The following is a 253,419-nucleotide window of genomic DNA, read 5'->3' as shown; positions in this document are numbered from 1 at the left end:
TATCTAGCAGACACAACATGGCAAATAATAAAGAAGCTAACAAAAGATAATGGTGAATGGTTATGAGAATAGTTACTTTTTCTATTTGTCCAGTGCAACAACATGTTCTTATGTTCTAATTGTAGTGGTAATCTGAGCCGTTCCCTCTGAACTTTACCAGACCAAATAACTGTTTTTAGACAAGGCACTGTCATTTTGTCCTTAAAGTAAATTCAGAAGGTCAACACATGGACTGCACATGCACAAAACCCAGCCATTATGACATTAGTAAGACTGCCTCTTTTTGCAGAAAATTAATTCCTATAGCTATATTTCTAGTCATTATTCAGAAAATGGCTTCCAGTCTTCTTTGCGCTATGAAAGTATAAAGCAGATCCTTACTTTCCTCCTTGAAGCTGTTGGAGAGAACCAAAACAGAGCCTTTACACATCCTTCCTGTTCTCCAAGTCATCCTTCAAGTAGCATCTTCTAAGCAGGCTCATAAAGCAATCAACACATGCTCTAAAGAAACAGTCTTGACTACAGAGGGAGAAGGTATGATGTTCAATTATACCTCCTCTAACTGTGTCAAACTGTAATATGTTGTTCCTTTTTTGAAATGTGACTTTAGTGGGGAGACTTCTTTTTCCTTGTGAAGAACCCATTCACTGCCATTCTGCTCTCTACACTATTATCTATTGAAAATCATCACAGTAAATAGCTATCTGCTGCACAGGTGAATTCTCCATGCATCTGGATCTATTCTCCACCTTCATTGCATCTATTTCACCACTGAATAATTCCAGTCTTCTAAGAATTACTATAGCAGTCAGGAAGTTCCAAGGTTGATCTTGGTCTCAGTTTGTTATATGGTCAACAGAAGACACTTCAGATATGGTTTGTGATTTGAGCAATAGCAGATGGACAATTTTCATACTCCTTGGGAACTATCAATTAACTCAGAAAGTAAATATTTTTGCAAATACTTCACACTGTATTGTTTGTTTTCCCTATTAACTATCCTTTCTTTACTCTCACACTTGTTCCTCTGGCTTGTTCCTTGAAGAAAAGCTTATGTAGTGGAAATTTGTCAAATGCTTTATAAAAAGTACAGATAACCAGGCTGTACATCTTGCCATTGTTGATCTTCATTGTAAATTCTTGAAAAGGAAACCTAGTGTTAGGCAAAAGCTCCTGGCTTATTGGCTTTTCCTTTTATTCACTGAATATTAGGACTAGGAAAACCACATCTGGATCATATGAAAAAAAAAAATTAAAATCATTACCTATTGGCTGGGATTGGTTCATGTGTAATATCTTGCTTAAGGCTCTCATGCAGTAGTATTTAAAAATGGCTGTAAAAATAGTAAGCTTTCCTTTCACCAAGCTTTTTGACATAAATAGCATTTGACTGGCATAAAGGAGTCACTAATAATTTACTCTAACATGCTTGGGAAGAAAAAGACCTTTATAGCAGTTCAACTGTAATATTATTTTTTCATGAGAAATCATTTAATACACCATCCCTGTTAGAACCTAAATTTTTATTTCAGTCTTGGTTAAACACCAAAAGTTTCAAAGCAACTCATCTATCTGACTTCTTTATTATTGGGGAAAAAGTAATGAATGCCTTTTTAACCAAAGCAACTTTAAAATATTTTATTACTTTTTCTTTCTTCCTAGAAGGCAAAATGTATACATACAAAAATTTGTATCTCATGCTTACTTTAATTTCATTTTTCAAAAAAAGTCTGTGGGTAACTGCACTTGCCACCATCTGCCAGATCCCATAATGGAAGTAGCATAAGGCCATAGAGACTGTGCTGTCAACGATAGAACTAACTTGAATGTATTGTTAGCCTTGCTAACAGTACACCTCTCATCTGGAAAGATTCTCCTACAATTCTCAGACCTAAAAGTTTGCAAGAACTGCCAAACTTCTTTACTTCTTAGAGTCAAACCTCAAAATTTTCTCATTTGGCACCAGCTCATTTCAGATTAAGTGTATTTCCTCAACATGTACATCTTGTATGTAGGGACGAGGCCAAGTTCAGCTGGAGTCAAATCCTGTTTACATCCCTACAGGGACCTTACAGAGAAAGGAGACTATTCTGTCCTAGATTTGTTAAGAGTTAATTGGTTTTATTTAGCCCATTTGGGCTCCTTATTTTCTTTGGGGAGTCATTTGTAAGACTAAATGTGTGTCAATGCATTGAAGATAAGAAAGATTAGTACCATCTTCAGATTTGTTTTTTTGTATGCGTTTTTAGGAAATCATTTCTTCGGATACAGGACTCTACCTATGAAATAATTGTTAAATTTCCTTTGAAGACATTTTTTCCCCTGATCATGGCCCTTTCCTCTTCCCATTTGCTTGCTTACTTGGAGTGGAGTGACCAAAGGTGTTTTGCATGGTGATGGTGAAGTTTTACACTAGTAATCCTAGTTCTTAGGATTTGTTCTTTCTCAGTTGCTCGTCTGTAGACCAATGGAAAAATAATAATAATTTGGCAGGCAGATATAAAAAGGTTTCTGAGATGTTATTCCACAGAAGTGTCAGTACGTGTCTTCCTGCACTCTGCAGATTCAGGTATATTGATTGTAGTATCTCTGGAACATCAAAATTTTTCATCTTCATTTTTGAGGTAGAAGTATGAAACTTCTTTTCAATGTAATTTAAAGGTAATTCCATTATTCTTTTAATTTTGTTTCAGTTTGCAGGGTTCAGATCAGGTTTATGATTAATGCTATCTGTAAAAGCAGTGTCTAATGAAAATTTTCAGTAGATAAGTATAACTTACTAACTGCTAACTTCAGTAGATAAGAATAACTTACTCATGGTTGCTAACTTCAAAATGTGGTTTATTCTATGAATAGGTGATTCCAGAAAGGCTATCGTAATGACTACTCTTGGATGAACACGAGGTGACAGAGCAAATAGAATATTACATGCATGTGTTTTCTGCTCAGAAAATAAATTTTAGCTTCCTTTCCTTAGAAAAGAGTGACCACAAATTCTCCTTTGCAATACACAAACAGGAAGGCCTTGTTTCTACACAAATAAATAAAAAGTAATAACTGTGGTAATTAAATTTTTTATTATGTAGCATGTGTTCCAGATTTTGGTAAAATTAAGTAGTTGCATAATTTCCCATTTTGCTTTTAACATGTGCAAAATACTACATAAGAGTTAGTGTATTGCATACTAAATGTGTGCTGTGCAATAGCTTGGAAAAAACTATCAATGTTTTATTTGTATTTGAGTTCTGCTCCTGACCATATAGACTACTAATCTTGTTAAAATCTTGATCATGAGTGAATGCCCTAAAAACCCACAACAAAATTATATTTGGGAATTTTTTTTTTTAATTGTCATTAGAAATCAAAAAAATCACAATTTATTTTCCTTTTTACATTTTCCTAAAGTGAACTTCATAATGTGTCTGGAGAACAGAGCTCTGAAATGAAAATTGAATGCCATCTTTGGAGGCATTCAAAAGCCATCTGGACATGGTCCTGGGCAACCTGTTGTAAATGTTCCTGCTTGAGCAGAGAGTTGTACAAGATGACCTCCAGAGGTCCCTTCCAACCTTAGCCATTCTGTGATTCTGTGAAGTGAAATCAGAAAACCATTTTCTATTCACTGCTTGTCATTGATCTTAGATGGGTTTTAGCACACGCCAACCCGTGTTCTTGATCTATTTCCTGTTAGACAATACTAGAAGTCAGTATGCATTATTTAGGGTCCACGTTATTTAAATACCACTTACTGAAATGGAGCCAAGATGTTTCTGGGGCATCCATGTGTTGCTGTGACACAAATCAGAATAACCAACTGCTTTACATGTAAAGTAAACGTGTTGCTATTTGAATTACAGGAACAGATAACTGTAGATTCTTTGGACTAATTACAAAAATAATTTGGATTTCACCTGGCAGTATTGAAGCAAATGTATTTAGGAAGCCCAGTGACAGGAGAGAGCAATCCTCTCCCCATTTCTTTGACACCGGGACTCTCAATAGCCGATTCTTAGCCAATATGAAGGAAAGGACTAGAGAAATCCTCCAAAGTTTGTGTTGTTTTTTTTTTTTTTCTGCTGACTGTCTCTATTAAATACTTCAATATTTATTGTATGTTAGCTCTCAGAAAAGAAAGATTATTGTGGCTAAGCAATAAAGAGAATCAGGATTTGAGTAGCACCACACTTCTGACATGTTTGTTAGTGACAGCTGGGCCTGGGCTAGACTGGCAGTGTGCTGCGAGATGTCTGATAGTTACAATGTGATGTGGCGGCTTAAGGATAAAAGAATAAACTATTTTTTTTATTATTTCCAAGGAAAAAAATGCTTTATGGGAGGCCAGATTTTTTTGCCTATTCTCTACAATTTTTGTGATTCAGAAGAAAATGCAGAAGCCTTTACACAATTTGCAAATAACTCCTCATGGTCTTGTAAATGGCATTTTTCTCTGAGACAGAACTGAAGAATCTTTCCTGAGTAAATTTAGTCTTGCTTTATTACCTAAATATTGCAGGATGTACCCAATAAAGTTCCTGATAAGGTAAGTGCTGCAAGTCATGTTTGCTCTAAGGTCAGATTCCTTCACGATGGGATTTTTTAATGCCATTCTTGAACCTCAGATTCCCCATGGTAGCTTGATGAGTTGCCAATGGACTGGTAGGAGAGCAAATTTCTCAATTTTACCATTCTGAAAGAAAAGCCCCTAATGGGTCTAAGGAACTTTCATTTGCTTTGCAGTCAAAAATTGACAGATTCATGACAACACACACAGGAGCATTTTAGTACTGAAGACCTCAAGATGATTTGCCTGTCAAATGTAAGAAAAAGAAGTCTAGCTAATCGCCTAAACACATAATAGTTAAAAAGGTCTTACATTTTTACACCTCAATACTTGTAAAAAATAAAGTCACCTAAAAAAAATAAATCTTTTTTCTGTTAATTTGGAAATGTCTTATAATGAAGTTACTGGCAAATGAGTATATGTGGTGTCTCGACTATATGTATGGAGAATCAATGACTGTCCATTACAGAAGGATTTTATGTCCATTTCCACTATGACAAGGTGGCTGTGCTGTAAAATAAAAAATAAAAAATAATAAAAAAAAAGGACATTAATGTGTGTGATCCACTTCTGGACTCCATGGGCAGCATGTGTCCCTTCAGTTATAGATCAACACTACAGTCATTCTCAGCTGTCCACATCTAACAGGGCTTAGTGGCTTTTTTATCCCACCTGCTGCTCTGCTGCAGGGTGATAGAATTGCACTGTATGGGAGGGTTGATTCTATTCCTCTTTAGAGCCAATAGGAGATTTAGAAAATATTTTTCTTTCCAGACTTCCAACTTCTCTTGAAATATACCATGGGCAGCAAGTGAATGGCAGAACTGTACTTTTGGGACTGCACATTGACGTGCAAGGACAGAAATGCAGGACAAAGGGGGTAATGGCATTTTTGTTGGTCTAGTGAAAAGTTTCAGATATATTGGTCTAATTATAGTTAAATACCAAATGCGAGTGGGAAGTCATTAAATTCCCTAAGCCAGATGGTCTAATTCATCTCTCATTTAAAGCACTTTGATTTTGAAAGGGTCTGATGCTCAATTTTATCACATTTTGTTCTATAGAAAGGTGGGAAAGCAATGTATTTCATACTCAGGATTTTACAGTCTGGGTGTATGAAGTGAAAACTTAACCACAAAGAACTCCAGCATCTTGCTCTCACAGGAATACTGTGCTTTTCTAGCTCTAGATTAAAACAACTAGGAAAAAAAGATGTCCTTAGCCACCCTCTTTCTAAAACATGTAGATTTGTACTTCTGTTCTCCGTGCAACCTGAAGTGGGTATGGATACTACAGTGCTCCTACCAGTTTGGTTTTCTCTTTTAAAAACAAAGGTACGTCAAACTTGGTGCGTAGCTGAACTCTTGAGACTGGTTAATTGACCTTTGCTAATGACTGTGGGATCTGAAATGGGTTATCTCTGAACATCTACCAGACATTTGCTTGCTGGGGGAGCTGGATATTTTCCCCTTAGCATGTTGACTAGTCTTTCCTCCAATTGTTTTGTAATGACTGAACTTTGAAGCCCAGGGAGACTAAGGTATTAATCTATAGGCTGAGGCTTGCTTTCCCAAAGCGTGTTGGCATGTACAAATGTGTATGTAAAAGTATTTTGTACTCTCTATAGTTACAAGGTTTTGGAAAGGTTTACTGAGGCCATCAGCAAAGAGATTGAAATGAGTTTTCTGTGGTTATCTGTTTACATTAGTTTAATGTGAAGCCTTAAACTCATTTTACACAATTAAAATTTATTGTTAGTTACTCTGACCTCCTCTGTTTCCAATCAGAAGTGATGTATTGTCTGAAAGAGATTATGTATTCAGATATACATGTTCTGAAGAAAGAGAAGTCCTAGCTGTTTCATGCATTTTTTTGTTCAGTTATTCAGGCTCAAACTTTGATAGTGAGTATTTGCATGAACCTGAATCCCTTGTTCTTAGCTAGTTTTCAAAGTGAAGTCATTATATAGCTTTAAATTTTGTGCTATTTTGGCAAATTTATAAATGTGTAGGGACAATTTTACTGGAATTTTTTTCAAAATAATTTCCTGACCTTGGCATTTTTGGGCTTACCATGTAATAATTTGTTTGATGGTCTCAATAAAGAGTTTCTAAACTTTTTTTCTTGTGGACAGTCAATATTCCACACTCAGATTTACAGTGGAGTTCAAGAAGAGTGCTGCTCTTTGCTTAACTTTCTCCCATGACTGATTTGCTAGGTAGCTACATTCATAACACTCCACTGTCTCAGCTTGACAGGCTTAGCACCTTTTTCTCTTCCTCTGAACTTCCTTAACTGCCATTCTGGCATATTTCAGGCTTAGATACTTGTAACTCATTTTAAAGGCAAGCTTATAATGATATACTGGAGAAAATAGTTCTCAGCAGAATTGTCAGAGCTGGTGGTTGGAAGAATGTATGGATCCTTTTAGTTACAGAAAAGGTGGAATCTATCTGAGTGGGTCTGAGAGGGATAAAAATGAATTTTGTCAAGTGAATTCAGTCCTATTATTCAAAAGCTGTTTCCCCTGGATCCATATTTTAAGTCATTGATTTGTTACTGATAAGAATTACTTACTATTCATGGCCCTGGTCCTCAAGGGCTTTGCCTTGGCTCAAATTATACTTTTTCTTTGTGCATATATGTCCTAGTTTTGACCAGGATAGATTTAACTTTCCCTGGGATGAGAGGGAGCACAACTAGAGGGCTGGGTCCCGATCAGCCGTTGGAGTATTTCATACCATGTGATGTCATGCCAAGTGGTTGGAGTATTTCATACCATGTGGTGAGGGCTCTCTCTGGCTCTCTCTGGTGCTCGCTGTTTTGGGGTTTCTGGTCTGGTTTCATGTTGCAAGTTGCTGTGGGAGCAGTCACCACACTCGGTAGCCACTGCTTCATTTAACCCATTTCTTTTTGGACTCATTACTGTTGTTCTCTTGTTATATTTAGTAAATTCTTTCTTTTTATTTGACTTACGAATTTTCTTCTTTTTGTCCCTCCCCTATTTCACTGGGGAGGGGGGAGGTGAATGGCTGGCCACGTGGCATCTGGTCTCTTAGTTGTCTCCTCTGGACCCGCTCCAGCAGGTCTGTGTTCTTCTTACACTGAGTATCCCAGAGCTGGACACAGGACTGCATGTGGAGTCTCACGGAAGTGGAGTAGAGGGGTAGAATCACTGCCTTCAACCTGCTGGCCACACTTCTCTTGGTGCACCTCAGGATACAGTTGGCTTTCTGGGCTGCAAGCACTCACTGCTGGCTCACAGAGGTGAGACTGTGACTGGCCTGTAGTTCCATGGGTCTTCTTTATTTCCCTTTTAAAAAATGAGGGTTAATTTTCCCCTTTTCCAGTCAGTGGGAAATTCACTGGACTGACACGATTTCTCAAATATCTGCCAGTTCCCTTTGAATCCACGGATGCATCTCATCAGGTCTCCTGGACTTGTGCACCTTCAGGTTCCTTAGATGGTCTTGAACTTGATCTTCTCCTACAGTGGGTAGTTCTTCATTCTCACAGGCCCCACTTTTGCCTTCTACTTCTTGGGAAGTGTGGCTGGAGCCCTTGTCATTGAAGACTGAGGCAAAAAAGTTATTGAGTACCTCATCCATCTCCATCGTATTACCTTTCTATTTAATTTCTTATCTAGACATATTAAAGGAAAGCAGAATAAACATAGATATTATTAAAATTGCTATCTATAACATAAAATATGCATGAGCCCTTGAAGCTTTGTCTGTAACCATGTGTGGCTGGTGATTAAGTTACTTGGTGCTCTTCTCAACAAGTTCTTGCTAAAAGGTCTTGTCTCCTTGTAAACATGTCAAACCAGGAAGGACAGGGGCAAACTTGCATCTTCTCCACCATTAATGGCAAAAACAGAAAATAGTGACTCACACTTGTGCCAAGATAGAACATTGTACTAGTGCCGAGTCTTTACACAGCAGAGGGTTTAATCTGCTGCTTCTAGCTTGGTAGTTTTTGAATATGTTAAAGGCTTCTGGATTTATATGGGGAGAAAAAAACAGATTTTTGTTTTACCAAAGCCCACTCACATCTTTCAAATTTTGTATTTTTGAGACCAATGTGTATAGTGCATCACTGATTTTTCACATGTAATTTTGAATGTAGTCAGGAAATAAAACCTGTACTGGGCTGAATGTTTGTCTGAATTTGGTAGGGAAACTCCACAATCTGTAACAGCTGCAGATTTCCTAATATTAAAATGCATATTCACGAAGAAAGAAGTCCTGCTTGTGTGCTCCAGGACAGTCCTTGCCTTTGGGCACAGGCCAGTAACTAAGGACAAACAAGCACATCCTCAAGGTGCACTCCAGGTCTGAACTAATCCGCCTCACATAGGTCCACTTCATCTCTTCTTTGCTTCCATTAATACATTGTCTGCCAAAGTGCCTCAGTGTACCTTCTGAAGTGTCTGTGTGCACAGAAAGTTGGGGGTTTTTTTTCCCTAAATATAGATTAAGTATTTCTAATGATTACTGGATTGTACTATTCATTCCCAACTTATCTGCCCCAAAATGAGATCTCAGCTGAAGGCAAAACACAAAAGAAGGGATTGTATGTGAGAAAGTGTCTAAAGAAGCATCATACTTTTCATTTGGTTGTTTGGTTGTGGTTTTTTTTTAATATTTGGTAACACAAGCACACATCTGTAAAGAATCAACACTGATGACTGAAGAATAGGGTGTTTGTTAAAGTCATTGATACTGAAGATAGATTCATCTTCTGAAGTTCAATAACACTTCTTAAATAAGATCAGTTTGAAAAATCCTTCACTGCAGAAAATGATTTATCTGTGTGCAGTCTGAAGTTAAACAGGTTGGAGTTTACATATAAACCCAAATGAAAAAAAATTATTATACATTTGGGTTTATGCCAGTAGGTGGACACTTTGAAAGTCAGAGATGTGTTCAAAAGTGAGAGTTATTAGGAATTTCTGGAAAGCACTCCCTTTTTTTGGCATATCAAAGGCCTGTTTTGTGGTCAGCAGCTGACATCTGTTTCTGTGTACTGCTATACCATAAGTAGCTTTTCCTGCTTTCATCTACAGATTAGAAGATAATGCTCTAGGGCCAACTCTTATCCTCACTTAAACCACTGAAGTTAATGAGCAAAACTCTTCTCTGTCACATTAGTACACCTGCTGCCCTGAAGAGTGTTTCAATGATTGAACTTATAATATAAAACGACAGAATGTATTATTTTTTTATTATTATTATTTTCTTTCAGCAGCATGGATGCAGCTTCAGGAAAATCAGTGCAGGTGGTCCGTGAGGTTATACAGGGTGTGAAGTCAGCAAAGGATTTTGTCTATGAAGTTGCCATAACGCATTTTTACTAACCTTCAGACAAGTCACTTTCTCATTGTATCTTTTTTTAAATGTATCAGGCATAAAAACAATCCAAAGCAGTACCTAATTCACATGGAAACAGATAAAGACACAGGTAAAGACAGTGTTTTGGAGGACCTGTTTATGCACAACTGAAATTAGAAGAAAAAAGTACATGGAAAACACTCACTAGTAGGAGGGATCTTCAAAGAAGAAATAGTAGCATAAAATGAAAGCCCATAGCCCATAACTTGAAAACTGGACAAACCATCCACAAACTACATGGATTATACTGGGGAAAGGTAGGGTGACCAAGTGGTAAAGACTTGCCTGACAACCAGAAGTTCCTTTTCAGTTCCCTGCTGTCACAGGATCTATCAATTAGAGTAATGTTTAGTGTGACAATACTCACATTTGTAGAGGACTGATCCATGGAACAGAATTATGAGGGGGAATATGAGAGTTTCTAACAATGTTGAGATGTTTTATTTTAAAAGTCTTAAGAGAAAGGACTAAAGAAATTCCTGGTTTTTGGATTCAGCCCCAGACTAAACCATGAGATGGATGCTGATTTACTCAATCTGTCATTTGAGGAGCTTTGCAAAAGGACTTGATGCACAAAATGGTCTAAAGGAGAAGTAAATTGTTTTTTGTTGACATAGATTCTGCTTCATTCCCACAGTATATTCTATATGGATCTGGTAATTTGTCTCACTATGGCTCATTTATTCATCTGTATAGAAGATACTAACTATTTTGTTTTCCTTGAACCCTGAGACAAAAAGTACTTTTTTAAAAGATTCAGTACTCAAAAGGAATTATAGCAGTATCTATATGTTAATATTAAACTGTTTGCAGATGTTTAACAAAACAGACTTTTGAACTTCTGACAACCAATAATGTTCTTAATAAAGAAAAAATTTTGAACCAAGATTTCAGAAAGATAATGTCATAACCTGATTATAGGCGGGTCAGTCAAGTACTGATTTCTGTGGAGGGGAATGTGGGGAACTGTGTGACTGATAACGGTGTGACTCTCTTCATAAAGCATTCATAATTTCTGATGAGATTACAAATTAGTTGGTAGGGATTATAGAAGTATATTTAGTGTAGACTCAAACTGATGGACATCCATTATTTTACTTTCCATTAATTCTTTGGTTTTGGGGACCCATATCAACTACTTAATTGTTTTGTGTACTTTGTTGGTTTTTTGCTAAGAGTACTGAAATTCTGCAGATGACACAAAGACTGGTGGAGTGATAAATAGTGAAGACAGGCCACAGTCCCATGGTTCACTAACCCCAAATTTCCCATCAGAATTTTAATATAGGCAAAGGTTCAGCCATGTATCTGTGAAACAAACAAGGAAGGGTGTGATGTACAGGGTGGACTCTTCTCTCTCTTAGGCAGAAGTGTTCTGGAAAAGACGTGTGAAGATTAATTAGCAGATCACAGTCACAAAGTGACATTTTAGCCAAACACTCCCTGGATGTAAATATCATGTACAAATAGTCTAATATTAAAACGACTATGACAACATGTCTAGGGTTTCCAACCATGAGTTTCAGGACATTGTGGGGCCTTGCTGTACTGTCAGCCTAAGCATACAGTGATCTGTAGGATGAATGGATCTGGACTCCCTCCTAAGATGTGCATCAGCACTTACAGCGACTCAGGTTGAGAAGGCTCACACTTCACATTTGCCCCTAGAGATCACCAGTGTTAAGTTCTATAAATAAGTAGTTAAAACTGTAGGGATTGATGACCAGAAGCTCAAACAGTATGAACTCAGTCTTGCTTAATGTTGTAGAATGTTAATAGTGGGAAGAGGTATCTGCTGAAACAGGTTGTCATGGGCCACAACGGAGTCCCTCCACGCAACTGCTGCAGTCAAGTCAGGCTGCTGCCTGCTTGAGCAGCTCTGTTCAGCTGGAGCATTTGGACTCGAGGCAGAAATTCAAGGAAGCTCCAACTTCTGTCTTAGGTCAAACTAAAGGTTTATACAGATCCCTTTGGATTTAAAAATCTATTAACTTGAGTTATGCTCTCGTTTTTTGTTGGTTTTTTTTAGCATAATACAACTGCCGTCTGTTAAGAAACAAACAAAAAAACCCCAACAAAAACCAATCTGAGAAAGTCAGGCAACATTAACATGCATAAATTATAACATTTAATATTTTCCCACAAAATATAAGCACAAATACATCTATGCTGTCATCACATTCTAGTCTGGTGATAGTCTACAAAATGTGATGAGACCTGTTAAGCATAAACTTGATGAATTAGGCAAAATTCCTATGGCTACCACTAGAATAAATCTGTAAAATACCTATTAGTGTTTTCTGTGCCATGAGTTATATCCAGTAGATATGGAGCACCAGACAGAAATGAGCATATGGATGTCAAGGTCCAAGGCTGCAATAATAAGCACAGTTTTCATAGTCCCCGCACTGTAAGGATGCCTTAAATCCAAAGTTAGATGCAGCACTCTTTCCAATTACTTTTGTATCCTGATATATCATGACATAAAAAAACTGACATTGATCGTGATTTGACTTCAGGGAGTGAAATACATGGTCTGTTAATGTGGGAGACATCAGCCTGTCAGCCCTACACAACCTCTGAAAAGCAGCTAGGCTTTGATGAGAAACAGGCCTTGGGAGAAAGATAAAAAACTGCTGAGTTGTGGTGGCAGGGAAAAACAACGGACAGCTGCAGCACTGAACTGTGGGAAAGTCCTGAACTGCGAGAAGCTCCCACCGTGTGAACAGCACGTGAACAAGAAGGTGATTGGTCTGCACGGTGTGTGTTAGAGTGGTCTTATGCTGATAAGAGAAAAGGTTGATAGCTGTCTAATTGCTGATTTGCTAATTATGAAGAGCTTTGACAAGAGCATAAGTACGTATTAGAAAAATAAACGGCTTTGAGTGTTATAACTCTTATAGAGATCCGATATCCTGCCACAGCATGTTAATGGCTGTGCCTACCTGGTCAGCTGCTCTGCCCCAGAACTGCGGACTTTGAAGTTATAGGTGGACTGGTTGTTCTTGGGGCATTTTGTTGTTGTTGTTGTTCCTAATTAAACGGAAGAGAAGTAGAAGGAAAAGGAAGGAGAAGGAGCCCACAAAGAATACTTTGTATTACCCATATGCAGAGTTCTCAGACCTCTGCTCAGTTCTCATCGCAGCATCACATACAGGGAATGCCAGGTACCATAGAAACTGTTTGCATACATTTGTATATACCTCTGACACGTTAAGCTGTTTAGGCAAAGTGCTCTGCCCTTACAGCTCTGAGAAGCTATGATGGGATTATGACTTTGTTAGGTAGAAATCATTGTTATGTTCTCATGGAGATTGTGTTGTCACTTCTACTTAAACCAATGCTATTGGGAACACTTTATCTCTTGCCATTTGATTTACAAACGGAACATAGTCTCAAATGACTTCTGCATGCACAAATTAATCTACTTTATGTCGTGATGGTATGGATTATTGTTTAATGAAATATCAGCAGGCATTTTATTACCACATCTGAATATAAGAGAAGGCATAGTTAATACAGAAAAATGAGGTTTATTTGCTTACCTACTGTTAGGTATGAAAGTGTTCATAAGAAAGAAGAGAGGCAAGGAGGAAGTGAGGAAAATAAAATCTGTGTATTAAGAATCCTCATTTATTACTATTTTATAAAGATCTAATATGTGACTTTTCTAAAATATTTATTATTCACCTTATGGCTTTCAAAATAATACACCCAATACATTGTTTATGGAAAGGTCTAACTACTGAGCATGTTGCCTTCTATGTGCTAGTAATGACTGAAGAAACTAAGTCAACACAGCCTAAATCCAGAGAAAAAAAGTAAACTAAAACCTATGAAGCACAGAATAATGAACATATGGAAAAAAGGCAATTACTGAAAAGCTAAAATGGGTTCAGAAGACAACTAGACTATTTTCTTTAGAAACAGAGTACTAAAACAGTCTGGTAACATACAAGCGAGTGAATGTAAACACAAACAGAAAAAGAGCAATCATTTTTAGCCAGATGTTTCCCCCTGCCCCAAAATGATTTGCAATCTGCAATGTAGTACATGCTTTGGGTAAGAAGTGGTGGGGAAAGAGGGAAGAAAATAATTTGTAAACATCTTAAATTTGTGTTGCAGTTTATACTATGCCTCCTGTCATACTTTAAATGCAGAATCAATTGTCCCTGCAGGCTGAATTCAGATGCTGTGCTTTTCTAGCAAAGCCAGCCTACCTTTCTTCAACTAGATGAGGCATGTAATTTGTGATGGGTTATATCACCAGCCATGGAATTTACTCATTTGAGAGTAGACCCCAAATTTTATTTATATTGATGGCTCAAGGCAGGAGAGTGTCTGAATGTCAAATCAAAGAGTTTCACATGTTACTTTGCACATCTTTAACCTTTTGCATACAGGCATAAAAAGAAAGGGTAGTCTCAGAAAGGTTCACCTATTTTAGAATATTTAGTACTCAAATCAAAAATATCTGACTCAAAAGGAGGCATTGAGAAGCTGTGTTTGTTGTCTCTGAATTTTGAACAATCTGGTTGAGGATATGTTCATCTGAAGTAAATCCAGCTACATGACCAACTCAACTCCTTTATAGAGGTTTGTTCATACCATTATGTCTGCTGCACCCCCCATGAGATTTATACCTTTCAAATATTTACAGTATCATATTGTGCACCCTTGAGAGCATTGCCAGATCCAAACTCAGCAACTAGAGTGCCAACTTCTTTCCATATTTGTCCTTCTCACTCTTTCTTAATAACCATGCAGGTTACAATTCTCTTCCACTTACTCAGTATTTTTCTTGTATTTACATGCCTGGAAATGAAGGTATTCCTGCTACCCTTACAGCTGGGATGCATGTTGTTTTGGCCAATGTGAGTGGGACTTTTGCAACTTTGAAGTAAAATTCTTCAAATTATCAGCTATTTTTCAACATTTGCATGTAGTATCTATGTCACTATCATGGAATAAATTTTCCTGATATATCTAAAGATCAAGTAGCCAGTATTTTTCAAAATTTAATTTACTGTGTTTTATATGATTTTTCTGTAGTTCTCTTTTTTTTTCGTTTCTCTTTTTTAATGTTTCACACCCCCTTTCATTTTGGCTTAATCTTTATATATCATTCTGTGCTGTTTATTACTTTATTGTAATGATCAATAAAGATGGGCAACAGCACAACACTTTATACTGGTTCTCATGAACTATCATCCTTTGCTATCTAGATTAACCAGCTCATGATACAGCCTTTCTGCTTGTGAATCTATCAGATGAAAGACTTTTGCTTAAGTGAAAGCCTTTTTACCGAGTCAGTGTGTTAATGTCAGTCTGTTTACTATGGAAATGGAATACTTTGAGATGGTGAAAGAGAAAAGGAAGAAGGAAACATACTCTGTAGCTACTTAACACAGTTCCTGTAGGGTAGGTTGGATGGGTTTTCACTTACAGTTCATTTCCATAATATTGTCTTTTAATAAGTCGAATAAGATGACAAGGATGATGATGTGTCTGTAATTTGCTTCTGGGTAAAGAAATTTATTTCTGATTAGCAGCTAATGTTTTGCTGACTCAAGCATGATGAAAAACTGACTAGAGGGCTGCAGAAGTAGAAAGGTCTTCTGTTTTCACCGATTCATATACTACATTATTGTGGTCTATTGCTAACACTATTTCCCTAACTTTAGATTATTTTATTTCCTCGGGACCACTTAAAGTTTTTTTCAGATAGCCTTTGAAATTTGCCTCTCATGGATTTCCACTGACCTTCAATGCCACACTGTCCAACCACTTCATAAAGTGTTGAAAAGTAGCCACAATGCCGAAGGAGAACTGAGACAAAGAAAATAGATTAAGGTCATAACATGTTCATAGTAAAATGAAAGCAAACCATCTCTATTCATCCTCAGCTGAAGGTTATCCTATTTTCCCTAGGAAAATATGTCGTGTCAAAATTTCTGTGAAACTTAGGAAAGGTTCCCTGTGGTGTTTCTGACACCACATTTCTGGCAAAAGTGCAAGCTACAGCAAGTACTCTGACACACTGCTTTCAGGTGTTTCACTATCCTCCTATCTTTCCTCCAGTTTTATTAGTTAGACCAATAAAAATACAATTTTCCTTCCTTCAGGGAAAATGGTGGAAGTGACAGTGATGCCCATTCTCACAATGCTTTCCACCTGAATGCTTCTTTACTGAAAACAACATGCCTTTGTTTTAAAATAAGGCAGCCAGTTTCTTTCTTAAATATTATTCTTCCTTGGTTAAGGAATGTGGTTTTAGTAGAACAATACAGTTCTAGTTAAGAAACATTCTCTAAAATGCCCTGCAGAATGTGCCATTTTAATACTGAAACATTCCATTGTGAAAGGGAGACTGGAGTAATCTCTAGATGGTTCTTTTATTTTCTGGACACAGTTATAATTTTTCCTAAAAGAATTTTAGAAAAAAATGTGTGTCGTACTCAAATGTGTATCTGTATGAGTATGTAAGATGAAATTCCAGTCTTACTGAAGACAAAAAGAGTTTTGTCTTGTCACCTAGAGAAAAGACTCAGGACCTGAAAAACCTAGTATGTCCTTAGGGCTTTTGTAATGTATCACAATAATTTGTCAAGTCTGAATCCATGTTAGGAGGCTGATCTGCATAAGCATGTTAACATATTTTGATGATGTATTTTTGATTTGGTTAAATTGTGAATTCTGTGGTGCCCAAGAAGTTGGAAATAGTCTTTCATGTGGTTTCCTGTTTTACCAGTGGGTGATCTATTTCTCTGTATCATTTAGCTTTTGGATATTTGCAGAAATCCTCACGCTAGCTGTATATGACAATTTTTCTCCTTATTCTAGTCTTGCTGCTTTGAGTGTTTAAAGCTGGTAAGCAGGAGAGGTGACTTTTAGCCTACTGGGTGGCTGACCTTTCTGGCAAAGCAAATGGAGGGTTTATAATAGATTTTACATGTCTGCTTTTTGAAGTATGGTAGCATAGCTCAAAATAATGTGTGATAGATACAGTGTGCTGCAAAGGGTAAGGTTATGTTTCAGTCTATACTAGCAACATTGATAATCGCATTATCCTCTGTTAATTTGTATTTCTGTTGACATTTTGCCATTTGAAACTTTATTAATTTCCCTATGGTGTTTTACATTTGTTTTATAAATGGTGTATGCACAAAGCTATGCCATGGTCTAGAAGAAGGGGGAAAAAAAATCTAATATTAAGCCCTAAAGGCATCTGTTCAGTAACCTGTATCTGAGAGTAAGGCAACCATGCTGCCATCTGTTATATTTTCTGTATGATGGCTATTGCCCTCGTTGTAGGTTATTGCAGGTCTCAAAGGGCTATGCTCATTTTGCCTTTGAGCCATTTTCTAGAAAATAAAAAATATCTTGCATTTTCTCCTGTCACTACACAAGCTGTATTGTAAAGATTGCTTCAATTACTAGATCGGTTATGTTATTTTTAAACAGAATTGATTTTGTTTTCGTGTTGTATACATGAAATTGAGCTCTCTAAAAGGTTTCTAAAGTGCTATGTTGTACTTTCAAGTACCTGAATGTCTTGCATGACTTTGCATAATGGTATGACATTATTTACTATTTATTTCAGATATTTAATCATAAAAAAACTCTTCCGAGAAACCATCTGCAATCTGTGTACAACAAAAGGAAGACATTCCTTAGAGTTGAGAGTTAAAAAACAAAAGTATAAAAAAAATGTATAGCAGGAATTTTTTCAATCTCATTCCAGCCACTAATCTGTCATAATCTTTGTCAGACTAAATCAGATGTTTTATGAGGAAAAAAGCGACCCTCTTCAGTCACTATGTTCACGGCTCTGTGTGAAAGGTGCAATACACTGCTGTGATCCTTCTCAGATAGTAATTTCATTTCTTTGCCAAAACTAAGAAATGGGGAGAAAAAGCCCCTGCCTTTTCACCTGTCAATATTTGGATTTAAACTGTGTCTTTTCTTTGCAGCAAAATTTTCCCCACTTTTCTGAGTGAAAGAAAAAAACATTTCATCACTCTGTGAGGGCAAAACACCTATTTTTGAGGAAAGAGCCCAGAATTTTCATAGCCCTTTTGTGTCCCCTAGTTCATGAAATAACAAATAAATGGCTGAAATGTCATCATATCTCCACCCCCCCCCCCTTCTTGATTTTTTTTTTTTAAGAGAACAAATGACATTTTCTCCAATATGAAAAAGTTATTAAAGCTAATAGATCTTTCAGGAAAAAAGCTATTCCTAGATTAAGTCATAACATTGAAAGAGACTAAGGTGTGGATATTTATAGTCCTTTTCTTTAAATTCCTTCCTGGAAAATCTAATCTGTTAAAATCTGAATGTTTTGGAAGTGCAGATGTAAATTCGGTATTTACAACTCAGTGATGTTGAGAGAGTAGGAGGAATGAGGAGTAACAGACCTTTTCATCCAGACTACAGTGTCAATCTGCTGAGCCTACCCCTCTGTTGTTTACCACCAACCGAATTCCTGTAACAACAGTGGCAGTTTGAAACATAATATTATGAAAGCCCTCAATGCATCATTTAGCATCTCTTGTCATTTAACAGCTGAAAACAAAGTCAACAATCGACAACCTATCAGGCAGTTAGTGTTTGGCAGACTAGCTTTAGAAATAAAACTAGGAAATATTTTTTGAGTTGCAGTTTACTGAGAAGTAATGTAGGCCATCTCCTTGCATATTTTAACTTATGATCTCCTGCATGAAGAAATGAGTTGTAAATATACTATTTCCTGTTTCTTGAGTGTGATTGAATGAAAGAATGGCATTTCTTTAACCAAGATATGCAGTTCCTCTGAGGTGAGCATTAGATTAGATTAACCAGTGTTTCATTTCCGATAGAACCTTTATCTCTCTCCATTTCATCTGTTGTAAATGCTTTCCTGTAATTTAAAATGGTATTTCAGGGTTCGGCTCAGTGATGTATGTATCCATCCTGAAGTGCAAAGGAAGAAGACATGCCTGTTTGGAGGGGGAAAAGGAAGCGAAGGGTCCTGCAGCAGGGCATGGAAAAGGGAAAGGGAGATGAAAGCACCTGTTTCAGGTGTCCCAGCCACCTATGTGTTTCATGTTTAGTCCCTGTGAACCTACTGCATGAGAAATATGAAGTGTTGGATCTTTAGTTAGATGTAGCTTTGAGTTAGAGTGAATTTAGAGGCTGCTCTTTTCTGAGCCAAAATGAGACATCCTATGCTAAAGTATATATTTTGAAAAAAAAAATAGATAAGAAAGTCTAAATCACTTGATGAAATGAAGTATGGTCTCAGTTTCTGATATTTCCTTGTATTTTCCTATGAGTAATGGCAGATTTAGATTTCAGTTCCACCTTAGCAAACAGTTCAAGTGAATCTTACTGTATCAAACTTTTCCTTATAGCATCTATAGATTTTCACTTTTTGGTGAAAAGATGAAAGGCAATAAACAGTATTTCTCCCTGTGGTGGTGCAATATACGTATTTTGAACTTTATCCACTTCCAGCGGTAGGAAGGGTTATCAGGTAACCATTCCTCCTTTAGACACACAGTGTGAGGACAGCGACGGTTCAGAAAACAGCAGCCAGTTCCATATCTGATTATTTTTTCTTTCTATCCTCCATGACAATACTTTTTCAGTGTAGAGTTAATGAATATAAAGAGAACATGAAATGTGAATGAGTGCAGTTATTCTTTTCATTGCTTCATTAGTGCTGGTTTGTAACTTCAGCAAAGTTTGTCTGAGACTAGGAGATGTGTGATTAAATGAAACTGGCAATGTTTGCTAGGTGCAATGAAAAATCTGCTTTAGAAGTGATAGAAATCAGCTATTAAATAACACAGTCCATCTCCTCAAAGTGGACATTTTGCAGAAAGCTGTCATGAGAAAAGGAGGCAGAAGGTACCTGAAGAAGCATGTTGTATTGCTCAGCATAGTTTTTTTCGTATTCAAAAAGCAAAGGTAAGGGAGGCTGGCATAAAAAACATGGCCTCAATCATTTTATCAGTGCACAAGATTATAAAATGGAATTGAATGTGAGCAAGAGATGGTAGTCAGTAGAAGAGAAACAGCTTCTTTTAGACAATGTAACTTAATCTGGGATTTTTTTTCAGCATCCAAGTTACCAATTCTGTATTGGTACTGACTAAGGAATCTAGACTCAGATTTCAGTCTTTGGAAAGATGAATGAAAATGCAGTGGTGACTAAGTTTCTATTTTTATAAGGGCTTTTGCAGTCTTTTGCCTATTTGTTACTGAGGCTATGGCTTAAAAAGAAAAATTAAAGAAGTAATTTGAAAAGGAAAGGGAAAGGGGAAGAGAAGGAAAAAAGAACATGGAACCATTCAATTTTAAAACTGGTCTGTTGGTTCAGAGTGACAGGTATTATAACATTTAAAGCCTCCTAGGATCTCTGATACTTAACTGCTGCGCAGCTCAGTTCCTGTTCTGCTAAATTCCTTTCCTGCTCACCTTCTCTTCTTTCAACTTGACAGGAACAGGAGACTATGTCCATAGTATATTTGGAAAAGTATTTACAAGGCTTCCTTTGGAATTATTGCCTACATTTGTTCATGGATGGGGTGTCTTGGCAGCTGCTCATGCTATCAAACTGTGTGCACAATGAGTCCAATTTTATATGTAAAAAAGATGAAGTTATAAAGCCATAAGTCTCGAAAGATGAAATCTCTGCTAAACACTACTGTACAAGATATAGAGCCCTTTATTACTACTTTTAAAAGACAGAGGAAGAAACAAAGCTTTTCTAAAAGCAATCCTTTCAAAACTGACTTTAAGAATCTAGACTGGAAAGCCTTCTTTTCTTCATTGCAGACACCTTTTTCTTCTATTAAGAAAAGACTATTTAAAATGAACCTTTTGAAAATGGCTAAGGGCAACTCTAATCTGTTATGTGATGTCTTCCAACTACATGTTTGGTAATTAATTCACTGTAATTGCCCATCTGTTTATCCTCAAACTCATCTTTTGATACATTCAGTCTTCTTTAGTATTTTACCATTTACTTCATAAAGTTTTCTCCTGGCTTTTTCTGCTAAACATAGGCTGCTTGGGAATCACTTCATGCTGTTTTCCTCTCCTTATCCACTTCCTGTGCTTTCCTCATTCTGCAGACATGTCCAGGGAAGAGGTTGCTGATCTGAGGAAGTGACATGGCATTGAGACTGACAAAGGCACTTGCAAGGAGTAGTAGAAGAGACCCTGAAGAGTCATCACAATTGTAGTAGTGGAAAGAGAGAGAGAGCTAGGTGCTTGTACACTCTTCCTTCAAGTTTATAAAAGCCTTTTCAGTAATTCACTGCTCTTTCTGTTCTGTGGTATCACTGAAGAGAAGGAAACTTCCCTCTGACCAGGGAGGGTTGACAAACCATGGACCTTTTGAAATGGGTCGTGGCAAATTATTCTCATAGTAGCTCAGAAAGGATGAAGGAAATGTGATTACAGATACAGAGATGTATAACACTGCATTGACTCACTCAATGCTGCTGCATACACTGTGCCCTGGAGTACCAGCTGCCAGGACTATGACACCATTAGAGTTGTTGCCATATTTATTAACCAAACCATCTGTCACTGTAAGATAAATGTGACGATTTTTCTCCCAAGAGAACAGAGAACATCCAAAAATCAACAAGACCTGATTATACAGTGTGACAAAGCCAACATAAATGCCCTTGGGACAACATATTATTTGATATCTTTAGGTATCACATAACAGGGTTCAAAACACAAAATGAAAAAAACTATTAATTGGTCCTGCCCACAGAGATGTTTGCTAAGTGAAAAGCATTTCAAGATGTTGCAGGTAGGGAAAAAAAAAATCATTCTCAAAGGAGGCTATTGTCTGTCCCATCATTGTCAGATTTTCAGATCAAGTAGGTTCAAATCTCAGGAGCTGAAAGTACTAAATGACAATTGCTGATACACCAGTTGATGTGACCAGTGCTGGATAGCTTGTGTCTTTGTTGAAGAAAAATTACTTTTCTGTAAAGCTGTTCCAGGATTCTCAGCAGGCTAATGCCCATTTCAGATATTTTAGAAGACAATCAAAAATATCCATGAACAGTGGGTAGAGCATTCAGTAATCTCCCCAAATAGTGACAACTCAAGTCACAGAAAAGAATGATAGTGTGGTCCTTCAAAAACATTACATAATACCTTGTGGATTCCCTACCTTACAGATCTGCAACCTTTTGATCCTAAGCAAATACCTAAAAAATGGTATCAGGTTCCCTCTGGAGCCCATCATAGTGTATGACCTGAGTGTTTAGAATTACTTTGTGACTACTCAAGTTCTTGAGATGTTTTTGATCACACTGCAAAAAGGTGCGTGTGTTAATTGAAAGAACTATATCAAGAGCAGAAGTGGGAGGTTTCATGATGAGCCAGTAGTCTGTCCTTGTCTGACATCTTCTATCTTAATGTATTTGAACTGCTTTTCTGAAATGTTTGGCAGCTGAATGAACTGCAGTTTCCTGACTGACTGAAATATGCATGTCAGGGTAGAAAGCTTGGGGAATGGCCTCCTTAAGACCAAAGGGAACCTGCAGTTTGTTTGTTAGTTCTATTATAATAGTTAGACTATTTCCCTTGTACACCTGGAAACCAACACCAGACAGAACATCTCTGATCAGGAAGAGCTTCATCTGTTCTTGTGAGTGCTTAATTTTAATGACCAAATTTAATTCCTGGTATGTCTCTGAGAGGAAACTGGGGTGGGTTTTTTTTGTTTTGTTTTGTTTTGTTTTGTTTTTTGTATTTGCTGTTAAAAGTTTAGGGAAGAAAGGTGAAAGAAGAGAGTTTTCTTACGTAGGAAAAGTAGTTAATAGTTTAGACAATTAGCAAAACTAGACCTTGGGCCCGAACTTTTCTTTGTACAATAAGATGTTGCCAGAATTATCTCTTCTCTGTGTTTCATATTCTGAACTTCTTTTTTTTTTTTCACAATAACTGTTTGACAGACAACTGCATGGAACAGTTTCTAAATCTTTCAGGCCCAAGAAAGGTCTGTTTTCATATGTAAGTCTACAGTCAGTTGCTGACATACATTTCTGTATATCCATCCATTTTCAGACGTTTTTCTTGCTCCTAGCTGTGTCAACACTCTTGGTTGCTCTGTTTTTCATCTCTTGCCTTTGCATCTTGAGAAAATGAGGAGGTAGCCTCTCTTCATTCCCTTTCATCTCCTGTGTTGAAGCATTGAGGTGCTACGTTTCCATCTTACAGTAGAAGGCTTGTCTTGGACATAAATGGGCACTGTATATACATAATTCCTGACATTCAATTAATCCCATAAAATTCATTATGTATCCAGCAGTTGAGTAAGATGACATTAAGTCTCAGATAAGAAAACACAACATCACCTGCAGCTTGTTCTCCTGTTCTTGGAGCATGACACAGGAATTGATGGTGCCCTTTTTACTCACAGACACACACACATACATATGTGTGTGAGCTTAAGAGGCAAGAAAAAAAGAGAGGGTAGACTTATGGAATTAATGCTTTAATTATTATAATGTGAGATATTGCCTGAGCCAGAGGCATAACCAAGGGTAAAGATAAAGCAAAAATTTCCTTTGAATCATATATAAATATAAAAATGATGATTTCACATTGGTGAATGTCTTCTTCTCAGAGTTAGGGAAAAGGTCTTGCAATGCTGATTTAAGAGTTAGGAAGTACCAGAGATACTCTTTAGAAGCAGTTTATAAAATGTCATGGTTTTTGGACCATCCTTTTTCTCACTTCCCACAATCTATATAGATGCTCCATTCAGATTTTGCAGGTTTTCCTTTGAGTGTCTCAGCAGATATAAGAAAAGGCAAGTCTATATAAGAAAAGCAACCTTTAGTTAGATTTTATGCCAGTATGTATCTGTACAAAATCTATCTCTGCTTTATGTCCTGACTACTTCTATTCTACGTCTTTAAATAGATATTTGCCCAACAGATGTACTATGTTTCAGGTGCAGACCTCATTCATTATTGTATGTGAACATTTTTCAATTTTAAATTATTCTCTGCAGCATGACTTTGTCACTATTTGGAAATGTCGGAGCTCTGAAAAAATGGATTCATCAGCTGAAATGACATTGGCCTCTACTGAAGTTTCTGTGCTTTTGCACAATAAAGAACTTGATAAATAAATGTCAGGAAAACCTTGTTGCTGAGAGGAGAGATTTAAAAGGAGGTTGTAGCTGAGTGAGGGCAAAGATTCCTTGTGTTCTAATATGAAGACAAAAATCAGGGAGTGCTAGTGAGAAGACCTTGAATTTGGAATGTTGCTGCCAGGTGCTCTGCAGAGCTCCAAGAAATTAATTGGCTTCATTTATCATTGAGGATTCACATTTCTTCACTCAAATGTTACTTTGAACAGATACTTATGTTGTTTTTTTGGGGTTTTTTTTGGGTTTTGTTTTGGGTAGTTTCAAGAACTGAACGTGATTATACACGTGCAAAATATCAGATGGTAGAGACTCAATGAAATATTACATGTACATACTTACTTAAAAAATACCTCGTTAAAACAAGAACGACAGTATTACTGCTAAAATTGTGCTATTGTTTTCTCTATTTTACTTCAGAGATTTTTCTAAGTACTTCCTCAGCTCTTTTCCATATGTCTCCCTTTTGCAACATTTAAGTAACACATGCCTTCAAAATAGTGATGGAGAAAATCTCCCTCAAAGGAGAACTCATTCTCAGATACAAATACTTTGAAATGTGGAGACTGGAGGATAAAGAGGTGCTTGCTACGTCTCTTTACAGCTCCTATGTGCAGTATCTGCACAGAGCATAAAATAAAAGGTCTTTGTTCATGAACAGGGGGTTGATACTTATAAGCAAATTTTGTGGTTATAACTAGTGATATTCTTATATAGAATGTCTTTTTAAATAATGTATCCTTGCACACAGTTTACATATATAACACAATATAAACGTTGCAATCACAATTCTTTCAGTAATTAGAATGAAAAGATGTCCTTGATGCTTTCCTGCTTCTTTTTTTACAAAGCCTTCAGTTCTTGCTTGATGTTCAGTGACTATAGTCTGAAGCAGTGTATTCAGCAAGTATTTGATTCTTCAGCAATAACTTTCAAACTTAAGAAGTGTTAAGTGCTCCTAAGTGTTGTACAGAAAACTCTTTCTAGGAAGAATGAAGAAGTAATTGTTTTGGTAACTTCATCTTGCCTGTAAGATACTGAAAAATACTCCAAATCCCACTGAAATAGGTGGAAAGGTTTTCATTGACTTCAGTGAAATTTAGGATCAAGTAAATTAAAAGCTACCCTCAAATGGTCTCCCTAGTTATAATAATACTTAATACCTGTTACACTGGTAACTACCTCTGCTTCTCTACTCTCCTTGCTTCTTTCCAGGTGTGACAAGCACATGCTGTGTTTCTTTCCTCTGACCCTGAAATGTTAACAAATCTCTACATGATATGTGCTTTGACTCTAAGTTACTGAAGGTAATGCAGAAAAGCAAGAGAGTTTTATTTTTGTGAATACATTAAGGTTATTTCTCATTAATTACAATTAATTTGCTATTTTTTTTCTCAGTCCCATTATTGTGGCTACAAAACCCACTAACAATTTTATAGATAATAGTATTAATATAAGCTGCTTTTCCTGTTTTGTTCCTAGATTCTTCACCTGATCATCTTTTATTGCCTCTGCTACATGAGGAAGAGATTGCCTCCTGATGGGGCTTCATTGTTTGAAATCAGAGATTAACTTTCATCATTAATAACAGAAGCAAGGAAACACCAGGGATTTTTTTTCATAATGATAATGTATTCCATTGTGTATGTTCACAGCCACTCTGTTTGTAATATGTTTAGACACAAATAAATTGGCTGATCCAGTTTTTAAAATAATTAAGAAGTTAAAAGTATTTTGATCCTCAGCTTTTCTGCTGAGACACACATTATCCTTTCTAAATGGCAGCAACAAGACCTGAGCGGCAGATACAAAATTCTGGTCTGCTTCCCAGTTTACATCTCATCCTGCCTAAAAAAAAAAAAAAAAAAAAAAAAAAAGAAAATGAAAAAGTAATTTTATTTAAACTATTAGAAAGTGAAATAAATGGCAAATCCAAGGCTGGGTTGAAATGGGAAGCAGAAGTTCTGATTTATTTTTTCACAAAGGATTTTTTTACTGAATCAACCAGTAAGTCAAAGGAATGCAGATTCAGAAAACTTTTCACTGTTTCCTAAAGGGCATGTCTGATCATAAAGAAAAGGTTTTCATAAGTATTTTTCACTCACCTGTTCTGAAGCAAGGGATGCTGCTGTAGTTTATCTTCAAGGGGCTCCACCAGGTTTTTGAATGGACCACAACATGTGTACAAGACATATCTCTGAAGATTACTCATTATGTCATTTCACAGAACAATGGGGGTTATTGGTATCTCTTGGTGCTATTGGTCCTGAAGCTATCGGTGCTATCGGTACTATCGGTACTAACCAGTGGACAGACACGTTCTTTCATTCTGAAGTATTCCATATTTTTAGGGCTTTCTGTTTTCTCAGAGAAGAGGGTAGAAAATCAGCTATAATCCAACTGTAATCCTATGCTTGGTTATTTAACAAAATTTTCATCCATTTTCTGTGGTTCCCACACTCCCCCTCTCTTTCTCTCCTTTTATCTCTCTCCCACTCAGTGATCATGAGTAAGCAGGGGGGCTTTGCTCCTTCTTTTTTTTCAAGTAATATTGTGGCAGCTGCCCAATGTGTAGCTCAATATGAAAATCATTGCTCTCCAGAAGTTAAAATTTCTGACTGTGGGCACAAATTTTTCTTTCTGCTTATGGAAATGCTACTGGATCCACAGTGATTGTGCCCTGTCTGATACTGCCATCGCCCATCCTGCTTATTCTAAGGAGGAGACCTGGAAGACTGGAAGATATAAAGAGATCACTAGTGAGTTTGTGACAGGGATTACCTTGGTTATTTGGGGATTTCATGAGCTCCAGCTTAAGCAAGGGGTTTTTATTACTATGTGGTCCAAACCATGTGTCCATGCTGGACTGCACTGTGGCAGCCTGGAAGGGTAGGACTGACAGCCAGGCATCTGTGACCCTTCTCAGGCAGGACACACTGCCAGCCTGGGCTTGCTTGTCACTGAGTACAACTCCTTGGATAAGGGGGAAAATACAGAAAGTTTTAAATGTTAATTCCAAAAAGAAATTAATTTGAAACTTTGTATAGTTCTATTAAATCCTCAGTGTAATAAGAAATGAAGCAAAGTGTTAGTGTTTGCACTTCTTGTTTCAACTCTATACAGAATCATTAATCTTCATTCAAACATTTACTTACTGAATGATTAAAACATTAAACTTGAGATTTTCTTACCAGGCAATTGAGTAAAGATTTTTTTCACACATTTTTGAGGTCCCAGCATAGGTGATATTTGCTTCAGTACTGGCATGTATACCTAGCCCAGAAGAGGCTTGCAGCTAGAGAGCTCCTAAAATACATACCACATTAAACAAGACACCTCAAAGGGAAGGCAAGTGAAAGTTTTTTTGCAGAATAATTTCTTAGAATGGGTCAAAAGAAAGGTAAATTTGTAAAACCTGAAAAATTTCTTAATAAGAAGTCTTAAATAGTCATTCAACAGATTGTTTTTTCTTTCTTTCTTTCTTCTTAGAAAATCAGTTTTATCAAATTCAAAGCTATAACTAAAAACTTCGTGATAGCACAGTAAGAGCTCTTAAAGGGGGTTGCACAGTAAAACTGTGCTTAAAATATAGCTGAGACCGGAAAAGCAGGAGTTTTCATAACATGATTTGATTTCTTGGGGTGGAAGAGGGAAGAAAGTCACTGAGGTACATGGGGAAAACATGGAAGGTTTGTTATTTTCAGATTTTCTGTTCTTTTCCTACAGATTTTCTTTGATGTTCAGGAAATGTCCTGTCAAGTGGAGGCCCTGAATATTGCTAAAATAACCAACTTTCAGTTTCTTGTTCTGGTCATAGGACTTGCATTTGAGCAATATTTTCAAATCTTCGTGGCATCAAATTGTTTCAAGATGATTTTTCTCTGACCCATTTAATTATGCCTTTAGGAAATGTCAGGTCTGCCTGCTAAAATGAGGCCACATTTTAGCAAATTTTATATACTGCAAAATAAAGGAAAAATATCCCTAAGGTCTATATTATTTCCCATTGTTTTGCAAGTTTGACACAGGGGCAAAATATTAATAACCTCAGTATTGATTAAATTGCTATGATTACCATTGTTATCTTTGGGGTTTTAACTTTGCTAACTGATATTGAGCATTTCTTATTGCTAATACTGGTAAACTTTTAAGGCTACTTTGAAGGAGAATGAGAATCAATTGTGGATCTTCAGTGTAATGACGAAGTAACACCCTTTCTGAAAACCAGAACTAGCGCTTGAATACTGACTTGTAAGTCCATTGCCACAATACTTTGCTCTTCCTTTCAGAAATTAATTTTAAAATCCTACTAAAAATCTAAACACTCAGAATTCTTCATGCACTGAGTAAATATAAGCAAAAGAATTGAAAGCAGTTGCATCTGAGTGGGAGGCAGCAGTCTGTGAGTGCATAAACTCTACTGGCTAAAGAAAGAGTATCTCAGTAATTAGAGGATTTTTTATCTGATGGTGGTCCCCTTCAGGAACCATACCTGTGTACCCATAGACTCTGGGTAGCATCCGAAACATGACTGACCCATCTCTACTGTTGTGACAGTAAGAAGTGAGATTTGCAATGGCAGTTGCAAATGATGCAGAATTTTCTAAAGGGCAAAGTGTCGATTCTGCTCCTACTAAAACCAGTGAGACTTCACCCGAGAAGTATTTTTGGAACCTCCACCTGTATCTTGCTGTCAACGTGCAATGCACATTTTGGAGTCTATTTTTCATGCCATAATAGACCTCTGGAGAGTGCAGGAAGAAAACAGTACCCACAAGAAAAGAAAGCCTACAAAAATCAGTCTTGAAATAATGGTAGGCTATAAACCAACTTAGAAAACCCACTGCATAATGGGGGAAGAAGTAATGCAGAGGTGATTTAAAATAAAAGAATATTAAACGCTAAACAATGTTACAATGACCTTCACTGTATAGTTCTTTGAGGCACGTCACCACAGCCATTGGTTAGTTTTTTGCAGCAACACAATCACTTTGATCTCAGTTAATCAAGGCAAAGGAGAACTTTCTTCCCCCTAATTGAACTGTTTCCTCCCATGGGCACAATATAAGTCAGTAGATTTGCCGTCATATCAGTGGGATAACTTTGCTTACTAAAAACTAGCAAAAGCTTTCAACAAAGGGCCAGACAGTTCAGTACCTGATCCTCCCTTCTGCAGAGGTTACACGTTACAGAGGTCAGGTAAAGCTTTTTTGATTCTTCAGCAAGGATCCCAGAAAGATACAAGACGGCAAATGCCACCAAAAAGGCAAGAAATGGACCAGTGCTTAGCACAAATTTCTGCATGAGTCCATTAATCACATCAAGGGACACTTCCATCCTTAATGGCATTATAATGAGGAAAAGCTTAGTATTTAACTAACTTCAGCAACTGGTAGTGCTTGTGGAGAATTTTAATGTATTACTAATGCAATATGAATTGCTGGAAACACACATGTACAGGAATCAACTGAAATTTGATTATTTGTTTTCTATTTTTGGTTACAACTGAGTTTTCAGCTGCAGTAATAACAAAGCCAGACATCCATATGTTCTCCAAGACACATTAAAACAAATATTTCACTAACACCCCTTAACTTGCTGCTGCAAGATTTACTGGATGATGGAAAAAAAGCATGAATTAACTTTATCCTGGTTTTGCTACTTCAGTAACTTGAATGGAACCTGATGCTCTAAGCAATGATTGTCAGCTTTTCCAGTCTAATAGGATACTGTGAGCAACAGCTTTTGCAGTCAGCCTGTGAGATTATGTTGTTACGGACAGTGGAAGGTACAAGCAACCTGAGAGGGTCTTCTGGACATGATATTGCCTGTGAGCCCTAGCTTGGGAATCACAGATCTACACCCTGGCAATTATATTAATGCGGGTTTGAGCTGCTGCTCTGAATCGATCTATGCCTTTGATATCAGGGCGAGTCTCGTTATTTGGAGGGGTGAAAAAAGAGGAAAGAAAGAAGTTGAAAAAGGAGGAAAGAGACAAAGTCAAAAAGGGCTCTGACACCTCATTTTCATTTATAAAGCTAGTTAAAATACCTGCATATTTTTAAATAAAAGTGATTTTGCTTAAAATTTTGGAAAATAAATTGGTTAGCTAATCCAGAAAATAGCTTGGCTTGATTTTTACTATTGGATTTTTTTCTGTCAAGGGTTAGTCTTTGGCAAAGACCTAGTGCTGAATACATTACAGAAATACTATTCTAAGTGCATGAACAGGGGGGAGTGGTATAGCTTTCTCTGTCAGAGAGTAGCACTGTGGTTTAATAACATCTATAACTATATCAAAGGAAGCTTCTCAGTCACCATGTCAGGTGACAAGTTTTAATTTTTTTCTTTAAGTAAGCAGTACAATAATGTGACAGTTTTTTCCATCCTGGTATATATCAAAAGCAGTGAATATTTAATACAAATAGACATGTTTATTCTGCATCAGAACCAAATGTGTTTGTAAAACTAGTGTCATTATTTCTCCTCTTATTCCCAGTCCTTATCTTCTATTGCCATTAGTATGCAGCCAAAATTAAAGTTGTCATCCTTTCCTTCAAACTAATGCATAGCCAAGTAATGATTTCACATATAATGGTGTTGACCATCAAATTAAACTGAGATCAGATAGGATGTGATATCTTTGCTCAATTCAGCCATGAGCTATTACAGAAAACCTAAGGTTGACTTAAACAAAAAACAGGAGGAAAGTGTCATCACTGCCCATTAAGATCAAAGAAGCAAACTTTGATAGCTATCTGCTTTTTCTTGAAAACTCACAAACTTCTTGATATGGAAAAACATGATAGCAAACAGATGTAAAAGGTGACATGTTATGAAAAAAGCTGCTTAAAACTCTTTTTAAAATATTCCTCTTTATAACTCAAAGCATTTAATTAATTCATACTTCCTAATACAATGTTTTATGCCCCTGATTAAATATCTATTACACTTCAACTTGCAATGTTTTTATTATCCTAATTATCTTACAAATATTTTAGAAAATTGCTGTATGACAAATAAATTATACTTCTCAAATAATATCAGAAGATCTTCATGAACCTTAAAGTATTTCTAATCCAATAAATGAGTATGTTTTACCTTGTTAACAAAGTAAAATCATTCTGTTGGTTTGTTGGTGGTTTTTTTTCATTTTTACTGCCCACAGTTTCCCAACAGCTAGACATCAATGGGTATATATTTAGATACTCTATTATTTTATAGTATTTAGAACTAAGATGAAATTATTATGGCAAGACTACCTAATACAGTTGCCTGTGATAATAGAGAACTGAATTAAGGAGATCCCTCATCTTGTAGTTTGAAGTTCTGTTGCTTTCTATAGCTTAACTAATATATGGATCCTACATATGAAGGCTACATATGATGCACTGGTTAGAACACATCATATCTTTCCTCAGGGATATGTGACTGGACCTTTTCTGCATGGGAAGAAGTGTGAGTGTAGGGAGAAATGTTGTATGGCTAGTTATGACTCTAATATTGAGCACAGAAACAGCTGGGATAGTCATAATAGATATGGAAATTAGATGTATTATTGACAACAGGGACGAGACGTAGGCTAGATATAGCTTTTATGCTTCTCAATTTGTCATAAAATGTATACATATGATGTAAAGAGCTATTTGGACAACCTTGAAGGCATGGAAGTTGAAAGCAAACAGAAAAACTTAATGCAAATTAAGTTTAAAACAATTTTGATATAGACAACTCAGAAAAAGCGAAGGGTGAGATTCTTAAAAAAATGGTGCTTTCATAGATCCCAACAACTTCATGGAAAAAGTGCCAGATGTAAACCTTCATTAAAGCTGTGTTGGTTTATGCCCTGCCGGGACCGGAGACCACGTTGCCGTTGTCCCTCCCCCACCCTTGGACACAAGTAGGGCACAAACCCCGGGTTAAAATAAGAAGAAATTTAATACAACAGTGTAATAAATAACAATCTGAACCACAACAATATCAATAATAACAACAATTAGCAGTAATAACAGTAAACAAGACAAAAGATATACAGAGAAATACCTCAGTGAAAACAGCCAGCTCGCTCTGCATGCTCCCTGCAACCAAAGCCACAAAGGAAATCTTCCCGCGATGCCGTGCCGGACATGACTTCAACATGGTATGAATAACCCACCTGGAGATCCCTTCCCCCTGCTTGGGAGAAACTTAACCCTATCCTAGCTGAACCAGGACAAAAGGTAAGATAGATACAAGTTTAAAAACATTAGTTGCTTGAAAGAAAAAATCATTTGTTTATACAAGTAATAAAATAAATATAATTTGCTTTAAATATGATTAACATTTTCTTTTGATGGAAGTAATTATGAAACTGATTTATTTTTTAAAGTGAGTAGAAATATTAAACATATTGAGGCCTCAGAAATAGTGGGTACTTTAAAGCCTGTGAAAATCAGAATCCTTAAAGCTCTCAAACTGAGTCTACTATTGGTCATGTTATAAAGTTGCTTCCACCTGAAGCCTGAATAATATCTCCTTCAGCAGAATGGTCCTTTGCTGTCAGTGGAAAGACTTCCTTCAATCCACAAACCTTTGAGAATGGTTGCTTTCAACATGAAAACACTGTTCGTATCTTTTCTGTCATTTTTAACATTAGAGCTTGGAGATGGGGTTATTTTCTGTCACAACACAAAGGGTCGTCCTTCTGCAGCTGAGATTCATTTCGCTGAAGGTGGTATGAGGCACACATGAAGGAGGACAGAATGAAAAGCCTTGTGCTATACCTCCACATGATGTAGATAAATGTAGCCTTGTTGTGTCTTTAGTGTTGTTGAGCCAGAATATTTCTCAACTGCCAAAATCACACAAAAATAAAATGGATTCACAACTGGCATAACACTATGTATGACATACAAACTACCATTTTCACAGCAGGCCATCAATTTTAAAGTCTATATCTTTCTCAGTAAGCCTCTCACAGGGGAGGCTTTCTTGAATGAGAAATCACCAGCAACGTGGCATTATTTATGGGATTGGTCACACACTCCATGTGCTATGGAAAGAAAAATACTATTGTTCGTGTTACTGTATGCAGTATTATTTTTAATAATGTATGTGATTTTAAACTCCCAGAGTAGGGTCAGGAAACATATATCCTCCATCAGTACTCAAATCTAAAGTTTTATAAGCTTTATATTTACTTGGTAAATGTACACTCCCTCTTAGCTTTAAAAGTGAGGTGTGTTAACTGTTCAACTTGTTCTTAAAAAAATACATGACACTTATTCTGTCAGTTTGTATACCTGGCTTGTCTGAATATTTCTTCACAAAGAAGAATGTATGGCAAGTTTGTAACTAGAATAATTACTCAAAAATAAATATTTTCTTCAGTCCGCTAAGCAACTTTACAATGGAATCATGAAACTAAATCTTATTTTTAGAAGCTTGGATTGTAGAAAACCCTTGAAATGCCACAGTGCAAATGGCAAAATCCTTTTGCATAGGCTAACAAACATTTTACTTGAAGGGGAAATAAACTCTACATTAATAGAGGCTGTCATAAGAAATGAGAAGTGTTACTGTGTGCAGTATATCATGGGACACACTTTTTAGTAGATGTTTCAGGAGATGGAATTTCTAAGAGATTCCTGTACTACAAATCCTGAAGCTGCAGAACCCAGAAAGGATGAATTTTATGGTAAGATAACAAGCTGAGAAACACATGTCTATTTTACATATGTTCCATGTAAACTATGAATTTTCGTAAGTAAACATCGATACTGATCAGCAGGTTTAAGTCTTCAATATTTATATGCAGTAAAATATATTCTTGTTTGTAAAGGGCTAAAATTAGCATTGCTGGTTTTCCCAGGACACTGTCCCATCTGAAAAATTTAGCCCACAGTAATTTTTTTTGTTCACCTTTTAACTGATAATTAAATATACATGAAGACTGTTTATTTTGAAAAGAACGCAGAGTGGCATCCCTGGGTTCACTGTGCTATGAGTCAGAGTGTCAGGGCAGCTTTTTCAGTGGTCTAGTGTTCAGCAGCTCGTAACCAAGCAGTGCTGAGTTGCAGGTGATTCCAATCCCCATCTCTACTTTTGCCATATGTTTGCATTTCTCTCCAGGGGTATATCCATCAAAGAAGCTGACAAGCAGCACTAATCAATGTATATCAGAAAGGACTTGGTTATGGTTCTGGTATGAAGCTTAGAGTAGTTGTGTCATGGGAGTCACAGGAGGTGCCTGTAGTTGGCATTTAGAGCTGAATAGGTTCGTCCAGGGAGGAAGAATATAAAACCTGCACTAGCTGTCTTTTGGGGCATTGAGATTTTTTTTTTTAACTATCCGTGCCAGTAAATGTGAGTCAGTTCCAGGTGTCTCTTCATTACAGCAATTTCTAGACTGCAGAAAAATACATCAAGGTATTTGAATAGCAAATGATGTAGTGATAGGAAGCACTTGATCATTATTCCTCAACACAACAGGAAGCTAGCAAGGTGACATTCAGACTTAGTGACTTTTGCAGACTCCTTAGCATTGTGGAGTGCTAGCAACTACAAGTTCCATTTTTCCAGATAGAATCTGTAATAACCAAAGAGAGATAAAGATATTATTTGAAATACATTTTTTACATCTTTCTACAAATCTATAGTGTTCTTTAAAGACAATAATAATAAAAACTTATCTACTTATGCTTCTGTTGACTTCCATCCTTACAATTGACAGCCCCTAAGTGAACTAAAGCAGCCTTCTGTACTAGGAATTTATTACAGACCTGCCCATCAGTCCTTTTAAAAACAAAAATCTGAACTTTGAACACATTGCTTCATATGAGACTAATGTTTTTAGTTTGTTTGTGACACGTAATGGAGTCAGTGGCTGTTTATTCATGGTATTGATGTATATACTGCTGTCTGTCCATGACTGTCTTAATTTTTGATTTATGCATTTTAAATATTGCTTTGTAAAAGGTATATTGAGAGAAAGATTATTTTTAAAAGCAGTCTTTAAAATATTTTTTTTATAGGTGTGGCAACTTCTCTGCTTCATTTGCATGACTTTTGTGATAAGAAACATATGATTACATTTTGTTTGTCATTTGAGTACCATTGGAACCCATAGGTCTTTGATGACCCACTTCAACGTAACAGAACAACTAGGGGCATGAAAAATAGAAGATATGCATTTCCTTGCATGATTTTTACTTGCTTTAGTATAATATATATTTTTGTTTTTCCACTTTCCATTAATTTTGATTTTGAAATCTCATACTTCTGTCATAGTATGTATGTAGAAAAACTCCATAAAACTGGATGATCTATTATTCTCTATTAAATTCTTTCACAGTTTGAAGAAAGGAGTTTCCCACAATGACTCTGAAAACCCGCTGTATCTTCCCATAAAATCCATCAAAGTTCAGAGATTGTGTATGAGGAAATAGGGCCAGAATGAAAGCTGAGGAGCTTCTGCTCCTTTTTGTGCTTCATCACTCTCTGTGTGAGACCTTGGCTGTGGTGTCATGACTCACAGCACTTCTGCTCATATGTAGTGCCATAAAAAGCTCTGCCCCTGGACAGAGTCTACAGCTAAGCTCACATCTGTCCAAAATAATGACCACTCAATCTGGCTTGTCTCTAGTATAGTTGTCCTTTTACTTCAGACTTCTTTTCTTATATGATAGATTTTAAGGACATTTCCATGGTGTTCATGGCCAAGATGAAGAGATGGCAGGTCTTTCCCCCAGCATCTTCTTGTCTCACTCGTAATTTATGTCTTGTTACTCAAGTTCACTCCACAGCTAGCACTGAACTGATGTTTTCCTTTGGGACACAGTCCTTAACAAATGAAGTTTTTACATGTTTTACACAAGGCAAGCATATAATGGAAATTTTTCTGTTATAATAATTTTCTGGATATGCTGTTTGGTAATGCAAATATTCACAGCTTGTTTGGAAGGGTATTAAAATTTCCCTAGCCAATATCTCAGGAAAAAAAAAAAGCTGAAAGAGAAGGAAACTTAAGTGGATGTGGTTTTTTTACAGTATGGATAATTATTGATGTCAATCTTGATGTGGCTGAGAAGATTGCTTCTATTTATGTGGAGAGTCTGCTCCATATGCTGACAGTTTTGAAGAATTTAGTGTAGCCGTGACAAAACTGGTGAATGAAGATTCCTTCCATTGTATGCTGGAACCAACAGATGTACTGTTTGATATGAGATAAATTTAACAAATAAAATACTTGACTGCTTAAAGCATACTGGAATACTAGTGAAACAAGCTAGCCTGAGACTCAGTCTCTTTTCACTGTAACCATTCCTACATCATTAATAGACCCCTTTAGATTTAGGATCAGTAAATAGATATTACTGAATTGAGTCAGCTGATACAAACCCATGAACACAGGTAGAAAAAAACAAAACTAATTGATAAAGCATGGGCATACTCTTACGAAACTTATTGTAATGCTTAATTACAGAATATATTAAAAGAGTATTTAAAAAAGACCTTGAAATAAAACCTGGAGAACTTGTAGATGTCAAGAGAGAGTGCTGTAACTCATTTGTGTTGACACTGCGATTGGAGGAAAGATATGATTGTGGGTTTGTTACAGCCAATAAACAAGTTTTGCACCTGTGTTTTGCACCTGAACTATGATTTCTCATATGTAACAACTGCAGACAGAGTCATTCTTTGATTTCACAGTGTAGACACAGTGATTACACAGTGTTTATGCAAAAATGCCAGTAATTTGTTTTAAAGAATTTATATTTTTGCTTTTTTTTTCCATTGTTTTGAAACTTAGCTGTTCTAAAAGAAAAATGGATTTGGAATGAGAAAACAGGATTTTTTCAGTTTGAAAATGTTGAACCAAATAATATTTCAAGCATCTAGGAGTTCTAGAAAAGTATTTGATAAAACAGCTGCACTTATGCTGTCCTTTTTTGTAAAGATTTTCAGTACTGCTAAGTCAGTATTTTCTAACAGAAAAGTCTTACTGAATTTTTAAAGCCCTATTAAAAATACTTAGTGAAAAATTCTGTATGTGCTGTTTTAAGTAAATCACCAAGATGACAGGCTTTACATCTCAACTTTTTATTCTGGACTTCCTTGTTTTGATGGAAATATGACAATTGTTCATATAAAATATTCCCCTAGAAAAACAGCTCATACTGTATGCACTGAGGCAAGGTAAACTTGCACCTATTGAGTTCAATGTAGTTGTGACTACAATGCCACTGGTGTGTGAGCTGGCTATTTTGTCTATGCATGTTGCACTTTACACGTGCATATATATGGTACTGATATTTGGTATGAAGTGAGAAATAGATAGACTATTCTGAGTAACAATCGCAAGAGTTCCTAAAATTTGATTTCTGGACTGAATGTTGTGGCTTCTCTACAGGTTTGGCTGTGAAGATTTTTACCATGATTTAAGATGAAAGGCACAACTGCTCTTGCCGACTTGTGCAAGCTTTCTGGCACAGACTTGTGATTTGGATATGCTTTGGGCAATTACGTGATCTCTCTTCTTACACAGATTCTATTTTTGCAAAATTTGTGATTATGTCTGACAGGGCAACAGGCAAACAGAAAGTAATGTATCCACCCTGTCTGATTTCACAGATCTATCTTACAAAAGAAATGGAGATAACAAGCAGATTTGGACCCTGAAACTGCTAGCTCTAGGATTTTTGTTATGTGGTTGGTGATGTGTTACTTCTACCTACAGTCAACCTCTTACCTTGAATTTATAGGTTGAGTTACGTTATATCTGACAGAGTAATACATATGTACCAGATGTTTAAAACTATGCTTGACTGTGATGAATACTGTTAGATACTGAGGTTTTTAATTCTGACGTCTATATGGAGAGATAGGTACAATTTCCCCCTCACAGAATTTCTTGACTACTTCTAACTTAAGTGGTAAACCTTCAGAGAGATGCAAACAGATTTAGTAATACAGCTTCCACTTAACACTAATAGGACTTTTACAGCTAATTTCCTGTGCATCAACTGGGAAATATGCCACTTAATATAATCTAAACATGTATTTATAGCTTAATTATTCTCTACCATTAGACAAAATGCAACATTACATAGTTCCATAACTTATTTTATATGACTTTCTGCAATATATGCTCATGTTGGAGAAAATACTTTCAGAATGTTTTGATTTTGAATCTATAATACTAAGATAAATCTGATCATTTTTTTGTGTATGTAGTTTGTGAAAAAAAAGCAAAACCCCAAAGTGCAATAGAAACATATCTGTCAAGCTGGAGAATTTTATTTTGGAAACTGTGATGACAAACAAAATTAGAAACACTTCTGAAACATATACTAAATTTGAACTTACTGGAATCATATAGGACATAAATAACTGTTATTTTCTTGGAGTAAGTAGTAGAAGAGAACAGATTTTGTAACTGAAACAGCAGAGCATCCTTGCTGTTTAGACAAATCTATCCAACCGATGAAAATACACTGTCCCTACTTCTAACAATGTTCAAGGTGTCTGTCCTGAGTGATCATTGCACAGAGTGTTTGAATTCTAAAAAGTAAAAAGTTTGACAGTTGCAGCAAGAAACAGGACAGTTAAAAAAATGTTTTTTCAGCTCTGTCTTCCCCAGGGTATGTTTGATCAACCAAAGTCAATTTGAGCGGAAACTGCAAACTTCCATGAAGCAGCCTTCAAAAGCAAAAAAGGTAAAATATTAACCTGCTGAGAGTATGTAAGACTGTAAAGTCCTGAAAATGACTTAGGGTAAGAGTAATATGCAAGAAATCCCAGTTATTGTACAGTGGTCACTTGATATAATATTGGATTTCAGAGTTTGCTCACACCAGAGAAAAACTGTGGTAATGCTGAACTTGAGCTGTCCCTGGTACCCTGTAGGCCTGTTATACCACACAGCACTGATCATCAGAAATAACAATTACTATGAGCTAGTAGAGGTTACTGAAGATAAGAATGATTAAAATAGGCTAAAATTTTTGCTGCTTAAGGAAAACTGAAGATTACTGCAAAACTCAGGAAAAAAAAAATGATCTTCCAAATGGCATGTGCCGTGACTGCTAGTGTTAGGAATATCGAGTGAATTTGGTATCTATTTAGTACACAGACTAGAAGAATGCAGAAATGACAATGAAAAACACATGATAAGACTGATGGATCCAACACCATTCAGTGAATACAATTCATGCAGTTAATGAAATTATTTTTTCTATGCTTAAAGATATTATGCTATAGCTCCTTAATATGTTAGCAAGAAAGATGATTAATAAAATGAGTGATTGTTCTTGTTTCATACCTTCATTTGTGCTTGCTGAGAATCTGGCCTTTAAACATAATGATTTCATCTCACATTTTATCAAACACCTTTTAAATTTGAAATTAGTTACTTCTTCAGACAAAACAACTCAGATTTACATGAGACTAGATTATCAATTGTATGTACTTCAGTGGTCTGATAGGAGACTATGAGTTACGTTGTGTAAATACCTACACATTATTAGATACAGAAGTACACTTTTTTTTCCCTAAAAAATAGCTTTGTGCTTCAGAGGCTACAAGATGGCTAATCAGCCTGTTCTCTGTTTTCTGGAGAGTAAATCTGCATAAAAGTGTTTTATGTCAGAAATCAGAAAGGGTTATAGGTATTCTTTGTGGATTAGCACATAAGTGGCAAAAGTTAACATAGGGAAAATCAATGTGGCATACACATCCTTTTTTTTCTGTGTTATTAGATGATGGGAATTAATGGCACTTACTGTGACCACTAGCTGTGGGCTAATGTTAAGAAATACATAATCAGCTTCATGGATTTTTTGCCAGAACTTGTACAGACAAACCTGTTTGCATGGGCACAGTTTAGCTCTGTGAACAGATTATTACAGAGGTTTAGACCAACTGAAAGACCTTCTTACCTTCTCTTTAGACTGTCAATGTGGTGAACTTCCATGAACTCATGCATTAGATGGGGGAATTTTCTTCTCAATCACAGACATTTTTTAATGCATTTTTAAAACTTAACTTTTAAGGTATTTATGAATATTCTCTGTGCCTAAGGGAATGGGTATCTCCTGCCCCTTGTAAATCAGTTTCACCTGGAACAAGGAGATTCTGTATGAGAATGACCAATACCTAAATGTTGTTCCAGTATGGCACAGTCTCCTTGTATCACTGTAACACCTTCATCAGTGAAGACCATAGGTTTTAATATTTCTAGTGCAAATCTTTATTCATCATCACTTTCAAGCCGTAACAGAAAATGCCACTGGACCAGCCACTATTTGCCTTGGTTCAGCTGTCCTGTTTCAACCCAGATCCCACCAGTTTTCTTCATCATTTACTTTAGCAGCGAAAGATTTACACATATCATCACATCTCGGAAATTTAAGTTGCAAGGCAAAAATATAACCATGAGAGTCCTTAAAAACTGAGTTTCGGTGTCTATAAGAAACCAACATGTAGACTATTACAGGCTGTATGTGAAAACCTTGCCCTCAGAAGTGGATGACACTTCCCTTAAGAGTATTTGCAGATGGAAATTATCTTTAAATTCAGATTTGAATTCAGTGCTGCTGGATCTAAAATATTTCCTGCTACTGCTCCCTAAGACCTGCTAGCATTTAAGATGCTAAAGAAATAATTTTAAAACAACTTTTGTGTCTGATGTCTCGATACATTCCCAATTAAGAAAGGCATTTTGAAATACAATATCTTCTTTGGTTTTTGGTCTATGTCTAATTGTATCTGAGTGAGACTGTGATTTGTGCAGCTGGATGTATCTGTCTCAAGCTTAATGAAAACAAAGCTGATGATACAATGAGATGTGGTGGGTTGACCTTGGCTGGACGCCAGGTGCCCATCAAGCTACTCTATCACTCCCCTCCTCAGCAAGAAAGGGGGAAAAAGATAAAAGATCTCTGTGGGTCGAGATAAGGACAGGGAGAAATGATTCACCAGTTACCATCACAGGCAAAGCAGACTCAAATTGGGGAAAAATTAATTTATTACCTATCAAATCCGAGTAGGATAATGAGAAATAAAACCCAATCTCAAATACACCTTCCCTCCACCCCTCCCTTCTTCCTGGGCTTAACTTTATTCCTGATTTTCTCTACCTCCTCCCTGCCAGAGGCTCAGGGGATAGAGGAATCTAGGTTGTGGTCAGTTCATCACACGTCTCTGCTGCTCCTTCCTCCTCAGAGAAGGACTCCTCACACTCTTACCCTGCTCCAGAATTGGGTCTCTCCCATGGGACACAGTCCTCCATTGACTTCTCCAACATGGGTCTTTCCCATGGGCTGCAGTTCTTCATGAACTGCTCCAGCTTGGGTCTCTTCCATGGGGTGCAGTCCTTCAGGAACAGACTGCTCAAGCATGGGTCCCCTGCGGGGTCACAAGTCCTGCCAGAAAACCTGCTCCAGCGTGGGCTTCTCTCTCCACAGGTCCTGCCAGGAGCCTGCTCCAGTGTGGGTTTCCCACGGGGTCACAGCCTCCTTTGGGTGCATCCACCTGCTCTGGCGTGGGGTTGTCCCTGGGCTGCAGGTGGATCTCTGCTCCACCGTGGAGCTCCATGGGTGCCGGGGCACAGCCTGCCTCACCATGGTCTTCACCACAGCTGCAGGGGAATCTCTGCTTCAGCACCTGGAGCATCCCCTTCCCTACTTTTTCACTGGCCTCGGTGTCTGCAGAGTTGTTTTTCTCACATATTCTCACTCCTCTCTCTCAGCTGCAATTGCCCTGTTTGTTTTTTTTCCCCCCTTCTTAAAAACATTATCACAGAGGCGCTACCATCACCGCTGATGGGCTTGCCCTTGGCCAGGAACGGGTCCATCTTGGAACAGGATATCATTGGCTCTGTCAGACGTAGGAGAAGCTTCTTGCAGCTTCTCACAGAAGCCACCTCCTGTAGCTCCCCACTCCCAAAATTCCTGCCACACAAAACCAATACATGAGGAAATAATATGCCATAAAAACTGACCTAAAGAGTTTCTTGCAGTTTCCAAAAGGATGTAGGTAGAGGGATTAAGAAGTCTTTCACAGTTAGCTCACCAGTTGAAGGCAATTTTAAAATATTGTTTGGGTGCTTTAAAATCTATCTCACATTAGCTTTCTCATAAAGGAGTGAAAGTCTATTACAAATATGAATAATTATAATGCCATCTGCTTGAGGGACATAGACTTACAATACAGAACAGACACTTAATACGGATTAAAACACTGTCAAAGCTGTATGCCAACAAAAGAGGTTGAGACTTTTTCTGGCAGAACACCGACTCTTGGTCATTTATCTTAATATTCTAGTTATATAAGAGCTGTAAGCTTAAGCATACAAGATTAATGAAGGTTGATTTGACTGCCCTCTTTACTTCCTGTGCCTTCCACAACATTATAAAGGAGGCAGATTGCTAATCAAGAATCCTTAACACTGTCCAAACTCAGAGGTGAGTTTCTCAGAAATTATAATTACCTGTAATTCCAGCCATGATCTCTTTGACTATGAGTCACAGTTAAACTATTTATCTTTTCCACACACCTTCCTTACAAAATGAGACAACACTAGTAAATTGCATTTCATTACTCAGAGAACAGTTTCTTCTTCCATAGTTTTAGCTCTGACACTGCATCAGTAAATTTATTGAAACTAGAGATGTCAATAGTTCACACTGTCTTATGCGCTAAATAGGGCACTAGTCTGTTTTCTTCATTTTTTTAAATTGTATTTTCATATGTTGTACTGAATTGTTATTTTGCACTTGCAGCTCAAGCTTATAGTTTCAGATCATATCCACTGAAGCTGTTTTCTTCTGAGTCTTTACAAGGGTCTTATATCATTAGAAGATCATGTCTCTTAAACAGATGCTAACTATTCTCAACCAGCATAGTGTTACCGTTTTGTAAACTCTGTTACTTAAGCAACCCACTAACTGGATAAGCACTTACAATGTCTGCTGTGTCTCAATCAATGCAAAAGCAAATATATAACTAACACGTTTCTTTCATTGGTTCTGGTCACTTCATGGAAGAAGGTGCTGACTGTCAGGCGCAAGAATACTGGCATCTGGCCTGTACCTCATCTATGGGTGTACTGGATCTGGCTGGGACAGAGTTTTCTTTATAGCAGCCCTAGTGATGTTGTGCTTTGGATTTGTGACTAAAGCAGGGTTGATAAAGTTTTAGTTGTTGTTGAGCAGTGTCTACATGGTGTCGAGGTTTTTTTCTTTTTATTTCTTTTTCCCACTAAAGGGATATTCCATACTATATGGTGTTGCTCTCAACAATAAAAGCTGGGGAAAAGCAGAAGGGGGGATGTTCATGGTTATGGAGTTTGTCTTCCCAAGTAACCACGACAAAAGCTGAGGGCATGCTTTCCAGGAGGTGGTTGGACATCTACCTAATGATAGGAAATAGCTAATGTGTTCTCTCATTTGCTTTGCTTGTACACACAGCTTTGCTTCACCTATTAATCTGTCTTTGCCTCAACCCACCAGCTTTGAGATTTGCTCTTCTGATTCTCTACCCCATCCCTCTGTGGGGGGAGTGAGCGAGAGACTGGGAGGCAGCATTGCTGCAGGCTGGGATCAACGCAACACAACGGACAATAGTATTTTTTGTTGCTTTTACCTTTTAAATATATTAAGCTAATAAATAGCCTAAATCATCTATAGATGGGGATATTTTGAGACAAGGTCCTGAATTTTTTTATTTGACTCTAGAGATACATTTCTTCTTCTGATGAGGTTAATGAATTGAATGGATTTGTTGCCCCAGAATGGCATTACAATTCAGTTTTTCTCCCTTTCCATGTTATTTGCTTTTATTAGAGTCTTTCTCAGTTGTTTTTCCATTTCCTGCATTTCTCTGGATTATGAGTCAGTTGTTTCTCTCTTACTTCACATGTTGCTTGCTCCCTTTCACAGTCTAAAGAGATGTGGATCAAATATCTAAACTGAAGTGTTTCACTTTATTTTGTGCTATTTTATATTAAGTGAAAGAGTTTGTTCATCAGTGAAGGACAGCAGAGAAATTGTAAGAAATCTTAATGTCTCAAAATGATGCATGAAGAATGCTTCTGTCCACAATTGTTCAACAGGACTGTACTTTTGGGAAGCCTCATCTCTAATCTTCTATTTTTCCGCTTGTTACATAGTCCTGTTTCTTAACACTTCAAGGGTTACAACGACTGCTCAGAATGCATTATAATAATTACACTTCTGTATCAAGGTTTTGGTCTTTTTTTCACTATAAAACAGACATATGCATTAGCAGAAGACAGAAAACATACAACTGCTACATTAAGCCAAGCAAAACTTTATTCACATATGCTATTCATTTTTTATGTATTAGATTTTCAGAAATATAAACTGATCTAGAAATTGGTAAAAACTTCTACATTATCAATAATATATTGTTACTTAGGATTTCAATTCTATTGATTGAGTGCAATAGGGACATCTACTTGATTTCAGTAAGTGCTGTTTCACAATGGTCATAAATTAAGTTCCTGTTATAGTAAGAATTCAGCTTTTCTTGTTTTGCAGAAAACCAAACTGTCATCTTCAAAGCTGTGTAACAGAGTCCTCAAAGACTCACATTAGGCCATGGCTTAATGTACTTGCTAAAAACCTTAACGCACTGGGTGAAAGGGGAAATATAAACATTTTTTCAGATATCACCCAATTATTTAAATTAGTTTAAACCTGAGAGGATTTTTAGGGACTTTGAAAGTATCTAACAAAATCAGTCAACTTGATCGAAGAAAGTAAAAATCATGAAGACTGGATACACATTAGAAGTAAAAAATTTTAGCTGTAATTAACCAGGAAAGGACACGTTCATCAGTATGAGTAGTTCCATGAAAACATTTGCTTTAAGAATGACAAATATCATCTCCCTCTACCTCTTTAGTTGCATTCTTGACTTCATGAAAATTTATGCCATTAAACCAGGAATATCTTCATTTTAGAGTTCCCACAAAAGAAGAGTGAAAAGCAGGAAAGAATTTATTTTCAATAGTAATTGTTATTCCTTTGTCATCATCTATGATGTCCTACACACTTGCAAAAAATTCAGTAAAAGATCTGAACTACCAGAAGACATTCAAACTGAAGGACAAATAGGCAGACATTACAGGAAACAGATAGTGGTAATAAGAGATTAATATACAGTGAGAAGATTTGTCTCCATAAATATAGACATTCACGTTGCTATGGATGGGCTGGCATACAAAAAAAAAATTTGCATTGCAGTTTCTTTGTTTCAAAGGTCAATGTCCCTATTGACGCGGAAGGCTTTGACACAACACACACGATCAGTGTGATCAGGTTAATGCCAGTTTATTATGGGATACATAGCAATTTATACCCTAGTATAAAGTACGCGCACCAGCTTCTAGTTGCTGATAGGTTGAGTCTATGTGTTCACGTGCCCTTCTAACTTCTGTGATTGGTCTAAGTCCAGTGTCCACGTGACTGGTTCCATGATGTTGGCATCTTGTTTTTCCTTCTGCCTCAGTCCAAAGTCCTTATCTTTTTGCTGTGTATGAAGTTTCTTTCTACTGCATCTGCAGTTTCTCAATCTAGCTTGACCTTTGTTATGTCCTTTACCAGAGCTGCGGCCTACATTTACAAACAAGCCATTCGGTCTGGATTGCTCACAATATGTCCATTGTCTTCTAACCACTCCACACCCTATAGTGGCTGCAATGGTATATCAGGATGTTCTTCACAAAAGACATTTTTTTATTACCTTTATTTATCCTTTTATCCTATTCTTTCATTACTATCTTGCCAGCTTCCCTGGTACCTAACACATTGATTATGTATGTGCTATGTAAAGAGCTACTGTTTCTATTTAGACTTTAGAAACATTTTAACAGGAGGAATTAAAAAAATAATTAAGAATAGTGATGGGTAAATAATAATTACATAATCTTTATTACATGGAAAACTCTTAACACCAGGATGAAATAATTTGGTACTCTTTCTAGCTGCTCTCCTGTCCTAATGTGTAATGGCTTCAGGCTGGTTACTTTAATGTTATGCATTTGCTTCTCCCTGGTGATCTCTGCTTGCGTTGGTTATTGTGACTCTTGTTTCACAAAAAAATAAATATTCTTCTCCTCATTCAAGCAGTAAATCCTACTAAATACTCTTGATTCTTGTTTGCTGCTGTTACAAAGCAAACAATAATGATAATAAATGAAGCTAGACAACTGCTCCAAAGAATTAAGATACAGTGATCTGACAGGTCAGACTTTGGGGTGTTTGTAAGGACACTGAATTAGCCAATTCACCCTTTCCTCTCCAGGCTTCTTTGTCCCTGAGAATTTTCCATGTCTTTCCAAGAGTTTTCCCTTTGTTGTCATTACAGTGGACTTCGGTCTCCTGCCCTTTAGTCTGTGTGCTGGAAGATGTACACCCTTGTGGAGGCAGAAGCTTGACTTCCTTCTCCTAGGGAGACACAAGTAACATCAGTTTAGTTTTTTGTCTAACAACAGACTTTAGAGGACGATAGGTAACTGCAAAATTAAACTTTAGGATTAGATTACATATACCTGAGTAAAATTTATATAATTTGAATTTTAAAAGGTAAATATATGTCCATGCACCCTTATATGTGCACTTACCAAAAATTCTGCTATAGACATCTCTATACACACAGAGACATTATTTATATTTAATAAAAATGTTGAATATAGGATTAATTAAAAAAAACCCCAGCCTATTTGGCCTATATACTCAATGTCCTGTACTAATATAAGGGTAAAGAAAAAATATCCCAATTCTGTTGATTAATTTATTATTATGACGGTTTTTTTGAGAAGGTGCGGGTGAGATTCATATGTTGTAGGAACACTAGGTAATATTTCTTTTTCTGATTCTCTCTCATGCACCATGAATTTCCCTGTAAGATGGCCTTCTTTATAAAGGCTTCAGTATACCGCATTCTCCAAGGAGTAACAAACTTTCACACCTATTTGCTGAGGTTGCACCTGCAAAATTTCTGTAAAACAAACAGCAGAATAATGGCTATAAGCACTGTGCAGGTGGGAGAAATCTCCTTCCACAGAGCGTTAAATACATGTTTGGTGGCACATCAGCTATTCTGACAACAACTGAATAATACCTGTCTAGACTTTGTACCTTGTAATACTCTTTCTCTTCCAAGGGCTTGCATAACTGTTTTGGAGAGAGTTTATGGTTACAGCTATTGCTTCTGTCTTTGGTGGTTCATTCCACATATTAATCACCAGCTGTGCAAAGACATTGTTTCCTAAATGCCTTTCATGCCTAATCTCTTCTCGTCTTTGGTTCATGCCTTCCTGCTTTGATCCTGCATGATCTCACTGAATAACTTGTTGGCAACAACCTTTTTCAGGAATGTCTTTTCAGTACTTTTCAGAGACACATTAACTGAGGTATTTTTCTGTCAATCTCAAATTTATCAGGTGCAAATTAACTTAATTTTCTTAATCTATGCCTTTGATATTAACCTCTCAATTTTCTCTTATTTTTAGTTTCTTCCACATTGCGCAGCATACTTCATGGAAGTCTAAGACTGTGTGTTAGACCTGTTGAAAAAGTTAAGAAGGGCTTCTTCAATATATTTTACTTCATTTCCCTTATCTACTCATTAATGTTCTTGACTGCATTTGATGGACCCCAACATTTAAGAAACTCAGCGCTGAAATACCGCAAAAACATAAATACTGATTTTGGACCACCTCAGAGCACCATTTTCTGTTTTGTTTTATTTTATTTTTCAATTTACAATCTTTAGCATGAAAATTTATGATTCTGATATTAAATTTTAACTGAAGATATAGTCAAATCACTTCTTAACATGAAGCGTTAATTACCATTTTCCTTGTAAGCACATAATTTTAAAAATTAACTTCTCAATCTGTTTCCAATATATCTCCTCCTTTTACTTGGTAGAGCACATTTCATTACATATCTCTTCCTATTACTTACTGCTTCCTGCTCTTCATACTGTTTACTCTTTGCATTTTTACTCTGCTTTTCATATTTTTTTCTGCTTGTATATTTTTATTCACTCTTCCATTCTTCATTTTCTTTCATATATTTTTGCTTTATTATCTACTTTTTTTAATGTAGCTAACACCTCTTTTGTTCTCTTCATGTCGTTTTCCATTCTGCCATTGTCAATCAGTTTAATCACATCTTACATTAATTTTCTATCAGTCATAAATTATGTACCAGGAATGAATTTCTGCTTTTCCCAGATACTCTGTGAAATACTTTCACATTTTGGGGAAGGGGGAGGCAGTACTCCAACAAGAGTACTGATATCTCAGTGTTAGGTTAGCATATGAGAATCAGTTGATATATTTTATCCAGCATTTTTTATGCGTGGATCCACGTGAATATTATTGATACCAATTCATTTTCAGATTTAGGAGAACAGTGATAATGATCAGGAAAAGACCATCTTCCACAATCACAAACCATAAGTGTTTGATTATGAAAACTGCTGTCATCAGTATATATTCACATATACTGATCTACAGAAAAAAATGAAAGCTACAAGAAAAGAGCAGGAAAGGTATTGGTTCTTTGTTTTCCAGAAGCCCTACAAAAGCAGGTGTTACTGCATAAACATCACAGGGATTTTTTGGGTACTGGACCATACCTCAACTACAAAAGGAAAACAAAACACGAGACACCCTCCTCCCCCAGACTCCATGAAAAAAGTGTTCCAATTCTGTCTGAGCTGAGAAAAAGTCTTTTCCTCACTGCAGATTTGTTGATCATTTTATCATGAATGTTAGTGACTGTAGAATTCTTGTATAGTAACTCACCTTTCAAAATTCATGTAGATAGAATCCACATCAAATAAGGATATAAGCCAATTTCTAATTTATTCAGTTAAGTAAATATGTGCTTTAAAAAAAATTACAGTATAATATTCACCCTTTTTTACGTTGCTCAATTACTTCTCGGTCACTACCAAAAAACACCACCATTTGAATTTTTATATCTGAACCTGATCTTAATTTTGCCAGGAGCCAAAGGAAATTTTTAAAGTTATTCCTGAATTGTGAATTTCAGCTGCAACCTGGTAACTTGGCTTTTCTTTTGCATTGTAAAAGAATTTTATTAAGAAAAGAATACTTTGTTTATAACTTTAAAAATGTAAGACACCTATAAATATGTGGCAAGTAGAACCAAAAGTCCTTGAGGAACATATATTGAATTGGGCTTATTGTACCAGAGTGGTTTTATTCCTGTTTAGCTTTGTACAAGCTGCAGCTACTAAGCGTTCCTTTGCAACAAACTTCAAGTGTGTCCAAAGGTCAAGAACAATCTTGCTTTTAAATGGAAAAAAAGCGAATGACATTTCATTGGTTGTAACTTCTACATATATGTATCTAGCTTTACTTTTTATATAATTTGTTGACATAGCATTTGTGTACTGAGAACTTTTAGTTTGAAATCACGACTAAGGTTTCCTGCCCTTGACTTGTTTGTAGCAGTGGAGTACAGTATTCCTTAAATTATATTTTTCTTTTTTCCACATAAAATGACAGCTGTGCTAAGCTATATCAGAATGAAGGTACATAAGTTTGAGTTTGGTTTTAATGAAGTGACATGGACAATTGCTGATGAATAGGAGAAAGATCTGACACTGACCTGTAGTCTAAATCTTCGACTCATAAAATATTACAAGTAATGTATTACAAAGATAGCAGTCCATCATAGTAGTTAATTTGTATTGAAATTTTAAAATTACCATTTAAAGAAAAATTAGTTTTTCTGTGATTTTTTTAAACACAGAGTTTAAGATTTGTATTTAGAGTTTAAGATTTAATATAAAAAAAAAAAAAAAAAGTTTAAGATTGGCTTTAGCTTGATGGTTAGGCTGATCATGCACATGAGCAGCCCAGATTCGTGCTTGCCTGAACAGAAAGGATGTTTTTTTTCCATACCTTGGAGATGAACAGTGAAAGAATAAGATGCAATTGTTGCAATTTTTGTGTATTTTAACAAAGGAAATTGAAATTAGACATAAGAAAAAATACTTCACAGTGAGAGTGGTTTAGCACTGGGACAACTTGACCAGAGAGGCTGCAGAATCTCCATCGCTAGAGGTTTTCAAAAATTGACTGTCTGAAGTACTGAACAACGTTCGAAGTTGGTCCTATATGACTTTAATGGGTCTCTACTAGCCTAAATTATTCTATGACTCTAACGTTCAGAACCATTACACAGATTATGGGAAATCCAACTTCAAATTCGTGCTCTGTCCAAATTAAAGGAGAGATCTGAATCAGGGGATCCCATATCCCACTGAATGCCAAGTCACAATGTGCTTAAAATAAGTTTCTTTGTTTCTTGACCCTTACATTACCAAAGTAATTATCAGTTGAACAACGAACAAAAAAGTTGTTAAAGACATTCCTTAATTAGCTGCTTTCTTCATTTAAATCCTAATAAGCTGAATCTAATTTTCAGTCTGTTTTCTGCAGATTCCTTCTTGAGGTACTTAATATCTGCCGATAAAGTCAGAGCACCTAAGATGATGCACCAAATGACACCCTGGGTCCAACCCCACCTGACACCAAGTAGCTCCGTGAACTTGGCAGCATCTAGTGGTCCACATTTGGTACAATAGGTTCTTATCACAGAATCAGCTAGGTTGGAAAGGACCTTGAAGATCTTCTAGTCCAACCATTAACCTAACACTGACAGTTCCCAACTACATCATATCCCTCAGCGCTATGTCAACCCGACTCTTAAACACCCAAGTCAAAAACAAGCGAGTCAAAATTATTTACTGTTTGTGATCTCTTAGCAAACACTGTGTATCTTTGTTGTGTGTCATCCAAGTGTCTTTGTGTTTCCTATTCGTCTTTGAACTCATGCTTCATCTTCAGCTGTTACTTAGATATTGTAGCCAAAAGAGATGGTTTGCACATGAGGAAGATGATGGCAAAATATTTTCTGTAAGCCAAGAAGAAAATTGCCTTGTTCTACACAAAGCAACTACATAAATGAGCTTTTCCTCTTGATTGTTATTTCTTATCTGTTTTCTTCCTTTTCTTCTTCCCTTCCAAATCATCATATGAAAACCAGCATAGAAAATGAGAGCCAAGCTAGACAGTGGCAGATTTTGTAGATACCCTTTGAACAGCTATGAGGAAAAGAATACAACTCAGGAAGACTTCTGGCTTTCTCCCCAACACACAGGACTAGGGCTTGCTGTGTCTACAGCCATGCCATGGTGCTGTTGCAGAGGCATGCAGGCCTACCTCTGCACTACAGCATGCTGTAAAGTCTCTAGTGCTCTATTGCTGTAGCATCAAGGTATACCTGAATGCAGTACTTCATGAATTTGACTATGTCACTTTATAAGAGAGGCCAGTACAAGAGCTAAAACTGAATTTCTAAGCTGTGTGATCCACATCAAATATAGTCAGTATTTCATTACTCAGAGACTGAGGTATCCAAAGAACAGGAAAATCACATAATGAAAGCACTTGAAATACAAAGAAGATTGTGGTGTGGCACTGCTCAACAGTAAAGGGTTCAATTTTGCTTCAGCTCTTTGCCAGCTCCCTCAGCACAGGCAGGGTCTGCTTACATGCATCCACTCAGAAGATCATTTTTGTGCTCAGTGCTTCAAATTCTGGGGAGCTTCTCAGGTTTGCTAGTAAGTGTGAGAATTAAGTTGGCTTCTGTCCTCTAAGCAGCTGCTCTGGGCTAAGAACACAGTGAAGTACAGTGCAGAAACATCTGAGTGGGGACCAATAAACTCAACAGCACCCAAGCTAACTGCATACCACCATTCGTGTCTCTGCATCATATTTTTTGATAATTCCATTTTATGGAGCTCAAGATAATAAATTTGCAGTGATTGTGATTAACTTCTTGATTTGCTAAGGTTCTGCACAATGCAGAAGTGATTAATCTTTTTCTGTACCGGAGGTGGCCTGTAGTTGATGGAATACCTTTGTTGCACCACACCTGCCCCAAGAAGCCAAGCTGATCTGAACTGGCTCTGTACTGAGCCAGTTCTGACTCTTCCTATCGAGGGCATGATTAATCCACCTGGATTTGATTATATATGGTTAATCCCCTTGGATAAACCACAGATGATGGGAACTGACTAAGCCTCTAATGCATAAGAAATATCATTATTCATTAACTTTAATAGCAGCTTGTGTGATCTAAAATAGAATAGTCTGTTTTATTAGAAAAATAAACAACTATAAAATAAAATGGAATTGGGTTTTTATCTCTACCAAGGATTACATTTGGAAGGATTTTAAAAAGTGGATTTTAAAAGATTAATTTAAAATAATCTCTAGTTTGATGGGATTTAAAATAGTATTAATTTATTTTAAAATGTATTTAAAGTCCTTTAAAAAGTAATTTTCTTTCTTTCTCTCTTTTTGCATGAAAACTTACCTTCCAATTTGTATCATACCATTGGCCTAATGTTAGTTGATAGGTATTTTAATTTTCACTTTAATTAATACTGATTCATAATGCTGTATGTGCATTAACTTCAGTCTTATACCTAAATAACAACGAATTATGAGAAAACCCCCAAAATACCAGATTCAGACCTGAGCCTTGGTGTTTTCTGTCTGATGGAATTAGAAATCCATCCTACAAATATTGGTTTTATATCTCTATTTACACAGACAGAAGTCAGCAAGAAATCCTTTAAAATAAGTAAAACTCAGGGGGAAAGGACATTTCTATTGTTTTAGTATTCCTGTTGTTACTTGAGGAAAACTAATGAAAATGTTTTGAACAAAGGTGTTATGGTGTTAGTAGGTGATTACCCTCCTTGTGAGGTTAGAAATGTTCACAAAATGCACTTAAAGATGATGGAAGTTGGAATACAATGTAGGAAAGAATGTGCTGTGAGTCCTCTAAAGTCATATTTCTTGAAGTATTCCAAATGTCTTAAGTGAGTGCTCCCTGTACTTGTGAAGGTGTTCTTTCTGATTCTTACTAGGTTTATACATTTAATTTTTTTCCCCCTCTGATTTCATTATGAAATGAGAGATATGAATCATTGAACAGATATAAACCTTGTAAGTAGGTGGAATTCAGGTCTGGGATGAATAATGGTGTGGGGAGAGGTGACTGTTGTGTGGATAGCACAAAGGTATTTACATTGCATGAATTCTGTGTCCTCTGTATGTTATGGAGGTCACTGCAGTTCCAAGTTATTTGTTTAGCTTTCTTTCTTTCTTTCTTTCTTTCTTTCTTTCTTTCTTTCTTTCTTTCTTTCTTTCTTTCTTTCTTTTTCTTTTATGCTTGATATTAGGAAGAATAAAAATCCCTTTCTGGGTAGGGTCAGAAATGTAATTGGGAAGCAAGCCATTAGGAAATTTAATATAATTTTTCTGGATTAACTCATCCGTGGTGAGAAGAATCAGAAAATGGCTTTCTTCATACAGATTTTTTGTTCAGAAAATAAAGGAGTATGTGCACAATTCTTTATGAAAACACACTTGGATGATCCAGAGTATCAGACCTGGCAGAATAATGAGATATCATATTTTATTCTCCTTACGTGCTTTCCAGCTGAGAAGAGTAACAATACTATACCACAGTAAGTCCTTAATCAGTCCAAACAAGGTAATGTGAGTCCTAGCCTGCCAGTTTGGGTTTTTTTTTACTGAAGACCAAGAGAATCGTTCTGTCTTGATGTTTACAATAACTTAAAGGCCAACTAGATTGCTAGCTAGTTTAGATTCCACTCATGTAGGCAGAAAACAGTCTATCCAATTTCAAGGTATTTCAAATACGCTCTCCAGCCTCATGTATTTATAACACAAATATATGATTTTTCTAATGCCACCTCTATAAGCAGACATCTCCATGTCATTAATATGATTTTCTGCTCACAGCAGTTATAGTACAATACAGACCCATTGGTTTTAGTGAGCTATTTCAATATTTATGTAAACATCTTAATGAAATGAGAATGGTGCCTAAGGTTTTTTGTTATAAAAGTACAGCAGAAACACAATAGACCCAAAAACCATTTACTGCAAAGCAACCTCTCATTTTCTTTGCATCACATGAGCACTTCTTTATTTTCCAGCCATTGAAAGATGAACATGGAGAAAGCAAACTACATCTGACTGTGCTCAAAAGCCTTCCATGCCCTATTGGTTGTGTGTGACAGTGGGAGCCCTCTGCCTAGACACCGGATTGCACCTCTTGTGCTGCAGCAGAGGGCCATCCTGCCATTAGGCTAATATGTGGCCATTGCAGGCAGAAATGAGGTGCAGGGTTGCTGAGGCTGATGGCTCTGGCATCCCTGGGGAGTGGGAGCATGACTACCATGGCAGCCCCAGTTTCTTCCCACCTGCGCAGCTTGCCCCAGGCTCACTGCTGCCCTCAGGCTCAGAGTGAGGAGGTATGGCACTCCTGGCTCTGGGCCATGAGTGACTATTTCACAGTACAAAACCTGAATGGTCGGGACGGTTGATATGGTTTTCAGATATCATCCCATTACTTGGACTTCAGATACTTAGTACTATTTATCACGCCCTCTGTCATTATTAACATCTTACCGTCTCCTGCTAAAAATCCTAAGCCACCACTGAAGATTCTTTGGTTCTCAGTACTTTTTATCCTTTCATTCCTTTTTTCCATGCCTTCTCAATTTTTCTATGCTTTAGAATATTTAATTGCTCTTAATTTTAATATATTTTTTCTTTTCAATTCACAATGTATGGCTACTATATTTCTAACCACTGTGGTTCATTACTTTGTTACCGAATCAGAAGAGCTTCAGCTACAGTTATCCCTTCTTGGTTGTGCAACTATGACTGATTAGATTAGCCACCTAAATATCACAAGCTAAATAGCTTGTATTCAGCTTCACACATGCATTTTTCTATTTACATTGCCCCTTCCCATTGATTTTGCTTCCAGCCTTCTCTAGCCTTGAGGAAGCAAATGTTTTTCATGTAACTATATGAAAGTGTTGTCTGTTTCTTTGCAATGATTACAATTCATGATTCCTGGTCTTGTGACAAACACTTATCCTTGGACAAACCAATGGTTATCTTTACCTTGTAGAAGGGAGTGATAAAGAAATATCCTATGTTGCATACAATATCTCTGTTGGACATTAACTCATAAAATTTTACTTCAGCCTATGTGAGATGCCCACCAATGTCTCATAATTCTCCCCACATGTGAAACTTTCCACATATTTTGACTGCATTTTATATTAACTCTCTCTCCAGTTTGAATTTGGTTGATTCAAAAAGGCACAGCTATGCCAGTTCTCCTTCTGCTAATTACTGGTTAGCACACTGACCGTGCATGTTAGAGACTGAGATTAAGCAGTTCAGATTTCTCAGAACATGCAGATAATGGTTATCCATCTCTCTCCTCCCTTCCCCTTGCACCATATATGTGTTCAATGCTTTTGCCCATTCTCCATCCAAACAGTGATTTTAGCCATCACACGACTTGACCTATGGACTTTCATGGGGTGTCATTATACCAAGGGAAATTTTAAGCTCTGCTCTAGGTAGTGACTCATCAAAAAGTCATATAAGCAGCTTTCTTTCTGAAATTACTTCAATTTTGTTTGAAAGGGAATGTGTTGATGCTTCTCTGTTATGCTAGGCTATAGAGCACGTTTCTATGCTCTGTGTACAACAAACATCTGCTAGAGGTGTTAGGATTTTCGTCGGTTATGACATAACTGCACTTGTGGACTAAAGCTTCAGTTTATTGCTGCCATTTATTCAGAGGTGGGTTCACTGGAAGGAGGAAGAATTTTCAGTAAGTACATTTTGGTGCCTTCCACCCTCCCTTCAGAAGTAACTCAAGCACTTGCACCATATAATGCAACTGTGGTCCTGCAGACTTCTCTGTGTAAATAACTCTGTACCAGACTTTGGGCCCCCTGGTACATGGTATTTAGAAATTTTCAAAACACGTGCCTGCATTTGAACTTTTAAAGTCCTCTGGGAGCACGGGTAATCTGAAGCCCAGAGCTAGGAGATTATTAGCAATGCTATTTCCATTTCAATTAAAACAAGTAGAGCAAAATAAAACTGAGGTAACTAAACAAAATAGTAGCTACCCAAAGAACAAGTATTCAGCAAAAAATTTATTGCTTATGAGAGATTGAATCTCTTCCATCTACTCCTAAAACTTTGTGTGATTTGGCACAGTTTATAAAAAAGGTTAGTATTTGTCTTGTGTGCTCTTGAAGACTACACTACTGCAGGTTTCAGTGTGGGTCAGCATAGGTTTTTAGAACTTTATATGGATGTCCATGGTATAAGATGGTAATATTGGTACAATATATTCCAAACCAACATGCAGTAATATATTTGCCAATTGCTTTGGTGTTGCAATAGGAGAGTTTTTACAACCTAGTTTCAACTTTCTCTTAATATCCCTATCATAAGGAATTTAGTGATGTATTTCCTTATGAAAGCACTAATTAAATTGTCAAACTTTTATATTTGAATTGAAATATTACTGTGAGTTTTTAATGGCAGAGGAAAATGCTGAATTTTATTAATCAGGGTTAATGATTTATGACACTGCACACTGAGTTTCTTGTGTTTTCTGTTTCAGATTAAATCAAATACACACAAGAAATCTATTGCATGAGAAAACTAAATGTCCTTATAGCAGTGTTTAATTATTTCCTGACTTATGAAATAAGAAATGGTAAATATGATACATACATAAAACCATGGTGGGAATAGTTGCTTGAGAAATTTTGTCAAAGAAGTAAATTTTAGGTTTACTTAATGGATATATACAAATCATATTGTAATGTAAAGGAAACAATGTCAAGACCATTTCCCTTGAAACTGCTTTTCACCTACAGACTGGGATTCTGAAACAAACTGTGAGAAATAATTGAGGTCTGCCTCTAAAATTTCATTTACAATACAAAAAGTGGTCTGTTCATGAGAGTGGGTAGGTGTTTTGATACTGCCCTAACAGACCAGATTTGTGTTTTAGTTTAAGAAAACCCTCAGTGATTCCATTCAGTATAGCTATGAGGAGATCAATCATTCGGTTTTCCTTCCTGTAGTGATAGCATTGCCATAACGTATGTTAGACAATGTTGAGGCTTTTGCAATGGTTAACAAATGGTGAATCCATGAGTGAGTGTTACAGTTCTGAATGAATAAACATATGCAAAAATTTCTGTATTCTCGAAAGGAAGACTTACAAGGCACAAATGAGAAAATAGTATTTGGTACTGATATCCTCTTGCAGATCTCTAGTGAGGGGAAACTGTAAAGCAGCTTTGAGATACTAGATTTGAAACATGCAGATGCTACAAATATAAGAATAACAATAATAATGGAAAGATATGACTTGTGTTGTGAGAACTCTTAGGAGTGCAAGATAACATGATCCATCTAAAAGACCTCATTGCAGAAAGGGGATGAAATAAATGTTTAAAATTAATCCACAGTTTACATTCTTTAACCTTCTGCTGTATTTACTTTCTAGAAAGATTTAGAAAAATTAAAAAATATATGGAAAAACGGTAATTTTAAAAGGGATGGATGAAGAATCAATTAAACCTTCATGATGCGCATTCTGGTTTGATTAAAGGAAGCTTTTCCGATCAAACTTGTGACAATGGTGCAGCTGAGTATCTTAAAAGTTCAGGTTAACATAAATGTAGATTTGGCTAAATGGTTGTTGCTAAAATTAAGTCTTTAACTCAGTTTTCTTTAGTACTCTAAATATTTACATCTACTGAAGTGTTTTTCTTGATAATAACATAGGTCCAAATATGTAAATCACACATAGTGCTGAAATCCATCACAATTCTGCCAGTATTAGACAATGAGATTACAAGATCTGGCCCATAATACCTGTAGCAAAGACAAAATGCTGTATAGTTGTCTTGGAGGATGAAGAGATTTTTCATTTTGATCAGTGATTAAGGAATCTTTCATTAGTAGGTGTAAATATATATATAAAAAAAGCAGTGGGGTGATATGAATCCCATGAGAGAGCAGTTCTTCCCTAATGCCAAGCATTGAAGGCCTACAGCCCTTTTTACAGTTGAGTTTTTTTCAGAATAATATCTTGATTGTGAAACAGACAATTGAGTTCACTAACTTTCTTATTAAACTTAGTTTGATAGGTTCAAACTGCAGCAAATCATAAACCAATCTTCATTTGTTTTAAATTATTCAAAAGGAAATGAGACCCAGTAGATTGCTCCTGTCTTCTGAGTCTGGCATAAAAGCGATGAAAAACCACTGTTTAGTTCAAAATGGTACTGAAACTGATTTACACTATCAAATAAATTGTGCTTCTCATTTATTGTTGCTTAGATATTAACGTATATTATGAACACAGCTCAGTTTATATCTGCATGGATACACTCCAACAAAACAGGCATTTCTGTAAAGCTGTCAGGAAAACAAACCTGTTACCACATAAAAACACATACAACACTCTGAATGTTTTATTTTAATGAATTTATTGTGCTGTGCTTATCCCGGGCTGTGAGGCAGATGACAGTGATTTATAACTAGCAGAGCAGTAGCCCTGATAGGATGATGAAGGACCATTTCTTCTCATTATGCCAGCAGAGCTTCTTTTCATCTCTTCTCTTATACTCTATTTATTGTTTGCCCTTGGCATCATCAGTCACCAGGCAGTACAGTTTACAAACACTGTTTTGGCTGGCAGAAAATAAATTGTTCAGCCAATGATGTGAAATCTATCAAATTCCTACTAAGCTGCATCTTGAAACCCCTATTCAAGCTCCTGTCTGAGGCTGATCCATAGTTTAGATAATGTTTTACTTCTAAGAGATAGATTTTTTCCCTTCTCACTCGTTACTCAGAGCAAGATGCATTTCCTTTAATCTTTCTGCAGGCAAAGGCTGACCAACTTCCAAGAGCTGCAGAGACTACATCATTCATGTCTGGACCTTTTTGTTTTTGTTACAAAACCCATATAGACAGCTTTATGGAGGGATAGTAGAGAAATATTTGTCATTCTGGGTAACTAAATATGAATAACACCAAACATGGTAAAAAGTGGCTGAACTTAATTGTTGAAAAGAAAACATATAAACTAGAAAGGTGACAGTGACAGGTCTAAAACCAGAAACAAACAATGTGTCATGTTTATTTTCTTGGATGTATCCGCATAAAGTCGTTTAAAATATAAAGCCATGTTTGTTTAAATGGCTTGGTATAATCCACAAGCAAATCAGTTGGCTGCAAATGCCTAAAGCTGCTGAATGTGGAATTAGGTACTTGTATATTTAATCTAAAAAGAAAAAATCTGTATTACAGATCTGAGCAAAAGAAAAAGTATGCACTCTGGTACAGCTTTCCTTAAATAATCAAGCTATCTGACAGAGTTGATATGACCATAATGTGACTAGTGACAGACTAGAATGGAGGGGTAAGGAAGAGGATTTGCAGAGTATGAAGACTGAAAGGGGAGTTTTTCAGTGCCACACATACATGCATTTTAAACTGTTGGGACAAAGTCTTGAAAAATACCTAGTAACCATCATTACTGAGAACTATGGGATCGAAGGCTGAGAGAAAATATAATTTGCTCTGTCAATCCTCTACATCTGTATCTTAATATGCATTTGAACAATTTGAAGTATGATGAATATTAGTTTGGCCTTTTTTATTTTTTTTTATGTAGCCCTCATAAGACGATGAACCTGGAGATACTGCTAGGTCTGAGTTTGGAGATAAGTATAAAAAGAAAACATTTTTTCAGTATTCTCACCTGTTCTATGCTCCTTTTAACTGGATTTACTGTTCATAGCCCACACGGTGGTGATAGCAAGGATTAAAATCTTTTCCACAATTAAGCCAAGGAATGAAATGAGTATTTTTCAAGAGTTTTGCTTTGCACAAATTTCTTGTAGGTGTCAATAATTCATTGTCATTGATAACTGGAAATAAAAATGGGCATAAAGTAGCCAAGGTTAATAGTTTCAAGCCTCTGAGTGGTATTTCTTAAATCTGTAGTAGATTATGTGTGTATATCTCTTGTTCCTTTGCTTTACCTCTCTGCACTAAAAATGCCAGTATTGCAAGATGTCCTAAAGGCTAGGGTGATAGGCCCCACAGACCATTTTTATCTGTAGCAAACTATTCAGTCTCAATCTTTGTGACATGCAGTGAGTCACTCCTGTACAGAATTGAGTATTTTAAGCTAATCTAAACCAAACCAGTCTGCAGAAGACTAAGCTTTGGGGTGCTGCAGGTTCAGCACAGGAGACTGCAATGAGGTCAGTTCCAGAGCCCTGGAAAGAAAGGTCAGGAAGGAGATTTTTCCCATCCTGCTGTGGGTCACATGGTTCCTACCTGTCTGAAGTGGGGAAAAAGCAAAATAAACTCCCTGATCGGAAATCTGGCATTCATCTTGATTCCCAATCTTGTGATCAAGTCACAGTAGCCAAGTGTCTAAGAATATACAAGTGTCTCAGGACCAGTGAAGAGTTTAACTGTCCCACCAGTCTGGGCTGTCTAGAAGCTTCAGAACCGCTGTTGATTCAGAAGAGATGGGATACAGGCATCCCCACTCCACCTACTTCATCTGGTTAACTTTTCAGAAATGCATCAGCAACCAACAATTTCAGTCATCTCTGTCTTTCTGGTACAACAATCATTTGCAGAAGGAAAGACTTGACAGAGAGTCTACCCCACAGAATGATAAAATTCAGGATAAGAAAATGTTTACTGTAAAAATTTTATGGGGTTCTGTAGTCCTTTTAAAGTAACAAAGTAGCAAAATATGTTTCAGTCTTGGTAAATTTGATTAATATAAATAAATTTATAATATCTCTTTCATTTATTTTTCATTTTAGTCAGACAGTTGCAGCTGTCAAAGATCTAGCTATCAAACTGTCTAAAGTATTTGTTTTAACAAATGAATTTGTGCTTTGTCAGCCTCCTCAGGCAGTGAAGTTGGTGGATTTTTAAACTACTGCTTGGATACTTAGATAATAGGGAATAATAACTGCACATACAGAATCATATGTATAACTGTTTTCCTCTAATGACAGTATTTCTAAGTAATGTGATAATAATCTAGAACCAAATTATACTTTTTCTCCACTTTATGCCAGAAAACCTCTTTTAACCATAGATTGAGAGTTTCCTGAGTACATCTATATGTACGACATCAGTCTGTGAAGATTCTTTTACTTAATATTGAATCCAACAGACTTTTTTTTCCTAATCATGATTAAAATTTAGATATTATTCCGTTTCTAATCACCACTAGAATCACTGTTAGATTTAAAGAATCTTTGCATGTATCAAACTTTCCAGCATGACATTTGAAAAGCAGTTTCAAATCCACACAAGCTTTGGAAGTTTCTTTCTCCCTTTTTTATTCCTTCCTCATATGAAACAGATACCTTTTAAAGATTCACGGTTTCCAGGAGACTAATATTTTTCACATCTTCGTATCACTATCTGAAAACCATGCAGCTCTTCCTCTTAGGGAACCACTGTAGAATATTTAAACTAGTAGCTATAAACCTGAATATTAAAAAAAAAAAAAAAAAAAAAAAGTCATCATTGTGCTTTTTCAATGATCTGCTTCTTCTTACAAGTGTCTCTTTACGGTCTGTTGCATTTCTGGAAAGTTCAAGCTGTGTTGAAACGCCTTCCACGTTTTTCATTTGCCCCTTTTATTTTACAGTGCTCTTATTCTATTTCCAGTCTTCTGTCACCAAACTGGTCTAATGTCATATTCTTAGGGCATGATGGACAACAATAAATCTTAATTCATAACCATAGTAAGTCTATCAAGTAACAGGTGAATGACCAAAATTTATGGAAAAGATCATGTGAAGAGATGAAAGTTTCTTAGTGTTACACTGCTCATCAGCGAACACTCAGTTTGATCTTACACACCACCATCTCTGAATGTGACATTTCCATCCAGTCAAATCCTATTTGAATGACATAGTTGCAAAATCGAGTTGTTTACATTTTTTAATCCAACATAGGTCAAAAAATTAGAAGACTGCAAATGAAAAAATTTCCTTCACAAAAACTATATTCCTTCAGAATATATATTAGAAATTAATAAATCTTTGTTTTATCCATTTTTCATATTAAGTTCTTTTATTTGCACTTTAGTTGTTTTGTCTTATATTGCTGTTTTAGCAATTCTGTATTTTTATGTGTGTGGAGAGATATATTCTTATCTAAAAATAACAACGGACTCTTCCTTGGATCTGCTTTACTCTCTTCCCTCAAGGTTTTGAACATTCAGCAAGGATTTTTGTTAGATCTTGTTTCCAAAGTCAATAAGAAACGTTTTGTAAAAATGCATTTCATGTTGTAAATTTTATGCTAAATTTTACGATTTACATGTTGTATTGTGTTGGGAAAAAAGATGAATTAATATGAATAAATAGTTCCTCTCATCAAACTTATCCATAAATAAAATAAAATAAAAAATTACAATAAAGGGAGCTTCAAATATAAATGCCTCAGGTGTATCTTTTAATTACCTTTTCTAAGTAAGGAAATTAATATCATAATATCATCATTCTGGTAACATTTGACTGTCTCTTTCCTGAGTACTTGACCTCTTACTTCCTAAGTGTTCTGGTATCCCTGTGGCAGCTGGGGTCACACAGATGGGGAACAGCCCTACCAGACCTATACAGACTGTTAACACAGAGCAGATTTTTCCCATGGAAAAACTGACACTTGCTCTGGAGCAAATTTACTATACCCTTCACTTTCAAATTGAACTGTCAGCAGGTACCATACTTAACAAGTCTACTTTATATGCTATTCATTAGATGTCCCCTAATAAATGACTGAGAAGCCAAATCTGAAAGATTTCATCAGTGATATGTCAAAATGCAGGATGATTAACTCTCAAAACTTAGAAGTTACTGTCATGAGGGTTGTCAGTTTGAGTTCATTTGTTTGTTTTACTTGGTTTAGCTGGAAAAACCTATCTTTGTTTAAAATCATGCCCCTGGGACTATCTGCCTGGTTCATTCTGGCTTCAGAATGGCTTTCTAGTCAATGCTGGAATCAAATACTTCACTTTGAATAGACAGAGGAGTAGATAGAAAAGTCTTCCGGGAAAGCCACCAGTTTTCCGCCTTATTCTAGTACCCTCCCCTAGTCTGCAGAAGCATGTGATTTATCTTTTAGTTTATATCACTCATGCAGATTCATTTCAGAAGCTAGAGAAGACTTAGATATGACACAAGATTGCCTTCTGGCTTCAAACCTTATTGGAATCTAAGATTTTATACTAATTCAAGTAACTTTGATTCAAGCCTTTGTGCATGATACTTTGTGAGTGTGGTTTATAGAGTTTAAGATGTTCTGCTGTATGAGGCAAAAATTGTGATAATTTCTATGTATTATGGAAGGATGCAAAACTTGTGCTGTGGCACCCTTACAACCTTTTTCAAGAAGTCTAAGTGAACTGCTCTGGAGAGATACAGAGTGCAGAGTCCAAGCAGAAGCCAGAGAGAAAACTAACAGTTAGGCAGGAGGGTTGATTCTGAGTCTACTATGTGGGATTGTTTCCTAATCTTCCTTTATTATGGGTGTTATCTGTTATAGACATATACATTCATACCTACTGCAGCATCAGGGTATCAATATGCTGTATTGCCCAAGTATGGACATAACTTGTACAAGCCACACAGCACTTAACCTGCTCTCCGATGGAACAAGGAGGCCAAAATAGAATTAAGCACTTATGCACTTCCGCATCCTACCTTTGGCTGACAAAAATACATCAGTGGGAGACTAAGTCTAAGGTATTAAGTGCTCAGCAGAAGGAGCACTTAACATGTCTTTAAACCGGTTAAAACATAATAATCTTTGTTAGTCTTATTAGATTTTATTCCATACTGTGTACCAATTCTTCTGGTAGAGACCCTGCACGTGGAAATAAAAAGAGAAGGTTGTACACGTTTCAAGGCCTCTGGGTATAGTAGGCTATTTCACTTCAACACATACATTCCCTACAATGTTTCAAACCACTCTGCAGCTGCTCAGACCAACACTGAATTGCTGTGGCAGAGAAAGTGCAGATTTCTGTTGTGTTTTTCTCTTGCTTCAAATATTTGCTGCTACATAGAACCAAGTCCAGAAGCCGTTGTTAATTATTTATTCTGTTAAAGGTTCATTTATTTCTGAAAGATTTTACATGAGGTTTGGTGGTAGTTGGAATTTATGGATGTGTTCTAGCATCATTATTTAATAATAGATCCTCTTATATGATGTCTGTCCTGGATTAATCCTACCTGGCTGCAGGTACCTGCATTAAGAACTTTGTTGTTTTGGATTTCTTCTGTAATCACTTAATGCTTGGGTTACACTGTTGAATTGCTTATCTTTCTCTAAGGGCTTAGAGGGAGTCTAGGATGACAAGGCTCCTAATTTAGTCCCTGAAGATAGGAGACTAAAAACCTAGTTGAGTCCCTGTGAAGGCTTAACTTGAAACAAGGGGGAGGAAGACAGATCTCTAATTGTAGAAAAGGTGTCTTTCACTCTTGTTTAATCTAGAAATGATTTGGCTTAGGTGAAAGCATTCTTCTAAAATAATTGTTCACATGAAAACTTATTAAGAAATTCAAAATAATTAAAATTTGTTTTAGAAAGTCTATATCATTAGGAAGTAGGCAAGTGTCCAAAAAATGTAGTCTTATCTTTCTCGGGATTTTGGTGTAATACAAATGCAAAATTTAATGAGTTAAATTGCTATGTTTTGACAAAATCATGCCAAAAGAATTTATATTTTTAAGTGATATGGATATATATTTGCTTTTAATTTTTAGGTTTCCAAGAGAAGTAGTTAGGAGCAAAGATTTTCATTTTTTACAGCTTTCCCCAAATATCCTGGACTGCCTTTTCATCTGTAGTTTTTAAATTTATAATTCAGTTTTCACACTTGAAATAAGACACTAATGAAATTATGTAATTAGGGTATAAAATAATAAATTTCTCGAGTGGTTCATCACCCAGCCTTCAGTCTTCTAAAACATGAAATTTTTTCAGCATCTTTCCAAACATTCAGTAATTCAGCTGGTTTACTTGTGCTGAAATTAAGTACGCACACATCTGTTTTCAGGGATTAGATTGCTCACACACACCTTTAAAATCCAAGCCTTTGTAGTAAGATCCAAACCTGTGTTGGGGGAACAAGTGTCCAGCTGCCCCAGAGGAGCTCTCAGCAGCACAGTGGCTCTGGTTCAGCAAAGGAGTTTGCTGGCGTTTTTTTAAACTTTGATTACCTTGTTCTTGTCTTGGCCTTAGTCTTGTGATCCTCTTCTCAGTAGTGGTGCCTGATAAGTCCTTCTAAATATAGTTGAACAAGCTAAAAGACCACATATCATCAGTGTACAGAGAAACATAAAATCATTTTTGCTTCCTCTAAGCAAATCTGGACCTTAAATCAGCTAGACCCCCAGCTGCTTTACATTTCTAACTTAAGAAATAGAAATGTGATACATGCTGAGAAGCTCTGGCTGCAGGAAGCTGTTAAAATAATGAGCAATTTATTTTGAGGGATAATAAGGGTTTAGGTCTGACTGTCTAGAATGAAGAAAAACAAAAGTAATACAATTAAAGTATATTAAATTACATTGATGTGAAATCATTGTGAATGAGGTCAGAAAAAAGAGTTCTGAATATATTTTCTGGTTCAACTGTATTTATAAACAAAGTTGAAATTTTCAGGTCATATAAGAAGTTTTTCTAATCATATATATTAGGAAGAGAAAATTATTCTATATATTTTCTACTGTTTGCATGCCTCAGCTTTATTGCATATATCTGAGGCTTGGTCCTTTAACCACTGTTCACCTTGAAATGGTCACCTTATGCAAATCGCCCCATTAAAACTTGTAGGCTCACTGAGGTGCACAATGTTTGAAGGGCTCAGCCTTCAACTGATATGAGTTGATTTTAAAAAAGGTCCATGTTGGATTAAAATACACAGTTATAGCTTTATGGTTTAAAACAAAGTTGCTTCTTTTCCTAGTTACAATAAATTTATGAAAACATTGAAGTCTAACTGCTTCTACTTTTTAATGCTTTTAAATACTGTTATAGAAATCTTGTAGATCAAAACACCCACAAGGTATGTTTTTATATCTTTATCTGTTGGGGTTATGGAAAATTTCTAGAGAGTACTTTGTCATCCTATTCGTCTTTGGATAGCAACAAATGAAAATGCTGGATCAAAGTATTCTACTTTCATCTAGAAGAAGGCTAAAAGTAAAAAAAAATCTATAATGTAAAAGCCCAAACATTCTTTTTAGGTTTCACCAGGTCACAATGGTGGTAACTTTTACTTCACTGTGTAAAGTACTGTCATGTCACCTCAGATATAATGGGAAAGGATTTGGCATGGTGTCACCTGAGACCATTTTGGTCAGGACAGTCTCTCTCTATCTTAGAAGGAAAAAAAAAAAAAAAAAAAAAGACTATAGGAAAATAAACAGCTATAGTAAGACACTGGGGAGAAAAAAATCAGTGATATTTTTCATTTGGAAGTATTTAGAAGAGATTTTAAATTATGTTATGGTTAAATTAAGCCAATATGTGCCACAGTTGTGTAGGTTCCACCCTTCATTAAAGACAGTTATACTTTTTTCGGGAAAAAAACTTGATTAAATCAGAGAAGATTCTACTCTAATCACTAGAATCTGTTGTCCAGTAGCAAGACACCATGTGTCTGTCCCTTTCCCAGTATTCTTGTAAGAAGCTAAAATTGGAATTTTATTCTTTTTCTCATGATTTTGAAATATTATTTACTCTTTCATATAGGTCTAAGTTGAGAATTTCAGTAGAAGACTGTTGTTCTGACAGTTTTGTTCTCACTTTCTCACCGTTCCTGAATCTTCTTTAAGCTGACAATTTTTGGAAAGGGTAAGAATCAGTATATGGAAAGCAACAAAAATGTCACAGCATCTGCATTTACATAATTATCATGCAGATTTCATATAATCATTTTGCTTGAATGCTTTTGAACATATATTGTAAAGAGGCCAAATGTAGACCCACAGAATGCATCTCATGAGTTAAGGTAGTTCTTAATATACACAGAATGACACAAAATTTAGCCCCAAATAGACAGTTTGGAATGGCATTAACTCTTTTTTTTTTTTTTTTCCTTACAAGAAATAATTTAATTTGTATAATCATCATCAAGATATCAGCTCTTGCCCTTCACCCCTTTGTGTTATGCTGCTGGTGTAAGCAAACTTAACACTTACATATGACACTGAGATTCCTGAAATTGTCATGTTATATATACATCTCAGTTAAATTTATATATCTTGGCTGTAATTTAAAATTTTGGCATTGGTTTCAGCTAGTAAAAATCTGTATCTTTTTCATTCTGCATGACACTTTATTTAAGTCACATTATGTAAAGTCCTATATGTCAGGTAATATAAGCATAAAAACAGAACTTGGTGTTGCCTAGGCAGCTGTTTTCAAGCTAATCATAAATGAAATAACTTGGCACAACCAACCCCTTCTGTTGTTGTGGGCCATTCTTACCAAATCAAACTAAACTTGAAAATCATCTGTTCGCAGGATGACAAAGAACTGGAAGTTTTTCAGGTTAATTTGACATTGTTCTGGCTTCTGTTCAGCATTCTGGTTTCTGGTGAAGAAAAGATAAAAGCCCACTGGGAGAGAGAATGAGTTGTGGGGTGTTTTCTTCTCCTTATCTATTTATACTAATACCAAAGAAATGTCTTCTAGAATGCCAGCTAATCCTGAAGTCTTGAGGAGAAAGTGACAAAAAGTCATTCTTTGCTACACAGATGGTTCATGACAAACACAGCAGGAGCAACAGCAAAGCATTAATTTGTTCAGTTCAAGAGATCTGCTACTCTGCTGACAGTGTCACCAGAAATATTTACAGCTGAACAGGTAGAAGCTTCATGTTCAACTTTTTTTTATATCTTAGAAAATCTTTTCTCTAAGTTTTGTATCATTGTAGCCCTAATTCATAAACATCTTTAAATTTTAAATATGCTACTAAATTAATTTTTAATAAGATTGTACTCTTTCATGAACGAGAAATATTTTGTGCAGTGAAATCAAAAGCAATCTGAGTTCCACACAGATACATGGACAGACTAATAGATAAATGCAAGATGATTACTGTTCATAGATTTGTTCTTAACATAACTCAGTTGTCAATAGAATTTAAATGTTATAGATCCTTTTTATGTATTATATTATCTAATATTCGACATCCATTATGTATGTCTGCAATGCCTTGTAGCACAACCATTACAAAAGTATCAGCTTATTAAAAAATTAATGAAACGTGCATTTCTGATCTTCAGATTTTGGGGACTGCATTTAATCATTACTTAGTCATGAAATACATTGATTTTTGGTGTGATAGGTGTATGTGTGGAATAAATAAGGTACTGGGACCCAATCTGTGTTCCACAAAGGGAAGATTGATGTCTGTGACAACAAAGAGAAGCACTGTTAATGGCCACCATATGCAACTGTGGGCTTCCACACCAGTAAAAGTCTGATTTTTCCAGCTTACATTTTCAAAAACATTAAAAAAAACCCCAACCAGAATCATTCAGTATGTAATCTGAAGGAAAGGCATAGTTTAAAGCCCAAGCATTTTAAGGTTAGTATTATGGTGAACTGTACTAATTATTTTCTTACTTTCCAGGAGACCTCACCTTTATTTAAGAATTTGTATTTAACATATGACTGTGTATTTGTATTCACGAATTTATATATGTGTAATAAATGGTACCATATTACTGCTGTGAGTATATGTACAGGACATGAAGCTCATTTGATCAAATAGGTATGTAAAAGTGAGTGTTTCTTCCTTGACAAAATGCTTCTAGGCAGAGTTAATGAATCCACGTAGCTTCTGAAGAAAAATAAAAGGCACAAGACTCCATGTGTCCTCCCCTACCCTCAGCATTTACTACTAGTTGACTCCAGATCATCGCTCTTAATCCATCCTCTGAATCTGGATTCTGTCTGAAGGACCAGAAAGCTGAAGTTCAGACCATTATAATTTCTGAAACACTCAGGTTTCATTCCTGAACTCATTCTTGAACCACATCTGGACAGACTGATGCAAATTAAAACTAGAGAGAATTTAACTACCTTTTAAATTTTACTTGTTTGCTTGATAAAATGTTATTTGTCCAAAACATAAATTTATCATTGTTGTATTTAAAGGAGACAGCAAACTAACAATACGCTACACTCAAAAAACACGATAAAGAAACAATCTAGTAAATTATTCTGATTTATTAATCTACAAATACAGATTTGAGATGCTTTCTTTATACTCTTCCAGGGGAACTCAGCTTTCATTTAATCTATCAAATGGTGGAAAATCTTGTCTTCCCAGGAAATGTTTGTTACCATAGTTAAGATTTTTGTTGCTACACTTTCAACTTCACAATGTACCTGCAAACAGAGTGTCTGCCAAAGTCACTGTTTTAACAGAACAAGTGTAATGGCTACTGATACCAAACCTACACAAGGCATTATGCTGTAAATCAATGGTTTGATGGGTGCAGTCTCTACCTTTGACTGAAGGAGAATCAAGGCTTAGACCTACGGTGGTTTTGCTGGTCTCCAGGGTAGAGTATCATCTTAACCTAATGTGTGAAATTAAGTGTGTTACTATCGAATACATGCTTAACACCAACAATGAACTCATGTATTTAAGAGAGGCAGAAATGTTCCTTTAGCAACATATACATAAAAAGTTTTGTAAATGCAGAAAAAGCTAAATAAGAAAGGAGATAATTCAATAATAAGGGGATATGCAAGAAAATTCTAGTCTTGTTTCTAACACTTGCTTGTAATTTAACTTAAGAACTGATATATTTAACTGATTACATATATATATGTAATATATATATATCTAAGGGTGCTAGTCCTCTTACAGGGATATCAGGATATCAATAACAAAATTCCAGAAGCCAACTCAGACTGGCAACAGTGATTATTGTCAAACCTTTTTGGGTGAGGGGAAGTAATAATTTCAGATTTAGATTCAAGGAGAAAAATGGATTGACTAAAAAGCTGTGGTTTATTAAAAGAAAATGGATGCATTATATGAAAACTGTGAAATCAGAGAATAAATATTTCAATTTTGTACATTATTTTGATCTAATTCTAATTAGTTTAATATTCCCAGAGAATGTTACTATTCAGGTTTTCTAGAAGGAGGATATTACTGAAATAAAGGAGCTTCTTTTTGGAAATTCACAAAAACTATAAATTCATGCACACACACACACACAAAAGCAAGAAAGGCATTTCTCTTTATAGAGAAAATAAATAATATTCCTAGTTATTACATTTTATAAGTCTTCTATTTAGGTTCAAATAATGGAAAAGTATTAAAAATAAAATCTGACCACTGAATTATCAGGAGTGTTTGATTGAAAAGAAAAAAAAAAAAAGTGCTTTCTAGGCAATCTGTGGTTTTGCTGTTTTTACTTTTCTATTATGATTTTTAATAAGGTTGTAGGGTTACTGACTGAAGTATATCCAGAGTATATGTATAACATTGGGACTTTAGTAAATTACTTCATATTGTCTCACAGGAACAGATCTGAAAAAATCCCCAACAAATCAAAATTGGTTTGGACTGTAAGACCAGCCCATGATCTCCAAACCTGGCTACAAGACAAAGCTTACTGATGAATGGATTCATACTGAATTGCAGGGAGAAGGCTAGCAGTTATTTTTGTGCAGGCTGTTCCTACTCATGACAGGGCTGGATGTGGTTCATTGTTTCTTAATTTTTTTAAAGATAACAATGACCAAATGAGCATAATAAATCCTGGTCCTTTTGAAAATTGTCTGAGTCATAAAGGCACCTTCACAGTTAGGCTCAGTTTGGCAGTTTTAACAGAGTATAGGAAAGAAAATGAAACTGTTTCCTCAGCTCAGAGTCACTCCCTCCATGTCAGGGCTACAGGTGAGGTATGCTGACTGGACAGTGATGGGGTCTTCAGTTTTATTACTGTTGATACCCTTCATAGCAGCTTGACTCAGAGACATCAAACTGGCTTGCAGTAGTTTTGTACCATGGACTTTTCTTTATAGTTGTTTCCTTTCAGTTTCATGAGGTCACATTGGGAGCAGGAAGATTAAAATACCTGAATTTATGTGCCTGTAAGTGTCTACACTCCCTTGGTAAAAGATGGAGATCTAAGCAAGACAATGAAGAGAACAGCTGATTTCACCCTGAAGTAAATGCTAGGTTTTTTCCACTAGTGGTGTACTGAGTAGGTCTTCATTGTAACTGGAGTTGAGACACCGCACACATTGTGAAACGACTTCCAACCTCTTTTTCTTAGATGCTGTTGTGAAACAACAACAAAAAAATGCTTGGCAGAAATATTTTAGTCTGACAAACGTGCACTATTCCTAGATTGGGAGGTGGCTGTACTTTCCTGGAGCATAGCCTGGAGAGCCATATTCACAGCCTATGTGACTAACGTACAGGTCTTAATATTGATAGCATTACGGACAATATTTCAGAGCTTTGGGACTCCCTGCTCAGAAGCTAAGAGCCTCTCATCTCTATCCTTAGCTTGTCTGTCATAGAAGCTGAGATCCTATGTATCCAAATGCATCACTGAAACACTCCTGATTTAGAAATAACCATAGAGTCATCTGTGATTCACTAATGGCTACAGACATCCTCTTCCCAAAACCAGGGCCAAAAGAGGGCTAGGATTTGGAGAAAAATTGAAAGTTCTGATGTACGGTCAGAATATTCCTACCACTGTAAGTGACACATGTGATTTACAGAATTAGATTTACTTTTTGCCAGCAAGAATGGCAAAATCACATGCAGCAGAGATCTTTTGCATAAATAACACTGACCAGCCACAAAACTAAGCACAGATTGCTTATGAGTGTAGGTGAACTATGAAATTACCACATATTGAACTAAGTGCAAAATAAACACCTATTTTATTGCTCTCCTTGTCTTCAATTTACTCCAAGATAAGAATTCTTGAAAAATATTTGTCAAAAGTTTTGAAACTAATCCATGTTTTTCTGGCAATAAATGACAAACTATGTCATTTAAAATTAGAAGAAATCTGATTAGGAAGTATATTTCTTCACTGAATCCTGGAGAAACTAGTACAAGATACCATCTCAGGCTTCCAGTTCCCCACTAGTAAGTAGTAAGCATCAAGTTTGAACAAGACAATTCTGTGCCAGCCTCAGGCACTGAACAGAGATTACATTAGTGGTGTTAAACTGTGACCTACTTGCAAGATCCTGGCCATGGTAAGAACTTGCTCTAAGGATTGCTGTCTGTGCTGCTTTTAACACAGTGAATTACAAAATAGTTCTGACTTGCCTTTGCAATGCAGGGGAAATAGATGGGTTTATTCGCTCTGGCTGAACACAAATATTGCTGGTGGATACCTGCTATTCCTCTTTCAAGGTACTCTGGGTGACACCTTAAATGGGATTGTATTATTTCAGCAATAGTAGTTGATCTAAGGACAAACACTCCCTCTTCTTACTGTCCCATGTAACTAATATGCTTATACCATTACAATCATACTAGTGCAGCACCATACTACTTCATGGTGGTTGGGAATTTGCATACTATTCCTGTTTCTCTTCAGAATGTCTGAGATACCTACCAGATTTTGAAGAGATAATGAAAGTGCTAAAAGAGATAATGTAGGAAAAGAAAAAAAAGCAAATAAAATAATAATAATTTTAAAAAAAGCAAATAGCATGAGAAGTCACATTTGCTTGATTCCAGTTAGGACAAGTGAAACAGAATTGCATAGCTATAAACGCTAAGATATAGCATATCATGCTAAAATGTCACCTTAAAATAAACCTCTAAACTAGTCACACTACAAGAAATCATTGAGCTATAGACTTGTATCAGAGAAATGTCTCAAGTCCTTATCATACCAAATCATTAAAGTTCTGTTTTTTGTTTTTTTTTTTAATTTGGTGTTGAGCAACTGTGGCATATAGCATTAAACAGTTTTTAATCAGTTTTTCATAGGGTGGGTAGCAGTAACTACATTTTGTGAGTGGCCTTTTGTAACCACTGTGTCTTATCTGTGCTGATTTCTAGACCTTGAGTAGTCCGAAGTAGAAAACGGATATCAAGGTAGTTAGAAAGGGGCCATTTTAGAAAAGGGTAGACCATCCACATCTTGGAAACTTTGAAGTTAAAATCTGTCTTGGAAGGCTCAAAGATCAGATTTTCTTTAACCCTAGAAAGATTAGCCATTTGTATCATAATTTGGGATTTAACACTTCAGTTCTACCTTAGATCTTCTTCATGTTCAGGTTTCAGTTTTGAGAAATTTATGAATATTAGCAAGTCTTTTTTTTTTTTTTTTTTTAATTGCTGAGAGCTGTATTGAGATGTCTATGTATACTAACTAGAAAAAAAATCCTGTTCCGTGACTGTTTCCTCACTGACAGGAGAACTGCTTTTGAGGGCTGTCAGTTGGTCATTCCTTAATCCACCCAGTGTGATTTGTACTGATATCTCATAGTTGTCATTATTAAACCAGTTCAGCTTTCTCACAGTAGATTACAGACTGCTCTCTGAACCATCTGCGACTGGCGACTGTGTATCTGAATATATAAGGTGTTGGGTCCCTCTAGAAACAAGGCAGTGAATTGATGATGGTTCAGAAAGGAAGAGGAGCTTGAAAAAGAGCCTGGCTTCTAAACACTGAAAAGAAATGGTTGCTTTGTGTGGTGCATTTTAGCCAGCCTGCAGTCCATGCTGTGACAGCACTGCAGTTGAGTGGCACCGTTGCAGGATCTTCAGCAAGCTTCCAGAATTGCCCAGAGTCCCTCTGGAACTTTCTCTTTTGCATGGAATTATGCTAACTGCACTTAACTAAGAACTGTCTGCTATAAACAACAAACAAGTTTTATTATATGAGTCTGTTATCAGTTTTCATATTAAAATTCACAGCATTTAATGGGAAAAAAAACCCACAGCCAGCAGTACTTTCATACATAATTGTTGCTAATATATGGAGAACAGAACACTGTTTGAATTTCAAGGGCTTCTTGTGCCTCAACTATTTGACTAAGAGCCTAGTTTTCACAACAGAAAAACTTTACTTATTCACAATCTGCAACTCTCCTACTTTCTTGAGAAGTTAGTGCTTCAAAAGAAGGATTTTATGATGATAATAATAAAAAAGTCCTCCCACTTGATATTGTGTAAAAAATTATATCCTTTCCATCTCTAACTTGCTTTTAAAAACAGTTTTGCCTGAAATTTTCCATTAAAAAAAAAAAAAAGCTTTTTAAAAGGCTGGTATCAATAATATATTTGGTTATATAAAAGTTTGAATACGTGACATTTCACAAATTTTGACATATTCTTCTAATTCTAGAGATATATACCTCGAAGACATTTGTTTTAAAGCAATAAATGTATTCAGTTTTCCTCAGTAAGAAATGTACAAAAGACTCTTTAAAGTAATATAGGCTTCAAATTTAGAGTTACTTTTTATGGTATTTAATGTGGAAGAAGTGTTTAGATAAACAGCTAACATTTCCTGTCTTCTAGAACAAATGATAAATAAGTGGTGTAACAGTGACTTACACTGATGATGTAAAAGCTAATTTGTGTATTTACATGTTATTTTTTAAAGAGAATGGAAGGTGATATGGCATATGGAATTGCAGAACTAGTCAAAGGTACTTATTTCTTCAATTTTGACTATTTCACTGCTGGTTTTATTTTTACGAGGCAGATTCTTTCTTTACTTGTTAAAGTTTATTTACTGTACTGACCATACCAGTTTAATAAGATTTCTATTTGTCATCTGTACTTTTTTAAATCTACAAGATTTGCGGGCTTCAAATCAAGCATCAGATTTGTGAAGACAGTGAGATTATAGATGTAAATTATTTCTGTAGTGTTCAGAATTCTTCTAAACCTAAAAGCTCTTATTCTGAATCACAGCACACTGACTAATGACAGTTGCATTGACCACAGAGTGAAATAGCATACTTACCTCAGCTAGGAAAACATGGCCTTCCCTTCATTCAGAATTGGACCAGATGTTGCCAGATAGGTGCTTCTGGGTGCCTTTGTTCATGAAATTTAAATTCTTATTCAGTGTCTCTCTTGACAATTATTTTTTTTTTTTTTTTCCTGAAACAGATTTGTAAGATTTTTCTTGCTCAGGAGAAATTTCCTTACAGTTGCTGATCTTTCCTTGTTTTACACAGTCTCAGCATGTTTCTGACTTCCTGCATGAATTCATGCATGGTCTGCTGGCAGCTTCATTCCATGAATCAATTTATGGAGACTGGATATTTCCTGAAAAACAAATTGATTGTGTTTTCGACTGCCTCTGATTTCGCCTCCTGAGCTAGAGTATTTGCTAAAATTCAAACTGCCTTTTTACTGTCAGCTCATATCTTATGTTTGTAACCCTGATGTGTGCTGGCCATGGGAACCACAATACGATTTGTTCCTCCCCTATCTCTGCCACACAGCACACAGGCTCATGTCTGATCTTCAAAGAATGTGAAAAAACCACTGAAGGTTTCCTGTGTTCTTAATAATTTGCCCCGGTGTTGTTTCTCTACAGACTGCAAGCAACTTGCTTCTGCATTTTCATTATACAATTATTTTGAATTAACTGCCTCTGAGTACAAATCTCTGGTCACCTGGACACTGAAAGCAGAAGGACATTTATTGCCATCTCCTCCAGCACTGATACAAGTTGGAGGAAAACTGTATTGATTTCATCTTTAAAGAACTTGAGACAGGGATTAGAAGGTTGTTTTTGGTTTTGTTTTTTTGTTTTTGTTTGTGTTTTTTTTTTTCTCCTTATGAAGTTCATTCTACTTTTCAGGAATCATTGTTCTTTCACTTTTTCAAGAGAAGAATGTCTACCTCTTTTACTCATTAATTATCAATAATTTGAAATGTTAAACGTGATGAGATGTAATTACATAAATTCAGTTAACTTTTCCATGTTGAGGTGGACCTCAGAATAAAACGTTAAAGCATGGAAATCGAAAACTAGAGCAGAGAGTTACAAATGTAAGGAAGGTGATGACTAAGAAACTGGCTAACGTTTTGTTCACAGCTTATTGCAGTGAAGTTATTAAGAAACTGCTACATTATGAAACAACTATCTGACTGTAACTTTTATTAGCTAGGCAACCATTTCCCCATAACCCCACTAGGCCAAGGACAATGGAGCATCATAAATCTTAATAGCTGTGTCTTAGGCAAAGTACAAGCAAGAGAGAACTATCTCTTACCTTTCTGTTCAGATACCTCCACTTAATAGCATATACGTCTCTGAATATTTGCTATGCAGAAGATACAGACATTTCCAGTTCTCTTTCCAAAAATTATAACCTAAAAAGGTCAGAGGTTATAGAAGAGGATATTTGATGCTGTCAATCTTCCATTAGCACTTGATTCAATCAGGTGAATGACATTTTAACCTGATTTCACTCTGACTCTCTTCTGTTCCACACTCCAGGCTTTTTTTCTTCTCCAGAAGTAGCTGATCTGATGCAATCCAGTCCGCTGTGGTAGAGCAGGTCATTATCAATCAAAGTGTGCTTAATGCAAGAAAAAATAAAAAGAAGGATTATTTACTTACTGGTAAAAGACCTTTTTACAATTTTAAAGGTAATAAACAGGAGTCTCAAATCCCTTTTGTATTTTTCCTTTTGTGTAGATAATTTTTCATTACTGGAGGGTCTAGGATATTTTATTTAAGTCCCATCCGATTGTCAGTGCCACAAAACCAGCTTTTAATAGACATTGATTGCAGGGAAGAACCTGTCTGCTTAATCATGAGGCATGGATCAGCTCAGGATCTGTACATACCACATGATGTGAATAGGAAGTCATTTACTTGACAGCTCCTTTTCCAAGGGTAAATTGCCAATAGCTGTAGTGCTCTGTAAAGGCACTAGAGAGTTTGAGAGTTTGGGAGGCTCTTTCACATGCACACTCACTTCATTTTGCTTTTCCTCCAGTGCCTTTGGTCAAAATTGGTTATTCTTCCTGATAGAAAACAGGAAAAACTGGCTGTAACTTTAGTTTGCATTAGGACTTTCAGCATACCTGGGCTGATACCATTTTTGGTCTACATTTACAAAATTCAAGGTTCAATATATTGTATATCTGTCAACTCAGCTTAACTCTTCTTTCTTGTGAGATATGTGATGGTGGTTTTGTTAAGACCTTTGGATCTGAGGTATAGTGTAGGTGCATATCTTTGTGAAAGATAGAAGTGGAGATAAAATGTTTAATAACTTACCACTGTTTTGAGGAACTGTACTTTGTGCCTGAATGAAAAACCTAATAAAGGAGGCAACATCAACCTTTTTGTTGTAAGACCAAATTTGGCCAGATCTGACTTGTCTGTCCACTCACATTTCTTAGTCTCCCCAAACACCTGAGGACCTGAGAAACCTTAGCCATCCCAAATCACTCAGCAATAGGCTCAGCAGGAGAGGGATGAGCATCCACCACTGATCTCCCAAAAGCAAAAGAGCCACATCACTGAATGCTAATTAACTTCACCTCTCCTGACCATAAAGCTGTAGTTGGGGGCCAGCTCTGCTAGTGATAATGAAAGGATCTCTGCCTGATTCTTTGCTCAGCATAAATATGATCTGAGGCCAATTATGAATTTTAGCCTTTATCTTTCAGTGCTTCTTTTTCCCAGAAGTATAATCCTTCTTTTCTCAGCTGGTGGTCTGAAAATACTTCATGAGAGAGATCCTACCACACGTGTTTTCTACAGCCCCGAACAGAACGGAGCTCGAATACAGGATGTAGCCTGTATGCACTACCATGACTCGAATACTACTGATATTTACCCTGTTCATTCTTCACTAGGGATGTGTCACAACAACACAGGCAATAAAGATCTAACCTAACTGAGTAAGGCCCAAAATACCTAAGATATTTCTTTTTATCAGAGATGGAAGTATATTCTCAGTGCGTGTTTTCTTCGCAAATAAAATTTATAAGGAAGAAGCATATCAACTACTAAACATTAATATATTCATTTTGAAAGGCAAATAGTTAAAGCTGTATTGTAAACAAAGGGGTACCAAATTGCAACACTCACATAATGCACTAAGTGGAATGTTATTGATTAGCCGTATTCAGAAAAAAAACACTACACTAAATTCATTCTCAATGTAACACTATTAAAGAAATCAGGGGAAACTTAATGCTTGCAAGCAGAATAAAATAATCTAAATCATGTTTGACACAAAAGACAATACAAGCTACTGAACAGTGTTTTCCAATAGTCTACAGAGACGATAAAAAAAAAATAAAAATGAGGGGAATAAGGCTACCTGCTCTGTCAGATGACTTGTTTGTGTTGCCATTCTATTAGGTCGTCACATATTGATGTGCAAAACTTGTTGATCATTGTAGCCTGGATAGCAATATAAAAACCTAAACAAAACACTGTGTTTTAGCCCCTTGTCTAGTTCCTTAGCACAAGTTTCAGTGTGTGATAGTTGATGATTGTTGCTCATGAATTTCAGTTATATTTTCCATTCTTGATTCCAAAGAGAAAGAACAGCTGGGACCAAATTACTTTGTGCCAAATAAGTTTCCTGAATTTTGGTTTTAAAGAATATTTCATTTTTATTGTTTTGCTATTACAAGCTACCCTGTCTTTTAGTCTCTTCTCATACAAGTGTGATTGCAGTAATGGAGGATATCTTTGCTTGAGAAATGTCGTTTGTGGTTTCTTCTTCATCATGTCTGTTTCCTCTGGGAAAAGTATTGCCAGTCATTGCAATATCCGCACAAATGTCCCTCCTTCGCCATCTGAACCATTAGATGATATCAAATTCTTGGTAAAAAGGTCATCAAATAATATGAGACTCCAACTTTCAGGAAAGCAACACATCCAATCCTTCTTAACTTCCAAGACTATCATTGACTTGATATGCTGCGTACCTGGTGTTCTGCATATATGTCTTAGAATAATTATAATGTTGGAGATGCTCTTATCCTCCTCTAAATTGCCCACAAACAATAAACACTGCCCACTGAGTTGCCTATTCAGTGATATAACCCTGACTGGCCTTACTGCTTTAGCTGAAGAAAACAAATACCAGTTATGTCACAGATGGACATGGACATTGCATGATAATGGGTCTGTATTCTGTTGTGCGATCTGGACACAATCATTTTGGTTCTGCTGCTAAGAAAGTGGAAATAGTATCTGCTCCTTCAAAGAACATGAAAATCACCCTGGAAAAGACATCTGGAGACCCTCAGTTTGATCATATGATCACATACCAAATATATTCTCAATATAAAGCCACTTTAGAGGAGCATAGACCTCAAAATGTGGACAAGGCTAGTGCGTTCTTGGCTAAAAGAACTGTCATTTCAGTTCAGTCTTAGAGGTTCCAGCTGGGATGTCATTCTGCGGCAGTATTACATGTAGCCCAGAGGGAATACTGGTACAGACATTCAGAACACATTAGACAATTTTCTTGGTCCAGTTTGAATTTAGGACACTACTGCGAACACTTGCTACACAATGGAGGAAAAAAGAGTCAGAGTGAGTTCACTACTGTGTTGTGAACACCCCTACTGTGTTGTATAAATCTCCCTAATCCTTAATATTTCTTTTAAATCTCAAGATTCAAGAGTGTCAGACCTTGTATTTCACTGACATGCACAACCACTTAACAGTCTCAGAGCTATTACTCTACACTCACCTAGTTTTCACTCATCAGATACACCCCAGTAGCACAGTTTATATTTTTCTTTATACCCATAACATTTAGTAAGCAACCTTATTTTTATTGTAAACAAGGATTTCAGAGAAAGTGGTATTTTAAAGTTGCACTACAATGATTCATAGATCTATATGTGTAGTTTCTGAACCTTTATTTAAACCTTTTAATGACTTCAAATAGAAAAGAATCACTGCATACTGCATTACTCTTGTCTCTGGATTAATTGAGATAATATAAGAGAAGACCTAAGCTATTTCTCTTTGAAATGACATGATTGTCAATAGTCAGTACTCCCTTTGCTTCATAAGTGTCAGAAGCACCAAAGAAACTACTTAAAACATGAAGTTACTTGCTTTTATGAGTCCTATTAGTCTCTGAAAACACAGATATACTATATGATTGTCCTGGTTCAGGCCAGGATAGAGTTAACTTTCCTTGGTCTGAGAGGGAGCACAGCTAGAGGGCCGGGCCAGGATCAGTCATTGGAGTGTTCCATATCATGGGATGTTATGCTTAGTGTATAGGTGGATGCATGCTCGCTCACACTCTGTTTCAGTTTTGGTTTCTGGGTCAGTGAGACAGGATTTCTGGTTTGGGCAGTATCGCTGCTGGGGCGGGCTGCATATCAGTTGCCGGTCGGTGAGCCACTGATGCATTTTACCCGTTTGGACTTACTATTTTTACTGTTGTTTTGTTACTATTACTAATTATTTTTCTTTATTCAACCTATGAATTTTTTTTGTCCTTTCCCTATTTCACCGGGGAGGAGAGAAAAGTAAATGACTGGCCACGTGGTGATTGGCTACCAGCCAAGTTCAAACCATGACAGTCTTTTGGTGCTCAACCTGGGGCCTAAGGTTTGAGATAGCAACAGAACAGGTAATAATGTTGATTGCTTGGCTCCTTAAGATTTTACCACCTCATTTGCAATATGTGTTTCCCATGTTGTTGCTCACTGTTGTGAAAATTGGGTTAAGAATTTGGTTTTGCTGTACTATGTAATGTTGATCTATGACATGATACAGTCATCAGTCCTGAGGCTATCTACAACTGTGTTTGAGAAATTTGGGAATTTTGAATACCCTTGCAATGTTGACATTAATATGGTCATCTTACTGCTAGGAGCTAGTGTGTTCCTGCATGTGGTTCAGGTTTTGTTCAGAGTTAAGCAACTATTTAAGAGTATCACCTGGAGATCTACTCCAAGGTTGAGGAATTATGAGTGTCTGAGGGTGTGGAGTAGCATGGGCAAGTACCTAGAACAGTGGGCACCTCCAGTAAACTGGAATTTCACCCCTGAATAGGTGCAGAACCCTGAAGAACTAGTAAAATATTTGGAAAAAGTGTGTTGTCATCTGGGTAATTCCAGAGAGGCACAGCTCACTACAACATGCCAAGCCCTAGCCCATGCTTACCAAGTGCTATTAAACACTGTTCAGCACCCTCAGGATGAAGAGACGGGCTCTGGATCTGGTAACAAAGTACAGAAACTGCAGCCACTACAACCCAGAGGAGAGGGACTGCAGCTGAACTAGAGAACCAACCCACGACAGTGTCAGTTGCTCCCATACATAAGAGGAAACACACAAGAAAATCCCCTCGCAGTGTACAGGGTGATGATGAACCAGGCCCATCACAAGAACAGGAGGAGGCAGAGCCAGTGACACTCACCTGATCCTTATCCTTGAGTGAGTTGCAAGACATGAGGAAAGATTTCAGCCACCATCCAGGTGAGCAACTTGTTATCTGGCCGCTCAGATGCTGGGATAGTGGAGCCAGTAGCATGGAACTAGAAGGCAGGGAGGTGAGGCAGCTGGGATCCCTGTCTAGGGAAGAGGACTTCAACAAAGCCATTGGAAAGAAGACACAAAATCTCAGTCTCTGGAGGCGACTCCTGTCAAGTGTAAGGGAGAGTTATCCCTTCAAGGAAGATTTTATATATCATCCAAGTAAGTGAACCACTATGGAGAGAGGCATTCAGTGCTTGAGGGAGCTAGTCGAGCAGGAGATGGTTTACTATGATTCATAAAATGCGCAGCTGCCCACAGATCCAGATGTAAGATGTAAGATCCAGATCCAGATGTAAGTCCAATGCATCCAACCCATGTGGAGGAAGTTTGTATGGAGCGCACGATCATCATATGCCGATGCATTAGCACTGATAGACTGGAAAGATGAAGAGGGACCAACAATGCATGAACTGGCTCGCCGACCACAACAATATGAAGAAAGTCTCTCTTCTCTCCTTGTTGCAGCTGTGGAGAAATTATCTCAAGAATTCCAGCAATTTAAAGAGGACACGTCCTACTCACCACCTGCACGGACTAGAATTTCGGCTATTAGGAGCAGTCGTTTCTCTACTTTTCCATATCATGTGACATCATGCTCAGTATATAGGCAGACACGTGCTCACTTATGCCCTGTTTCGGTTTCCCACTTGGTGCAGTGGGGTTTCTAGTGTGGTGGGGATCACTGCTGGGGGTGGGCTGCGTACCAGTCCTGGTCGGTAAGCCACTGCTGCATTTTACCCTTTTGGACTTACTATAGTTACTGTTGTTTTGTTACTATTACTAATTTATTTTTTTTTATTCAACCTACAAATTTCTTTTTTTTTTGGTCCCTTCCCTATTTCACGGGAAGATCAGAGGGGGAAGGGGGAGGGGGGAAGTAAATGACTGGCTACATGGTGTTTCGCTACTGGCCGAGTTCAAACCACAACAATGATCTGAGAAGCTGATCAAAGACTGGTGAGGCAAATGGGATGTTTTCTGTCCAGCAGAGATGAGAGAACTCAAGTTTCCAATTAATCTTACAATTACCTGTCATTTTTTGAGTAATGCTATCTAACATTATCATGTCACCTATTACTGATTGCAAGCTCCATTTACTGTTAAATCAACTAATATTTGTGTTAGTTATCTTATTCCTTTCCTGTACAAATGCTGACAATTTTCATAAGTAAGGAAAAGATTTAGGTATATCAACTCATACCAGTGTAAACTAGGACAATATAACAGCTTTCCTCAAATGAGATGGACTCCTTGTTCTTCTGGTGTTAACTTACTTGATCTCACATTAAAAGACCAGAAGACCTAATTGTTAATGACTTTGTGAGAGTGGCAGAAGAAAATGTGTTGAAAAAAGGGCATGTTCTCTTTAGTACACCTTCTTTATTTTTTTTTAATATATTAATGCTATCAGTGAATTGATGAAATAAATTTTTCTAGTTTGCCATGACTTAAAGGCCACTCATAAAATTAGTTCAGGAACACAGACGAAAGGTATCCAAAGTCAAAGGAAGCCATGAGATTTTACGTTGTAACTACAGCTGAGAGCTTTAAGGAAAAATTTCCTTAGAAAATGGCTAGGCAGTTTGCAGCAGTACTATAGCAGGAAGAGGTGTATGTTGGATGGTAATAGGAAATATTTAAAATTTCTTACTGTTGCAGAGACTGCTGCCTGCCGTTAGTCCCTATTTGCAGTTTGCAAAACAGAGGATATTTCAAGAAGATGGAGCAAATGTTAAAAGATATATGCCTCCATCATGGCATTTGCAGGAAGAATTCAACACATTGTATTTTTAATCCTGAAGAAGAAGAGATGCCTGCAGGGGCATAGAGGAGATTGAATATCAATTGAGAAAAGTTACTTTATTAGCAGTTCTTCAGTATAAGAGAAAAATAAAATTAATTAATTAAAAGAAGACACTGACAGTCCCTTAAGGGGTACAGATGCTTGTGTGAATGAGTCATATCACTTAAGGGAGCAGAAGTCTGGATGTACATTCATTCTCTTCATCTTTTCAAAAAGAAGGGATAAAATACAAAAGGGAGATTATTCTGCAGAGGTAAAAAGAATAGCAGAACCCACAGGACTGCATATATTTTTTTCAGAAAGGACAGTTCAGAGGAAAAATGCTACCATCTAGTTGTTCTTTTTCTTTTATTATGCTACTTTATGGAAATGTAAGTGAGCAGCATAGCCTGCAAATTTAGAATCATAAATAGTGTGAAGATTTAGAGTTGGAGATAACCTTGTTATCTTGCTCTGTCTTCTTGTGCTCATTTCAAATCTCATTAAAATGTGTCATGACTAAGGAAGAAAAAAGTCCTGTTTATACCTAGTTCTGTTTTCACTTTTATGCTTCTCCTTCATTTGCCTGCTCTCTTCTTGTTGTTGTTGTCCTTACCGTGGTTCTGTCTCTTTAGCCCATTAGAGGTCTGATGGGAGGGAAAGCAGGCAAACTGCACTGCCGTACAGCTACAGCTTCCAGGCCACCTGGTGTCCGGAGCTTCAGGGCAGCCCCCTGCTATGTAGCAGACTGACACATGGCGCCTCTGCTTTCCACCCAGGTTTGCCTTTTGCTTTGACTCACACAGAGGCTGTTCTGTAAAAAGCAGGGGTTTCACCCATGCTCACGCCTGTTATGTAATGATAGTTCACATCCACCACAGGAGCTGTGGGGACTCATCCCAGGCAGAAGATGAGGGGCTGTGGCCCAGGGCATGTCTGAATTACACTTTTTGGAGATAACAGTGCAAAAAACAACAGTCATGGATGCAACGTTAGAGCGAGCTGTGAACACTGCTGCAGGAGGGCTAGATTGTGTTCGCAACTGGGTAAATGTTTTCTGTGCCTTGAGACAAAGGGGAGAGGGGAAAAAAGAATGCCGCCTTCAATTTTTATATTAATGGGAAGGTGTTTTATGTTTCAAATCTCCTTCAGAAAATTCCAAGGGAGTGATACTACATTTTGCATTAGCTGATTTGGGTTTTACACTTTTAGTCCTACGAGTGCTAAATTGCTTGCATGCTTAATCCATGCAGTACTGTGTTCATTACAAAGAATATAAAGAAGTAGATATATTCTCATGTACAGATATATACTAATCTTTAGTTCACAGAATGATTTGAAACCTGTGATCTTACTAAGAATGCACTTTCGGAGGTAAAAGTAGCTGTTCTTTTCTTTCAATAGCAGGATACTGCAAATCAAACAGAGATTTTATTTTTTCCTCTTTAGTATTTCCCTGAGGCTTATTGCAACGAACTGTTTCATGCCCTTTGACTTTAGTAGCAGGACACTGACGCCTGCAGATTGCTTGCCTGACTGGCTAGATCATTCTGTTCTATTGCTGACCTTGTCCTTACATTCAGTATATTCTCGAAGTGCTGGTACCTATTCTATTTTTAGTATATGAAGCCTGTGATATGTGGGCAAGGCCATCTAATTCCACAATCTCTCTCCACTTTGGTGACATTTCGTTCTGATCTGCAAGAATTTGACTGATTTTGGATAAAACTTACTCCTGCTACTGCCTGCAGGCACTCTATTAGAACCAGTTGCTTCAAAAATGAGGAGACATCCAAGTAAGGTGAGTAAACCCCACCTAAAATCTCTCTTCACCAAAACCAGGGACAAACAGCAGCGAACAGGGGGGTCAGGGGGGAAACAAACTTCTTTGCAGTGGGGAAGAGGCAGGGAAAGAACAGATGACTTCTAACTGCCCAGTCTTCTCTGCTCTTTACAAGTCAAAAACCATCCCCAAAAGTGCTACTTGTTTCGTTCCATGGTCTCAACATCACCAGTCTAAACAGCCCTATGGCCACTGTTCATTGCCAGGTGTCCCTGTCCCTTTCACTTTCAGCTGCCTCTGGAAATGTTTAATGTGGCACTGCAAATGACTGGTAAAAAATTCAACAGCATTATTTACTATGGTACTTTGATATTTTATTGAATGAAACCATCTGCTCGGGAATGTTTCCCAATGTTGTGGGCTAGATCTAGAATTTACAGCTGCAATATAGCTTGTCTGAGGGAGTTTCACAGCAGAAATGCCACCCAGTGTATCACAAATATGTGAGACTGGATAAGAGGAATATTGAGAAAGCTCCTATTTCTTACTCTCCCATAAAGAGTCAGCTGACTTCTTGATGGTAAAGATTCAAAATAGTTGCAATTTTTTTTTCTCTCCAGTCTGATAGCTATGCTCTATGTGCTCTGTAAACTTGTGATTGAGGGTATTTCCTAATGATTTTAATGGCTCACGGACATCAAGTGTATACTTGTGGCTGATGGCAAAATGCACTGTAGGCTGATTTGCAGGCATCCTGCGAAGATACTGATAGCAGACAGAAATGTAGCAAGGTGGCATTTCATTCACTTTTTCTTTTATTCTGAAAGAAATGGGAGTTTTATAATGAGAAGAATAAATTTTGCCCTCTTCAGCTTCTGAATTACATGTTGCTTTGAGGTGAAACAGGAGGTGGCTGCTGATAGAAGTCAGCTCTTGGAGTTATTCTGAGGGTTTTGGAATTTTAGGGATGTATTTTAGAATATCTCAGATATTAACATAATTAGCCAAATGATGTAAATAATCCAAATTTTCCTTGATCTTCGATTGTAGACTGGGCCTTCCTCAATAAAGTTTTAAAGACTTCAAAGGCATTTGCTTGTACTTCCAAAAGTAAGGAGAAACTTTGAGCCGGAGAGCTGAAAGCAGCTTTATTTATCCTTTTACTCTATCTCCAAACACAACATTTTGTGAGTAGTCTGAAGATGGGGGTGAGGTGGGGGTAGGGGTTTGTGTGTGTTTCTAAATTTGTTTAAGAACAGAAGTACTCAAAAATTCAGCCTCAGTCCACATGCAGCACTGCGGCTAAGCTTTTCCTAGCTACAGAACAAGGTTATGGAGAAGAGTCACCACCTACAGAAAGGAAGCCAGAGGTTGTAGCAGCATTAAAAGTTAGGTTGGACTCCCAGTCAAAGCAGGAATAATTTGGAAGTCACAGTGGTTCAGGGCTCCCCTTTTACAGCTTTGAAAATTTCCAAGGATGATGGTCTTCAGTCACAGTGTCTGTGGCACCCAGAAAACCAGCAGTTTCCATCCCAGCTCCCCCAACCACCTGTAATGTAGCACCAAGTTGGCTTTCGGGGATATAGATCCCAGAACCCATGGCATTATAAGATGTATCTATTTACTGAATTGCTGAAAAAAAAACCTTTTTTTTTTTTTTTTTTTTTTTTGTCTGGGTGGACCCAGCAGCTCACTCTTCCATAACTCTGAATTTCATGATGGGAATCTAACAGCAATGTTACCTTTAGAGGTTCTTGCACTTTCTTATCCCACCCACATGTCCCTCCTTTCATCCCACCTCCTTACATCCACAAGCCACTCCATCAGTAGTGCCAATGCAACAGTCTGTAGCACTGCACTGTGATTTTGGTCCAGTAAAATAGCACTGAAAAAATTCCTTATGTCAGGTTAATTCACACTTGTGGTGTAATATGAGTGCCAAATGACTTGTGGAAAATTAAAAATGAGATGGAGGGAGGAACAAAATACATTTTAATGTAAATTTAGTTTGTTCACAATATTTTAATAAATTAAATTAATATAAATTAAGATTTAGGGTGGTTTTTTAATGACTTGATTCCAAAGAGGTCTAGAATTTTTGTCAGCTTTTGTTTAGAATATGTTTTAAGTAGCATGTCCTATTTTTAAATCTCTTCTAAATTAATTTTTAAGTCGGTGGGTTTGTTATATTTTATTTTTGCCTTGATTTTGTTTTTCTAGCTTGGGAATGTGAACAAGAACAAGATCATACATTCAAACTTAGCTTCCTCCTCAGGCTGAGATTTCTCATAATGTTAATATGGTTCAGAAGTGGGACTCTCAGGAGAGTTTAAACGCTTTGGCAAACCTGAACTTCTGTCCATGATTATCTGCTGCCAGTTTCAACTTCAGCTTTGTTTTAACTTGTTGGTTTTAAAGAAAAGCATCCTACGTGATAGTGATGGCAATATTTTAGGACATGTGACATTAATGCAAAATACTACAAGGCAACAGGGGATGCGCTATAGAGTATACATACTTTAACAAGATCACTATGCAAAGGTCATGTTCAAAAGCAATTTATGAACCAACAGAACAAATACTGTTTCTGCAATCATTTTAAGATGTATTAAACTAACTGGTTGGTAAAAATAGAATAGTAGGCGTGATATTTTTCATGCAAATGTGAAGCTGAAAGCATTCCTTTAAAATATGCTAGACATAATCCAGAAGCAATTCAAAACTAGATGAGGATATTTGCTTTAATAAAGAAAACACTGAAAAAAGAGTTTGTATGTGTATATACACAGAAGAAGCACGTCAGTCGAAATATATCTATATAGATGTGAATTTGAGAGTCCATTGCTAACAGACATAGGAGTACTTAGTAAATCTTTAATCAAAACAACTAGATATAATTATCTCACTCTCTGCAATATAAGGCTTGGTCTACAGTGTCTAACACGTTTCAGTCTTTGGACTTGAACACTCCTTGTGTTTGTATTTTTGAATGTAGATACTGCAAACCTTTTCCTACATTTTAATGGATTTTACGGAAATTATATTTGTTTATCTTGAAACACAAACAACTCTCTTAATAAATAACAAAATCCATTTATGAATAAAACAAATATAAAATATTCATAAAATAGTTTTGTAAACCAGAACTATGTCTGTTATATAGAGACATTTATTTTGTGAAAGTATAGTAAAAAATTACTGCTTGGCTCAATTATGAATATATTTGTAACTTTTGCCCACATAGCTATTATTTTTTTTTCTTTATTAATGCATTAATGACGATCGCTTACTTATTTAAACATATTATCACCTAGAATTTGCCTTAAAAAACAATAAGATGAGATCTGCTAAATAGGAAACAGCATAAAACTTTATGCGTATATATGTATTTATTTTATACATTAAGAATTCTGTAACATTTGTGAAATATCTATTTACTGCCTACCCACCTACATAAAATTGCTTTTAGTATTCAATTGTTGGTCATAAGCTATTAGGATCTGAAGAAATGATACTCTAAAAAAATCCAGAATGACCAGAAGTGAACCTATATATTTTCTCCCTGCAGTAAGATTAATATCCTGGCAGCTGAGTTGAATTGTTAAGCCACTATGAAACACGGAAATTGTGAAAACTTTTTAAAATATTGTAAAAGACATTAAAAGTTTTTTTAAAAAATTAGCATTCTAATTTCACTACTCAAGAATCTTGGGGGGGGGGGGGGAGGGAATAAAGATACTACCAAGCAAACCTCTTGTTACCCTTTTTTTTCCAATCCTTTGGAGACTATTTTGTGGGGCAGAAACATGGTATCATTACTAATAAACTTAAAGTCAAGTAGTAAACTCTGAAAACATCCCATCTTTTCTATAGGCAAGGTCTTTAGGTAGCCCCTTATATTAGGAATATCCTTTAAACTTATGAATGAGACAATATGGTTGACTTCAGGTTGTTTCTTTCTCACAAATCAGTGCAGTTTATGTGTTTTCCCCCAAAGACCAATGGTTAGATTTCTTGTCTAGGATAGATTGGGCTATAATTGAATATCTCATATGACTGGTGAGTTAGATCTGTAGCCATAATTTTCCAATAGTTTCTTAAATCACAATACTTTGGTGTGATTACAGAGACATAGGGCAAAGTCTTGATTCCCCAAAACTGCTCTAATTCACATACGAATAATTAAAGATTCATGGGACCAATGAGAGATTGACTTTTTAATCTATTAATCAGGGAATGTACCCGAGGGTCAGAGACCCTCATTTCTATTCCCAAATTAATACTGTAAATGTGTAAATTGTAGTAGTTTTATGAAGGAGAATCTTGAATCCAGCTTTTTCTTCTCAGGTTAATTAGAGCTTTTTACTCCTGATGGCTATTAATTATTCCTTGAAAAGCAAAACAACATGATCAGAAAAGATGAAGAGAGGATTTCTGTATGTTCTCTAACTCAATGACTAAGGTATTCTGTAGGATATGAAATACAGTAAGTATTTGAGATGATTAGAGAAAAAAACATAGTTATCTCATTTCCCAAGCACTTTTTGTCAGGGGCTTGGTTTTTCAAGTGTACTGTCAGAACTGCAGCATTGACCTGCATCAAATTTTAGCCTCACTGGCTAAACTTCTTAGCTTTCATGTTGCCTGATTATGATTTTTGTAAGAAAAGTAAAAAGTGGTCTTTTTGTTCCAACTCCAAATGATTTCATCAATGTCGTTAGAATTTGAGAGATGGCAGCTGAATCTAAAGAGGATGGCTCCAAGAGTTTGGAGCTGAAGCAAGCTTTGTATTAATGAAAGGATATCTCCAATGAGCACCATTTATGCTTTGTTACAGAAACACTTATTTTCAGTTCAGCAAAGAACACATGGTGTTCATGCCAAAGACAACTCCTGACTACTCTCACCAGGTGCAGGGACAGATGGACCGTGGGAAGGCAGAATGACATGACTCCTATTATAATATTTTTTTTCATGTTGAATTGTCAACTGTCCCATGCAGCAAAAGATTTGAAGCCATGCTGTGCTGTAGAGAAGACCAATATTTTCAAAACTGACTTATAGACAATACTTAATATACAGAACAAAAACTTAACATTTAGATAGCTGTACCATGGCTGGATGTGGCTATATAAATGGGAAGGCTCAGCTCCTCATCATCTTTCTGACAGCAATGACTGTTTCTTAGGACTATGTTAACATATCAGTCTGAGCTGTGTAATACAAGCATCTAAAATATTTCATTTTTATACATTAAAAAAAAAATATGGCTATGGGAGAATCTTATGGCAAGTTACACATAAATTCTTATATCTCACCCAAACTAGTGTAAAAATATATCTCCCTCAACTTATAAGATAGCTGACTCCCAAATCTTTCTACCAAGTTATTTTTCAGAGGATGCTGATTTTCCTAATTCATTATTTTTTTCACAGAAAGTCATTGTTCCCATGCTTTTACTGTTTATAGCTTACTTATATCCAAAAATGAAAATAATGATATGGAGATTAGAGAATGTGCTCTGTGAATGTGAGAAACACATCTCACTGCATTATAACACATCTGCATACATACTTTGTCTCCCTTGACTACACTGCCATCACAGCTGTATTAAGCTTCACCCTTAACCTGCACCCAAGCAACTACTTTAAATCTAGTTCAGATATGGCTACATGGTACTGAAGGGTAAATACAAACTTGCCATGCATTGAGTTCTCTGCTGGTGTCTCAGCAGTCAGAGACATGATCACAGCTAAAGTAGCTGCTGCCTTATAGAAAACAGCATTGTTAGCGGTTCTTAACAACTGCCCTTTCTCAGGAAATCAGTGTGAAGACTGGGTCAGAAAGAGCAGGATGGTATGGCTGCAGTTTGTCTTAATTCAGAATGTGCTTTGTAATGCCAGATCTATCTAAGTATACATTTATATGTAAATCTAAAACTATTAAGAGCAATCTTAGCAATTTAAAGTGTTCATCTAGCTCTTCATCTCAGTAATGCTCTACATGGTTTTTCCCTTTATTGATTATTTGGCTTTGTGATGCAAAAGCATTTCACATTAAAATGCCATTGCAAATATAGTTATCGGTGTAGAGGAAAGCATTCTGATAATCTGAGGAAATGGGACTTTCTTCCCACAGTCCATTCAGAAAACACTGTTGTGGTTCTCTAATGTAGGTGAGATCCAAATAGAACTGCCAGTGATGAACACAGCGTATAGGACTAACAAACGAAGTAGTGTAATCACTAATAATGAGGTAATGTAATCATATGATGACTTAAGAAATGTGCATGCTTGGAACGTGAGACAATGTAGATTTGAACATGCTAGGCAAGTGGAATTCTATTCTGGATAATTCTTCATACATACATGGGTTAACATTTGTTGTAAATTATATCTACTTATATCTGTTTATATTTCATTGATAGATCATATTCTTGACAAAGAAGAAATAAACTTTCTTTTGCCTTTGGTATTACTTCTGTAATAACCCTATGCATAATGCTTTCAACACTGTTAGTGTTATAGTCAGATCAGACATTTCTATTTCACAATTCTAACAATTAAAAATTTTGTAACAAATTTGCCTTTTTCTAAAGAAGTGTTCATATCTTATGTAAACACAATTCCTATATTGTAGTTGTGTATATTGACTGACCTGCTTTAAGGTGTGAAGATGTGACTGTTTTTCTTTTATTGTGATCATATTATTTTCTGCTATGTCTTAGACCAATGCTGCATGTGACTTTGGTGAAGATGGTTTGGAAACGATGCTTTGGAAAAGAACGTAGTTCCTTTCTGCACAAGGTTAGGCTTTGGCTGTCAGGGTAGAGATTCATGACAATTATTTTATAATTCCTGAATTATGGAAGTATGTAATCATGCAGACTCCCTCAGCTGTGAACTAAATGTTGTGAGAGATGTAATCAGAATTTAAAGAGTGACATTAAAAGAAATAGTGCTTCATCTGAAAAAACGTAAAGTACTCAACAAGACCATATACAATGCTGATTGCACTGAAGTTGTGCCCATTCAAAAGTGATGAGGTTTTGGTTTTATCTTTCACCATTTTTTTTTTCCTCTGTGCTAAAAGAAAATACTTGAAAGACTCTACAGTTTGACAAAGCTTTATACAACCTGCATACATTGCTGTCTTTAATTTACTGGCAACCCATCCTCAGGTCATTCTCTAATACCATTAAGACACTTTTGGGTTTTAGCTTATTGCATTTAAAGTTAGTGTACATGTAAATGCAGAGCTAGGTTCCCTACCTATAACACAGTCAAGCTGCAGCAATATTTTCTTTAAAATTACTCTTCCAACAATATGGTAGCCAACAAATTATTGCAGTATTGCAAGCGAGAGACAGAAAGGTTGACAAATCATTACTTCTTGAGACTCTGCAGTTCATAGAGTGGAAGCAGTTGTGTATTCATTGACTTACTCACCTGTAACTCAGTTCCTACTTGTCTGTAACTATTATGCAATTGAAGATCAGATAACTATCAAACTGTAGCACCAGGTTCTGGCCTAAAATTTTAATGTTTTTTGCGGAACCTGTTTTTTTACGGTATCATGGGCTCCAAGAGCTACACAAACTGAAACCGCCACTTACATTGAATTATTTGTGGCTGTTACAATCTGCTGTTTAAATGTGGAGAGGCAAGTGTATTTCTGGAATTGGAAGCCTATCTGTACACAGCTGAGTCATAGAAAGGATTCTTTAACTCAGAAGATCACAAAATGAAGACAGGAAACAGTTTTCTTACCAATCATCCACAACATCTGCAGAAGTTAAAGTCTCTGGTACAATCTCCGATAGTGTGAAATTTTAAAAAACATACTGCTTTTAAAAAAAGATATTTTTTTACCTTCAAGATATGAGTTATTCCATGTGTATTCTCTGCATTGTTTTGCATCTATGAGCTAGGCATATGACTCCAAGGCAGGAGTGATTTGCAGACCCTTCAGAACAAGGAGGCAGAGTTAAATATCTGACAATGAGATTCTGCGTTATTACATTAGTATGATTGCACATAAGCCAGATAATACACATTCAAGAAATGAGTGTGTGTCAAATGCCACATCTTTTTTGCAATGTGAAGATTCCAAATGAGGCATATGGGACTGCCTTAAGGGAGCATCCACATAAGCCTATTCTCTAAGACAGTGTTTCCTGAACAGTGACTGTGTCTGTAATCAGTGGTCACCATGTTTGCTTTAGCAAGAGATTTGATATTTATTAACTGCTGGCAACATTTCACTTCTTACAAGTAGGACATCAATATAAAAGTTAGTGTGAACATGCCCTCATTTTTTGACAACCTTCCAAGTCAGGACAGAAAAGACAAAAGTCGGTGGTACTTTTCAAAAGCCCACCAGTCATACTGATAGACTTTTCAGTCTGCCTTACACACTTTTTTGAAATATTATTCCAAAAACCTACTTTGCATTGAATATTGGCAGTGACGTCACGGAAAATAGATACTTACTGTTATTCATCAGTGTACAAAAGTCTGTCCATTAATAAAATGTTTTCAACCAGTAGGATAATTACAGCGAAGGCTAGTTTTCTTGAAACAAAGTTGAAAGTGACATACTGTAATGTCTTGATGTTTCATCTAAGAAGTGAATGAGTGTAATTTGTACAGTGGATGCTAGTTCTTACTATTGAACATTGCTATAGACATATGCTGAGACTTCATCATCTAAATAAATTCCTTTTGAATTAATTTCCAGTCAACTGTTAGGCTACCTATGAGCTCAAGGAATAAAGTATATGTGTCTGCTGAAAACTGCTTTGCTATAAGCTTTCCTCACAGACAGTGAGATTTTAGGATCCTTTTCTAGTTGCGTGTCTGTCTTTCCTCTGCCCAGAAACAATAGTCTTTCCTTTGTTCATTTAGTTCACTCTATGACTATACAATATTTATCTACAGTGGTATAAAATACTATTAAGTATGTGATTTATTTTAAAACTTCCCTGAGTTTTCAGTTCCTAAATTTTGTCTTGCTGACCCATGACTTTTTTCAACAGTTGTACGTACTTTAAATGCTGTAATTTTCCTTTCCTTCTTTTTCACCCCGTGTTGTGTGCTGATGCCCTCAGCACAGGTCTCCCCATACATAAGAAACTTCCTTTAGCCCTACATTAATTTGTTTAGAAACTTATGAACAAATTTTAGTCAGTATAGTGGATTGCCATGTAGGTTAGTATAAAAAGATACTGCTTTCAACTGGGACTTTGAAGTGCATATTTTGGCTATTATATTCTAGCGCTTTAGGAAGATGAGGTAGTCAGATGTTCTCCATGAACAGCTGTGGAAGTTGTGATTAATAGGCTCCACCTGAAGGTAAGGAGAACTAATTTATTTGGCATTTTTATCAATGTACAAAACTCCTCTTTCTACTATATTTTTTAGGAAATAATGAACAAATATTTTTGGATAATAATACAAGAAATATAGTCCAAGAAAAATGTGACCATACTGCAGCAAGTTCAGTGAAGGACCGTGAGGATGATTAAGGGACTGGAGCATCTGTCATGCAAGGGGAGGCTGAAAGACCTGGAGGTGTTCAGCCTGGAGGAGAGCTTCATCTTTTGAGTTATTCAAACTCCAACTGGACATGGTTCTGGTCAACCTGCTCTAGCTGGCCTTGCTTGACCAGGAAGGTTGGACCAGAGCATCTCTAGAGGTCCCTTCCAGCCTCAACAATTATGTGATTTTATGATAGGGTTATTTTTATTTTTCTGTGTTCCTGAGTTCTGAGCATAGTATTGTTCTTCTTTTCACCACATGTAAAGGTACATTTCCATGCTCTCCTGAGGGTTCACTTAAACTGATTAAAGCCTCTTAGTTAAAAATGAAAAGCAGTCCAGATAAATGAGATAATGATAATCGGAGAAGAAAGCATTCCAATGATCTGATGAATTCTTTAACTGTGCCCACACTTCAGGGACATTTCATCCATATATCATGAAAAGCATCTCTAGATTTTAATGATGATCTAGGGTACTTATAAATTGCTATAGTATCTGTAAGTTTCTGGAGGCACCTTACATCTGCTAAGCTTATACATCCCCTAATAGAAACATACTTGTTTTAATTATGGAGCTAAGATTTTTGCCCTTTTTACTCTTCTGCAGAATTGACTTCATACATGCTCTTTAGAGGTGAAATAAAGAGAAGAAATGAAGATATCTATAGATTCTGGCAAACAAAATCACTGCAGGGAGTTAAATGACTAAACACCATTCTTGGCACTATGTTAAAGTCTCGGAACTATCTCTGAGATGAAGGAAGCTGGTCTACCTCAGCTGTACTGTCTTTAGGAAGCCTACACTTGAATTCTCTTGGCTTCCACAGAATGTGACAAAAATCTCAGGGAATCTCTGTAATTTATCTTTACAAGAATGAAGAGTGACAGTGGTTTACCTTATTCTGTCCTGCTAATTCTTCAAGGGAATATTGAGACTATGAAATTCAGGGATTAATGGAAAACATATACATGGCTGGCAGTTTTTCTTAATCTATAAATCACACCCCAATGATAGAGGCCTAAAGATGTTGAGATGACATCAGCCGTGTAAAACTGAAAAACCTGGTCCTGAAGAACGCATTAAGTTGCAGGGTAATCTCAGAGGGACCTGCACCCCTTGGACAGCATTCAGTTCATCTTCAGGGTTCCCTGGGAGCCTACAGCTGTAATTTTCCATGTATCCAGGACTGACCCAATACGCTGCCTCAGCTCCATGCTCATTTTCCATCTAAGACTGACAAGGACCTAGCATCATGTTCTCTGAGTGAGCTTAGTCTTCTGAAAATTCTCAAGTCATTCTCAGGCATTTAGTGTGATTGTGATCACCTTAGATTTGATTTCTGCTGAAGAAAGCAAATGTAGGCCCACCTGCTCTTTACATACCAGGTATTGGCTTCATAGGCAGAAAATCTGTGTTCAATTAATTCCTGAAAGGAGTTGATTGGGTCGGTTGTGCAGTGCTCAGCAAAGGTTTCAAGGTGTGAGATACAGATTAGGCTAATGTAATTTGGCAGGGTGGAAGGTTTTGGAAGCTTGCATTTTATTTCTTCTCCTTCTCTCTCTGTCTTCCTCTACCACTCTGCAGTGCCACATATGGTTCTGTTTTTTTCCAGATAGTTTTTTTCCTAGCTGTGCTTACTAAATCTCATCCTTAAAAAAAAAAAAAAAAGAAAGAAAATTGCTCAAATGCTTCTTGCATAAAATATTCACCGCCTAACATGTAGATTGAGATAAATAAACAAAATCTTGCTACATCTGCTACTGTTTTGAACTGAAATTCATAGAATAGTTAGAATAGTTTGGATTGTAAGGGGCCTTTAAAGGTCATCTAGTCCAACCTCCCTGAAATGAACAGGGACATCTTCAACTAGATCAGGCCGTTCAGAGCCCCATCCAGTCTGACCTTGAGTGTTTCCAGGGATGTCATCTACCACCTCTCTGGGCAACCTGTTCATCGTTGTTTCTCTCAACTACTGTTGTTCATTTGTGTTGCTGTGTATGTTGTATTAACACAACTGCTCAGAGGATCATGCTATACAATGCAATTTGAATGTTCCCTGCTTAAAAAAAAAAAAAATAAATAAAATTATCCAAAGACATTAATTTAGATCAGCTGAGTGTTCTGGTTTGAAGTTCCCCAAAATAGTACAGTTTTGTGAGAATGACATAGGGAGGAGGCTGAAGGGCTGAGTATGTCTGGGAATGAGAAAGATGGGAGAGAGGAAAGGACAGTATTTCTTGGGACATGTATTTCCTGGACAAAATGTATCCTGCACCTATATGCTAAGCTTCCTCTGTGAACATACTGACAGGCAAGTTTGTATTGATGGAGCTCTCATTTTCCTCTCTTTGTTACTAAATGAATTTTGAATGCTTTTTTTACCATACAATGGGAAACTCTCGTCTTTTAACTTCACAAAAATGTCTGAGAGCCCTCAAAATGGAAAGTGATTGACTCACCAGACTGTAGTGCCTGCCTCCAGTTACATCAGCCACTTAAATATGACATACTCGTCCTTGGCCTCTCATTTCATGGTAGCCCTACTCCTACCTCACAATGAGCAACTACATTTTTTTTAAATGCAGTTTTAAATGGTTTTATAGGTGGATACTTATACATGTAAGTATGTTCCATGTTGGCCCTCTTTAAGAACTGAATGGTTTGGCCATTCTCGTGAGATGCCCAATAATGACAAGGCTGTAGAGTAAGGGTACATCTTCAATGCCAAATCAAAATAGAGGCATGACTAAGAAGGTGTTGCAATACAGCAGAAGTAGTGGGATAACACTGTTGACTACTTAGTACTGAAGGCAGCCAGCTGACTGGTTAATTTGTTCTCCCTCTCTGCCTGTATTTTTCCATCATGTTATCTGTGCTTCAGCTGCTGCTGTACTTGTTACTTCTTGTTGACTATTCTTACCTGAAATGGATGAAAAGTCACCAGTGGTAGTTTACTTCAGTATTCACTAGTGGTTAATTAGGAGGAGTAAATGCAATAGACTTGGAAGAATTTGGTGCTGATTCTCTTGTGTCATTTCTGCCATCTTAAATCTCTGCAAAAATCCTGCCATTCTCACTTCAGCTCCCATGAATGAAATTTATAACTTTCTGGTTTAGTTTTTGTTATTTTTCTGCACCGAATAATACAAATTATTTAGTTCATTTGATAAAAGTAATGTGAAAGCAGTGTGTTTCCAGTAATATATTCATGCTCAGTGTTCTTCCAGAAATGATGACTAGTAACCATAGATCAAAGTAGATGCACAAAAGTGTAGACAAGAGTAAGGGAACTGGCTGTCAAATCTGTTCTCTGAAAATAGATCTCCTAGCTGTAGTCATGAATGATGTAAAAAAAAAAGAACATTGGGTTTTATTGTGTACCTCCAATATTAAAATGGAATGTTGTTAAAGTGATTATCCTGTCATTATTAACACCTTTCAAAAAGCAATGTCTCTCACAAAAATAATGCACTTAGATATTTGAGAGGTTGCTAGAAAAAGAAAATTTTTTTCTTGCACAGGTAAAGCAGGTGATCAGTCACTCTTCCTATATTTCTTATAAATATTATTTTTATATTAGTTTTTTTTCTTTTTAAAGTGCCATTTAATTCTCTGAACCAATAGAGAATGTGTTCTCCAAACCTGTAGTTAAAAAAACCCCAGAATTACTCTTAAACTAAAAAGAATAAAAAGTATTAAAGCACTTTTTCAACACATACATTGAAAAAGTTTTCAAAAGAAAGCAGCTTCCTACCTAACATATATGCCCAAATCTCAGATGCTTGGAAACCAGATGATCCTATTCTTTACCTCGATAATTTTTGAAGAATGTCATGTATTATCATGAGACATTTGCTGGCAAAAGTCTGGGGGAATAGTAGCATTAGTTCTGCATTTCCTACTTCTTGACATTTAAATTATACCATTTGGACATTATTCAAAATCCCTTGACATAGCTACAGCAGGTCGCATCCACTGAAATGAGATAGTTGAAAATTCAGTGACAGAAGAAAAAGGAACCTAAAAAGTTTGATTAAAGTGATGTGTAGCTGCTTCAGTCATTACAATGTCACAGCAAAGTTATGAGACATTTCCATTTTTAACAATCTTAATGAGTTCAGGTCCTGCAGTCCTTATTAAATTACAGTCCAATTGAATTGTCAGACCCAGCCTTTATTTCTGAGATGGAGGAATACATGGTAATGTGATCTATCTTGGGAGTTAAACTGGATGCTGCTAGTAGTATCAGTACTAATAATGTGAGTAGTATAACACATAGGTATGTTCTCTATGTAGAGTTCTTAAGCTTAACACTGTCACTGGCTGAAAGTTTCTGAAGCAGTAAAGCAATTTAGCTGTCATTTCTCCTTGAACATCAACTGTGAATAAGTGCCCAGTTAAAACTTACATACAAGAATCCAAAAAATAATTCCTTAAGAAGGATAGAAATTGATCTTAATTTAAGGAAATTTTAGAAATAATTATTTTAGTCTTTTACAGAGTTTTCTAAAACCATACTAGCTTTAAAGTTTTCTAAGCAGTCATGGGACATTTTTGGCTTGTTTTTACATACATGCCTATATTCACTACCAGGTGATGAGTTTGCTGCTGTATAGAAAACTGCTTGCAGAAAACTAATAGCAGATACAATAGTGAGAACTTACTTTCTCATCCTGCTTATTTCAGTTAGGCATTGTCATTACACTGGTTTAACAAAAAAGCTGACGTTGCTAAATGTTTTCTTAACATATGTAAAAATAAATATCAGCATGTTAAATAAGTATAAACCATGTTTAAATATATTTAAGCATGTATACACAGGATTTCAAACCACCTTATCCAAATCATTGCTAAAATATTTAAATTAGATCAGTTCATTACCTAACCAAAAGCAGACTTGCATGTAATTTATATAGTACTTGCTCGTGTAAATTTTTACTGTCTTCTAACTTCCAAAGATTAGAATTGTACGACTTAACATTACACAATGTTTTGTATATAATAAATTTTATTAATAGAAATATAGAAAACAATAATTTATGGGCAGGGGGAACAAGTTTTTCAATTTTTAAAAATTTTCACTTCACATTTCATACTATAAATGTGTAAAACTGGTGAAATAAAAAAACAATTCTTACTCTGACACTACTTTAGTACATAGACAAATTACTACCAAATGTACAAGCAATTCCAACTATGATTACAACACATAATCTTTAACAATTTACAATCCTTTAAAATGTCCATTATCAAACTATGATTTAAAAATAGCATTTGTATGTGATAATGGCCCAGTGAAGCATCATGATGCATAAATGTTGTACGGTACAAAGAACTTCTGTTTTAATATGAAGGCATTAGAGTCCTGAGAAATGATTGTGCACTCTAATTTATTGTAGGACTGACTGTTGGAAATTTCTCCAGGTGTACTTTCATTTTTAGGATTGCTGATTTTTATCTTTGTTTTGTATTTTCATGGAGCAGTGTATATATTTTTTAAAATTTTTTATTAATATTTTTTCCTTTTCTTTATGGACACTAGGAGAACTAAACTACTGAGTGCCTTAAAAATAAAATAACTCTGATGATAAACGGCAAAGCGGTTTCTTACTACAACTATGCTTTTAATGTCTAGTTAAAGTACTGTCAGACCATTAATGAAGGTACAGTGCATCTTCACCACCTCATAAAAGTAAGTATCTTTACCTCAGAGCTCCACTTAGTAAGGTACATCTGGAGAAAAAATAAAATCTATCCTTATTCTGCTTTAGCAAATTATTGTCATCTTAAGAGTACAGAACTGAAATTACCACGTTTTTTAGGTTTCTTTTTTCCTCCATTGAAACCTATCTCCCTACCCAGAGAATTTCTTTTAAGAAAGAAAGCAGTATAGCTAGGATAATCTTTGTACATAGCTACTTTAAGATTTTTGAAAACCATATCTTCTATTTAGGACTATTTTCATGCAGCTGTGTGGACAAACAAATAAGCCAACAAATGAGAAGCAGGTATTAGAGTCACCAGTGGAATTTAGGCATGGCAATACTGGGCACTGTCGTTTCGAATCATGGACATTGAAATGGCCACAGTAATTCACAAACAGAGTTTTGGCATTTGGCCTCCTAATATTGCAGAAGAGCAAAGGAATTCACAGGAGGCAGTGTGCTGAAGGGAAATATACCCTGAAGGAACAGCTGATGAAGAGGGATTCTTGTTTACCTTTCAGCGTCTGGAGGACTTAGATGTCTAATGCTGCACTGGCCATAGATGCTTATTTTAATTTGGGTTTTACAAGCCTTAACTTCTCTTAAAATTAGAACTGTAAGTCTTACGGTGACAACTTTATTTCTACCACTGTACCATTTCTACACTACTTCAGAACTCTTTCCTGTAGTATAAACTTTCTTACACTCTTACTTGGAACAAAATTTCTGCTTCAGAAATGGCCTGATCATGTCAACTACAAAGCTCCTAAAGAAAAAAACCTTGGAAAATGCAAAACACTACCATTAAATTTTTCCTGTATGTATCATATAAATTGTATGTGCTGTTATTGCACATTATGGTTTTCCACGGGATATCTTAAAATTACTTTTGTTGTGAACCCAAATCTTACTTTTATTTTCAAATCTTTATAACTTGTTACATGGCACAATGATACCAGTTCTGTACAAGATGAATACATGAGCGAAGTCAAACACAGATTTTTAGCTTTCACATGTTTTTCAGTCTATATTTCAAAACATTAACTGTTTTTAGGCCAAAAAATTGACTTTTGTGCATTTCTCTAAACATTAGACAGCTAGCTCTCTTTCACTTTTTTGTTTTGTTTTGTTTTATACTTAATTAAATGACATTTTATTTTAAGGATATTTGGGGGTTTTCTTACCAATTAATAACCTATGATTTAATTTAGTTCCCATATAGCTTTGAGGACTGTGATGGTACCTGGGTATACATAGATTTCACATAGCTATGTAGAATATTTGGCTTTAAAAGATGCACAGTAAAGAGAGGTCACAGTTACATTACTCAACATTTCTGATAAGTAGCTAAAAAAACAGTACTAGTTTAACACTCAATCACCCTATTTTCATGAAATTTATAAGATATATTGTAGAATTGTTTTACTGAAAAGACATTTTGATAACTGATAATTTAAAACTCTGTAGATATTTAAACCATAATCATTACGATAAAAGAATGAGCAGCTGATATTTGGTTAATGAATTCAAGACTAAAAGGCCTAAAGGTCTCTGACAGTTTGGCAAATACTGACTGTGTCTCACTAGTATCTGGTTGTCAGCATCAATTACCCTGCCCATGTAAAACTGGCTAAACTGAGATGTAACTAACAGTTGGATGTGTGAAAACCAGAAGCTTCCTACAATATGTCTTGAATTTGGGGATAGAGTGAGTAACATTAGTCTTACCATAATGAAGAGTTTAGAATTAAAACGTAGAAATATTTCCATAACTTTATATTGCAGATCTTTATGTCTCAGAAATCCATCCTTTTCAAAATATATATCTTTATATCAATATAAAAAGAAATTTATATGATTTTCCACTATGATAATGTAGAGACATCAATCTAAAGAAAGCTGTGGGGTTTTTAAAAGTATAAACATAATATTATATGACATAAGGTGCTGCAATTATTTTTAAATTTTATGTCCAAATCAGATAAATTTGTAGCTGCTAAAACTTCTGTGTTTTCAAGCTCCTTAGTTTAAAAGAATAAATGAAGCAAAATCCTCACCTGTCTTTTTAAAGTATCATGAGTCCACTTTCAAATGAAACATTTGAACTGGGAATAATAGAAAAACAAGTGAGGAAAAAAGCCTATTAAAGAGCAATGAAAAAAAGCAGAAGTGAGAAGTGTCTCATTTTCATGCATTGATTCACCTGGTATGGATGGTGAGAAGCAAATTGTGCACTGGAGTGCAGGCAGCACCAATTTTCTTTAAAAATGCTGGTAAAGGTAATCCTTGTACAGTGTCAGTAGTTTCTAGGAGTGGGTGTAGCCCAATCTGAATGACAGATACCACATGCAGCAATATGGAGACTCTAACTGAGATTGCATCTCAGAAAGTAGAGGGGCGTGCAGCACCTGTACAAGGACCTCACTCAGACACACAGTTTGGTGCCTGTGGATCTCTCACTACTGTGATGTGATGCTTTTCTTTTTACCAGAAGCTCTGAATTGTTAGTGCTGTGCTAGTACAGACCACTAGAATTGTCCAGACAAATCTAAATATTCAAAGTTTTACTTCATGAAAACAGCCTGTTTGGTCATGATGTGAGTTTTTTAACTGCCCCATAATAAATGGGAATTAAAAGTCAGAAAAGCCCTCCAGGTTCTTTGTGCAGGAAAGCCTGCTTCATAAACTCACAGCTCTGAACCCAAGGACAGTGCTGGGACTTTAAGAGTATCCGGGAGATGTTGCTGGAAGACTTATGATGTTGCCTGCTGGTGTATTCCTGAGTGCAACAGATCAGAGTCAAGTGTCTTTCCACTAGATGTGTCTGTGCTCATTTGGCTAGCTATGCCTACAGCACATTTAAACCTATTCTTTAACATCTCCATAAATTTATTAAATTAGCGATGGATAATTTTTCTCCTGATGACCTTCTTGTTAACGACTATTTTCACTTCAGAGTTTTATTGCTTTTTAAAATATATATATATTTAATACTTTTGGCTATGAACTTTGGCACTTCTCACGTCCCAAGACATTACAAATGCCTGTAAACATATGGATAGTAGGGGCTAAGGGCTGAATGGAATTATTGTACCAGGATCTTCATTTTTCTGCTCAGTAATTAACAAGAAAGAATAAAGTGAGAATATGAAAAATTATATTCCCATTCTTTCAGATATACAACCTTTTTGCATAACACCACCTCTACTACAAGAGTATTTTCAAGAATTTAATCATTTGGAATTCTGGGAATATCTTTATTTCTAGCAAAGTAAAAGAAACCAGTAGTACAAACCAAAATTGATGGCTTTTTAAAAAGAATGTTTTAAATGGCTTCTGAAAGAAGGGCTAAGCATTTATTTTCATTTACAAATAGCAAGCACTTTGGGTTCTAATTATTCACAATTATTATAAAGGCTTTCTAAAATAAGATATAATAGTTTAGCAGTTTAAAGAGCTGCTTGATACATTGAAATGAAAAGTGAGAGTATGAAAAATACATTTCATTACTTCCTGCTGCCTCAGTGTCTTGGGGCACTATGTTTCCAGGGAGAAATATTGCAAATAAAGTCACCCACAGAGCAATTTTACGGTGGACATTTTCCCTTGGTGAATATAGCAATTTGACAACTTCTTCCGCATATAGGCATGCTGTACTGCACTACATTTGAATGTCGTTTAGTGAAGGAAACGAAGAATTACAAGAAAAGGGCTGAGTCTCAGCAGATGTTAGAGAATTGGAGTGAACAAGAGGAAACAATTATTTACTTGCAATAAGTGGGGAGTGCAATCTGCAACGGACAGATTGGATTCCTGTGTTCATGGGTGACCAATAAGGAATTTCTGATATAACATTGCCCCAATTACAGATCTGTCTTATTTGAACCATAATAAAGTTGGGGATTTAATAGCTTAAAATGTGTAAAAATCTTCTGGTCCCTTTGAGCCTCCAGCATTCTCCCAAACATTGTAGGGGAATAGACCAAAACAAAAACTGCTGTTTCTGCACTGTTTGGGGACTGCAGTTGCTTTCTCAGCTGCACAGAGTTACTTATAGGCTTAAAAGTCAAAGACAAACCCTACACAGAATTGCTGGTTTTCCTCCCCGAAACAGCACTGCAACCTGTGCTGCCTGTTCTCGGGGGTAATCATAGCAGTTCTTGGGAGATGGGAACTTTTTTTGCTGTATTGTCTTGAATTACAACATCGTCAGTGAATTACAGCCTTTTCTGCAATAAATTTCATGGTTACACCAGGAACCAGCAAGTCCCATGGATAGGAGAAGATGTTTTCAGTGCTGCCATAATCTTGTTTTTCAGGCTCTTCTGCTCTGCCATCTAACCCAGCTTCTAGTGACTTCAGATCTTTGTGAGTAGCAAAAGCAGACCATAAAAAAATCAGCTCAATTTTTAATTTGAACATTATAAATTCAATTAAGAGCTATTTTTGTACACTGTAGAAAGAATTTTTAACCTAAAACCTGGCAAAGAAATACAAACATTATTCTGGTATTACGATTATCTCCTATCATATTGCTGGCTCTCTGCCAAGAGCTTTCCAGTATAGGCATGAAGAAGAGTTGGGTCTACAGCTGGCTCACTAGGCTTATTTAGTATAGTTCTGCTGCTGCTGCAAGATATCATGAGGCAAATGCTGCTTCATTAACTATCCATACATGAAACTGTTACCCCCAGCTGGCCCAAAATTGTCACCCTGGTGAAAAGGGGCATGCTTATATAATTAAGGCCCGTTTCTGAGATCTCTTTCTCTTCTCTCTCAAAAGATCAGTGGCAGACAAGGGGCCAAACCCCAGTGGAAACACTGGAATGAAAATAATGGGTAGAAATTGTGTTTCTTCATACCTGGAGTAAATGAAGAATGAAAATTTATTTCTTCTGGAGGAGGAGGTCAATTTGAGCTTACATCTTGGAAAGAAAACTTAGTGGAGAGTCTGGGAGTATGATCAAGGCGCCAGGTACCCTGGAATCATGACACTACAACACAGCAAAAGAATTAAGCAGAATAGATGTAAGAACAACACTACTAATTTGAAAAGAAACTTGTAGAAATCAACTACAGAGCAATAGGAGCAATATAAATAACACCTGTTTCCAAGCCTAATTGATTTTTAAAAGCTAAAACTTGGCACAAGATTTGAGCACAGTAAGCAGAAAGCAACAATTCTAGGAATATTTTACTGCATAATTTTCCACCCCATAAATTCCTTAATATTTTGTATCTGAACCATGGAAATAATATTTGGCTAATGTGTTTTGCCATCTTCTTTGATAAAGAGAAGCAAAGCATAGTTATTAACATCATTCTGCTATTTTTTTTACTGCTGGTATTGACTAGTGATGTCATAGTTTGAAGAACTTGTCCTTTACTGTGAAGAACTATGTTTTGCTTGGGAAAATGCTATTTCTTATAATTCTAGTTATTTCTTGATGTTGTCCTATTCTTCAGAGATAGGACAAATCAATCTACACACTTAATAATGTCACTGAAGTTACCATTTAAGAGTGTCTTAGAAATTATATCAAAAATCGTCATGTCAGAGATAGGTAAAGTGACTAACAAAAGATAAAAATAGTAACTTTCTGTCTTAGCTTCACATTTTGCTATTTCTAGATTTTTGGAAACAATCTTAAGGAGTTTTTATATCTGTTTATATTTGTGAATAAACAAAGATACAATGAAAAAAAACTAACACCGCATCATTTGTAGTGTACATGGAACCAGAGGCTGTGCTTTTGATCTAATCTAATTTCAGACTTCCTTGGTTTATGGATTTTAACAGATTTGGTACATATCTTAAAATGAAATGCAACTTGGATTGGTGTTTGTAGGTCTTGCCTCATATATTTGCAGCATTATATTACTTGCAGATTTTTACAATGACTTCTCAGAAACTTTAGAGGCTCTTCTAGGAAATTGTTGTTGCTGTCTGCTCCAGCTAAGGCCTGCAGTTATTTAGGATGGCTATTGAATGTGATTCTTATACATGTATTGTAGGTAACTACAAAAGGTAAAATTCATCAGTCAGTGAAAATTAATGCCAAATGCTATGGTTTTTAGTTAATGTTTATTTTTTGCCTGCATTTTTCTGTCATGCCTTTATTAATTTTTAAAAGTACAGTCATGATTGCAAATAATTTCAGACAACAGTGTAAGAATTGAGTTAAGAAATTAGGATAAGCTAAGAGAAAACATTGGGGAGTTTGAATCATCCATGGGGGATAAAAAGCAGGGGTACCTGAGAGAGGAATATGCGGAAACATGTGCGTGTATTAGTCATGCTTATGCATAGATTTTACTGCTGCTACACATAGGGATCTGGCTGGTTCTGTTCTTAAGATCTAACTATTGCTGCCTTTGTTCTTCTGGATTTTCTGAATGTATTTCAAGAAGATGTCCTTCAAGAAGATGCAAACAGCGCTGCAATAATTCCCCTTAGCATTTACTTCAGTTTTACTTAAGTAATGATTTCTATTATTAGTTATTATTTAGGAGAGCAGTGGGTACTCTGGAAAAATTTTCTCTTATTTCCATGGGCATATTTCATACAGCATACTATGAATTTTAGCAATTATTCTTTCTGTAACTAATTTTGGGTGCTTGGTTATTATTTGTGAGAGGTGGTGAAAATCCCAATGAATGATGACAGTTCTGAATTCATGCTTGTGACTCTGGCTGGGAAGAATTACACTTCAAGCAGTATGAAAACTGGCTACATTTGGTTAACTTTTCATTTAATTCTTCCTAGAGATTTTTTCCTAGAGAATTGCTATCACTCTTCCCTAAAAGAACACGAAACCTAGATCTTAGAGGCATACATAAAGACCTTTCAGAAATAATAGATCTTCTATAGCAGTAAGAGTTAGTTAAATGATGAGGCACGTATTCTGTGTCAATTTACAGATTGAAATGTACTCCCAAGAACCTTATCCTGTCTTACATGAAATAAAATATAATGTCTTTTTAGTTTAGAGAGAACTGTCCAGAAAGAAATTTATAACATGGATTTTTATGGAGCAGAAACCAAGCAAAACACTAAAATTTTTGTTACTTTATAACTTAGCCTTATGCGTTTATAGTAAAAGTTTGGCTTGGCTTCTTTCCTATTCTGTAACAGGGCATGAGTCTCCTGATCACCCTCACTCCATGAATGGCTTCCTTCTGCCTTTTCCAAGACTTCTCACTGGGATCTGGTCCAGAGAAACAGTATGGATAAGCACAGAGTAAAAATTTTCAAGCTCCTTTTTTCTGAGATATCCTTTAGGTTCAACAAACCTTCACATAAACACATCCTCACAGCCTCCCCTACTACTACACACTCACATGCAAAATTGAAGCACATACCTGCATGCTTAGGCTATAAAAGTACCACGGTTACGACTGTGACACTGCCTTCTCATCATCTGCTGAACTTTGAACTGATAAAAAACTCACAATCTCATCACAGATGAACACAGTAACACTGTAATGATTTAGCAGCAAATGCTTTTGTGCGCAACAAGCCTCCACTCAGGAAAAAAAAAAAAAAAAAAAAAAAAATCAAAACAGTTTCCAAGAGCCAGAAAGGCCCCACAAAAGTCCTAGCCCAAGAATTATGAAATCTAGCTGGCTCCAGGATGCTCTCCTCAACAAGTGTGAGCACAGGCCAGCTGGCCCAAGGACTACCATTCTCTGTCAAACACATTATCAAAGGATAATCACAGCATATTGCAATTCATCTTCAAAGTGAATTACAGTAACCCTGGGCAGTATTTATCAGTTTGTAACCTCTTTGCCAATCATGGATCAAAGAAATCTGGCTGCTTAAATTACCATTCCTCTATTCTTACTGATCTTAAATCAGATTAAAATGTAGAAGGAAATAAATCAAATTTTTTCAAAGGCTACATATTTTACATAGACACTATGCACTCATGCTAGGGCGAAATTATGTGACTGAAATGGGAACACTGTTCATTTGCAGTTTGGCATTTGAGGGGCTGTGTTTCTTAATAAAGTTGAGGTTCATTTGATGATTCCCAGTTTAAATGTCAGCACAGTTAAGTCCAGAGCTTCTAAATGACCAAGCAGAACGCATCTAGCAAATATGCTTGTTCATTGTGAATGGATGCAACAGAGCTTGATATGCCACCGAACAGACATTTCCTCAGACACTGCTCCTGGGAGACAGATGCATGTTCAGACAAAGGCAGTCAACCCCCAGCCTCACACCCCAAAAACTGGGACATCTGGACTGAGTGTTTTATTTTGGAAGAGAAAACACATTGAAGATGACTGGGATCATCTTAGAGAATGCAACTGAGTGAAGCACTGTCTGAGCTTTTTTTGGTTGTGAAATTAAGACGTGCATTACAAAAATGAGCATGCAATTTCTTAGTTGGTACCAAAGAAACAGCCTTCAGATGCAGGGAAATGTTTCTGCAACAAATTGAAACGTATTGGTTCTCTATATATTTTGATAGATTTGGATAACTAAAACAGTTCACTCAGAACACAAATGTCATTGATATATTATTCTCATACTGAAGAGTAAACAATAGATATATCGCATCGTTAGATGACTGGTAACAGAAAGTGCTATGAGAAAGGAGCGTAAATAATAACATAGCTAGTTAATAATAACATAACTAGTAGAAAACTTCATGTGTGCATTCCTCACTATAAAGGATTCCTACTTAATTTAATACACTGTTATTGTAAAAAGATTGTATGTAGCCCAAGTATATAAAACTACATAGATTAAGAAAGAGCCATTTTTCACAGTAACACTTGTAAAAAAAATTTCAATGTTAAAATAGTGTATCTTCCTGTTTTTCTATAAAAGGAAGCAGTTTCCATAAACCAGTTTTGTTAATGTTTTGCATGGAACAATTTTTAACACATACCTTTGCATGCAAGTTTTTCAATTTAAATATTTTTCATATTGGGCAACCTGGCTGTTTTCCTCTGCAGTAGCAGAGGAACGATTGTAAAAAAATGGATTTATAGACTCAGCCACGTTGTTATACAAATACAGTTCATTTATGCAATAGCAGAGCTAACTACAAAATAAAAAGACACGGAAATCTCTGTTGGAGTAACAGAAAAACAACCCACCAATCCTTGAGTTTGTTACACTGATACAACTCTTCCAAAACTCTATGGGATTCTATCAGTCTAACAAAGAAAAAAATGTCATTCATTATAAACAAAATCTGTTTAGATTTTGTCAGATCATAGAGGGAGAAAATTCCCTGCCGATTTTTATTATTAGTAGCAATGAGTTGTAAGATACTACCCAGTGTTGTCCATAAAGAATTAAAAATACCCAGGATTTTTTTTTTTTAATAAAATCTCACACATACTAGCAAAATTAAAATCTTATAAAAGAACAGAAATAACATTACAGTTGCTGTCTATATATGGCTTTCTACAAGACATGTTGTGCAATAAGCCCGCAACAGATCATGAACATAGTATTTAGGAAATGAAAATATATTATGAATTAGGCAATTAAATAATTGGCTTGGTATTAACATAGAAGTGAAGAATAAATAAACAAGGTTCTTCCAAACCCAAGAAAAAACATATCTAGAATATTTATCTATATTTTATTTATTTTAGATTTATTTTTATTAGCTAGTAAGATGTACCAGAAGAAAACATTTAGAATATTTATAGAACACAGAGAAAGTTTCTAGTGTTTTGATGATTCCTACTTCTTGAATGGAGAGAGGCACAAAGATGTTTTTGTCATACCTTTTCTAGACTAAGCCAAGTATAATACTCATGTCATCTTGAAAACTGAAACTGCTTACTCCTTCTTAACAGAATTCAAGCTGCTGTCATGGACAAGAAAGATGATGCACTTAAACATTTGGGTAACAGGTGGTATGGCAAAAGTTCAGGAAGACAAATATCCAAAAAGAATCTAATGGGAAAAAAGAAAAAAAAAAAAAAAAAAAGGGGGGGGGGGAGGGAAGAGCAGAGTGTGTCTTTTTAATTGGTTGTACAACAGGTGTATTCAATTTGTAGACTGGGGGGGGTGCAGAAGCAACTGTGTCTTATCAAGGTTAAATGCTTTAATTCTCCTCTCCCTTATATACACTTCACATTTCTGTGATTCTTTTTATTTCTGTGTAGTTTTTCAACTTGTGTTCATGTAAAACAAGAAAATCAGACCAATTTTGTCACCATAGATGGATGTGGAGAAACTCAGTTTATACTCTGTCTTAATGATACTGGCTCTGTCACCAAACTAAACAGAAGAATGGGTTCAAATCATTACTTTGGGTTTCATTCTTAGAGAATTTCAGTGGGGGAGTGTTTCCTGGAAATTACTTATTAGACAGGTCTGAGACATGATACTTGTCTACCCAAACAATCTCAGTATTTCACAAAGTTCTCAATGTCACCCATCTTCTCAAATACAAAATGCACATGGCTAGTCATGAAAACTACTGCAGTAAGATTTGATCCTGCTCCCATTAAAGGCACTGTTTTTCTGCTGCTTCCAAACAAATAATTTCAAAACCAGTGTGACAAGTAAGTAGTACTATTCTATTGTACAGTATTATGGTCACTGGCAGCCTGAGTTATGCTATGATCTAGCGGCTCTTAGCATTTCATACTCTGCAAGTATAGCTAATCCTGGAAACCACATGAGATGTGACTACAAGGACTGAACAGCCTGTGCATTTGGCATTGCTTCTACCTTTTTTTTTTTTTTTCCCCTCTGTATTTCTCATTGAGAAAACAAACAAACAAACAAACAAACAAGAATTTTCAGTCCATAACAGAATAAAAATGCTTGTACAAGCTGAAGTGGCAAGATAGGCTGATTATTTTGCTTTTTAGTTCAAGTGTCAGCTTGTTTCAGCTGCTATCAAACACTTTGTCACACCAGATGCCCATTATATCTGTTACATGGTAAAATGTTTCAGTACATAAAAGACAAGGTGCATGATTTTCTTATACTTATCTTTGAAATCACCAAAGTACTTTTCATAGCTGTGTTTGCTTACACCACTGTATTCACTTTAAAGATCCTTTTAAAGTTCCCCTTACCATCTTTTTTCTCATGCTCATGTATGTACATTTCAAAGTTACAATATTTCTAAGAGTAATAAAATAAGCCATGTTTTTTTCCATGCTTACTTCTGCTTGTTCTCTATTTTGCTAAATAAATTTACTCCGATGGCTAAAAAGTTGCAATGTCCTTAATGTTGTACGCTTGTGACACAAGGAAAATCTATTCCTTCTGTTTGCTTTTTGTGTATTTCTTTACCTCTTAGGATGCCTATCTCAAGGAGCTTGCTTAAATATAAATATTGAATGCATGTGTACCAATTACTTCAACAACAACACTATTTGCTTTGCAAAGGACTCTTTAACTCTAGTTCATGGTGAAATAACTTTTTTCCAGATTCTCCTTTCCACCCCCTAACCTCCAATTTTTTCTCCTGTATCCTTATGGCTACATGAAATATAATATAATGGCTCATGGCTTTTGAAGTCCATTATTCAGAGGTTGGTTTTGGACCAAGCCACTAAACTAACTCCTAGTTTTACTCTGTGGCACTGTAAATACTGTTGAAAGTCATTAAAATTTTATTTAGGCAAGTATGCAATGTTTTGCATGTACTATCTCTTCTGTCAGCTATAAGAACTTTTTATATGCCTGTTTTAATAAAATATATAGTTTAGATTGGATTTGAAAGTATTTCTAGATATGCAACTATGTTTTTCAAGCTACAGATTCAATATGGCTTTTAATTTACCAGTGCAAAGAAATGGCACCAAGCTGACACAATTCCATGCTAGGCTGGAGTGCACATGGCTGAGTGAGCAGTATCGTGCCCTGAGCCAGGCTGCTGCGGATGAAGGGGTAAAAAGAGGGTTTTATGCCTTCTGTTCTGTTAGTGGAATTTAATGGAAAATGTATGCCTCAGCCAGGGGCCAAGCAAGCAGCCAAACATGATGTTGGCCACAGCCAAGATGACCTGTTCATTTGGCTGAAGAAGAAAAGCTCTGCTGCATAAAGCAGTACTTTGAAACAGCTGTACCATGGCACAGCTTTTGGTGGATTGCTAAACACAGTAAACAAAGGCCCTCACATATTAGGAAACTGAAACAAACCAAACAAATGAAAATGCAATTAATATCCATTGCCACTCTTTATCAGTTGTCATTTTGGCAGGTCTCAGCAGCATGGAAGGAAACCGCCATTTGAAATCCTCTATTACAGACTGGAAATGTGACTGTTGTTTTTTCCTTACTACGCAGTTTAAAGGACATCAATAAGACATATCTATGAAGGAAGTTTTTTCTAACATATGAATACAGGAGCATTAAACAGAGAAAATGAGCTGCTATCCAATGTTTATTTATTTGTATGTATGGTTAGCACTGGACACTCATTCAATGGAGGAGCTGTACTAGACATTGACAAACATCACTCACATGAATATTTTGAGCTGTTTAAACTTAAATTAAAGCCTATCTTACAAGAAGAAATGAGTTTTCTGATTGTTTAAATTTTGTTTATCTTGATCATTTTTTTTTATATCTGAAAAAGAAATAAAAATCCAGAAATACAATCTTAAAAGAGTTCACCTGAGGCTTTTTTTAGAAAAACATTCTGAAATGTGAAGACAGCATAGAGGTCTTTCTCCAAGGTAAGACTAATGCAGTGCAGAGGGTCAGAATAAACTCTTAATTCTATTTAAACAGTAGAGAGACCTTTAGCTGACTCTGCCTAGAGGTAAACTTCCTCCTAGGTGCAGACACCAGTTACTTCATTAAATAGGGTACTGGCCCATTTCCAGAAGCCCCAGAGGCATGTTCAAACACAGATGAATTCAGAAGAGAACAATTATTATGAAAACTAATGCTGCATTCTTTCTTTGAGGCCAAAGGACAAGCCAAATCACTTCATGAAACCTACTTCTGTGGTTCACAGGTTGTGTACTGAGTTTTTTTCAAGCTTCATTTGGAACATGCATACTGAAAATCCATTTGCTTTGGAGATGCAGTTGAGGAATGAGGCTGAACCCCAGTTACCTTCAGCTGACTTCTCCCTAAGTAACAGACACAACACCAGCAGGCCTCACGAGCTAGCCAACTGCTCGTACTTCCTTTTAAATATTGTCTGGCAAAACCAGTCTGCAATATTCCAAATGTAAAGTCTGATTTATTTGGCCAAAGCATACTTAATTCTTCGGTATGTTGATTCAAAGAAACAGATATGGACATGCAAATACCCTTACCTGTGCTTGCCAGTTATCTCAAGCTGCTAATCAAACCTCAGTTAATGCCTTTTCTTCTGCTGGTCACCAGCCCTGGGTTCCAAGGCAGCCAACTCTGTCACTGAGTATCTCTCCCTTGGCTTCCTTCTTCCTGTGGGACAGCATCACAGCAGTGTCTTCATGTGTAAACTCTCTCTGTACAATCAGAAAAAACATGATTAAAAGTGTGGTTGCTCTGTTTGGTTATTTGTTGAGATGATCCTTACTCAGATCAAGCTGCTCATTTCCTTTCAACACCTATGAAGCCCTTTTGAAGCATATAGCAACATGTAAAATGTTCTTAGCAGAGAATGTAAGCATTTGCATTTTCCCATGAAGCAAACCTATTACAATTACCATGACATGCTCAGTAGTTTCTTTGACCTATATATATAGGGCCATTACAGGCTTTCAGGTCTTCCAGGTGCCATAGTCTATTCACTAAAGGGTGTCTGATGAAGATACCAAAGAATGTTCAGAAAACACACTTTACTGTACTCAATAGTTGGATTTTAAACATACTATCTGCATGTTTGTTTGATGTGAGCAAAGGGGTCCAGTACTTGTACCATGCTGAGTAGAGGTGAAGGCTATACCACCCTTTTTCCTTAATGAGGAACACGCTCCCATTGTCCTCATCAGGACAGCACAGCCTGCATAATCTGCACTAAACTACTAGCCAGCTGCTAACCGTGAGCAACATAAGATAGATCAGGGGGAAGGCCGAGTCAAGTGTACAGATCTGCAAAACTGGTGCACCAGTTGACCAACATAGTTAAATACTTTGGCCCTAAGCTATCTTTTAAAAATCACTACTCCTTCATGTGAACAGCACAACCTAAACATCGGAAGTTTTTCACTGTCTTAGGTAAACTGTTGACACCTGGTAAACTATGGACAGTCATGTTGGAGAAATCTTTTAATCTTTGATCTTACCTACCTGCTACAATCGCACAACAAATGATAGTCTTGCCAACTGTTTTTCATCTTACATATAATGTATACAAAACCAGAGAGGGAAACCAGGAGATCAGAATTGAATACTTTATTTGCTGAGGCTTACTTTTCACAGAATCGTATAGGTTGGAAAAGACCTTGAAGATCATCCAGTCCAACCAGTTACCTAACACTGACAGTTCCCAACTACATCATATCCCTCAGCGCTATGTCGACTCTACTCTTAAACACCTCCAGGGATGGGGACTCCACCACTGACCTGGGCAGCCCATTCCAACACCTAACAACCTTTTCTGTAAAGAAACACTTCCTAATATCCAGTCTAAACCTTCCCTGGTGCAACATGAGGCCATTACCTCTTGACCTATCGCTTGTTACTTGGTTGAAGAGGCTCATCCCCAGCTCTCTGCAACCTCCTTTCAGGGAGCTGTAGAGGGCGATGAGGTCTCCCCTCAGCCTCCTCTTCTCCAGACTAAACACCCCCAGTTCCCTCAGCCGCTCCTCGTATGACCTGTGCTCCAGACCCTGCACCAGCTTCGTTGCCCTTCTCTGGACACGCTCGAGTCATTCAATGTCCTTTTTGTAGTGAGGGGCCCAAAACTGAACACAGGAATCGAGGTGCGGCCTCACCAGTGCCGAGTACAGGGGTCAGATCCCTTCCCTGTCCCTGCTGGCCACGCTATTGCTGACACAAGCCAGGATGCCATTGGCCTTCTTGGCCACCTGGGCACACTGCTGGCTCCTGTTCAGCCGGCTGTCAATCAGCACCCCCAGGTCCCTCTCTGACTGGCAGCTCTCCAGCCACTCCTCCCCAAGCCTGTAGCGCTGCTGGGGGTTGTTGTGGCCCAAGGGCAGCCCCCGGCATTTGCCCTTATTGAAACTCCTCCAGTTGGCCTCAGCCCATGGCTCCAGCCTGTCCAGGTCTCTCTGCAGAGCCTCCCTACCCTCGAGCACATCAACACTCCCACCCAACTTGGGGTCATCTGCAAACTGACTGAGGGTGCACTCGATCCCCTCGTCCAGATCATCAATAAAGATGTTAAACAGGAGTGGCCCCAAAACCGAGCCCTGGGGGACACCACTCGTGACTGGCGGCCAACTGGATTTAACTCCATTCACCACAACTCTTTGGGCCCACCCATCCAGCCAGTTTTTTATCCAGCAAAGCGTGTGCCCATCCAAGCCACAAGCAGCCAGTTTTGCCAGGAGAATGCTCTGGGAAATGGTGTCAAAGGCCTTACTAAACTCAAGGTAAACATCCACAGCCTTTCCCTCATCCAATAAGCAGGTTGCCCTGTTGTAGAAGAAGATCAGGTTTGACAGGCAGAACCTGCCTTTTATAAACTCATGCTGACTGGGCCTGATCCACTGGTTGTCCATTATATGACTCTAAATGGCACCCGAGATGACCTGCTCCATGACCTTCCCTGGCATCGAGATCAGACTGACATGTCTATAGTTTCCTGGATCCTCCTTTCTGCCTCTCTTGTAGATGGATGTCACATTTTGCCACCCTCCAGCCCAATGGCCCCTCCCCAGTTAGCCATGACTTCAAGTAAATCATGGACAGTGGCTTGGCGAGCACATCTGCCAACTCCCTCAGCACCCTTGGGTGTAACCCATCCGGTCCCACAGACTTGTGTGCATCCAAGTGGTGCAGCAGGTCTCTGACCACCTCCTCTCCAACTGTGCTGACCTCAAACTGCTTCCCCTCCCCATCTCCCAGCTCCTGAGGCTGGGTGTCCAGGGAACAGCCAGTTCCACTGCTAAAGACTGAGGCAAAGTAGGCGTTGAGCACCTCAGCCTTTTCCTCATCCTTAGTTACCATGTTTCCCTCTGCATCCAGTAAAGGAGGGAGATTTTCCCTAATCCTCCTTTTGCTGTTAATTATCCTTAACAGCTGTAGCCAAGTTGAGCTCTAGCTGTGCTTTGGCTCTCCTAATGTTCTCCCTGCATAACTTCACTATATCTTTATAGTCTTCATGAGGGACCTGCCCCCACTTCCAAAGGCAATAGATTCTCCTTTGGTCCTTGAGATCCAGCCAAAGGTCCCTGTTTAGCCAGGCCAGTCTCCTTCCCCACCTCCTTGTTTTTTGGCACATGGGAACAGCCTGCTCCTGTGCCTTTAAGACTTCGCTCCTGAAGTATGTCCAGCCTTCCTGGGCTCCCAGTTCCTTCAAGGCAGCCTCCCAAGTGATTTTGTTCATCAGTCTTTTGAACAATCAAAGTTGGCCCTGCAGAAGTCTAAGATGGCAGTTTTACTACCCCCTCTCTTTGTTTCTCCAAGGATCAAAAACTCAATCATCTCATAATCACTGCACCCTAGACGGCCTCCAACCTTTACCTCCCCCACAAGCTCGTCCTTGTTCACAAGAAGCAGGTCCAGGAGGGCACCATCCCTGGTCGGCTCACTTATCAGCTGTGTGAGGATGTTATCCTCCACACATTCCAGGAACCTCCTGCAAACCTTATATGAAGTTTGAAAGTTTCCCTTTGTTAAAAAGACAAAACTTTTGGTCATTTAATTCTAAAAGTTTATATAGTCAGTTAGATGAATCATGATAAGACCTTTTTCATCTCTAAGAATTGACAGACTAACACTTCCTGATGCTTAACACTCAAATTTTTACTTTTTCCTGTCAGTAAGTATAATAAGAGAAATGTATGAAATGCACTACAGTTCCCTGATAACAAACTAATTCCTTTTGAGTTTTTTAAAAATTTTTGATCTTAAAATACGCATTTTTAAATGTCTGAATCTTTCTTACAGATGCTTGTTATTTTAATCCCTCTTCATTTGAAAAGGATGGGGAAGGGGGTGTTGTATTCAAGTACAACATAAATTAAATATTTTGAACTACATAATTATTTCATATGCTAAGAATAGCTTATAATTAATTAAATGTCAGTATAATTTGAAGAGATTTCAGCTGAAGTATGTGGCACTAATACTGTTCTATGAAGTTTCATTTTTTAAGGTATAACATTAAAATCATACTTAAAAGCATTTTTAAGTTGTAGTGATATTGCATTCAGGAAGTCATTGAGGGTCACTGTATATCAGAAAGGAGAATATTTAGAGAATTTTACTTTTGTCAAAGTTTCAGCTTCTTATTAGAAAGTAGAAGAAAAAACTATAAAGTTGATGAGAATTATTTGGTGTCCAATAAGTTAATCAGCTTTTTTTTTTTTTTTTAGGAAAACCTTGTGTATTTACTGTTATAAAATTAATAATAGAGTTTATGTATCTATCTTTATCACAACAGTAAACACAAATTTTAATTTCATTTTGTGTCAACTATGAATACAGTGTATTATATAGCAAAAATACTCCCTCAAATATTTTTCGGTAACCACTGTTTCAGAATCATGTGTTTACAAGACTTACAGGAGTAACAGAAACAAAATTGTCCTGCTTCAGAAACTGATATTTTACAAAACAGAGAAGGACTAAATTTCTGTGGGTCTATGGAGGACAAAAGTTATCCTATCATATTCTGGTGAGCTGTATATCAATAATTAAGTAGTCATTCACAGAAGGAGAAATGATACATGGAGTCAGGCAAGGTGCTCAGTGCTCAAAGTTTACATTATTACATGCATTGGCTTTTTAGGTGTGTCAGTCACAGTTATATTACATTCCCTAGATTCCTGTATGGCTCAAAATGAGGTCTCCATGGAAGAGATTTATAACTGGACAGAAGCAATTAGGAAATTATAAGCATAGTTGGCTTACCATAAAGCCTCACCCTGGGATGTGGGGGAGGCATATCTCCCCGTGTTTAACATCCTACATCAGAATGTTAGAGACCGGTGTTATTTAAAATAAAACCAAGGCATTTTCAGTTGTGTCTTTCAAAACACAAGAACATCTCATCTCATTAACAGCTGAGCCTGGGATTTAAATTCCATTGAGATGTATAAAACTTGTACACAATTCTTGCTCCAGCTTGTGTCTGTATCTCACAGGTGTGTCCCACAAAACTATTACCATAAATTATAACATTAACATAAGCAAAACTTTGCAGAGCCTGAAAGGACATAGTCAGGAAATAGTCAGCAAGTTTTTCAGCTCAGTCAAGAATGGAGAATTTCTTCTGGATTTTTACAGTTAGTGTTAGGGTTTTATGGTCACTTTTGCCTCATTTTAAGTGTAGGTAAAACAATTCTTTGGCTGCCTGCCCTTAAATTACAGAGTCACAGTGATTAGAGACACAGTATTACTGCACTTCACGAGTTGTGCATAAAGACTTATGATGACAATATTATTTCTAACAGCTGGCGCAGTTCTCTAATGCAAAGTACAAAATAAAGTAAGATTGCAAGTGCCAAATATGATCTATCCAGCTCAGTTAGGAAAACCTCTGAAGTTGCCGTATCATGGTTTCAGAAGTCAAATAAACACGGTTAATGCAAAAGGAACTCTAGAGTTTCAGTCTTACCCAGGCAAGACTAAGACTAGCTTGGTTAGCACTGCATGTACTCTGTGTACATCATCACATCAAAGTACATATGTAGTCTGTTTCTCTAAACCAGCATGGCTTAGACTATAAACTAAGAAACCACATACATACAAGGTATGGGGACAACCTTCATCATTATCTGCCTAATCAGAAAGCCATGCCCTTATACTTTTGAAAGGTTTCAGAAGCCATAGAAAGAATTAGTACATCCAGTTCTGCTGTCTCCAATTTCAAACGGATGTTGATAAATTTAAAAGGGTTCAGAAGAGCAAGTTAAGTTCTGCTGGGTGACAAGTCCAATAAATACTAACTGATTTTCATTTATTTAATTTACCATAACATTTAGGTGATAACATGGTCACAGTGAACCAGTGCATACAAGGGAAGATAGCTGATGGAAGTTTAGTGTACTTAAATAAAGACACAGATAGTAATAAAGGTATAAAGGGATCAAACAGAAGGAAGCCAAAGCTAGCAAATTTAGGTTAGAAAAATAATTAATGAATGGCTAAAATGGTTAATGAATGCAACAACATACACAATAAACTACCCATCACTCTCAGATGTTGCATCAAGACTAGATTTTTTTTTCTAGAAGATATACATCCTTTACACTGATGCCATGGGCTTGATGTCTCATTCCTTGGAGCATGGAAAAGTTGCAAGGCTGAACAGAGCCACAGTCTGGCTAAGGAAAGGGAGGTGCAGGAGCTTGACAAGAATGTCCACCACCGCAGGCAGACCTAAAGGGAGATGGCAGCTTCCCTTTTCCCCATGACACATTACTTAGGAATGTATCAGTGAAAATCTAGAGGAGAGAAAGCAGCTTCCCAGGCCCCATTCCTGAGCACTAGAGACATGCAATGCCTTTTACTAAGGAAAAAGTGTAAATTTTAAACAACTGATTATATATGCTTAATATAAATGTGTGAGGAAGAGAGTGTGTGCTACGTATCTTATTAGACAGGTCATAACAACTGGTAGTTCATGGATAGGTTGCTGACAAGCCATCACATTAGCTGCTGACAAGCCATTAGTGCTGCCCCCTTCTCCAGTTGGTATTTCAGTTTTCTTGAAGTTATCAGTGTATTGAAAACACAATGTTTTATATCCCTATGCTCCTGTGCTGACACAACCTTTCTATTACTCTCCCTTTGCTAACCTGTATGCACTGCCATCACACCACTGCTAATCCTGATGTGTTGACAAGCTGTACAAATGAGAGCGAGAGAGAATGAGAAAGAGGGAGGAAGGAGACAGGGGGAGGGAAAGAAAGAGACTTCTCTACCTCCTTCTTTCGCTCTCCTTTTCATGTGCCTAGGCACAGAGATAAACATCATTTGCAAAAGCAGATGTCCTCTTTCATGAGACAACAGAATAAGGCATTGGAAAGTCTACAAACATTAATAACTGGTTGTTTTCAAATAGCAAAAGAGCTTCACTGTTCTCTTTGAAGCACAAGCATTTTACATTTTCTCCAAAATAAATATACACTTTTTTCTCTCATTCCATTACACTTGCAGACATCTTTTAGGAATTAGTAATATATGCAAATAGTGTACTTGGTTTTAGAGAGTGTGTGAGAGACGAGAAACCAGGCCTGTGAGAAACTAAGACAAACAACCTGGGAAAGCAAAAGTTGAGGCTGATTGAAGAAATGCCTCAAACACTCGCAAGACAAAACTCTGAGTCACAGGGTGCATTCTGTGAAGGCCCAAGCTGATAACGCTGCCCGATGTAGCTGGGGGAGAGAGCCCTGTGGAGACAGGACGGCTCTGCCCTGGGGCACCTGGGCAAATTTCAAGGGCCATGTGTCCGGTGAATGAACTTTGCTTCATTATCCACAAAATGCATATTAAAGTTGACACCCCTCAATATGCTAACGAGGGCTGTCATGATCATGCTAATGACATCATCCCATGAAACACCTTACCCCTCCCTGTACATGGGATACGTAGCTATGTGGGTCGACCTAGGGGACGGACCCAAGGAAAATGGGTATAAATCAAAGGGGGGAAGAAAGGGCTCTCTCTCTCTCTGCCCCTCTCCCTGCCCCCCCCCGACCGTCTGGAGAAAGCAGTGAAGCGAAGAAGACGAATGCCAGCGAAGTAGACGGCCGCCTCCTGGAACCCTCGCCGGTGGGATCAGCGCAGGAACCCAGACCGGTGATCTGTATTCCCCCATTCCCTCTATCTCCCTCTTTTCCTTTTTCTATTAAGAAATGCAAAGCATATTATATTGCTCACCACAACTTGCTCTGTACTTGGCCAATTATCATGTGTTCAATTAGTGCATTGTAGGTAGTTAATAAATGCTTGAACTTGGAGACTTGTTGTCCGCTCCAATTGGGGATTTGCGAATCTGAGTCACTTGCCCCCCTCATCGGAGCGGGACGTGACATTAAATTGGCGTAGTCGGCAGGATCCCCTTTGGTGTCGGAAAGTCTTGTGAAATAGTGGTTCTCTATCCGATAAACTCGGACAGGGAGAACTGGGAATTGGCCCCTCAGCTCTAAGCTGGGAGAGGGTCGGAGGGATACTGATTCTCTATCCGATAAGGACAGGGAGAATCGGGAAGTGACCTCTCAGCTTTAAGCCGGGAGAGGTTCGAGCAGTTGCAAGCCATGACTGGCCAGGAAATGTCGGTGCTTGACTGCTCCCCTATTTTTGAGAAGCTGAAGGAGTATAAGGCTTGTCCTCCTCCTTTAGTAGAGGTTTGGGCCCACGATAATTGGCAAAATCCAGAAGCAGTGGCGAGCTATATCAGTGTGCTTGCAGGGGTGAAAGGGTCGCGACCAGGCAAAGGAAAAGCTGTAGTGTGTGCTGTATTAGGGGCAGCACTGACTGCAGCCCAAAAAGATAAACATGTTAAGAAACAATTGGAAAGGGAAATGATCGAATCCCTACAAGATCTGGTAAAAGCTCTCCAGGATCAATTGGCTGAGGAACGTAAAGTTACTGAACAAAAAGCTAAACTCTGGCAAAAGGAAAATGAATCTTTGAAAAGTCAATTAGCTGATGAGCGTAATACCACTCAGCGACTTTGCACAGCTCTGTTAGATGCCTTGGACCGAGAAAAAATCTCACAGTCTGAAAAAGAGATGAATGAACAAGAAACTTGTAACCGGACAGATCTTAGCTCTGTTCCGGATAGTGAACAGGGATTTACAAGTCTGGCAAAATCAGCAGCCAGACCCTTGTACCCAATGAAGGATTTAGAGATAAGCCGAGAGATTTATTACCCCGAAAACGAGGGGGCAAATTTAAGACCATTAATTAAAACGGAGACCACCGAGGGTCAAGGTGGAAGAGCTCCGCAGGTCACCACTCGAACTACACCGTACCCAGCAACTGAGCTTGCAAAAATTCAGGAGAAATATACCAGACGAGCTCAGGAAACTGAAACTGAATATGTGTGGAGGGTGTCTTTGACTGGTGGCGACCGAATTTTGTTATCAGAAGATGAGGCCCAGGGGTACTGGGGGCCAGGGGTTTTCTTAGTTACTGACGACCAGAGAGAACCGTGGTCGTTAACTCAACGAGCTGCTTATTGGGCTGGGAGTCTGGACCCATTGGAAAGAGGGGATCCAGTATGTATTGAGACCCCAACCATAAATCATTTGACTGAAAGTCTGCAGAAGGCTGCTTGTCTCCAATTAATGCATGACAGGCGTTTGGTTCCGCAGCAGCCTTCCCCGATGTTATTAATTGCTAACCCCGATCAAATGACTCCCCTGATCCGGGGCTTGCCGGACTCTTTGAAATCACATGCAGTACAATTACAAGATCGTTTGCGGATTGCATTAACCCCACGGAGGGGGAGACGGGGAGCGGGAGAGCCCATGACTTGGGGAGAGATAGCTCAAGACTTAATAAATTATGGCCGGAGAATGGGCCTTACCAGGGGAACGGGTAAACCTAAGCCCTCCTTATGCAGAATGGAAAAGCAGGAAAATCTGTCTCCTTCCCCTCCGCCAGTTTTAAGAGCAAAGAGAAATCTCTTGTGGACTGAGGGAACGAGACAGGGGATTCCCCGAGAGTTAATGGATGGTCTGACTACTGCAGTTTTAGAAAAGCTCATTCGAGCCTGGAAAGGCAGAAGGAAGCTGCCCCCCCCCCCCCCAACCGAGCAGACCTTTCGGACGAAGGGAGAGACAGATCTGAAAACTAACAAAATGGTGGTAATTGCTTCTCAAACACCAACTGCCCCTGAAGAGGACTTGATTGATTTAGGGTCGGGAAACTGGATGTGCCATCCCCAGTAAGTGAGCCGGGGGATGGCGGGTGAGTCCACTTAAGGAGGCTCACAGAGAATACTAAAGGAGAGTTGTGGATTACTTTTCCACTCGGCTCCCTTAAAACTCCAGTTACAGATGTTTTCAGGGAGTCTAAGCCACAGCCGACTACTCGGGTGAAATGCTGGTTATCTGGGAATGAAACTGCAACAGAAACTATTATGATTCTAGGAAATTTTCCCACAAATATCCTGGAACTTGACCTATTGATGGGACAAGTCTGGGTAGATTCAAAAGGAAGAAAATGGAAATTTGGGTCCCCAACTGCCTCTATAAGACTTTTATAGCAAGCGCCTGTGCTTCCTCCTTCTAAAATTGTTAATGTGAAAAAGAGACTAAAGACTTTGCAAACCCGCTCCATTATCCTGGACAACCTGTTCTAGTAGACTTACCCACTGTGGGGCAAGTACCCCTAACCCTAAAAACTCCCATCAATATCTGTTCATGGGTGCCTACTGATGCCCATAGGAAAGAATACCGTATCAATACCAGGTGGATTGTCCCTTCTTTCTAACCATCATTGTTTTGTTATGCATGTATTTGTTTTACAGGATATTGATCCTGGACGACCAAAGACCTATGTTACTTTTAGTGCTTTCAATAGTTATAGGCATTATCAGATAATTATTATTTGTAATCTGCTTACATTATTATAGAATTTGTGGAATCATACCTGCTAAGTGTGGAGAATCCACTTATTGGAAGGCTAACTTGGAGTTGTGCCTTAAGTTACCTTATTGGGAATCACCTCCAAAATTAAGGACACCTATGAGTCACCTGTGACTGCACACTGGTGCTTGCAAATATCATATAACCAACAGCAAGATGAAGTAATCAAAGACTAGCTGGAGGGGTCTGGTCCCACAAATTAAGCATAAACAAATTGTACCTGAATATTAAATTGTATTCTCATTTAAATCCTTATTGACCTTCTAATGTGATTGTGTAACCTCAAATAGTTTTAGAAAATGTAACTTAGTATTTATATGTACTAACAAGGTATACCTTTAAGGAATTAAAGGTGCAGATCCACCAAGCATCTAGGATGGCGTTACAGAATCCAGCTAGCATTGCTGAAGGAACATGGACTGTGCGGTGTGCTGAGTCTGACTGAGGGAGAATGCTGCATCCCCATCCACAATGCACCTCTACACCACCTCTACAGAGGAGACCCGTGCCACAATGAAGAAGATTGCCAACAGGATCAGAGAACTTTCTTGACCAATGAACTGGTTTGATGTATGGAACCTTGGGTCATGGGTAACATCACCAGGATCCTCAGGACTCACGGGGTGGGGAAGACGTCTTGTAAATATTAGTATTGTAATATTGTGCAAAGTTTTTCTTTTCATAGTATGCCTTGAAGCAGTTGGATATATACTCTCTTACCTTCTGTCTTCTTTTTCCCTATACCTTTTGAGATCACAATGGTCAAAGAACTTGGAGTGTTTGAGTCACGGGGTGGGATGTGAGAGACGAGAAACCAGGCCTGTGAGAAACTAAGACAAACAACCTGGGAAAGCAAAAGTTGAGGCTGATTGAAGAAATGCCTCAAACACTCGCAAGACAAAACTCTGAGTCACAGGGTGCATTCTGTGAAGGCCCAAGCTGATAACGCTGCCCGATGTAGCTGGGGGAGAGAGCCCTGTGGAGACAGGACGGCTCTCCTCTGGGGCACCTGGGCAAATTTCAAGGGCCATGTGTCCGGTGAATGAACTTTGCTTCATTATCCACAAAATGCATATTAAAGTTGACACCCCTCAATATGCTAACGAGGGCTGTCATGATCATGCTAATGACATCATCCCATGAAACACCTTACCCCTCCCTGTACATGGGATACGTAGCTATGTGGGTCGACCTAGGGGACGGACCCAAGGAAAATGGGTATAAATCAAAGGGGGGAAGAAAGGGCTCTCTCTCTCTCTGCCCCTCTCCCTGCCCCCCCCCGACCGTCTGGAGAAAGCAGTGAAGCGAAGAAGACGAATGCCAGCGAAGTAGACGGCCGCCTCCTGGAACCCTCGCCGGTGGGATCAGCGCAGGAACCCAGACCGGTGATCTGTATTCCCCCATTCCCTCTATCTCCCTCTTTTCCTTTTTCTATTAAGAAATGCAAAGCATATTATATTGCTCACCACAACTTGCTCTGTACTTGGCCAATTATCATGTGTTCAATTAGTGCATTGTAGGTAGTTAATAAATGCTTGAACTTGGAGACTTGTTGTCCGCTCCAATTGGGGATTTGCGAATCTGAGTCACTTGCCCCCCTCATCGGAGCGGGACGTGACAGAGTGTGAATATTCCATTTAAAGGTATCATCAGTACACGTCTACCAAAAATCATGAAACTGAATAATATATTGTATTATATATGAGTAGTACTGCATGTGAAGTCTTTACACCTATGAAGATACCAGTTCTGTTTTTACAAGATTATTAACCACTTAATGAAGTGGAGCTTTAAAAGGAATATCCAGTGCTACAAACGTTTTGACAGAACACTGTGAAGGAAGCGCAAAATAATTTGTGATACCTGTATGCAGTAGACTGACTACTGCCATGGGAATAGCCTCATTTGCGCAATCTATGTATAGCACAGATTACTTACGATCTGTTTGGAGTGAGCATGGGCAGAGATGTGACAAATGAGCTGTAGGAATGCAGTTCATAATCCTTAGAGAAACTAGACCCTATGACAGCAGAGATACTTAAAAGTCATATTTGAAAAAAAACCACCACAACAACCAAGCTTGGCTTCAGCATACACTACACTTAAGATTCCTGTGTACTAATGAGTACCTCTATTCAGGAAGTGTATTTTCAATTAGGTACTTCTTGTCCCAGCTGTACTAGGTGATTACAATCACTAAAGGAACCATTAGTTTAATAAAAAGAATACATGTAGCTCTGGCACAGTCTCTGTAGAGATTATGAAGTTACTACTTCTCAACAACTGACTACCCTTGAAACTCATGGGCCATCGTTTGAGGTGAGGCAAAGTACCTATACCACAGGAAAAGCAGAATTATATGTGGGTATAGGAAGCAAGCACAACTTCTAAAATGGTATTCGTGTTTTGTGGACATGGCTGTTAGGATATCAGACAGGAATCCTAAACTGGTTTTTGACACATACCCACAAGGATTCCTGGGCCTCTTCTCACATCACCATTTACTGCAACTACAAACAAAATGAAGGAGGTCTACTGAGGCACTGGGATTCCTAATCCTGTTAAATGCAGAGGGCAAACAGCATGTCAAGAACTTCATCTCCATCTCATCTCTTGTTTAGGAAGTCAACGTCTCCTTTTCAACCGCATGAAAAATGAACAAAATAATGAAACGTTTGTCCCATACTGCCGATGAAGAATTAGAACTTTTTGGATTTCATTGCCTGTTGCACAGCTAGTGAGGAAAGCCAGCCCTCAGGCTCAATTAATTTATTACTCGCCCTTACTTTAGTTAGTATCTTCAGTTCAGTTGTATATTTAATAATGCTCTTGCACAACTGTGTACGTATTGACATATCAGATATCCCATGAGTGCTGGACTGGCTATGAAAGATAACAGACCTGACACAAAAGTAGGCTTGTCTGACTGTGATTTATGGAGATGTTAGTTATAATGGCTATGTTGTCATTACTTGCACGAGGTAAGATTTAAGATTATGTTCTGACCAACAAGTGAGCAATATAACTCTCTCTAGGATTGACAAAGTGAAACAATCCTCATCCAGGTGGTTAGCTTCTCTCAGGAAAGCCTGGTAGATACTAGCATAACAATCTGTACACTTTGCTGAAGCATCTGTGACATTTACTCTCTCAGTAGCTAAAAGAAGAGGAATTATTCCCTAAAGGCTTCTTTCTACTGATTATCAAGAACCCCCAAAGAGATTTCTTAAAAGCTGGGTCAGTTCTCCAGAGGGGGGCATTCCACAGAGCTCTCCAATGCTTTATTTTTATTATGCTGAAAGAGCCCTGTCAATTATGTGCAGCAAAACACTCATTTAATTAACATTCTGTGTCATCTGAAAGTATTTAAAGATAACTTCAGGCTTTCTGTATCATCGTCTATTTTTGACACTGCACCTAAACTGCAACCTTGTTGTTTTAGTCTGATATAGTTTATTTGCAGCTTGAAATGAGATGCCTATTAGCAACTACATTTGATTTTTAAATTCAATTTTAAAGACAATTTAGGATGAAATTCATGAATAAGGGCTGAATTAAGAGCCAAGGACTCTAATTCTTCCTTTCACTGTGAAGTTTTCTGTGACTCCTGACTCAATAACATTCAGCTTCCAGCCGTCCTATTTATAAATAATCTCTCTATTGACAAAACAGTCTGTCACTAACTATTTAATGCATTGTGATGATGATCTATATAGTATTAAAAACATCACTGCTGTGTACCCCTCTGGGAAAGTGACTGTTGCAAACTATAGTGCAGTCCTTGTTTCACAGAGTGGCTTCTCCCACGAAAATAGTGCTGTTACTTGAATAAAGAATATTGTCCAGTTCTTGCAAATAATGTGGACCTCCTGTGGTTGTATTTTAATGAAGTAGGTATTTCCCCATGAAGAAAACTTCAGATTATTTTGACTGTACATTTTTCCATAAATTTTCAGTATATTGTATAGTGTTTTTTCCCTTGCACAACAGGGGAAAAAAATAGTTTTACAGGACAGAAGACTCCAACTGCAATATTGAACAAAGCCAGAGTTGTTACAGAAAGGTGAATGTTTCTTAGTCTCTGACATTTTCAGACATACCTTTCATATGACAGCTCTATTAGCACACCTTGGAATAAAACGTGCTTCTGTTCAATAATACTACATTGTTGGATTATGTTAATTGTTTATCTGCAAATATCACCATAATTTTCTCCTGTGGTACTACTGCTTCACTAGCTTGTCTTTCTGAGGATGAGTTACCGAATCTAAACATTTAATTTTGCATATCTTCCTGAATTTCATCTTGTTCTGAGGTCCAGGCCAAGGTTTTCATAATGAAATCGCTAAAATAGCTATATACTCTAGTTTAAGCAGAGCTGCTTATCAGTATTCTGAATAGAATTGGAGCTTCTATGTACCCTGGGACATTGCCCTTGAGGTATCACCGTGCTTTGTCAGGGTGCTCTTGATAACTGATCTTTTAGTATTGCTGCTCAACAGGGTAGTGATTTTATGCCTCCACGTTTCTGCTGTCATGGAGAAAGTATCACAACCTTGCTGGAAGTCAGGGTAGTTCACACTGCTGTTCCTCGCTATTCTAATCCCCACATTCCCAGTGATGATTCTGTCAAAGGAAAATCTCAAATTCTCAGTCATTTTCTTGTTCTGATCTAATTATTGTCCTTTCTAATTATTTTTCTACTCTGAGATATTTTGCTAAGAGGAAGTTCCAGCAATTTATCTCTTTAAAAATAAGAGATACCCATTAATGCAAAATGTAATCCATGCCAATTCCAGAAAGGTCTCTATGTAATTCTTATGTGTTTCTGTTGACATACCAGAGGCATGCTGTCCCCTACTGAAAACAAATGTGTTTCAATGGCAGGAGTCTTAATATGCACAGAGCTGGAGGTGATGAACAGTCACCTTGTCCAAGTCCATATAGGCTATGCAATACTGACAGCTGATGTAGAGCTCCTCCAGTTGTACTCCAAAGGAGCTATTTTTGACTGCTGTGAATATTGGGTGTGACTTGGAATGTCCTAAGATACGTCAGAGGCTAAATTTATCCTCCATTTTTTTTTAAATCTCAGACTAAATGTTGATGTAGGTCTTACCCTCTGTCAGTGAGAAAATTTAAGAATTCCATTACTGTAAAAATAAATTAGACTAATACAACTAAAAATATCTTTGTCACTCTAATGTGACACAATAGTCAGAGGTTAATAATGCTGTTTTCTCTGCTAAATTGCTTTACTTGAGCACAAGCCCTGTGATATCAAATAGAGTCTAGTAGTAAAGAAAATTATAAGACTATTAGCAAAGATTGTAAAGTAGATCTTGTTGAAAATGGAACTAGTAGCTTGCACAAAAAAGTGGAGCTCTAGGGTATGTTGTGAAAGCCAGTAAACTTGATAGATCACTTATATACAACAGAAAAAAATTAAAGATATCTACATTATCTAAAAAAAAAAAAAAATAATCAATTCTTAATAATGGTAGCAACTCCAGACCTTTAAAGGTCCCCTCTAACCCAAACTATTCTATGATTCTATTATATATACAAAGAAAAAAATATAGCAAAACAAAACCACCCCAGTATTTAAAGTTGCTTGGTTAAGGCAAAGTAGAACAAGACTCTAAAATGCATCTAACCTGCTGCTGTTATTTGTATTTATAGCTCTGTCACAAGGCCTTTAGGAGAAACTTCCCCATATTTTTTATACACATTTTGAATATATAGTTCCCTTTTAAAATCCCTTGCTCATTGCTTCCAGGAATGCAGTAAAGCATATCCTTTACGCAATAGTGTGTATGTAAAGAGATACATGGAATTTTAGCACTATTTCATTTCTATACCACACTTTTAATTCATTGCCACAGAACCAAATCACTTTTTCCAGTTACATTGATTATACTCACTGTCTTTCATTGCTTAGGATTTAACCAGGGGATTTACACCAGATTCTGCAGCTGTCAGCAAAACTTCTACATGTAGAGCTAGGGTCACCTGGGGATTTCTGATCACATGGTTTGGCACAAACTAGACCATGAAAACTAAGAGTTCAGTATTCAGGATTACAGTATATTTAATACCAAACATAATGCAATTGTAAATCAGCATCTTGCTCACATTCAGGTCTATTGAACAACTAAGGGTATGCAAGGTCTTGCCATGAGCCCTCTCAGAGTTGCACACTTTGAATTAAGGAGTTAGCTTCAGAATTCCTGCCCTTAATCAACAGTGTGTTCTTGAAAGAGGATGATGGAAAACACAATGGGAACACAGTTCACCCCTTTAGGAATTCAACCAGCACCCAGGAGACCTGAAAGTACATTTCTACTTCTACAGTACGTGCTTTTTAGCAAATGTCTAGAGTGAACTCGATGAGGTGCACTCCTCACTGTACTCTGCTGCACTTGCTCTTGGTAGTTCTCAGTGACACATTCTGTTCCCTACAGAATTGAACCAGCAACTTTAGCCCTGGAATAGTAATTCTGCCTGGTAGCTGGGAAAACTCATTAATCAGTTATGAACAGCTGAGATAGAAAGGCACGTATGCATATGTACATACATGCATACACACAGGAGAGCCTGTCTGCTGCTAAAGTTCTCAAACATTTCTCCGTGTTTGCTACCACTTTCCTTGGAAGGGGTCTAGGACCTCCCAGGTTAGGACCACGAACTATATGTTTTACAGGCAGGATCAGGAGGGGAAGTTTGTATGAAGAAAGTAGTTCTTTGAAATTTCATGAAGTTTTGAGCTTTCAAGGAAAACTAAGCACAGGTTGCAAATGAAGTAAATGTTACCTTCCATCAGCTGGAAGTTTTTATTTCATCAAACACAAATACACATACACAGTGCATGCACAGAAGTGAGTTAAATTAAGGCTGCATGGACATTACAAAGCTTTTAGGTATTTGACACAGCTTTTATTGTGGCAGGGGGAATGAGCAGCACTTATTCTATTCAGCAAGGCCTCAGCGTGTCAGCTGGCCTAGTTACATTGTCTTCAGGGGAATTTGACTTACACTGCTGCCTTTGTCTGTTCTCTTCATTAAAAAAAAACACAGAAAACTCTCAGGGCAAAACAGCCTGTGATGAAAATGCAAAACATCAGCTTTGTGTGGCCCAAATGCTCCTGGGAGGTCTCAGACTCTCCAAGACTTTCATTTTAGGAGCCAAAGTTCTGAACCAATTCCCTCCTCACCACCACACTATATTCAATAGCAATAATAGGAACACTTGGCACGACAGGAGCTGCAAATGCACAGTAAGTCCTCACTTTCAATATACCACACACCTGTACCACTTTTCTCTTTTGACCTGCCCTTCTCAGTCTCTTACTCTCTTCCTAAAATGAATAAACTGGTACGGTTTTTTTGGTTTCTTTATTGAATCCTAATGCCACAGAATTTGTCTGGGAGGCAGCTTTGTTATAAACATTAATGTCTTTCTCTGCTGTGAAACCACTGTCAAAAGTAGTGACCATTTTGCATACTGTTCCCTCTTTGAACATGGTAACCATGGTAAACATTTTCTACAGTCTTATTATTTAACATACCCTTAAATGACTTGAGTTAGCACAGTCAGATGTTATGTCTTATTTGGTGTGGTTTAGATATGTTTGAACTGGGGTGGATATATGCCAGAGCATATCCCAGGTTATTGGTTTCAAGACTTGGAGCTGGAAGGTAAAATGCCCTGGCAATCTCCATTTACAGGACTAGAGGCTTTCTAAATCGTGGTCTCCTTAAAATTCACTTGTGCCAGATGCAAATTCTGTCATAAATTTCATGTTTACATTGCCATGTAACAAATTTAAGCCCACTAGTATAAATACCAGGCCTGTAAAAAAAAAAAAAAGAAAAAAGCCATTAAAATTTTGTGAATCTACAGTTTTTGTCTTTTACTTATAATGAAATTGTGAAAAAATTTTGAATCAAGCAGGTAAAGACTCAATAGGGTATTTATTTCATTTATATCATATAATCACAAAATCAGCTAGGTTGGAAATGACCTTGAAGATCATCCAGTCCAACTGTTAACCTAACACTGACAGTTCCCAGCTATGCCATATCCCTCAGCGCTATGGCGACCCAACTCTTAAACACCTCCAGGGATGGGGACTCCACCACCTCCCTGGGCAGCCCATTCCAACACCTAACAACCCGTTCTGTAAAGAAATGCTTCCTAATATCCAGTCTAAACCTTCCCTGGTGCAACTTGAGGCCATTCCCTCTTGTCCTACCGCTTGTTACTTGGATAAAGAGACTCATCCCCAGCTCTCTGCACCCTCCTTTCAGGTAGCTGTAGAGGGCGATGAGGTCTCCCCTCAGCCTCCTCTTCTCCAGACTAAACACCCCCAGTTCCCTCAGCCGCTCCCTGTACGACCTGTGCTCCAGACCCTGCACCAGCTTCGTTGCCTTTCTCTGGACATGCTCGAGTCATTCAATGTCCTTTTTGTAGTGAGGGGCCCAAAATTGAACACAGGAATCGAGGGGCGGCCTCCCCAGTGCCGAGTACAGGGCTCAGATCCCTTCCCTGTCCCTGCTGGCCACGCTATTGCTGACACAAGCCAGGATGCCATTGGCCTTCTTGGCCACCTGGGCACACTGCTGGCTCCTGTTCAGCTGGCTGTCAATCAACACCCCCAGGTCCCTCTCTGACTGGCAGCTCTCCAGCACCCAGCCTTCCTGCACCCCTATACCCTTCAGGATCGTCTCCCAAGGGATCCTGTCAAGCAGGTGCCTAAACAAGACAAAGACAGCCCTTTGGAAGTCCATTATGTCAGTCCTGCTTAGCCCTCTCCTGACCCCTCTAAGAATAGAGAACACTATTATTTCACGATTGCTGTGCCCTAGTCAGCCTCCAACCACCACATCATCCACCAGTCCTTCTCTGCTCACAAAGAGGAGATCCAGCAGGGCACCTCCTCTGGTTGGTTCTCTCACCAGCTGTGTCAGGAAGTTATCTCCCACACATTCCAGGAATCTCCAGGACTGGTCCTGCTCTGCTGTGTTGTATTTCCAGCAGATGTCTGCAAAGTTAAAGTCTCCCACAAAAACAAGGGCAAGCAATCATGATATTTCACCTAAATGCCTATTAAATATTTAATCCACCTCTCTGTCCTGGTTGGGTGGCCTATAGTAGACTCCTACTACAACATCTGCCATGTTGGCCTTCCCCCTGATTCTAACACAAAGACGCTCCACCCTGTCTTCACCACACTTGTGCTCAAAGCAATCATAACAGTCCCTAACATACAGTGCCACCCCACCGTCTCTCCTTCCTTGTCTATCCCTTCTAAAGAGCTTGTAGCCATTAACTGGTGCACTCCAGTCATGGCAGACATCCCACCATGTTTCTGTAATAGCCACGACATCATAACTTTCCTGTTGCATCATGGCTTCAAGCTCCTCCTGTTTGTTACCCATGCTGTGTGCATTGGTATAGATGCACTTCAGATGGGCCGATGTTTTGCCCTCTTCCCCCTTCAAATGTAGTTTAAAGCTCTCTCAATGAGCCCAGCTAACTCCTGCCCCAAGATACTTTTCCTCTCTGGGACAGGTGCATTCCATCTAATGCCAAAAGGTCTGGTGCCCTGTATAACCAAGCCATGATTAAAAAATCCAAAGCCCTGACAGTAACACCAGTCTTGGAGCCACAAATTCATCTGCGGAGTTCTCTGATATTCTTCTTCATCCATCCCCCCAACTGAAGGGATGGAGGAGAACAAAATTTGCTTCCCCAACCCCTTAATCTTTTTCCCCAAGTACCTGAAATCTCTCATCATTTCTTTAGGACTTCTCCTGGTAATGTCACTACCCACCTATATGTATAATTAATTTTTATTTTGATAGTAAACATGATCCTGAATGTATTGTTACAGTACTAAGTGCTCAGCCAGGTTGTATGCTCTTTTCCTGTTTGGTAGGTTCCTGCACGAATTCATGTTTCCTTCCACCATCACAAGATGATCTGTAGAATTGCTGTATGTCCTTAGATTGGAAACTGGAATTGCAGATGTCTGCAAATAGCTCGTCATTCACCTTGTTCATTTCAGAGGTGTATTGGCTAAACTGACAACTGAGTGTTCCCCTCTGTAGTCTTTTACATCAAAGTGTTGAGTGTTTGCTCATTTTCATCCATAAAAGGTCAGGGAGTCTAAATGTGTCAAAGCTGTTTTCTTTTACTTGACAAAATTCAGAGTTGAAACTTTTCGCTGAAGGCTACAGATTTGCCATGAATGTTGAAAGCCTTCAGCTCTAATCTGAAGTAAATCATGAGAAAATATCAAGGATGTAAATGACCAGGAAAGGAATGACTCATTTTCAATATGAAGAAATCAAGAACAGGACAGTCAAGAAAGCAAGCAGCCTGTATGAGGATGTAACCTTGGTTGTTTGCTGAATAGATCTGAAGAGTTCAGTAACTTCACTGCTGAACTATTCCTAGAAATGCACACCACAATTTTCATGCTGAATGGTACTTTCTTACCCGGCAGTGCTTTCTGATAGAGACTGAAATACTCCTTGTGGATAATGAGAGGTATTTTACAAATGAGAAACATAACACTAGCAAGTTTTTGTGTCCCTGAACATGTATGGGCAACTTCCAAGGTAGATCTCTTGGAAGAAGTAGGGGATTGGAAGTTGGGGATTCTTGAACAACATCAGAGCTTTGAAATACAATGTTTATTTGGCCAAAAATGAGGATTTTGTAAATTCTGCATCTGTACAGGAGCATAAAACTATAGTAAAGACTGAGAAAATTCCTGGACAACTATGGGAGACATCAGGAGGTTGAACTGGCAACTCTTTGCTACCTTTTCTTTACCCAGAGGAGTGATCTTTCACTCCGTTTTGGAGAAATCTTCTGTGGAAACACATTCTTCATCTCAAAAGGTATGAATGAATTTATGGGTGAAGAAAAATAGTTACAGCGGTGTCAAGGTTTTAAAAGTGACTATAAGGAAGAAATCTGACTAAATTAAAGGTATCTCATCCATTGAAAAGCTGTGAAAGGCCAACAGATGCACAAACCTATTTATAATCATGTTATGTGATTCTTGTATCAATTAAGGAAAAAAAAAAAAAAAAAAACCACAACAAAAAAACAAACCAGGGAAAGGATTAGATTTTCAGGTGGGCTCAATGTGTGTGTCTAGTTAGCCTTCTGCATCTCTGATGCTTTAACAGGTTACTTTGTAGAGATGGTGCCACCATCTACATAATAAAGAAGATTGTTTTGTGTTAAGAACCAGTCTATTAAAAAATAGTTTGCTGCAGATAAACATTTTCTCTATTTAAGTCTGAGTCAAGGAGTACTCTTCGAGTCACTGTTAACCCTGATGATCCATAGTTACGCTTTAAAACTTGCACTAAGTTCAGGAGAAAGTATTATCAAGGAAGCATAGAGAATTCACAGAAGGAAAAAAATGCCAATTTAATTGCTCTGAATGTATTACAATCAAGCCCACCAAAAAATTCTGTGGTTGTCTTCAAAGGAAAAATGTCAAAAGGATTAGAAACATGGAAAAAAACCCAAAGGTTTCTTCATTTTGGAACTAGTGAACTGCAGATAGCAATTCAATTAATGCTTTCTTTCTTGAAAGGGGGGTGATGGGAGAGGCAGGAAAGCAATGCTCATTTCAGCTGTAAAACTGAACTACTTTTTCTTCAAGAGTGTCTGTGAAGACATCTGACATTATGGGAGCAAGAAGTCGAGATCTACAATCATTCAACTGAAGAACAGGAAAACGATGCCCGTGTGTCAGTCACATGGCATGCAGAATCAGAGCATCCCTTCAAAGTGTACTGCTATGAAAATGTATCATGCATATGATGAAAAAACTCATTTGAATGAATTTTTTACTGAGAAACTATTTGCACATCATGTTATCTAGTGCCAAACTGCTTATAAGCAAGTCAGACTTCATATTTATATTTCAAACTAGACTCACTACTTGACATTTTTGTATTTGAGTGTTTAGTACTTGGAACGCATTAGAGAATACAGAGATAAAAAGCTTAGGGTTTGTTGTCAAAATTAATTGCTTCTGTGTATCTGCTTCTGTATGACTCATAAATGGACTAAAAAGGCTTGGCTATCCAGCCTGCTTAATTGAAAATATGTAAAATTGCCTATCCAATAACTTTTGGATATATCTTTATTTTGAATACAATCTGAAGCTCACATATTTGTTTGGCCCAGGTGACCCTGTTGTTTTTAGCAAGCAAGAGAATAATTTCAGGTATAAAGCAAAGTGGGAGTTTCACGCAGTAGTTTCAAAACTGCTTCTAATTCACTTGCCATTTAAAAAAATGGTAATTTTAGCATCTAAAGTCCTAAAGCAATATTGCCATGTATGGTGAAAAGTAGTTTTCTGTTTATAAAAAGGGTATTCTGTAATATTACTTAAAACATTTATGGTATCTCACCTAGGCATTTAACTGTTTTTTTATATGTGTTTGTTTTATTTGTTTGTTGGGTTTTTTTTAGTTTGGTTTTTAGAAATAAATACAGATTTAAATAACTACCAGCCTGATCCAGGCAACTCTACCTAGGTTATAGAATATAATTTTTCCCTGTCAGTCAACAAGGTATTTTGAGAACTTCTACACCATTTTAGTGTTGAAAACAAAGGAAGCAACTCTTTCAGTACTGGCATTATGCAAAAGTTCATATAACATGCAGTTGCTTTGATGAAACAGCTACATAGACAGCAGAGTGCCAAATAGTTTTAAATCCCTACCAGTGACCTCAACTCTGCAATTATTTATACAAATACTCACATGAATGAATGAGATCAACATCAGCATAAAGCATTGGAAGGACCCAAACCTAGCATTTTTAAATTATTACTTACAGAATATTTTGCATAGCTTTTAAAATGGAAGCTATGGTTTTGTGTTACAACATTAATGATTTGTTTTGAAGTACAAAATCTGAAGAAAGAGCTTTTTAAAATTTTTCTTGCAATGTTTGCTTTGGACATTTTTCGAATAAATGAAAGACGTTTATAACAGACAACAACCTTAAATTCAAAGACAAAAACTGGGAAAAGATTAGACTTAATTTCCAAAGACTTATGCACATTACTAATACCACTAGTGGACCAGTTCACTGGCGTACTTGCATACACAAAGCTAAATACACAACTGTTACAAAGAATCAGCCATAGGTCTTCAATATTAGATAGCTGTTTTAATTCATAGTTTTAATACATAATATAATACTCCAGTATATATAATTTTCTACTGACAAACTAGATAGCTCCAGTGCCAAAACGTGACCTATCCCCAGTTCATTTTATTGGTTAAAAAATAATATTCTTTCAAACCAAATAGAAAGGTGACAAGTCTCTAACAAAATATCTGAGCTCTAAATTTCTTATCTCTGTAAAAAAATATGGGGAGACACACCAATGTTTCAATATATGCTTTTGAAAAAGTTGTAGAAAAATACTGAAGGTATGATCTTTTATGATTTCTTCCTATTATGTCCTTAGAGAGCATTTGAATTGGTCTTTAATACTACTTTCCAAACCGCTGTGTCAAGATACCAGGCCAGGACTAGGAGATGTTCCCTGTTTCACTATGTACTGTTTTTGTGGATGAAAATATTTGCCATGGTTATGATTTAGTAGCAGTTCAAGGTTTATTAATAGTGTGAGGTGGATCAAAAGGTTGAATTTTATCAGCCCTTAATGACTGACCAATTTAAAGATTAACAAAGCGATTTGGTAGAATAAGTTATAATTAAAACATCAACTTATTTACAGATTCAAGAAAGACAAGATTCACACTACCTTAATACAAGGTACTCTAAATCAAAGTATATATACGTACATATGTATAAACACAAAACATATACACAGACAGACAGAAATATTCCGATCCAGTGAAGTAGAGGCCCACACTCACGAAGTCAACTGTGCGTATTTAAACACATAGATAGGTACAGAGGTAGATGGAAGAGGCTAGCCTACATTTAAAATTTCCCTCTTCACAAGTTTAGAGCAAATACTCACTGCAATGATATTCCACAATGGGCAGTAATTGAGCCTCAAGAAGTCTCACTTTGCCCTGACTTTTCTTCAGCTTTGTCAGCAGACAGTCTTTAAACCTTAAGTAGTCTGTGCCTGGGAGGCATCCCATCTCAGGGGGGATGCTGATCACAGCCCACTGTGATCCAGGAAAGCTCAAATGGTCTTGCTTTAGGTTGCTAACTTAGGTCTGAGACAATTTACTTTCATCAGGTACTTTTCCATTTCAGACTAACTCAGATGATGAGAGAGTCTGGTACTTTCCACCAGTTGTGCAGGCCCAGAACTAGATAGATGTTGAAGTTTTGGTATCACCCCCTTTGGGCCATGACCCAGGTACAGATGTTCTAGAATGTCAGGAGGTGACTGATTGTCCATCTTGGGTTGATATGTAACCCAGGGTTGGAGGGGTGGATCGCAACAAGTGCCCAAAGATGGGGGAGGAGTTGCACCACCACAACTGTGTCACTAAAGTCTGCTGTAATTTAATTAATCAGCTGTGAAAAAACTCATATGGTTGTTGTACAAAATTATAAATACTAGTGAATGTTCTACCAAGCACATTCCTCTAGATAGCTCTCTCTGTGGCAAATTATTTCAGCCATTAATTAATTTAAAAACCTTCTAAATGCTGGTTGGAAAAGTAATCCTTAGACATCTTTGATTTTCAGTTTGATTTTCGTCTTTTTGTACCTCTGCTTAATTTCATATCCTCTCAGACAATTTCCATCTTCATATCTTCCATTCCTTTCTCAGCTTCCCATTATTCATTATTTTTATCCACTCTTTTAACCTGTCACTGTGTTCTTTCCTTACATTGTTTCATAACATCCCTCTTTTAGCTGCTTTTGGAACAGAATAATGACTATGCATATTATTTACTTCTAAACCACCACCCCTTCCCCAATCTTTCTCCAGGGCACACAAAACACCAGCTCTGTACCCTATAACAAAAAACAGCATAAAACACAACACGGTCTTCTCCAACAGCTCTGCCCTCCACAGCTAACATGTGACCCTCCTCTTTGGGACCAGTTTGTGCTCATCTGGTTCTGTGATTTAACTCTAAGACAGTAAAACACTGAGGCGTGTCTGTATTTACACCAGTTCAGTGTCATATTATCGCAGAACAGCCTCCTGAGTTAAAAATGTATGGATTTGCCCCAAAGGGATTTTAATTTATCTTTGAAGTTGTATGCTATCTGCTCCTGGCTAAGGGGCAAGTGACACACTTCTGTTTGGATGCTTGGTTCAGTCAGCAGGTCAACTCTGCATCAACAAGCAGGATCCAAGGTACAATACTTAATGAGAGAGTTGATGTTTGTGTTGCCTTCAGCAGCTGTGTCTGGGCGTGCCTTGAGGCCCAAAGCCATCCAATTTGATCACATGTGTTTGTGATCAAATTCAAGAAGCCTCCAGATCCATTGGGAGTTCACATACTGCATCCTTAGCACACATGAACAGAAGGGTGCTCTTGCCCTGTGTATTGTAAACTCATTTGCACCTCACATAGGGCCCTCTTCGTTTGCATGTAAACTGCTAAAGTTCCTGCCCTGGGAACCTTCTCGCTGTGCCTTACCTTGTACACTTCATTTAAAGGCTTTTACTGCAGTCCTTCGGTGACAACTCCAACACTGCTCACAGATGCCTTGCCTGTTGAGTCTGGTAAGGTAAGAAAAGTGCCCTCATGCCACCATCTACAATCAAGTAGCAAGGAGTCAAATAAAGCTACAGTTGTCCTAAATGGCATTGTTTGTCCTATTCACAGTATGATCTCCCTCCCTTGGTCTCCTACAAGCTCCATGTTATTATTCCCCCTTTGAGACAATGGCAACTGGAAAACTACTGGTGCCTTGAATGTACCAACAGGATCTAATTGCTCTGACCAGTTAATAGCCTCCTTTGCCTGTAACCCTCTCATTTAACCCCTTCTCCCCTCTCCTAGGTGTTTAGCTGTCTGTGTTCATGGTCTGCTTTGATATGGCACAGCTGTGTAAGCTGAGGTCTGAGTTTCATGAAAACAGGGCAGTTGTGAGAAGCAGCTGTGGGAAGTCTCATCTGGGACCTCCATCCATGCAGCCTCCCACTTAGTAGTAGCTCAGGAGCTCTAACTACACTTAGACACTGATCTAGCCTGAGCTATGGCATGGCTGTGCTGTGCCTGGTGTCGCATTTTTCCTTGACTTCCTGGCCTGACCTCAGGCCTGCCTCATCGCTATAGATTTGTCTGATCATCACTCTTAGCTGAACCTGGCTACTGAACCCTTTCTCTGCTCTTTTTTTAAGGTCACTCTGGGACTGCACCCTGAGGGTGAGGGCACTGCCCTGCCAGCCTGGCTGTCACCCTTGTCTCCTGGTTTGCCCTCCCTTACAGAGCTGCCCACTCTGTTTCCTGACACAACCCTTCAGGGTAAGAAACCCATCTTTGGAACCCTGAAACAGGCATATTTTGTCTGTACACGTGGTGGCATCCTACGTCCTTCAATTTGGTCCAGTACTCACATGCTCCATCTGCCCTTTGAAATGAGAGCACTGAAGTACAAGGCATGAGATAGATATACAAAGCCATCTATCATCCTGCCTGCTGTAACTGGAAGGCGTCAGGTAGATATTCCAGATCTCACGCATGTGCAGGTGTCAGATTCTCCCATCTATCCAATATCCACAGTATGGGTCCCTGTTTGTATGCAGAAATGGTTTTTTCCTTCATATTGCAGTCTCAGACCACAGACTTACAATCCTGTCTCAGAACCTTCACGATGTTACCTGGACAGCTGCAGGGTCACTTCAGTCAGACTATGAACTAGTTCAAGTACAGAAATTTTTTGCTATGCCTGGCTACAGGATGGCATTTTGTGCTCCTGAACAACAGGCCAACATCCCAGTAGTGTCTTCAGCATCGTGATCTACTGAACTTCCCAGAAACCCAGGAGCTGCTGACTCTCTGAGGCCAGCAGAGGCAGTTTCATCAGAACCAGAAGTTGTAGGACACCATTACACACAATAAGTATTTTTGCTCTAATCAATACTGTTAGAGGAAGTAGGCCCAGTCCCCATAAGGAAACAAGCAGTCCAATTCTGTCCTTATTTGTTTTAGGGATGTGAGATCAGAGACTCAGCAATAATGGTGCTATGGGAAATTTTTCATTCCATATTCTTAAGGAACATAACTGTTTAATTTTTAACTTTATGACATTGAAATTTGCAGATATAGGAAAATAATTCATTTTTTAAAAGGTCTAAGGAATATTTTCCCCTTTCAGTTGTGTAGATTATTTTTTAGTATATTCTGATAAATCTCCAGTATTTTAAATTGAACTGGAGGTGAAATAAAAACCCCTTATACATAAAATCCCTACTTAGCTACAACCATTAGCATACTAGCTATTACATCTCACTACTTCCCATGGATATATAAAATAGAGTTTCTGATACAGTTGAAACCTTTGATCCCCTGACAAAGAATGGAACTATATTTACATAAATATAACAGTTCAGAAAGCAGAAGAAAATTGATTTATCTGCAATGTACCATGCACATTAGAATTATGAAGTAGCTTTCAAATGAAAAAAAAAAAAAATCGATGAAAGAAAAGCCTCCTCACACTCTGTTTCCAACTATGCACTAGCAGGTGTATATATATATAGATATACATGTACATTTCAGAATTGCCTTACTGTATTCATATAAGAAAGGCAAAACCTGCTGCTGGAAATAATGAACTCTTAAATATACTTTCACACAGGTTTTGCAATTCAGTTTAAATGAATGAATCTGAAGGAAACTGTATTAACTTGGCATTCATTTTCCCCCCCATCTTTGTGTCTGAGAGTATCATAATGAACTGAATGAAGAAATAAGCTCTATTTTAAACTAGTGATTATGAGAACTTGCCTCTGGATGTGATATCACATAAATTGTAACGATCTGCGTCCTAGGGCAACATATACTTGCTAACAGGGTATGACAGTTTTTTAAAGGGCTGTAAGGAAAGCTACCCATAAGTACCAATAACTCAACGATTACTAAACTATGGGTCTATTCCTGAAAATTCAAACACTGAAAATACAGCTGCCATGTATAAAGTATAGGAACATTTCACTCAGTCTTGATCTTTTATTGCAAAGCACGTCTCCTTATGTCAAGCATGGGTTTATACAGCTTGCCTTGTTAGACATGTATTTAATTACTTTCTAAAATGATATCAAAGAGAAATATAAAATTACAGAGAAACCCTTGAAGAGCTGTAAAACTTCAGAAACTAACCACTTAATAAAGCAAATAGTTAATTCATAAGTGTGCCATTAGTAACTTCAAATACATTTTAAAGCTCGTCTCTTCTTTGGAGTAAGAGCTCTATCTCTTTTCTCAGCCAACAGGCTTATTACATCTGTTCTTAGATATAAAAAACCTGCTTTTGGCTGAAAGCATCTAACAAACTGATTAGCTTTATTTTATTTTGTTTTGCTCTTGATTAAAAATATAAAATTTATTTGCTTGAGATAGTACTAGTGTGAAAGAGAGATGTTTATATTTCTTGAGTGACTAATATTTCACATGTAGCTATAGGATTACTCTGAGTGATATTCTGGTGTTGTAATGCATCTAGAGTTGAAATGGTTATGCAATTATATAGACAGTATTAATTCACTATGTCATTTACTGTGGGGTCCAATGCTACATTTTGGCTAGGGACATCTTGCAATCACTCTCATATTCTATGGATAAAAATTATTCACTTATTTGGAAAGATAAATACCAATTCTGTATTACATATATTTCCCCCACATTCTGAAGTGCAAATCTAAGCATGCTTTCTGTCTTATATTGACAAACTATAAAAATTTTCACTGTCTTTTTTCTTCCACTCCCCAGACTTCCACAGTTAATTGTCCACGTCAAGGGAGAAATAACACAACACCTCTTTTTCCTTTTAAGAGTGATATTTCAAAATTGCAAGGTTCAAACCTTTCAAGGTTCTTTCTTAAACATTCTGAAAACAGCTTCTAGACTAAAAATGTTTCTGGAGAATTTTATGTATACATCACATACATTCATTCAAGCAGAAAATACCTGCATCGGCAAAGAACCTGGGGGGCTAAAAGTATACCAAGAGATATATAATAGATCTTAGTTACTTACAACTGTAAGATAGTTAACATGATAGGTCAGACCAAAGGTCTGTCTAATGAAAGATGCCATCTTCAGCAGTGGCCATAACAGATGTTCAGAAAAACAGGGTAAGAAATAGCAAGCATTAGCATTCATGAATCTTCTCTATGATACTTTGGCAGTTCATAGTGCCTTAACTATCACTGGTGAACTGTTCTGAAGAGTATGCTAAAGATTTTCAGTGTAGATTAGAATCCAAAGTACAAAACTAATATTGTTCTTGGAGAAATGGCATTTCTCACTTTCGAAAAAAAAAGATACCCCTGCGTTTAGTCCACCAAGGCTCTGGGGTATCTGGATTTTGTGGGTAAACAGGAACTTGATATACCCATTATCTGAACAGATGCAAGCTTTCTTTGGTATACTAAGAGAGGACCAAAAGCCTACTGAGAAGGAAGGTATACTGGCATAGGATCAATGCTAAAATATTTGCATTTGGATGGCTCCCTGCTGGCTTGGACTGTGAACAGAGTGAGTGTAGCTTGGTTGTCAAATGCCAAGATGTACTTTTCTGTTTGATTTAAATATAAATCCCTATTGCTACAGAAATCTTCAGGGAGGGGGGGGGGGAAAGTAATCTCTGAAATATAAGGGTATAAACCCAAAGACCTCCAGGCTCTATCAATGAAGTTCAGACATCCGATCAGGTGATTAACACCAGAAGAAAGCTTTGACTTTTAGAGAGGAAAAATTCCCTAATATTCTTCCTAGACACCAAGAACAGATAGCTTACTCAAGGACAAATAAGAAATCTGTGGCAACACCAGAAAAGCAGTCAAGATTTTATGTCGTTTCTGGACTTTAATAGCAGACAGTACTCTATGTCTTATTCAATGTGACTAAAGTATTATTTGAGAGCTTTAAAACTCCTATCTTCTGAAACCTTAAAAATGTGAATATTTTATTTTCAGCAAATGAAATGCACTTCATACTGAATTTATTCAAACATCATCAAGAAATTGGTTAAAATACAATTTGGTCTGGATGTGAGTCAGATTATATGGAAAGCAACAATATTCTCACTCATCTCTCTCCTTTGCCTAACTACAAAAAACACAGCACAATGAGAAAAGCAGAGTGGCAGGAGTGAGTCCTTAGCTCTGGCCCATATGTAAGGGTTGAAAACAGCCATAGAGATATTGGCCTTGGTGATGAATACTTAGAGTGGGGCACAGCAAGCAAGGCAGATTGTGAATTCTTAATATTTCATACTGTAGTCTTTGTCTGGGGCAACAAACCAGCAGTTCTTTGCTTGGGGCAAAGCCACAGCTGAGTCCAGAGCCAGTAAAGTCCATCTGTCTTATGTACAACAGATCAGTCAAATTTGTAGTGCAGATTTACACCATGGGTTACAACTGTGAAGAAACAGAATTATAATGCTATTCACTTGTTTAAAATTGTAACTTTCTTAAATATAAACACGCTAAAATATTTTTTCGGTGTGGGAAACGAATTCAGGTGTAATCAAGAATCATTGGACAAGCTGCAAAAGTTGTAATAGATTAGAAAACAGTTTCCACTTTTAGATGCTTGGCCATAAGATTCATGCTGATTCTTACTCTATTTATGTCCTAGTACATCTTACTATTTATTTTGTTGCAATGATGCAACTTCAGGAGAGAAATGGGGACACTACCAATTCCTCTCTCAGGACCAGCTTCAAAATAAACAGTAGAACTTTGTGGAGAAGATCAATGAGGTTAAAATTTTTATAAAAGGGCAACTAAAACAGGGCAGCTCACAACAATAAATATTTCACTACGGAGCCAAAGGAGTTTGCCCATTATCTTCAATTTCAGTTTCAAAAGGAAAAGTTACTCTTGCCTTCTCAAATTAGTGGGGTTTTAGGAAAACCTCACTGCAGTCTTGAAATAATGACTCCACCCTAGAAAGTAGCAATTTAAAGTCAAATTCTTCTTATTGGCAGCTCTTATTGACAAACTGAAATGCTCTAAAAAAAAAAAAAAAAGAAAGAAAGAAAAAGCATGCTAATTTTAGGGAGCCCCTCACTCAGTCTTTGGAATTAATCACCTTTGTGTTCCAACATCAGTGTGACAAAGTGTCTCCTGAGTCTAAGTTCTGAACTATGCTGAAATGATGAACATTTTCAATGTTCAGCTATGCAACTATTGTGGATGGTTTATTTGAATATAATTTTAAGTAAAATCTTAAAATAAAGCTTAAAATATTCAGTCTGCTTTTCCATTGTGATACATTTACATTAGTTGATAATATTTATAATACTGTATAGTAAAATTAGTCTAGTATTACCACTTGTTTTTTGCAAATGGTGAAAATTTTCATTAGTCTATACTACAATTAATTATACCATTTCTGCATATTATGACTTTTTCTGGCATTCTTCCCTCATTTCTTAAAGTTTTTCACATCATTTGTGCTTACCTTAAATCAGGAGAGGTGTTTCCATAACTGAACTCACCATTCACATGCAGTGCAAATTTCATATTCCTTGTGTTTATCCCAGTAGTCAAATATTCCACAAATCACCTTGACTTTCTTATGTATTTGTATTCCTTTTCTTTTTAAAATATATACGTTCAGTTTCTGTGGTTACCAGTATTTTCCTTAGTCTGATTTTACTGTCTATTCATAAAACACCTGAAATATCATAGAAATATGTTATAGTTCATCTCCCATCAATATAATTTTCAGTCCTGTCATGGTTTAACCCCAGCTGGCAACTAAGTATCACACAGCCTGAGATGGGGAAGAGAATTGGAAGGGTAAAAGTGAGAAAAATCATGGGTTGAGATAAAGACAGCTTAACAGGTGATGCAGAAGTCATGCACACAAGCAAAGCCAAACAAGGAATTCATTCACCACTTCCCATAGGCAGGCAGGTGTTACCTATCTCCAGGGATCCATCACACATAGCAGGTACTTGGGAAGACAAACACCATCACTCCAAACATCCCCTCTTCCTTCTTATTCCCCCTCAATTTATATGCTGTGTATGATGTCATATGGTGTGGGATGTCCCTTTGGTCAGCTGGAATCAGTGGTCCCAGCTGTGTCCCCTCCCAGCTACTTGTGCCCACCCAACCTACTTGCCAGTGGGGTGGTGTGAGGAGCAGAAAGGGCCTTGACTCTGTGTAAGCACTGCTCAGCAGTAATGAACACATCCTGAATCATCAACACAGCACAAATCCAGCACAAATCCAAAACTTACCCCCATAGAAGATACAATGCAGAAAATTAACTCTACCCCAGCCAAAACCAGCACAAATCTCCAGGATTCCAGTTCTACCTGATCCTGTCAATTAATTTCCTGCATATGATTTACTGGCAATCCTGTCACTTTCTTAACATTTGTCTGTTGTACAGGCCTAAATCTAGGTGTCGTTCCTGTGCACTTCTAGCACTCTTCTTTCTCATGATCTCTAATGAAGTCTAGACTTCCATAAACTAAAAGATGAGAAAATGGGAGAAATTGTATCCAAGTCCTGTTAACAGCTACTGTTCAAACAGATAGCTTCATATAGATACCACAAACAGCATACACTAATTTAAGCCCACATGGACTGAAGGAGTAACCATATTTTTCTCTGCATTTATCAGCTTTAATTCTCTCCAGATTTTTATTTTATTTCCTCTTTTCTCTTCCCCATGGGATCATCTGCCCTTCTCTGCTTCCTTGTGAGTCCATATTCTATTTCTGTACTTACCCTCCACATCCTTCAGTATGGTAAACTCATTTTTCTAGTGTATCTTGTACCAAGAACACCTGTCAGTCCTGAGTTACTTGAGCATTTTTTTTACTCTTATACTTGATCATATCCACACATTCAGTATCCATAATCTTCAGACCCATTTGTCTGACATCTATCAGGTGACAATGCATAAGTAACTTCTCTTAGATGTCACTGATGGATAGCGCATCTTCAGCATGTTGTACATGCCAGCATCTTCTGATCTTTCTGCTTCCTTTAATTTCTCTTCTTGCTGCCTCAGTTCTTGACAATGTCTCCCATCTTATATACCTAGCCCACAAGAAAAAAAAAAAAAAAAAAGTCCTGAAAACTCTTTTAATTAACACATTCCTTGTGTTGGATGACATGTTTGTGAAACCTTCTGCTTAGGTCAGGTTTCTTCCTTTTTGAGCAACAGGAACAATTAACCATCCGTCAACTATGATTAGAGATTTCCCTCAGCAGCAAGTCCTCTGTCCTGCTGTGAAATGCAGACTCTACAAACTCCAACCAAGCTCTGCCATTCTAAAGACTGTCACTTCACTACAGGAAAAGTGAAGTTCCATCCACATTCAGGACAAGATACCAAAATGCTGTCTTTTTAGGGGTGTTTTTTTCCCCTCAAGGCAGGCTTTTCCATTTATTTAGTCTGTTAACTATCAGATCTCACCAGTCTATGATCAAAGCCAGGAATTCTGTTTACTGTCACATGAACTACACTGAGCTTGACAGAGGACTGTCAGAATCTGACAGGCTCTGCAATGAGAATTATTACAAACTGCAACCAGAAAAATCTAACAAAGCACTAGGCAAACAACAAGAATAAAAAACATACAAGACTTTGTCTGAATGATATGAAACAGCTCACTCTTACTGTTAGACTGCTTCATCTTTGATTTCATCATGTATGGTGTTTGTGGGTAACACTGGGAGATACCCTGTGCAGATCATCTTGGGTGACTTCAATCTGTAAGAGTGCTGCAGTCAACGATTCAGCTGGTGCAGGATGGTCCACTTACTAGCAGGCTAGCTGGCCACTTAACATGTCTATTCATGGGCTGAATGTGTAGCTGATTCTTCTTTTTTACATGATTAGAAATTGAATGCTTGTCAGTCATGTGGCAGTTTTTTGTCTGAGAGTCCAGGGAGTAAGTGCTCTGTGACTGGTATTCATTTTTATCTCTTTAAATAAAGAGACCAGAAACAAAATGAAATCACAAAAACTATCTCTCAAATTATAAGACTGAAGTTTCAACTTTTATCTCTATATCAGATGATTTAAAGAAAAAACTTAACAGCTTCCTAAAATTGCTCACACGCCTCTTCTTGATAGCTGATGCCATTATAAACTTTAGTAAAAATGCAGAGGAAGCAAAATGAAGGTGATGCTTTTATTGCTCTTAACACATCGCTGTACAAGTCATTATTTGGTCTACAAACCTCCAGTCAAGTGCAATCTGTTAAAACATATTGTTCTGAAGAATTTATGTGGGCCCTAGTCTTTTAATTCAGCTGAATTAATAAACAAGACTGTAAAAAAACAATGATGATTGGAAAAAAAGTAAAAAAAAAAAAAGCATTAATTATTCCCTCACTGAACTCTATGGGTTTTATTATTAATTTCAGCTGAAGCAGGATCATACGGAAAGGAAAAGTCTTGTCACTTTGGTCATGAGGCAAAGTAGAAAAATAGTCACAAATTTGAACAACTATTGCTCTAACATTTTATAAGTCATTATTCAGTGCCACTTATGCCTTATCGTATGCCAGAAACAGTTCCAAGGTTGCTTTCTCAGGGCAGCCCTACTGTTAGCCAATGCTAACATAGTTTTACTGTTCCTCATAGTTATATATTTTTATGTGGAGTGACAGAGTGCTTTTTAAGTATGCTGTCTCAGTTGTACTGAGTTGAAGTTACTTTTTCCAGAGAAAAAATATAAAATTAGAAATATGTTTCTAAGGCCAGAAGTCCCCTCAGTGTTTTGGAGAAGACTAGAGGAAGAAGCAGCTGCATGACAGCCATCACAATGTATTTTGCAGACCAGGTAATTATGACAACTTTCCAAGCACTGTCAGATAGAGAAACAGTCAATGTCATCAATAGGCGTGCAAGGAAGAAACATAATTACAAGATAAAAAAGTGCTTGGTGTCATCAAAGGGATTTAGGTGAAACTCATGGGAGACCACGATGGAAAAGATGCAGGAAACTGGGCTGATGAAGGGAAAGAGAAGGGGATGTGCTTGCCAATAAAGTAGAAGGATAAAAGGACTGGAGTTTTACTGAGGAATAGCTGTAAGACCAGAGAGTTAAAATTAAAGCTAATGGGAAACAAAGAACTATACAAAGAGCACTTTCAGTTCAGTACAAGTTTGCTTTAAGTGGTGCAATTTTAAAAAGGCCCAAGACATTGAGTATAAAGACAGATAATGAGGCTTCTCTTCTTGAAAAGATCCTATCACCAAGTCATGGTGCTGATGTTGATCAAGAAAATGCTATGATACAAGTTTTACAGCTTTTCACAGATGCTCTCCCTTATTTCCCTCCAGCTGTTAAAGTCTTTTCCTTAGGTTTTATGCCTTTTGGTATTTCAATTGTACTTTAATATATTAAAAAGTTTTATCTACCTTACTAAAAGTCTTGCAGCTTTTGAGGTATTCATGTAATAGACTGTATGGATTCTTACAGGGAAAGAAGCCACAGCTGGATCTGTTCTGGTAGACAAGTAGGTTTAGAGGTTGAGATCAGAGGTTTGACTCACAGCTGGCTGATTTAGATAGGTTTCCAGCCCAGAAATAAGTGGGTTGGAAATTGCTTGCTTACCGGTTTAAAACTACATGAATGGAGAGTGGTTGTAGGGGCTATAAATAAAGAGGGGTGCTCCTTTAGCAATTTTGTGAGGGCATTTGTGCTGATGTGAAGGAGAGCAGAAAGTCTCTATTCTGTTCTTCAGTCGCAGTGAACAAGAGACCATGCCAGTGTGACTGTCAGTCACTTCTAGTCCTGGCTGGCAGAAGGCATCACCAAACTGTACCACAAACATGAAGACAGAACATAGCTGGATAAACCTTTAAATACATACATACATTTTCTTTGATACTCATTCAGTTAGCTGGCTTTAAAAAGTCAGTATTTGAAATGTTAATGAAGCACAAACTTTCCAACATAGAAAAAGTATTTTGTAACCAAGCTCTAGAGACAACATGAATTTGTGTCACTCACTGTGTCTTTCTTTAACTAGAAATAATATTGCTCTCTTTGTTATAATCTTGCAGTCACATATAATTCTGTTAATGCTGAGAATCAGATGACCACATCCCTCCTGAAATTATAAAGTTGTCCTCACCTTAATAATCTTTTATTCTTTAGCTTGCTCTGACATAATCAGTGTTGTGGTTGTCCATTGTCAGAAAAACCTGATGTTGCAAATTCTGTGCAAATGACCATTGCCTGTGGTATTCAGCCTGTGTTCATAGCTCTTCTGGAAGAGATGACCTGGGATGATTCACACATACTGCTTCTAGTTTCAGTAGCACTGGTTGGCTCTCTGTCTTTCCCATAGACAGTCACAGGCACAACCTAAGAATCACCCAACAAGATGGGGGGCACAGTGGGATAGTGTTGATTCTCTATATTAGTTAACGTCAGAGCTGTATGTGATTCAAGATAAGCCTTCAATTTTACTGCATCTTCCGTAAAGAAAGGGGGATTAATTAATGATCTTTTAGTTAGAATTAAAAATACAATTATTTTATTAAAATTACAAGTATTTTCTAAGCATAGCAATAAGAATGGAAATTAACATAATGGAAAGTCATTTAACACATTAAAATAATAACAAAAATAAGAGCTCTGCAAGTGAAGAGACAGATAGTAAAAATCGGTTATAATGAAAGTCAAATGAAAACATAATTGAGTTTCAGGAAGTCTGAATGTGACTTATTACAGGAAGTTTGTTTGACATTGGAACACGTGTATCCATTTAACAATCAGCATCCATAATGCACACAGCCATTTAAGTTCTATCATAAGAGTTTAAGAAAAGTATCACGTTCCTAATTTAAAATTAGTTAAACTATGTAGAGAGCTTTGATTTTGCAGTTTTACTTTCAGAACTGGCTGGGAAAAAAAAATCTGGCAAAGGTTTCCTGATTTTCAGAGATGTGTTCAGCCTCAGGGGATGGTTTTGTAAAATGTCAACTGCTGGAAATGTGATAAACCCAAGATAAGGATTTACATTAAGAAAAGGTGGATGGAATATTTAGAGATCGTTGATGGATAAGCTAACAATGGATATAGACAAAAACAAGTTATATGTATCTGTGCTGAAGGATCTTTTAATTCACAATTATTTTCATTTTTTTTCCATCTGACAGAAAAAACTCCATAATTATTTGAAGAGCAGCATAATTTTTTTCTTACAAAGTCATAAAATATTTTTTTAAAACAGAATTGAAAAGCTACATTTTTGTTATTTTAAAGAAACATTGCATTCTTCCTTTCCCACAAAGCTTTCCTGCATCAGCAGGGCACAACTTCAAGATTACATGTGTTCTGCCTTGTACTCAGGATAAAATTTTTCAGGAAGAATACATGCTGGTGTCCTTCCTCTTCATATATAAAATCACTGCAGTTTCATAATATACTGACATTACATCTGGCATAACAACCAAAACTACCTTCCCACAGAACATCTGACCAGAGAGAGGTATACCAGCAGAGTGGAAAAAAAAGACATAAAAACTTCCCTGCCAGAAAAGATTAAGAAATTGTTTTCCTGCTATGTGTAATTCAAAGTATGCCAATGTGCACAGTCCATTTAGAGGACATAATTCTGGATGATAAATGTCATCACATACATGAAATTAAAAAAGAAAAAAAAAAAAAGATACAGAATTGTTATTTAAGTAGATGAGTTAATTCAAGGTGAAAATACCTTCCTGAAAAATGGAATGTGTATATAAAGATGCCAAATCTGACAAACAGATTTATGACAAACACATGTAGTAAAGAATGTTTTTTTCAGGTTTTGTTAAAACATGAACACTCTGGTGGAACCGGATAAAAATGAAATTGGCCAGAAAGACAGAAATTTGAGAAGCTCATCACCTACAGTAATCTGTCATTGCAGAAGTACATAAATATTCTTTTCTATATCAAAAATAATTATATATTGGTTTCTTTACTGTAAAGATTTTACATGGATGCTATTATTACATTGTTACAGTGATAGCAATATCACTACTGAAGAATGAACTCCTAAACCCAGAGCTATTAGTGATCTGATTTTATAACACTTGGCAGAATAAAAGAGAAAGTATTACATAAGAGATGCCAATCCTTTTCTTCTTGAATGCCAAAATACAATGATGACATAACAGAATAAAGCAAGCAAAAGGATAATACACAGTTAATTTTAAAGCTTTTCTAGTCTGGAAGGTAATAGAACATTTCATTTTAAGAAAAAAAGCAGATTTTGTGATAAAAGTAGCTGTCACACATGAACTCTCTGAAGTATGCGATCTGAATTTCAGAGCCATGTGATATCTCTTGGGTGAAAATGTGCATTATTTTTCCTTTTTCCAGGTCAGGTCTTCATCTAAAGATTACTTAAAATCATGAGTATACAAACATAGTTATAAAGCATCTGTGCACAAGGATAATTCTGTTGTTTTCTAAAGGCAATGAATACAGTTACCTGTGCACATTAGTGCTTCCAGAATCTGTAATTCTGGATAGTTGAGGGTATTTCCCCCTTTCTGCCCTCTTAAAGGATTTTTAAGTTCCATTCAACCTGGACCTTGGCCACTCCAATTCAAAACTGATTCTCAAAACCTTTAGGCATTAAACTTTCTGTGGTAAAGCAGTTTCTGCCACTTCAGATGGACAGATACAAGACACTGATCTCAAGTGCTGAACAGCAAGGTACCAAGTTTATGCACAAAAGTCAGAAGCCTCAAAGGAACGCTGCTTGCCTATCTGTTCTCCATCTCTTAGAATTTTCATACAGCACGTGGAAGACCAGCATTTAGTTCTGTTATCCCAATGGTGAAGTACAAACCCATATTACTCATTTTTTGAAAAAGAGATTTAAATACTTCTCTATAACAGGATATTGAAGCTCAGACAGACACTCAGACTAAATTCCACTTAAATCCTACTAGAGTATCTCAGTACTCTTAAGTTTCTTCTAATACATACCGAAGATCAAACCCTTCATTTTCTAATGTAGTGATGCATTAATGTAAAGATTTTCATTTATTGCTATGAAGTCAGCTTGATTTCATAGTTAATATCAGTTCATGATAAATACGACTGTCTTTTAAATAGATTTTTATACCTTTGTGACATATTTTGAGTTTGACTCACACAACACAAAGCTCCTTAGAACATCCACAGTGTAACTGTCACAAATAAGCAACTATTTAATGAGTTCTTACTAGTTCTTCTTGCAAGTCAATAAGAACATCCACAGTGTAACTGTCACAAATAAGCAACTATTTAATGAGTTCTTACTAGTTCTTGCAAGTCAATAAGTTTATACTGAACACAGTTTGATTACTTGATGAATAAAAGTGATTCTCAGTGTGCATGAAGATATTCAGTTCAGATCTATGGCTTAATTTTACTACCCTTGCTAGCACTAAGCTCTTCTTTATCCTGTAAGTGTTCTTCCTGGACATTATTCATATCTTTGTGTTCACCTCTGAAGGTAAAACTGACTTTACATAAGCTCTACATAATGGTTCATAAACAGAATGATCTATTTACTCCATACCCTGAAAGCTCTATGAACCAACCTATTCATTGAAAGCAGAAAGTAGACACAGCCTTGGTGTTTTTAGATTTGATACAATTTTACAAATATGTAGAGTAATACAAGTTCTAGTCTTTCAATCTGTATTGCCAAGAATGACGAAAAGGTTATGGGACATGCAATAGTCTATGAAAAGATGATGGAAAGCAAGATCCCTGAAAGCTTTAAAAAAACCCCAAAACTGTACTGAGAGGAAATACAGAGAGATAGATGAGAAAATATAACAACCCAGTTTAGCACCAAATTTCTTTCTTTTAAGCCCCAGAAAAAGATACACTATTCTATAAACAATTTTTACAAACTCCATTCCAATGAATACAAAACTGGAAAGATAAGTAGGAAATTGCCTGTATGTTTTCACACCAAAAATAAACATAGAAAGCATATAAAATCTCAGTAGTAGAAACAAACTATCTAAATACATTGAAGACAACTTGATGTTACAGTATGATCCAGCATACTCAGCTAACTATACCACATTATTCAATTAATACATCAAATTTTTGTTGAAGGTTTTTGTTTTTAATGAAGCAGCTTGAAATAAAATAGTAATTCTTCAGGAAATTATATTTTTATATTGGAACTTAGTTTTAAGTTAAAATAAAATATTAACAAATAAAATAATGTCTTGATAAAAATTTCTTTTTAAGCCCAAGTCCTTTTACATATTTAATTATTCATTTATATAATTTTATATTTTTATATATATTTAAAAATATAATTTTGGCCCCACAAATGAAAATATGCAAACGCAGTATTTAATGACTAAATCAACAGGTTAAATTTTACCAGCATCCAGCTAGATGATTTGAGTCCTTGCACATTTGTTATTTTCTCATAATACCCTTCCCAGAATTCAGTCAGTTCCCATATGTATTCATTGAGTTTTGATGTATTTGATATGTCAGTGATTCCTCCCTTACAGTGAAATGAAAACAGAATTTTATAACTTTTTGAATTTTGTCCTATTCTTCTTGGCAGAAATATACATGAGATACTTTCAAGCCTTTGAAATAATTATTTTTCACTCTTAGCTCCTAGATACATATGAAGTGAATCCTTTATCACTGCACTTCATCAGCTTCAAGACAGTGCCTCTTTCAGACTGCCTCACAAAACATCACTTTTAGAAGTGTAAGATTTATAGGCCTGAACCTGAAAATATTCTCTTCCTTTCCCCCAAGGTGCACAGGGTCTTCACTCAAGATTCAGTCCTAGTATAAATAATTGCAGAACTGTTTACCAGTACTTTATGGCTTTGAGTATAGGAAAGACATGTGTCTATTCCTTGTTCCAATAGGGTTGGGAGAAATTTCTGCTCCAAACAAGCCTCGTAAAAGCTCTGTTATGAAGCAAATCATGCTGCCTCATATGTCCTCCACAGCAATGGCAATTATCCACAAATTGGATCTCCGGCTGTGTTTTACAAGACTTCCAATTTTGTTATACAACTTCTTAATTATGTCCTTGGAGATAGGGAGTGTGCGTTACACAAAAGCCATATTGTCTTCAGTTCCCCTGTCCTGCTCAAAACCAAAGTTTTCACATGACACATCGCTCCTATGCTCTCAAATGCTGATTTTTACATCTGGATTTTATAACTTTGTATTTTTTCCATTTTCACAGCTGACCTTTTTGTGTATAACTGTAGTGAAAACCATGTCTCTTATAGCAGTCATTAAAGGGGGGGAAGTGTTTGTCTTGAGATGGCTTTCTTAGCAGGACCTGAAAGCTTGTCTCTGTGGCTGGGAGAGTTTGCTTGTCACCCCCAGTTTTTTCATGGCATGAATCTGCATTTGACTATCAGCGTGTGCTAATCCCAGCTACTCTGGTCAACCAGGTGAGAGTTCACAACAAGGAATTCAGAAGCAGCAGCCTTTTAAACCACCTCTCAACTATGATTACTGCTAGCCCATTTGAAGCCAGCAGGACATACCAGCTTCAGCAGCTAGTTCAGCTGTTCAGTTTAATGTTGTCCCTGAAATATAGCAAAAATTTTGCATAGTCAGACACACATTTCAGCACATGAAGGACATGAAGCACATGGCTGGTTACAGTACAAAGCCCTGATCCCTATCAGCTGCACACTGTTCTGTGAGGCTTGACTTCAGCCTCAATCTGCAAGCATGGTTACCTTGTGGATGTGTGGTGTGTTGAAATGTTGTTGTAGGTTATGAACAATTACATGCTTTCAGAAAAAAGCATAACATGATCTTAATATTAAGAAATCACTTATTAGCTTCCTGAATTTTAGCTTAACTTTTGAATTAAATTTTAAGTTTTTTTCTATTAATTTAGTTTCACTTGAAAACATCACATAAAAAATGAGCAACTTCATATTTAGCTCTCTCTCATACTTGAGCCAGTTAGATAAAATTTATAACATGACAGCATCCATATCATTCGGATCAGTTAAGCCCAGCCTCAACAGGTCCAGACCTCTTCTGAATGCCTGCGGCATGCAGAAGTTGTAATTGTTTCTCTTCCTTTGTTCTGTTTAATTCAGAACAGAATTGTGTTTTAGTTTTGTATAGCATGAAATCAAGTGTTTATTCTTTTTCATGCCATGGGTGTGACACGAGGTACTTCTATGGGCACATGTATGAGTCAAAGGCATGTTGGACTGTCTTTTGGAGACCTGTGAAGGTCAGAGAGAAAGAGCCCTTGCCGTAGGCTGGTTGTCATATTCATCTCCCATATTGGGAAAGATCTCTAGTGAACCGTTACTAGACCAACACCTGGATTTTGCCCTGGAGGAAACCTGTTGCTTCAGTCTAAAAAGAGGCCCAGGAACAAAGCAACACTTGTTAAACAGAACTGAGATTCATCTGTGAGCCAAGTTTTTGGATGATGTAGACCTTTGAATTAACATTTCTTTGGCTGCTTAACAGAGCTCGATGATGTTTTAAAAAATAAGATATGACATTGTTGGTAATGCAGTGCTTTCAGAAATAAGCAGTGGTTGCCTTCAAACTTCTTGTTTTTCTAGAATAATAAACAACTGACGTTTTAAAATGTTTGATTCTTTGTGCTTTTTTAGAAAGCTTGATCTAAATTTATTGCATCTATAAGATTTGGACTAAAATATAACCTGTTACAAGAAAAAGTACTAATGGCCATGAATTAAAAGAACACCTAATTCTAGTAAAACTAAAAATCTTATTTAAAATATTTCTTACTGCTTCCATTGACATCCAACTGTTCTCCTTCAATCTGCATTTACGGTTATTTTATGTCCCTTTTCTGTTTCTGTTCAAATCTTACTAAAAATTACATTTTGTTGTACAAATATTACCACACCACTGAAACAATAGCTGAATAGTGTTTAGCAGTTTTGCCAAAAGATTATTAATAGGGGAAAAGGAGACTAAATAATGTTTTCTTAAAAGGATTGATTAATTTCTCCTTATTTCTTCAGTTTTTTCCTCTCTGCTGTACAAAGTATGCTGAAACGTGATCTAAAAATGGCAATCCTAGCTATGCTTTTCAGTCTCTGAAAACCTCTATTTAAACATCTAGTTATGGATTAATCTTTTGCATAACAAAAGGAAGACAATATGAAAAGTATTCATTGTCTATATGCAAACCTCTATAATTTTTTATGTGTTAACCAGATATCTGTCAAATTATTCGAGCATGATGTTCACAAAACCCCTTAAGATCTAACCTAAGTGAGTTATGTGTCAAAAGTTATAAATGAGTTATAAATCAAACTGTAAATCTCACTGGGATTTGACAAGTGCATCTACAGGATATAACTATATTAAAGTGAACTCAGAACTTCTTTTCCAAACATCTTTCTGTATACATCTATAGACTGAAATAATCTAAAATAATAAATTAAAAAAAATATGTCTTCACTGTAGTTTTAACTCCAGCTGTAAAACACTGTTAAAACTTTTGTAAATATTTATGCTGGAAAGGGAAACATGCAACGTACAAATGAACACATCTCCTCCCTTTTATATAGCATACATAACTGAAATTACATCCTTGATTCTTCACATTATTTACACCTTTGCTGAGTAGATGGAAAACTCTACAGAAACAGCACTTTTTTAAACTCCCCTTCTACATAGGTGTAAAATGATTCCAAACAGAAGTTTGGTATCAGGCTGTGGTCTCTGTGCACAGAATTAGCATGGGAGAAGAACTTTTGTAAATGATTTGTCAAAAAAAAAAAAAAAATCCAGTGTGGACCAACCATAGGACCAAACAGAACCATCTTTTCTTTACTTTTTTCAATTGAATCACACCATCAGAGGTACTCTTCCTTACTCTCTACTAATGTTTTAACTGGGTCTTGCTGAAATTCCAGTACATCCACATTCTTAAGATTGTCTATAGATCTAATATTACTTTTATTGTTAGAATGACAGCTGTATAATTTTTCTTTTTTTTTTTTTTTTATACCAGACAGAGTTCTAAACTTTTTATTTGAGTTTTCAAAGAAATTATGTGGATTGGAATAGCTAAACACCTACAGTACCCAAATCAGAACAACTGCTTGCTCAAAAAGAAAGAATAGATGGAATATCTGAAATTCTCACAGCTGTCTAAAATCAATGCATGGAGCAGGTGCCTGGAGTGTGAGTGAGATGAAGAGAGAGTGATGTGCAGGTGGCACATCTCTATGCCACTAATAGAAGTGAATCCAAGGCAATCTCTTGGGAAGAGGATGTATATTCAGATCGTCTTAGACAGAAGAGAAAAGTGAATATAGTTCTCCCACACCCTAGAGGTAGGTGTTGAAATTCAACGTGTGATTTGAGGCACTCCCTGTATTCATTGTTTTTCTTTAGCTAGCTTACCTCCATGACTGGTGTGATGTTTTCAGCATTATTCTGATGTCCTTTGGTATTCCTGCATAGTTAGTGAGATATCTGACTTGGATTTTGTTAAATCGTCTGATTCCTGGTTCAAACACCATGTCACCAGCATTGTGACAGATGATTGTCATTTACAGATTAGTCTGAAAACTGACTAAATATTAACATTTTGTTCAGTGTTGGGTGCATAGATTGTGGTTATCCAAAGGTTCTCTTCATCAAGGTAAAAAGAGACTTGCTATCCCTAGAAACTCCCATGAGACAGAATGGGCTAACCGGGAACAAGAAAAAGCCCGAAGAATCTACTTATGCCATCAGAAGGGGCAGTAATTTATGAAAAATGTGGGGTTTAGTGAAGCAGAATTTACACATTATTGGAGAGAAACACCTGCTAAATTTGAACAGCCACCCTCTTCAATTTTTTCGTTTGTATCTCAATACAGCTGAAATAAATTTACTTTTTCTTTCTTCTTAATGGCTAGGAATATGATTATCCCTCAGAGAAAAGCTTTCAACCAAACCACATAAAAGCACTTCTTCTGCGACACTAGTGTCTACGAACCATTGTTTCAGCATGTTAATGTGCTGCTGTAGCAATAGATAAGGATAGAAGTGTGTGGTCAGAGAGGCCAGAGTTGTTTATAAAGACTCTCTGGGGACTAAGAAACAATCTATTCACTAATATAAATCATGAGCTGTTAAAGTAAAAAATAAAATCTCTTTCACGGGAATGAAGAAATCACCAGACATCAATGGAATTACATTTGGTGCACTTATGTATTATTCAGTAGACAATAGGGATTGTAGTAATTGATCTTGGAGAGGATAAGATTTATCCAGATGAATCTTTTACAGACAGTTAAAGTCTTTTTCACCCCATTAGTATCTGCAGCAGCAAAGTCATGGCCACAGGAAAGCACTGAAATGAAGATAAGTTTAAAAACCCTGACTCTGGATGGCTTAAGATGTTCATAGCAGTACTGGTGTAATGTTTTTTAATGTTTTTCTACCAAAAATCAAACTTTCTCACTATTTTTAAGTGCTCTGTTTAATCACAATTGCCACAGTCATTTCAGTCAAATCCAATTTGACTTGCCTTTCCTGGCTGTTTAGAAGACACTTCTGCCGAAAGATAGTGTCTCTGTAGGTTATTTGCCTTTCTTTAGAAAAGCACGAATTTCCAAAACAAATCTCTGTGGGTCTTTGCTTTTCTGTAATAAAAAAATCTTCCCTCTTATATGGAGTGTCTTTTATATAGGGCTGAGTTACTCAGTATCAGATTAACGTCGCCTTTCTAGTCCAATTTGTCAGATACAATATTTTTCTGTTTTAATCAAAGTTAATACAAGACTAAAATCCAGTTTTAAACAAAGTATAGGAAAAGAAAAATCTACAACGAAATTGACACCAAAGTCTGGCTTGATAGATAAATACTACAGATTATTATACCTGAACTGTGGAAAATTTATTTCTTAATCCACTACTAGGTCCTAGAGAAGCACTTTTTTTCTCCAATGATTTCTCCTTTTATTACCAAATACTTATTTCTTATTCCAAACCTATTTAGTGGAAAAGAAACTACATCCAGGAATGGAAAGACTGTGCATAAATGAACACCCACTTCTCTCCACAGGGAAGTATAGGCACTGAAGTATGGAGTCTACAAAGGTGTAGAACAGCCTAAATGGGATGTTTAAGAAATGCTGAGAATGTTGCTGTTTCCTATGCCTCATTTGTAAGAAGTATCTGAGAAAATATCTGTTTAGCTCTCGTGGTTCATAACCACAACCATAGCTCATAATCTACTACTTTCCAAAGTTGTACACCTCAACAAAGACTATATTCTATTAAAAAAACAAAAACAAAAACAACAACAAAAAAAAAAACAAACAAACATAAAAACAACTCAAAACCAAAACCAAACTATTAATTGTACTTGTCCACTCAACAGCAAAATGATTAGAAAATTCAACAGAGATACGAAGATTTAAGTCATAGTCCTCACAATTTCTGAGGCTTGAACCAGTTTCTGTTGCACTATCCTCAAGTACCTCCATGCTACATATAGAACATGAAAATTTACAAGAGTGTCTTCTCTTTTAGGGAAGGACAAACTGTGACTACAGCTTAGTGAATACTTACTTCTTCAATTTAAGTATAAAAAGTTAAAACTCACACTTCAATAATACCTGAATTAAGGGGTAAAGGCAATTCCATAGGATGAAGATGGTGTGGATTCAAGTCTGTTATGCTAGAGAATGAGGATGTGTGTTGGTCTCCCATAGTCCAGATGAATTGTCTAGAATTACCATCTTTATTCCTCTGTTTTGTGAGGTATCACTGAGTAGATGTTTTCCCAGAGATTTTACAAGACTGCCTTGAACTAACTGTGAAATGGGCAGAAAAAAAAGTGATTCAAATGTAGGATTATTCATGAAAATACATGCCTTGCCACTGCCAAGGCTGTTGTGTTCTTTATTTTCACTGCTTTTTTCCTGTTCTCAAGTCCCTTTCTAGATCTTTCTCCATCATTCTTTCTTCACAGAATACAATTTTTGAAAACGCAGATTTGAGATTTTTCTCTCTCCCATTTGTGCCCAAAAGATCCACGTTTATGACACTTTGAACTCCATTTTCTCTAACTTTGTCAGTTTCTGTGAGTTTAACCCTTTAATCTTAAAGGCCAATTCTCTTACTCTGTTTGAGACTATGTCACAAATAGTATCACATATAGCTAAATGTTTTGTAAATGAAATGGTAAATCTTACAGGTTGGAATAGATAGGAACAGAGTGTTATACATTTGACTAAAGAGGATTCAGTGGACAGTGCACTGTATCTTCTGCCACAAGACAGCTGAGTTTCCCAACAAGGCATTGCCTTCCCAGCCTTTCTCATGTACTAAAAACCAGCTTTGTCATTAGGACTATTTTGTCTTAGGTGATTTTATGTACTATATTAATATTAATCATTACATAAACTTTTATAACTGAACTGATTTTCCACTGTTTTCATCACAACCCATTTCTATTGTAAGCAATGGTGTACAGAAAATATTGATCATGTTATTTTTTTTTTAATTAGCAGTTTGCTGTTATTTTGACAATTACTGTTTCTTGCTTGATGTGTGTTATTATTCATTCTCTATACTAGAAACAAGACAGCATGGTAGGAAGGATGTGATTCCACTAATAACAATAAGGATCACATTGAAATGGGAACGATGTTAAATAACTATTTCCACATTAAAAAAGAATCAAATATCCCCAACTTATAATTCCAGAAACACTTGGGAAAATTTAATCAGTTAAATAATGTAGAAATATTGCATTCTGCCATGTAAATAGTTTTCAAAATAATTGCAGTTGTGAACCCACTCCTTTGTACGGTCAATGAGTTTTTGTCCACTGAAACACAGTAATAGCTGCAGAGACTTGTTTTTATAAAGTAAGCAGTGTTGAACACCAAGTATAATAAAAGATTTAGCCTCAGGCTGATACTGCATAATCATTATATCTTTAACTTACAATATACACATACTCCTAATTATACTAATATGCTTATACTGTCCATTGAACCCATATATTCAGTTCTGGTGCTTAAAGTCATTAGCATCTTAAATAAAAACAGACAAAAATATGTGATGAATATAAAGAAGTATAAAAATAATGCTCACTTTCCCAAATGACCTGCAAAATTTTATTAATTTTTGTTTGGTTTGGATGTATAAATGTAGCCTAAGCATTATATATGCATTTAAAAATTCCAAGTTCTCTTGAAGATTTGTGGAAGGAGTCAAAATAATTTGCCTGTGAATTTTCACATCTTAAGTTAGGGTGTGAATATGCTGAATCAAAGCTTTTTGCAAACTCCTTCCTTCTTACTCTCTCAATTATTACTTCTTTGCCTCTCATTATGCTTCAAATTAACTGGTTTTACCATAGATGCAAACTTTTGAAGAGGGGAAAAAAGCAAGGAGAAACAAGGCCACACTGAACATAAATATGTAGCACAAATCAACAATACCAGACCATTCTCTTGGAAATACTACTTTTTGTTTTGTCGGTTAGTTTTCATTAGCTCTCCTTAACTTGTTCTTCATGAGTATACTAATTTTAATAATGGAATTGTTTGAAATCAGTCATGGAAAGTTAAGATTTTAAGTTACATTTTGAACTGAAAGGTGATGTGGAGTTATGAGAAAATTATGCCTTTTGTTTCATAGTGTTTAGAGGACAGAACTGGTAAGAAAATAAAAGACAGCATCAGAGATGGGGCAAAGCAGAGAGAAAAAGAGCTAACAATAATTTATCCTGACAACCATGGGTTGCTGCTATTAATATATGTGATTATTCAGCCCATCTTTAATTGTGATACAGACTGAATGAGTGTTCATTTTTTTTCTCTTTCAAACTATATAACAAAATATCCTCAGTCATTGGCATTCATTATTAATGATGTTACATTGCCACAAAACATTTGTGCTTCTGAGCAGTTTATTTTTAGAGATTATCTCAGAAGTAAATGTCAGTCTGTGTCAATGGACAATCATCTAGACAAGTAACACAAATTTGCGACATCTTATCACTCCAATGAGAAATTGCTCAAGCCTCTGCCTCCTGCTTATAGCATCACTAAATATTGGAGATGTTTCCAACCTGTGATCTTTTTAAGGATGGATGTCCTTTTTAAGGCAGCATCTTATTACATTGTTCAATATTTTTATTATGGTTCTTGGTATGCCTAGTGAACTGTTCTGTGAGGACTCATTCCTTTCTTGTATTGAAGTCAGACCTTGACATATCACTGATATAAAAGATTTAAAAAGGGACTAAAACTAATTCAAGAAAAGGAATGAAATTAAAAATATGATCAAATAAACAGTATGTGGGTAAGGACAAGTTTAAGGTTACTAATAAGTGCGGATTATCAAGCTGCTTTTCTACCCTTTTTCTCTCAACTTCAGGATAGCCTGTTTTAGGAGAGTGATGGATAGTGCAAATGAAATGTCATTCCCTGAGATCTCTGTCATGTTTGCTACGTTAAACCAACACCCTCTCTGGCCTATATCTTCTGTTTCCCTGGCCTGAAACAGTCTTGGAGTCTCATCTGGCTCTTGCCAAAATGTACCAGAATGGACCTTCTCCTCTCCCTGGCTACTTTGGTGATGGATGTCCAGCATTGACAGAGCTTCTCCAACAGCCAGACCTCAAGGAGTAGAGACCAACCTCTCTCCAGCGAGTGTACGATTCCCCTGTTCAGCAAGTTGCTCCTATTCTGTCATACCATTCTCTTTGACTCCCAGCAGACTTTCTACCACCGTTGTCAGATTGCCTCTGCCTTCACTAATTTATGGGGCAGGACCCTGCAGTGTGCTGGCCCAGCACTTATTCACTGAGCTCAGAAGCTTCCTAATTGGCTCAGCTCAGGTTTCACATTTTTTGCACCCTACTAGAAGTTAAGTTGAAGGGCTTCCTGCAGTCATCCTCCTTACTAGCTTTTAATAGCGACCCCTGGAAACTCTTATAGGAGATAAGAGACTGTGAATGTATAAATATTTGTACTACAGTCTGACATACCTTAAAAATAACTTGTAGTTATTCTGTGCTTCTATAAATTGTCTTACCTGATTTAGAGATAAGAATGTAAACTACCCCTTACTTTTGGCTAATAAAAAGTTCCAGCAATTGAATTTATTTATTTTTTCATTAACTACTCTGATTTCATTTTACAAGTTTGGAGTTTTGCTTGAGGGAAAAAGGAAGCGTTATTAGCAACAGATAAGATTCTTTTATGTGCTCACATATATGTAGTTAATCTGCACAACAGCAAGTATATAGTATTTTTCAGACAAAATAACAAAAAACCACAAAGGTTACCTCTACCACGGGACTTGTAATTGAATATGATATGCATATCTGCATCCTTTACTTACATAAACGGTCCTCTTGCCTTAGTAGCTCTTACAGGAGCAATGTGACAGTGTCCAACTTGAAACCATCAGATCCTCAGTTGATGTAAATGATAAAGCTCCATCTAGATCAAGACAGGTCTGTCATATCAACTTGCAGCTAGTGAAGATCTGGTCTACAGAGGGCCACAGAGGATCATTTAAAACTGCCTTAATTAAAGCAGGACATAACTGTGATGATTCAGTGAGGTCAACTGGAAAATAAGGTCTTTGGCAACCAGAGTAGGAAAGTGTGAAGAAACGGCCACAACATCAGTCCTTTGAGTACTCTGAGTGAATTGCTGCCTGTCACCCTGGCAGATATGAAGGTCTGTTTCTGCCTTGTCACAAACAGTATTTGCAAAATGACCAACTGCTTAACCCATACTTACTGATTTGCTGTGCTCTGGGAAGGGCAAAACAACTCAGTAGGATGCAAGAATCAAAAACAACAGAAAAGATCTAGATCACTGGGACATGATAGAGCCTGTCAAGTTTATTTGCATGTTCCCTGATTTCAGAAAACTTTATGGTGTACAGAAACACAGGAATAAGGAACCTGAACACCCTTCCACCCTGTGAATATGAGAAAATAAGTTGGTTTAAGTCTCTTCATTCAGTCAAGTACATGTTACAGTGCTGCCGTCTCTTTCTGCCTTTCTTCTCTTTTCTTTCCCTTTTTCCTTTTTTTTTTTTTTTCCCTCCAGAATGTTGATTTGGCAGAATTAATGTGACCCAGTACAACAAAACTTACTGCTTTATTCCAATATTATCTCCCTACTATCTCCTTTTGTACTTCATCATATACAGTCTACAGATGTCATACTTAATACTATGCTCATCCAACTCAGATATTTTTCTCAAGGAAATGCTTTTTATCATCTATGTGATTGAAAATTAAATAAACTAAGATTAAAAATCTGACAAAGACCACAGAGAGAAAAGTAGAAATTAGTCTATCCACCAAATGTTTATAGCAATCCAGAATCAAATGTTTCATATCAGTCATGAGGTTTGTTTTCCTTTGTTAAATTTTTAAAACTGAAAAAGAAATTTTAAATTAAGTAAAATCTCAAATTACAGAAGTGAACTGTAGATTTTAAATCTGCTAGATTTTTTTTTCTGTTTTGTTATAGTATTTCTGCTAGATATTGTAAATCAGCAAAAATGTTTCAGTGAACCTGAATCTTCTAAATAATTTTGTGGCATTTTTTTCCAACAGAAGGCAAGTGAAAGATTATGCCCTAGTCTACAATTGAGCTTTATTTACTTCTTAGTTTCCTAGACACCGAGGACCATATATTTCTTTCCATATACCCCAGACTTGAACAAACTTCATGTGGAAAACGAACAAAGGAAACATCTCTGGTTTTCTATGTATGTGTATTATTTTACTCTTCAAGCATGTGAGGCTTGTTTGAGCAGTGTAATGTTAGAAGTAAATCAGACATGGATCAGAGTGTACAAACAAAAAGGAGGAGGTCAAACCAGGGTGAATGTATTCAGAGATCCACAAAATAGATGTTCATGTTGTATATCATGTGTGCAAGACAGTGACAGTGATGTGTACATATATTTCCATATGACTGTGTATACAGAATCATAGAAACATTTAGACCTTTAAGACTGAGTCCAACCGTTAGCCTAACACTGTCAAGTCCACCACCAAACCATGTCCCTAGGCACCACGTCTACACGTCTTTTAAATACCTCCAGGGATATGTACATAACCCACTCCCAATATGAGCTATTTTTAAATGGTCTTTACTGATTTGTAATGGATTCTTCCACTTGTATATGCAAAGTAATGCTGTGTTTCAGTGAAATACTCTAAGTGGTGGCAACAGCTGACTTCTTAGTCACGTGGTCACTGTGTGTGAAGGTGTCTGAATGTGTAAAACTTTACATTAAGTGTTTCCTTTATTACTGCTGAATAGCAAAATGGAGTCAGCAGTTTAGATACAGTAAAGAAAGCCATGTTGGAAGGTTATTTAAATGAAATATAGCCTACTGAAATATTTGACCCTTTTATTTAACACTGTACAAGGCTCCTCTGAGGTCAGTAATATTTGAGAAAACTGCCTTCTATTCCAGGTACTCCTTGAGTATAAGGAGATGCTCATGTCAACTTTCTTTAGAACAGCTAGATGACAAGTAGAAGAGAGAAATATTTTACAATTTAATCTTTTGGTAGGATTTTTGGGGGGTGTTTTTTTTTGTCCTAGAAAATGCTTTTATCTTGTTACTGTAAACAAAGTGCAAGTAATCTAATTTGATAAATTATCTTTCTTCATTACAAACATTGACTGACCTTTCTATACATGTCAGATGACAACAAGCAAGCTTTTGCAATAAGACTGTAAGAATGAAAATAAATTAAACACACCCTTGTCAAGACAGATAAATTTGGGGGTGGGGAGGCTAAGAGTTGAATTTCAGTGTGCCTATCAGTAACTTCAAAGTCATTACTGACCTTTCTTATGATTAGAAAATCAGAATGCTGCTGTAAATTTCAGTCTGCAGAAATATTCAGTCTATGGAAATATTCAAATTTATTTCACTGATAACAGTGTTGTGTCCTCTGAATTTTAATGCCATTCAGGCTCTGGAAACAGGATCTCTTAACAGTAATATAATTTTATTAATCAGGCTGTGTTTGGGTTGACAAACCTGTTTATCATTTGTCCGTAAGCATTCTGTGCTCTATATGGAGCCATTCATTTTTTCAGCTAAATCAGGTTGCATGAGGAAAGCGGTTGTTTCAATAGGCCACTCTGACAGGGAGTGAACAAGAACAAATAAAGCCTCTGTAGTTCTCTCCCAGTTTTGCAGAACCCCTCTCCTCACACCCAGACTGCAGTAGGTCTGCAGGAGCCCACAGCCCTACCTCCTCCTGGTTTGTGCCTCTCTCTGCTCCCAGACCTTTAGTTCCCACTGCTGCTCATTTCGGATGGAGCTCCTCAGGCAGCTGAAAGCAATCCCAGTATGTATTTTCTTTTTCTACTACAACATTTTATTAGGAATAAAAAGCTTACTTTTATTCTTCCGGCCTGAATCCCATGGCCCATACACCTACTATGGAACCCAGATCATGCAAAGCTCAAGTCCTAATTTTTAGTGTCAAATCAAAAGCAATTCAGCTCTTTCGTATCCTTTAAAGTTCTGTTTTTTCCTGGCTTTTTACTCCCCATGCAGCTCAGCTCTTGGCATAAATGAAAAACAGTGTTTAAGACTTTCCACTTTAAAGAGTATAGAATTGGCAGACTGGCATCTAGATAAAGTTACAGAGCTCAAGGACACTTTGAAGTTGGAAGAGGTGAATGAACACCCAGTAGAAGGTGATAATAGATTATGAGGCAGAAAATGTCAGAATAATCATATTAGGATCCTCCTATGGCTTGCTTGACCTTTTTTTTTTTTTAAAAAAAAAAGCTTCAGCTTCCCTTGCACTTGTTTTCTTCCTCTTACTCAGAAATTAAAAACATGATTTTAAAGCCAAGAATGCAGTTGGAAACTACTTAGACTGTTAATATTTTATGTCTTGTTAGTGGAAAAAATGCCACAAAAAAAGACTGCTTTTTCAAATTACAATATACAGACTTCAAGATATTTATAATTAACTCTTATAGAACTCTTTAAAAGTAGAGAACAGAATAAAATAAGTGTTGTGTATCAGGCAGGGATAGTCAGAAAATAGCTGTTCTTTTCTGAAGTACTTTTTTCTCTGACAGAGTAACTCACAATAGGAAAACAAACATATATCTCCAGGAAATGTTGTCTATGGGATACTGAGCTGAAGCATATTGATTCACGGGCTATTTTTGACATAAGCATGTTGTTTCTTCCTTTTTGGCAAAAATGAACTAACAACAGTCTTCACTTCTGGTGAGGCTGTTGTGAACTGAATGCTGAGATTCTTTGCTTCCCTGCTAGCCCCACAGCCAGGCTTAAAAATGTCTACAGAAACAAAGAGTTGCATTCATCAGCTACCCCAGAATCAGACGACTTCACCCCACATTCTTTAGCAGGCCTGAAGTTTTCTTCTGCAAGCCTAGAGGCAACTGACCTGCAAAGTCTGGTCTTGACAGCCTGGAGGGTCTTTCACGTCCAAGCTCAGTCAAGGTTCCCACTGTTCTAGAAAACGTTGATCTGGCGAGTTCTGTTCCTACATGAGAAAATATTCTCCTAAGGGACAATCCAGAATATGACTGAAATTTGACTACTGCATTAAGGGTTTTTTTAAACTGAAATTATCCTACTGGGGGAATAAAAAAATATTCAGTGAAAAGATCACTTTACTACCAGAAAACTGTTCCAAAGATGTGATTTTCACTTTTTTCTGTAAGTGAGGAATATTATAAAAGCTTGCTCTCACTTCCTAGAATAAACTCAATGAACACCATCTAATGGCTGTGATCAATATATGCATGAAAATACCATGGAAAGAGAAAAAAAAAGTCTATATTTTGCCATGGTCTGTTGTGAAATAAGTAGCCCTTTTTTCCTAAACAAATGCAAACTGTTTGCCCACTGTTATTGTTTCATGAAAAATTCTGTGATCCTTACAAAAGTGCCAAGTAACTCCAGGAGGAGCTTGCCTGAAGTTCCTGTGGAAGGCACCTGCAACAGAAAGGGGTCAGGGCACATAGGTGTCATGTCCAGTGTCTAGTCAACAGCACCACCTCCAGCACCATTGGGCCCAAATTCCCTGGCCATACTTTGCTGCATCTTCCAAGCGTGCCCTGAGGCATCACAGGAGAAGGTAACATGGAATGCCAAGGGAACTAGTCCTTGGGATTACTTTGCCACAGGCTGAAGTCTACACCTCAGTCCTGCTGACTCCCCACCAGTTTCCCCAGCCAGCTAACACAAAGTGCATGTTCTAACATGTAGGGCATGGCTTCGTAGGCTTCAGGAAAGCATTATTACTCAGGTGTCCACTTTAACATAAACATAATTTCTGCCAGCAAGGAGACTGGCTAGAACAGATAAATCCTATTTAAGATCCCTAGTAAGGAACCATGATTTGAGAAGGTGTAACTGGAGGTAATCTTTTCTTATTCCACACAAGTAAAAGTATGGAATAAGGTAAGAGAAAAAAAGTAAAAGCTAACTCACCTCTTGGCTGGCAGGCCAAACTGCAGTAGATCAGTTCCCTGACTTTGGAGCACTAAGATGCTGGCCTGACATTTCTAATAAGTAACAACTACAGAATATCCAGATCTGCCCAAGAACCCACCAGGATGACACCCACCAGTAACTAAGATCCTGTGCCCTTTTTCAGGACAGGAAGCACAGATCTTCATTATTGCCGGTCCTCTATGTGGTACCTACCTGCCTACATACAACCTGTAGTGTGCCTGATCTAACAGAGAAGAAGAAAAAATGCCACTGAATTGTTATTTTTACAATAGGACCTGGCAAGTTTGTTTCCACTTAAAATCAGTAATAAAACCTATAACTTAAAATACTACCCTGGGATTCATGCAAAAGAAAATAGAAATAAGAGGCACTATAACAGTATTTTACTAGCCCATTAATATCCACTTTTAGTTTTCCTTTGTAATTCTACCCTGTACTTTCTTTCTCTTTCTTTTCAGTCTTCCTTTTGCAATGTTACAGTTTTACAGTGAAAATACTTTTTTAGCAATAACATCCAAATTATTTTTTATTTTGTGTATTTATCATTAGCAGAGTATCTTTATTACTAACAATTATTTATTGGCCTGACTGGATTAATCTCCAATTAGTTTTTTTTCTCTTAAATAATTCTTAAATATTGAGAAAATATCATTCATCTATTCTTATTAAAGACAATATTCTCAGGTATTTCTTTTCTGTTAAAAAATCTGGGATGACAAGTGAAAATTTACAAATATTAAAATACTCAGAAATAATAGGACTTACATATGGCACTGCCTGAAGTGTTTGTCTTTATTGTGCTTTAGACTGTGGATATAATTTTTAATAAAAAAAGAGAATAACCTTCTAGAGAACAGACTTCACTGTAGTGGATCAAACATAGACTTGTATGATTAAAAATCTAAGAAATGATGTTGTTCCAGTAAGATTCACTTGATATTTTTCCTGTATCCTCACTAGTAGGCTGTTTCAAGAAAAGCATGTAGTTTGCCTGTGGTGGAAAGAAAGAGAAAAGCAAATGGGCAAATCAGGAAAAGAAAGATGCCCTTTTTAATTCCCTGGTTAGAAAGCAGCCTATTTGGTTTCGTAAGCAGGTCAGGAAAAAGTCTGTTGTATAACTCAGGTAGCCAGTGATACCCAGCAGTGACTCCACAGGTGGCTTTTGCTTTATCAGAAACTGAAAAAAGATGTGTCAGCACATAACCTGTGGCAGGCATAGTCACACAGGGTTAGATGCAAGCAAGTCATGTAAGTGAATTGTACTTTGCAAAATATGCATGACAAATATGTCTACTTAAAACTGAGGATTTACTACTGGGTTTCTTTTCTTTGAAAGAACCAGTGAACAAAGTGAACATTGTTTCAATTACTTTTATCAGCATAGAAGAAATGAAGTAACAAAATGTGAGAAGATTTTCATGTGGAAGTGCATGGGGTTTTTAACCATATTAAGTGTTTCTCTTTCCCCTTAGATACATTTCCTGTTGTTTTAGCAAATACATAAAGGTAAATGTTTTTGTTCACCACCTCTCTTTAGTTGCTTATGGGAGACATTAGAATTAAGAGGAATTTTTAGATAGTTTTGCAGAAAGCAAGCAAGTGGCTTTATATTTTATCAAGATGTTCTCCCAGCTACAAAAGACAATACAGAGAAAGAATAAAAAGTACCTAGTGGGCAAGTAAAATAAGACCAATTTTGTTAGCTAGCAACTTAGTGAATATTGGGATGACTGAGACTGAAAGGCAAGGAGAAAAGATGGCATAGTAAAGAGAATTTAAAGGGAAGGAATGACAAGATCAGAGGAAGGAACATTAAATTCTTCTGACAACCTCAAAGCGAGCAGAGTTTAGGGGAGGAGATGTATGCACAAGTTTTCATTTTACTGCACTGTATTAATTTGCACAGTCCTTTTCAGTTATGCCCTACTTATTTCTATCTGTAAATAGATACCAACCCAGAGATCCCAATTACTGTGGGAATTGCAGAGATTCTAGTTACTAAGGAAACTTGTTAAAATTACTTGTCTGTGATGCTGACACTTTAGTCCAAAGCAGAGTGGAAGCCTGATGTTGAAAATAGTGCAGATCACAGTGTTTGCAGGATTCAGACCATTTAAAATGCACATCTAATATCATGTTTATATTGAACATCAATTCACTTTATTATATTGGAGAAATAAAAGTATATGAGGTGTGGTGTTCAAGATAGAAAGTCAGTCAACAAAAGAGATGTTAGGTGGGTTTTTTTCTCTCTCTTGAAGGTGGAAGGAGGGGTTGGAAAAGATAGTGATCATGCTTCCCTTTCCCCCTCTGTTTTCCCTAAAATTTGGAGAAAACACATAAAAAGATGTTCATACAGTATCCTGATTTCTATGCAGATTCTTACTTATGGTTTAAACAATAAATGTTAAATGGAGGTTTCCTAGCAAGTACAGGAAGAGATAACGTATTCTACATTATTTAAATGCTGTTGAACAAAGAACGTATGATTTATGCTGAAATAGATAAAATGACACAGGTTCAGATTCCCTCATGTAACTCTTCATGTCTGCACAGGAACTCTTTCTTCCCTATCAGATGCCTCAGATAGATCTGTGCTGCTGTCCAGTTGTCTGGCAGAAATAGCCCAGGGGACAGAACTGAGGGTAGAGATCTGTAACTCACCATTTTCAAATGGCTGTAGATTTGTCTCTAAGAGCAGTAATGGAACAGCGCGGCTTGCTGATTGGCAGAGCAGATAAATAAAAAATAATAATAAGGAGAGAAAACCAGAAATGAGTCATATATTTCTTCCTAAAATGAGCTATGTATACATTATATATACATATATATAGGTGTGCATACATATATGAATATATTAAATATATACAGTTGGCTGGGCAATTGCTTAGAATACGATGCAATGAATGGTAGGATTTTAGGGGAGAATTCCACTGTCAAATTCATGAAGGAAATTTGGATTACAGAGATACATGTAGTAGAATAAGTTGCATTACTCTTACGTTTTTTAAACCGTGTACAAGAAAAATACCTGAGCATTTAGTATTAAAGGAGCTTGTGCAGTGAGTAGAACAAGAAAATGAGCTTAGTTCTTATGATTTTGTTTACCTACAGATGGTGGCTAATTTAATTCATGTGTCAGTGGTGCTTCAAACCGAGTTTGGCACTGGGTAAACATGTGACTCAGCCTGATAGTTACAGCCTGACTCCTATGGACTAGGAAAGCATGGTCATCCTGGCTTGAGGAGATACAGAGAGCACTTTCTAATTTTTATCTTTGCTTTGTTGGCAGAAATGTACAAGTTGGCAAGCATTCACACGTAAGTCATACCATCTGATAAACAAAACTACAGAGTAATAGGCCTGAACTGTTGTTGCTCTGAAGTTTTAAATCTTTTTAAATCTGAAGATTTAATAGGGACTTTTACAATTATTTTTGTACCATGAGATGAAAATGACTTCTACCTATTTCAGTAAGAAATGCAAAAGTAATTTTATTTCTGTTCCTGCCTTTCAGTGCTGAATCAATTAGACTGTATAAAATCATAGAATCATTTAGGTTGGAAAAGACCTTTAAGATCATCAAGTCCAACTGTAAACCTAACTCTGCCAAGTCCACCACTAATCCATGACCCTAAGCATCACATCTACACATCTTTTAAATACCTCCAGGGATAGTGACTCCACTTCTTCCCTGGGCAGCCTATTCCAACGTTTTATAACCCTTTCAGTGAAGCAATTTTTCTTAATATCCAGTCTAAACCTGCCCTGGCACAACTTGAGGCCATTTCCTCTTGTGCTGTTGCTTGTTACTTGGGAGAAGAGACCAACATCCACCTCACTATAATCTCCTTTCAGGTAGTTGCAGACAGCAATAAGGTCTCCCCTCAGCCTCCTTTTCTCCAGGCTAAACAACCCCAGTTCCCTCAACTGCTCCTCACAAGACTTGTGCTCTAGACTCTTCACCAGCTTTGTTGCTTTTCTTTGGACGCGCTCTAGCACCAAAATGTCTTTCTTGTAGTGGGGGGCCCAAAACCATACTTCCTATCTGTGCCATTCAAAGGAAGAAATCAAAGAAAAGTGGTAGAGTTACAGCATATCTGTTTTATTTTCTTGTAGAAAATTTCATCGGCATGACTGAGTCCAGACTGAAGAAGAATGGGAACTGGAAAACTCAAGGAGTCCGTTTGTCTTTATCACTGACAATCATAAAGTCTTTATGATTCCATCTGTATGACTGCAATATCTTTGGTTTTTGCCTAACAACAGGATGATCTTACAGTAAAATAAAGACAAGCCTAAAACTTTTTCTTAACACTGTGGGTCAGTTATCATGGACCTCATTAGCAACAAAGTGATCTTCGGTATTATGCTTGGTATCAGAGCTCATCTTTTAGGGAGAGGTCATAGGGTGTTTAACCTTTCAAATGTATATAATGATATATTACCCCTCATAAGTTAAAAATAAATTGGGGGGTATAAAAAGTAATGATGTAAAGTGAAGCTTTATCTGGGAAAAAAGTATTATTTGACAAATTTTATCTAGGATTGTTTAACAATGTGCTTCAGTATAATGTAGAACTAATGGAACATATAACTGATAGTCTTGTGGTCTTAGCGGTGCAAGAACATCAGAGAAAGTACATTGCATCACCCTCTATGACTGTAACTTCCTTTCTTTTTTTCTGTACTTATTTTAAATTGTTTGTACTGAATACCATAGAGAAGAGGAAGAACATTTAAAACATACATAATATAAACTTTCCCAGTGACTCTAATGAGACATATTATGATTCTCTGGGGTCTTCTGATCTCCTTGCAAAGTTCTCATTTCTTATATACTTCACCTGATTAATTCTTTGACGTGATAAGTAAAGTGAGTTAGATCTTAGCTGCATTCATGAGATTTTCATGATTAGAAAACAATTGCTTCCACTACCAACACATACCTTCTTTGGCAGTTTCACTTGAAAATCCAAGTTGAATCAACATTGAAACTGAATTAACCACTGTGACACAGAAAAAAAAAAATTGTATCACCTGTATATTGTCTGCAATATAGAGAGAAAAATAAAGAGAGAAATCGAGTATAAACAGAGAAATTCAGTTTTCAGTGTTAGCTATAATGACATGATCTAATGCCAGAATGCACTTCTGAACTCGAGAAGTGTAACCATACGGAATTGTAGTAACTAAAGTACAAGAGCTAAGCAAATAAGGAATCTGGTGAGAGCAGTGGAAACATCAGGACCTCAAAAGGCAAAGTTTTGTGGGGTTTCTGGATTTTTTTGAAAAGAACAATAATGCACTGATTTTTAAACATATCCTTAATTATTTTCATTATTATTTTATCAATAAACCCTTTATCTGAAATCAGAAGTCTAAAAGGACTTACTGCCTTGAAATACTCTTCTAATTCCACTTACTTGAAAACTTGAAAGGAACTTTTGAAAATATGGCTGTATTGTAATGAAAATGCAGTTTCTCTTAAATGGCCACATCTCTAACTAAATACTGATAATCACACTTTATGTTAGTATGCAATAATAGCCTTGTCTTTCATGGTATAAATGCGACACACAGAGCTATCAACATATCAGACACAGATACACAAATCTTGTACACCATAATTCATTCCCCAACTTCTGCGAAATTCAGGTACATCAATGATTAATAATGTTTTAGAATAATAGCACAGTCAAAATTTTCAATAACAACCTCCATACTATTCAAGGAATTGTTGGACCATCCCTTAATAATTTTAAAGTTTGAATTGTCTCTGTGATGATAGATTTTTGTCTAGAAAAATGTAAACCACAGCCACAAATCTTATCTAGGACTGTACTGTCACTTATCAAAATGAGTGAATTTCTGAAGTGCCAAAACTGAAATACCATTATTTATTCCATAAAAATAAATGTAACAAATATGCATTAAGATATATCATATGAGAACACAACATAAGACCTTTACATCTGTAAATTATTACTAACATAAATCTTTTTTAATGAGAATTATTCAGTTATTTAGCACTAAAATGTTTTAATGACTAGACTCTAGCAAAGTTTGAAGAGAAAGGAAGTAAATGGAAAAATATTTTTGGAAAATAAGAGTTAAAAATCTTGAATTCTTATTTATTACTGAAATAATTTTTAGGCAGCTCTGAGTAGACAAAATATTTGATTTGCTTAATTTGATTTTTTTTAGTCAATATGTCCATAAATATGAATTAAATTTACTTTAATTTTCATGTAACTAACATTTTTAGACTTGTTTTTATGCTGGTGGAAAAAGACTGTGTATTAAGATACACAGCTGCCTCACAGGCTTATTTTATGAGGCTAACATAGCAAACTTTCAGACAAACAATCAGTTAATAAACTCAGAGTTACTGCTTTCTGTCACAGCATACAAGTATAACAAATATTTCTGCCCCTAAAGCTTTGGTTGTTCTGGTGGAGTATAAACTAAATACACCATGAACTTCCAATAATTAGATGCTGCCTATTGGTAGCAGAATATGCAACACTAAGGAAACAAAAATATAATATAAGGGCAATGTATTCTGACTGGTTAAGAGGCTTGAAAAAATATCATTAATAGAGAAATATATCTTTTTATAGAAAATTTGTACTGACTTTACAAACATGATATAATGAGTAAAATGATAGCAGAATGTGATGACAGATGAGTGTGTTAAATATGACAGGGCTACCATATGTCTTTAATTCACTTTGTTAGCAGCTTGTCATGATGTTACTTGGTAAATGGCAATTTTTTTAAAAATGAAAAATATACTCTGTAATTGCCAAAATATTTCTATTACTTTTATTGGGGTTTCCAGTCAGTACTTCAAATTGCAGTCTGAAAATCACTTTATGATGAAACATTAAATTTGAACAGAAGAGTGTACTGCACAGCTAAATGGGACACTCAAATGAAAACAGAGAAATAAGTTTTGGCAGTAACTGTATAAAGGAAATATGCACATGACATCTTCTTCCTAATTTTTCTTTTAATAGCTCTGGCAGCAGGACTTTTTCAGGTACACTAAGCATATGCATTTATCTCTCCCAGATGCTTAAGAGAACATAAGACCATTTTCTCTTATGTTTAGAATGGAAAACATACTGAAATCAGTTTCAAAATCATGTTTAACTCTGTTCTAATAATTCCATAAGCTCATCGCAGACAGTATAAAATATATGTGATTTGTCAGCCTTCACTGACCTACTGCATGCCGTAGGTCAGTACGAACGAACAGCATGACGATCCATACTCTGATGCTTTGAAATTCCCTTCAGTCTTCAAACTTCATCTGAAAGGTGAGCTGGGCCCTTCTGAAGATCACTAAAGGATGACCTACAAAGAGGTCAGACACTCTATTAAGGATTTCTTACCAGCTCTCACAGCATTGCAGAAACCACATGAAATTATAGTGCAAAAGTAGCAAAAGATATACAAAATATTTCACTGTTATGAGCAAAATTACCAGTAGCTGGGCCAGATAATTAAACTAGTTCTCTCCAAAAACTGTACAGGATAGTTCCTAAGATGTCCTTTCTCTATTCTCTCTGCTGCAAAGTGCCTTTTCACTGCTCATGTCAAGGTAAAGGGCTATTAGTATACTACCACTGAGCAGCACTGCTAGGCAGCTACACAAAGGAGATAGCCAGACTTATGACTTAGTCGTACGAATCTGTAGATTGTTCCAAAGTGATCTTTTATGTGAAATTAGGAATATTGTTAAACCATATAAACACTTCTAAGATGAGCCTTTTCTCTTTACAGCAAAATTTTGTGGTACCTCTCTAAAAGGTAAAAAGAAAGCAGAAGTGGACTGCAGCATCCCCTTTAGGATCAGAGGGAGTTCTGCATGCACCTCCACGCTGAGGGATTGGCAGGCTCCATGACTCCCAACAAACTTTCAATGGCCTTTGTCAAGGTTTGGTCATAAATTTTCCTACCATTTAGAGGATACCTACCAGGAGAACGGACATACAATTTTACCACTGTAAAATGGTACTTCAGAATAAGTGTGATATGATTCTGTTATAATTTTTGCCAACTAGAGGGAGAACTCAGTATATCTGAAGAATTTCTAGAGCATTTTATTTGATGACAATAGCTTTTTTCACAATTTCTTTCTAAGACTATATCTTCAGACAGTCTTAAAAATCTTTGGATAAATTTCCATTTACAGAAAATAAATGTGTACCAAGAAAGAGAGTGAGACTGACGAGCTACAAACCAATAGTAGAGTCTTTGCTGATACAAATTGCAGACACGGGGGGGGGGGGGGGGGGGGGATAACTGAGAAATTGTATTCTACATTATCTACATTACTTCTACAGTTGTTCCTAATCTTCCTAATGTCAACATGTTTATATTAACTCTGTTAATATATAACATAACCTTAAAAAAAAAAAGTTACAAAATTCTTTTTCTCTAGAAAGCTTGAAAAGAGATTTTCAGTTGGTATCTTTATTACATTTTTCTGCATTCTCTTAGCCCAGCAAGTCTGTGATCTCAGGTAAAGCATTGTTTGAAATCTTCTGTTGGCTGTATTAAAAAAAATACTGGAATGACTTTAGAATATATCTTACTTGAAGTTAAGAGGGACACTCATCTTGCATTAAACAATTTATCTGTCCAGAGGTCTGAAATGTGGGCTTGTTCTCTTACTTTCTCAAGTAATACCAAACTTTTTATACATCTGAGGCTGTAACTTAAAAGATATTATAGGACGTTTTTTAGTAAACAGAGAAGTTCCTTCATTTCTTGTAACTGTAAAAGTTTGATACATTCTCTAGTGAAGTTAATTACTCCTGAAGTCAGTATAAATCTGTTCGTAGAGACTAAGCAGTGAGTAGGGTCAGATGCTTCAGATAAGTGTAAATATCTAACCATAGTGGAAATATGCAAGGTGATCTGCTGCCATTTAACTGCAAGTACTTAGAGTTTGATGAAATTCCTCCATTATGAAATGAAGCACTGGAACTCATTTCCCAGAGATGCATGTTGGTTTTTTACAAATTCTTTCTTTTCTACATACCTTGTGACTGTCTTTACTTAATTTTTACCTTCTCTTTAATGAAGAAGGTCTGGTGAATGAAGGTCTGGTGCAGGGTCTGGAGCACATGTCACATGAGGAGTGGCTGAGGGAACTGGGGGTGTTTAGTCTGGAGAAGAGGAGGCTGAGGGGAGACCTCATCGCCCTCTACAGCTCCCTGAAAGGAGGATGCAGAGAGCTGGAGATGAGTCTCTTTAACCAAGTAACAAGTGATAGGACAAGAGGGAATGGCCTCAAGTTGCACCAGGGAAGGTTTAGACTGGATGTTAGGAAGCATTTCTTTACAGAACAGGTTGTTAGGCGTTGGAATGGGCTGCCCAGGGAGGTGGTGGAGTCCCTGTCCCTGGAGGTGTTTAAGAGTTGGGTCGCCATAGTGCTGAGGAATATGGCATAGCTGGGAACTGTCAGTGTTAGGTTAACAGTTGGACTGGATGACCTTTAAGTCCTTTCCAACCTAGTTGATTATGTGAAGGGATACAGTAATAACTACGTTTACTCTTATAAAATTATTTTGTCAGTAGACAAATGTTTGCTAGCTGCAACTGTATCTATTTGTATTAAAATTGACTAAACATTATGGTGAATATATAGGTAATCAAATTATAATGTATCATGTTATACATGCCTGATTAAATATACAGGTGAAAAGAAGGAAACATTTTCCAAGAGGAAAATCATCAGTTTTAACTCACTTGAAAACTTTAAGATCAATTGTCATTTCAAAAATACCACATTAAAATAAACACACTACTTATTCTGTGATTAGTTTATACCCCAAGTTACACACCAGCAGGAAATATGTTAACCTCCTGTTCCAAATTGCTTTGGAGAAGGATTGCTTTCTTTCTCTTCCTCTCTGTCCCTTCTTCACTCTCTCTCCACTTAGGAACCCTAGAAAGGTTTGTGTCTTAATGCAAGGACTTAGTCTGCATGAATATCCCTCCTTTGGTTACCTCCAGGAAAATTTCTCAGCGTGTTCCATGCAGGATACAGAGCACACTGCAGGCTGAGGGCCAACTATAACTGCTTTCCTACCCTTTCACTTCTAAAATTGTTTGCATATGCTTGTCCTATTTCCCCTAAAACTATGCTCCACTCTCTATGTAGACACAAACTTCGTATGAATCTCCTGTAATACACAACAGTGCTCACCTTTTCATATTTCTATCTGATAATTACACCTGATGAAAAGGTGAGAAGTGTTGTACATTGCAAGAAATTTATAGAAATTGCATGACTATTCTAAATAGTCCCCTGCAAGCAAGCACAAGACAACATCCCACTGCCACCCTCTTGACACTGTGAGTGAAAACAGTTTCTCAATGTAGTATCTGCTGCTTTTACTCCATTCTCAGTCCATCTATAATTTATCAGCATGATCCCCTCAAGCCACGTACATTCCTCAAGGAGTCTCCAGTGATAGGGAAATCTGAGATATAGATTTGATTCTGATAAGATGTGTTGCCATGCATTTTTCTTTTATGAATAGTTTGTGAAAACACTGGATTTTATTCCCCCCCCTCCCCCCCCCTTTTTCTTTTCCACTTTTAGCCTTAGTAGAAATAAATGAGCTCTAGGTAACGTCCTCACTGGGTATACTGCATGAAATTCTAAGTATAGATCTGTAAAAAACCTCCTTGTTTTCTAGGACTTCAAAACTGTTTCATATTTAAACAAATCTGGAGAATCTCTTGGGTTTAGGAAGTACAATGTGTAAACAAGTTGAAGAAAGTTATAAATGAAATGTGGACTGAAACAGACTTCAAAATACATACTCCTAAAAAATGCCTGAATTTTCTCATATAGTGTATACACTTCCACTGGGTACAGATTAGCTCTATTTAAGAGAGTCAACAGCAACAATGAGAAGCATAAATACATAAATTACAGAGAGAGAGAGAGAGAACCCCAAAGGTGTCTCCTACAGAAACAACATCACAACTGCCTCACTTATCATGTAAAGACAGAAAACAGAACTCAAAAAATAGAAGTGGTCATGAAACATTTATCTCCGGGATAACTGAAGATATTGTTGATTTTTATAAAATGTGGATGAAATTTTTTGAAGGATTTATGGTAACACTATTCTACAAGAAATCAGAGCTGCCACTCTAGGGGAAAAAAAAAAAAAAGTGGAGGATAGTTGACTTGAGAAAAACAGCCTTCATCAATTTAAAAAACCCAAAAATTATTAAATAAGTGCTCTGTTTCGGGGTGATTTTGGTCTATAACTCTGCATGTCCTGTTGTGGTTGTGAATTATTGCCTCCATCTTATATACTCTACAAGAGTTGCCCCTGTAACAACATATTTGCTTAGTCATTAGTGAGAGCAGACATTATGAATGACAGCTATTTTTCCTATGTGTTTCTGCATTGCTTTTTCCAGTGCTTCCAGAGCCTTGTTTTGTAGCTATCCATGTCCAGACGCAGATGAAATTTAGCATATTTCATTTTTTTTTATGTCACTGTATTTAATCATTGCAACATAACTAATAGATTATCTATTCAAAACTCACAGGGAAAGCTCTCTTCCTTTAAATACTTTTAATTTGTTCTAATGTAATCATATCAAGCCCATTTAGTTGTTTGAATGGGCCTCTGATTAATATGCCACAGCCCATTTAAACAGCTGTGCAGAAAGTCACACTGATCTCCCATGAAATGCATTCATATTCTTGCTGTGCCTGCCAGATTACCTGAGTTATGGAGAACCACTACTTGTTTGGACTCTTTTCCTAGCATCCTCCTCATGTGACACATCAGTTAAGAAAGCAGCTTTTTCCAAGACCAACCCAGCATACTAGTACATTGCATTTGTGCTTTCACACATTCTACAGAACATGGAGGGGGAGGGTGGTTGGTTTCAGAAAAGTATTCCCCTAACGTGACACAACACAAAGCTTTGAGTGTGCCTTGGCCACTAGAGGATGTAAATTGCGGGGCTTATAAGATTCCTTATTATCACAAATATGAAAACTGGATAGATATTCACTAAAGTCAACAGAAATCATAAATTGCTAATATGTGGGAATTACAGACATAGGTATTTTGACGTAGTCAAGTTTTAATCAGTTCTAATAGTGTGCTTGGTTTTGCCTGCTAATGAGTCAAATGATGCCAGCCTCTTCAAAGGATCACTGCTCCTGAGCAACCAATTTAACATGTTCCAAGACTTCATAATAATTTGATTTATGATTTAGCTTAACAGCTAAAACAATTTTTTGTTTATACTGTATACTTAGCTAATATCAAACAGAAAAAAAAAAAACCTTTCGTAATGATAGACTGTATCTTTGCAGTATATAGAGTAAATGACATGTTATTCATGATGGTCAGATAAACTGACCATAATAAAGAACCATCAGAAGTAACTTCATGAAACTTAATCACTGGTTTTGGCCTGAAATACACTAAAACCAGAACCACGCTTGATTAGGAAGATTTCTATATGGACCATAGATGAGGCTGAAGAGAATTGTGCTTGAGTCTGACATAAAATACTTGTCTGATTTTGACAATTCAGTTAATTTGTTTCCCAATGATAAAATGGGGACAACAATACTTGAATATTGCAGAGATTCTCACTGAGCTTGAAGCACTTGAGCATGATGCTGTGTGTGCTATAGGCAAGGCTGGCTGCATCTCAAAGGCTAGTCCCATGTGAGAGACAACATAATTGTTGCCTAATGATCCTGTTCTTAGACAGAATGGAGCAAGCATTTACTCTGAAATAGGTCATGTGGATTCTTGGTTCAGATAGCGTATTTTTATCAGTAGTATATATTTTCCATCTATGAATATCTTGACAGATTGTAAAATTACTTTGAAGCAGCAAGAGGGAGCACAGAGGAAATTTGATTCTTAACTAATTAAGTTTTATAATATCCCCATGAGACATTTCTTATTTATTACTAGGGAATCAGAAGTGTGCTGCTCATCTTAAAGTTAACTGGAGCTGTAGATGTTCTGAACCCTGAAAATAAGATAATTTATTTTGATGCCTGAAGTGACTATAAGGGTTTTATCCTTAGTGTCTGAGTCATATGTTGAGTTACCGAAAGAAATGAACAAAACATCACAACCAACAAATCAACCAAAAAAACCCTGCACACCCCAGGTTCATCATCAGCTCTGTGTTTTAACTTGAAGACTTACCTTTTCTTTATACCTCAGCTTTACATTGCAGGGTTGTTTTAATATATCCACTCAAAAGATATGCTGAACTGTACAAGTGAGTACATCCCTCTTCAAACACTCTGGAAGGTATGTTAGGAACTGAATTATCCTAACACATCTTAATGGCTTTAGAGTGTAGCTCTGTATTTTCCTGTCATTATTGCAAACTGACAAGCTCTGTTGCTGGGAGGAACATGGAAGCCAAGGCAACATCTACCAGCTGGTTCACAAAGATACCACAGTGTCAGCACATTAGGAAGCCAAAGGGACAGATAGAGAGAGACCAGAGCTTTAGAGCAGATTCCCATTCTCATCACTGCAAACACCTACAGCTGTAGCTGGGCCAAGCCAGCTCATTTCTGTCCATCTTTCCAAGTGCAATTGATCAGCCCATTACTACTACTTGGAAGTAAAAATGAATGATGAACTACTAAAATTTATGAAGTGAAATCTCAGTGTTTCTTCTTAGCATTGCTAGATCCAGCAGCCTCATGTATTGATTCCACTCAAACAATATTTCAGCTTGTTGTTTATAACACAATTCTGTTTTCTTTTCTCTATTTCCTTTCCAAAGCAGCTGTATGCAGCACCAGTTCTAATGAGCTTGGTATCCACCTGCTTCTCATTGAAGTTAACAATAAAACTTTGCTCTGGATGAGAGGGTAAGGAAAGATGCAATTACAGTCTCTCCCTATGTGAAATTCAATTTTTTTTTCCCCTCTACACCATAGTCTGCATACTCACCATAACAACAGATATGAATCACATCAGCCAGCTCCACCAAGAATAGAACTCTGAAAAGCACTGGTGATAAGAAAAAATTGAGACATCAGATAGTTTAAATTGCAACCTACATACATGGAAAAGCTTCATCCTTTCCTCAAAATAATGTCTTTCCCCACTGCTGAGAACAATCTACAAGAAACATTTTCACTTTAAAACATCTTACATTTTCTCTCCTGACACTGTTAAGTCCCTGTAACAGTAGTATCTGTTGCATAGGTTTTAACAACGTCCTTCTTTTTGAGGAATACACAGCAGCCTGGAGGATTACACAGAGCTATTGCAACAGGACCACAGACACCTTCTGTCACAGACAACCACATCACATGCTGCTTTTTATAAATTTGTTTAACTCCTCATTAACAACAAATAGCCTTTTTGGCCTTCACTTCTCTTACCAAGAACTAGAACCTCTCTCTCTTAGAGTTAAAAACCTTGTGCAGTTTTCAGCCTATACCCATTCACCCACACGTTATGTTTATTTGCTTTGATGTAGTATTTGTTCCTTACCTTACATAGTTCTAGTCCCTCCATGGTGTATAGCCATTTGCAGTAGTTACAGAAGCAATGATACCTCCCTTAGACTTATACAAACTCAGCTCTCCATTGCTCTGAATTTCACCCTACAATTCAGACTGAATTTTTATGTTTTCATTCTTCTTAAGAAATGCACAGTGACAGGAAATTATTAATTCTATATTTAATAGGGGTATTAGTCCCAATCTTCAATGGAGATACTTCATATCTGATACATCTTAGGGTCATATTTGATTTTTCTCAGGCCAGATCAAATTGCTGACTCACATTTACCTTAGGAAAGTAAGGTTTCTTTCCTTGTTAATGAGGTGTCCCCTCTTAAATATATTCTTACACATTATTGTATATTTAAGATGTGAAATTTAATTCCATCAACATTCTTTTTCATATAATTCTCCTACTGTATATTCTGGTACCCTCATAAAGATAATATAAGAAAATAATTGCACACAGTATACAACATTCAAAAAAAAAAAAAAAGAAAAGAAAAAAAGAAAAATAAAAGAGGCTTAAAAAACCCACAAAGTTAAAACTGAGTCCTTTCTTCAAACTGAAACCTTTCTTCTTTCTTGTGGGGGAAGGGAAACCTCAATCCATCCCACTCCTACCAGTTTGATACCAGTGCCAGCAGTAGATGCCCAGAGCCTGGAGAGGGATCACAGGTCAGCAGGAGAGCACCTGAGGAGCAGCACAAAGGAATTCCAGCCAGTAAGTCAGCTTCATCAGGACCCAACTTAAATGTCTCTGTGCAAATGCACATAGCATGTGGAATAAATAAGAGGAGCTAGAGACGTGTGCACACCTGCAGGGCTATGAACTTTTTGGCATCTCGGAGATGGGGCGGTATGGGATGGCTCCTATGACCGGAGCACTGGAATGGAAGGATACAGGCTCTTTATGAAGGAGAGGAACAGGAGATGGGGAGGGGGTGTCACTCTCCACGTCAAGATCAGCTGAAGGGCATGGAGCTCTGCCTGGGGATGGATGAGGAGCTGACCAAGAGTTTATGTGTCAGGATTAAAGGGAGGGCAGGGACAGGTGACTTTATAGTGGGAGTCTGCTACACGTCACCTGACCAGGAAGATCAAGTAGATGAGACCCTCTATAGATAGATAGGAGCAGCCTCACATTCACAAGCCCTGGTCCTCATGGCATACTTCAACCACCCCAATTATCTGTTGAAGGGACAATTGCATAAGCAATCCAGGCGGTTTCTGGAGTGTGTTGACAATAACTTCCTTCTCGAAGTGATAGACTCGTCAATGAGGAGAGGTGCTATGCTGGACCTTGTTCTCACCAACAAGGAGGGGCTGGTGGGGAGTGTGAAGCTCAAGGGCAGCCTTGGCTGCAGTGACCATGAAATCACGGAGCTCAAGATCCTTAGGGCAGAGAAGAGGGTGCACAGCAAGCTCACTACCCGTTAGGAGATAATGGACATGTGAGCAATCCTGCACATGTGCATGCCTCGGCAAGGACATGACAAGGACATAGAACAAAGAACTCGGCAAACAAACAACTCCAGGAGATGGGTTGGGCAGAGAAAGACATTGGGTGTGGCACTTATCATCCAATCGCAAGAAGGCTTGAAGCACGTGGACAAAGCTAACTATCCAATCATAAGGATTGTACCACGTACCATTCGCATGCACAGGAGAAAGCTATAAAAGGGCTTGCTTACCTTCAATAAATTGGCATTGCTTGATCATACTGGACGTGTGCATGTCCATATCTCCCGCAACTACCCCGGACTTCAGGAAAGCAGACTTTGTCCTCTTCGAGGATCTGCTTGGTAGATAAAGCCCTGGGATAAAGTCCTGGAGGGAAGAGGGGCCTAAGAAAGATGGCTAATATTCAAGGATCACCTCCTCCAAACTCAGGAGCAATGCATCCCAACAAAGAGGAAGTCAGGAACAAACACCAGGAAGCCTGTAGAGATGAACAAGGAGCTCCTGGACAAGCTCAAACATAAAAGGAGGTCTACAGAGGATGGAAGCAAGGACAGGCGGTCTGGAAGGAATACAGAGAAATTGTGTGAGCAGCCAGGGATCAGGTAGGAAAGCCAAAGCCCTGATCAAGTTAAATGTGGCCAGGAATGTTGAGGGCAACAAGAAAAGCTTCTATAGGCATGTTGGTGATAAAAGGAAGACTAGGGGAAATGTAGGCCCTCTCCTGAACAGAATGGGAGGCCTGGTTACCTGGGATATGGGGAAGGCTGAGGTACTCGATGACTTTTTTCCTCAGTCTTCATGGCCCAGTAATGATCCAGTAACGTGTGTTTACTGTATCTTGGGTTGCATCAAAAGAAACGTGACCATCAGGTCGAGGGAGGTGATTCTCCCCCTCTACTCTGCTCTCAAGAGACATCACCTGAAGTACTGTGTCCAGCTCTGGGGCCCCCAACATATGAAACATATGGACCTGTGGGAGAAAGTCCAGAGGGCCACAAAGATGATCAGGGGGCTGGAGCACCTCCCCTATGAGGACAGGCTGAGGGAGTTGGAGTTGTTCAGCCTGGAGAAGAGAAGGCTCCCGGAAGACCTTCGAGAAGCCTTCCAGTACTTAAAGGGGGCTACAAGAAAGCTGGAGAGGGACTTTTTACAAGGGCATGTGGTGAGAGGACAAGGGGTAATGGCTTTAAACTGAAAGAGGGTAAACTTGGATTAGATGCAAGGAAAAAGTTCTTTACAGTGAGGGTGGTGAGATGATGGAACAGGTTGCCCAGAGAAGCTGTGGCTGCCCCCTCCCTGGCAGTGTTCAAGGCCAGGTTGGACGGGGCTTTGAGCAACCTGGGCTAGTGGAAAGTGTCCCTGCCCATGGCAGGGGATTGGAACTAGATGATCTTTATGTCCCTTTCAACCCAAACCATTCTATGATTCTATGAAACAACTGCACTATTTGTGCAACCTTTAGCTGATTCCTTAACTGTATATCTACAGTACAACAGGGCATAAGCAGAGGTAGAACCCATCCCTTTCTCTTCCGACTAAATTAAGAATTTTCCAAATGGAATTATATCAAGTATTGTACTCTTAAAAAGACCTTATATCATTTTCTTGGTTGAAAAATCAAAAACTGTCAGATGGTTCGGGTATAATCTTTTTTTGGTAAATGAGCAGTGCAACAGTTCACAACATTTCCATTAACTGCTACTCAGATTGACAAAGTAAGCAGAAATCAATTACTTTAATTCTTAATCTTTCAGTCTAGTTCATTAAGTCTCATCGCATGGATTGAACTGCAGTACACATGAGAAACGGCTTAAAAATTTATCTTGTGCTTTGGCAAAACAACACAGAAAAAATCTTTCTTTATACTTTTTTTTTTTTTTTTTTTTTTAAACCTGGCCATTCATTGCCTGCTAAAGCTGTCAGACAGTTTTTTGTTTTCAGAGATTTCTTAATTCCAGATGACATCAAAAAGGTTAAAAGACACTCCAGAGCTTTGCTGCTTGTTTTCCATACTTAGGATATGACATTTCTCTAATATTATATACTCTAGTTTTTATCCAGCACACACAGGTGTTCCATTATGTTTAGCATAAATTAAATCAGGTTTACTCAGGAGAAATGCAAAAGAGCTAACATTAAAGGGCTGATTTATACTCAGAGAAGAATGAAGTCATTTAAAAAAAAAAAACCAAAACAATTTCTGTTCCTAGAACTGTATTCAAAACATTTACATTCACCTGTTTCCAGAGGAGGAAGTCCAGTGAAATATAGTTTCCAATGCCTCTTAAACACAAAAATCAATTTCAAAACACTGCAGATGGAAATAATGAACACTCCCGAGTTACAGAGAGTCAAAGATCTTAAAACAAAAGTATTTTGTTATGCTAATGCAAGAGATCTGGGAAGAGCACCTGGACAAAACAAAGACTAGGAAGGTGTTATTGGAAAAAAGAAGCTGGGAACACTTTGTAGATCTTGTGGCACACCAAGCCTGTCCCAGAGTCATTTGCTTACACACTGCCAAGGTAACAGAAATGCAATTTTGAAATTTAATGTTTCTATCTAAATATTAATGACAAAAAGAGAAAGTACAATTCTTTTCTGGCTTTTCAGAGTTAAGGGCATCGCTTTAGTTCACAAATCCAATGATCTAACGCATATCAATTCTGCACGAAAATGAGTGTGATCATTGTTAATCTGATTGTTTGAAATACAGGATTCCAAAGAATTCCAATACATCACATGAAAGAAAACTTATAACAGTATAAAAACCTGGACTACTTATGTGCTTATACACTCCTGTCAGCTCACAGTGGTACACAAAAATAAAGAAACAAATGGAATCCAACCTGCAAATCAATATTGTTAAAAATAGAGGCCTGGTTTTTCATATCTATGTTGTTTTCAAAGAAAACAGGCCTTCCTACTTGTAGCATCTAGGAATTTCTATCTCTTAGATTTAATGAGCAATTAAGTAAAGCCATGAGTGATTATTGAAATGATGAACATTCAGGAAAGGATTTCTCCTTTCTTAAATCAAGGTATGTGAAAATAGTCCCACTATTAAAAACAACACAAAAACCCAAACAAAACCCCAAAACAAACAAAACCAAACCAAAACAAACTGAAAACCCATTCTTTTCCACAAAAATGGAATAAATTTTATTTTGAAACACATGTTTCTTTAAATATAGTCTTTCTGAAGACAATCTGAAAAACAACGAAAATTAAGTACTTGATCATATATTAGAGAAGGAATTTATTGTTAAGCTATTTTGCCCAACATTCATTAGAAATCCAGGCATAGCATCCATGGCAGTACAGATCTATTTTCTTCCAAGAAAATTTCTGTGAACAAATCTCAAAGAAGGCTATCAAATCTAAAACCTGCTAGGTGACTGGTTTGGGTTTAGATGTTAGCTACAGAGAAGTTTGCAATGTTAAATAACAGTTCAAAACTAGATTTTTTAAATTTTCACAATGCATGTGGACATGAGGATCTTCTGCCATGAGAATAGTTTCTTACTAATGCTCAAATACAAATTTACACTCAATCTACCCAGCTCACTTGCACTAGGTAAAACCTCAAGTACTACAGCACTGGAGTCTGATGTAATGGAAAAAATTATGCTGTCAGAAAGTCAAGTATACTGGAGATTTCCTTCCAAACTTAAATAGCTATTAAGAGTTTAAATAATTCTATTACTTTAAAAGTTGCCAAGGATCAAAGAAATGAATTGAAAAATTTAATCTTAGATGAGTGAATCAAAAAGACTTATTTTAGTGTTTAAGAAGGTGTGCTTTAACTGAAAAGTTAAGGCAAAAATCAAGAAGCTGAATATTTCTCAGTCAGCAAGAGTTTAGTAATAAGTTTTACTAAGTTCTAAAAAATTAACTTTCATAGCAAAAATGCAACAGAGCTTGCAGTAAGCCAGTTGGATGGGTAGTAGGGCAGGTCCTTTAATATGCAAAAAATTCCATGCCTGAAAAGTCTAATTTTGTAAAAGAAAACAGGCCTGAACATGAAAGGCTTAGGTACTAAACAAAACTAGCAATGATCTTCCAGATGGCATGAGCCTGTAAGCATGAACTGAAATTACTCCAGCAGAAACTGTGAACTACCTGTCTCAGCAAAGCAACATGGGAGAGTCCCAGAGGCACCAAAGTCCAGAGATGTGCACTTCTCAAGAATTCACAATGTCTTTCTTCCACAGCCAGATCTACCCTACACAAAATTTTGAATAACCCCTAATAACTCTTCAGCACTGCTATCAAGTGCGTGCCTTGGTGGCACTCATTTGTTATTTTGACAGGTTAGCTCTGGGTACGTGATGGCAGGACCTTTCTGGCTTCTTTCCCCCTCAAGGTCAGCAACATCATTTCCCTCCAAAATTCAAAGTCTCTAAGAGGTAGAAAGTGAAATGTACTATACATTTTTCTTTTTTCCCTGTAATTTCTTTACTCCTACGTTCTCAGATGTTTGGAACTGCTGATGTATTAAAAATCAAAAAATTAAAAAATACGTATCTCAGGAAGTTTATTGATACAAGTTTTAGACAGAGAAAAATATAGTAATCTATCATTTCAATCCTCTTAAATAAATTATTTTTCTCAGTGGGGAATAGGAGAGAACTGGCACTGAATCCCCATTAAAATGCCATTATCCCCATAAAATTTTCCTTTTCTTCTACTCCATGGTAGAACAAAACTTTCCTGGTGAAAGTGACTTTTTTTCTCTCAAGCATCACTAGTAAGAATACCTGGGAGAGGGAAACCATGCTATCTGTAACTTCATATTTAAACTACCTGAATTAAAAATTTTATTTGAACAGTAATGTTACTAGTTAAGTGTAAGTAGGCTAGACAGAGAGTTAATGTAATGTATTGTAAGTTAATGAAAGAGAAGGGGAAAAAGGCAATAAAAGAAGGGAAATAAAATTTCTCCATATTTACCAGATGGTCAAATAATTAATCTATCATCAATTTAGTTAATTACCTAGGTATAAACTTACAGTGTGCTAGAAATTAAAACCATATATCCAAAAATATAATCTGATTCAGATCCATACACATTAAACCATACTTCTACAGAACTATGCAAAATCTAAATCGTTATTCCTGTGTCTGTGTGCTTTTGCTATTGTGCATTTTCACCTATTACTGATTTAACGTTATTCTCCTATGGGTCCTGATCCCAAACTCTTTGAAATCAAAAATTCTTGAGAGATTTAGAGTTGCCATTTTTTTCCCCCTCAACATCTCCAACAGAACTCTTTTCATTTACCAAGCAACAACAGAACCTATGTTTTGCACAGGAATATAAACATGTTTTTAATAAGTTGAGATGTACCTAGGGAGACAAAAAACCCACAAATAACGGTGCAATATTTTAAAGGTAGAAGGACCAGCTAAAGCTCACAACAGGCAAAACCAAAAGCAAAACCAAACCCCAAAAAAGCAAACAAATGTAACGGACCCAACCACATTGTCCCTCCTGAAGGGAAGAAGGGAAAAAGCACATATCAAAGCATAAGGCCTAAATGACCTGCTGCAGAACTTAAACAAAAGTAACAGTTCTTGGAATGAGAAAAGAACTTTAAAGTACATATCTCACACTGGTTTTGGTTTTTTCCACATCTCAATGTTTCTTCAAAATGAAACTGGTTTGTAGGTATTTAGCAGTTTTTACAAGGCTTACTGATTTTTTAGAAACTCTGCTACTGACTTATATGCATAGGGAATGAAGGGGAGTGGGAAGGAGAGGCAAGGAAATCAGCTGAACCTTTCCAGGCAATTAGTTGTGCATCAGATAAGTTGTTTTCTACAGCTGCACAACTGAACTTCTTTTTTGATTTGGGATTCAAATTGATTCATAAATATTGAAATTATAAGCTTAAGAAATGGTACTATTTGATGCGTGGCCTATTTCTAAAAATTAGTCTAATGGAGAAATCATGGCTACAGTGTTACCATTTTAGTATGACAGTACTGCTAGTCTGCTAACACTTCACTGACCCTTTTAATAAAAGGCCTGTGTAGTGATTATGGTGCTACTGTGCACTATTGCCTTCATCTTACTACTATACTGTTCTCAGTAGTTCATTAGGTTGGAAATTCATTCAGAAGTGCTTTCCTCACTGTTAACTATTGCAGTGCTAAAGCACCTAACACCAGTCTGTTTCACAGACCACTTCTACAGAATCTATAGCACTTGCTTCTATAACAGTTTCTAGTAATTTAGGTTTTTTGCATCCTGGATATGAAACGAGCTCTGTAATTCAGTCTTCCTCCTTCAGCACACTTTTTACCTCTGCAGCTGCTAGACATCCCTTTTCTGTACATCATAATTAATAATCCTCCTTCTGAGAGCAGGCTATCCCCAGGGTACAGTGATTATAGCTTCAGAAGGAAAACAAACTGTTTCAACAGCCGCAGTTCACGTTCAAGGTGCTGCAGAAACATGTGAGTTATACAAAGGCAGGCCACAACAGATTCCTTCCAATCCCAGACTGCAAGTTCTAGTGCTTTGGATTCTCATGTATATGACTACAGTAATAAAAATATTCAGAATGATTATTCTATTTCCTGACAACTTTTAAAAATCGGAAATTTTGTTTCATTTTCTTTTGGAACAAATCTCATTCACTAATTTTAATAAAATCAAAACAAAAATTCATTTTTTCCATTAAAGCGAGCTGAAACGCAGTGTTGAGTAGCCATCTTTAGGACATTGCAATCTAAAGATCAAGCCTCTTCTCCATCTCATTCCCAGGATTGTTTTTTGTGATACATAAAAAAGAGCAAGGACTTAAATTTCCATCTGTCATTCAAATCCCAACACAGTTGTCATGCTGTCAAATCTCTGCATACTCTTACTACTTCCTACCAAAAACTCCATTAACCAGCAATATCACTGTGAAAATTCACAGAGAAACATTCTAACCTATTTGGGTTTTGGTCTGGGTTTTATTGGTTTTGTTTTGTTTTTTTCTAACGAGAAAGCATTCCTCCTACTTCTGCTGGGCCCCTTTGCCAACCAGATTTGCAGTTTTACAGCATTCATATGTAATTCCTTATCTTCTGTGCAGAGTCTTATTCAATGTGAATTATTTACATGCTTTTAAACTACCAAGCTATCTCGTAGCTGATGTTTATATCATCATTACCTTTAGTAAAGCCCTTCACCAACATTTTGCTGAGCCTCTAGCATTCTAGAGCTGTGATCAAGTCCACAGTGCTAAACTGAAATGTGGGTCAAACTACAATACAGGGGTAACTCTGCTTTTCAATGACCTTCTTTTAACAACCCTCGATTTCTTGCTTCTCCCATTTCAGATCACTTCTGTCTCTTGACCCTGAGAATGCAGGACTCTGGTAAGGTTTTTCTGAAGACCTTTCTAGCACTGCTTCTATTAGCTGTTTTAATATCTGGTTGGGTCATTTGAGCATACTAAATTTTTTGTCCACAGCATACAAGCGTAACTGTCAGCTTTTCCTTCTAATGGATGAAGTTTCTCAGCTATCAAGGTTTTAAAACTTGAACCACTCTTGAGCATCCAGTTCTGAGGCACATTCATTCTTCCCACCGATCTTTGCATATCCTTTGCTCTGTGCTGTCACCCTGTCTTGGTGAAACCTGCTTACAGAGATGTGTCACAAATTAAAACATAGTTGAAAGTAGAATTTGCTTGAGGATGCCACTATTTCCCCAACTGATGTCTTTGTTCTAAGCAGACTGATTTTTCTCCCTACATTAACAGTATGACTGTTTCTTTCACTCCCTCTTTTGATCACATTTGCTCCTTAGCAAGTGTTTTATTTTGCCACTCTTGATAGCCAGAATTGCATTGCAGCAGATGTGGGGGGCTTGTTAAAATACATGCTTTACAATGTTCCTGAAAAAATAACCTTTAGTTATTATAACTTATAGTAAATATGACTGCTACAAGAACTGTAACTCACATAAAACTAATTCAGTACTAATTCATTTTCTACCCAGAGAATATTAAACACCAACATCCTGTTAATCAACTGTTAAAAGAATTACTTTAATGACTTATAAAACAGTCTCTGTGCTGGGAACAGTATCTCTGCTGTCATATATGATCATAAAAGTCAGTTGCATTAAGGTATATCATCAAATGTAGGCTTGTTCCCTGCAGTACTTTGCTGGGAGTCTAATCATCACTGGGAAACTTTAGGCTACTGAGTCTGATTGTAACACTGAGGGATGGGTAACCAGCCAAACACTCTAAGTTCCTCCCTATGTTGAAATCACTTCCAGCAGCAGCCTATTTTCCTCGTTAATCTGTCATCTAAATCTAAATTAGGCAGAGCCCTGGATTGGCTGCGTATTGTGAGGCTCAGACCTGCTAGTATTAGGAGATCGTGTCGCATCACAATCCAGTGAGGAATGAATACAGCTCACACTTATATCAGCTATGTTAAAAGCATTACAGTTTCAGCAAATAATTTCAGTTTCAACTGTGCTGTTTTTTTTTCTCTAATAACTTCTGATACATTTCTAAAAACCACATTAGATAAGCATAGAGGAGAGAATTTGCAAAGACAAGCAAGAAAAAATGACATGACTAAGAATGATCTTCACACTGCAGCATGATATTTTTAGATTTTGTACTCTGGAAGTCTAAACATTTTAGAAATCGGTGTGTAGTCAGTCAGGCATGCATAAAAGTTACAAACTAAAATGAACCAGCTGGACATAGAAATTAGACACAGGGATACAAACAATGGAATGAAGACATAACTCTACAGGCAATTATAGCCTTCTTATTAAATTCCTCAGCTCAGAGCAAATTCTTAGTTACTGACTATAGTAAATGCATTACTGCTGCTAAAAGATTTCCCAAATCTGAGGGGTGAGAAAGTATTTTAATCCAAAATAGTTCATATTTGCTGTGGGTCAAAAATAGAGGAGAATTTTAAAGCAAGCTGCATTGAGAATGACCTAGCAGTAGCATTAAGGTTGATCAAAATTAGAATGCATCTTGAGATGAGATGTGAACACAGATTAGACACAATTGCTGCACAGGCACAGTTAATGTAATTGTAATTAACAAAAAGGAAGTAGGACAAAAAACTGAAAAGTGTCCAGTATAAAAAATAGGTTGCATTTGAGAACATAGAATAAATACATATTTAAAAAACTGTTCTATAAACTTCTGAGGCTGCGGGCCTAAACATCAAACAAGTTCAAACCAGTCTTACCACTTCTAAGAAAACATGATCGGGTTTCAGTAAAAGTTCTTGTTATGTCTTACCTTAAGATTCACACTTTTTTACATGTGTTAAACATTGTCTTACTGTCGTAAGAAACGAAGCTTAAATATGCTCTGATTATAGTTTCAGTCTAGCAGCTGACAGGTTTTTTCACCAAAGAATGGTTCTGATACTGAAAGAATACTTAAAAAAAAAAAAAAAAAAAAAAAAAGTTAAATAAGATCTTCTCTAAAGTTTTTTTGTGTGGTACATGTAGCACCATTGAAAATAAAGGAATGTAGAGCTGGGATCATGAGTTACCTTTTCATCAGTGGACCACATGAAATACTTCACACAAATGATAGACTCGATATGCACTTCTCTGAAAGACAGAAATAAACTCTCCAAATCTAAACAGAACTTTTCTCCCTACAAATTATTCAGGCTGGACCTATGCAAGTTAGTTTATTCAGAATTTAAAGAGCAGATAGGCTGCACACAATTTTTCTTTTGTTACAACAGCCTTTTTTCCTGTGTCAAAAAAAAAATCTTTGACAAATCTAAATCTAATGCAACTTCCATAATATAGACATTTTTTGGCAGTTACACGCAGAGTTCAGAGGAAGGAGAAAGCACTGGTAATGCTTACAGAAAAAATATAGGTATTTAATATGCACTTATCATCCTCAGGCAAAAGGGTAAAGTAATAAAACGGCTTCTGCTAAAGTCTTCTGGCTGCCTGAAAAATGCCTAATGCTCAAGAAAGAGAAGCTGGTTCCTGAAATGGCCCTCAAAAGCCTTCCCAAATGGGTTACCATCCATTTTCAGATCTATTAGCAGAAAGTTGGCAAGTGAACTTTATTTTCCTGGCCAAAGTTCTGGCTGACTCATGCCTATTCTGTTTGAGTCTCAAAACTTTGGAGTAGACATACACATTTGCCTGTGGCAAATTTCTCCATGGTTGGAGCACTTTTGTGTCTGGACAATAACATATATGAACCCCTCTACCTCATCTGCCTAACACAAAATCTGTGATCATACAACATGCCTTTATTAGGCTTTAGGTTTGGTAAAATTCCCTGAGGAAGGGAAAGGAACAGGGAAGAGTGGTATGCTCAGGAAAGCTTCCCCTGTCTCAAGGCACCATGTCCCACCAGGTTCTTGGTCACCATATCAGCTCACATACTCTATAGTCAATTTGTCTTCCTGCTTCACCACCCCTTCTACCCCTACCAATATGTAAATTCACATTAAAACATAGTCCTTACAGATGTTGAGCAGATCAGAGTCTACTCTTCTGAGCAAACGTAACTCCATGAAGGTATATGCAAATGAAACATACCATATATCAACACAACACAGTGTGATGCCAGACACAGTAGACTGAGAGCTTTGGGTTAGGGAAGAATATGCAAAGCCATGGGACTTTGTGAAATATCCCCTGCATGGACTACATGGACCAGAAAAGCTAGATATAGCATAAACATTATTTATACTGTGAGCAGGGGTGAGAGCAAATGCTTTAACCTTTAATCCATGCCCAGATTTCCCTTGGCTAATGACCTGCTTAGTTCACCCCAGAAAGCACAATAGTATGAATTAATTGTGGACAATCAGGAGCCATAGCATCCACCAAGAGATACAACAGCATAAACCTCCCAGTAGTGAGATTTTTGCTTGACGTTCATCTCCTTAGAACTGGTATCGATTTCCAAGCCAAGCCAGACAGATATTAGGAAAATGAGTGAAAGAGTTTCTATCTCATGAGTAACTATGCTCCCACTTTCTTGTAACAGGTGGAAAGAGAACAGGCATATAAAACATTAGCCGCCTTAGGTTAGAAAGAACATGAAATAGTTCAGCAATTGTTTTGAAATGTAGGCTGGAAAGGATTAGGGCTTTGAAAAAGACTGTTAATTCTAAAATATCTGAATACTTTAATGTGAATCTGAGTGCTTTCAAGCCTGCACATCTGCATCATAAACTTCTGAAAATGGTTCATAACAGTAATAATACCAGAGAGATTTACCGTTACTGCAGTTACTCCTTGCTTTAGAAGAATGTTCTCTACTCTCAGTCTTGCCTCAGGCCATTAAATAATAAACCAATAATTACCAGAAAATTCCTTGGGAACTGTTGCTTCATTATTAAAGCAGGATATGGTTAAAAAAAAAGTGGAATTTTCAGAAATTACTTCACATAAAAAATAAACAAAAGCTGATTTCTTTCCAATGCAAATTTTGTGCTTGCAACTCAATTCGTGTGCTACAAAGGAAAAATAATCTGAAACGTAATGGGCAATATTAAAGTGAGGTTTGCAGCTTGAGGAAAAAAAATGTGAGTTGGAGCCAGCTTTCTAAATAAACCAGAGATTACAGTGTGGATGAAGCATACAATGGGCAGCCTGCAAATGGAGGTCCACAGCTGCTAGGTTTTAGCTAAGTACCACCTTACAGAGTCTCTTTCCCACTTGTCCTTTCAGCTGCTCTTTCACATGCTTTGCCACAAATTCTGTCACCATGAATTTCACAAAGAGATGGTATATGGGATTCAGTTATCCCCAAATAAGCAAGCAGGGTCATCTGAGGTGCTGTGGTGTGCTCTGCTGGGCACCTGGAAATGTGCAGGTGTCCACTACTCATCTGCCTGCCTTCCCTTGCAGATCTTTTGGTTGTCCTGAGCATTCTAAATGGCACCAAATATCTCTTTTCAGGCCTCTGAACCCTGCCCAGGGCATCTGATCCTCAGTTCCTCAGTGAGGCAGGTGGCCCCAAAAGCAAATCAGACAGCCAGGTAGCTGACTAGCAAGCTGAACTGTACTGACACCAGGTGATGAAAAACAAGGTGCTTTGAGATCACTGTTCCCAATATTACGGGCAGTGTCGGGAGCACTCCTGAAATGGCTGTTTGACCATTCCAAGCACAGCACAAATATATGCATGTTTCTAGATTTCTTTTAACCATTCCTAATCAAATATTCTTAATCATAGAAAGCATACAAAGACCTGCTAGATCAGTCAAAATGCAATCTAAGAGCTGAGTGTTTGAGTACTTTGATATAGAGAAGGCTGTTGTAGATAATAGTCTCAAGTGCAACTTTGCAAATTAGGTAAGCTCTTGAAGTTTAAGATAAAAATTATGCACTGACTGAGTAAATGGAAGCCAGCTAAAGTTAAATAAAGTTGGCTGGCCAAAAGTAACACAGGAACATTTTCTTTTAAAGGCTGAAAATGAAAAAAAAGCAAAGATGAAAGATAAGGTTTCCCACAGTGTTGCATGATGGCCCAGCTCTCTGCTTTCCTGAATTCTGCATGAGTCTTACTGTTTACTTGGTGCAAACAGTGTGCTCAGAGCTATTAAGTTTTCAGGGATCACAGATTTGTTTCAAACTAAATGGAATGTGAAGCAAAATACTAATAATTTCTAATTGTATTACTGCATTAGGATTGTTCACTAACAAAATAAACAGTTCTTTGACTTCCTTCTCGTTAAATTCACAGTTTAAAATGCATAGCATAAAGTGGTGCCAGTATAATAATCTGGAAGTCATTGAGGATAATGGCTTCAAATGATCCACAGTAGAATTACAAGGGCTAAATCCCTACTGATGACATATTCTACCACATATTCTCCATGTCCATCTGTATTTATAAACCTACTGTAAGGAAGGAAAAGTGAAGTTACTAGAATCTTTTCAGTATACATACAAAAATACCATTGGTGTCCTGCTCATACGTAACCTGGTGGAAGTTCTTCTGAAAATATTGTAGCTAAGGAATATTGCCCCTGCCGAGAAATAGCTTATTAGACAAATTACCATATTCGTCTGAGCTGTTTGCCCAAGAATACTCACCCATGTAAGAAATTGTTCTAACCTGGTCTCTGGTTTATGAATGAGCTCTCTCTATATAGCATTGCATTACACAATTAAAGCTATTACTGTAAAATGCAGGAAATTGCATTCATGGTTAATTGCATAATTCATGAACTCAGGCAAAGTGTGAGCTTGGTAAATATGTAAAACTTTTCAATCAACTCAAGTAGAATGAAAGAGGAAAACACATTATTGCTGAAGCTTTATATAGAAAATAAATGTTGAGTGGAGGAATGCATTTTGTTTTACATTTTCATTTAATATTACAGAGGAAAATGTCATGAGCACTATAAAAATAAACTGGAATTACCTTGATATTTTGGGGGTTTTTCTTATGGTGGAGATAGAAAGATTCAAAGATTTCAACTAGTTATTCAATCTAGTGTTGATTACCTTGACTTACAAAGCACCTAACTGAAAAAGTTGATAGCACTATACACTTATTTACATTTTTATTACTTTTGATAGGAGCAAAGGGTGAAATGGGAAGAGATAACTATCTCTGAGGTACAAATATCTTTGAAAGTTTAGAACTGATTATTAAATGGAATATACAAGTCTGAGCCTCTAAATTGATTTTTGTAACAATCCCTGTTTCTTTTCAATTTAAAGCCAGATTACATATAAACACAGGGAAAAAAAAAATCTTTATTCAAGAGATCTTTAATACATTGCTAAAATTAACTTTTATCTTTTGAATGAAAATTTATTTTAGCAGTCTGTTAGTGATCTTTCCAATCTTGCTCATTCCAGCACTACAGTATAAGCTTATGGCTATTAGTACAGGGCTTACTGGTACTCTGACCATGTTTAAAATTTTTATTATATATGGTATTCTCTTTTTTAACTTTCTAGAGGGGAACTTAATAACCCTACCATTCTTTAGAGCAGGGTTTTGAATCAAAGTAAAATGAAAATTTTCATAGTAAGAAAATTATCTATCTTTATTCACATTTTGTTCACATTTTTGCTCGCCTTTCCCTTTCACATCTGGATTTATCAGGAATGCATTAGTAGGCAGTCAAAATAGAGCATGACCATGACTATTGTGAGAAACTGACCTCATGCTAGTGCCAGAGCTCAGCAATATACTATAGATATAAATATCTGGAAATAACAGATCATCCGCAGCACATTTGGGGGAAAGATTTGGGGAGAGAGCTAGCGCTCATCCATCCTACTATAATGACCTCCAGTTCCTGTTCTGGGCTTATAGACCTTGGCTGTTTTGATATATCTTTATCTAGTCGTATAAAATATGGATAGACATCAAGACCGTAAGAGTAGTGTGCTAACTTATTTGAAACAGAAAGATTCTTGCTTCAGATGAAGTTGGAAACACTCTAGGAATAACCTAAGAAACAAAGAAGCAGCTTCAGGTTCAATACCTGCATCAACACTTTATTTCTATAAAAGTTGCTGGTGCCTATTGCCTCGAAATATCAGGCCACAGACTGAGGTGATTAAATATGGAGTCAACAGCTTACCTTGAAAATGGATTTCATACTCTGCAGAAAATCATGATCGAGGAAAGAAAGGACATGAAAGCTAAATGTTGGGGAGTTGCTAATAGACAGTGACTTTGTCTTAGATGTGTTGAGCAACTTTGTTATCTGGAACATTGTTTTATAAACATTATCACTAATGAGCATATCTGTGTTTTACAGCATATTGTTCTCTGTCAATACATTACACATAAAAGCATCCTACACGGAATCACTGGTAGAGTACAGTTTTTACAGCTAAGAAGAATTTGCCTTCTCTTGCTTCAACAAAGCTAAGGAACTTACACAGAAAACCACTGACAGCTATGAGTTAATATGCCATAGTTAATAGTTACTTGCAGTACTTTTACACAGAATCTGAAATGTTTACAAATTAAGAGTTGAGGACATAGGTTTTACAAAGCCATACATCTATTTGCCCTTCGCTTGAAATTTAAAATGCAATTCAAGCTCCACAGAAGAACAGAGAAGATTGTAGTAATCCACTGCTGAGCCACAAAATAAAAGTGAATTACAAGTCACATTATCTGTGACAGAGCTGCCACATAAGGCACCCGGTAGCGTTTCTTACTGCTAATGGTTCCAAGAACGTGTTCTACAAATAGTGCAATATTCTGTAGCACATGTGAAGACTTCAGTATCAAGAAATTAGTCAAAGACTTTCTTACCTAACAGTTTCCTAGTCTAACAATGACAAATTCTGACTGATAATAGTATAGCACAGCAAACAGCAGAAGTTGTTTTTACCAGCTGTTGTGATCAACTTTCAGATCTTTAATTGCTTTGTAACCCTTAGCAGATCTCTCTCGGGAGATGAAATCTGAGGACTTGATAAATATAGTAGCAGTATATCTAGCACAATAAAATATAAATACAAAATACTGAAAATAATAGAACAAGAAGAACTTTTGCTCTATAAATTGCTATTCCGTAATAATAAAGTCCAGACCTTTCAACAACACTCTGACTCCCTTTATTCATAAACTAATCCATGTTCTTCATGGTCTGTTAAAATATGGAGCTGAAGAGCTTGCCAGGAAATATACAGAATGATATCACTGAAAGAACTACTTTCAACATCAGCTGATGATGTCATGCTAGCGTGCATCAGAGTATTCTCCTGTCCTTACAAATAATCAAGTAATTGTGTTGCTTTTTTAATATCACTGCATAAAAGCAGAGCAAATTTACAGCCAGAGCTTTGAGATCCAGGTTGTCTGAAAGAAATCATCCTAGATGTAGTGGTTTCTTACATTAAAAGCTGCTTCACTGGGGAAAAAGTAGTAATAGAACCAACAACAGAATGGAGATGTGCGTCTCTCACTCAGGGCAATACGTAAGCAGTGCAAAAGGTCATAGTAAGTTACTACCTCTCATTAAGTGAGAAAGATGAATGTGCATGCTGTGAAAGAACAAATTTCACTAAAAATGTATTGATGTTACTCTTCCAGTGCTCCAGAAAACATTGTTTTTTCTGTGTCTAGCAAATGGCAAAAATATAAACTGGTTACTGCTGATCTTACAGTTAGGAATCCTGCTTATTTAAGGGAAATTTTTAGAACTGGCTTTAACCGTTTGTTTCTCAAGAATTCCAAGTTAAAGCCCAAAATTTCCACTTGTAAGAACTATCTTTCTACAAAAAAACTTTACATGATTGTTTCTGGGTTATTTTTTGAAATGGACATAAAAATTAAATAAAATAAAAGCTCCAATAAAATATAGCAAGATTTTAATGTCTGCCAGAAGTCATTTTTTAAAAGCTAAAATGTAATAAACAGAATTTTTCAACAATGAAATTAGCCACTGTGAAAAAAAAGAGACTAGTAGTTTTCTGTATCATTACAGCATTCATTAACAAAATGATACACATCTAATGAATTTGAAAAACTGGGTAGAAAAGAAAAAAATGTAATATTCCAAGTAAGTATCCATATAAAACGAATTATCTCAAATGCCTACTGACTGGTTCAACATGTTACAGAAACTGGATTTTTCTTTCCTTCCATTCAGTCTTACCCAAGGTTCTGTCACACAATATCCTTGTTTAGACAAGAGAAAAAAAGCATTTTACTCTGCCTAGGAAAAAAAATAATCTCACAAGGGAAGCTGGGAAGGACTGTTTTCTCCTTCTTGAAATTTGCTTACCTGGACTTCCAGTGCTAAGGTTTGAAGTGATATTTCTAGTTGATCTTTGACCACTCAGCTGTTTGTTATGTTCTCCTTCTAATAACATTGCAACAGCTGCTCTTTGTATGAAGTTGTATTCAGTTTGGGTTACAAGTTTGCTGTTTTCCTATTTTTGCATTTAAGGTGATAAATTAATTTGGTAAGAGATGAATCCCCTTGTGTTCTAGCCGGTCCTTAGAGAGTAGAGGAGCTAGGGGTGACTGGACTTATCTCTTAATAGGTATGCCAGTCATGGCCATAACTATAGGTCTCACCCAGATGCACAAACAGCCCATATGCTGTAGGTCCAGTTGCATTCAAAAGAAGCTGTCAGATTCACAGTTTGCCGTAACTATATGTCTGGCCTGGATGAACAAACAGCCCATATGCTGTAGGTTCAAGAGAAGCAGTCAGATTCATGAAAAGTATGGTTTATTTTATGCAACATCTACAGATTCTTTGAGATTGCCTACGACAAATGCACAAAATGCAGGTTGGCTACATAGCACAATACAAAAGAAAAATGGTTGCAGTCACACACACTTAGTTTCTGTGTAATCACTCGGCATAGCTGAGGGCTCAAATCTTACCAAAAGGCATCTCTTCTTGGGGGGGGGGGGTGTCAAGGAGCACAAACCCTGTATCTGTCTCTCTGATTTGGTGTCAGATTATCGTCCCGCCAAGTTAGGTATAAACCTGGAGTAGCATTTATCTTTGTATGTATGTGTGAGTGGGTGGGACCATAGTCAAGCAATTATCTTCTGAGTAATGACACTGTACATTCTGTGGTGCAAGGGTAACACTTGCTTTTTTGGGGAAAAAAAGGAAGAATGAGAAACAAGTCCAGCAGGCTACTGCAAAAATTATCCCTTGAGAGAAAGGGGTAGAGCAGGACATAAATCTGTCCTTGAGATAAGTGAAAGAATGGGACCGCATGGCCTACACCTCACTTAACATTCCTCCTTGGCGCCACGACAAATACAAATCACTGAACCTCCATCCCATCCTGTGCTTGTTCTACTCTGTCAAGGAAATATGTCCCCCTGTGTCAAAGAAATGTGTGTCTTACAGATTTATCACTGGTTTTCTTTTCTCCTGCTTCCAACACTTAACACCTATGTATCCTTATTATTTACTGAAATGACCACATGTTCGGTGCCACTTAAGACGTAAATGAAAACTACCCTAATGTAAAGATTTTCCAGGATAAAATTGTTAATGCAACCCCAATGCACAATTATTCTGTAAATAACGCAACAGTCAGGCAGAGGCCTCCTTCAATGAGCCTAAGGTATCCTACAGAAAATGTAGGCAATCTATTCAGAAGCTGAGAGTTGAATTAGCCTTTTTGCATAAATGTATTCTTCCACAGAGAAAGGATTAACAGCCTTGGGCCTCGCTGGTTTGTAACAACATAGAATAGAATAAGGCATGATAAGATATTGGAAATATCGATTAAGGCAAATGGAAAAGATGAGATGTTGGGAGGTGAGAGAGGAAACAGTAGTAGCTAAGATGAAGGCAAGAAAAACTGACAGAGATGTAGCCAGTACAGTGAAGAACAACTTTTTTTTAAATTTTATGTAGAGGAAAAGGATTTACAGGACTCCAAATGAAGGAGGACAGATTGAGATCAATAGCTTGGAGGTGACTTCAGATTAAAGTATGCAGAATATTTGTTGAAGTAAATATGTAGTCTCAAATCCAGTCTATGGGTTTATATTGGGTTTAATGTTCCATTGTGTTATCAATCTTAATAATTCTTTAAAAACTTTTTTTTTTTTTAAATTTTAGCATTCTCTCTAATTCATATTGAATGGTATAAAACCTACTAAAATCTGTATTCCAAAGTTTAAGGGAGTTGCACTGCATATACCTTTAGTCCACCTTGTATAAAATGGAAATGTAAATAATCTGAATACAATCTACAGACAGATGAATATCTGAAGCTAATGTACTTGAAAGAGATCAAGAGTTTGGAAAATAGGACTGTGTAACTTACCAAGACATCAAATGGTAACCTTTCAAATGAAATGCAAATAAATTATTATTTCAAATGCATTTTATACAAATGAAGGAAAGACTAAAGTTCACAGTGTTAAGTGGTCAAATCCTGTAAAGTTATGAAGCCAAAGTTCATCATATAAATGACAAGTCCTGCAGTTTTTCTTTAACAAGACATAGTGATTTTACATCTGGATGTTCCTTCAGGAATAGAAAACTCATCCCGTTACTAAGTCTCATATTTTATGTCTAATGAATCTACAATTAATTCCTCCAAAAGTTAACTTTCAGTGGAACTCTGTACTATGCTCTACTTCACCTCTATATATTGAATGACTAGCCCACAAATTTTAAAACTGTACATATTTTGTTGTAGTAAAAATTTATTATTCTCTATGGAAATTCTTAGCCATTTAGTAAACTGGAAATTAAATTATAACTAGCTTTTTTGTACATGACCCATTACAACTCAGGATTCATCAGAACTTAAAGTTTTTGTTATTAAAAGATAGTAGAAACAAACAATGTGGACAATACCCACATGCAGAAATAAACCTAAACAATGTTCAATGTTTTTAAATGAAGTTATATGCAATACCATGAATAAGATATAACTGAGACACCCTGCTTACATACACATTAAATGTAGTTGAACTATCTCAAAAATTCTGGCCCACAGCATTATCTTGTAGGGTTGTTTTGAGACCTATGATGACATTTGGGTCAGTGATTCTTTATATTTCGGTGGCATTTGTATGTATGTATCAACAGACAGAATTCGTTTATGAATGAAAAGAAAAATCTTATATTGACAAGTGATGCAGTTTTATTACAAACCCTCTTTGTAGTGCCCTTGTATAGGTGATTTGGGAAATATTTTTTTCCTTTTTCACCATTTAGAGTTCCACACTGCATTAAGAACATATCAAGACCACCTCAAACTCAAAGCCACAGGCCAACATAGAGCTGGCTGTTAAAGTACTTTTGAAACCCTGAAACAAGCTCTTGGGAAAAATATGTGAGCGATTGTCAAGAGCAAAGATCTTGACACAGGATCACAAATACAAAATTCCTTCCTCCCAGAGCAAACATCTATATTAGAAGTTGCTATTCTAAGTTATAAGTATGGGAACTATGAAAATCAGAATTCAGGCTAAATTAGTTATTGCCACTATTTCTGTGGAAATAAGAGAATACGCAAGTGTTTATTTCCAGCTGATGATTAATTTCAGGCAAAACTATAACATGGAATGATCATGATGTTTTTCTTTGCAAGGTGAATATTATGACCCTTGTCATCTTTTCATTGTATTCTACCACTGAAAATTCTCTGTTTCCCAAACCATATTGTATATTCTAAATCATTAAAGAAATTGGTTTACTAGTGGACATCAGTATGCTTAGACCTGTGCCAATGACATTGCTGTTTCCATAGTAACTAATGTACTTCAGATGGAAAACAGCAAAGGAAAACTGGAAATGAAGAAACTTTAAAAGTTAGAGTAAATCAACTTTCTACTCTTACGATATATTTCTGCAAAATGTTCCTTGTGTCCCTGGTTCACCATAAAGCTGCTTCCCTTACCTGTTTAATTGCCTTGTGATAAAACTTATTCTGGAGTGAAAAGCTACTGCAATATGGTCCTGTCTGTTTTCTAAAACAGTGGCGTGATCAAAGTTTTCTAGTCAGTATCTTCATGGCTCCATATCCATATATATCTATATATTGAGATAAGAAGGAATTTACTGCTCTTTTGCAAATAGATTTCATGATAGACAGTGAAACTAATTTGCCTGGGTATTGTGGTCCTCCAGGAGTGAAAAGGGGAAAAGGAAGGAGGAAGAGAAATGAGCATTGTAACACACCTATTTATTTTAGTGCTGAAAACTGCAAAGAGAATCTGCAATAGGGATCACACAGAGTAGCATGCTGATGGTGTATGTTTAGAAACACACTGCACTGCCAATAGCTTGCCAGTCCTGAGCAGAAATCAATTTGGGGCAATTCAGGGAAGAAGGAAAAAATGTCAGTCTGAGCATCTGGGCAAACATAGCACCAAGCTTCTGGATTCCTGTCTGGGGCTCCAAAACCCAAGGCTCCTAAATCTCTTATTTTATTTAGTCCTACATTCCCAACAGTATCTAAAGCTAAATGGTTCCAGGCATATGTAGTGCACAGCTGCTAGAAGGCAGGTAGGAATCTACTGACAGAAACTTAAACACTGAAACAGGATCTGAATATTAAACTCAGAAAGCAGCTTCATGGAGATTATAAAACTGTCAGAAATAACTGAAGGGTGGAAGCAAACCTGCAGAGATCCAGTTAAAAGCCAAGTCCCCTTTCTAAATTTACCTTCAATGCTGGTCTTAATTACAGTTCATCTTGATGAGTTGAGCTGAAATTAATGTCTTTCTAACATCTGAACTACATCCCTGTTAGAAGCTTTACCATGACAGTTTCGAAACAACACAGTAGTGACATGACAAAAACAGGAATGACCAGCATTTATGGACTCTCACATTATACTCAGTGACTTTAGAGCCTTGTGATGAGGGCAAGATAATTTAAAGGTGATTAAGATAATGTAATGAGGAATGAAAAAGAAAAAAAATCCCAGAGAAAAACTGACAAAAGGAAAAAATGTAAATGCTTAATTCACAGTTGAGAAAAACTTTTAGAATCTTATATTTGGAACAGACTCATCCATGCCTAATTTTTAATCCAGAGAACTTTGATTAAATTTCATACATGTTAAATGAGGTCTAGAAGGCGAGATAGCAAATACAGATGTTATGGAGGAGATGTAGTAAATATACTCCCTTTTAACTAATTTCCGTAAGTCATTTCAACTTTCCTTAGCTAAAGTAAACACTGTAAATGTTTTCAGCACAACTATCAGAGTAACAACAATTGGTTTTATTCTACATCCGAGAACCTTGGACAACAGAGCACAGCAGATTTAATTATTTTTTTTTTATTGCTGTTTAGTGATATCCATTCAAAAGGAAAAGGAAACTTTGTTTACTGAATAGAAAGTGAATGTAAATTACAGTGCAGATTTAAGGGAAAATAAAAAAATTAGAAATGGCTAGAACTGATACACAATGTTATTTATTCTCCTGAATCTTCCTTCTAGGCTTCCAATGACACAAATAATGTTACCACAGTGACATTCTGTTTACTGTCAATTTGTGGTTTCTCTTATCTACAAGATTAAGTTAGCTGAAAACTGTAATTCCATACATCACACAAAAAGTACAACAGTACTTGCATACATATAATAAATATTAATGTTTAAGGACATATATCCTTAATCTGCTTGTCCAGTGTGGTGAATGTATCTCAAAGTGCTTAGGTGGTATTTTGCAGAGATCCTGGTCCGGCTGTATGTCACTGAACTTTCTTATCTAGTAGGCCATTGTCATTAAATATGTTCAGGAAAGAATGATTACAGAAGGATGACTAATTTTAGAAATATCTGCTTTCTTCTATGTGATGAAATACATACACATGGATATCTATATGGTTTCATATGCTGATCAGAGACTGTTAATGTTATACACAGTATATGCAACGACAGTGACCTCCTCCCATATATTCCTTTTTATGGCAACTCTTTCAAGACTGATCAGAAATAGTTTAACAAATAACCTTCCTGCAGTTTTTATGGCTACCTGAAGCCCAGAAAGATTCACATAAGAAGCCTACTTTGCCTGATGACAGCTACAGGCCTTCCCTGAAATAAAATGGTGTTAAATGCAAGCATCAGAGCTTGTCAAAAATGAGCAAAGAATGAGGGTTAGTGCTGTTCATTAAATATCTGTCTGCTATCAAGTGATAATGAGAGCAGATCTACTGAGTTATTTTTATTTTATCTATCTAGAACCAGATGAGGTAATCAAATACTGTGCATTGAAGATAATTTCCTAAAGCAGAAGAAAGAATCTTCAGGAAATGGGTATCAAGTCAAATATAAAGTAGACAATGATACACTTTATTGTCATGTCCAGTGACTTTTACAAAAACGTTCTGGAGAATTCTGACACGTGCATATTTCTCTGGACATAAGATTATGATGGCTTATGTCAATATCACTAAAATCAGGATTTGGCCTCTGTCACATGTATTTTTGAGAAGCCTATTCACTGGTGTATCTAAGCATCAGAGTATCAGAGTACCACTGTTAAGAGACACAACAGTAAATATTAAATAGGGTTGCTATTAAAGTTCAACTGTTTTATTAGTGGGGTCTTTTGTTAATTTTATCTATTTAGAGAACTATCCATCCAAAAAAAGATGGCTTTCTGAAAAATAAATAACTATAGAATTTAACTTGAGAGAGAGCATGTGATTTACAGTTTCTCAAGTCCTTTCTGAGTGTATAATTAAACTGCTCCTTGATATGATGATTTAGTATCTTTAATGTCAATAATGGAAACCTGCTTCATAGAGTAAAATTGGAAATGAAAGACTGGCTGTTCATGACGAAAATATTACTGCTACTTTCTGTGCTTCAGCAGCTTGATAAGTCAGACATACTCTTCAAAAAAAAGTCAGATTACATTAAATATTAGCCTTGTCTTTACTCCATTGTATGTCTTGAATTTCAAGTATTTCCATTTGATCACACAGGTCTTGACAACTACTAAAAAGCTAGAGAGAAATATATTTTGCCAACTTGTGTTCTAAAATAATTTTCAAGAGTTAAAGAGAAACGTCATGCTTCAGTAAAATAAATATTTCACTGAATAATTTAAAAAAAAAAAAAAAAAAAGAACGAAAGAAAATACTCTGTTGAAAAATGCATGTCCAGCTTCACTACAAAGCCAGATACTTTAGAATGAAATACTAAGTACAACTCTAGCCTTATTTTCTGCATAATATAATACAGAATTTAAGTCTAATTTGAAATTAAGATGTACTGATATTTAAGACTAATATATCTGGGTTTAGCTGATTGTGTAATTTACTTCTGAAAAAGTTTTCACCTCTATTATTACTTGAATAATTTGTTTTAGCACTACACAGAACTCGGAACTTGCTGCATTCAGCACAATTACTGTCCACATAGTGTACATTGCTGAGCTATTAATCTGAAAAATGGCATTTAAATATGTTAATTTTTTTCCCCTACTGTATTTTAACTATAAATCTATGATCCACTAGGTTTTAAAGTTTGTCTTTTTTACAGTAAGATGCAATGGTCTGGTGTAAATACTGAAATAAAGGGTAATAATTTATTTTCTACATTAGGAACTGCATTTTCATTTTTCATGTAGTTAACTACTAAAATGTCAGATTTCAATGCCTTCATGATATTTCAGTCAGAATTAAGAAACTGAATGGGTGGTGGTTTTTTAACCTACTCATGTGCAAGATGAGTAATAAAAAAATATGCAAGGCAATATTTCAAATAATAGGAATGTAGGTAGAAACAAATATTGATGTGAATGTAACATTGCAGATTTATATCTGACCACCGAGGAAAGGTTGAATCATACAGCTAGTTAATGGTGGTTACAATGCTATTTGGTAATGGCTTTAGATGACAATTTATGCCAAATATTAGTTAAGCTGTAACATAAATTATCATGATTAATATGTTTAACATTATAGTAAGATGTGATGGACCTTCATTTATTTATTTTATTATGCCAACTTATTTTATGACTGTAAACTGGATTGTCATTACCCCTAAATGTACCTGGACTAATTTTTAGAATGCAGCTTCTAAACATCTGATGTCTGGCTCTATATATTTACTAATACCAGTAGAGACAGCCTTAGGACCCAAAAGTCCATCTGAAAGGTAGAGGAAGCTGAGAACAGAAGATTTTTAAATAGTATCGATATTGAGTGTGTGGAATGTAGCAGTTCAAGTAAATAAGTAATTGTGCATCTTTGATCATCTCAGATTTTCCTCTTAGACAAAATCAGGAAAACCGGAACCTAATTGGAGCACAGCTGCTAAAAGAAGTGCAGAAAAATTCCTTTTCTTTTTCACAGAACAGAAATTTTATTTGAAAACAAATTAAACTTTCAACAACCCTTTCTTCATCAAAACATTTCTTCCTTGTCTGTATTTTATTTACTGGTTGGTTTACTGTTACAGACTGAAAACAAAAGTCTTTGCTCCATAAAGATGAGATGTGGTTAAATGCTCAACAAAAATGGCAAAATAATGTACTCTATAACAGATCTTTGAAACGGTTTTCAGAGTTTCATGTCACAGATACATTAGTTTCATAAAACTCTTGTATGTATTTATATCTGAAAAGAGATACAGACATGAAACGTTAAGACAGACATATTATTTCTGTCTTAATAATAGAAGATTGATACCTAATATCCAGAATAATTATGGTAACAATTTCTCACTAAGAATTTCCCTATGTCTAGACTGAAATAGTCCATCATGGTTACAGATTATTTCCAGAACACTCATGGAGTTGGAACTGCTGTTCTCTGGTGATGTGATTTACCAAGCTTTTCATTGAAATAGAGAGATTAAACCTTCTGAAAATCCTACTTCCTTTATTTCAGCAAACAAATAATTTATATTAATTAATTGGGACTCACAATAATAACTATGTTTTCATTTTGTGAACACAGTTGTGTAATCAACGAATACTTTCACCCCAGCTAATCAATTTAAAAATGCCCTGCCCACAAAACTTTGTTTACTGAATAGTAAATGTGGTCAGGATGTACATTCAGCTGTAAGCCATGGTTACAAGTCCATAACAGAGATGAAAAAGTATCAGGCTTAAAGGAGTTTAAAGGAGCTCACCGGCCAAGGATAAGCAGGAGGAACTGATATTGAAAAGAGAAAATTAGAGCTGGACAGATGATCAAAGTTGCTAAATTATAGGCATTATAAAAATATTAATTGGGAACTCAATTATTTTCTATTGACAAGCTTACGCTTATATTTTGTGACTCTAGATGTCTCCCAAGAAGTCATGGCCGTGTAAAAAAAAAAAAATCCTCTGTCCATTAAAACTCACATAACCATCGTCCTGCATGTCAATAGGAATGTAGTAGAGAAGTCAACTGCACACCTGCTGTCTGTAACTAACATAATGTGACTAGATAGCCAATAAGTAGTTGTTCTGTTTTCTATGAACAAAAAATCTGCTTCAAGTATTAATATTACTCATGCTTAAAACTCACGACTATTTGTCCAGTTTTTCAAACAGATATTTCCATCTACATTTCTAACTCCTGAATACAATTCCATAAGATTGCAGCAAAAATTTTATTTATATCTGTAGAAAAAAAAATGCAGCTTTTCATTTGCAAGGTTCTCTTCATTCACTTAAAAAATAGCAAAGTGTAGCACATTCTAACACTAACTGTTAAAGTTTTACACAGGGAAACAAATATTCTTTTAACATACTCTTCATATCTTAGCTTTAAAAGTATGGATAAGCACATCAATAAAGTTTAAGTGTAGCTAAATGACTACCTGAAGTAAAGATAAAAAAAGAGAACAGAGATAAATACCTTTGTAAAGCTTTTCTTATGATTCTTCATATCCTAGGCATGAAAGCAGTTTTCAAAACTATCTGAAAGTGTCAGAAAAAAATTAAGAATACAGATTGCTTAAAAAGAAAATATAGCTGGGCAAAATGATGATGGCTCACATATTATAATAGAAGAGAACCGCAGAATGCTTTGCTTCATTTCACCTTCCTGGGTTAGAAGACATTTGTTTCTTTCCTCACAGAAAAGTGCCCAATAAATGAAATTCATCTTCAGTGTAAAACTGAGAACTGCCCCCTGCTAATCAGTTTCACAGAAGAGCTGGACTGGAAGATCAGTTACCGATGCAGTGGTCCAGTAAGATTATCAGAGAAAAGCTTGTGCTCTGATGATATGTCATGCTGCTTTAGCCTACATCATTGCCTTCCTGGATGATAGTAAGTACACAAGCAATATTATGCCTGCATTTCAAAAAGTAACATTTCCTTGAAAAGAATTTTTTTAGGTTACTTACTGTAAAGATTTGCTGTAATAATATAAGACAACCCATTAACACAAATATTTGCAATTATATTCTCAGTATCCTTTAATTAGCACCAATGTTGAATTGCCATTTGATAACTATTTCACATTTTCTGTCAAAATGTTGACAACTACATCTGTCTTTTCTTAGGAAGGGAAAGTTTTTTCTGAAACAGGCACTGTAGTTATTTTTCCATATGCAGAACTGGCACAAAGAGGCAGAGGATTTCATCATCCTAAAGTGTAGTTTGGGTGGCCTACTTTCTGCAGCAAGGTCTCTACAGCTAAACAGAAGAGAGTAACTCTACCACCACATCAACCAAGCAGGCAACATTCGCTATGACTGGAAATGAGAAATTAGTCTGAGACCTATAGTGATGAATTTCAGGATAGGGACTCCTCACCTAATTTTCATTATGTTTTTTCCTTATGTTTTTTAACTACTATACATCTTAATGGGAGGGTGTGGAAAGAGGTAGTCCAAGGAAAACATAGGACATGAGTGGTGATTTTCTTTCTTTTGCTCTCTTTCTTTTCTTTGAGCTTTTTGAGAGAGGGGAGGAGAAAATATAATGGAGGATCTTTTGTTTTATTCCTTTCCTGATGCAGACTAAGACACCTTCTACATCCAGATTTCCCAGAAAGCAGTTTCTAGCACAGGGAAGTTCTTAACTGAAGAAATGTTAGCCAGAAGGAAAGAAGATTGGGGCATACCTTGTTCTGCCTATTCAAGGCTGACAGTCCTTTGGAAATATTATCTGTTATCATCAGCTTTAGAGCATGTTACCATCAGCTTCAGAGTAAGCATGAAGTATATGTCTTTTCCCCCTCAGCATCTGCACTACTGAGTTCACTTTACTGCAACAGAAAATCCAGTTTTCAGGACATTTGAAAAACTGTTCCAGAATGTCTGAAGTGTTAAAAATCAAAAAATTGGTGCAGAAAATATCTATATTGGCATGTTAGTTCACTAACAACAGTAACATTAGTTCATTTTGATCACTACCCAGAGGCAAATGCTAATGAACAAAACTGTCAGAGCTACCAGTTTCTGCTTACATACCCTAAAGGACAGTACTCTTTACAAGACACAGAAGACACCTCCATTTGCAAATAATAAAATTGAACAATTCAACTTTGTTGCTTAGATGGAACCTAGCTGTATTTTTATGTAGGTAGGAGAGAATGAGTCCTATGTTTTCCACACAGTAATGATATCAAGGAAAGAAGCTACAATATATTACTGTCTGTTCTTCCTTAGATTAACTAAAGCAACAAAGTCTCTGTGTTGTACATTCTTTCTTTTCTCACCCACTGTAGTCTACTGACATTTATAGTCTCTGCCAGAGTCTTTGTAGAGATATCATGGGTCAGTGATAATCTTTGTCTTGACATCAAAAGGAAATAATACAGACTCTGAGGAAGAGAATGCTCCTATTTAATTTAATGATGATAGGGAATTCTGGTTGTTGGCTGTAAGAGAAACCATAAGAAATGACAGCACCAATAAACAAGGGGTTGATTCTAGGTTCAGACAGATGAAAATGATGACTCAAAAAAACACTAACATAAAAATGGTCTGAATATATACAATGTGTTACAAAGGAACATGAAGGTAGTTTGTGAGAAGGATTTTATGTTTTTTCCTACTATTTGTGCTCTTGCACTGCTCTTGTTCTTTGCTTCGTGGCAAAGTGCTGCTGCAACTGCAAAATTCTTTCCAGAGATGAACAGATAACAGTCCTTCTAGTCATAATACTTCATGCCAGTTAATTATTTCCTTTTTCCACCTCCTAATTTTTAAGGAAATTCTTTTAGAGGGAAAAGCACTCTCAAATTCACCTTATACCTTTCCCTCCCCTTTACACAAACCTACAGAAATACCCTCATATGTGGTACAGCTCCTTTCTGAGGGCTTGCTGGCCAGAGCCAGCTGCCAAACTATGAGGGTGGCAGAAAATCAGCATCAAGAACTGTTGAACAGGGTACAACATTTCATGCCTTGCCCCAGAGCCTAGTTTCATCCATGGTGTGCTACTACATCCAAATTCAATCATTATGCTGGCTCATCACGAAAGTGTTCCTGAATGCAATGAACAACTCTAAACCACCCAAATTTGTCTCTACCACCTAAATTATAAAATCAGATCTGCATTTCAAAGCTCAGGGTTCAAATCATCAGGAAAAAAGAATGTATTACTCCCTATTCCCAAGTTGTTTCAGATCATTTTCCTAGAACAATACCAGATTCTAATTAAATTTGATCTTGTAGCTAGCAAAAAACCATTGAAAGTCTTTTTACATATATTTAAAACTCCAAGTAAATGGCTGTTTTCTAAAAGGAGTATGAGGTGAAGGGAGCAGACAACATGCAACATGCTCTGGAAACTTCCCATCTTCAAATTATCATGTCTCAGCTTATAGGAGATATTTCAGCTGAATTAATGCTCTGTATACTCTTTACAAGTTTTAGCAAAGAATGAGAATGATCTAGGACCTAAATCATTATGGTAAAAAATAGACAAATGATAAATTGAAACACTGCTGATTGTGAAACTGAGATTAGCTATACTGAGATATAATATAAGGTCCAATTTATCACAGAAAAGGCTTTAGGGAGACCAACAGTGGCAGGGCATACTTTATATATTGTAACCATAAGGGATCATCTCAAAATATACTGCTGTGCAAAGAAATGAATTAGATTAACATAAGTCAGTGGATAGATGTAGCAAAATGTAACCACACATAGTTAATATTATACAGCCCAAGACATTACAATCAATTTCACAGGAGTGTATTGACAATAATTCAAAGTTATCTCCTTCTGGCATAGTACAGTTCTCCCCGGACAATAACCAGAAACAGAAGGAAATGAAGTTTAAGCTTATGACGAGAGATCAACATTCCTAAAAGTACAGAGCACTTTCTAGCGGAGCTTTCTGAAACATAAGTTCTGAATTAATAAAGTTTGGGTTTCTAAATAAATTATTAGGATATATGAAATATGTGCCATGTGTGAGTTGCACTGCTCAGTTAATCGCAATATTCAATATAGTGACTGGTTAATCTTGTTTATCACTGACTTCTTTATCATGCTCCCCACTAGATGGAATGTCAGATGTTTTCATACATGTTACTTGTAGGCATGGCAGATAAAACCAATTTTTGTAATGTATAAATGTAAAAGCATGTCATCAATGAAGTCATGAATGACAGCTGTATGCTGAGCTAAAGCTATTCCTGCTCTTCAGTATTCCCTGTCCTCACACTTACTGATGGCTCAGTGTTCAACAGGATGGTAGTTTGGGAATCATGTCCCAAGAAGCCCAGTCATCAACATGTGGAATTGCAACATCTTCATACCGAACACTAGATTCTGGAAGATGCTTCAAGGAGTAGGTGCCCAAAAAATTTTGGCTTAAAGCCACTCTCTTAAATTACAAATTTTCTCTTTCAAAATCGTATTTAAACTAATTTTTAGTGGACAGAGCTGAAACTTCACAGCACCACTGAAAATTAAGCCATACATATATAGTACCCTAGATACAACAATCATTTTTATCAACACCGATTACTGTGAAAAACCTGCTTTAGGGATTACCAAAATGTAGATGAACAAAAGCAGAATGAAACAGAAGAGGAAAGCTGACACAAGACATGGGCCTGTAGAAGACAGAGTAATTATCTCCATTTGCATAAGAAATAATCCTTAACTTTCTAATATCTCCAGATCTAGTGTTCATTAGCACGCAGCACACAGGTAGGTTCTTAACTATTCCTCCATCAATGTTTAGATCTTAGTTTCTACTTTCTGAATATCCCAAAGTCATAGTCATCTAGTAATTTCTGCATAATGGTGCAGGGGCACCTACGGAACGTGTGTCAGCATTCCACCCTGGCAGTTGAATGTGGACAGATGAATTTTGGATTCAGTGCTCTAACATCACCACTATTTTTGACATTCAGGTTGAAGTAACTACCCAGAATGTCATCAGCTTCTGAAGAAACTGCTGCTACTAAACTGCAGAAGACCCTGATTTGAAAAGCCGCTCATGGCTTCTGTTTTCCTGAATGCTATCAGGCAGAACTAAAACCACTTCATTCTGCACCTGAACTTGAGTGGTATAAGCCACTGGTTTCCTCACCCAAATTTATTACTATTCTAAAAGTCAGGGAGAGGAAGGAAATCTGAATCACATGTAACTATGGCCTTTGTTTTGTATTATTTAATGAGGATAATGTTCTACTAAGCCTGCTGACACCTCTTTATCAGGAAAGGACTTTGAAAGAGATATGCAAAGGCTGATTAACAGGTTTTTGCTTAAAATACTTAGGAGTCATAGCATAACGTATACAAGTATGTCACACACAGAAATGTCTGGAGGACTCTTTTTCAGTTGATGTTTAGTAACATTTTTGAAAAAGGACTGAATTCTGCTTAGTTTCACATGTATAATTCCAGAAAGTTCATTGAACACCCTTAGTATAGTTTGACAATATTGCTGTTCAAGGTCCTTTTTTTTTCAACAGTATAGATATTTCTTAATTTAAGTATCTGATTGCAATTCATTTTCAAATAAGAGAATATGGGACATTAATGTTTGCATGGTTTGTCTATATATAAAAATAGTTTAAAACCTTAAATTTATTTGGGATAGGAACATCTCACTCATGCTTTAGTTGATTTACCTTGAAAGTATGCCTGTAAGTGTCTCTGAATAACATTAGATGGGGATAGCGTCTTGGAATTTTATACAAAAGCATTTTTTCCTCATGAAAGAACTGTGCAATTAATAAATATAAAAATATTTCCATTAGCTCAATGTTGTATGTTTTCTTATCTCTGTGCTAAGGATGAGTAATTTCAAGTACAAACAAATAACTCTGAATTTCATGTAGCGAACTGCAAGTAGTGGCAGAATCATAACTGAGGGATTTTTAGCTTCTAGCACTTATTTGACCTCATTGTCTCTGTCAAATGCATTTACCTGTAAAATGGTAATTTGAGGCAGAGGAGGGAGAAATTACTTTTAATGGATTTCCAGGGGTTCTAAATGTCCTATATAGCAAAGTCTTGTTTTACTCATTACAGTACAGCTATATACTGCCATTCCATTCAATAACGCGTTTCTCCTATGCATCGAGTGGAAGTTGTACCTAAACCATACAATCTAAGATGTATATGGGTGGAGAGTTTGGTAAAACATCAGATCTCTGAAGGATTATAACTGGCTTTAAAAACAACAAAGCAGAGACATTTAAAAAGTAGGATTTTAAAAGAAGATGACAGAAAATTAAATATGAGGACTGGGACATTGTTATTGACACCAGCTAAAAAGAATAAAGTAAAGATCCCCGAAGTCTAATCATTCTCAGACTTCTAAGTAAACACTTACATTACAAATAATAAAATAGTGGAATGGCACAAACCAGACAAAGCCTATGCTAAATATTTAATTCTAAGATTGAAATGTTCACTTTTTATTAAAAAAACCCATAATATCCAGTGTATAAATTATTGCAATTTCTCTCTAGCTGTTGTCTACTAGCCTGCATCCCTACATTTGTGTACTTCTGGATTTACTCAGTCAAAAGCAGCCAGGTTTCATTTTGAAATTTAAGTAAATCATTAATACTAACCCAGACTATTTTACTTCAAATAGTTAAGGAAATGTTCATAAACACTCTTCTACATATCAATATGCGGACACAGTCAATTTAACAGATGGGCAAACAAAAGCAGGATCCCATACATTACTTAAAATAAATGGATTTGCACAGCATAAATGGTGTTGTCATATAGGTGGTAGCCTACCAACCTCTAATATCAGAAGACTACCCTATCTTAGTCCTATATATAAGTGAGAATTCTCATTGTTTCACTAGGTTATTTATTTATTTTATAAAATTTTGATAAGAATGTTTAAAAATCCAGAACAAGTGCTAGAAAATGGAATAATGAAATTCAAAGAAAGTAAAAGGCAAAAGCAGAAAAAATAATACCTTGAATTACCTCATCTCTTTCTTAGCTTCAGTAGGTCTTTAAATATATCTAAAACATAACACATTGGAAAACAAAACACAAATCAGAAGGCAGTTTCCCCCAAAGCCAGAATATCGTTGAACAAATTGTTAAAAGAACGTATTTGATGACACAGTAACACTGAATACTTTAACATCCATTAATTACATTAACTTAGTTAAAACAAAGCATCATTAATTGTTAGTGTGCCAGCATTGTACAAGGAGAAAGAAGGAGGCAGAAAGATTCTGTAGAAAATTTTATCTGTGGACCTTACAGAAAGACTGTTATCCCTGTAAGTAGGTATATTTGTCTGGTAAAGTTACCAGAACATAAATATTTGCTGCAGAGACAATTTGCATAAGAAACTTGCGTTGTTTTCACCAGCTGTGAATGACAAAGTATAGTCACATGTTAGTCTAGCTGTAGCCAGGCATGTGGTGATATGTATGCTCTGAACATCTACCACAATAGCATGTTCATTTTCTTAATCATGGGAAGTAACAAAAATGCTGTGATCTTTTCTGAATTATTTTTTGCAGTGTACCAACTTTATTGAAATGTACTTTGGGTAGACCCTCAGGCAGTTAACCCTCACTGAGTTTGTTACCATCCAGATACTGTCTCACTCTCCCTGTAAATTGAGCCAATGTCATCCTTAATCACCATAGCGATTTTACAGTCATGTTGAACAGGCAAAGATGGGACAGTGGTCCAGAAGAACTTTCAGTGACAGTATTTCTTAATCATTTTTTAGTCCAAATTCTATCTGACTTTCCTGAAAAAATCCATAGCCTACACCCTGTCATTAATGCAAACCTAAAGCGTTGTCATAATGATTTCCACTATTTCAGTCAAAGAATGTTTAGGTTAAATTTGAAATAATTATTTCTTTTTGTTCCTTCTGCTATCATGGGAATAGATATATGTTGTAATAATTTTTTCACCCACCTTCTGATGTCTAATGGATCACCAGCACTTCACTGATCTAGGGCATCTTTCTTGGCAATTCCATCTAGATTGCAGAAGCTGCTGACATGCCAGCAATAACCACATCACATTAATAGGAGTTGTAGTTCATCAGGATTGGATCTGAAGAGAAAGAGAGATGGTGCTAATGATCATTTCAGCTATACACATTTGGGCTCTGACTAGTGTTAAATATTGAATGCTTGTTAGCTTTCAGAGTGTGCTGGGTTTGCCCTACAAGCACTTCAAGTGTGTTTTCCTCTGAAAGGCATCAAATCTGTGCAGTTCACCAACTCTCCCTGGTGTAACACCAAAACATGGGTTGTGGGGCTGATCAGGAAACTAGCTTTAAAAACACAACCCTAATCTAAGCACAGCTGCTACGGTAGATACAATTAAGTGTTTCTTCATCATCATTAAAAAGGCAATTAATCTAGTAAAAGAGTAATCTAAGACAGACGTAAAACTGTGCTGCAGCAGTACTGTCCTATCAGATGACTAACATGGGGAGAATGGAAAACCATAGAAAATACCAACTAAAACAACAATATCAATATGTCTAAATTAAACCTTACATAGAAAATATAAAATTTTCTTTGCAGCCTCACATGAATATGTCTTTTCAATGAGAAGTCAAACTGTTACACAGACTAACAGTTTCAACTGAAAAGTTGCCTATATTTCAGTTGGAAAAATTGCTATAAAATATTTTCACTAAACATAGGAATTATTAAAAAAAAAAAAAAGAAAAACAACAGCCTTCTAGAAGGGACTCACGAATCTTATTTCTTAACCCTGTTCCTGGATTTTCTAGTACATCTGTGTAACCTTACATAGCCTCCCTTTTTATTGCAATTAATACATTAGTAAAATACAGATTACATTATCCTTTCCATTGTTTAATATTCTAGGCTAATTTAAAGGTACCCACATCCTTGAAAGAAAACTCTATCAAATCTTATACTCCTTATTCACTCTGGCAGTCCAGTAAGAATTTAGTCTCAGTGAAATTAAATAAAAATTAAGAACGTGGTATTTTTGACTTAAATTATCAAATGTTAGCAGTTTTGTATGCAGGCTGCTCTCAGACTTTCCCTTATGAAACTTGAAAGACAAAGGAACAAAAAGTGTTCAGGATGATTAGGCAGTGATCAGACCATAGCACCAGGCAAGGCAATGTTCCAAGAAGCCTGGAAGTGAATGAAGTGGGAACAGTATTTCCTCTCCTATTGCTGCAGTAATGAGGAAGCTTGCCTATTGCACAAGGTGTTTTCGGCTTAATTTGTCTTAGGGAGGATGTGCAGATCTCTGGGAAGCAATGATACCTGGTCTAAATCACACTATTCAGTACCCAAGTAACTACTGGAAAAGATACTTGTTAATAACCTGAGTATCAGACTTCCAATAAGAAAGGCTGTCAGGACAGGATTCTTCCCCAGCTAAGTGTACTAGCAACTAAATAAGTGAAAGAGAACAATGTCTCTATAAACAAGCTAATTTATGTGGAGTAAAACAATACATCTGAGAAAAAAGCTTTAGGTTAAAAGCATTTTTAACATGATTCTTTACTTTTAAAGTATCAGGTGTAAGCAAACTATAGAGATTCATTCTCTCACTTAAACACTAGGGATTTTTCCCTCTTGGGGACTATACTTTCATTTTTAGCAGTGTCTCTGACTATTTTGGCATCACTGAAAGAGGCTTATAAGGGGAAAAATATTTTTTTCCTTCTCAAAATACCATGAAGAATACATGAGTGATTGCTATAGTTTTCTAAGTAGAAATCCATTTTATTATACAATAAACCAGTGATACAAGGCAAAGACCTTGAGGAAGAAGCTCACTCAAATCCATACTTCAGTTAGCATCAATATTAAATGGGGCTTAATGTGCAGCTGTTTCTTTCAGCTTTAATTTAATTTTATTTTGGTTAGAACAGACACTCCACAGTTGTAACCCCAAAATGCCATCTTTAATTATTCTCTGTTCATATTTTTTCTGTTGTGGATGTCCAATTTCAACTCAGCACTTTTGCATTTTCAGAGCAGCCGTGGCCCCAAATCCCCCTCCCTTTTCTCTGTCTGTTTTCTCCAGTCCCAGAATTCAGGGCAGCTTTGGAATGAGCTGACATGCAAAAGAGTAATTATCTTTCAGACACAGTCTGCATGAGGAATTAAGACATCAGTTGAAGACTCGAAATCTAGCACTAGCCTAACCATCAATTTGTGCCCATGCACTTGACCCAGCTGTAGCACATGAAGATTAGACATGATATCCATTAGTGTTTTAGTTGTGCTGACTGACAGCCAGGTCTTTTGTGCCTGAATTGGTGTTTGGGTACTCACGGATAGAGAACAATTACTTTGACATTCTTATTAATTGATTTAATGTTAGTTAAAATGTTAGTTTGTAAAAAAATAAAAGAAAGAAAGGAAGGAAAAAGGCAGAAGAGGCAGAAAAGTCTCCTGTGCATTGTAAAATCTTTTGTATGTCATTCAAAGTGACATATGTAGGGGGGTGGTGGTTGGGGTTTTTTTTACTTTTTCTAATTATTCTTTCCTGACTGACTGCATGTTTAAACTTCCTTTGAAGAATCAAACCCTTTATTTTACTGCTCTTAAGTCTTTTTGGCTTGTGGTGGTTGCTGACAATTGCCTTGCTGGAGACATTAACCCCAAGACATCTTATAAGAAGATACTAAGTGATGCCACAGATAACAGGAGGAGCATTTACTGCACTGAAAACTGAAGCTGATTAATGATTGATGGGAATCATACTTAACTGTTCTAACATAAGGAAGGTGCAAATAGCTCTGATAAAAAAAGTGTGCTTCATTTCAACAGTCTCCAACCTTACACAAAAACAGAGTATCATACATAATTATTATATTGTCTGAGCTGTTATTAGGAGGGTGTATTCAGACTACTTGTGATAAACCCCAGTGAAGAATTATAATCAGACATACAAATCAGTCTTTTTCAGGAGTTTCTTTTGTTCAACAAAAGAAACTCCAGTAAGACCTTTCATGCTAAGTACAGACTGCTGTAGATTCCTAAATACTGAATATTATAAAACAAAGGGAATTGCCAAATGAAAAGAGAAACAAACCTTAGTCCTATCCTCAAAAAAAAAGTATTGAACTGAAGTCAGTAGGGTGAGGGTTTTATCCTAGGTATTTTACCACCGAGCAAGTGGACAAAATGTCATAGCAATGTGACAGCACAGATCTCCACAGTAATAGGTATCAACTAAAAAGCCATACAGACTGCTTGAAAAAAAACATAAACTGTTAATCCAATAAATATTTAATTATACATCCTTTAACCAGCTATTCTAATTTGGTTGGTATTCAGGATGGGTAAATAACGTTGTCTTGTGTGGAAAAAGCAACTAACGAGAAGTTCAAGTAGTAGAGGCCTTGTGGTGAACTCAAGAGAAGACTGAATTTCATCCTTTTAGTCTGACAGCTGAGGAAGACAGTCACAAATATCTTTGAGTTTTCTGCTTTATGTATCAGCCAATGTATCTTTATGGTATTTTGCTGGAAACTTTAAGCCCTTACGCATCTTCTTGCAGTCCAGAGTTAACTACTTGTGAAAATATTTTTCTGGGGTTTTCCTGGTATTCTTTACTTTTTTTTTTTTTTTTTTTTTTTTTTAATATATATATATTTCTGTGGCTTATTATCCTATTTCTGACTTCCTTATACATAAAGCTGCAGATTTTGCAGTTTGCTTATTCTTTCTCATGTGCTAGCATTATCTAAAACTGATTGGGTATTAAGAGAGTTTTGTTTGGATTGTTTCCTTTTTTTAATTTTTGAAATAAGACCTGCTGATGCAGCATTATGTTGTTTCACTCCCAAACAAATATATTTGCCTTTTAGCTGATATTTTATGAGCTTCATCAGGAAAAAAAAAAAAAAGCTCCACATTATCTATTCAGCTGCCATACAGATACAGGGAAGTATTAACACATGGCCGTAGCACTTTATGTATAGTGAAGTAAAAAAAAAAAGCAGCATCACTGTTGTAATATACTTGCTAACAAGTTTTTTTCAAGTTTTTGAGGTTTATGTTATAAAGTAAAGAAAGAGGGCATAGTAATGAAAATTAAAGTGCTTACCCTGCAGCAGTCATAGAATGAAGCGATGTCCTGAAGACACCTAAACACATTTTCAGGTATTTCCTTAACAATAACAGCTAGAGGAAACACAATTATATAAAAGATTCAATACATATTTGTCAGAAAGTCAGCATTCATTAAATCCGATTCAAAGTAAATTCTATATCTGCAGTCATAGTAAAAGATACGTGGTTTCTTACCAGGGAAATTCTTAATCATATATATGGTATATCATAAATATAACAGTTCAGAGCACTTTCCTGAGATTTTTTTTTAAAAAAGCATTAATAAATCTATGGCTTTGATACTGTAGTGTCATCAATAGTGACTGTTCAGCCTAGGTCAGGGCTTCTAATGACCTTGCAGTGTGACATTAGGCAGCAGAGACTGTGTTTCATTAGTCAGGAAACCAAAGAGCAGAAGAGGCATGGTTCATCTCTTATGGAGAGAAAACTTCCCTCTCCATTAATTATGACTTCAGTGAGCAACATTTTATTCCTTACTACACAGTAGCTTCTCCAAACTCTTAATCTGCATAAAATTAATACCTGAGAACGCTGTGTCTTTTTACGTATGCCTATAAAACACAAGATGCCATAGTGATAAAGAACATATAAATGACAAGGTATATAAATTTGCTGTATGTCCTGCATGTCCTTATAGTAAGCAATCATATTTTTCAAGACACAGTGAGCTGTATTTGTTGGTCAATATGCAGTTAATGAACACCTTCCAGATAGATTTTTACCAGATTCTACCAAAGTGATGAAATCTAGACAGTTTCAGACTAAACTACCCAAAAGATCTGTAATTAAATGCATCACCCAAGAAGATTGATAGCACCTAGCAATTGGTTAACACCTAAGGCCTTGGAAAAGACCTTGAAGGGTACTGTGAAAAAAAGCCTAGCCTAACTTCTAGTTCATGAGCTGACTGGTACTTAGGGATAGCTTCTCTTCTAAGAGAATCTTTACTATTTCCATGACTTCCTCTCTTTCACAAAGTGTCTTGTTTTCCCTTGTCACCCCAAGGTTAAAACTAAAGTGTGATAAACAGCACGTAGCAAGAGCTAAAATCAACGACAGATCAGAAATGTCAAGGCAGTTGTTTCATCTAACTGAGAATATTAAAGCTTCCTGCTTGGGGGGAAAGGCCTTATTTCAGTGGGAGGGTCACAACTAGTGAGTGTACCAGACAGCATAGTGATGGCATATGGAGCGTTTTAGTTCTGGGTCATTGGGTTCAAATCTGACCTAGCATTTAGTAGCCAGTAGTAATTACCATCTGTTGACTATTAGTCGTTATATGAATTGGTCCTCTGTCTAAATCCTAGTAAAATTATTTCCTTTCACAGAGAGACAGTATTCCAGATTTTGTTAGGTATCCCTCCACCCTTTTGTCCCCCTGCAGGATGGCCATCTCTCAAGAAATCAGCCTCTTTTCCACATAATGAGGCCCTACAGGAAGGATTCAGGCTTATTCATGAGGATGTGTGCACTGGTGCTTATCATGTGGTACCTGCTGTGGAGATAAAGGGAAATGTTCATGCTCCAGGGCTGCCAGTCTGGCCACCTTTTCTAAAGTCAGAAATTTTAAAGCTAGAGAGGAGCATGAAAACCATCTCATCAAAACTCCTGCATTTCACATGCCATACAAAACAGTAATCAAATAGGCTCTACACTGTTCAATACTGTTTTGAGCTATAGCACTCATATGTTGTACTCTTCTACTCTAACTGATCGAAGATAGTATTGGTAACAGTACTTTCCTAAATTGATAAATAAAATAGTATTACCATTTATAACCTGCACCTTATTTTGAGTCTGAATTTCTTTAACTGAAGCGTTCAACTAGGTGATGTGCTATCAAGAGCCAGATACCTTCAGAGAGTTCTTCAAGTAGGTAGTACATGCCATGATCATCTCCACTGAATATTTAACTTCTGAAGTCAAGTGTCTTACAAATTTCAAAGCATTCCTGGATACTTTGAAAGGCATTTTAATGAAATAAAAATTTCAACTTCCATTCTGAAGACAGCTGAGATTTATATTTATAAAATATAAATATTTATTTTATTTATAACCAGTGAGAAAGTAATCTCCTTATTTTATGTCTTCTACCTTTCTTTTTAGGGTTATAAGTATTTCAGTAACAACAGCGTGCTAGAAATCTATTTTACATAACCTTTAAAACTTGCAAGATACTGTAATTCATGTTGTAAGGCCATGTTACAGTCTTAATTCCGAAATACATTAATTTGTATTTGGCCTCGTTAATGTTCATTACATGAGGTCCCTGTATAAAGAAATCCAAATGAATGGACTTTCTCCAGCACTTTTCACCGTTTCCTGAAATCTTACTGGGAATATGGCTTTTCAGAGAATCAATCACAGAATTGTCAGGGTTGGAAAAGACCTTGAAGATCATCTAATCTAACCATTAACCTAACATTGACAGTTCCCAACTTCACCATATCCTTAAGCGCTATGTCAACCCAACTCTTAAACACCTCCAGGGATGGGGACTCCACCACTGACCTGGGCAGCCCATTCCAACACCTAACAACCCCTTCTGTAAAGAAATACTTCCTAATATCCAGTCTAAACTTTCTCTGGTGCAATTTGAGGCCATTCCCTCTTGTCCTGTTGCTTGTTACTTGGTTAAAGAGGCTCATCCCCAGCTCTCTGCAACCTCCTTTCAGGGAGCTGTAGAGGGCGATGAGGTCTCCCGTCAGCCTCCTCTTCTCCAGACTAAACACCCCCAGTTCCCTCAGCCGCTCCTCGTACGACCTGTGCTCCAGAACCTGCACCAGCTCTGTTGCCCTTCTCTGGACACGCTCGAGTCATTCAATGTCCTTTTTGTAGTGAGGGGCCCAAAACTGAACCCAGGAATCGAGGGGCGGCCTCACCAGTGCCGAGTACAGGGCTCAGATCCCTTCCCTGTCCCTGCTGGCCACGCTATTGCTGACACCAGCCAGGATGCCATTGGCCTTCTTGGCCACCTGGGCACACTGCTGGCTCCTGTTCAGCCGGCTGTCAATCAGCACCCCCAGGTCCCTCTCTGACTGGCAGCTCTCCAGCCACTCCTCCCCAAGCCTGTAGCGCTGCTGGGGCTTGTTGTGGCCCAAGGGCAGCCCCCGGCATTTGGCCTCATTGAAACTCCCCCAGTTGGCCTCAGCCCATGGCTCCAGCCTGTCCAGGTCTCTCTGCAGAGCCTCCCTACCCTCGAGCAGATCAACACTCCCACCCAACTTGGGGTCATCTGCAAACTGACTGAGGGTGCACTCGATCCCCTCGTCTAGATCATCAATAAAGATGTTAAACAGGAGTGGCCCCAACACCGAGCCCTGGGGGACACCACTCGTGACCAGCCGCCAACTGGATTTAACTCCATTCACCACAACTCTTTGGGCCCGGCCATCCAGCCAGTTTTTTACCCAGCAAAGCGTGTGCCCATCCAGGACACGAGCAGCCAGTTTGCCAGGAGAATGCTGTGGGAAATGGCATCAAAGGCCTTACTAAAGTCAAGGTAAACAACTCCACAGCCTTTCCCTCATCCAATAAGCAGGTCACCCTGTTGTAGAAGAAGATCGGGTTTGTCAGGCAGGACCTGCCTTTCATAAACCCATGCTGACTGGGCCTGATCCCCTGGCTGTCCATTATATGACTTTTAATGGCACCCGAGATGACCTGCTCCATGACCTTCCCTGGCACCGAGGTCAGACTGACAGGTCTGTAGTTTCCTGGATCCTCCTTTCTGCCTCTCTTGTAGATGGGTGTCACATTTGCCACCCTCCAGCCCAGTGGCACCTCCCCAGTTAGCCATGATTTCAGGTAAATCATGGACAGCGGCTTGGCAAGCACATCTGCCAACTCCCTCAGCACTCTTGGGTGTAACCCATCCGGTCCCACAGACTTGTGTGCATCCAAGTGGTGTAGCAGGTTTCTGACCACCTCCTCTTCAACTGTGCTGAGTTTCAAAATATTGTTCCGTTCCAGTGAGTAAATTTGCTTCCATAACCGTATTCTTTGGGACAAAAAACCTAGTAATCCTATATTTCTTGTCCTTCATGTTTTACTCTTAACATTTCAGTACCTTATACCGCAATTATTTTCTGAGATGTTGTGGTGGTTTAGGCCCTGCCGGGACCGGAAAGCATGTTGCTGTTGCCCCTCCCCCACCCTCAGCAGGTCGGGCTGGCAGTGAGGCACAAACCCGGGCTAAAATAAGAAGAAATTTAATACAACAGTGTGATAAACAATCTGAACAACAACAGTAACAATGATAACAACAATAAACAGCAATAACAGTGAACAAGACAAAAGATATACAGAGAAATACCGCAAATGGTCACGGAACAGCTTCCCGCCACCAAGCCCACCAAAGAAAAAGTAGAAAAAGTTTCCCCCTGGACCTGACATCAGCATGGTATGAATAACCTGGCTGGAGATCCCTTCCCCCTCTCTCTCCGCTGGGGAAACTTAACCCTATCCTAGCTGAACCAGGACAGATGTGTTGTTTAACCATCTTTTCATTCATTTAAGGTGAGTCCCTTTAATCTTTTGTGGATCTATCAGAACATCTTCTGGGATTATAAGAGATACCATTAAAAGGTATAATTCTACATACAGATAACTGTGACACAGCCAAATGGAGTCCTCAGAGTACATTGTGTTTCTGAGACCCTCCTACACTGAATTTTTTTCAGAAGTCAATGGTTATTAGAGCAATTGACACCTGTCACTTGATAGGAGAAAACTGAACAATTATTGGTTTTACCCATAGTAGTAGAATTGCAAAGGAAGATTCTGGTGTGAGAAGGAAGGCTCATCTTCTTATGTCAGCAGGTTTGAGTCAGGGTCAGCAGTGGACATGGCCTGCTCTTCAATCCTCACGTAGCAAAAGCCTGGAAGGTCCAGAGTACCCTTAATGGCTGCTGCTCCTGAGGACAACAAAATGTTGTTTTCATGCTCACTTGTTGGGTGGTGTGGGAGGAAACTCAGAAAGTAGACACAGCCCTACAGTAGCTGAGATCAGTGCCATGCATTATCCTTGATGGTTCTGTTCTACCAATCAGTGATAACTCAGCAGCGATAGACAGATAACTAGTGCTAGTCTCTTCTTTTGCTCATCATCTTTCCTCTTGGAAAAAACCACACTTACTAATTTAAAAACACTTATTTCAAAATACCAAGCATGAGAATTATCCCACAAATTTTTAGCAAAAAAAATGTTTACAAATTTATTTTCCAAAAGAAGTGTTTCTCATTCCTCTTATTTCTCCATCTCTACAACTGGCAACTAAATAGCAGCAAACATCTCAGCATCTCTCTTAGTGTTTTAATTCTTGCCATTCAAGCTAGTTATTAGCTACCTACAGTATATCTCACAGACTTTTAAAAGTCCTATTACTCACACTCCAGGACTACTCAACAACAGACCAAAATCTTCCTGAGACCCAAACCCAGCCTTTTCCACTGTGATGGCTCTCAACAAAATCTACAGCAAGGACTCCTCCAGCACCAGGGGAATTGAGGGTAAATGCCTAGGAACTGAGGTGACCAGAGCTACCAGCCCTCTGGAACAGAGTTCATGCCCATCAAGGTCCACAACTACCAATTCCAGGTCCGGCTGGTTCCTCCAGCCCGTTCTACAGATACACATGGAAACAATAAGTATTTCTATATCTGTTCCAGGACCCCATATCATTAAAGGTAGGACAGCTTGTGCTGGCCTGTCCTCTCCTTTGAGGCATTTCATTCCTTGCTGACCCTTTGCTGAGCAAGTCTCTGAGATTCTCTGACCTAGTGCAGCACCCAGAAGAAAGATCCGTTCATCACACATTTTTCTTCACCTCCTCCCTCCAGCCCCTCATTATGAAAGTGCACAACCATAGCTTGGTATAAAAGCTTCCTTCCTCTTTCCTAGATTAAGGTCTATTTTTCCATGGTCTTCTGGTACCAAAGACAAGGGAAAGCCCTAAAAACATCACAAGATTTTTTCCTCTCCCTTCTGAAGCCCTTGATGATATCTGAATCAAGGTAATTTGTGCCAAGCCTTCCAGTCATCAATGGGACTTTTACCATGCTATTCAGACTCCTATCAGCCCTCTCTGTGATGTATGTTTTTACTGCTTCAAGAAAACACTATCTAGACTTTCTGTCCTTTTGCCCTCTGCTGAATGTATTGTCTGCTGTTCTTAATGTTAGGAATGCTGAATTCACAAAAGAAATAAAGAAAAAAAATCCCATGCCCTATGAATGCTGCTGCTGAGTGTTCCCAAAAAATGCTGATGTGGTCTTCTGATACCTTTTAACTATCAAATATCTTCACACATATTACCTCTGTGCTTGCTTTCATGTTAGTTTTGAGACAACGTTCCTTTGAAGTGTTATAAAAGATGTGCTTTCGTTTGTTCCCGTGCTAAAAACGTGAAGCCTTTACCTTTAAAGGATGAGGACAGCTTTCTGAAAACTGTCTCGGGGCTTTGGGGGTATTTGTGTTTATGGCAATTGTTCCTGTCAATGCATAATGACAGCTAAGTATTTTCTACAGTGACTTTCACAACCAGAATCAATCAGGTAGCAGCATGAATACACAGCAGTACATACTCAGCCACAAATTGATTTACAGGGTCATTACTTTTCTCACTAAGTTAAGGGAGTAGCTCCTGTTAGTGACACCAGGAGATGCTTGACATTCAGCTGCTCATAAAATAATAAGACACAGAAACAAGACTGAATCTTTCAAACCAATCCTAGCAGCTAGTGGGAAATTACATTTAAAGCTAAGCTAATGTAACAATTAAAGATTTCAGGGTGACCCTGATAAAATAGAGCAAATAATCTATTTGGAACCTGTACTATAGAATTAAACTTTCAATGTCCTGGAATTACTGGTGAATTAATTCACATTTATACATATTTGAGAAAAATCTTTAGGAATAAAATAGCAACTCTTATGGCAAACTTTTTTACTACGCATAGCTTATATAAAATAACAAAATCCATTAAAATTTGCATCCAGTTTTATAATATCAAATCATTGTTTAATTCCTGTTTTAATTGTTGATAATTTTCAGAACAGACTTTCTTCTGATAAATATAAAGAAAACTATCAATACTATATCAACTCTGTATTCTAAGACTTCTTTTAAGTCAAAATGCTTAAGTGATATTTCGCTGTTCAACAACGCTCATGCCATTTAATACCTGTCATCACCACCCTCAGACTGCTAGTTTTCCATGTTCTACCACCAAGTCTATGTTCTGTACTTCAACTTGAAAGGTGAATCTGTCTCCTGAACATCAAAGGCTGACACTTCAGAGCTTTTATGTTACCTCACATGCTCCTACTGACACAGCTGAATAAAGACATTGCACTCAGAGCTCACCTGATCAGTTTTAACACTGCAACTCTGTGATAGCAATTTTCCTCTCTTCTGCTAGCCCAACCCCAGAATCTCTTCTCACATTTTGTCATTGCTTTTAGTGTTCCTCCCTTAACTCCATTCAGGACTTGCCACTGCTATCAGAGCAATGCAATAGGAATTGTAGGGCAATATTAATGTGGCACATTCCCTCTTGCTGGCTTAACTTTTTGCTCAGTAATTTGTCATGGTAGACAGGTAACTGTAATCTGAATGCTCAGCTACCATTCCTGGCAATGCAGGAATATTTAAAAAAAAAATAAAAATAAAAAATATCCTTTCCTTCTTCAGGAGTGAGTTGATTCAGGACTTGAATGGATTTTCCAAACAAGTTGTCATTTATGGTGCAAAACCACAAACCCTTAGTAAGATAAGGGGTCATTTAGCTGCCATCTTTCTCACCACTGGCACAGCACAAGTATCTTGGAAAAATCAGCAAGACAGTGTAGCATTCACCTTCTCCAGTTTTCTGGGTAAATCCAGGTCCTTTATTAAAATCCTCATGGTAGCTTCTGTAAAAAAGTACAAAAGGTTGCACAATGGGTTTCTTCTGTTTAGATTTTCCTCCAAAACTTCAAGTTTAAAGCAGGACCACATACCAAACTCGATATTTAGTTCAATTTCATCTCAATAGAGCAGATCACTGAAATGAAGAAGCTGAAGGCTTCATGTGTTTACAAGTTTATTCCATAGCTACTTCCATGTCAGGACCTTTTTGTTTTTTATCCTCCATCTTCAGCTCCTACCCTGTCCTAGCTCTTTATTCTGTGTTTAGATAACATCTTTATAGCTTGCATTTTCTTTTCAAGAATAGGCATCTCCTTTACCTCAGTCACATTTACTGAAAAATTCTTTTATCATTCTGTAGGCATTAAAATCACTAAGATTTAACTGTGTGAACTGTGAAATGAGTTTGTATGAGTTTGTACTGTCTATTAGAGTAGCACTCTGGTAGAAAGGTTAATGCAAAAAGCTAGAAAAATGGAGTTTAAGTCCTACCTTTGCCATTATTTTCCTAAATATACAAATGAATTTTTCTCCCTATTTCTCACTAGTGGTAAAATAGGGGCAAAATATTTTCCAGGTTTATAAAGCCTTTGGGAGCTTTATGAAAGGCAATGTGGAAAGTACTTAAAGACTATCTAAGTGACTCAGTTAATAAAGAGAAAACAAGAGCTGCCGGAGTAAAGAAACATTATTCTTTTCTTATTTACCACTTATATTGTCTTTATGAATACAATCATTTGTCAAGAACCATCTCACTAATGTGCTAGTTGATGTGCAAACACAAACTAGAGAAACAGCTTCTGGTGCAAAGACTCCCCAACCTACATATAAAACAAGGGACAAGAGGTAGATACTGACTGTGAAAAAGAATGGACATTTCAAAAACCTGAACTTTACGTTTCCCGGTTAGACGTAGAAATGATTCCTGGACGAGATAAAAATGGAATTCTACTAATCAGGATTCACAACAATGGTCCTTCTATGTCAGTAACATATTTTGTACAAGGTTTTCTGTGAGTAACATACTAGAGGGGATTTTTAAGGAAGATAATGAAGCAGCTTTGTGACTATTTATGACACAATTCTCCAGTGTACAAGAGGCATTGTAGGTCAAGGCATAAGGGTACTTTTTGAAAACCTAACAAGTGGGCAGTGAAGGCTGTTGCCACGATGGGCAGTGAAGGCTGTTGCCACGATATGGTTGACACTGATGAAAGACAAGCCTCTTGTTTGCACTGAATGCTTCTGCTACAAGGAAAATATTATTTTTGGGGGGACTCTATTTTATGTCACAAACCAGAAAATTTCCACTTGAGAAAATCTATTTCCCTGACGTGTGTCATTCCTACTCCCACAAATAAACGAGAACATTTCTTAACCCAGCTAAACGTTCCTGCTACAAAATTACATGTTCATAACAGCACACACTGCATGTTACCAATTCATCAAAAAATATGCCTATCTTCAATGCAAGTCATTTTTAGAGAGCAGAATCCTTTTTTCAGTTTAAAACATGCAGCCCAGGATTTTACTGTTTTCAAATTTTTAGTTCCCCTTTTCTGCTACCTACTAAGGAAAATGCTGGCTCTCTTTTATGAGACTCCTCCTTCCTCTACTCCAAGCACAAGCTTAACAAACAACATATTTCTCCTGAGAATGCAGTTTAACAGGCAAAATATACACTGTTCCACTTTTGAGCCCCCCCACATGGCCTGGATTGTGCTTAGACAATATTGCTGTTATCAATTAGCACTTTGACAATTAGCCAAACACAGGACTTGGGCCTCCTGCAGCAGGTGATGCAGAACTTTCAATTACATCTTTCTATTTCCCACAGCTCAGCACTGAATTAATAATACACTTAGGGAACTCTGGTGGCAGGCTGATAGAAATGAAGATATGGATTAGCTGTAGTAATAAAAACAGAAGGGAAAACTTTAGGCAAACAGTAAAAGAGCCTTATATATAGCCATATATCCTGTGAGAAAACATTCAGGTAGAGGTAGCCTTCATCAAACTAGAATATACTGGATCTTATTTACTCATTTGCCTCACAAAGTCTCATAGCTACACTTTCATGTACCTCATGAATTCCTGCATGATTAGGTGTTGGTATGAACTCAAAGTAGGCACTGATTTTTCTAATGTAACACACAGCTGTTTCTCTGAGCCCTGTTTTCCACAACCTCATTCTCTGCTACCATGGTAGAGCCAGCTTCAATCCCTGAGCCTTCAAGGCCTAGCGAGCCTTCAAGATTTTTGCAGCTTTACTTATATGACATAAACACTTATTTGGGAAAGGGGCACCACTGAATTGCAGCTTTCAGATGTTAGCCAGTTTGTGCTCTATACAGGGAAAAACTACGTAGTTTTTCCCATACATGGCCAGTCTTACTGGGATACATCGGAGTTCACCCTTTTGTCATGGGATCTCTCCTGGCACTGCTGGCAGCCATTGTACTGTGTCTGCACCTAAGAAAGGCAGAACCGCTTGATGGAAAAGCAGCAAGATCAGGAAAAATCCTCAAAATCTGTGTCACAATGTCCTTGTTAAAATGTCACTTAAAAGCAGTTTTTGAAGGCAAGAAGCACATTAAGAAAGGGCAGTTGTGTGTTGTGAAGGGTACATCTTCCTAAAGGTACCTGAAGAGACTAACAGGTAAAGGAAAGGAAAAGAAAGAAAAAGAAAGAATTTAGTATTCTGGAGGGGGAGGGGAAAGAACAACTATGAGATATTTTTACTTCATTATCCTCTCTGTAATGCAAAACATCTAGGTTTGCTGGGCTTTTTTGATTTTGACAGATGTAAACATGCCAGTGCATTTCCTATTATCTGTAACCTTGTGATCAGCCACTGACACCATCGGCGTGGAATGGGTCTAAATCTTCAGCTTCAAGAACCATTTTATACTACTTGAGACGTTTATTCCTCTACCATGGTTGCTGTTAAGGAGCTGGACAAGAGAGGAGCAGGCCAGAAGTAGGGACATGCCTTTTTTGTATGTCCTAAATTTATCTGTCTTGCATAGACATTTGCATGTTTTTGTTTTTTTTTTTCCAAAGTAGATAATATTATATAAATCCATACTGCTCACCATTCCTGCAACTCTAACATCTACTTGTGCAGCATGGATGTTTCTTCCATTCTCATCTTGTTTTCTTTGTCTATATAGTCTGTGACATTGGGAGAAGAGACTGTCTTTAGTGATTCTTCAGTGATGCATTGTCATATTAGCAGTTGTGAATCTTGGCATCACTGCAATACAGCCGATTAATAGTGAATTCATATATCTCTTCTTACATGGACTCACCTTTACCATAAAATATGGCTTTCATTCAGGTAAAAACAATTAGATACATCAAGTAACCTCCCATCTTTGTCCTGTAATGTAAACCCTGGAGCAGCAGGTGGCGTGTGTGAATTGGAAACAAGAGGTACCTCGGTTTAAAAAATAACTAATTCCGTTTGCTCTGCATTCTCCACTATCGCCGCAGCTACCTACTTCAGCTACAAGACAGAAATGTGCTACCATGTCATTCCAATTTTTCATTCAAATTTTCATGGGCATGTGTTCTGTAATTTAACACCCATTTCTTCTCTTCAGTCTTCTTCCACAGGCATCAGTTTTTAACAAATTCCTGCATGAAAAATATGAAATATAATGCAAAAAGGTAAAAAAGGATCTCTAAAGAGAAATCTGGGCACTGACATGTTTCGGGGTCCCTTTTCCTTTTCTTTGAAGGCAGTTTTGGATTTCCAGCCAAACCTGACTAAAAGCTGTAGACTTCTTTCCTCCATTTAGTGTTTCTGTTTCCTTCTCTGTGCAGATAGATCTCGCTAGAGGCAATAAGTATCTGTTACCCAGATAACAAAGATCATGCCAACAAAACCTAAATCATTAAGTGCCAAAGAAGCTGATCAAATAATAAAACCCAACAAAATCAATTCTGTACTTCTCCCATTTCTAAATGCTTTCTGGTAGACTGATTTTTTAGGCAAAGAGATCTTGTCCCCAGAATAGATTGGAATTGCCCAGGCAAAAAAAAATCAAACACACACACATGCCCAGTCTAAAGGCACCTGTGTCTCCTTTTCCAGTTGCTGGTACTTGGACCTCCTACACATTTCTTACACATGCATGCACACACACAGCATAGAGAGTGAGACAGTATTTAATGACAGGATTTAACAGTAATAACAAAATCCCACAGTGGTCAGGCACTGGGCTCAGCATGATGAGCATACTGACCGTCAGCTTGTTTGCAAGTGACTGGCCTCTTTTATCCCCCTTTCTCTCCATTTCTCCGTGCTTATTCTTTCTCCCACCAACTTTAATCCCTCTCTAGGTCAACTCAGCCTTAAGCAGTATTCCTGACAAAGTTATACCTAGGTGCTGTTGACCTTGCAAGATTGCACTTTCCAAAATGTTCCCAATGCTCCAATAAAATTGTCTGTGAAGTGTGGCAGTTTCTGACATCACTTCCACTTAACTAGTTGTGAAATCCTGTCCTTCCTCGAGGTGCTATATGTATCTTTGTGTGCCTCTTTCTCTGTTATATATGTTCAGCAGTTTCTCATGTCATGTCCAGCAGTTTCTTGTGATCTGCTCAGCTAGCCAAATCTCATGCCACAGCCTGCACACCTTAACAATGACTGCTTGGCAAGGTACTTACCTAGGTGCATAGGTTTAACTACATGCCTAAGTTTCCCTGGGTTCCTCAATGGCTAGTTCCTATTTACAAATCGAAATTCAAATGGTACATGTGCATTAACATTTAGAGAAACAGTGCAAGATGATTGCTATTATTCATAACTTCACAAATATACTCTATGTTCCTGTTATCTCTCTCCATGTAGGGATACCACTGTTTTATCAATGTTATGAAAAACATCTTTTCTATACTGTTTATGCTCCTCTGATACAATGCAGACATAGCCTTTAACAAATTTTAATAACTGCTGTACTCTCATATTTAAACACATCCAATCTAAAATCCCAGGAAGAAGGCATCTAAGATGAGAAATAAGAAGTTGTCTTATTTATCATGGAAGTTCAAATTTATTTGAAGTCAAAAATATATATATTATATTTATGTTTGTATGTATTTAGTTTAGTCAGCATCTGTTCATAGCAGACATCATTTTTCCCAACAGTTTCCTAAGAGTTATTTTAAACATTCTGTAAAAACAACCCTGTACTACTTTAAAAGTATACTATATGCTGACAGGAAGATATTAGTATCTCCTCCTATAGAGTAATTTCAGTTAGGGTTTTGGCAACTTATGTTTTATATTTTAAATTTTGTGAGGCAGAGGTTTGTACCACAATCTGGAAATAATTCTCCTGTAACGTGCAATATATTTACTTCCCTTCATCAGCAATATTCAGCAGCATAATCTGTTTTAAATATGACCAAGATTACTGAACTCCTTCAGCTGCTTGTTGCATGAGCCATCTGGTATCTGGGCGTAAGGAAAGAATAAACAGACACAGGGACATATACAGTTTATAGCAACATGCACAACTTCCAATGATAGACAGACAACTTGTTTCCCTCAGCAGAGATGGACCAAGACAGGACTTAATTAAGAAGTACATATAATTTGTATGATTTTGAGGTGAAAGCATACCTTCAAATCTACATAACTTTACACCATTTGCAAGACTGGTATATGTTTAGCAGTCTATAAAAACAAAATCGTTAAGTGAGAAAAATCAAATGTCTGAACATAGAGGCAAAGCCACCAACCATAAAGGTTTCCTCTCCTACAGATGAATATTGGCGCTACAAACTTACTGCAGTTAATTACGGATTTTAATACTGCTGGAGTAGCTTGAATTGAAATCTCTTGCATGCCAATGGAGCTAGCAAATTTGTGAGTCATTTTAAAAATACTCCTCCTTCTGTAAACACTGCGTATGGTAACAAGGAAGTAAGTGACCTAGTCAAGTGAAAGTTTGCCCTCTGGCTCTGGTCTGTGCACTCAGCTGGCTGAGTAATAGACTGTCTGCCTGGAAGGATTTGCCTTTTCTAAACGATTCAGACGTGAAGCTCAGAATCCACATAAGGAGGAAGCAGAGTTTAATTCTCTGCAGCCCATTATTGTTCAGGATAATTGCTACAATGGCATGATACCTGTGGGAGGAGAGTCTTTTTCTCACTAGGAATGCAGTTATTCTGCTGTACATTGCACATAAAGATGGAAAATGCTCTTAAAAGACCGTATCGTGAAACAGTAAAAGTCGTTCCAATTTAAAGAAAGTCAAGCATAATTAAGCATATTCCCTTCTATAATTTTGATCAGTACCCTTTTTATAATAATAATAAGTGGGTTTTTTTAGCTGAACAAGAGCCTACTTTGCCTGATGATAATGTTCAAGGCCATTATAAATTCAGTTATCCAACAGGTGGAATAGACAGTGTCTTTACATTTCCCTCTGTGTTTTTGGCCATAAGGAAAGATCAAAGCCAATAATGTCTCTGGTTTTGTTTATCTGAAAGCAAGGAAGGTCTCCCTGAACATTTAGACAAACAAACAAATATTTCTTGCATTATTGATTTCTTCTACATACAAACTGCTCTATAAATACTACAAACTGCTTTCTTTCAAATGCAACAATTATGTAAATTTCGTTATTTTAGTGGAATTATGTCCTCTTTTTAAGTGTTAAGTTTGGATATCTACTTAATATTGGTAGTGAAGATCACTTTTCTCTGCATACAAGCTGTTGAATTGTAAAGTAAAAAGGAATTTCAAAGGAAATGTCTAGCAATGGTTAATAATACAGTTCACAAATGAATGCTAATGAAGCAGCAGATGCAAAGGCTTCAGGTAAATACGAACCAGAAGGAAAAGATGATCAGATACACTCATGTAAGGCACATACACAAAAAGAATGTCAGGTTTTGTATGTAGGATCTCAGCATTAGTAAGAACTCTAAAAAGCAGTTTGAGGTTTTAGATTTACTCCAAGTGGGATATGAACTACTTGTTCTCCCTGAATTTCTGTCAGTATAAAGAGAAAAGGCAGGAAAACCTGAAATACTACCAATTTCAGGCCTTGTTGAAAAAATGACATCTTACTTTCATTAAATCCTTGCTCTCTCACATATACGTAATACACATGGAGAGATACTCATCTGTCTTTAAGCATAGGCACAGTAGGCTGTTTTCTGAAGGTGTACTCTGAGAGGCAACAGAGTTGCTATGGCTTTGCTATATACACTGCCAGTGACAGAAATTTTGAGACAGCACAGGCTGTCTGATGTAGCTCCACTTGTAGCTCCAAAATTCAGCCTGCAACCCTTTTCCATAGCAACATCTAGCTCGTCCTAGCTTATCTCCCTTAGTGTGGCAAAATTCATTGATGTCTACCTGTTGAGAAGTACAGAGATGGTACAGCATACACTGACACAAAACTGACATACTATTTGAACTAAAAGGCTGGAAACAAAGAAAAAGAAGGGGCTGTTTTGGGTATTGGTTTTAAATACTCAGAAGTGGTGAGTGATGGAGGCCACATGAACAGATAAATAAAGAATGCCTGGAAAGAACAAAAGGTAAAAATCAAAGAGATACACCACTGACTGGAGGAGAAACAACCAGAAGGCAGATGAAAACAGAGGATTATTTCAGAGGCAAATAAATCTATTTGAATTTCTGAGGGATTAACAGTTTGCCATGGTGTTAACTGTTGTGGAAGAGGGGGAAAGCTAGTCTAGACAAGCAGGTAAGCCTCAGCAAATTGTATCAGTCATAACTCTGCCATGCACCTCCAGTTGAGAAGAACCCAAAGAGTTTACACATCAGCCAAAGGCAGATCTGTTTGCATCCTTGAAATTTTCTCCTTCTTGGAACAAATATTCAACCTTACAACAAATCAATCTTACCAATTACTATATATCATATAAATCTTATATTATTTCTCAGATCGTGGAAGCAATGTTCATACAGGGTTAACATCTACCAGGTTTTTACACCTTCAGGTAGAAGATTACTCAAAGAAGCTGCCAAGTATGAGTGTTCATCTGCTTGTATATCAGTAGTTTCCATCAATATAATGACTTCTCATTTCCTTTGGCTTATCTCTGTGCATTTCAAAAGCAGCAAGATGACACTGAGCTTCTACTTTTCATTAGCCAATGTGGCAATTGCTGTATTATTTCTCACTATCATTCACTGCTACAGATCTTCTTTGGAGAGTAAAAAGCATTTGCACTGAAATTGTTTAAAAAGGATTCACATCCATAGTGATTAGGATGTCTCTGCAACTGAAAATAAATATTTTCCATCCTCTATACAGGAGCAATGCCTTAGGCACAAACCAAAACAAAGGAATACTTTCAGGCAGCACTATGCTATTAAAATGCTCTCCTGGTTGCACCTTCTCATACACAACAGACTTTTAAGTCTTAGAGCATAAGGTTGCACTGCAGTAAAATACGGCCACAGTATTTTAAGAAGTATAACAGTGACATCTAGTGCAACAAAATTGCATGGCAGGGAACAGAAATGTCTTTAGCCTATTTTCCTTTCTTCAGATAGTGAGGGAAAAGTCACTGCCAGCAAGTTTCTGAAAACTAAACTTACTAAATGATCTCTGAAGTTATATTTTATCAGACTGATATTAATTTCTTAAGTGTTGGTCAGACAAAACAAGATAAACATTTCTGATGTGGGAGAGGAATAAGTAGTAAAGGAAGAAATGCAACTTTGGTTCTGATGTACTCTCAAAGAAAGAGGCACCCACTATGTTGTCCTGGCAGGCATTTTTTTATTACCAGTTGAGTCACTGATATCAAGTGTCTCTTAGGCCTCTTATGCAAAGGAAATAGGGAAAGTTAAATGGAAATCTGTATAGAGGAAGGAGGGAATTGAAATATTTTGCCTGGGAATGAAAAAGAGAGAAGGTTGTGGGTGCGTATGCCAGGTTGCTGAACTTTCCACACATACTGACAATGAAAAAGTGCAACCAGCACTTGGGGCAGACGATTAACAACATCTAAAAGCAAGAAGGCCTGAAGAAGAGAATGTACTTGTTAAGGAAGAAACTGATAAAAAAGGGACTCTTTGGAATTGCAAAAGCAGGAACTTACTACTGGCTGCGTGCCGGTAGCAATATTTGTGGAAAGTACCGAGGGGAGCTATTTTTTGAAATGAGCATGCACAAGAGTGACACAAGGTAGCAACAAGTATATAAGGGCTTGCTGCTATTTTTAGAATGCACAAGAACATATAAAAGCTTCTTTGCTAATAAAGTTTGAGCTTGTCTTCCAATCACATTGATTGTCTGTGGTCTTGTCTCCGGTGGCCTGCACGGGAATTTGTCCCCACAGAAGGTTATCTGGAGAATGGCTCAGCAAAGAGAAAGACAAAATAAGAAATCTAAGAAAGAAAAGGAGGAACAAATACAAGCCATCTGAAGAAGATAAGAAAAACAAGGGAATGATAATGTAATCTGATATTAGTGCAGGGAAAAACCCCACACTAAAATAAATGGCAAATGTAGTAACATGAGGGGAAAAAAAAGGTAAATATGGAGACAGAATTAAATAAATTGTGCTAATTCCAATTGTTTCATACCAAAAAAGGACCTTAAAATGTTAAAAATTCATACTTTTTATTGGTCATGACCTACTTAATGCTGCTTAAAAGGGCTGGGGGAAAGTTAGGTATATCTCAGTTCCAGGCCTGGCAGAGATTTCAGAAGGATCTGCCACCAAGCACTGCAAAAACTAAAACCGTTCTGCTGGATTCTGAGCCTGAATAGGAAACATTTGCTCAGAAGTGTTTAGCCTTTGTGTTAGAATGAGGAAAGCACACAACACTTTCCTATTAATTGCTGTGAAGATGGCATAGAAGGGGGAAGAATGGAGCTGACATGTTTTTGAGACATAGTAATTCTAGTGTAGCAGAGTATTCTGATAACGTTTGTTCCGTTCCTACTGACTAAATATAAAAATTTAAAAAAAAAAAAAAAGCTGAACCCTTAAGCTATTAAACATCTGGCCAGTTCCAACAGTACTAAAATATTACCTGTACAAAGTAAAATTTTCACTGAATTTTCTGACAAAAAAAATGTGGTTTCTATCTTCGTAGTAGAGACAAGGCACTTCAGTTTTATTTGAGATGAACCATAGGTGAAGGTGTAAAATAGATCTTGTTACCCAGAAATTACTAGTATAGCTCTTCTCTCACTTGTGATTTTACAGTGTCTTAGTCACTTCACACTGTGGCCACTTTGTCAGTCCTACCCAAAGTGTTTTACGCATGCTGGAGAGATTTGCATTGGCTTGCAGTCTCCCTGATTATTTTCAACTGTTATTTCTGATTGCTGACAATCCTTTTGGATCCTTACAGCTCAAGAAAAGAGGAGACAGCCTATCTGTTTAGAAAAAGAAAGTTAAAGCTGCTCTATTTCTTTCAAGGAATTCCCAGATGGAAAATATGAATACTTGCTGCATTTCATATGTGCAGTAAATCCAAAGCCTTCAGGATATGTTGCATGAATGAATACACTGTGCAATGTGTGCACAGTAAAGCCAACATTTTCCAGAAGTACAGTACTCACTCTCTGTGCATGTGTGCTATGGAAATTTCCAGGCTTCCCAGACTCACGGTTCTTCTGTCAGAGCTACTGTACAGTAACTCCAACAGAGTTGAATGGTCAGGAATCCTAGTGAAGAGTACGCAGTTTTGAAATGTGTTACTCAGTTTTGGAATAAAATCCTTCAAACCTGGTAAGCAAGATAGGAGAGTCTGATTTACCTCTCATTTGCTGCTGTCAAAGATTAGAAATGCTGAATGATTAGAAATGCTTAACAATTTAACTCTCATTTGCCACTGAAAAAGATTAGAAATGCTTAATTTAGAGAGAAAATTAATAAGGAGAGATCAGAGAAGTATATCGATAACACAAGCAAAGAGGAATCGAATACTTAATCATCTCAGAGTACAAAAGGGATATTACAAATGCAAGCACAAATTAACAAGAACAGCCTTAAAAAATCCCAGCTAAATACAGTCAAGCAGATATTTTGACTGAAAGGATTGTATTACATGCTGACAAGCTTGCCCTTCCAGTTATTATAATCCTGTGTCACAAGATAAACCAAAACCAGATCTCACATTTACAATGGAGCAAGAAGTAGTAAATCACAGGGCAGTTACAAGAAGCCTGTGACACGTGTTCTCTCCTGCGGATGGCAGGTCCTGCCCACACATGGTTGCCAGCTGGGCAGTAACCTCTCGACCCAGCCAGAACCTTACCTCTCAGAAAAAATTTTAAATTAAACCCCAAGTGTCCTCTCCTTGAATTCACCACCATGGCTGCTTTTCCCTGCTCATGACTCATTAAAGCTGTGCTCAGCAGGAAGCAAGAAACCTTTCATGGGCCCCTCAATTTTTACTGTGTCTGAAGCTTTCACTTTTTTGCTTTGATAATTGATTGTTTAAAGCTTTCACTTTTGAGTCCCACTGTGCCTGAAATTCTTATGATTTTTAAAAGGTAGACTCCCATCAAGTATGGTGTTTGTTAATGGTTAATGGTTAAGACTACATACTTGACTGCCTTAAAACCAGAAAAAGCTGCTCTTCTCATCATCCTTTTCCAGTCCTACAATGCAGCCACAATCTCTTTGTTCCACTTCTATGGTCTTATTACATACAGTTTGATTTTTCATGCAACCATGCGAGATTTCTTTGCCTGGCACAAATCAGTGTTTTGCATTTGCCTCATCTCCTGCTGCAGTTACAGCCTCAGGTCCTGTCATCAACTCATGCTGGACTCAGTGGCGAGTAACTATATTCATACTACCCCTTTATCATCCTGTTATTGCCAGTACCTCCATGGACTGCTCACCTTCTAATTCAAATTAAGCATTCTCCTCATATCCCTGAAAAAGATCTGAAGATCTGTTTTTTCCTTTAGCTACACTTACAGATATTTCTATTTTATTGACTTCTTGTACTCCTCTCATCCTCACATACTCTAAAGTTATCTGCCACTGTTGAATAGTTTTCATCTTCTTAGACACCCACTGGCCTCCCTCATCCCATCCAGTCTTTTCTTATAAAATATACTTGTTTTACTACATCTTCAAAGGCTTGTGGAGATCATGCTCTCCAAAGCTTCCTGTACCCAGATGCCAGACCAGGTCTCTCTGAGTCTCTGCACTTGCAACAGAAAAATAGCTGACATGATTGAGGAGGGGATTTAAGCCCATTTGATGAAGAAGCTTATGCCACATTTCTGAGCCAGTCAAGAAAGACAGACTTTTGTGGTAACTGGTTCTTAACAGAAGACTGTAGCTCTTTGTATGGATTTGCTGCAACAGCAGCTCCACCTCCAACAAGCTCCTATGTGAACCCTGCTCTTGGTCAAGAAGCTGAGAAGTGGATAAACAGCACCAGCCCTGGGTGAACTGCCAGTATGATTTTTGCTTGCCTAAGGCATAAAATATTTTTCAGAGAAGTACAATTTTGCCCATGGTTCTCCTGCATAAAGCTGGGCAATCTGCACCAGGCTTTCTGTGCATTATTCAAGGGCAATGTGAAAGGTGATTTGCACATGAGGCAGCAGTATACTTTCTTTGGCTGACCTGGAACTGGAGCTGTTTTCATAGGGAAAAATATTTCTTGGACATGGAGGGGCAACTGTGTTTTGTGTTTCATGTTCCATGTTTGATCTTGGCCTATAGTTACCAGCTAGGGCTTAAAATATTGTAGCAAGTCTGAGAGAGATTGTTTTGGCTTTTCTATTGTTATACAGGGGTTACATGTCTTCAGATGCTTCAGATGACTGGTTTTTCCATCTTCAATCTGTGTCTGAAACAGAGGTTCATTTTTTCATGGCTGTTTTACAAACCATTGACTTAGAATAAGGAATTGTCTCTAAATTCAACCAAGCAGTCGTTTAAAAATGGTTGGCTGTGTAGTCTCACCACTGTGATCTCTAATAAAGTCTTTTAAAGGTTTTTCAGTACAAGGAGTTCAGCTGAACCCTTTGATTTGCAGCACATGAGTATGTAAAATATGCAGCATACTGTATTCACCTTCTTTTCCAGCCTCTCAGCATATAGAAGTCACAGGCACAGTAGATTTAAATTTTGTACTACCCAATGGAAGAGGGAATAGGTACAGGAGTTTGTAATAAACCCAGCTGGAACAAGTAAATGATAAAACTGAACTCTCTATCAACCCATCTTGTACCTAAAAGTAATGGGTAGGTAGGTTGGCATTCATAGCATCTCTGCACCATAACTAATAAACCCAGACTATTTTGTTTTCTTGTAATTGATTTTCTAATGCTTACAGTTCAAAGAAATTCAGCACATCTGCACCATCATGACTTTAGAGGTACAGTGTCATAAAATTCAAGGTTATTACACAGAGATATTTAGTGATTTCTGGGGCTGCAATGAAGGAACTGGCTTTACATAAAGGGTAGTTAACAACAGCAATCTAGTAGTATGGAAGGCAATTGACATTGCTCAGAAGCAGGTTAAAATTGGCTCTTTCTGCCATACCTAGCTGGCATGCTTAAGTTTTCACTCTGTCATTTTAGATTTTAATTTTTATAGGGTTTTTAACCAGAAAGCCCCATTGGAGATGTTTAATTTGTGAGTATATTCCAAATAATTTACACTCGAGTGCTCTTGAAAGGTTGAAAACTGTGATCTCTCTTCCAGTACAAAAGCTGTAGAAATAAAATAGATTCACCTTCTGCAGAAGTGTTCAAACTTACTAAGTTCAGCGAAGAAGCATCCCCATTAACTGTTTGCAGAGTGAAGTGAGGTGAGGTGACTGTTCAGACTTTGTGCTTTCACTCCCATCTCTATGGCACTTCACAGGCCAGTGGAAGACTTTTGCTCATTTAAGGCAATCCCACTCTGTCACATAAAAAACAATCTGCTGCTTTTTCACAAACAGCACAACTGTGAAAAGACATGGGGAAGTGGGGAAAGAAATGAAGAATAACACAAATTTTCATGCACAATTTTGCATAGCTTTTCACACCTAACTACTTCTTGACATTTCGCTGCATATACAACACACCAACCAATGCTGTGAAATATGTCAACATGCAATCATGAGAAATTTAAGAACACAGTTTAAAGATTGGTTTAAAACCTCAGTGGAAGATTATCTGAAGAATTCATTGAAGGTGTACCAGTACCACTTCAATAACAAACCATGCACACTCGTTTTCAAACTACATTCATTTGTGACTTTACACTGACAGCAGGGCTACAAAATCTAAACTTTCTGCTCCAACAACTAAAGCTTCTGTGATCAGAAACTTAACAGTAGTTACAAATAATAAATATTATATGACACACAGTTGAGCAACTCTATTCAATAGAGGACAGAGATACCAAAACCACATTAACAATTTTACTATTTTAGATTTATGCTGATTTCCCTTAGATAGTAAACCATTTTGGAAGCTTTCTTAAATTATTTTTCTCTCTTTGTGACTCAGTTGTTGCATTGAAGTGATATGAAAGAACACAGTTTTTTTAAAGATCCTTTTTTAAAAACAAAAGTCATATTTCTAAATGACTGCTAAAAGCCCATGGGCTTTTATCTCAGGGCTATTTTAAATGATGTGTTCATGATTGCAACGTTCAGGAGTTATGATCTGTATACAGCAAGCCTGTAAAGAATGAAGGTGAAGAAGAATAAAGAAAATTGAATAATCTGAACTATGCCTCTGGTAACCAGTAATTCTGACATGCGTGGTTATGTGTTCTGTTGTCATCTCACCATAAGAAACTGGAGTACATCTCATTTCACTTAACCGGAGCAGATGGATGCAGCAGTATTAAGCATCATCTACAACAAGTAACTGTATTGCCTTCTCATTGACATACAGTCTGCATTACTTTCATTTTGTGTGGCATGCACATATTTTACAAAAATGCCCCAAAGATGCAGCAGTGGCATAATAAGAGCTACTACAGGGAAAGATCAGGCATTCCCACCTGTTCCATGTTTTATGGTTCTCAATCTCACAAAGCCTTTGGGCTGCCTTCTTGAAGCCTTGCAGAATAAACAAATGTTTCAGCGTGGCAAAGCTGACAATATGCTTGGGTGCCTTAGTAATTTGCTCTGCTCCATTTGTTTTTAACTCAAATCAGGAAGGTCACTATAAACATGAAAAATGTGAGCAAACCCTTACTTCCTAAACAGACAAATACTGAGCAACAAAACCCAGAAAGAATCAAAATTTGCATCAGCTTTCTAATATATTGCTTAGTTCAGTATTCACAGAAGTAACACTTGTAAAAGGTGTCTTTGTTTCATCAAATACTCTGTGTTTACTGGATTGTACTGTAAAATGATCTAAAGCAACCCTGGTTGTGAAAAAAACACACATAACTCAAAACGATGAATTTGTTCTGAGATGTAAACATGGGATCAGTGTTTTGCTCCACTAAAGCCAAAGAAAAAGGGAGCAGTTTTCTTAAACATAGCCAGGAATTCAGACCCGAGTCCTGTGTGGCACCGTAAGACACAGGTGTTGCAAAGGGCTGAAAAGGAGGGTCTCAACTGTAGCCACTTCAAGCCACTAAACCCATGAAATGACCTGATGGCCTCTTCCCCTCCTTGAAAAGTAAAATACCTCTTTTAGTTTTTCCTGCTTCTCATCACAACCACCTACCCCTGCTCATCTGGCCAGGAAGAACATAAAGAGAGTATAATTGCTGCCCCTGTGTGTTTAGACCTGCTGAAGGACTGCTGGTCCCCTTTAATCACTAACAGAAGTGCAATTCTTTGAGACAAGGGTGTGTGGCACATACACCCCACAGTTTTTCACTTCCCTTCTACAGCTCAATTCTGTTTCCTGTCGAAGGAGAATGCACTAAGGCAGATGTGCTCAAAAGAAAGCCATCCTTACAAAAGCCCTTCCAAATACAAAAATGATTAAATGGAAAAAAAATAGATCATAAAGAAAGCTGTTAAACCTTTTCAGAGAGCAAATGAACAGTAAATAAGTGTTGGGCTACACAGGGGAACAAAATAGTCACATGGTGTGAGCACTTTCTGTTCTTTGCACTGAATAGGTGCAAAGTAGGTGTCTGTAATCATGATAATTACAGGCTGTAACAAAAAGCATATGCAAGTGGAGTGGGGAAAGTGGCAATTCAATATTATTGGATCAAATTCCAAGCCGAATGGTTTCTAACTTCCCATTACACTTTCCTGCTACAATCTTAATAGCATTCTTCTGGTGTATGCACTTGAACATATGTATGTTATATACATGCAGAGACTATCTGTAATTATCTGGACACTTTAGAAAACTGTTAAAATTTTTCATTACCTTTCTATCTCAAAAATCAGGTTCAGATCATGTCTCATGTATTTAGTCAATAACAGCCAACCACCAATAAAGTTAATGAGTTATCAGTGTAGGAGCTTCTTCACTATTTGCCCAATTACAGAATTTTCTGATGAACATATATCATCACTCCTGTCTATTGAGCTGAGATTTGGAAGTATATGAAGGAATCTTTTAATAGGCTTGTATATGATTTACATATTATGGGTATGTATATGCTTGGATGAACACTTATGGTGTAAAATATACATCCCCCAAAACACTCAGTTTAGAGTGGTGTGAGCTGTTGCTCTACACAGAGCTGTCAAATGAGTATTAAATGTTTTATAAAAATTAACTGATAGCACCACTTTTTAATCCTGCCACACATTATTTGTCACAGCAATATGCATCACAGAGATGCTCCCTTTATATCAAATAAAGAACTGTAAGGAAATCACATTCTATTTTTAAGAAAAAAAAAAAAAAGTATTCCAATTACTTTGTGGATACAACTATCTTTTTTACCAGAGTCTGAATTAAAGTTATGACATCCTAAACTACTACAACAGTCATTTTGGGGTACAATTCTGTATCACTGGTATTGGCTTCAATGGAATATAGCTCAGACCATACAGTGCCCAAATAAAAGCTTTGCCTTAAGTATCGGCCAAAAGGGATTTCACAGACCTGTGACCAATAGATAAACTGTTTACACAAGATGAAAGTGCTAACAAGGTCAGGACAATGTTACAAGATCCACAGTCCTGTCAAAAGTAAGTAATTGAGATAAATTTATTAAGCACGGTATGGTGCATGGCCAATGATAAGGGAGGAATGTGAACGTGCAGATTGGGGGACAGGTCACACACAGGTGGAGTCTCCTGTGCAGGTTTGGGTCAGCATACACCCTTCTGATCACAGAAGAAAGAAATCATGTAACTCTGTACTCACCAAAAGAGCACCGTCTTCTGCCAGGCATAGACACACTAGCACCTTAGCAGAACAACCACCGAAAGGACCATCTTTATGATAATAAACCTTTCCAAGCCTCAATAAAACTTATGGTCATTCCTTACAAGAGAGAACAAAACCAAAGCCTTCTGGCTAAAGACAAACTAACATCGAGGTCCTGTCAGACCATACAGCACTAATGAAAAAATACTACCAACAATGGACAGCTACAGCTATTACAATGCTTAAAAGTAAACTACAAAACAAAAGAAACAAAAGATAAAGCTTTTAATGCATGTATTTTCCATATAAAAGGCAACATAAAAAAAAAAAAAATAGAGCAAATCTTATAAAATTCCAAGTTTGCTATCATGTTTTAAAACACATCTACGTGTGCCACAACGCACTGCTACAGCTTTGAGGAAAGCAGAGCCACTCAGCTGAAGGAAGTAACTGACTAATCATCTTAAAAGCAGAATTTGTTGAAATGTTAAACTAGCTTTTGTCCCCAGTAGTTCCTTCTGTCATCTGGTTATTTCAGTTCAGTAATTAATTTGCTCAAAGTTGAAAACCAACTGGGAGGTGAAAATAGAGCAAGGGTTGTATTCTTCATACAATCTGTAGAATAAAATTATGTGGTAACTGGTAAGGTTTCCTACTTCTGAAATGCCAGGTATATACTAACCAGAAATAACAATCCCAGTCATTAATTGCAGATAGAATTGCATTTTATATACTTTTTAAAATTCTTCTCAAGTATTAGGCATGTTTAAGGTAGATTTAAATGACATAAAAACACTGACTCTTGAGCACTTTCATCTCACTTTGAAATTCTGTCCAAATGTAGTCTCAAGTGAAATATCGAAAATAAGCTTTAAATAAATGACATTCTTTACTTTATAATAGCTGAGACACGAAGATAAAGCAAGATTGAAGTCATGACTGAAATAGTTGATGTATATCAATTCATTTCAGCAGAGGTTCTCACTGCTTTATTTCTAATCCATCAGTGTCAGATTTTTAAAGTCAAAAAACCTGTAGTGAAATGTATGAGAAGCTTTTTTTTTTTTTTTCCGAATCAGATATATTGTTTTTATCTTTTTCTCAACATCCCTCCTATTCCTTCCATGCCTGCAGCAGCTGATCACAATATTTTGCAATTCTTAACCCAGCCAACATTGTCTGCTCATCTACATGTTGTCTAGTGTAAAACTCATTGGGTCACTGGCTCCCCTTTCCTGAAATGCCCTTAGGAAACTGCCTTCCCCACAGAATACAATTAGACATGAACAGTAGGGCATCTAGAGCATTTGGAGCTCATCCAATACACAGCCCCACATGTAGAAGTGGGAAGTCAATAGATTCATTTTAATGCTGGCTACTTCAGAGATGACAACAAAATACTTGTCACCCGAAAGCTGTCAGCATATGTAACGAATAGGAATAGGAAGCTGCAGCTCTGTATGTGTTTTGTAAACCACAGTCACTGATAGTGAAGTAATATATTCCTAAAATATTTAAGCAGTGCATGCATGTTAATGCTGAAGTGATTATTTCTGTATTTGTAATAGCATTACACACAAGATTGTAAGTTCAGTGGTTAACAGATGGAGAGACAGAAATTTCCAAGTCCTTTTGTTAAAAATACCTAGGTTATTCCTTCTTCACAAGCTAAAGAGGCATTTGTAAAAAGAAAATTAGTACCTCAGGCCAAGGTTTGTAAACTTGTACTTTAATCTGCTACCCTGATTACAAGATACACGAGATAAATATTTGGAGATTGCACTTATCTGAGGACTGCCAGCAAATGTACTCCAAGTTACATTTATTCAATTCCTTGAGTTAAATCTTTTGCACTGGTTCAATGGCAAAATTCATAGTGCTTCCATTAAGAGCAAAAGGGAGGCCAGTGTTACTACCATGGAGTGGCCTAAATCCCACCTAATGTTTCCATATTAATACAGTGCATTTATCTATTCTGTTCTAGAATTAATCATTTACAGAAGGCTGTCAAGGTTAACCCCAGCCAGAACTAAGCCCCGCACAGCCACTTGCTTAGTCCCCCACAGTGGGATGAGAGAGAGAATCAGAAGGGTAAAAGTGAGAAAACTCACAGGTTGAGATAAAGACAGTTTAACAAGTAAAGCTGAAGCTACACACACAAGCAAAGCAAAACAAAGAATTCATTCACCACTTCCCACCAGCAGGCAGTGCTCACCCATCTCCAGGAAAGCAGGGCTCCATCACATGGAATATTAGGAAGACAGATGCCATCAGTCTGAATGTCCCCCCCTTCCTCCTACCCCCAGCTTTATATGCTGAACATGAAATCATAAGGTATGGGATATCTCTTTGGTCAGCTGGAGTCAGCTGTCTTGTCCGTGTCCCCTCCCAACTTCTTGTGCACACTGAGCCTACTCACTGGTGGGATAATGTGAGGATTAGAAAAGGCCTTGATGTTTTATAAGCACTGCTCAGCAACAATGAAAACCCCTCACTGTTTTCAGCACAATTTCAAAACATAGCCCCATACCAGCTACTATGAAGAAAATTAACTTTATCCTGGCCAAAATTAGCACAAAGGGTTTTCCTCTAACTTAACAGATGATCTCTGGGAGTGACCCACAAATCTAATTTGTGTCTACAGAACTAATAGTAAAGTTGCTTCATTGTCTATTTTAGACCTAGCACAGAAAATCCAGAACATGATAAAACAACTTATGCAAAATTGGTGACCTCTTTAACCAACGCTATTTTATAAAACAATAAATGTCTACTAGTAAAAGAATATCTAGAAGGAAGTGTTTAAAAGACGCAAATATTATTTCTTGGAATCTGACTGTAAGTCAATGGCTGGTCTTTTTTAATCTATTTGGCTTATACAGCCTATGGCATTGAGATGCTGGCCCCCAGTTTGAAAGGATGTCTTTTTTCTGGTTGAATTTACAATAGCATTAATGATGGGCAAGAAAATATGCCTGGAGTCACAGTAAGAGAGTCAGTCATGAGTCACTGCTCAGATATCTAACTGCAATACTGCAGGCCTAACAGAGAAATAGCATGTTTTCAAGAGGAAAAATCAAATGCAAAGATCAGAGTAACAAACCAAGAAAGCCCACTGTCCCTCTCGAGCTTTCTCTCTACCAGCCAGTTAGCTTTCTGCCTCATAGGCATGAGAAATGCAAATCATTAGTGGTTATGATGGAGTCTGTGTTCTGACTGATGAAAAAGCACCAAGACTTATGGCCTTCTGAACATTAAAAAGTAGCGTATTAGATTGTGGCTTCATAGTGGCTTTGCTCTTTTTGTGGCTGTTGACCAGTCTGGGCTGTAGCCATGCTGTGATTATGGCCATATTCTTGAAGATGACCTAACTGAAAGTCTTTTGTACAATAGTTCTCAATTCCTATGGCAAGTGGTTCTTTGCCGTATGTAGGTAACCTGAACATTTTCCTTAGACATCCTTCCTAAAAACAATTTCCATGGAGATTTGATCCTGGCAATTGGAGTCTGCTGATACAGCACATATGAACTTACTTTATTTAGTTGCTTTTGCTAATTCCTTTGGTATAGTCCACGTACAACAAACTGTAAATTACTATTTTAAGAACAGGGTTTTCAAGGCACATAAGGTATTTATGTACAAAAGATGTCTCTTGTGCCTTTTTTCAAAAAGCTACAAAATATGAGCCTCCTCTTTACTAAATATTGACATGAATCAGTGTGGGGAACATAATAAGCACTGTCCGATTGCCAAGGCATTGCATGTACAGTGCAGCCCCAGGAAGATGAGCTCTTGTTGAAGAACTGATAAATAGCACTCTGACACATAACAGAAGGAAACACAGTCACTTCCAGAAATACCTCTTACAGGATGGGTTCGTGAAGCAAGAGAGAAAATGACAATGGACAAGCTAAAGCAGAAATTTTGGGATTTCAGGATGACCCACCTTATTTGCAGGTCCCTGACTTAATCTAGGGAAGGATGCAGGAATTTATGGACACAAGTGTGGTAGGCTGACCACTTCTTTTGAAGCATTATACTGGAATTAGAGTTTATTAGATGACACTGTCCAGATGCCATCCATGATGCAGGCTGTCCTTCAGATCATCTGGTCAAGAAGCATTCAATGTTATTGCCGATTGCAGAATGTGAACACTTGTATTCACTTTAAGGGGTGGCAAGTCAAAGGAACAATTCTTGTTAGCAGACTGCACTGGTAGGGAGAAGATTTGCGTAGTCTGTCATTACAGGAGTTACTTGGCTGTTTTGTAAAGGCAAACAGTGTCTTAGATTTTATACTCTGAGAGAAATCTGCAACTGAAACAAGAGCAACATGTATTGGTGCATTAATATTTGTTCTTTATGCAGGTCCACAATTGCAGTCATCAAAGTAATGTTAATAAGATCTTAATCATCCTGTT

At 37.0% G+C, this 253,419-nt stretch overlaps 1 long non-coding RNA gene across 4 annotated transcripts; it reads right to left on the bottom strand.

The window, feature by feature from the left end:
- Positions 1–44,574: 44,574 nt before the first annotated feature.
- LOC141959786 (uncharacterized) lies at positions 44,575–219,686 on the bottom strand. Of its 4 annotated transcripts, XR_012633493.1 has the most exons (7): positions 212,297–212,384; positions 212,157–212,218; positions 183,858–183,917; positions 113,790–113,963; positions 76,443–76,751; positions 75,179–75,486; positions 44,575–46,578 (listed from the first exon to the last, which is right to left on the bottom strand). It is a non-coding gene; the product is annotated as an uncharacterized LOC141959786 (long non-coding RNA). The 4 variants fall into 4 exon arrangements; XR_012633492.1 differs by lacking the exons at positions 212,157–212,218; positions 212,297–212,384 and adding an exon at positions 219,634–219,686; XR_012633495.1 differs by lacking the exons at positions 44,575–46,578; positions 212,157–212,218; positions 212,297–212,384 and adding exons at positions 65,413–65,484; positions 219,634–219,686.
- Between the last annotated feature and the right edge of the window lie 33,733 nt (positions 219,687–253,419).

This window comes from Athene noctua, chromosome 4 (genome assembly GCF_965140245.1).
Source record: "Athene noctua chromosome 4, bAthNoc1.hap1.1, whole genome shotgun sequence".
Taxonomy (NCBI): Eukaryota; Metazoa; Chordata; class Aves; order Strigiformes; family Strigidae; genus Athene; species Athene noctua.
The sequence above is the reverse complement of the archived record's forward strand: the minus strand, read 5'-3'. Positions and strand labels throughout refer to the sequence as shown.